This window comes from Eumetopias jubatus, unplaced genomic scaffold (genome assembly GCF_037043125.1).
Source record: "Eumetopias jubatus isolate StellerSeaLion01/CBP00866 unplaced genomic scaffold, mEumJub1_p1.0 scaffold_1, whole genome shotgun sequence".
Taxonomy (NCBI): domain Eukaryota; kingdom Metazoa; phylum Chordata; class Mammalia; order Carnivora; family Otariidae; genus Eumetopias; species Eumetopias jubatus.
The window spans coordinates 119,017,761-119,306,118 of NW_028274807.1; the positions used below are offsets into that span (position 1 = coordinate 119,017,761).

General features: G+C 40.9%; 2 protein-coding genes across 8 annotated transcripts; both read right to left on the reverse strand.

Annotated features, from left to right (window-relative positions):
- Window positions 1-9,009: 9,009 nt before the first annotated feature.
- On the reverse strand, window positions 9,010-130,943 carry RASA2 (RAS p21 protein activator 2). 2 transcript variants are annotated; one of them, XM_028099244.2, is made up of 24 exons: window positions 130,779-130,943; window positions 106,475-106,592; window positions 101,089-101,192; window positions 90,990-91,084; window positions 81,870-81,946; window positions 63,310-63,393; window positions 60,488-60,560; window positions 57,177-57,253; window positions 56,086-56,187; window positions 47,885-48,041; window positions 47,216-47,364; window positions 45,674-45,788; window positions 45,165-45,239; window positions 44,358-44,481; window positions 41,700-41,806; window positions 37,415-37,498; window positions 36,734-36,811; window positions 32,273-32,346; window positions 31,621-31,727; window positions 16,965-17,047; window positions 16,042-16,250; window positions 15,245-15,348; window positions 14,705-14,894; window positions 9,010-12,084 (listed from the first exon to the last, which is right to left on the reverse strand). In XM_028099244.2, exons 1-24 carry the CDS (start codon window positions 130,909-130,911, stop codon window positions 12,054-12,056), a joined length of 2,550 nt encoding a protein of 849 aa, XP_027955045.1. In that variant the 5' UTR covers window positions 130,912-130,943; the 3' UTR covers window positions 9,010-12,053. The 2 variants fall into 2 exon arrangements, with proteins under 2 accessions (XP_027955045.1, XP_027955044.1); XM_028099243.2 differs by having other exon boundaries at window positions 31,618-31,727.
- Window positions 130,944-172,054: 41,111 nt separating this feature from the next.
- On the reverse strand, window positions 172,055-254,878 carry ZBTB38 (zinc finger and BTB domain containing 38). 6 transcript variants are annotated; one of them, XM_028099089.2, is made up of 7 exons: window positions 254,655-254,878; window positions 251,803-251,989; window positions 250,331-250,405; window positions 244,786-244,905; window positions 233,756-233,821; window positions 218,633-218,735; window positions 172,055-179,609 (listed from the first exon to the last, which is right to left on the reverse strand). In XM_028099089.2, exon 7 carries the CDS (start codon window positions 179,607-179,609, stop codon window positions 176,025-176,027), a length of 3,585 nt encoding a protein of 1,194 aa, XP_027954890.1. In that variant the 5' UTR covers window positions 218,633-218,735; window positions 233,756-233,821; window positions 244,786-244,905; window positions 250,331-250,405; window positions 251,803-251,989; window positions 254,655-254,878; the 3' UTR covers window positions 172,055-176,024. The 6 variants fall into 6 exon arrangements, with proteins under 6 accessions (XP_027954890.1, XP_027954893.1, XP_027954895.1 ...); XM_028099092.2 differs by lacking the exon at window positions 244,786-244,905; XM_028099094.2 differs by lacking the exons at window positions 244,786-244,905; window positions 250,331-250,405; window positions 251,803-251,989; window positions 254,655-254,878 and adding an exon at window positions 235,845-235,931.
- Window positions 254,879-288,358: the final 33,480 nt, after the last annotated feature.

Sequence of the window (288,358 nt, forward strand, 5' to 3'; positions counted from 1 at the left end):
CTTCCTTACTGTGGCTACCCTCCACTCTCCCCTCCCCACCCCCACCCCCCTGTCTGGGCCCTTTTGGGCCTCAGGGGAGCACACTCCCGGACTGTCTGGTGTCAAACCGCCCCAGGGGCCTAGCCTTGCCACTTCCCGTTTCTCCATCCAGCTTCCCAATTCTTGGTCCTTGATGCCCACTCTGGGCCGCTCCCATTTGGAGGCCGGTCCGTGAGCCTGGCCGCATCCTGTGACTCTGCTCCCTGCTTCTGGGTGGGAGCTGGGCTTACAGGCGCCAAGGCAATCACTAGCCTGCTTTCAAGTTCTTCTTCTTCTTTTTTTTTTAAGATTTTATTTATTTATTTTAGAGAGAGAGAACGTGCGTGGGAGTAGGGGGAAGGGGCCGGAGGGAAGTGAGAGAGAGGGAGGGGGGGAGGGAGGGAGAAAGAATCTGGAGTAGACTCCGGGAGACTCAGGGCTCGATCTCAGGACCCTGAGATCATGACCTGAGCTGAAACCAAGAGTCGGACGCTTACCCTACTCAGCCCTCCAGGTGCCCCTGCCTTCAAGTTCTTTTAAGCCTTGCCCTGGCTTCTGCCTGCTGGTCTGACAAGTGGGATGATCACTTAGCATCTCTGGGCAGCACATTCTCCCTTGGTGTCAGGTTTGTTATGACGATTATGTAAGAGTGCTCAGAAAATGCGTATCAATGCCCCCCCCATCCCGTCCCCACTTCCAGAACTGTGGTCCACTTTGAGCCTCCTGTCTAGCACCAGAACCTGGCCCTCGGGTTGGCAATCTGGAGCTTGGGCTATATGCTGGGGGGAAAAGTGTGCACTGAGGCAGAGCCAGGTGAGGCTAGAAGGGTGGCCTGGTCTCTGTCCCCCTGGGTCATGAAAGGTCAGATGACACGGGAATTTGAAAAAGTGTAGAAGATGCCCTGAAAAGAGAATTCTTAGAATGTGAAACAATTCAAACAGTGAGGGTCCTTGGACTGGAAGGAAGTGAGGGGGCCAGTCTCCTCCTCTGAGGTGGGACTAATTCTGGGGTACCCCATGCAGGCAATGTTTTCTGTTAAAGGAATTAAAAGGGGCCCTGCAGCCTCTCCCTCAGCCAATCCGGTGCCTCACAATGCACCCATGCCTTATCCATTATGCTCCAAATGGGAGAGAGCAGAAAGCAAGAGTAGGTGGCCCCTTGACAGACTAAGATTTAGGGACCCGGAGAACAGTAACCACCCCTAACACAGGTGCTCTTTACTATTACCCACATGCTTTTGACCCCACACAAGCCCCCGAGGGAAGCAGGGCCTTTGTCTCCAATGTATAGAGGAAGTAGTGTACACAGGTGTCCGCAGGGGACTCCACGTAAGGGGACATGATGGCAGGGAATGGAGCGAGGACACGCGGCTCCAGCTGCCAGGTGCTGAGATACATCCATGCAGCCTGGACTCCCCATGTCCCTCCATCTGAGGAGGAAGACCTGGGTTGCACTGATGGATGTAAAGTCCTTGCTGAGGCTTGGCCAGGAGGAAGGGAGCTGGGGTGGAGGCCCCTGCTGGTGGGAGGAAGGGGGCGCTGGTGGGCAGGGGAAGGCTCAGAAGGGAGGTTGGGCCTACCCTGGCCTGCCTGGTATCTTGAGCCATCCTCAGACTAAGGACTTTCCTGAGACTTTGAAGATAAGCCCCTCAAAAGTGCACTGTGAAGATCCTGCTGGTTATACCTCACAGGACACCTCCCTGGTGGGCGCCTTCCAACTTCCGTCCTTCCGAACCCTCCAGCGCAGGTGCTGGCTGAGGGAAGAGCGCTTCTTCCCGTGGGACTGTCCTCTGCGTATGGAAAAACTAGGGTTACTAAGTAAAACACAGAAATCTGCCTGGAACATACTTAAACGGTAAACTTACTTGTTTCCTTGAAATCTGAAATTACTTGGGTGTCCTATATTTTCTTCTATTTTTTTGGTACACGTCTCTTTATTGGAAAACTCTGGGAGGCACTAGGGACTCCTTAGATCCTGCTCCCTGGGCCTGCAGCTGCATGTGCTGCAGGGCTCTGTGTCCTGAGCCAGTGGCAGCGGATGAAGACACAGAAGCCCATGCCCAGGGTGGATATCAACCCCACTAGGAGCTGAGTCCCCGTCATCAGCATCAGTGAGCTGGGGAGGCTTCCTGGCATCAGAGGCCTGACTCAACTCAGGACAAGGCAACCTGTCTTCTGTCACCTGGTTGGAAGCCTCCTCAGGGGCCCTCCCAGAGGCCGCCAGGGCTCTTCCATGGAACAACCAGCAGGCCAGGCAGGTAACCTCACAACAGTCACACATAGCGCTCAAGGAAGCATCTCCCAGAAATTCCCACCTGTTTGCATCTCCCTGGAAGGAGCAGACCTCCTTGGTAGCATCAGAGGGTACCTGTGGATCCCAGACCAGCAGCTGGTAGGGAACATAGGTGCCATTAGGAGTATCAGTAAAGCTGAAGGCCTGGAAGGAGAGCTTCGATCTCTTGGGGACTTCTTGGGGCAGGGAGTGGGAAGGGTGTCCTTGCCATCCCCCAGGCACCCACAATGCCTGAGGAGACTGTAGTGTAGAGCCTGGTGGGGAATGGTCACACACTTGTCTACCCACAGCTGTAAGGGCTGACGGGAGCTGTCAACCATGGCATGTTCCACATGGAGCTCAGAGCCTGGGAAAACAGTGCTGATGTTGGTGGGGTCTGGAGACTCCAGCACAACCCTGTCCTGGGCTGTAGGAAGGTATGGACCAGGCCAAAGTCTCATGCTGATGTCCAGTCATCCATCCCCAGCTAGGGAGCCAGTCATCAAGGAGTCTGGGGGTGAGATGGGGGCCTCTGGGCACCTGACCATACAGCTGACTTGATGGCAGTGGGCAGCAATGGCGGGCTGCTTGGAGTGTCTAGGTGGGGGTGTTTAGACCAACGTCAGTTAAAGAATTCCACTGTTTTGCCTGAGATCCTGCAGCTGCAGACACCCCCAGAGCAAGAGGAGTCCCGACCCCAGTGCCTCGATCCTGTCTCACTAGTTATATTTTATTTTCTAAATCTGGCAACTCCTCCCCACCCCCTGCCAGTGAGGCATCCACATGGGAAGCCGTGCTGTGGTGGGAATTTCTACAGCCTTTCCTACCCCAATTCAGGATTGTTTTGGAAGTGAAACTGCCTTAAAGGGGTAGAGTATAGGGTCAGAGGGTTGGTGGGAGGTCAGAGGAAGAACCTGAGAGGCAGGCGGGGCCTACATGAGAGTTTTTGATTCAGCACATTAAGAAATTTCCTCTTGGCAAGGGGCCACTGTTTCAGCCAGTGCACCTTCCCCTCCATGTGGTTCTGCCCACCGGGGCCTGGCTCAGGGGTCTGACCTCTCTTCTTCGGCTCTCTGTTCCCCAGGCCCAGCAGCTGTCCGCTGCTCTTCAATGGACTCCTTACAATGACAAGTGAAGGGTTCCAGGGGACAGAAGACTAAAGAACAAGCTCTTCTCCTATCCGCCACCCCCTGGGGCTGGTTGAACTGGAACTGCAGGAAATTGCAAGAAAATTCGATCTGGGTTTGAGCAAATACCCCTTGAACTATAATTGGAAACTTGAATCCCGCCCCACATTTGCAAGGATGGCTGAAAAAACAAAAGTTAACTGAATTTTGGCACTTCTAGTTACTGCTATTTAAGACATGCAGAGTATGTGATTTACTTTCATACTGCATTTTCGTGGTCTGTTTGTAAGTTTTCATACATTTCTCAATATGTAGATAAAATACTTTCAAACAGTGGTTAATTTATGCATTTCCATCTCTCTCTCTTTTTAAAGATTTTATTTATTTGAGAGAGAAAGCACAAGGGTGGGGAGGGGCAGAGGGAGAGGAAGCAGCAGCCTCCCTGCTGAGTGAGGAACCTGACTAGGGGCTTGAACTCAGGATCCTGGGATCATGATCTGAGCTGAAGGCAGATGCTTAACCGACTGAGCCACTCAGGCGCCCCTGTGTCCCTCTCTTAAACTGAGCAAGTCTTTTTTTTAAAGCTATTTATTTATTTGACAGAGAGAGAGCGAGCACAAGGGGGCAGAGCAGGCAGAGGGAGAAGCAGGCTTCCTGCTGAGCAGGGAGACTGATGCGGCACACAAACCCAGGACCCTGGGATCGTGACCTGAGCCAAAGGCAGATGCTTAACTGACTGAGCCACCCAAGCGCCCTGAGCAAGTCTTTTTATTTCCATAAGCATTTAAGTAAAATAAAAAAAGTCAAATTAAAATGTTAAAACGTAAATTACCAAATAGTGTCTTTACTTGTGAAAGTGAATGATTTGCTTCATCTTCTTGCTATAAATGATTTTGAATTTTAGCACTTTTAGTTTTAGGCACTTTTTTTTTTTTAAAGAAGGCTCCACACCCAGTGTGGAGCCCACTGTGGAATTTGAACTCACAACTCTGAGATCAGAGACTGAGCTGAGATTAAGAGTCAGATGCTTACCCAACTGAGCCACCCAGGCACCCCCAGCTCTTTTAAACCACCACCAAAGGGGCGCCTGGGTGGCTCACTTGTTAAGTGTCTGCCTTCGGCTCAGGTCATGATCCCGGGGTCCTGGGATCGAGCCCCACATTGGGCTCCCTGCTCGTTAGGAAGCTTGCTTCTCCCTCTCCCACTCCCCCTGCTTGTGTTCCCTCTCTTGCTGTGTCTCTGTCAAATAAATAAAATCTTAAAAAAAAAAAAAAGATTAAACCACCACCCAAAAGTGCCAATTGAATTCCAAAATGATCATTACACTATTAAGGGCTACAGGTTTTAACTTCCTCCACGGTTCTTATAAATAATGGGTGGGGCAGGGGAGGGGCTTGCTGTAAGACCTAAAGCCAGCCAGAGGGGAGAATGGCCGCATCTGTGCCTCATCTTCTCTGGGGTCACTGGAAGGGCTGATTATCAGCCAAAATGCTATCCTCTGTGACATTAAAATGCAACTGTCAGTCCCTTTGGCTCATTTGAATCCAAATAAAAACTGTGGTCACAAGTCAGTGCCAGCTTTGCCTTTTTAAAGCTGCTTTTTGTCTACAAATTGTTAAAAGATAAACCGCAGCATATGAACAATTTTAAGTTTATCGGAGTGAAAATCAGTTGCAATCAGGCAGCGCCACGCTGGAAGTGGCTAGGAGCTCTCTGCAGCAGGAGTCTGGGGAGAGATACAGAGAAGATGCAGAAACGAAGAAAGGAAATTATTGACTGGCTACAGCTTAAAGCCTAGTGGCTGTCACTGCTGTCCTTAGGTTTTTTTTTTTAAGATTTTATTTATTTGAGAGAGAATGAAATAGAGAGAGAGAAAGAATGAGATAGAGAGAGAGAGAGCATGGGGGGGGAGGTTCAGGGGGAGAAGCAGGCTCCCTGCTGAGCGGGGAGCCCGATGCGGGACTCGATCCCGGGACTCCAGGATCATGACCTGAGCCGAAGGCAGTCGCTTAACCAACTGAGCCACCCAGGCGCCCCTGTCCTTAGGTTTTGATTTTGTAACCTTGAGGCATGTATAGGCTTAGATTTTGGTTTGCTTACATAGGCGGCCATGGTATTAGGGCCACCTCAGTCTAACGGCCTCTTTGTTTAATTATTTCAACACTTGAGCAGAATTGGGTGCTGGGCTCTCTTCCTACACCAGGCTGTTTCACTCGTAAATCAGTGACTTCTTTAACGCCTGGGACCCTATTAATTCCTCCAAGGACGACCGGAAGAGGATTATAATACAGTCTACAGGGTCTGTCAATGCTGCTAAATTGGTCTATAGTCGTGGAGCCCTGGGGGAGGGAGCAAGGCATATTCCGTCAAGAAAGATCCACAGAAGGAATCAAATTATCTACACAAACTGCTGGGGAGGGACTAATGGGAGGGACCCTGGGGGTTGTGTTGTGAGTATGGAACTTGTAGAAGGATCTTCGGGTCACTCTGGTCTGGTCTCTAGCTCGACCACGAACTTGAAGGCATCATCTTAGGACTCCGGGATTTAACAGAGTGCTTAGTGCATAGCAAGGGCCCAACACCTTGCTCTTGAAGACAAAAACTTAAAAATTTTACATGTATAGGGGAACAAAACCTAAAGAGGTTAACTGACCAAGATCATAAAAGTAGTTTCTAGCTGGGTTGTGACTTTCAGTCAAGGCCGTTGCTGCTCCATCATTAGCCATCGTATGTCGTTCATTCGTGGAATGTGCATTAAGTCTCCTCATCTAAGGGCGAGGGGCTGTGGGGTACAATAAGGCCCTCTTCACCCTCAGAATCATTGACAATCTACTGAGGAAGATATGATAACTGGATAAAATGAGATACAATATATCCTAGTACTTACTAAGTGATTTAAGTGAATCTTTTCTAGGAATCCTTTCCATGGACACAGATAAAGCACAAACAAACCTCCTGTTACAGTCTTTCCTATCTCGGTAAATAACCAGTTGCTTAAGCTACTGCATCTTCCTAGACTCCTTTCTTTCTCCCACATTCCTCTCAACAAATCCTGTTGGTTCTATCTTCAGTTCTACCCAGAATCTAAGTTACTCCTCATACACTCTGTACTATCACCCCGAGGCCCAGCCGCCGATCCCTCACAGGATTAGGGTATTAGCTGACTGGCTTGCCTATTTCCTCCTGTGCCTTCCTCGAGACCTCTTTCAATTCAGCAGTCACAGCAATCCACAGAAGGTACGTGGGTCAACGTCATTTCACTGCTCAATACCCTCCACCACCGGGCTCCTACCATTCCCCTCACTCATTTGGCTCTGGCCACACTAATGTCCTTGCTGTCTCTGAGCACACCCCGCATTTTATTTCTTCTGCCTATGCATTATATTTCTTCCTTCACACATCCATAGGACTCCCTTTCCTCACCCCTTCGTTCAAACTCTCCTTCCTGGTGAGGCCTGCCTTGACGACCTCATTTCCCAGTGTACCCCCACACTTTCTGGCCCCACGCGTGGCACTCCCTGTCTCCTGGCCTTGTTATGCCCCGTCATACTTACCACCTGATAGCTTTTACTTTATTCAGGCTTCCTTCTCCCTGTGGGTTCTAAGCTCCAGCAAAACAGTGATTTTGACAGTATCCTCACTCCCGACACAAATTTTGATGTAGAATTTAGGAATGAGACTCAAGCTCAGGATTTGGAATTTAATACATCAGCCCACGTTCCAGTGTTTCCCAAACTTTAAAAATGTGTTCCACATTAACACAAGTATCTCAGGCTCTGTATTGAAAAGGGCCTCCAGGTGAGAATCATGGTCCCACCCACGCATCTGTATCAGTAAGATTTTGTTGAGCTTTTTCTGTCGTTTGAATTACAAAAAGAGGTGTTTGTATTTTCAAGGGTAAAATTGTAACGTTGACTATGCCTTTTCAAACTATATACCGCCCCCCCGCCCCGCAGCCCTCTGTCTCCTCTGGGAGATTCCGATAGGCCTCTCTAGGGGTCACTTACCCCATCCTGCATTGAGAATCCATCTAAAATGATGGGTGCTTCTTGAACAGCCAGTGCGGCTTTCTCAGTTCTCAGTTGAGAAATATGCTAAATTTGGAAAACAATGTTGTTCACTACAGGCAAAAGAATTCTTCCTTGATGAGCAAAAACTTTATATATTTAAGGACTACACGCCACGTCAAAAAGTAGATCGACACAAGGAAAGCACAAAGGTTCTGATGGTATGAAACAAAGAGGATTTGAACTACAAGGCAGAAAACAAAACAAATCTTTTTTTTTAATTTTTTTTTATTTAAACAAAACAAATCTTGACAGGACTTTCAACAGGTTACACCACCTCTGTTGCTAACATAAAATGCAGGCATAAGCTTAAAATATGGTGCAAATGGTATCACCAAGCTAAGAAGTCAAATGGCAAAATTACAAGCCAAAGAATGAACCTTTTGGTCACAGAAGATCAAACCTCAGGTAAGAATGCCTATGAGGAATCAAGACCAATAGTCTCTGAACATGGGTCCGTTGAGTTTGAAGCATGTCATGTCTACTCAAGAAAGGTTATTCTCTGAAGGTCACTGACTTGGGCGTAGTAGTGTCAGCAATCAGAATCCAGCAGTGCGAACTATGCCTTCTTATTCTGGTGTACACATAAAGGGACTTCATTTGGCCTCAGGGTTCTCCTCTTTTGGAATCACGCAGTTTTGAAAGGGAGAAGTATGGCACCCTTTCTCATTAAAGAACTAGCTTGTTTACATCAAAGAATATAACTCGAAGTCTTTGACGTTTCTGACAAGTTCTTTTCTAATACATGAGCTAGCCTGAGTAGGATTCTGGTATTCTGATAAAAGTAGGATCCCTAGATAATCAGAACCCAATTCCTTCCTCTTTATTAACCTTAAGCTCTTCTGGAGTTACAAGGGCTAAGTTTTACGGAGGTTTATTTAGAAATGCTAAGAGGGCTGCTGTGGCCCTAATGGGGAAGTATTCTGGCTTCTCTCCTCGGGGGCACAAGTTACCCACTAACCTGGTCTTTGGTGCTGTTGCTTTATATTCTCTAGACAGGTCAGCAAGATGGCACAACATAGTCAAATTCTAACATCTGGAAGGACTGCACTGAAGGTCAAGCTACAGGGCAGAGTAATGTACAGGAGTCAGTGTAGGACCTGAGTAACCAGAAGCTCTGATGTCAACTCTTTTGAGAAAAGTAGAAATGGAATTCTTCAAAAAGTCTAAGATAGGCTGAAAAAGTCAGCTCTGAACTACTTACCCAGACAGGGACAGGGGTGGAATACAATCCTGCATGCTGGACGTGCCCGGCTATCGGGAATGAAGGGATCCTGCATGGTGCCTCTATACTGGAGGTCCTCAAAACAAGTCTGTTGAACGAATGAGCGAATAAGGACCACAGTCCATCAAAAATCAGCCAAGTTAAGTGCAAGAAAAGAATCCTGAGCACTTTTAAAACAGATGGCTTTGCTCTTCTTTGTTACTGAGAACTTCTCATGTTTGCTATTCCCTTAGTGATAGGCAAGGTACAATAATTTTAAGAAATCTTAAATCAGTAAGAAAGTAAGGTCTCACAGAGAATAGACAGGCTTCTTGTAATTTATTTGAGTTATTTCCAAGCGACAGTTACAAAAGTTTTTAATTTTTATAATACTCTTGATAAGAAAATAAAATTTAAATAAAAATACATTCTCAACAATACAACATGGTTACACAAATTCTTAACTACATTAAGTTTTGATAACTTACATATTCAAATTGGACACTGTAAAAACCAATATTTACTAGCAACATATTAATTTCCAAGTTAATAAAAACGGAAGCAGATAATATCGGTCAAGACAGGTAATTTAACTCTAGAATGAGTCCTGTATTTTTCGCATACTGTAAGGACACCTAAAAGGCTTTTTATAGAATTGTCATTACAGGATGTACCGTTAAAACAAATTAAAGGTGCTTTTACTTAAAAAAAAAAAAAAAAGGAAAAAAATCTGTTTTCTAAAACCTGGCATGAATGAACCTTTCTGATAAATGAATGAAATTAGGCTTCAGAAACAAACAAAAGCCACATCATTCATCGCCTTTTTTTTTTAATAATAAGGAAAATCTAGTTTTGACATTTAACCATTACCCGTGACATTATAAACATATTTCTTTGGCAAATAAAATCATTCAATTTGATAAATTATATTCCTGGGGGTAAAAAACTTAGCTATTGCCATCATCTTAGTAAATGAATATTAAAAAACCAAACTAAAAAAAAAACACAACAAACAATAACAAGAATAGATCACCACAACTACAACTGATGGAAATGGCTAAACTAAGAACCAGAACTGGCATTTATGGCAAGAGTTTTTAAATCATCCTTTTCTCTCCTTCTAAGCATTTTCAGGTTTTCAGGGTGAAGTGAGCTGCCATGTATTTTTTTTCAAGTGTGGAAAAGGCAGAGAAAGCAGATCTGGTAGCAAAAATCAAAGTACTCGTAAGTATAACAGTAGAGGAATGAGGCCCTTGGAAGCAAGTACCTAGGTTATTGTAGGGTCCTACTGACACGGTCTCTTATTTCAGTAGACTTTCAAAGAAGATTAATTTCACATTACTTCTTTTTGGCTGTGCCAAGCTGGTTAATTCCAGTCAAATAGGCTGTTTAAAAGTGTCATGTGAAGAAAATAACTATATGACTAAACTCTTCCGTTCAAATTCAGAGTTATGTATTCACACAGCCTTGGCCCCTTTGACAATGCCATGATCTTTAAAGGCAGTCATGATTGGGGATTTGATATTAGAAATACTTAAAAAATATTTCTTTTGCCTTGAAGAAAAGCAGAGGGCTAAAACAGCCACTAAAGAATGTGGTACTTGGCAATGCTCACATGTCCTTTTCAGGTAGACATCTCAGAGACTCTTAAAAGGAAATTTCAATCTGAATGAAATTCAGCAATGAGAAATTTATTAAATGGTTAAATTCTTTCACATTTATAAATCAGTGTAATTTATGGAATACACAAGCTCATAAAATTTAAAGGAGTCTTTCAAACTTGTCTTTAAAGTGGGCAGGAATAAACCTACCATAATGGAGACTAGGACCGATTCTTAAATAAAACCAATTGATTTTCACAAGTCGTTTAGAGAAATACATTGCTCAGTTATAATCATTTCTGGAACTCTGATTGTGTGCCAATGGTCTTTAAAAAAATTCCCTAGTAACAATATAATTTAAAAACAATTACTCACCAATAACAAAATTGGCAAAGTGTATCCTGATATATAGCTTATGGTCAGGAAAACAAAAAAAGCACTACTAGCTAGACTTACATTAATAAGTCACAGTTTTAAACAGAAATATGTAAATACTCCAAGGTTCAAAGTACCACATTTAGAAAATGTTTTAAATTTTAAAAGACAAAATAAGAGTACCATGGTTTTTAATACTGATGAAGCAATGTGTATCCCTCTTAACTTCAAGGAGGCAACTTGCTTCGACTGCTTATTTACAATAACGGTTTTGAGGATAAAAGTAAATTATTAGGGAAAAACAGGATTCAAACAGTTGCTTGCCCAAACTCCATTTGGCTAGCAGGAAATAAGAAAACAGCAATGAAATATAAACATTTTCAGGAAAGCACTATTTCTAGACTTAAACACTGATCATTCAACTGATCATAAAGATTAGATACCACAGAGTATCTAAAGTATAATCTGGGGCAGCCAGATTATTAAAGTGCGCCAAGTGACTGTTTTCTAGTTAGCTCTCACCCTCACACTAGGAGGAGGGCATCCTCACGGTGGCCCTTATAATAACAGGTGAAGTCAAGTGATTCTTCCACCACCTTCTTTCACCGACTACTGTCTCTTCTTTTTCAGAAGAGATGTCCTTACAAGTCACGTTAACTTGAACTTTCAAATCAAGAAAATGAGTACCTGATATTTAAAACAATGAAAAAAAATTTAGTGGTCTCACTGTATTTCATCTGCCATCACTCATCCCAAATGTAAACAAGATGCGCACAACAGTATATGTTCCCTGATTCCTCCTGAGTTCTGTTTACATCTTTAAATAGGCAAAAGGAGCTACCAACCTTCAAGGATGCTCTGGCAGTTTTCAAAAGTCCCTACTGTAATCTGTAATGACTAACAGACGAAAGGAAAATCTTTTTTTTTCTTTTTTGAAGAGGGAGGGTCTGATGAACTAAATGGAAAGCTCTGAATTGTCATGGACTGGATTTTCTAGTAAAACACAATATTGGCAGTATAGAGCAGGCACTAATGGTAGTGAAAAGTCCACAGAACATGGAGTGTCACAGGAAGAGATGGTTTCTTGTTATGGAGGAGTTCTCCTTTTGTTATAAAGCTTCTTTAGGAAGATTCTATTAAAAAGAAGCTGCAGACACATGGCTTTTGACATAAAAGATACAAAGGGAATCTTGAATTTCAAATTCTCTAGTAATGCATCAATAGCAGGATTCCCAGTTACTTTCAATTATTAAATATTAAATACAATGTGAATATAGGTGACACTGAAGCCAATGTTCATTCTTAAATACCAGGAACAAAATAAACAATGAATTGAAAAACTCCAACAAAAATAGTATTTTCCAGTTCTTCTGAATCAGTTGGTCATACTCTAAGATGTTTTTCCTACAATTGGATTTTCCCTAGAAAATAAAAGAAAACCATTTTTCAAAAGATAGATATATAACATTTTAAAAAGTGACAAATTATCTCACAGTATCCATTAAGTATTTGTAATTTTCCCTTGATAATCTCTCAAGTCTTTTTTTTTTTTTTTTACGATTTTATTTATTTATTTGTCAGAGAGTGAGAACACAAGCAGGGGGAATGGCAGGCAGAGGGAGAAGCAGGTTCCCTGCTGAGCAAGGAGCCCGATGTGGGACTCGATCCCAGGACCCAGGACCGACTGAGCCAGCCAGGCATCTCTCTCATGTCTAGTCTTATTTCATTAACTCAACAAGTATTTACTGATCATTAAATGTTAGGCACTATTTTAGAAGCTGTGGATACAGCAGTGAACAAAATAGACAAAACCTTGCTCTCACGGAGCTTACTTTCTGTTACAGGGAAAGTAAAATGAACAAGGAAACTAGTACAAGATAGACTGATTTTCTTTTAAGATTTATTTATTTATTGGTGGAGGGGAGAGGGAGCATGAGCACCTGTGTGCTTAGAGGGAAGGGCAGAGGAGAGAAGCAGACTCTCACTGAGTGGGGAGACAGGGGTAGGGCTTGATCTCACAACTCAAGTGGAAATCAAGAGCTGGACACTCAACCTACCGAGCCATCCCGGGCACCCCAAGAGACTGATATATATATATATATTTTTTTTTTTTAAAGATTTTATTTATTTATTTGAGAGAGAGAAAGTACAAGTGAGGTGAAGGGCAGAGGGAGAAGCAGGCTCTCTGCTGAGCAGGGAGCCCGACGTGGGGCCCGATCCCAGGACTCCGATATCATGACCTGAGCCGAAGGCAGACACCCAACAGACTGAGCCATTCAGTGAACCAAGACTGATATTTTTTAATGGAGAAAAATAAAGGTGAGAAAAGGTAGGGTGGTCAGGGGTGGGGGATAGGTACTATTTAAGAAGAGTGGTCAAGCACTGGCTAGGACCTCAAATGGAAATTTCTGGGGACTCCAGGAAAACTATATTAGCACTGCTGGAAGAGAACCCATTACACTAATGTCGAGAAGACAGGATTCGGATGGTTACAATAACCTTTTTCTATCTGGGGAGAACACACATCTGTCAAACTGATTTTTATTGTTCATAAACCACAAATATAATTAATAATCACATTTTTTAAAGAGAGAGAGTGGGGAGGGGCAAAGAGTGATGGGGAGAGAGAATCCCAAGCACACTCCTTGCCCAGAGCAGAGCCTGGGGAGGGGGTTCCCCTCAATCTACAATCTTGAGATCATGAGCTGAAACCAAGAGTCAGATGCTCGACTGACTGAGCCACCTAGGTGCCCCAATAATCACATTATTTTTAAAGAACGCTTAAAACAGTGGGGCCAGTATTCAAAGCCCCTCACTAATCAACTGTATGACCTTGAACAAAGCACTTAACATCTGTGAGCCTCAGTTTCTCTAGCTGTAAAATAGGAATATAACCATGTTGGACTGATGTGAGGATGAATGAGACAGTGTACACTGTGGACTAAGAACGATCCCCTCCCTATTCACCTCTGTGCAAACAGAACTCTGATCCTAGTGCTGATACTGTGCAGCCCCATGTTCCAGGGAAAGCTGGGGGTAACTTTAGATAAGGTTCTTTTCTCTTAGTGAGAAGGAAATAATGTCTTTCTGCCTCTGGATACTATTATATAAAAATAGTGAACTGTTGCAGCTCATCCATGACCATGAAGGGACAAACCTTAGGAAGACAGAAATCATCTTGTTGAGGACGGGTAAGTAGCTGGATGGTCCTTGATAACAATATTGAGTTGCTGGACCAACCAACTATGGAAGTTAGGACTTAATTTGTGAGATTAAAAAATTTCCTCTTGTGGGGCGCCTGGATGGCTCAGCTGCCTTCGGCTTGGGTCATGATCTCAGAGCCCTGGGATCGAGCCCCGCATCAGGCTCTGTGCTCAGTGAGTTTGCTTCTCCCTCTCCCTCTGCCCTACCCTGCAGCTCGTGCTCTCTCTCTCAAATAATAAGTAAATAAAATCTTAAAAAAAATAAATTAAAATAAAACTTTTCCTATTGGTTAAGCCACCTCAGTGGGGATTCTAAAAACACGCTACATAATATGATGTAAAATAGGTACAGTGCCTGGTGGTGGACTAAGCTCCTAATAAAGTGTTAGACATTGCTGCTGTTTTCCACTGTAATAGTCACCTACATCTGAGATGGGTTCAAAGAATCAACTATAAAGTACTTGTAGCATTTTCACAGGTGATTTTTTTTTCAGTACTTAGTATGTATAAGGCACTGTGGAAGATATTAAGATGGAAAAGTAAGGGTAAAAACAAAACAAGAACAAAAGCTACTACGTATTTGACTTAACGAAATAATGTGAACATTAAAAGTGGCGATCAAGTACAGCACCAATATAACGAAACAATAGCAGAACTGCAAAGACAAAGACCACTGTGTGAGTGGCCAGGGGAACTTTTTCACAAGAGAAAGGTTCTGAGCTCGGTCTTGAAAGATGAAGGTAAGCAGGAAGTCTGCATATCAGTGTGAGTAAAGAGTAGTAGTTGGAATCTCACACGATGTTTACAAATACGTTTAAAGAATCTTAAGAATACTTACTTGCTCCCATATTTTGCACTACTTGATCTTTTCTTCCTATACTGTTCATGAGGTTCATCTAGCTTCTCTATGATGCTTTTAATTTGCTGAATTGTCTTAAAGGTTGTTACAGAATCCTCAATTACAAAGTTAGAATAATCATCAGGCTCTTTCTGTGGTCCTTGGTAGACTGCTATAGTTCCACAAGCCTCTAAAAGGAGCAGTAAAATCTCTTATCAGAAAACTAATTCCATAAATGTAATTTTTAGTATACATAAGAACTTTCTGAGTGTCTCAAGCTGGGAAGACTTCCCCTGGAAATGCACAGATAACCCACATACTTTCATTTTATTAATTACGAACAGCCCATTTATGCAAAAAAAGTATCTTTGTGAGTATCTGTGAAAAATGCCCCTTTGGGAGTTTAATCAATGTCCACATAAGCAACATTTTGGTAAAGCTACGAGTATTTTCAACTTTAAGATAATGCCAAAGCAATTACTTCAGGAATTGGTAACAAAGGATCATGGTTATATAAAAATATTTTAATTGTATATTTACCTTCCATTTTCTGCAGCTTAAGTAAACTGAGGGTAAAAAGGGAATAAATTCTTTCTGTTTCTCTGTCTTCATCAATATCTATTTGGATGTCTGCAGGGACACCTCTATGATAAAAATGAAATTAAAGACATTGAAAAATTTCATTTTGTTAACATGCCAAAGACTTTTGGTGACTTGAGATTAAAAAGCAGAACCTCAGAACTTTGCAGGAGGAAACTCAGAAATCTAGTCTCATTTGACAATAAAATGGGGCCAAGAGAGTTTTGGTCATTCTAGCACTCTAATCCAAAATCCAATCTAAAGAGAAATCATTTTCATAACACCTATACTTCAGCACAAAAGCAATACATTACTTCTTAAGTCCATAGGGCTACAATGGCTATTCCATACAATTAGAAAGAGAATGCAAAGTTCTTCCTTGCTCAGGCTTATGCATCTACTTCCGACATTGCTCGCCCCCACCTCACTTTTTTTGACTTGTGCCAACCACTATTTATTTGAGAACATTTTCATCACCCCAAGAAGAAACCCTGTATCCATTAGCACTCCCCAAACCTTCCTCCCTCCAGGCCATCACAACCACCAATCTACTTTCTGTCTATAAATTTACGTATTCTGGATATTTTTTATAAAAGTCATCATATAGTATATGGCCTGTTTCTGGCTTCTTTCACTTGGCATTTTTCAAGGTCCACCCATGTTGCAGCATGTATCAATACTTTATTCCATTTTATGGCTGATAATATTTCATTCTATTGATATACCACACTGCTTTTTTTAATCAGAAAGAAACTTACGCAGTACATGGCTTGCAGCCGAGAGCGTTCTCACTGGTCTCCAGACAGCAGAGCCAGTTTCCGTTGAGATATGCAGAGGGGTGATAAAAGCTGAGCCTGTTCTGATTGCATCGGCTCACCCTGCAGAGTACGTCTATCCATTCATTAGCTTCTACACAATTATTTGCCTGGACATAGAGTGGTTTCTCCATATGTATTACTTGGAACATCTTCATAGGCAATTAAGATAAAAAGTTAGTAACAGAGTCTAAAAACCAACACAGTACAAACAGAAAAAGGTATAATAAGAGAAAAATAGTTTGCTTGGCTAGATAACTGCTGCTCAGGTATCTTACAAATTGTTACTTTTCAAGTAAATTAGTTCCAAGGACAATCTGAGTCACATGGTACTAAGTACAACAGAATATAATTTTTAGAAGTCACACATGTCCAAAGAATGGACTATCATATAAATAGGAATGAAGGGAGGGAACTGCAGATGGAGGAAAAAGTATGAGTAAGGGAAAAGCAGTGGGAGAATACAGAGAAACAGGAAATCACCCTGATTGCTTTGAGTATACAGTACATAAGATTGCACAGACTGGCTGGGACTATATTATTAAAGACTTGAATGTCAAGTTGAAAGGTCAGATTAGAGAAGTACTGAGAAAAGTACCTTTAACTTAATAGGCTAGGCAGACTATATAAGGCATCAATAACAATGGACAATTTTATTTTTAAACATTTTATTTAAAAAAAATTTTATTTGAGTATAATGGAGACACAATGTTAGTTTCAGGAAAAATAATGGACAATTTTAAGACAGTTCTAGCCAACAATTAAAATAGTAATGATTAATGGCAAATACAAAACAACCTTGAAAATTTTCAATCAAGTAATATGTGCAATTTAAAAAGCTTTAAGTGATTATTCATGTAACTTACATTTTTCTTATTGAAAGAGCTCTCTTCCAGTTTTTCCACAGCAAGAATGTTTTTCACTGGAATTGTGTAAATTGCATCTTTGCCTAAATAATAAAAGAAGTAGAACAAAATTAAAATGATTTCCATCAGAATTATGAGGTTAATTACATAAGGTTTAAGCTCATCCTCTTCACAGTAGAAATGTAAGTAACCTAAAGATTTCCTAAAGATATACATATAAGCATTCTTTTGTTTTATGGAACAGATGAATTTTGCTTGTTTTCTGTAAGTTACTTTCTCTTTACCTTTTTCAATAGAAAATTTAAAACATTTTTAAAGAAAAATATGGGAATAAATTTGATCTTGATATAGAAAACTAGAATGTTGTTATATTTTGTAACAATTACATGGGAACTGAAAAAATAATATACTTAGCAGTAGAGGCCTGGTCAATCTTGCCCAGACATGTAATTTTCTTTCAGGGAGTTCTCACGTAAGGGGTGAATCAGACTGCTAAGCGGATTTTTCTGTTTTAACAGTCTAATATTTAAGGGATTGACCCTGAAAACAAGATTTAAAATTGAAAAGTTGTTTATTACTATCATATATTGGCTGAACAGATGACTAGAACTACCAAATTTACTCTAAGAGATATAGGGAACAAGAGTAAACATTTTATTTGGTAGAGTGAATCATTTACACCTAATTTAAGAATTTGGAAATTTGAGTTTGCCTTTTAAAGGAACTCCACTGTAATATGGCATGATGATATGACGCATTTTGATTTACAATTTACCTGAGAATAGACTATATCTCACATCATAGAAACTATAAGCAAATATAATTATGGCTTTTCCTGGTCATTTTGTAATGTTCTCAGAAAAATCGAAGCTTTGCTTTAATTCTCCCAGAGTTTAAAGCAGAGTTTAATGACACGTATACTGAAGCGCTGGAAGTTAAGAACTCGATGTTCATACTGGTCCATGGGTTAATGTACAGCTTTCTGGTCAAAGACAATTATTTGGTTAGTAAATGTTTTGGGTCTTGAACAGACAGGTTAACCCAAAATATTTGTTAAGCCCGGCTGCTGGTATAAAATCTAAAATTTGTGTAATTCAAGCAGATCTGATGTATAATTTTTTAGAAAAGATAAAGTTACTTAATTAAACTATCATACATTTAATGTCTAGTATATACCAGACACTCTTCTAACCACCTGGGATACAGCAGTAAACAGAACAAAAAAGGCCCCTAATGAAGTATGCATTTCAGTCTGGAAAGACTGACAAAAGACAAATATTAGGTAGACATAGATGTTATAATGAAAATAACCTAAGGTGATATAATAGAAAGTAGCTGGGAAGTTCCTTTAAATTAGATGGTTAGGGAAAACTTTTCTCAGGAAACAACATTTAAATTCAACAAATACAAATCCTAAGTGCATGAGAAAATAAGACTATCACCAGTATCCTGGAAGCAGACAAGATCAAATTTATGGCAGCGGGGGGAGGAGAGAGTAAACTGAAGGAAGCCACAGCCCGAACCACATGTAGGAAAAGACATCTGCAAAAGTAGTAGTTAGAAGACAGCTTCAAGCCAGAGTCATTGGACACAGACAGCCGGGGAATGGGGACGGACGGACGGACACACGGACACACACACACACACACACACACACACACACACACACACACACACACAATCAGGATGATTAACAGGTCAGCTGCCTCAGCTTGTCCCAAGCGGCAGTCAACAGAGGTTTGTTTCCCAGGCTAAGCAGCAATGGTGCCTACTGGGGTGGCAGAGCGGTGCCCGTCACAGGTAGTCGCTGGCCCTCAGGAGGGAAGGAGAGCACGCACACCAGAAGACGAGCAGCAGGTTTGCCCCTCGGCAGCCTGTCCTGTACCTCCCTCACAACCACTGGCAGTAAGCTACCGAACACTCAAGCAGGTGAACAGAGTGTAAAAACACACAGATGAGCAAATTGCCAAAAAGATCACCAAACGATGAGGGAAATCAGCACCCTGAGACACAGACACAACAAAGAGGGTAAACTTTGAGGAAATGAAGGATACAATGAAGTACCTATGGGTACTGATCTACATGGAGTAGCACCACAGAGATTCCAGAGAATTTAGTAATTTTGCAGGAAGTTTCTATCTTTAGATTTGTTTAACACACACAGCAATCACATACCCTAGAACTGCTGTATTTGTTCATTTCTGGGCAAATTATAACATAGCATATGTAGAGAAAGTATATTGCTTCCAGGCACATATACTATCATGATGTCATCAGAGTTACCTTCACAGTTACTAGTGTTAACTGGAATGAATTGCAAGGTGATTAGATTTTACTGAGGACTCTCCAAAAATACAGTACAAAAGGACAAAGAAACAGAAAGTTAAAAAAGTTAAGAGCCATGACGGATGGATGTATAAATTTCAATACCTAATAAGAATTCCAGAAACAGACCAGAAAGAGTGTTCAGGAGAAAATGACCAATGAAAATGTCCCAGAGATTAAAAAAAAAAAAAAGAGGAATCTCCAGACTGAAAGGATCCAACAAGTGCTGAGCAGCATGGAAGGAAAAAGTCCATAACCTCACACTGGGGAGTAAAATACTAGAACTTGAAGGCTAAAGAAAAATAAGAGTTACTAGGAAAAAAAAAAATAAGAGTTACTAGGGAGAGGAATCAAGACACAATCAGACTGACATCAAGATTCTCACCAGCAACAAAGGAAACTAGCAAACCATCTTCAAAGTTCTCAGGGAAAATGATTTTAAATTGTCTATCATTCAAGAGTAAGGGTGAAATAGACTTTTTTAAAAAACTATGCATGGACTCAGAAAATATACCAGTCATAAAGCCTACTGAAATAATTCTTTGAGGAAGCACTCCTGCAAAATAAGTAATAAATGCAGGAAAAGGCAAATATGTAAGAAATAGTGCTGAGCAAAGAAATCAGCAAAACTGACAAATATGGATAGAAAATCATGAAAGAATAATGTAAGAAGGCAAAAGAAAAAGAAAATCTAGTCTTAACAGTTCCATATGACTTCATTATGGAGATGCTTGGGAAATAAATTGAAAGCAACCTATTATCCTTTTCCTAAGTGAATGGGGACTTTGACTTACTGTAGACATTAAGTTAAACATCTAAGTTTAAATTTGTTAACAATCTTAGAGTACAAATAGGATGCCCAAATTCTCTCACGGGGTGGGGGACGGAGGGGGAGAAAGCATGCAATCAAGGGCTTGATTATTCCAAAAAAAGGCAGGAAAGGAAAAATAAACCTAATGAACAAAAAAGCCTAGTAAATAGAGAATACAAAACAAAGCAGTAATCATAGTAATCACAATAAATGTGAGTGCATTAAATTTCCCCTTAAGGGGCGCCTGGCTGGCTCAGTCATTAAGCGTCTGCCTTCGGCTCAGGTCATGATCCCAGGGTCCTGAGTTTGAGCCCCGCATCAGGCTCTCTGCTCAGCAGAGAGCCTGCTTCTCCCTCCCCCTGCCTGCAGCTCCCCCTGCTTAGGCTGTCTCTGTGTCAAATAAATAAATAAAATCTTAAAAAAAGATGAACGAAACCCAGTTTCAGTTAAAATTTCTATGACCTCTTCAAAAAGTTGAACCTAGAGTTACCATATGACTCATCAATTCCATCCCTAGGCGTATATACCCAAAAGAACCAAAAAACATTATATCCACAAAAGCTTATACAGGAATATTCAGAGCAGAATCATTCACAATAGGAAAAAACTGGAAACAATCTGTCCAACTTTTGAATGGATAAACAAGATCTGGCTTATATCCATACAATGTAATATTATTCAGCCATAAAAGGAATAAAGTACTGACTCAGGCTATATCACGGATGAGCTTGGAAGACATTATGCTAAGAGAAAGAAGCCACTCTTAAAAGGTTATATATTTTTCTGGGTTTTATGCACAAACAATGAATCATGGAACACTACATCAAAAACTAATGATGTAATCTATGGTGATTAACATAACAATAAAAAGATTCTCAAACAGAAAAAAAGTTATATATTTTATATGAGTCCATTTATAGGAAATGCCCAGCACAGGCAAATCCACAGACATAGAAAGTAAATAGATGGTTGTTAGGAGCTAGGAGAATGGAGGAGTGGAGAGTGACTGCTAATGGGCAGAGGGCTTCTTTCTGGGGTGAGAAAATGTCCTGGAACTAGTGATCTTACAACTTTGTGAATATAACAAAAAAAGCTTTCTGGGATTTGAAGTAGGACTGTGTTAAAATCAGGATAAATTTGAGAAGTTTGAGAAATGACTTCTTAAAAAATACTGAATTTTCAAATCCAAAAACATGATGTACGCCTTTTATGCCTTCCTTATTTTATCTTAACACTGTTCTATAGTTTTCAGGGCAGAAGCCTTGTACTTCACTGGTTAATTTATTCTTAATTATTTTGGGGGGGGCACTGTAAATGGTATTTTAAAAATTTCATTTTCTAACCATTTCCTTCCAGTGTATAGAAATACAGTTGATTTGTATATATCAATCATGTATTCCATGGCCTCACTAAATTCATTTATTGGTTCAAGTACTTGTTTTGAAGATTCCTTAGGATATTCTACATATGCCTTCTCCTCCCCCTTTTTTGGCCTTATTACATTACCACCTCCAGGACAATGTTGAGTAGAAATGATCTAAGTAGATAATCCTTGCTTTGCTCCTGATCTTGGATATGATGTTCTCTTTATTTATTGATATGACTGTGTTTAAGCTATCATTTTGCTATTTCTTGTTACATTTTGTTTCCTATTTATTGCATCTGATTTTTGCTCCTCTGTTCTTCCCCTCCTGCCGTATTTATTTATTTACTTTTTGGGTAAAGGAGAGGGGATGGGCTATACTTTTTTCCCTAAAAATGTTTTTGTTCTAGCGATTATAGTATATAGCCCTGATTATGGTCTACTTAAAATTAAAAAATTAAAATTATTGTGTCACTTCACATAAAATATAAGGGCTTTGCAAATAATTTACTCCAGTCCTGTATTTTGCATCTACATTTATTATGAACTGTGCAATTCAATGTTACAAATTTTGCTTATTAAACAGTTGCTTTTTAAGGAAAATGAGAGAAAAGACATTCTTACATTTACCTACATATTTACCATTTCCAGTGTTCTTCATTCCTTCCTGTTGATCTAAGTTTCCATCTGGTGTTATTTCACTTCAGCCTGAAGAATTTCCTTTAGCATTCCTACAGTGAAAACCTGTTTGCAATGGAGTCTCCCAGCTTTCATTTACCTAAAGGATATTTTCATTTTTAAAGTAAATTTTCACTAGAATTCTAGGTTGAGCGTTTTATTTTCCTCAGCATTTTAAAGAGGTCATTCTATTGTCTTTTTGCTTTGGTTGCTTCTTATGAGAAGTTAGCTGTCAAGTGTATTGTTGTTCTCCTGTATGCAATTTGTCTTCTGTTCTTCCGCTTTTGAGATTTTTCTGTATCTCTTTGGTTTAATTTAATTATATATGTCTAAGTGTGATTTTCTTTGTATTTATCACACTTGGAGGTCACTGAGTTTCTTAGATCTGTAAAATAATGTTTTTCACCACATCTGAGGCCATTATTTCTTTAAATATTTTTTCTGCTCTACTCTTTACTCTCCTTCTGACACCAACCAGGCACATGTTAGGCTGTCTGATATTGTTCCAAAAGCCACTGAGGTTCTATTGTTTGTTTGTTTGTTTTCTCTCCTAGTCTTTTTTCTCTGTGTTCCCAGATTGGATAATTTCTACTAATCTATCTTCAAGTTCCCTGAACTTTTCTTTAATATTTCAGTTGAAAATATTGCACTTTTGGATTTCCATTTGATTCCTTTTAATAGTTTCGAGTGTTTCTTTTGCTGAAATCCTTCGTTTCTTTACTCATGACTATCTTTTACAGTAAGTCCTTCAAGTACTTGTAATACTTGTAAAAAAGATGAACAGAAATTTCATCTGTTCATGTCTGTATGTCCTATTTTACTGTTTCTTCTCAAACTTGTTAATGTTTCATTGTATACTGGACCTAAGGAATGACACACTGTAGAGACTGGATTCAGTTACCTTCCCTTGAACAATGACATTAGTTAAATCACTCTGAGACCTGGTTTTATACCTTAATCTTAGGACAGTCTTTACTGCTGAGTCACTGCCTTTTTGCTATTTCAATGAAAACCCCAGGGTGTTCATTAAGCCCTTCTAAAATTCCAAAATGTTTCTCCTGGGGAGAAAAGGAATTGAAATTTCGGATCATCTTTTTAAGTCTTTCCCGATACTACTTTTTAGTAGCTTCTTTGCACTTCCCCCTTGCATACGCAGGTGAAGAGTCAGCCAAGGATTCCCAGGGAGTTCATATACACATTGGAAGGCTCATCCTCTTTTCTCCTCAATTTCCAGCTCCTCTTTAACTGTATCTTCTAGTACCTCAAGCCAATAAAACTGTGGCTTCCTACTTGAATTTCAGCCATCTCACACTGCACAGGTTAGGAGTGCCTTCAGAGAGAAAAGCCATATAATAATATTCCAGCATGTCTCCCATTTTTGAGGGTCAAATCCCTCAGAGTTGTCCTATATAGTCTTCCAAGTTAATTGGATAATTTCTACTAATCTATGTTATCTATGAAAGAATTAGTCTAATACTGACACACTGCATTTTATTGTGTGTTGCTTTATTGCACTTCACAGATACTGTGTTTTTTTATAAATCGAAGGCCTGTGGTAACCCTGCATCAAGCAAGTCTATTGGTACCATTTTTCCAACAGCATTTGCTCTTTTTGTGTCTGTGTCACATTTTGGTAATTCTCACAATATTTCAAACTTTCCATTATTATATTTGTTATGGTGATTAGTGATCTTTGATATTACTACTCTAATTCTTCTGGGGTACCATGAATTATGCCCATATAAGACAGCAAACTTAATTGATAAATGTTGTGTGTGTTCTGAATGTTCTACCAACGAGCCATTCTCCCATGTCTCTCCCTCTCCTTGGTCCTCCCTATTCTCTGAGACACAACAATACTGAAATTAGGCCAATTAATAACCCTACCATCGCCTCTAAGTGTTCAAGTGGAAGGGAGAGTTGTACATCTCACTTTGAATCAAAAGCTAGAAATTATTAAGCTTAGTGAGGAAGGAATGTCAAAAGCCAAGACAGGCCAAAAGCTAGGCCTTCTTGTGCCAAACAGCCAAGGTGTGAATGCAACAGAAAAGCTCTTGAAGGAAATTAAAAGTGTGACTCCAGGGGAACACATGAATGATAAGAAACTGAAACAGCCTTATTGCTGATATGGAGACAGTTTTAGTAGTCAGAACAGATGATCACACCAGCTACAACATTTCCTTAAGCCAAAGCCTAATCTAGAGCAAGGCCCTAACTCTCTTCAATTCTATCAAGGCTAACAGAAGTGAGGAAGCTGCACAAGAAGTTTGAAGCTAGCAGAAAAAGAAGGAAAGAAGCTTGTGCTTCTCCATAGCACAAAAGTACAGAGTGAAGCAGCAAGTGCTGACGTAGAAGCTGCAGCAAGTTATTTAGAAGATCTAGCTAAGATAATTGATAAAGGTGGCTATACTAAACAACAGATATTCCATGTAGATAAAAGTCTTATACTGGAAGAAGATGCCATCTAGGACTTTCACAACTAGAGAGAAGTCAATGCCTGGCTTCAAGGCTTCAAAGCCTTAAAGGACAGGCTCTCTTGTTAGGAACATATGTAGCTGACTTTAAGTTGAAGCCAATGCTCATTTACATTCTAAAAATCCTAAGGCCCTTAAAAATTATGCTAAATCTACTCTGCCTGTGCTCTATAATTGGAACAAAGCCTGGATGACAGCACATCTGTTTACAACATAATGTAGTCTATATTTTAAGCCAACTGTTCAGACTTACTGCTCAGAAAAAGACATTCCTTTCAAAATATTAAGGCTCCTGACAATGTACCCAGTCACCCAAGTGCTCTGATGAGGATATACAACGAGATTAGTGTTGTTTTCGTGCCTGCTAACACAACATCCATTCTGTAGCCCATGGATCAAGGAGTAATTTTGACTTTAAAGTCTTAACAGTTAACATTTCATAAGGCTATAGCTGCCACAGATGCTGGTTCCTCTGAAGGATCTGAGCAACATAACTGAAACCTTCTGGAAAGGATTTACCATTCTAGATGCCATTAAGAACATTTGTAATTTTTAAGAAGTCAAAATATCAACATTAACAGGAGTTTGGAAGAAAGTTGATTCTAGCCCTCCTTGATAACTTTGAGTGGTTTAAGACTTCAGTGGAGGAAGTAACTGCAGATGTGTTGGAAGGAACACGAGAACTAGAGTTAGAAGTGGAGCCTGAAGATGTGACTGACCTACTGTAATTTCAAGGTAAAAGTTTAATGGATAAGGAGTCTTATTACGGATGAGCAAAGAACGTAGTTTTTTTTTTAAAGATTTTATTTATTTATTTGAGACAGAATGAGAGAGAGAGAGCATGAGAGGGGGGAGGGTCAGAGGAAGAAGCAGACTCCCTGCTGAGCAGGGAGCCCGATGCGGGACTCGATCCCAGGACTTTAGGATCATGACCTGAGCTGAAGGCAGTCGCCTAACCAACTGAGCCACCCAGGCGCCCCAAGAAAGTAGTTCTTGAAATGGAATCTACTCTTGTGAAGACTAGTAAAATGACAACAGGACTTAGAGCATTATCTAAACTTAATTAATAAAGCAGTGGAAGAGTTTGAGAGGATGGACTTGGATTTTTTTTTTTTTAAAGATTTTATTTATTTGGGGGCGCCTGGGTGGCTCAGTTGGTTAAGCGACTGCCTTCGGCTCAGGTCATGATCCTGGAGTCCCGGGATTGAGTCCCACATCGGGCTCCCTGCTCAGCAGGGCGTCTGCTTCTCCCTCTGACCCTCCCCCCTCTCATGTGCTCTCTCTCTCTCTCTCATTCTCGCTCTCTCAAATAAATAAATAAATAAAATCTTAAAAAAAAAAGATTTTATTTATTTGACAGAGACACAGCGAGAGAGGGAACACAAGCAGGGGGAGTGGGAGAGGGAGAAGCAGGCCTCCTGCTGAGCAGGGAGCCCGATGCGGGGCTCCATCCCAGGACCCCGGGACTATGACCTGAGCCAAAGGCAGTCGCCTAATGACTGAGCCACCCAGGTGCCCCTGACTCGGATTTTGAAAGAAGTTCTACTGTGGGTAAAATGCTATCAAACAGCATCACATGCTACAGAAAAATCATTTGTGAAAAAAACAACTGATGTGGCAAATTTCATAGTTGTCTCATTTTATGAAATTGCCAGAGCTACCCACCCTTCAGCAATTACCACCCTGAGTAGCCAGCAGCCAAACATCAAGGCAAGACCTCTCCACCAGCAAAAAGATTACAACTTGCTGAAAAACTCAGAAGATGGTATTTTTTTAAGCAAAGTATTTTTAAATTAAGGTACGCATTGTCTTTTTTAGACATAACGCTATTGCACACTTAATAGACCACAGTAGAGCATAAAGGTAACTTTTACATACATTGGGAAGCCAAAAAATTCATTTGACTCACTTTACTGTGAATTAGCTTTATTGCTGTGATCTGGAACCAAACCCACCGTATCTCTGAGGTATGGCTGTACACGCTCCTTCACTATGAAAACCCCGGGTCTGTTTTTAAAAGGTCACTTCAGCAGTGTAGTCGTGTAAGCTCGAATCCCTGGAGTTATCCTTGTCTTGCCTCTTTCTCACTCTTCATATCTGATCCTCTAGCAAAGCACCTGAGTACTATCTTTATAAAGATCCAGAATGTGAGGGGCGCCTGACGGCGCAGTCGTTAAGTGTCTGCCTTTGGCTCAAGTCGTGATGGGTATGAGCCCCGCATCAGGTTCCCTGCTCGGTAGGAAGCCTGCTTCTCCCTCTGCCTGACACTCCCCTGGCTTGTGCTCTCTCTCTGTCAAATAAATAAAAACTTAAAAAAAAAAAAAGATACAGAATGTGATCCACTTTTATTGCCTCCATTGCTACCAACCGGTCCAAGCCATTATCTTTGCTCCCTTGAACTATTACAATGCCTCTTAACTGGTCTCCTCACCCCCTTCAATCTATTCTCCACGTAGTATGAGTGGTTGATCCTATTAAAACATAAGTCAAATGATGTAATTCCTCTCTTTAAAGCTCTCCAATGCCTTTCCATCTTTGACTCAGAGTAGAAGTTTTAGAATGGCCCACAAAGCCCTAAAAATATCTAGCTTCTCCATGACCTTTTTGACCTAAGTTCCTAGGACTACCCTTTTACTCTTTTTTCCCCTCCTTAGCCACAAGAGCTTTCTCTTATCTCTTGAATACTCTAGGCATGCTTCTGTTTCACGGCCTTTGTACTGGCTGCTGTTAACTATGCATCATTATTACCCCAAATATCCACATGACTCACTCCCTTATCATCTTTAGGTCTTTGTTCAAATGACACTTTCTTAGTGAAGCCCTCCCTGGCTAGACTTTTTAATACTGCAACTCTCCTCATAAGCCTATCATTCTCTATTCCCTTTCTCTGCTTTATTTTTGTCCACCTCATTTCCAATATACTACATACTTTTTTTGTTCATCATCTATCACTTAAAATTCCACAAGGGCAAAAATTTTGGTATGTTTTGTTTACTACTGTTTTCTCTAGAGCTTAGGACAGCATCTGGCACATACTAGGCACTCAATAAAATATTTGTTGAGTGAATGTATGACTGCAACATTGGTGTTCTTTAGCTACCAAAGAAAAAAATGCTGCAGAACGCAGTGTGTAAAAGTATGAGCAGGTGAAAATGAATTCAACCTAAATGTACTGAGATTTATGTTTCAAACATCATCAAAGTTTCTTTTATATTGTCCATAGGCTATATGAACTGGAACATTTGATATCACATGGAAGTTGTGTATGCTGTATGTATCTGTGTATATCAGGTCTCCCAAGAGTAGACAATACCTAATCAAGTTTGGAGAACACAGAATGGATTTCAGAGATGAATCTGTTAATAACCTATTATTAGTACTCTTGGTGGAAATTTCGGAAACCTAGAGCAGTGGTTCTTAAAGTAATTCAGATGATAATATATCTGGAAGACATGGTGCTCTTTGAAGAACACCATTTATTAAGAACATTTACGACATGGTTTAATGAAGATAGTAAAAAATGGTCCCTGACATTGAGGATCTCACAGACTAGAAGAAGAGGCAGACAAAAGTAAGGACTACATGGTGTGACAGGAGTTATTCCTAAGGTGATAAAGAAACAGAATAAGGGAATAGCTCAACTGAAGTGGCTAGAGGCTTATAACTGACTTCCATAAACAGCTGATAATTGATCTGAGGCTTAAAAGGACAACAAATTACACAGGTGAAGAAGGAAAGAAAGGAATTTCTAGGTATAGCATATGCAAAAGCATGAAGGTAAAAGAGCACATGTTAAAGAGGCTGGAAGTCAATAACTCATTTGATTTCAGCATACAACTAGAAGAACTTTTATTTATAGAAGATGACTACACTGCAATATAGCAATATAAAACCATAATCACAAGCATACATATTCATAAAAAACTGTCAATATAATCATGACTGATTGCTGAGTGCCCTACAATACTCATTTGCCACACATTAATCTAGTTGTATTGAAGATAAGTTGCATACTATTACTTGTTAGTGATTACCTAAGCAGGCATCAAAACCTTAACAACTTACTTAGGAAAAACCCTTAAAATTGAGAACATTCTATTAATTCCTTTTCCAGGAAAATGGGAAAAGACCATACTATTTGATTCTAAGTAATAAAAATACTTGGTTCAGAATACTAGTGTCCAGTAAGAGGCAGAGTGAAAGACCCAATGATTTAGAGCCATTTATAGAAAATCTGGGAGAGACTCTTTCAGACACCAAAGTCACATAGCAAGTGTAGCAAGAGATTTAACTAGGAGTCTTGGCTATCCAGAAACAGCAAGGAAATAGGAAGTAAGCAAAACATTTGCTTGAACAATCAGAGACTCCAAAGCCCATGCATTTCCTCCACAGAGGAAAGTCCTTAAATCTTCCATCAGCCTTTTAATCTTAAACATAATTTTAACAAACACAGTACCTGTATCCTCATTCAGTGTATTTGTGGTAAAAAATCGAGTTGGGTGATGAAGGTGGGAGTGGGATGTTACATTATGGTTCACTGACAGCACAAGAAATTTAAAGTAACAGCCTGAATATAAAGGGGATAGAGAAAAACTGTATAAAGCAAACACAGGAACATAAAAGCACAGCAGTCCAAGGCATTTAGCTGGGGAGTAAACAGCTGCACACACCCATTAAGCAGCTCTGAAAACACCACTAAATCAAAGCACTACATAATAAGTAATATTTCAATGACAGCCCCAAGTCATCTAAAAATGTTAACTTACGTTCAATGAATTCTTTTTTAGAAGGCAGGGAAGCATGTAATACATTTTGGAAAAATCCATCAAAATAGTTAAAACAAAAGGCATGGATGCTTAAAACTGTAGGTTTTGATACATAATATTGAAACTTCATATAATAGAGCTTATTCCTCCAATGTCATTCCAGTAGGTTAAATTTCTTAAGGCCTGAAAACAATGTAATTTCTAATGTGTCTATTTTATACCTAGAGCAGCCTAATCACTCTATAGAATTTTATCCTCATAAGATCTGTAGATGAACTCTGATCTACAAACTCACTGAAAGTATATGCAAAATTTTGTGTCTAGTTTGTATGTGCATTTTTCTGGAGGAAAAAGGCCAAAGCTATCACCTGATTATCTTAAAGTTCTAAGCCAAAAAAAGACTTTACAATACTAGTTTAGATTAGAAAATACTTTAAATGAGGAAAAAACAGCTAATTTATTCATGGAGAATGACTAACTTAAATTTTATTTCAATGTACTGTTAATGTAAACATAACTAGCATATTATGACAGCTACTTTTTTAAAGTTGCTATATATGTGAGAGCATTTATATAGTATTCAACATAAGCTATAACTTCTAAAACACTGCCATAACAAATTATCTGGGTGCCTAAAAATAAAATGACTTTGGTTTCTTATATCTTACTAATACATTTGGCTATATGTAATCATTTTGGTAGAGCCATAATAAGGAATTATGAAACAATTTTTCTTATCACTCTACTCTTCAAAAATCTCCACTGAAGCATTCTACTTAGTTGAATCTACATTCTCTTGAAAGCACCCAATGGCTGGTGTTTGCTATCATTTCAGAATTTACAGCAGCTCTCCTAACAGATCTTTACCTAACAGAGCTAATGTATTAACTGAGGCTCTCCATGTACACTGTAAAACATAACAAATGATGCTCATGGGATGCTGAATGCTTGTGGTTAACTAGGCTACTAACTGTTAAGACTGCAACCTTCTGTTTCCATTGGTTAGGCTGTTTTGTTTATCAACTCCGCTGGGTTGTTCCCAAACCTATTTATGCGATTTTTCCATGTTATAATAATTTACTTAAATATATGTAAAGTGACAAAATAAGTGCTCCCTATTAAGAGGTTTACTGTTTATTTGAAAATCAGGTGAGTGCTTTGAGAAGCTTCAAAAAAGGAGATCCACACCCATATAAATAAAGTTGATTTATATGGGGGGTGAGACACCTATAAAAGAGTAGGGGTGACTATCATGAAATCTAATAGGATTCTGTACTTGGATTGCTTTTTCAAGTATTTAAGTTCTAGATTCACTTTGGAGAAATCAACCAGAAAACTGATGCATTATGGGTATATTTGCACAAGAAAGACAAAGGGGAAATCCAATCTATAGATCCATATTCAAAGAAAAGATCTTGATTCTCTATCAAAAAATCTGGTAAACAAATATATATATATATTTAAGATATGTATGTACCTTTTTGTCTGTTTTTAAATGATTCTTGCTTTAAGTGAACATCTTTGTATCCTGATCATCCCGAATAAAGGGGATTCTACTAAATGTGATCCATGATTTAGTTATTAAGTTGTTCTTGCTAAGATACCAGAAGGAGCTAATGGCCTTCTGTGGATCATGCCTTACCCCAAAGGAATGAACTTAAAAAATGGAATTTTAAGCACCGTGTCAGTCCACTCAGGGACAAACTGCCTTTCTGAATCGCTCAAACCACACTGTAGAAAGATGGCTTTCTTTATCCAAACAGCCCACTGTGCAATCTCATTAAATCATTAGGTAAATCTTTAAAATTTCCATATTGAAGTTAGCTTGGCCAACAGTCTAGAATGAATCTGATAACTGTAGGAGGAATCACAATCTATGGTATGACTGGAAATTTTTAGCTGATGCTATCCAGCAAACCACTGAAATACTTTCATTTATTAGATACTGATTCTTACCAATTTGGCTCTGAGAGTTAAAAGAAACTTCCAAGTTCTGGATAACGAATTTACCGGGGATTTTTTCGAAAACAGAGCATGTGTGAGGAAAAAAATTGAATTCACATGGTGACACTTGTCCAATATTTATCGCATCCTTAATGTGTGTGCATCACTGTGAGAAACTATACACTGCAGTAATATTACTGAAAAGGTTTGCCAGAGTTATATTAAGTAAGCAAAAAAAGTATCTTCACTGAGAGAACCAGGAAAAGGCCCCAAAATAAAGCATAAACACAACTACCTGGCTGTTTGTGGTAGGTGAGCTCTCTGCTTGTTAAGCAGAACCACCGTTTCTTGAAATTCTTTTTCCCGATCCGAGTTCTTCCCTGAGCTCTTTTATACATCTCACTGCCAAAACAACAGATAGGAAAATTTAGTTACAAATATTAAAATAGTTCATCTAAGACAAAAACTGTTCTTTAACTTTAAATGACATGAAAGGCTGTGTAAGATCATATTAAGTATATGAAAATATCTTTGTCATCTGTAACTTCTGCATTTATTTTGGCCATATTAAGGGAATAAAGTCTTTAAATTAATTTAATATTTATAATTGTGCTATTCAGAACTAAAAGGGCCAAACTTTAACTGAAGTTCCCCTTTAACTTCCAATGATAACACTACTTCAAGACTGAAAAGTGCTATTACTTTTTCAAAGTACTCTAATATCCATAATCTCATTGTATTTACGAAACTACTCTAGGACTACATGAACAAAGAATCACGCCCATGTGGCATAAAGTTTATACGACAGTGTGACTTACCCGACAGATGTTACTTAAGCAGTTCTAACAGAACAAAACCCAGATTTCCTCACTTCCAGACCCATGCTTTTTGTACCACATAACATCTATACTGACACATGACTTTAATCTCTAAATTCATTACATTACCCTTCTTTCAGGTGCACAGGCTCACTCGTACCACTGGATTCTTTAGTTTCAGTAGATGAAATTTCATCCAAGAACTAAATAAGGAAATGGGCAAAAATTACACTTTATGATAACATACGTCAAAAATTCAGTTTATCTTAAATATCACTGATAATATTGTAAAGTTCTTCTTTAAGGAATATACATAATTGTACCTTATAAGGCAAAACACATATTCAATTGTAGAGGAAGTCCTAAGTTACACATTGGATAGGTGTTCTAAAGAGTTTATTCTCAAGTTACTTAAAACCCATAATATGTTTCCCTATAAAAACAGATCAAGCTACAATCCTTAAACTACATTCTGAAATCTATAAAGCTCTGAATAAAAAGAGTTGTTTTTGTTTTTTGATTTACAGTAAACTCATTTGGGGGCACAACTTAATCTGAACTACCAGAGGTTATTTATAGTCTGTATTTATCTTACGTAATGTGAATATTCATACATTGTGTTCTATAATGTATTTGATTATGGGGTGCTACCTTAGGTTCCATGGGGGTATAATACATAGCACAGACCTATTATCTTTTAAAACTCTGAAAAACTGAATTCTGAAATATTTCTGGTCCCAAAGATTTTAGATCTAGGATTGTGAACCTGTATCATATGTCAGGATCACCAAATTATGGTTCAGTGGTCAAATTCAACCTGCAGCCTGTTTTTTGTAAGGCCTCTGAGTTAAGAAGTTTTTGTATTTTTTAAAGGGCTACCAAAACAAAGAAGAATATGGGACAGAGCCCTTATATGGCCAGCAAAGCCTAAAATATTTACTCATTGGCCCTTTACAGAAAAAATCTTGCTGAATTCTATTATGTATAACTGACTGTAGCCCTGAGAGATAGTATTCCACAATTATGAATGAAATGTAATTGGGTTCTCTGGAATAACGTGGAAATCTAATCACCGTTTTATCAACTTCCCAGGGAGAATGGGAATGTGGTGGCTCAAGAAAGTTTGGAGTACCCATCTCTAGCAATGGCAAGCCACTCTTGAGAAGAGCAGTTAGCTTCATCAATATGCTACCTTGACTGGTCAAGAGCTTCCTGGCATGTGGCTGTCTCTTCACAGGAAAGAGAAATTAGTATTTCAAGGAACAATTCTTGTTCTTAGAGAGGAATTCTATTTTGTCCCATAAATGAGCTACCTCTTTGTCTAGTCCTTGCTTTTTCCTTTATACTTTTCTATGTTGTCCCACTTGGGACTAAAAAAAAAAAAAGTACATTCATGACACTGAGGCACAAGCACCTAATCTAAAGTAGAATTCGTGGGGAGTCATATTCTCTCAAGATTGGCTTAAGATTGCCCACTAGAAGCCACACTTATAATTTTTTCCAATGTTTACTTCTAGCACGTAAGAAGGAAATCTTGGTAAATGAAGGAGCAAGAACAGAGCTTCTTTTGCATTATATGTGGTGATACAGAACAGGTATATAACGGAACTAAATAGAATGATGTGGATGGAACTATTATGCTAAGCAAAATAAGTCAATCACAGAAAGAAAATTATCATATGATCTCACTGATATGTGGAATTTGAAGAAACAAGGTAGAGGATCACAGGGGAAGGGAGGGAAAAATGAAACAAGATGAAACCAGAGAGGGAGACAAACCATAAAAGACTCATCTCAGGAAACAAACTGAGAGTAGCTGGAGTGGAGGGGGGTGGGAGGGATGGGGTGGCTGGATGATGGGACACTGGGGAGGGTATGTACCAATGTGAGTGCTGTGAATTGTGTAAAACTGATGAATCACAGACCTGTATGTACCCCTGAAACAAATAATACATTATATGTTAATAAAAAAAAATGGGGCACCTGGGTGGCTCAGTCGGTTAAGCATCGACTCTTGATTCTGGCTCAGGTCATGATCTCAGGGTTATGAGGTAGAGCTCCTGCTTAAGATTCTCTCCTCTTCCTCTGCCCTTCCCCTGACTCTCTCTTGCGTACTCTTTCTCTCTTTCAAATAAATAAAAATCTTAAAAAAATATATACAAGGGAACTAAACAAATGTCCTATCACATCTTCATTTGTTATAGATGGACCATCCACTAATGGAGGGTAAGAGACATACTTGAATATTTTTTAGTATTTGCCTGAAGGCACTGATTTACTTGAAAAATACTATTTATTTATAATTATTACATTTATTATTTGCTATATTTATAAGGAACTATGTATGGGACAAATACAATTATATAAAGTGAGAGAAAACACAATAATTAAGATGAACTACGGGGAGGGTGAATAGAGGTCCCAATTTGCTCAGGGCCATCCCTGTCTACAGCTGTGGTCCCAACATTATCAACAGTACTCATTTTCACTTTTTTTTTTTTTAAAGATTTTATTTATTTATTTGACAGACAGAGACACAGCAAGAGAGGGAACACAAGCAGGGGTAGTGGGAGAGGGAGAAGCAGGCTTCCTGCTGAGCAGGGAGCCCGATGCGGGGCTCGATCCCAGGACCCCGGGATCATGACCTGAGCCAAAGGCAGACGCTTAACCAACTGAGACACCCAAGCGCCCCTCATTTTCACTCTTTAAAGTGTCCAGGTTTGGACAGTAAATTATATGGCCACTCTGTTAATAGAACTATCCATGCTGCCCTTCCTAAAATCTGTGGGAATAGTACACTAGTACAAAATGAGAAACTGGGCCTCAGAGGCTTTTGCAATTTCTAGCAATGCACATATCCAGACTTAGCTAGTAAATAATAAAGAAAACTCTTAGGTTAGGGCAAAATATCCTATCCTAGTTTAGGAGTCTAGATCCACATCTGAAACAGGAGATAGCCCATGAGAATGTGAGTAGGTGACACAGGACAGATCAGGAACAGGCTCAACTCCTGGCACGCTTAAATATTTGCTGCACTGACATTATCAACTCTACACATTCTGATTATATCAGGGGGAAAAAAAATCAGCTGCTACCATAGCCTAGGTCATAAAAAATGGCAAAACAACCCTAAAATAAAAGACAATACATCATAATCTTGCCAACAAAAGTCTGCCTACACTCTCCCACAAATGTTTCAACAGTGTCCTACAAATAAAAGAGCAGCTTTTCCTTTGCCTATTTTTTTTTTTTTTTAAGATTTTATTTATTTGACAGTGAGAGAGGGAACACAAGCAGGGGGACTGGGAGAGGGAGATGCAGGCTGCCCGCCGAGCAGGGAGCCCAATGCGGGGCTCAATCCCAGGACTCTGGAATCATGTCCTGAGCTGAAGGCAGAGGCTTAACAGACTGAGCCACCCAGCTGCCCCTCCTTTGCATATTCTTTTCAAAGTCTTTCTCCTCAAAAGCCTTCAGTGGTTGCCTAAAAAGATTTTGGTTGAACTTGCACTATTCTAGATGAAAAAAATTCCAACTGGCTTTATTTTTTTTAAATCATCATTTTCATTTACTGAATCCCTGTGAGAATTCTAAGCGCACACACACAAAAAAGTACAGACATATACTTCAATAAAATACACTCTTGGCAGTCAACTGTGAATCAATCATGCTACAGAAATTGAATAAAATCTTTAAAATTTGGCCTTACTAATTTTGATTCATTAAATCAGAATCATGATAAATACAGTACTTTCTTCAAGCCAAATTTAGATGTACTTCAAAGTAACTTTACAAATTTTAGGGTTTTACAATAAAGCTACATTTTGTTTAGAATGATTCAGAACTAAAGACTCAAGAAATTAAAGATTCTTTCAAAACATTCTTGATTTCTAAGTACAGCAATTTTTGTACGTTATAGGCCTTATGTTAGGATATTGTATACTGTAGTCTTTTGTACATTTACAATACATTTTAATTTATAGTAACTTTCCTCAGGTTACTACCATAAGCTTGTATCGTTTATAAACTGTTTAATAATTCATGTATTTTTTTACTATGACAAGTACCCACTATATATCAGGCACCATACTAAGACTTTACTGCCCCCTGCCCCAGACCAGAGGTTCTCAATCAGAAACAATTTTGTTCCTCAGGGAACACCTGGCAACGTTAACAGACATTTTTGGTTGTCAAACTAGAAGCATCCTACTGGCATCTAATTGGTAGAGGCCAAGAATGCTGCTAAACATCCTACAATGCACAAGGCAGCCCCTCACAATCAAGAATTATCTGACCCAATTGTCCATAGTGTTGCTGTTAAGAAACCCTAACTCTAGCTATTTGTCATTTGTGTTACTAAGACAGTGGAAATAGCAGCTGTTGTTAAACGTTTAGGTATTTCCACAGTGAAAAATCTCATAGTTTTGTAAGGGAGAAGAAAGGAAGGAAAAGACAGCCTCTTTACATTTGATGTACAGTTTAAACATTATTTTTTTAAACTGGGGTTGACTTCTAGGAATAACATGAAATGCTAACATTTCCCCAATCTATATGATAAGAAATGTTAGCATTTCCAGAGTAAAACAATCATACCTTTTTAACTGCTATAATATATCCTTCTTCTTGAAACATTTTGAAAAATTCACACATGAACGTCTCTTTGAAACTTGACTAGGAAAAAAAAATCACACAGAGTTTATATATGTTAAATAGAGAACTAATAATATAATGAACTGCATTTCTAAGCTGAGGATTAAGGCCTTAAAGGATTCAATCATATATTTCCAGAGACTTATAGGATTTGGAGTGGGATTTCTTTCAACAACTGTTAGATGATTATGGCACAAACAGATTCATAGAAGGTTCTTGCATCTGTTCACTAGACTCTCTCCTCTGCTTAGACATATTAGTTTATTATTTTTTTTACAAATTTAAACGTTTACTAATTCACTTAAAAATAATAATCCCATTACATGTTAATGTAAATTGCATTTTAAAATGAAAAGCAACTATATCTTCCAAAACAAAAGAATTAGAAGATTGACTATATTTTTTTGCAAATGTCTTTAATTAGATATATTAGTTTAAATAAAACTTCATTAACAGGTGACGAAGACACAATGGCTATCTAAAAGATGGCTACTGCATCTGTATATGTGTATTTTTGGTTAGGCTTTGTTTTTAATTTGGAAGGGAATAAGTGAGAGAGAAGGGATCATAAGGTATAACAAGACTTAGAAGTGTGAATACAAAGCAAAAGATATAAAGACTTACCTTGCTTTTGGAGAGACTCCCCCAGCTTCCCAAAGTTTGAATGGTTTTTGAGATGAGGGTTAATGTTCTAATTGTCTGTGGATCCTAAAGAATATAAAAAAGACACAAAACTCCTGTTAAGTTTTTAAGAAACAGAATTTGTGTAAGAGGCAGAATAGAGTGAATAGGCTACATTGCTTTAATGCAGTGATTCAAAAATGTTCATTCAAACCACTGGTGCAGTTAAACTCTAGTTTACAATGGGCACAACTCACTAGACTAAGGAATTAAGAGACTAAAGAAGCCAGATGTCATTTATAATTCCTCCCAAAGTAATTGTATTCAATAATTTGTTACTTCTGAAAGCCATACTTTAATTATGCTATATATGGTGTTTTGTACAGTATGGCAGCTTGAATTACCTAACAAATTGTATTCACTTTTGAAATGTCAATCACATCTACTTTTTCTACCTTGTAACTTAAAATGGCAGTTTCCAGATTTTCTGTACTCAACCCACCTATAAGCCTATTCAATAACTGATACAGCTTGTACAATCAATCGTTTTCATCATGGAAGTGAAGACCTAACTAAACTTCAGAAATGAGAAGTTATCTGTTTCATGTAGGATCTTAGCAGAAGGTAACTATTTGGGTCTGTTATCCAAGGTATTTTTCAGGCCTGCCTATCAAAAAAAACCTAAATATAAATAAAATGGATTAAACAATTCCCCCGATGAGTCCTTGCTCCCTCCTCCCCTTCTTTTTTAAAATTGAGGTATAATTTACATACAGTGAATTGAACAGATTTTAAAGGTACATAACCCAATGAGTTTCCACCAATCCATATTATCTGTATGATCAATTCTCCTATCACCTATAGAATGTATTTTGGAGATTCAAATAAACACAATCTTCCACCAAAACACAGACTTAAGAAAACTTAGATACAGAAATTGCTTTAGTTTAGTTTTTGGTTACATTCTTAGGATCCCCACACTGAAAATAACAGTGAATGTGAAGAAGAAAGAACCAGGATGTAAGGCAATCTGGAAAAAAAGGAGTATCTGGGATATGGTCATTATGATATATTTATGAAATAGTTACACACCTTAATTAAGGTTATTCAGAAATATTTCAGCTAGAACATCCAGGATTCCATCATATGTATAAAAGGTCCCTATAATTCTCTGCCTTTGAAGAACGTAAGATTCTTAACAATGGCTAATAAACTGAATTTGAACTGAATTTCACCAAGACTTCCCTGTTCAAATGTGGTTTTAGAATGACTGTTGTAGGTTATGATTTCCCTGAACTAAAAAAAAAAAAAAGCAAAGCATATTTATACAATTTCTGCACATCAGATCCTTGTTTACATCAACATGACCCTCACTACTATGTGACAATCATATCATTTAGCTACTATTGATTCCCTGGTATACTCTACATACAAGCGGTTCTAAATGATTCCCCTGCTACCATCTGCCATCCTAAGTTTTTATGCATGTCCAGTATCTTAGACATCTGGTACCTAGCACACAGCCTGGCACGGGCATCTAGTAGATGCCTTATAACATTCATTAAATTCAACTGAAATGTTGAATCTCTCACCTCAAAACAACATATCTTATTCTTTTTTCCTTATATTAGGTTGAACCATATGAAATACTATTATTTGACTACTTTTGATCTATAAAACACAAAACAACTTCATACGGTTTCCCATATCTCAAAGGAGGAATTACTCTTTTCCTAAGGTTTACACCCATCATTTTTTCAAGACAATCTGAATCCTCCAGGATTCTGATCTGGTTATTAGCAAGCCCTCTCCTCTCTTCACTTTTCTCCCTTTCTGTTGGTTTCTTCTCCTCTGTTTAAACCACATACAGATTTTCCCATTTTGGAGAAGACTCATCATTTAACCAGCTCCCTCTCTGAGCTACTATTGTTCCCTTACCAAACATTCACCAAGTGTCTACTAGTCCTAGAAACTGCGTACGTACTCGGGATACACAAACTTGAAAAAGATCCAACCCTTGCTCTTAGGTATTGACAGTCCACATTCAGAGACTGTAAACAGATGACTATAAAACAGTATGACAAATGTCAAGACAGAGAGAGCCACAGGATGCTACAGGTGTATGTAAGAGACGAACGTAACCCAGACTAGACAGAGAAGTCTGCCTTGGCTGAGTCTTGAAAGGAGCTATCAGTGAGAGAATGAGGGGTACGATGAGACAAATGGTTCAGTCCTTTTTTCCCCCCAACCATGAAACTTCTCAAAAGAGTAGTCTACCATGTCAATGTTAACATAACCCATATTTAAAAATTAGCATTTAAAAAAAATCATTCATGTGTGTATGTACATGTTTGAATTTGCCTATGTCTTTTATTAGCAACAGGGCAAGCTCAATTTTGATATATTTCCTGGGTAAAAACTACATTTACCTATTTATTTTTTAATCTTCTGAAATCTGATTTTTTTTGTACTCTACTAAAACTGGTTTCTCAAAATTCAAAGAACTTCTAAATGTGAAATCCAACCATTAACTGGTTCCCCTCCCAAACCACTCTAACTTTCAATACTGGTCTTGACAATCCCATCATTCCCAGGTTCCTGGGACTACTTCTTGCTCTTAACTTCCACAGTATGCATTAACTTGGTAAAAATCAGGTACTAGTTTTAGATGATGTATCTTACATATTTGTCCCATTTTCCCAATTGGAATGAAAAGTTCTTAAAAAGAGGGGTAAGTTTACACTTAAAAGCGAACAAAAGTTATATGACACAGTATGAACCAGTCCTTCTAGCATACTGATTGGAAAAGTGACATAAAATACGAAGTCTGTGGCTAGAAGGACTTTATTGCAACATCTGTTATAGAAATATGCAAATCCAAGTCTGAATACAAGGCAGGGTCACAAGCTCAGAGGTAGGAGTTCTGTTTATATCCAGAATGCTGCTACTAAGCTTTTTCAGACCCAGAATTCTGCACAGCTTCAGTAACACAGCCATTAAGAAAGGATAATCCTGTGATCAAAAGGACAACTGGCCCACTCTCTGCTGCAGCTATTCACAGACTATTTGTCCTTTGGCAAGAAAGGGTGTGTTGCTGCAAGAGTAGCATGGTTCTATTCAGTTGTCAAAGTGAAATGAGTGGGCAACGTCATGCAGCTGTGAAGAGGAGTGGCCTTCAAAGCCCAGTTTTAACTCTAAAACTCATGTGTCTTCTCTACCCCATATAAGTTTCGTAAGGGCAGAGTGTCTCCCTCATCACTGCATCTCTAGCACTGGGCACAGTGATGAACACTACAGGTGTTTGAACACCTTACTGCCTAAGAGGCAGGAAAGAAGAGGGGTGAGCTCAAAGATTGGGAAGACTGAAGGAGACAGCATTCCAGTTTAACCAGTTCAAACTGAGTGAGATCAAATCATATTCGATCAGTTGTGTGACCGTGGAGAAATTGCTGAATTGTGATACTCTTATCTGCAAAAGGGGATGATAACAGAATTTACCTCACAGGGAGGACCAAGTAAGTTAAAACACAAAGTACTTGGAACAAGGTCTACTACAAAGTCCTAAGTATATGTTGGCTATTACCATTATATGTTACACCAGTCAGCAATGAAAGCAATTCCATAAGATTATAAAATATCTGGAACATAAAAGGTTAAAGAATCAGCAAATATACTCCATATGAGAAGGAAAGAAAGAGCAAAAATAAGGAGTTTTAAAATGTTAAAAACGTGTATCTATGCAGTATAGATTCAGATATAAATAACTGAATAGGACTTCAGAACATCTTTAAAGTTTTAAATCTCATATATTTATAGTATCAGGTGAATAAAAAGTAAAAAATGTGGAGCTACCAAACAAATTACGTTCCAATCAAAGTTTCTACACCTTTCAGAAATGAGCCTCTTCAAATTTCTGTGAGATTTAAAAATACCTGTGAGATTAAACTAGACCTCTAACTCATGAAAAAACAAAAACAACCCTATGGAAGTTCACACACACACACACACAAAACAGTGGAGGGTGGATATAATGGACCCTCTTCACACCTATCATCAAGCTTCAACAACTATCAACATTTTATTAATTACTCTTGCCCAGTACCTTTTAACAGCAACAAAAATTGGAATGAATTTCAGCTTTCTCTGAAAGACCGAAATGGCCAAGGAAAATGTCCAGTAAATTTAAGTACCAGTTATAAGAAAAAAGTCAAGTGAAACTGGCTTGTTATTTTATCTTTTTTAAATTTCAGTAAAAATGGAATAAAGCTTTGAGAAGAACAACACTTACTGGATGATGAGGTCGCAAATGAAAAGTATGAGGTGATACTACGGCTACAGCAAAGAAACGAAGAAATACAAAGCTGCTCACTGCAGAATACTGAACATGAGGGTCATCTGCAGGAAAAAAATGGTGAAATGTCATGCATAAAAACACTGAATTAAAAAACAAAGATGACAAAATAAAAAGATATTGAAAAAACATGTAAACTTAAGAGGAGATCAATATAATTTGTCTAGTGGGGACTGAGTTGATGAAATGATAGTAATGGTTATGACTAAATTAAAGGAAAAAATCCTATGACTAAAAGAAAGGAATAATATAAAAATTAAAAAAAAAGAAAGGCAAAGCTACCAGGTTTTCAGGAATATTTTAATTTGGAAAAAGACTGCTTTCCTCATCTGCAAGGAAGACTTCTTAAATTCCAACAAAAATAAAAGTAGTATCTAGTACCACCTAGTGGTAATACTGAATCCTTTAAGACTAGGATAGATTATTTTCAGTTTTAGAATATTGTTTCAATTTTCCCCTCAAAAGTCTTGATAATATCAAAGACAATGCAATAAAAACAACTGGTAGGAATCTTTTTTAAAAAAGCAATCAATATTCCATATAAAAATGAAGATGAACTGAAGACAACTTGCGGTTTTTGTCATTCATTCACCTACAGCTTTTGTTTCAAACTGGAATGAATACTTAACCCAACAGTCATGACAGGGAAGCAGGCAGTGAGGGGAAAAAGTTTGGATTTGGTTTGCGTTTAAACTCTTATAAGTCACTCAACAGGTAGTCATGGGCAAGTCATTTAACTTGTAGTTCTTCAATAATACTTGCTGCTGCCCACTCACTGTCTCCTCCCTACTCTCTACTCATCTTCCCAGGGTAACAGAAGAACAAATGAGAAAATATGAAAATATTTTATGACAACAAAACTGTCACTACTGTAGTCTACTGAGGATATGAAAACATATTAATATTTAAGCCAACAAAAAAAGTAAAGGTGACACATTTGCATTTATAAAAAGCCGTAATATGTTCCAGATAATTTCTATAAACAGAATTAAACGTATTTTTTAAAGCCAAGATCACTGGGTAGTACAGAGTACAATGACTAGCAATATGCTTTTGGAATAGGCCAAATCCAGGTTGGAGACCCTCCTTGTCTGCTGGCCATGTCTTGGACCTTGAGTGAGTTATATAACGTTTCTAAACCTCAGTTTCATTATTTACCTAAGGGGAGCAGTACCTCATGCCTTATGTGGTGGCGTGAGCATGAGAGCAGGAGGAGTAGGAGATGATGCAGGCTAGCACCGTGTGTTCATTCACTAAATACTCAATGTGCTTGTCATGATTTAACTATTTAAAAATATAACTTCTGGGGCGCCTGGGTGGTTCAGTCGTTAGGCATCTGCCTTCGGCTCGGGTCATTATCCCGGGGTCCTGGGATCGAGCCCCACATCGGGCTCCCTGCTCAGTGGGGAGCCTACTTCTCCCTCTCCCTCTCCTGCTGCTCTGCCTACTTGTGCTATCTCTCTGTCAAATGAATAAATAAAATCTTAAAAAAAAATAATAAAAAATATATATAATTTCAGTGAGCAGTTCATCTTGCCATATGTTAATGTCTCTGCTCCCTTTACTTGTGCTGTAAAGACTAGATTTAGTATACTTATTTGAAGGTGATTGTTTATGTCTTTAGTAGAATTAGCAAAGGTATCTACGCCTGAATTTATACACATTAGTTAGAAAACTCAGCCCTACGACTTTAGCACTGGGTAAATGTAGTGGAGGCGCAGATTAATGCACACACCGTGTGTGTGTGTGCACATACACACAGACACACACACACACACAAGAACAAGATAAAGTAGCAAAATGTCTTCAGATGGTTACAGATGTCTCACTTAAGAATCTCACACAGCTGGGTAAGATAATTTAAGTAGCTACCTTACCTCCTCCCTCTTCCCATTACAATAGACAGATCTGGAAAGACAGCTATAGCAAGTTTATTTACTTATCAGAGATGCATATAATTAGAATAATTCTAAATATTGACAATCAGAGATAGCAACTCTTATTTTTTATGATACGTTTCTAAACAAAGCCTTGACATAGCTATTCTACCAGATTAAAGCATGCATTGACTGATATATGTACCTCAAAATTCTATGTCTATTGCAACAGAGATGTTTCTAAGGTCTCAAACCCATTTCTGTAAAAATGTCCCACCACCAAAACCTTAGCATTCTCAAACTGTCAAATCTAGTCAGTTGTATTGAACTAAAAATTCTCATTATTTAAATGCAAATAAATAAATAAATGCACGAAGGTACAGATAACAAAGGCGTTTTTGTTTATTACATTTAACAATCTCCTAAGTACTGAGTATAAATGTTTACTTATGTTACAGTTCTAAATGTTTGCCTTTCTTAAAAATAATGATTTTTGATTCGCTCTTTGTAATAAGTTGTCATATTGAAATAATATGTTTTGAGATTGTAAGGAAATTAAACCAGATGTTTCATAAAAAAGCTATAATTATTTTGCAAAGAAGACTGTATCTATAAACCTAAAACATTTCACATAAGCCAAATCCACAGTAAATCTATTAAAAAAACAACAAACACAGAAAAAGAAATGGCATGTTTTTTAGTAAAATAAGGCACTTACTAGGAAATCTTTGAGTAGCCATTTGCCTTAGAGAATAAAAGGTATCACACATTACAGTGGGGCAGCTCATACTTGATTTTACAATTGTACTGAATAACTTGTCTACATAGTAGCGTAGATTCTCCTGTAGAATTTAACAAGGTAAACATCAGGATTTTAACTTTTACACATTTTCCATAGCCTTTACGGAAAACAATGCAGTGAAAATGAGATTAGGCAGTTACTATCTATTATACTAAAGCTCTGCTTCCCTTCTCTAAACTCACTCAGTTAAAGGACAATTTACAACTTGACCTCATTTAACAGATTTGATTGAGATTAGCTAAATATAACTGGTAAATGTATGGAATAAACTTTACAAGAAGCAACAGAATAAAATCATCCAAAGGGAAATCAGGGAAATAACTTGGACATGCAGGCACACGGACACTGTGGCAATTTTATTTAGTGCAATGAAAACCTGTGACTCTAACATAATCATTGTTTTCCCAGAGACAACTAAAATGTTGGTTGACCAAGTCATTGTGCCACTTAGCCTGGTCAGTCTGACCCCAAAGGGTCTAGACTGCAACTAGATACAGCCTTATTCCACTATTGTTACTAGAGCCAAAGAGAGATAATCAGGAACAAAAATAAAGTGAAACTCCACGACAAAGCAACATTCTAAAAACTAGACATAGGAAATACTAATAGTGTGGGCATCAAGTAAAGAATAAGAAGCACTACATCCTTCCACATAGCACTATGGAAGATTATGTTTGGGAGAAGGCCCATTTTAATGCAGTTATAAAGATAACAAGGACTTACCTTATTATTTTCTACATTATCTCCCTCTTTCAATCTAATAGGATCAATTTCACAGGATTTTGAGGATTCACATATCTGAAGAGAGATTAATTTTTCATTTAATTCGCTTTTCTAAATAATTTGGCAGAAGGAAAATAACTATTATTTTTCTGATAATACAATTATAAAAATTAAAACCATAATGTTTATAACCCCCATCCAGAGATAATATATACAATACTGCAAAAGAACTGTCAAAATTCACTTCTAATATATTTGAAACTCTAGCTAAAACCAAAATCTAGTAACAACAACAACAAAAAGAAAGAAATCCAGTAACAAAAAAAAATAATCATGTAGATTATACTCAATGTAGCCTTCAAGTAACAATCCACTGATGGAAAGGTACTTCTGAAGGGCTCAGCCTTATTCTTTCAGTAGTACACGAACGGGTATATGATCCCTGTCACTAGGTCACTTGATGAAAGAGAGGCCACAGAGACTTCAATTATCAGAGGTATAGCCCATACCTCATCTAGAATAGGTTTTAATGTGACTTTCAGGTAGTGCCTTCCCACTATTTTCATCATCTCATCCAGACATCGGGTAGCCAAAGAATTTCCTCTAAAAATTGTGTTTGCATCTCTGAAATACAAACAGAAATAAGGTGAAACCAAGAGCAGTAACACAAATGCTGTGAAATCAATAGCATGAGATATATGACTTTGGCTATATATACAATTTTAGTAATTTTTACCATCCATTTAAAAAGCTTGCTGCCAAGACATGAACAGACATTCCCCAAAGAAGACATAGAGGGCCAACAGACACATGAAAAAGTGCTCAACATCACTTGGTATCAGGGAAATACAAATCAAAACCACAGCGAGATACCACCTCACACCAGTCAGAATGGCTAAAATTAACAAGTCAGGAAACGACAGATGCTGGCATGGATGCGGAGAAAGGGGAACCCTCCTACACTGTTGGTAGGAATGCAAGCTGGTGCAGCCACTCTGGAAAACAGTATGGAGGTTCCTCAAAAAGTTAAAAATACAGCTACCCTATGATGCAGCAATTACACTACTGGGTATTTACTCCAAAGATACAAATGTAGTGAAAAGAAGGGGCACATGCACCCCGATGTTTATAGCAGCAATGTCCACAACAGCCAAACTATGGAAAGAGCCCAGATGTCCATCGACAGGTGAATGGATAAAGATGTGGTATATATATGTACAATGGAATACGACTCAGTCATCAGAAAGAATGAAATCGTGCCATTTGCAATAACGTGGATGGAACTAGAGGGTATTATGCTAAGCAAAATAAGAGAAAGACAATTATCATTATGATCTCACTCATATGTAGAATTTAGTAAACAAAACAGAGGATCATAGCGGAAGAGAGGGGAAAAAACGAGGCAAAATCAGAGAGGGAGACAAACCATAAAAGACTCTTAATCACAGGAAACAAACTTGAGGGTTGCTAGAGGGGAGAGGGTGGGGGGATGGAGCACTGGGTGTTATATAAGACTGATGAATCACTGACCTCTACCTCTGCTGCCATTAGGCTTTTCAAACTTACCAAAACGATTTACCAAAAATAGTAAGAACTTAAAAAAAAAAAAAGCAAACAATATTAATGAACTACAAAAGTGGAATGTGTGTGTATATGAGACAGTGCTATGACAGGACTGGGAAGCCACCTGACTGCTTTTCATAATGTCACACATATGTATACAGGGGTGATACATAATAGGTAAGGAGGAAAAAAACCGGACTTCTGACCTGGCATTTTATCTTGACATGTGAATAATTACAAGAAGCCGCCAAGATTAGTAACAGGAAATTTTGACACTGAATAAAAAAATCCTTCATTAACTGTTAATGTTGCTGTTGGTGGATACCGTTTGCTAACTTAAAGAACTGCCTCTTATTTCTTGCTAAGTGTTCTTTTCAGACTCCCATCCAGTAAGGCTGGTCAATACAAAAGAAGTGAAATTACAAAAAATTTGGCAAACTAAAATCCAATTTCAACACACATAATTAACATTTTAATATAACTCTTACTGTGTATCCTTCAAGTCTAATTCAGCCACTGCAGTGGCAAAAGGAACAAGTTTATCATGGTGCAGCAGCAGTCGTACAAGGGGCAAAACAGCATCATTTTTATCTCGACAAATTTCACCCAAAATGTAAGCAGCTGAGGCAGATATCGGCTAGAATATAGAAAGGCAGAAAACAAGCACAAAATCAAGGAAACACGACTAAATGCCCTATCACTAGCCTATGTAAGTAATTCAAGCATATTTATTGACTATTACCGTTGTACAGAATAATACTTAATTTTCTAGGGTGCCTGGGTGGCTCAGTTGGTTAAGCGACTGCCTTCGGCTCAGGTTGTGGTCCCGGAGTCCTGGGATCGAGTCCCACATCAGGTTCCCGGCTCAGCAGGGAGCCTGCTTCTCCCTCTGACCCTCTCCCCTCTCATGCTGTTTCTCCCTCTCAAATAAATAAATAAAATCTTAAAAAAAAAAATTTAATTTTCTAAAACTTTTCTCAGAGATGAAATTTCAAGCATGTCCTGGAATCAGTACTGTGGCTCAGATAAACTGAATATATATATGTATATATATTGACTATTTTAATAAAACTTGATACTCAAATCTTTTCCACATCATTTATAGGATTATTTTAGCCATTTCACATTAAATCATACCCTTAAGATTTTTAAAGTACCTGAACATCTGGTGATTTTAGCAGCAACGTTTTCAAAGGACCATAGTACTCTGAAGGAAGCACATAGTCTTCTGTATAACATATATTTAATCGAAGAGATCCCAGATCATCAGTTTTAGATGACTTGTTTCCATTGTCTCTTGGTTGTAGCAAGTACCTAAAGTAAAAATACAGTTGCATTCATGAGATGATAATGAGCATCCAAGTCAGTGAGGTAAATAAACAGCTAAGCTGTTAAAAAAAAAAAAAAACCAAACCAAAAAAGTCAACTTAGTATTTAAGGTTAAGATACTTTATAAGTAGCCAACTATCAATCTTCAGAGGCTTAATATTGGTTGTATACTGAATAGAAAGCTATAAACAGATTTTTACCCGGGAAACAAAAAGTACAGGTAATACAAAAATTAAGATCTCAAAGGGGTTGAATTAGTTTGATTAGCTTGTAGATTTAGGAAAAGAGAATAAAAAGTAAAACATTTAAAATCCAATGTATAATCAAAAATAACATCTCACTACCTAACCTAAGACACATTTAGCTGAAATAGATAAGACATACCACAAGAAGGCACAAGTGATCTTGTTTTAAAGTAAATCTTATATTTGTAAAAATCTGAACTTATTTTTTAAAAAGTTAGTGACTGAAGGTTTATAGATTTTTATATTATTAAAGGAGAAACAATGTAACTACACTGAAAATATTTTTATTTGCAGAAATCAGATGTACATGAATTTTTTTTATTTAGGCAAGTAGAAGGCAAAAAATATATATGTACAAAGAGAGGTTTAAAATTTTCCAAGAAAAATGTTTAGAAATCAAGAGGAGTTTGTTGGACAAAAATCAGAAATCTAATAGTTATTTTTAAAGACTTTTTATCATGGAAATTTAATAACACATACAAAAGTAAAGAGAACGGTATATCTATTGAACCCCCATGCACCTATCACCTAGCTTTAGTAATCATCAATGCGAGGCTATTCTTGTTTCAGCCATACCTCTACTCACTCCTCCCATCCCATTCCTGCATTATCTTAAAGCAATTTCCAGACGTCTTATAATTTTATCTGTAACTATTTCAATATATATAACTATATATAACTTTTTAAAAATTATCATTATCCAGTTTGTGTTCAAACTCTCCCAAACTTTATCATGAACACTTTTCTACAGTTTGTTCATATCCAAGGTCCATACATTACTTGTTTCTTTTAACCTATAGATTCCCTATACCCAAGAAATCTGGTAGTTAGAGTAGGATTTTCCACAATTAGGGATTACGCTAAATCTATCTCCATGACGTCACTTAACATGTTCTTTGTCCTCTCTGTACTTTCTGTATATTGGCAGTCAGATCTAGAGGCTTGGCTAGATTCAGGTTTGATATGCTGGCAAGAACATTTCACTGATAGTGTGTAGTTCCACAAAGAGGCACTAATGTCTGTCTCTCTTTTTGTGATATTAGCAGTCACTGATGAACACTGCCTAGAGTCATTAACTTTCAGAGATTATAAAATGATAGCTTTTTTTTTTATTTTTTAAAGATTTTACTTATTTTTTTTTTTGTCATAGCGAGAGAGCACAAGCAGGGGGAGCGGCAGGCAGAGGGAGAAGCAGGCTCTCTGCCAAGCAGGGAGCCCGATGTGGGACTCGATCCCAGGACCCTAGGATCATGACCTGAGCTGAAGGCAGACGCGCAACGGACTGAGCCACGCAGGCGTCTCAAAATGATAGTTTTAGAATTCTATCATTCCTCCTTTACTTACTACCTGGAATACTTTTTATAAATTAGAGTCATGAGTTTTGATACTTACTTTTGATATTTATCACCTATGGCCTCCCCATTATACTAACTTGTTTAAAAACAGAAGGTAGGGAGGGTTTAAAAGAATATTTACTAGTTTTGAGAAAGATAGAATTAAAGACATAAAAGGAAACTAGAGAATCAACCAAGCAAAATTTAAAAGATGAGAGGATGACAATAAAGGGAGAAGAAATTATATAGAAATTATATCACTATCTACGAAAGAGGACACTCTATTTTGAAACACCAGCCTTCAGAATTTCTATTCTGATTTGAGAAATAATGTTTTAAAGATTTGCCTGAGGAAATAACTGCATATAAGCCTATTAGCAAAGGTGACCCTGAAGTACCTCTAAGGGAAAAGTCTAGTTGGCTGATCACCAAACATCCTGAAAAGGACATTACTTTGGTCAAATTCCACAATCTACTATATGTTTTATAGACCTGCAAATTCAGATACCTAGTTTTATCTAAAAGTAAACCTGAACTGCAATGACTGAGCATAGAGACTGGTATATTTAAAGTAGAAAGATAGGGCGCCTGGGTGGCTCAGTTGGTTAAGCGACTGCCTTCGGCTCAGGTCATGATCCTGGAGTCCCGGGATCGAGTCCCGCATCGGGCTCCCTGCTCAGCAGGGAGTCTGCTTCTCCCTCTGACCCTCCCCCCTCTCATGTGCTCTCTCTCTCTCTCTCAAATAAATAAAATCTTTAAAAAAAAATAAAGTAGAAAGATAATTTCTAAATTTATGAAAAGAAATACAACAGTCAAGCAGTAAAAATACCTGCACTTTTTTTTTGTGACCAATACGTTTTATTATGCAAGCAAATGTTCATTCACAAAGGTAGGGCAAAGAGTGGTTATATTAATAATGAATACCCTCAACTCACTACGTCCCCCATGCACTTACCACTCGGCTTCAACAATTATCACTGTTTCCCATGGTGCTTCACCTATATTCCTCACTGCAACTAATACATTTTTTTTTTTACCTGTTAATACTTTTTAATCTGTTTAATACATTTTTTACCTACTGATAAGCTATCTGGAAAGCCATATTATCAGAGGGACTATGGTGAGTACAGAGATACAACACAGAGACTGAGGTAGTCTTAAGAGTTCCCAGCTAAGATTAACAGTTTTGCCAAGGAAATAGTAATGCTTCTGGAGCAGAATCTCCTTCTTTCTTGATTGTATTTAAATGGGCAGTACCTACCCATGTTTGCCTCTTTGGGATCCTTTATTATTCTAATAATCCCTTCCGTTTTAACTAGTGTTTTCCATATATGGGATATAAAAATAAAATAAAAATACTTTTATTATAGTTACAACTTGGTTCTGCCTCCCTAAGATTGCACTTACCCATCTTAAATCTTAAACAATGTCCCCATATTCTAGTCAGATTTACAGATTCTGTTTTGGTTTGTTCTATAGGAATTTTACTCAGAGGGCAACTTTAATTCCCTTATCTCCAAATTACTGGAGGAAGGAGTATACTTTGTCCCTCTGTTACTCTCACAAAACTACAAAATACCAGCAAAATAGATCTATATAATCCTAACATGGCCTGTTCTGTGCAGAGGGATTAGGGCAATGCTATGCCAGTTACTAATTATTATGTATGCACTCCTTTAGAATGCCCAGGAACCCCAGAAGGGCTCACTGCTGCTTCATTTTTTAAGCTTGTTTCCTTGGGTTTCTTCAGAAGGGTAAGAAATCCTTCTGGGCACAGTATCTCATCTGTGTCTACTTGAAAAAACATAAAATTTCAGAATACCCTCAACTCACCACCTCCCCATGCCCCTTCAATTTTTTTTTTTAAAGATTTTATTTATTTGTTAGAAAGAGAGAGAGAGAGCACACGCACAAGCAGGGGGAGCTGCAGGCAGAGAGAGAAGCAGGCTCCCTGCTGAGCAGGGAGCCCAATGCGGGGCTCAGTCCCAGCACCCTGGGATCATGACCTGAGCTGAAGGCAGATGCTTAGCTTAATGACTGAGCCACCCAGGCGCCCCAGTGATTTGTTATTTTATAACATTGTTTAAAAAGGTTCTATTTAAACCCTGAAGAATCCCTTGTGGACTAAGTAATCTTGTATGAATCAGAGGTAAAGAGAAAACCCTCAAGATTTGTTAAATGAGGATACATGGCCATGCCTAAGGTCAAGGGATTAAAAAAAATCAAATACATTTTCTTCAGTTTTTGAGTAAAGCATTTCAGTTTCAAAGAATAAGAAAAAGGAAATAAAGAGGAATTATTAACTGAAAGTAGAATTCAGTTGCTCTACACATATTTTTTTATTCACAATTGGAGAGGCGTAAAAGTAATCCTGATGCTCTCAAGATTCAGCCATTTTGAAAGGTCCTTAACAGAAAAAAAATCTAGCATTTGAAAATTTTTAACAAGGTCTGTATAACTGAAGTTAAGGTAGGCAGGTAAAAACTACAATTATTTGTTCATAATGCTGAAAACAAGCATAATGAAGTTATGTTTAAAAGCTGGAAAGTAACTGTTCAGAGGCAGCTCTACTAACACTTGAATGCTGTTTCTGGTTCTATAAAGATAAGCATTATCAGTGGATTTTTACTTAAAATTGGAGATTAAAGATAGGTGGCAAAATCAGCAAACTAGACAACCAACTCATATCAAGTAAAATATTAATCTAGTTTTAAATATGTATAAAGTGCTTATGTTGAAAAACCCCAACCATTTGTTTCATTTACTATTTGAATCTTACATTCAGCATGAAAATTACAACATGAAAAGATGTTTGTAGCTATTGTTTTTTCTTTTCTTTTTTAAAAAAGATTTTATTTATTTATTTGTCAGAGAGAGGGAGCGCACGCGCGCACAAGCAGGGGGAGTGGCAGGCAGAGGGAGAAGCAGGCTCCCGCCGAGCAGGGAGCCCGATGTGGGACTCAATCCCAGGACCCTGGGATCATGACATGAGCTGAAGGCAGACACTTAACCAACTGAGCCACCCAGGCGCCCCTCTATTGTCTTTTCTTAATGTCCATTTTTACATGTTGGATCATTTGGGGGGAAATTGTGCCAATTTGTACAATCACACAAAGGTTTTGCACACATTAAGACACTGACATTACGGGAACTGGTGAAATGAGATTAAACTAGACTGCCTCTGAGGTTCTCTTTCTAACTTTCCAAACAATGGCATACTGGTATGACAACAAAGGATGCAGAAATTCTGTATGTATTGCTCTGGAGGAATGATGATGACAGCAGCAATCACTGTAATGATGAGAGCATGAGCTATACCCATGGTCACTGAACTTGCAGCTTGTTTCATTTATGAGGATGAATGCATTTCATCTTCTAACAACTCTGGGAAGCAGGTACTCCCTATTTTATAGCCAGAGAAAGGCAAAGCCAAGTGAGCAGCAACTTGTCCAAGGTCACACAGGTAGTTATGGCAGAGGTTAAGATTTGAACGAAGGCAATTTGGTTCCAGAGCCCATACCAAGAACCACTACCAAGGTTCTACAAATATTTACTGAAGTTCTACTACACTGGCAAGTGAGAAAAGCAAGGTGCAGATCAGGATAATATGTGCCCATTTGTGTAAAGAAGGGAAAAGAATATATACATATTTGACTATATTCCATAAAATATTTCCAGAAACTCAAAACAGTGATTGCCTCAGAAGAGGGGAAATGATTAGCTAAGGGACTGGGGCAAGACACAGATTTTTACCTTTTGAACTGTGAACCGTGTGAGTATATTACCGATTCAAAAAATCATATAAAATTCTATTATCTATAAGGTTAAAGTTAAAAGGAGTTACTATCAACACTAACAAGCTCTCCTAACATCTGACAGAAGTTTCAGAATAAAGAACATATGTCATTGCTAAGGAACTGAAAAGCCAAGAAAGGAATGGGAGAATGACTGGATCATGTCGTAATCTGAGAATAAAATTAAATTGGAACCATTAAAATCCGTTATCAGGAAAAGACTATAATAGACAAATACTAATTGGAAATTATGTGAAAAAAGAAAGCAAATTGAAACTTTTCAAACAACAGGATTACATTACTGATAATTATTCTTTTTCCTACTATGAAGATTAGAAAGAATATGCCTGAAATTCTGAAGGTAAAGAAAGCTTTTCCTGCGTTTTCATGCAGTTACCATCAATCCCACAGGGGGATGCTATAGCTCTACAAATGACAAAGGAGCCTAAGTTTAATTTCTGATTTAAAATGGCATTCACATTTTTATACTTCCTTGTATCTATGGAAGTATAAATAAATTAGGAGATGTTTCTATTCCATGTTGTATAAATTTTTTTAAAGATTTATTTGAGAGAGAGCGAGAGATAGCAAGGGGGAGAGAGAGAGAGAGAACAAGTGGGGAGAGGGGGAGAGGGAGAGGGAGAGGGAGAAGCAGGCTTCCTGATGAGCAACGAGCCAGAATTTGGGCCTTGATCCCAAGACTCTGGGATCATGACCTGAGCTGAAGGCAGATGCTTAACCGACTGAGCCACCCAGGCACCCTGCATGTTGTGTAAATTTTAGAACTTACACTTTTGGCTTTAAAATGTTTTAAAATACTGGCAAAAAAATCTATAGGAATAAACTTAATTTCTGTTTGTCAGTGTTCTTACATCCTGCCAAGGTGGACAAAGTTTGTCAGATTTGGAGGACCTGTCTGGAAACAGTCTTACTTAAAATACAAGCCGGGTGGCACATTTCAGGTTCACTTTGAGGGGTCCTGAGAGGCGTAACAACTCACTTTTTAATTTTGTACGAGTGGCATGCCATACAATTTTAAAGACCTAACAAAGTGAGTGCAGAGATTTTCTTTTTCTTTAAGACTTTATTTTTTTTGAGAGAGAGAGAGAAAGCATGAGCAGCGGGGAGAGGTAGAGAGAGGGAGAAGCAGACTCCCCGCTGAGCAGGGAACCTGCCATGGGGCTCGATCCCAGGACCCTGGGATCATGACCTGAGCCAAAGACAGACACTTAACCGACTGAGCCACCCAGGCTCCCCAAGAGATTTTCATTTTAAAATGTATGCTATTTTACAGAAGGTGAAAGAAGACATGAGGTGGGGGGTGTGACAGGTCTCAAAGGTTGTTTGTCAATTTTTCAAAGTGAGCAAGCTTAATCCCCTCCAAAGCTGGATACATTTTTGAAATTATACAAAATGCCACCAAGAAAGACCAATAAATCTTAGATCTGCATTAGCAAGAGGTAAAAATAAAATAAAAATTTTGAGTCTAAAAATCCGTCTATAACAGAGTTCAAAGTGAATTATGTCTGGCAGTCAATATGTAGAGGCAGGCTCTTTTAAAGACAAATGAGATTGGTGCCCACAGTAAGAAACATCTACACACTTAGTTTCAACTCCTCTTCTAGACACTGAAACTGAGTTCTAAATAGCAGGCATTAGAGGCAAATGAGAAAGGCCTGTTTTCTTTATGCCCAGTAGAAACCCAAGTCTAGCATGAGGGCTGCTGGGCAACCTACTGGAAGGCATGGATAGGCATGCTTTTAAGTGCTCTAGACAGAAAAAAATGATAGTTTCACATCAGTTCTGTTAAGGAAAAATAATATCAGTTTAATGTATGAACATTACGTTTTATCAACAATCAGTTTAATGTCACTGTTAAAGACATGAAAAGGTAAAATACTGTAACCATTATTGAGCCACCAGAGCACCTCAAGAAAGTATTTACTCAATCAGCTCAACATCCGGACCCTAGACACACTTACTTACTTACTTATTTATTTATTACGAGTGGGGGTGGGAGGAGAATCTCAAGCAGACTCCCAGCTGAGCACGGAGCCCAGTGTGGGGCTTGATTGCACAACCTTGAGATGATGACCTGAGCTGAAATCATGAGCTGCACGCTCAACCAATTCAGCCACCCAGGCTCCCTGACCCTAGACATTTAGAAAGTAACATCAGAGCCATTCATAGTGCATCTCAGTAGGGTGTGGTAAAGGAAAATGACTGGTTAGATCCCATCAACAGTTGATTCCCTGCCATAAACCCCTCTGTTTTCAAACATCCACCGTTCCCATTATATTAATAAGGCTTCTGTACTGAAGATGCTGATTTGTGACCAAGCATCTTACACCTGGGCAACTCTTATATAATGTTTTAAATGATTTTAATTTTCTCCTTAAAGATTTCATTTTTGAACAGAACAATATTCCTAGACAATTCAGTTCTTATATCTCAGTACTAGAGGTTAAGTCATAAAAACCATCAATGTACTTCTATTTCTGCAAAAATAAATAAACCAAATCAATAAAATTTAATGACTTCTGGCTTATTCTACCTCAAATTTAAAAATCTGCTTATAGTAAGCATTTATCTGCATGTACATTTTATTAAAGGAGATGACCTACTGTGGAGTTCACTAGAATGTTTGTCTTCTTACCAGGCTTGATGAGAGGAATCATTTCTTAACACGTTCACAGGAACCTTAATCTCGCCCAGGAAAATATCTTGGACCAGGTTTCCATTGTTCCACAAGTCGATCCTGAAAATTTAAAACTGGCTTTATTTTTTGCAAACAATGTTTAAGAGAACACACGCCACCAGGTAGCTTCAAATCACTTTGATTGTATTATAGCATTAATTTTACATGCTTAAAAGTAAGAGATGTTAGCACTGTCATATGCCTTATTAACTAAACTAAGAAAACAAAATATTGCAGTAGCTTTTATTTATAAGCACAAAATGTAACTATTTTAAATAGTCTACAAGAAAGCACTTAAGTTTCTTAGTTTCAAAGTCTAGGCTTTATTTTAACCTGTAGCAGTAAGAACTAGAGTTACTTTGTTGAATCTGAGAAAAGAAACCACAAGACTACAGTTTCTTTCTCAATTAGAGCCAGTTAATATGTAAAGATAGGTGATTTGGAAAAATACATTACCTGATCATTCCAAACATGTGACTAACACACCCTTTAGATGAACACACTGTTAACACCACACCTGTACATGCACTTACAGAACTTTCCCCTCCCAAACAGCATAGAGATTTAAGACCTAAATAGCACAAACTTCAAACACATGCACCTGTTGAATTATCTTACAAGACTTCTTACCTCACTGAAATTTCTGTTAGACAGCAGATATGTTAAGAAGAATAAAAAAATTATTTCTAAATTGGCTAAAATATAATTACTTTTCTATATATTCTTTGCACCCATTATGCTATGATTCAGAAATTTAAAGAGCAATTAAATTTGTGAAAATTAAAAATATAGTAAAATAGGTGAAAATTAGGTCATCTTTGGTTTTAAATAAATACACCTTGACTACTTCTGCAAGGAAAACAGATTTTGAAAAGATAATACGAATTTAAATTAGATGTATGTTCCTCTAAGTTTCATCAACTAACTTGCTAAAGAGAAATCTATTAAGCTTGGCTCACCTATTTTCTTTTTAGGATTTTTTTATTTGGGATTTAGGATTTTCTTTTGGCACCAAAAAAAACAATTCTGTAAAACTCCAAGACAAATACCTAATTTCTAGCTTTTCAATGTCCTCCTCTTCTACCTGGAACTGGGACTTCCTTGTGTAACTACTGGATCTGGTTACCTGTGAACAAAAAATTTTAGCTGACAACATATTTTTAAATATTTTTTTCCTACAGGAACTTAAAAAACTATCAAAATGTTCAATTGTGTTTATTATAAACAAAGGGAAAACGCTTAGGTAATAGTTTCCCCCAAAGCTAAAGATTAAAATGGCTATGGAAGTATCAGGGAGGAAAGAATAAGGCAGTATAAAAATACCAACAACAACCTTGCCTCCATGCCCTCCCTTATCAACTCAATCTACAGCAACATTAGGTTCTCTGACTCACATGTAATCTGTTAGTGGCTCAAAGAGTGTTCTATTTTGGTGAAGCTGCACATGCTAAGAACCGTTTGAAGACTTTCCCACATTTCTCAAGCTATCATTTCTATCCTTACACTTCCTTCTCGCATTTTTACCAAAAATATCAAGGCTACTGGCAGGGACTTCCTCAGCTCCCATCCACCTGAACATGTCCTTTCTCACACAGGTCCTTCTACTTGATGAGTTTTCTCATTTCTTCTGAACAAGAGATGAGATGATCCTCCTCTTTTCCAAGACTATTGCACCCATGCATGATATACAGTAAGCATTTGATGTATTTTAATTATGGCTTTCATTACCAGCTTATTCACCTCACTCAAGGCTAAGAAAAATTCTACACTTAAATTATGGTCTTCCTATCTGCTTCCTTTCACAGACAAATATCTCAAAACTGTAATCCATCCTTAGAGCTGCCACTTCCTCACACCCACTCACTATAGTAACTCCTTATAATCTGGTTTCCTCACAGATCACCCTCTCCAAACCCCTCTTAGTCACCAAGTCTGATGGTGAGTCCTTAGTTCTTGTCTTCCTTGACCCCTCTATCAGAACAAGTGAATACAACTATACCTCCTTGCCAGAAACACTCTTTTGAGTTTACCCAGGCACTACCCAGGCGACCTCCTGCTCTCTGCTTCTTCCTGTGGGACCTCTTCTTCCTCAGAACCTATAAATATGGGTTTTCTCCATGGTTTTAACTTTTATTTTGCTCTAAGAGCTGCAAAGGGCTGTACAGTTTACAAAGTGCTTTCACATCCATTATCTTCTTTGTTCATCAGAATGCTGCTCTGAAGCAGGCAGGGCTAGATTTATTATCCTCATCTTGAAAAATGAGGAAGTTAAGAGATGTGCTCAAAGCTAAATATCTAATAAGTGGCAGAACTGAGCTTCCTCACTTTTCTCCTATACTGTATACCTCTATTCCCTTGGCTTTCTTGACTCTCTCTAAGCAAATCTTGAGTCCTTATCTACAGCCATCACCCATCTTAAGTTTCAGTCATGAACTGCCTATTGCAAGGTTTTCATGTCAGACCTCAAGTTCATTATGTCCCAAACTGAACCACTTCTGCTTTCCTTAACTTTTCCCTTATTCCAGATTTGAAACCATGAGGACATTGGACTTCTCCCTTTGTGTCTTGTCTTCTATAATCAATTTGTTATCCTGTCCTTTACAGCTTCTTTCTCATCTGTCACTTTCTTTTTCCATGTTACACTCTTGGATCAGAACCACCCCCCCCCACTTTTTTTTTTTTTTTAACACCTAAACTGTAAGTAAGAGTTTCTTGATCTCTGTTCTTTCTCAGCCACTGGCCCACAGATCACGGTTAATTCTTCTCAAAACACTGCATTACTCTTACCACTTCCAGGCTCAAAAACATTCAACAGCTACTCTGTAAGCACACCAGCCAGGTTATTCAATGTCTTTCATAGTTGGTCCAAGTCTAGCTTTTAAGCTTTGTTCCAATTATTCTCTTATAGAACCTTTCCAGTTAAATCATTATTTGCTATTCTTTGGACATAACTTTCTGTTTTCTGTCTCTTTGTCTCTGCTCAAAATGTTCTTTCTAATACTCCTTTTCCCTCACTTAACTTGGCTGGAGCAGAGCTCATCCGACCTCCCCAGAATCTACTGCATTTTACTGCTGTGTGCACACATGCATACGTGTGCTCTGTGTTTCTTGCTTTATTTAGCTCGCGGACAGAGATTGAATCTTATCTTTATAATCAGCTCAACAAAGGGCTTTTGAATAAATGCTTTAAGGCTTCACAGGTACACTTGGGTATAGCAAGCAGGGCAGGCCTTGCCTTTCAAAGGACCATCTGCTTGCTGCAAGTTGCCCCATGTTTTCTGCAGGCTAGATGTAACAGCCATTGATAAATGTGTAACAACCAAAGTCCTTAGCCAGGAAATGGAAAGGTCTCACACTGGTACCTTTTCTTTTGTTTTTCTTTCTCCCTTGCCTCCACCCCCACAATTCTTCCTACTTCAATTTAGTATTTTCTTTAACCTATGTTTCTTTATTAAAGTACAGTAATCAGGCATGGCTAGATGTGCTCTCACTCGTCTCCACTTGGAATTATCAAGAAAAACACACACAAAAGAGGAAAAAGCACATAATATAACTTTCTCCCAAATCTTTCCTACCTGTTAAATCTCACTTGCAACATGTTCTATGGTTAGAACACAATCTTTAGAAATCAGAGGTCAACTTTTTTTTTCTGTAGTTTTCAAATAATATGAAAAAGGGTTTCTTTAACAAATGCTCCACAGTAAAGAACTTCAAAGCACTGTACTTTGGGGCAACTTCAAGGCAGCTGAAGATCTCTATGAAAATAAGCCTGTGTCTGTAGAGGCAATTAGCTAAAAAGAACTTAATAATAAGGCCTTAATCATATAGTACTTTATGGTCTCAAAGCATTCTCCCATTTGGGCCTCCTAAAAACTCTGTCAGGTTTGGCTAGTGTTTTCTCTTACAAAATTATCCTTTCACAAGATAAAATTAAACCTCACATTTAGTGATTTATTCCATGTCAACTGGGACAAGAACTCCAACCAAGTGACGTCATACTTACTTTACTAGTGATTTTCAAGTACTCTGTAGAAGAGTCCAGTGGCCACTGTGTGTCAGGTGGGGGGCTGGGTAAAGTCGGGGGGTGTGGAGGAGGGTGTGACAATGGGGATGACTAAGAAGGTGGCCCTAGTGTGGCCGTAGTCCTCCCTAACCCCAAATCAGTTATGGCTCTGCCTTTATTTGTTTTATATACTGGGCCTCTACCACATTACATCACGGTTCTACTGCTCTTAGAATACAAATGCTTAGTTGCATTAGTTGATTAAATGATTACTATGGCTATAGTTCAAAAAAAGAAGTAAACCAGCATTCAATATTAAATATTCAGTGTCAACATTTATATAAAATAAAAAGTTACCTCAAAATAAAAGATTTCATTAAACTGCGGATTGCTTGTTTTCTTCTTTACTTTTGTCTTCTTTTGGTCATTCCTGTTCCAATGTGGTAGAGTTTTACCTTGTAGAACTTAATAGTACACAATTATAAAACATGCTATTTCCAACCAGGGAGCCTGACCTCCCTTTAGCTGTTAAGATGACTCAGGGAAAACTATGGTTTTAAATATTACTTGGGGAAAAAACTTGAGGTGTCTCTAAAGACTCAAATCAAAGAAAATACAAGTTTGTATATGTAATATATGACAAGATTGTATTTTCTCTCTATGGCTACACTAGGTTGACTGTCAAACTTATTTTATATATACTAGCTTATTTTATATCTGAATGGTAAAAGGAAGACAGTGAGATTCAGGGTACCTTTATCTATGCTGAAAAATACCTGAGGAATACGAAAAGCATTCTTAACTAATCTTGGGCTTCAGCTACAATATGGCTTTTTAAAAAACTTTTTATTTTGAGGGCGCCTGGGTGGCTCAGTTGGTTAAGCGACTGCCTTAGGCTCAGGTCATGATCCTGGAGTCTCGATATCGAGTCCCGCATCGGGCTCCCTGCTCAGCGGGGAGTCTGCTTCTCCCTCTGACCCTCTTCCCTCTCATGCTCTCTCTCTACCATTCTCTCTAATAAATAAATAAAATCTTAAAAAAAAAAAAACTTTTTAGTTTGAAATAGAGAAGGTTGCAAAGAAATGTACAGGGAAGTCCCATGCAGTCTTTCCCCAGCCTCTCCCAATTTTAACATCTTATGTGACAGTAGGACACTATCAATACTAATAATGACTCTTAATTTAAAACAAATTCATATGCCAGTTTCCATTTGTATGTTATTAAATGATTGCACTAAAGAATTTGTCTTCAACTACAGATTATAAACAAAAACAAAAATAGCTCCACTAGGTTAAACATTTTTAACATACAGAACTAATCCCTGGTAGCATGAATGTTAAAGGATTGAGTATCTGCTTTCAAATTTAAAACCATCTATAGTAATAACAGTGCAATATTGTTTGAGCACACAGTGAGTACTAGGCATGGCACTAGGTATTTTATATACATATATAAATACATTTTTTAAAGTGACTTACTGGTGATTTTCTAACAAATAAAAATACCTATATTGTACACCTAAAACTAATATTTAACACGGTATGCTGACTATCCTGGAATTAAGAAAAATTAATAAAAATAAATAATAAAAAGAATACCTAGAGAGCCTGAAGTTGGGGAGAAGGGGTGTGTGTCTGTGTATGTATGTATGTATGTGTTTGGTATGGAGGGAATATTATGTTCTTTTTTTCCTGATTTTAAACCTTCAAGTTGTAGGCAAATTTCAGACTAGTCAGGCTCTGAAAGAAATCATAATGAAGTTATAAAATACGAAATAGACAAATTGCTGTAGGTTTTTCCATAAATCATCATAAATAATTTAAATCAATGATATGGTGCACTTTACCATGTTCTGGTACTTCAGCAGTCTGTCTACAGCTTGGGATTCTCTCTGTAGAGCATAGATGCCATGAGTAGAAAAGGCATTTTTAGTTCTGAGCTGCTTTCCAGATAAAAATATGGAAACTGCCTTGTGATTCTGGGCTAGCATTTCTTAAAACAGGATTTTACCTACATAAAACCTAAGACATTTGAAGGTAGGAAGGCCAATGATGAATGAAGAAGGTCAAGTTTATGTTGTAAAGTACATTTTAACTACTATAAACCTAATGTTGCTTCCCACAGTCTAAGAGTCCAGCATATTTGAAAGGGCAACCACTTTCTTTCTATAAAAACACGGGTGCCTGGGTGGCTCAGTTGGTTGGGCGACTGCCTTCGGCTCAGGTCATGATCCTGGAGTCCCGGGATCAAGTCCTGCGTCGGGCTCCCAGCTCAGCAGGGAGTCTGCTTCTCCCTCTGACCTTCCCCCCTCTCATGTGCCCTCTCTGTCTCATTCTTTCTCTCAAATAAATAAATAAAATATTTAAAAAAAAAACCCAAAAACAGGACTTGGTTGTTTGCAAGTGTGTAACAGAACTCACTAGAGATCTTTCTTTCAAAGCATTCACTACTTTGTGTCATAAATAGCTATTTAGCATTTATTCTTAGAATCTTAATTTGGTAATTCTTAAGTCACATTTTAAAACTTAAAAATCTAATAATAATTTGCTCTCCTACTCTGAATTCTGAACTCCAGGTTACAAATAGAAGCCAACCACCGATGATTTCAATGTAATGAAGCATCTACTGTCAAAGAAGGAAATCATTTGTTAAGCCCATATACATATTGAGTCTTCAGATCCAGAGACGTTTACATTTCTGGATTAAAATCAGTGTACTTATGGTAAATAAAGGCATGTTTGAAATTGTTTAGAGGTAAAAAAAAAAATCTCATAATAATTCAATAAACATTACCTACCAATGACATGGATGGAGCTAGAGCGTATTATGCTAAGTGAAATAAGTCAGTCAGAGAAAGAGAAATACCATAATATGACTTCACTCATATGTGGAATTTAAGAAACAAAACAAATGAGCATAGGGGAAAAAAAAAAAGAGAGAAAGGCAAATCAAGAAACACTGACTCTTAACTACAGAGGACAAACTGTTGGTTACCAGCAGGTAGGTGGGTGGGGGGGTGGGGGAAATAGGTGATGGGGAGTAAGGAGCGCACTTGTGATGAGCACTGGGTGATGAATGGGAGTGCTGGATCACTGAACAGTACACCTGAAACTAACATTACAGTGTATGTTAACTAACTGGAATTTAAATAAAAACTTAAAAAAAAAAAAAAACATTACCTAGAAGGGCCCACTAGAGAAACTGTTGCATAAGGGTCACAGCTTTGTCCATTTATGAGAGGCAACCCATGGCATGCCATGATGCTAAGAAAGAATAAAAGAAAGTTAACATATATTCAAGTTTAACAACATAAAGCATTATTTTTAAATATAAATTAATATATTCAAAGGGTTAAAACTGTTTTCCACAAGTCTGCAGAAGTATGCCTATATACCACCTACCCCAAATACATCTATCTATACTGTGCACTTATTTATGCTATATTTCTGAAACAGGACTTAAACTAGATTGCCACAATCAGTACTGGGACTACCAAATAATATGTAGCACACATCCCCCCACTAAATATCCAGCAAGGCCCAATCGTGGTTTGACAATATATTAAAACTGCTGTGGCTTCTAAACAGGAAAAGAATGTGGTGTGAACCTTAAAGGAGAAACTACAAACCAAGCTAGATCTATGGCATCACATCCTCTGCTAAAGCATGAATGAGAAACAAGGAAACGACTGTGGTTTCCACTTAAAATCTGATTCATAAATAGAAGGCAAGCCTCACACAATTCTGGAGCCTTTTATTCTGATTCTCAGTAACAGCTCCTATACCATTCTGCAGGAAATGTTTCAGAACTTAAAAACCAAGGTCTTCTAATCCGATCTATAGGTAAAGTCACTGGTATTTACAGAGGACATAGAATCTAACTTAAAGATCTGCTCCCCACATTTCCTCACTCAATATTTAGTTCATGAATTTAGTTTAACATCTAAGGGTCTGCATTTTGTAATGTCTATGAAAAACTCATGAGAGTTGCTGAAAAGTATTCTTTGTTGAAAGATGTGGGCTATTGAGCAACATCCTTATTTCTCTCCACAACCCACAGATCATATATGTGGGTGAAGTGCATATGCTGTGCTGCCAAGTAAAGAAATAAATGATAATATGACTCATTTCTATTAAACTGAGTATCAAAAATCAAATTTTAAAAATTTCTGAAACTAACCAAAGAAAGCACAGGCCAAGATAATAATTCTGGTTATTAATGTTAGGTTCAGGTACAGTCAAATTTTCCAACTATATACCGTTTGAAACTTAACAGTCCTCAGGCTAAATCTCAAAATGATACCTGGTTTTTATATAGCATTTGTAGTTTACCATGTATTTTGACAAAATGTATCTAATTCCCACAACTGCCTTTGAGAAAAAAGCACCTTAAAGAGGAAAACAAGACCCAAAAAGATCATGTGACACAGTAACAAAATAAGGCTAAAGAGGTAATACTACTTGTACAAAGTGGGCCAAGACCCAACTTCTACTTTCTTAACTGTTTCTAAAGTCCAGTGTCTTTCTACATTCCCTACTGCACCTGAATTTATTGTATTACTCTCCTTGTAATACCAGATTTATCTCATGTAAACACTAATTATGAAAAATCTTAATTATAGAAAGTCACTATAATTTTATGAAGTATAAAAAAACCTAAGAAAAATGCAGTTCATTATACAAAGACTTCTATAAGAATACTTCACAACGCAAAAGAATGATGTCCATAAGCCAGAAATATGAATCTATAAAAATCATCAGAAGTGGTCTTAACTTTTAAATGTAAGATAGTTTTAAAATTGTTTTGACAAACTCAGTATTATTAAATACAAATTATTTTATTTACTGCATGTCATGAAATATTTTTCTAATTACTGAGAATACAACTATTCTTCTAATCAGTGAACCAAGCAAATTCATATCATAAACCATGGATAAGCAGAAAACAAATGTTGAAAATGAGCTTAGTATACTAAATCATCTTACATTTTGTTTAAATATGACATTTGATATTAATACATTTTCTAGAAATTGCAAAGGAAAATAAATTTAGTCCAAACTTGTTTAAAATATAGAATGACCTAAATCTCTTCCTTGAGGTTTTGTTGTTGTTTTAAACTAGAAGACAAGTGTTAATGTCTATGTACAGCCAAGATGGAGTAACAGGGAAAAGAATTACCTCCCTGCCTGAAATAACCGGGGGCGGGGGGGGGGGGGGAGACAAAATTGGCAGTGCAGGACACTGATCTCTGAGGGGAGAAGAAATGAAGTGGGCCCCTAACTGTCCCAGCTTACTGCTAGAGGGAGAGCTGTCAGTTGGCAACTAGAGTTCCCAAGGCAGAGTACCAGAGAAAAGAAAAGCTGCACAGAAAGAAACCTCCAGAGAGCTACAAGAATCCCTCTGGGGTCATTAGCTGAGTGTTGATTAGCGTATACGTGTGAGGAAACTGAGGCTAGGGAAAGAATCATTTGAAAAGAGCAGAGGGCCTTCGGCTTGGGTTGTGATCCTGGGGTCCTGGGATCAGGTCCTGCACTGGGCTACCTGCTCAGCAGGGAGTCTGCTTCTCCCTCTCCCTCTGCCCCTCCCCCACCAACTCATGCTCTCTCGATTGCTCTCTCTCTCAAGTAAAAAAATAAAATCTTAAAAAAAAAAGAGCAGAGGGAACAATTCCTGAAGCCCACAAATGGCTAGCATAAGGTCCTACCAGCCATATTATGAAACCTGGTAATTCACAGATGCAGCCTCATAACTGAGAAAACATAAGTCCTAGACTAAAGGCTGTTCTTATTCCATCCATCAAAGTTTAAAAGCAAACCACAAAAGAATGAAACTGTTTCCAAGTTACTTAACTGGGTCCTCAAGTGTACTGATAAAAATATAAAAATATCCAGAAACTTCGTAATGTCTAGTATCAAACAGAAAATAACCAGGAACACAAAGAATAAAAAAAAAATAGGAGCCAACATATCTCAATAAACAATAAAAATCTCAAACAACCTAATCTTATACACAAAGGAGCTAGAAAAAGCAGCACAACAAAACTCCAGTAGGAGGAAGGAAATAATAAAGATCAGAGGAGAAATAAATGAAATAGAAACTTAAAAAACAATAAAACATATCAATGAAACCAGGAGCTGGTCCTTTGAAAAGATCAACAAAATTGATACACCTTAGCTAGACTCCCCAGAGGAAGAGAGAGGGAAACAGAGAGAGAGGACTCAAAAACAAAATCAGAAATTAAAAGAGGAGAAATAACTGACACCACAGATATAAAAGGATTATAAGAAAATATTATGAAAAATTATACACTAACAAATTGGACAACCCAGAAGAGATAGATAAATTCCTAGAAACATGTAACGTTCCAAAACTGAATCAGGAAGAAATAGAAAATTTGAACATGAACAGACCAATTACCAGCAATGAAATTGAATCAGTAATCAAAAAATTCCCAACAAACAGAAGTCCAGGACCAGATGGTGTCACAGGTGAATTCTATCAAACATTTCAAGAAGAATTAGTATCTATTCTTCTCAAACTATTCCAAAAAATACAAGAGACAGGAAGGCTTCCAAATTCATTCTATGAGGCCAGCATTACTTTGATAACCAAAACGAGATAAAGACACTACAAAAAAAAAAGGGAACTATAAGTCAAAATCTCTGATGAAAGTGGATACGAAAATCCTCAACAAAATATTAGCAAATCAAATTCAACAATACATTAAAAAAATCATTCATCATGAACAAGTGGGATTTATTCCCAGAATGCAAGGGTGGTTCAATATTCACAAATCAATCTACATGATATATCACATCAACAAGAGAAAGGATGAAAACCACATGGTCATTTCAAGAGATGCAGAAAAAGCATTTGACAAAGTACAATATCCATTCATGATAAAAACCCCCATTAAAGTAAGTTTAGAGGGAACATACCTCAACATAATAAAGGCCTTATATGAAAAACCCACAGCTAAAATCATCCTTAATGGGGAAAAACTGAGCCTTTCCCCCAAGATCAGAAACAAGACAAGAATGTCCACTCTCACCACTTTTATTCAACATAGTACTGGAAGTCCTAGCCACAGCAATCAGAAAACAAAAAGAAATAAAATGCATCCAAATTGGTAAGGAAGAAGTAAAACTTTCACTGTTTGTAGATGATATGATACTGTATATAGAAAACCCTAAAAACTCCACCAAAAAACCAGAACTCCTAAATGAATTCAGTAAGGCTGTAGGATACAAAATCAATATACAGAAATTCATTGCATTTCTATACACTAATAATGAAATAGCAGAAAGAGAAATTAAGAAAAAAATCCCATTTACACTTATGCCAAAAACAATAAAATACCTAGTAATAAACATAGTCAAAGAGGTAGAAGATCTATATTCTGAAAACTGTAATACATTGATAAAAGAATTTGAAATGAAGGGGGGAAATCGGAGGGGGAGACGAACCATGAGAGACGATGGACTCTGAAAAACAAACTGAGGGTTCTAGAGGGGAGGGGGGTGGGGGGATGGGTTAGCCTGGTGATGGGTATTAAAGAGGGCACGTTCTGCGTGGAGCACTGGGTGTTATGCACAAACAATGAATCATGGAACACTACATCAAAAACAAATGATGTAATGTATGGTGATTAACATAACAATAAAAATTTTTTTAAAAATGCAGAGGTTCTGGTTATAAGAATGGAAAAATACATACTAATACCAATCAAAAGAAAGCTGATTCTATGGACAACAACCCAAAATGCCCATCAGTAAGGGTCTGGTTGAATAACTGATAGTAAATCTATATGGTGGAATTCTATGTAGTTGTGAAAAAGAATAAAAGAGAATTATTTCAAGAGACAAGGGCACAGTATTTGACTCTGCATCCTTAGAACAAATATAGTAAGACCTTTTAAACTTTATTCAGTAACCTCACTGCCAGTGGTAATACTGGCTTTATTTTGAATCTATTCTCTGTATTTTATAAGATAATAATAATTATGTTAATGTTGTCAGGGATTAAAATTTTCAATGTAAGAGGAAAGAGATACAGTATAAAGTCAAAAATCTTATAATATTAAACTTAAATTAGAAACATGAAAGAAGGAAGGAAGGAAAGAAAGAGAGAAACAAAGAAAAGCAGCAAAAGGAAGAAAGAAAGAAAGAGAAAGCAAGCAAGTTAGCATGCCAGCCAGAGAGGCTATATTAATATCAAGCAAAGTAGATTTCACAACAAAATATATTCCCAGGGATAAAGAGGGTCATTTTATAATAGTGAAGAATTCAATTTATTAGGAAGTTATAACAATCCTAAATGTTAAACTCCTAACATTAGAGCTACAAAACAAATGAAGCAAAAACTGACAGAACTACAAGGAGAAATAGACAAATTCACAAATAGAGATAGCAACACCCCCTCTCAATAACTGATAAAGCAATTAAGAATGAAAGTTAAATAAGACTGTCAACCAACCTGACATAATTAACACTTATTAAAAATACTCTATCCAGGGGCGCCTAGGTGGCTCAGTTGGTTAAGAGTCTGCCTTTGGCTCAGGTCATGATCCCCAGGTCCTGGGATCGAGCCCTATATCAGGCTCCCTGCTCAGTGGGGAGTCTGCTTCTCCCTCTCCCTCTCCTTCTGCCCCTGCTTGAGTGCTCGCTCTCTCGCTCACACTCAAATAAATAAATAAAATCTTAAAAAAAAAATCTCTCTCCACCTAAAGCAGAGAACACATTCTTTTCAAATGCACATGGAACATGTACCAAGATTAAATGACACTTTGTGGCCAAAAAACAAGTCTTGGCAAATTCAAAAGTATTCAGACCATACAAAATATGTTGACAACAGAATTAAATTAGAAATCGACAGCAAGAAGATATCAGGAAAATCCTCAAATACTTGGAAACAAAATAACTCATGATATATATCCATATATATATAAATAATCCATAGGTTGAAGAAAAAAAACTGTAAAATATTTTGAATTGAATTAAAATGAAAACCCAGCATATCAAAATGTGAAGGATGCTGTTAAAACAGTACTCAGAAGAAAATAGATAGCACTCAAAACCTACATTAGGAAAGAAGAAAGGTTTTCAGTCACTGTCTTCAGCCTCCATCACAAGAAAATTTAAAAATAAAAACGCAATGAACCGTGGATCACTACACCAAAAACTAATGATGCATTGTATGGTGACTAACACAGCATAATAAAGTAAAACTAAAAAATATAAAAATAAAAACAAATTAAACCTAAAGTAAGCAAAAATAGAATGGGAATCAAAATAGAAAACAAAACATCCAAGAATCAATGAAATCAAAAGCCATTTTTCTTTTTTTTTTCTTTTTTAAGATTTTATTTATTTATTTGACGGAGAGAGAGACAGCAAGAGAGGGAACACAAGCAGGGGGAGTGGGAGAGGGAGAAGCAGGCTTCCTTCCCGCCAAGCAGGGAGCCCGATGTGGGGCTCGATCCCAGGACCCCGGGATCATGACCCAAGCCGAAGGCAGACGCTTAACAACTGAGCCACCCAGGCGCCCCGAAAGCCATTTCTTTAAGAAGGTCATTAAAATTGATAAACTTTAGCTTGACTGATTAGGAAAAACAGAGTACAGACACATATTACCAGCATCAGGAATGAGCGACATGACATCACTACGAAGTCTACAGATATTAAAAGAATAAAAAGGAGTAACTTGAACAATTTCATACCAAACAACTGGACTACTCAGATTAAATGGTCAAATTTCTTAAAAGATACAAATTACCAAAGATGACTGTAAAAAAATCTAAATAGTTACGTATCTATTTAAAAAAACTAAATTCCTGGTTAAAAACCTTCCTGCCAAAAAGCAAACAAAACAAAAACACTTGAGGCCCAGAAGGCTTCGCTGGTGAATTCTTATACTATTCATGTAAAAAATAAATTATATTAATTATATATATTAATTATATATTATACAAAATATATTAATTATATCAATTGTATATAATATATTTTATAATTTATATATATTAATTATATATTATATATAATATATATTAATCTATATATAATATTAATTATATATAAATTATAAATTGGGGGGGAAAAAGAGAATACTTCCCAATTCATTCAATGAGGCCATTATTCCCAATTCCAAAACCAAAGACATTACAAGAAAACTATAGACCAACATCCTACATAAACATGGATACAAAAAACCTTAACAAAATTTTAGCAAATCAAAGCCAACAACATATAACAATGATATAACATATCATTGTTACATAACATCAACATATAACAACATATAACAATGATAATACAACATGACCAAGTGGAGGTTGGTTTAACGTCAAAAATCAGTCAACAAAATTCACCATATTAACAGATGAAAACAGAAAAAGGATAAGATCATTTGAATACCCATCCCTGATAAACATTCTTAGCAAACCAGGAACAGAGGGGAGCTTTCTCAACCTGATAAACAACAGCTATCATCACACTTAATGGTAAAAAAAACTGAATGCTTTCCCCCTAAAATAAGGAATAAGACAAAGATGTTTGCTCTCACATCTTCTGTTCAACATAGTACTGGAGGTTCTAGCCTGTGCGATCAAGCAAGAAACAGAAGTAAGAAGTATCCAGACTAAAAAGGAAGAAGTTAAACTGTCTATTCACAGATGACACAATCATCTACACAAAATCCTATGGAATCTATACACAAGCTAGTAGAACAAATCAGTGAATGTAACGAGGTTGCAGAATACAAACTTTTTTTAAAATTTCTGTATACTAGCAACAAACAACCATATATTCAACTTGTTTTTCTCCCTCTTAACCCTCCCCTCCCCACCAAGTTTTTTCCCTCAGTCTGTTTCTCTAATATAAAAACCACTGCCTGGACTTCAAGTCACCCAGTACCTATTTAATTTTTCTGTTTGTCTTTCCAAATGTTTTGACCTCCCTTTCACTCCTCACCCTACTGAAATCTACTTTTTCTACATTCATCATTCTATGGAAACTCTCCTCATTAAAGTCCCCTGAGTGTTAAATGCTATCCATATTTTTCAGGGCTCTTACTTGATTTCTTAGCTGCATGAAATACTTCTGATCACTCCCTACTGCTTTAAAGACCCCTTCTTTCTTGGTTTCCTTGGCCTTCACTCTAGTAATTTTCCTCATATCACCTGTCTCCCTCATGTTTTCCTCTCATGCTATTATACTTCTACTGCTGGATCTGTTCTCAGTCAGCTGCTCTCTTTGCACTATATAACCTCCCTGTAAGGTTGTTTTTATCACATCTATTCTTATGGCTACAACTACCATCAACTTTACACTTCTATATGAGATCTCACCACAAAGTTTAAGATTTTTATATCCAAATGCCTGATGGAAATCCCTACCTAGATGTTTAAGAACAGCTAAAACTCAGCTCATTACCATCTCTTATTAAAGGAGCTCCTCTTATAGAATTTTCTCTTTATTGTAAACTCCACCACCTACCCAGTAACACAATCTAGAAATCTAGGAGCCACACTCAGATTCATTCCTTCTTCTTCCTCACTTTCTGTATCTACTCAGTTAAGTTTTAGTGATTCTACTCTTTAAATATTTCTTCATTTGCCCTCTTCTCTCATTTCTGTAACAACTGTTCAGGTGCAGAATCCATCATCTCTCACTTGGATCACCCTAACACCCTTCAAATTCACCTCCCAGTTTCTACATTTACTGCTGTCACAAAATCTGTCCATATTACTCTATTGTCTAAAATCTTTCAAGAATTCCATGAGCTCTTGTAAGTTTTTTAAGTTCTTATGGTACAAAAGAGCCTCCAAGATCTGGCTCCAAGCCTATCTCACCAGTATCTGACCAATCTATGAGCTTCATATGCTCAGCAACATCAAACCGCTTTTAATTATTCTCCCTCCCTCTCTCACTATGTTTCTTCTTCCATACTTTTGCCTATATTGTTCTTTCCTTCTGGAAAAAAAAATCTCACTTTTTCTAGGTAAGCTACTTTCTATTTAACCTTTAAGAAGACAAATGTTACCGGGCGCCTGGGTGGCTCAGTTGGTTAAACGACTGCCTTCAGCTCAGGTCATGATCCTGGAGTCCCGGGATCAAGTCCCACATCGGGCTTCCTGCTCAGCAGGGAGTCTGCTTCTCCCTTTGACCCTCTTCCCTCTCGTGCTTTCTATCTCTCATTCTCTCTCAAATAAATAAATAAAATCTTTAAAAAAAAAAAAAGACAAATGTTACCTTCTTTCTTCATTTAGTTGTTCTGAAGAGTTATTTAGTGCCTATTAGTGCCAGGCTCTGGGGGTGATGAGGTGAATAAGACAAATATGTTCCTGCTCTCATGGAGCTTAGAGTCTACTTGAAATAACAGATGACAAGCAATAAAGAAAAAAATAATAATTACAAGTAGTGGCAAGTGCTATGAAGAAAAAAAGAATAGGGTGCCCTATTTTAAAATAAGTGATATTTAAGCTGAAACTTCAAGGATGACAAGGAACAAGCTAGAAGAAGAATGGGCATGCCAGGCATAAAGCACAGCAGGTGTATATCTCTGAACAGGAAGAGTATGTCACATTTGAGGAATTGAGAGAAGGCCAGTGAACATATGAACAAGAGGAAGCATACCACAAGATGAAATCTGAAAGGCAGGCAGCATCAGAACATGGGGGATCTTATGGGCCAAGTTAAAGGGATTGGGTCTTACTCTAAATGCAATAGGAATCATTAAGTATTTCAGCAGGGGAATGACATGACCTAATTGATGTTTTAAAAGACTGCTCTGGGTTGCTATGGAGGAAATGGACTGCAGAGAAGGCGGCCAGCTAAGACTACTGAAATAGTCAAGGTAACAAATGGTTGCTGGTTTGGGGTTAGATGTGATTAAATATTAAAAATTAGAAAATTCAAGAAATATTTCATATAACCAATAAGAAAGGGATCCAATGTATGGGGGCAAAGAGGAGAAAAGATTTTAAATGATTCTCAGGTTTCTGGCTTAGGTAATGAGGCACATGGCGGTTCCAACTGCTAAGGCTATAGGAAGAGCTACGCAGATATGACAGGCAAGGCTTCGGTTTCCAATGTGTTAAATTCGCAATGTGGTGAGACATCAGAGCAGAACTGCCAAAAAGACAGGTGGGTGTGTGAGTGCAGAGCTCAGAAAAAAAAGACCTGAGTTAAATGCACAAGGTATAGACGATTTTTTTTAAGTTATTTTGAAGTGAGTTCTGACTTTCAAAAACTTGCAAAATAATATATACAGTTCCTGTATACCCACCACCCAGTATTAACATTTTGTTTAACCAGAGTAAAATCATAGAAACAGGAAAATAACACAGATACGATGTTAGTTAATGATAATATTAATTAATCTTCTGGACTCTACTCCAATTTTGCCAATGTCCTTTTTCTGGTCCAGGATGCAATACTCTCACACTGCATTTAGCTGTCATGTCTTCTTAGTCTCTTTTGTCCTAAAACACTTCCTTAGTTTTTCTTCTTGGACCCATGATCTTGCCAGTACCAGCCAGTTCTTTTGTAGAATATTCCTTCATTTGAATTTGATGTTTCCTCATGATTAGACTGAAGCTATCCATGTTGGTGTCTTTCTCAATGCATCAAAATAGGAGGCTGGATATCTCATTACCAATGATATTAACTTGGGTCACACAGGTAAGCTGGTATCTATCAGACATCTTATGGGGAGATTCTTTGAGACTACGCAAATATGCTGTTTGTCTTCATACTTAGGCCCACTTATTTAGCATCCATAGATGATTTATCCCTGCGCTAATTATTATTGTAGTATGCCAATGTTGATTTTCTATTTCCATCATTTGTCCTACACTCATTAATTAGAATTCTACTAAAGAAAAAGTAATCCTTTCTCCCCAATGTGTTTATTTGTTTATTTATATATCAGCATTGGCTCATGGACATTTTATTCTATAGCACTGCCTCATGGATTTATTCTCTAATTTTCATTATTTATTTTGATGCTCAAATTGTCCCAGGTTGGTTACCTGGAGCTCTTTCAAGTTGGCTTCAATGTCCTTTCTACATGTCATTATTATTATTATTATTGTTATTAGCACTTTCTTACTTTCTGACTCCACAGATGCTCTAAGCTCATCTTGTATTTTCCCATGTTCAAGTCCTGAATCAGCCAATGCTTAAAAAAAATTCAGGTTCTTTTTATTGGAGTAGCTCTAATATCATAGCCATTTGCTACATGTGGCTATTTAAACTTTAATTAAAATTGGACAAAATTAAAAATTCAATTCTTTAGTTGCACTAGCCATAGTTTAAGTTTTCAATAGCCACATATGACTAGTGGCTACCGTATTGGACAGTTAAGTTATAAAGTATTTTTATCACAAAAAGATCTACTGGACAGTACTGACTGGAGAATGATATTTAAAAACCAAGGTATGGATGCTATATTCACTGCTACTGGGCTGACATTGCTTCTAGGCCTTCTGTGTGAATAGAGCTAGTACACACACACACACACACACACACACACACACACACACTCAAATCAACCCTGTATCTATTAAGACAATTTTACTTTGAGAAGTCTGCTTTCAAAGGAGAACAGAGAAATGAGGATGGTAGCTGGGAGAGTCAGATGGAGATGAGGTCTGGGGAGGCATGCCTTTTAGGATAGGAGATCCTAGAACATGTCTTACATGTTGATGAAAACAATCTAAAAGAGAAGGGTGAAGCTGCTGAAACAGAAAAAGGAATAACTGAAGGAACAAAGTCCTTGAGTAGGGGAAATAGAAAGAATCCAAAGTTCAGATAGAAGAATTCACCCCCAATAAGAGACGGGGCACCTCCTCTACTATAATAATGTAAGGACAAAAAGATGGATGCTAATACAGGTTTGCAGATTTAGATTCAAGAAAATGTGACCAATTTACAGTCTATAGTGATGGAGGATCTCACAGGTGTTACTAGAGAAGCACAGTAAAACTCCAGGGAAGTTTTAAGTACCCATGCAAGGTCTGTGATCATGAATTTAAAATAAAATCGTCTGTGTGATTTTCTCCAGCAATAATCAGGTGCAGACTGAATGCAAAGGAAGAGACTGAGTTCCTTCACACTAGGATTGTTCCAGATAAATAAGATGGATGAAGAAAAGAGCAAGGAAGTTAAGGAACCTGCAAGAAAAAATGATTATAGTGATAGATCATGGAAAACGACCTAGAGGGAACTGAAAAATAAAAGCAGGTAAGAATGTGGTAAAGATTGATGGACAGAAGTCTTACTGAAATTTAAGAAATGCTGCAGTGGGGAGCTTCCAGGTCTGGAAGATAGTAGTAACCTCTAGGAGATGAACATTTCCACACATTACCCCCCAACTGTAAGTTCAGCAAGTGGCACAAAGAAAACAACATATAAAACTACACCTGCAGCATTACTAAAGAACAGAGAATACCATGCGCTTCAAAATACTTCTAAAAGTTGAGGAATCAATAATAAATTCTACAAAACTGCTACTGGAGCTCTGCTACTGCAGGCCAATGAGCATGAACCATGGAGATTTAAGTGAAAAAGAAGAGAAAGAAGGAAAGAATACAGACCACCATATACCCATATGCCTATACTTGTGAACATTTATAGCAGCTTTTTTTTTAAATATTTTTATTTTTATATTTTGACAGAGAGACACAGCGAGAGAGGGAATACAAGCAGGGGGAGTGGGAGAGGGAGAAGCAGGCTTCCTGCTGAGCAAGGAGCCCGATGTGGGGCTCGATCCCAGGACCCTGGGATCATGACCCGAGCCAAAGGCAGACGCTTAACAACTGAGCCACTCAGGCGCCCAGCAGCTTTCTTTATAATAGCCTCAAACTGGAAACAATCCAAATATCCATCAACTGGTGAAGAGATAAATGGAACACTACTCACGAAGAAAAAAAAACTGGTTTCCAGTTCCAAGTCAAGATGGGAGTAGATGCATGCCTCCCTAGTCCTCCCACTAGGTATAGCTAAAAATCTTGGGCATTAAATATATAACAAACATAAGAATACTCTGAAAAGTGAAGAGAAGTAAACCAATTAGAGATCTTGGAACCCAAGGGAAGACATGGGAGTGAATTCCCTGAGATTTTTTTGTACTTTATATATCTCAGACTGATTGCTAGAGAAGCCACCAACCTGGAACAACACCAGTGGGCACGGGCAAAAAATGCCCTAAGAAAAAGCCAGCTCTCTCTAGCCAAAGGACCAGGAACTGGACAGCTTAGCAAGACAGAAACCATTTTTAGACAATAAAAAAACCATTTACTCTAATCAAACACCATGAAAAACACTGTGGCTCCAACCAAACCCCTATCAACAAAAACCAAAGGCTGAGGAGAGAGCCTAGACTTCCACCCTTAACAAGCTGTAACAAGCCCCTTCCCCCAGTAGTGTCAGTAGAGACCACCTGAGGAACCTGGATTTTCATCCCCACCTGTAGCAATGAGGCACTCCTCCCCCTTCGTGCCAGGGTGATGTCAGAGAAGGCTGAACAGGAAAACAAGACCTTTACCACCTACAGGGGTAACTACCAAATCTTCTCAACCATCATGTCAGCAGAGGCCACAATGTAGCAGTAATGAGGCACTCCTCCCCATCCCAGCCAGAGTGGCCGCTTTAGAGGACTAAAGGAAGCCTAAACTACCACTCCCATTCAGCAATAATAAGGAATTCTTCTCACTCTTCCCCCAGGCTTATCAGCAGAGGTGCAGTCAGGAACCTGGATTTCTATCTGTACCTGACAGGAATGCACAGGCACTCCTCTCCATTCACCCACAGAGTGTCAAGGAGTCTGGCTAAAACAGAACACTTAAATAAGATCCAGAGTTTCATAACTTAATACCCAAAATGTCTGAAACCACTCATCATACCAAAACACCAATCTTCAGCTTTAAATGGAAAAAACAAAAACAAAACAATCAGCAGATGACAACACTGAGATAACATGGATGTCGGAATTATCTGGCAAAGATGTAAAAGCAGCCATCATAAAAATGACTCAGTGAGGGGCGCCTGGTGGCTCAGTCGGTTAAGCGTCTGCCTTCGGCTCAGGTCGTGATCCCAGGTCCTGGGATCGAGTCCCGCATCGGGCTCCCTGCTCAGCGGGAGACCTGCTTCTCCCTCTCCCTTTGCCTGCCACTCTGCTCACTTGTGATTCCTCTCTCTCTCTCTCTCTGTCAAATAAATAAATAAAATCTTAAAAAAAAATTCATTGAGCATTTACAAACACATCTGAAATAAATGAAAAAAGTTTCAGCAAAAAAATAGAAAGTCATCAAAGATATAAAAGATATGAAGAACCAAATGGAAATTTTGACACTTAGAACCAAAATAAGAAACTTGATAGATGGGCTCAACAGCAGAATGGAAGGGACAGAGGAAAAAATCAGTGATTCTTTACCCAACATGAACAGAGAAAACAGACTGGGGAAAACAAACAAACAAACAGAGCCTCAGGGACCTGTGGGACTATAACAGAAGATCTAACATTAATGCCATCTAAATCTCAAGAGGAGAGGAGAAAGATGGCAGGGCTGATAAAGTATTAGAAGAAATAATGGCTGAAAATTTCCCAAATTTGGCAAAAGACATAAAATACAGATTCAAGAAGCTGATCAAACAGCAAACAGGATAAACCTAAAGAAATCTATGCCAAGATACCTCAGAGTCAAACTGAAACACATAGAATACCAAAGACAAACTACTGAAAGCAGCCAGGGAGAAAAAGCACATTACCTGCAAAGGAAAACAATTACAGTGAATTAAAAAACCATAAAGGCCACAAGGAAGTGACATATTTTTCATGTGCTGAAAAAGAAAAACTGTCAATGAAGAATTCTATATCCATTGAAAACGTCCTTCAAGAATAAAGAAATCAAGACATTCTCAGATAAAGGAAAACTAAAAGAATGTGTCACTTATAGACCTACCCTAAAAGAATGGTAAAAGGAGATTCTCTAAACATAAAGACAGTGATAAAAGAAGGAATCCTAAAACAGTAGGAAGGGAAAAAAGAATATGGAAAGAGCAAAAATATGGGTAAATACATCTCTGTGCTTTGCCTGAAATACAAAGGCTAGTTGAAGAAGTAGGATGTAAAAAATAAAAAAAAATTAAAAAAAATACAATGAACTTAGTCTTCCCTTCTTTTCTAATTTTCCTAAATTGTGTTAGATGGCTAAAGCAAAAATTGTAACACTGATGTGGTTCTCAATGTACACAGGGAAAATATTTAAGACAATTATATTACAAATGGTGGAGGGTAAAGGGATTTAAACGAAGGTAAGGTTTCTACACTTTATTCTAACCAGTAAAATGGCAATACCAGTAGACTACAATAAGTTATACAGGTACAGTGTAATACCTAAAACACCACCAAAAACCATACCTAGAAAAACTGTACAAAGAGATATACTATAGATAGAAAAACAGTACAGATAAATCAAAATGGAATTCTAAAAATATGTTCAAGAAACCCAGAGGAGGGGCGCCTGGGTGGCTCAGTTGTTAAGTGTCTGCCTTCAGCTCAGGTCATGACCCCAGGGTCCTGGGATCGAGCCCCACGTCGGGCTTCCTGATCGGTGGGAAGCCTGCTTCTCCCTCTCCCATTCCCCCTGCTTGTGTTCCCTCTCTCACTGTGTCTCTCTCTGTCAAATAAATAAAATCTTTAAAAAAGGAAGAAAGGAAAGAAAGGAAAGAAAGAAAGAAAGAGAGAGAGGGAGAGAGAAAGAAAGAAAGAAAGGAAAGAAAGGAAAGAAAGGAAAGAAAAGAAAAAAAAAGAAAAGAAAGAAAGAAAGAGAAAGAAAGACCCAGAGGAAAAAGAAAACAGGAAAAAAAGAAAACAGAACAGAAAACAAACCAAAAAATGGCAGATTTAAGCTTAACACATCAGTAATTACATTAAAAGTAAATTCCACAAATTCACTAAATAAAAGATCGGCAGAGTGGATTTTAAAAAGTGACACCCAACTATATTCTATTTGTAAGAAATTACACACAACTGGATGGATGTGATTGAAAAAAGCCTATCTCAAAAGGTCATATATGGTAAGACTCCATTTACATAACATTCTTGAAATGACAAAATTATAGATCTGGAAACAGATCAGAGGTTGCCAAAGGTTACGGATGGTAGTGGGGGAAGGAGTGGGTGTGACTAAAATAGTATGGTAGAATAAGGGAGATCTTTATGGTGATAGAATAGTTCTGTATCTCGATTGCAGCGGTTGCCACAAATCTACACATACGATAAAAGACGTAACAATGTGCTGGACACTGCACAATGTCAATTTCCTGGTTTTTATATTATAGTTTTATAAGATGTAACCATTGAGGGATACTGAGTGAAAGGTACACAGGACCTCTCTGTACTTTGCAATTTCTTATAAATAAATCTATGATTATCTCAAAAGAAAAAGGTTAAAAAAAAAAAAATCAAACTGCCAGAGTTCAAACCCAGACTCTATTACCTCCTGTATGAATTTGGGCTTATTTAACCAATCTGCACATTGTTTTGTCATACAACAGTATCTATACCAAGTTATGACAAGAAGTAAATTAAGGGGCGCCTGGGTGGCTGTCGTTAAGCATCTGCCTTCAGCTCAGGTCATGATCCCAGGGTCCTGGGATCCAGCCCCGCATCGGGCTCTCTGCTCAACAGGAAGCCTGCTTCTCCCTCTCCCACTCCCCCTGCTTGTGTTCCCTCTCTTGCTGTGTCTCTCTCTGTCAAATAAATAAATATCTTTAAAAAAAAAATAAAAAAGATAACTATTGATATGTGCAGCAATGTGGATGAATCTCAAAAGGATTATGCTAAGTGAAAGAAGCCATTCACAAAAGCCTACATATTACAGGAATCTGTTCATACGACATTTTGAAAAAGGCAAAACTATAGGGACCAAAATCAGGTCATGGTTTCCTGGTGCTGAGTATAGGCAGAGAGACTAAACACATCTCTGAGTAATGCCTTTTGGTAGAGTTTTGACTTCTGAAGTCATGCTAATATTCTACATATTAAAAAAATAAAAGTAAACAACAAGGATGGGGGAAAAAACATTAAACTGACTGTAAACAAACCAAAACAAACCAACTATTTCAAATGTTATAACATAACCAAAGTGAGCAAGGGAGGGAATGGTGGAAGGGACTAATCCGAACACCTTCACTATATGCTCTCAGTCTGGGGGAAAAATGCTACAAACAAATCTTGAGCTGTTTTTAGTAGGTAAATCCAAATTGAGAAACATTCAAAAAAAACAAATGGCCTGTATTCTTCAAAAAATCTCAATAACATGAAAGATAAAGAAAAGCTACAAATTATTACTGGTTAAGGAGATTAAAGCGACATATAAACTAAATGTAATACATGATCTTGGACTGGATCCTTTCTTGCAGAGAAAAAAGTATCTTAAAGGATATTATTGGGACAGTTGACAAAAGTAAAATATAATAACTGCAGATTAAAGTATTGGAATACAAAAACTATACATTATACTTTTATTATAATAATGTTAAGCTTCCTAAATTTGATAACTGTACTAAGAGTTATTTAAAAGAATATTCTTATTCTTAGGAAATACACACTATTAATAAGGATCATGATATATGCCACCTTCTTTAAAAGTTAAAAAAGTAATATTAAATATATAACAAATATAAATAAGTAGAGAGGGGCGCCTGGGTGGCTCAGTCGTTAAGTGTCTGCCTTCGGCTCAGGTCATGATCCCAGGGTCTTGGGATCGAGCCCCGCATCGGGCTCCCTGCTCCGCGGGAAGCCTGCTTCTCCCTCTCCCACTCCCTGCTTGTGTTCCCTTTCTCGCTGTCTCTCTCTCCGTCAAATAAATAAAAAAATCAAGTGTTTAAAAAAAAATAAAAAATAAAAAATAAAAAAATAAATAAGTAGAGAGAGAGGGAGAGGAAAGGAGAGAGGGAGAGAGACAGGGAAAATGCCTCAAAGGAGCTATAAAAAATTATAGTCTGGAGCAGCAATAGTAGAGTAACACTTACCCCACTCTAAGGTAAGTGGGTATGGTAGAAAACAGCCTCTAACTGAGAAGGCAGTAGAGGAAACAGTAACTCAGGGGATATTCAGGTTATCAGTTAAGACAAAGAAAAAACATTAAGAAGTCAGGGATATCCAGCAGTTTGCTGGTAACACAGGAAAAGTCTGGGTGGAAGAGAAAAGGCAGAGGATTGGGCTCGGAAATCTGCATTTCTAGAGCAGTTAGAAGATTAGTCTGAACCACAAAAAATGACTTGAGGGCAAAAGGGGAATTTTAAAGTAGGTAAGAATCGATACTGGTACATCCCAAGGTATTCATTTAGTTTTCGTCCCAGGGTTCCTAATGCTCAGCTCTGTGGTATCAGCATCTCTAGAGGCCCTCCACCAGGAAGCCTTTCCAACTCCACCCTGCCAGGGAGTTAGATATGCTTAGCTGGGGTCCTGTAACAGCCTACTGCCTATCTCTATCATTTAACCCACATTCAATACATAAGGTTGAATGAAGTAATGACCGATCATAACATGAGTAGAGTAGATATGAGAAGACAAACTGGAAATCAACTTAATAAAGGAGTGACACAGCAGAGTTTCATTTCTCAAAAAAAGTTTCTGAAGTATATAAAATAAGGTGTTGTCTTAAGATTCAAAGAATACATGATGGAGGATTATTTCCAGCTGATTTTGGTAAAAGAAATATGCTTACTGTACAACAAGCTGCTGGCACACAGTTCCATTCTCTGTTATCAGTTCATTCAGTTTTAATTCAAGGTGAACTTTACCCTATAATGAGAAAAAAAATGGTCTATTTTACTGACAAAATATTAAAGGTAAGTACTTTTTCCAATGGTACCAGTAATATTTAGCTGTTCACTAACTAAATTTTAGTGATTCCTAGCACATGGCTTTGCCCACATTAAGTACTTGTTAAATGATGAATAACCAACAATGCAGATCTAGAACTCAGATGCTTATATCAGACATGGTACTCCAATCTAAGAATTTAATGCCCAGTTCAAAAAGTATTTATGAATCTCAATTACCATGGATAAAAAAAAAAAAAGATGGCACTTATGTTTTAGGAAATTTTGAAATGAAAGCAGATTATAAAATGTAGAATGTTTTTTCCAGAAAAGATAAACCATCAATAAGAACAGAGGCACTACCATTAAAGGTCAAGAGAAATCATACAATTCTAAAACAATAAAACTAAGTTAAAACTAGTAAGATTCAATTTGTCAACACTTTTCTGAAAATTAAAGATTTATGGAATATCTGCTATATTTTAGTAGGCACTGTAGGACTGGGTAGGAATCAAAAGATGTGTAAGACACAATCACTGCTCATAAGAAGCTCATAGTCTAGTTGGAGAGACAATAAATAAAGATAACAATATATGATCCACAGCACTGATGAAAAAATGGGATACTGAAAATACTTTCTTCGATAACTTTTAATAAATGGATTGTTAAAAAATTCAGTATCATAAATTTAAAGCAAACTATAAACTTCTCATGAAACAGAAGTTTAGGAACAATATAATCTAGAGCTTGATATTTCCACCCTGCCACTGGCGATGAGCAATTCTAAACTGGTTATGAGCAATTCTAAAGTGGTTAAGATCAGTCCTGGATTACCTCCACCCAGCTGACAAAACAAATTCCCACAGTGGAGATTTCAGGGGTGTGATGTCTAGAGGCTGATGACATAAGTAATTTCATCAGAGGTAGGAAAGTTCATTATCAAGTCACTATTCCTCTTTGGAACAACCCTTTTCAGACATTCTTTCACAGGAATCTAACGTGAATCAGCTCCACTATTTTATGGGGGTTTGCTCTATAAGAATGAATCTCAGGGCGCCTGCGTGGCTCAGTTGGTTAAGCGACTGCCTTCAGCTCAGGTCATGATCCTGGAGTCCCGGGATCAAGTCCCACATCGGGCTCCCTGCTCAGCAGGGAGTCTGCTTCTCCCTCTGACCCTCTTCCCTCTCGCGCCCTCTCTCTCTCTCAAATAAATAAAATCTTTAAAAAAAATAAAAAATAAAAGAATGAATCTGAGGTCCACTAACTACAAAGCTCAGGGTTAGATGGATACTGAGTGAGGAGCAATAAACGTTGACTGATAGATCTCAACGCAAAAGTCTGCATGAGAAAGCTATGCTCTAAAGAAACAAAGGCCACAGTAGTAGCAAAATCGGCAGTAAGGTGGAATTGGAACTAAATTAAGCAAATTTTCCGCTAAAAATCCAGGCACAAATATTTGTAAAATCATATAAAATTTATGAAATAGGTCTCTCATTAATCCTGCTTTAATATTCAATACCCCTACCATTTGAGAGTGACCCGGAAAAGGTCTATGATATGTAGTAATTTTTAATATTACTCAATTAGAGTTTTGAATCATCTTTGCTGTCAGGCCAGCATATGTGTGTCACTTGCCTAGTGAGTGGGCCTAGCTGACTGCATCAACATTTGCATCTCAAAGCAGTTTTACTATTTTAACATGTATGCATTTTATGGTAGAAATTGTAGGCTAACAGGGCATTCCCGTATCAAGCAAAGCCTAGAAATAAAAAAAAAGAATCTATTTAATGGGATTCTACCAGGAATCATTATCCCTGAGTCAGAGCCTACCTACTGTGTTCATTACTCCTACTGGCTGTTAAAAAGACCATTCCTTTGGTATTAGTCAACAATAACATAATTGCTATTTAACTTGGTCAAGAAAAGAGTGTAGACAGAACAGACACAAGACATTTATTATTAGGGTGGAACACTAAAATTAAAAAGCATTATGAATTAAATCAAGGAAATTATAATTTCTAAACTGTAAAACACTACCTCATTGTATACTTTAACATGGGAATATATACATGATACCTAGTAAAAGAAACAAGATACAAATCAGGGTGTATAATATAATGTTAATTTGCAAAAATAAAATGTACTATATATATTACTATATAAATTTACTACAAGGTCATCTACTAAAATATTGATAGAAGTTACCTTTGGTTGGTAGGATTTCAGATTTTTTTGCTCATCTAGATTTTAAAATTTCTACCAATGTGTCCTGTTCTTTAGCAAAAAAAAAAAAAGTTTTAAAAATTATTTATAGCTACTTCTTAGTGTTAGAAACCCAAATCTATGAACATTTTAGAAGAAATATTTAGTATTCCTTAATACATTGACACAAAAGTTTAATTTCATTTACATCTGTTATCATTTTATAGATTTGGATTGTAGTGATACAAGTTCGGTGTTTTTTGTTTTTCTGGGGTTTTTTTGTTTCTATTTTTTGGAGAGGACAGTTTTGAGTTCAGCAAAACATTTCCTAGTCTCCTCTGAGGCCAGGTGATACAGGCTAAGGACAGTCATAGGATACAATTCTGGCCAATGAGATCGAAGTAGATGTTGCTGGTGGGGCATCTGGAGAAGTTTGTTGAATGGGACTCCCTAACTTCAGCAGGGGCTTGAGAGGCTGAAGAAGTTAAACAAAGCAGTCTACAGTCTCATGATGCTGGGCATATAAAAACTGGAGTCCAGGGCCCCCCAAGGTAGAGTGCTGCTGGCATACAGGCAGGCTTTCTGTTGGAATCTCTGAAAGACTATGCCAAAAGAGTAAGGGTGAACACAACACTGACCAGCCTTTACAAAGACCAGAAACCTAGCCTAAAATCAGCTGGATCCCTAACTACATTGAGGTGATCGCCTGTAGACAGTAAGTAAAGTAAATCTTCTCTGAAGGAAAAAAAACCTGTATCACCCATAGCTTCAAATTATCTCTAAAATATTTCATATTTTTCAATGTCTAGCATTCCATTAAAAATGATGAGGCACACCAGAAGACAAGACCATACACCAAAAAAATAAAAACCAATAAAAAGTAGGAGATGCAGATGTTGGAGTTAACTGACAGAGGTTAAAATAGCTGCTTACATTTTTTAAGGTAGACAACAAAATGAAAAAACCCAGCAAAAAATGTGATAAAGTATATCAAATGAAAAGTTTAGGATTAGGCAATAAAAAACCAAAATGAAGATGTATTTAACAGTGAATGAGCCACAGCCAAAACAAGAACTGCTGTAATGGGAGATAAATTAGTCAGAGGGAAATATCCACAATGAAGCACAGAGAGGGAGAGGGCATAAAGGGACATATGAAACATAGGAAAATGGTCTATTATTCATGTAATCGGAGTCCCAGAAGAAGAGACAGAAAAAATAGGGAAAGAGGAAAAAAAATGATAAATAATTGCCTGGAATTTTCCAAAACCAAAGACATCAAGGTAGAGATTTAGGAGCCCCCAGGAACACCCACAGGATAAACATAAAGAAAACCGTATGTAAGCAGAGCATAGTAAAACTGCTAAAAGCAGAAAATCAAAAGAAAATCCTAAAAGCAACTAGAGAAAAGAGACAGCCACAAAGAAGCAACTACAAGACTCTGACAAGAAACTATGCTTGACGATAAACATGCAATGTGATTTGGTCCACAACTGCTTTATTATCCAATCTCCTAAGGGAGGTTCAATGACAAAACAGTGTAATTTTCATATATGTCAGGAAATACTGGAAGATCAAATACCTGGCACTGTATTCTATATGTTTTATTTAAAGTTAACCAAATTTTGGGGAGCTATTATTCTATATGCATTTTATAGCAATGATTACGTTAGGTTGATATATGCAATTATATCACATTAATTTGTACTAGACAGCATATTTAGGAACTTATACTACTCTGGGACTGTCTGAAGGTTTAATAATATGCTAGTTTTATTTTAAATACTTTTATAAAAGTTCCCATAGAAGAATCTGTGATTATTTTAATGGTACCATATAGAAGATACCATATGAATTTCTGCATACAGTTTGGGAAACTCAGGTGTATTTTAAGTATTTGGGCAAACCCCAATGCACACACTTTAAAATTTCTTCACTTTTTTTTTTTTTAAGTTTTTAGTTTTTATCACAAAACACTGAATTGTAACAACCATTCCACATACAAGAACTCAGTATACTTCGACTGGTGAAAAGTTTTCTTCATATGAGGGGAAAAAAATCCCAACTTCCTGATTTCCAGATGTTTTCATATGTAGTAATTAACTATAAAACATTTTGGACACAACTGGCTATCAGATGAAAAACAAAATAAAGGTTTTACTTAATCTCTCTTATTTATGGACGGATCTGCTTCTCCTCTTTGAAGAAGTATTTATTACAATCTAGAATAGCTCCTTTCTTTGTTATTTCATGTTTACAAATTTACAAATGAAGTTTCTTCCTGCAACAATGAATTATACTTTTACATTCATTATGTTTTAATCAGGCGTGTTTAAAAAAACAGATGTATATATTAGGTATAATCACTGCATTTGTTACTTTTAACGCTTGTTTAAATAGGTAGGGCAGAGGCCATATTAAAAACAATAACAACAACAACCATAAAACAATCAATAACTTATGACATGATCCAGAAATTCAAGATAAGCTTGTTGGTAAAGACTTATTAACTAAGTGATTACATCAGAAGACGTGATTGACAGCACATCTACATTTACTTCTTGTACAAGTTCTGTAAGACAAACAGCCTTAATTAATGAGAGTACCAACTTCTCCATAAAAGAGAAATGGTTTAATCAGTCTTATGTGGACGTATGCTCTTTATCTCAGCACCTAAGAACTAAAGAAAGGAAAAATATTTCAAGTTTGTTGTGAGTTCCAGCACTATATAGCTAACAGCATGGCTGCAGATCACTGAAGCCAAAAGAGCATGTACAGATAGAGGCACCAACACAGTCCAAATTAACTTCATTTGTGTGGCAAAGGGTAGTAGAAAGAATACCAAGTGAAGTAGGATGATAACCACAACCAGAAACTAAGGAAGAGAATGTTTCAAAAAGGAGTGGTCAACATTATGAAAAGCACTGAAAGATTATATAAGAGGAGGACTGAAAAATGTCCACCAGACTTATTGACACAATGTCATGGGTAACGTTAGTTGAGAGCCCTTTGTGCTCTCCCTCTAGCTCATTGTGGGGTATGAAGGCAGATCAGAGTGAGTTCAAAAGAGAATGTTTCAATCCACAGGGAGTAACTACAAAACAAAAACAAAAACAAAAAACAGAAAAAAAGTGTAGAAAAATGCACTCATGAAATATTAATAATATCTTCAATGTTTGAAAAGAAAACTGAAAATGATTAATGTTATTAACAGCAATAATAAAGCAACTGGGAACCAATCCAAGGTAAGAGGTTTAGTGTTCTTTGCAATTTTCAACTGTTTTTAGTATAAAACGCATCTTACTACTATTGGGATCTTTTCAATTCAAGGCTAAATTACATTTCTGCATGTACTGCCCTACAACTTCAGAACTGAAGGGAATCCCATACACTGAAGTTCTCATTTCAAAGATGAAGAGCCTCAGACAACAACAGGTTAGCAACTGTTTTGGGTACAAATGGCAATTAGTAGTAGAGCTAGGAAATCAAACAACTTCCCCTCTGAAGTAGAAATGCCAATCATTTCCTCTACCTAAACCCCTTAGGGATCATGCCTACCCAAAGCCCCAAAACGGCCTGTTCTATGGTGACTTTATCCCCCCAATCATACCAACTAGTATGCAGTAGACATCTGACCCTAGTTGGGCCAAATTCTCTAAACTGCGGCAGAGAACTAACTCAGATCTCAGAAAGTGAGGGGTTGTGTGGTCATGTAAACTCAAAGGCTGATGTGGGCATTTCTTTAGCTGTCAACAAGAGATTAAAGAGAAGCAGAAGTGAGACACATGTAATCTCATCAACGTACAAAAAGAATACAAGGGAATCTCATCATGGTTTTTTTCCTTTCATTTTGCAAAGTGAACAGTATGAAAATGAGAGAGCAAGACAGAAAATATTAACCATTTACAAAATGAGAGGGAAAGGAAAAAACACTATTTAAGCAGTGAGCACTTAACACTCAATAAGCACAGTGAGCATATGAGTGGGAAGAAATGAATCAGTGGATCTCGGTTCCCAAGTGCCCCTTGCAGTATCTATGGCTGCACTGAGTGGAAGTCCACAGTTTAAAGACACAATATATATTTTTTTATTCACCATGGTCCCAAATGCAAGTCAACTATTTTATGTAGTGATCAAGTAGAAACAAACCACCCACCCAATATTTTAGTATACTTTATGAGAAATTAAAAACTTTTCAAAAAAGATTTTGACTCTGTGAACTGTATCTAGTTTATTATTGTAAGAACCCGACCTCCACTTTAGGGACAACTCCTCAGTAAATGCCTGACAACTTCTAGCTCTCATTGGCCATACTGAAGTTCCTGTAATTATACTCCAAGAAGTTCCCTAGGAACTTTCAAATGCCCCTCCCTTTTTCTTTGAGCTAATTTGAATAGGCTTCTGTTCCTTATACTCACATGTTCCCCGCCTAATAATCTGTTGAAGCCTTTTCGTGACCAAAACTACGAAGAGTGAAAAGCAGTAAAGTACCGTGGTTAGGAATTTTAGAATCAGACTAGAGATCTCTATTGGAACCAGGGCTCCATCACCTAATAGTTCTGATTTTGGAGATGTCATTTAACCTCTCTGAATCCATTTTCTATATCTGTAAAATGTGGGTAACGCTTCCTATACCTCATAATGCTTTTCTGAAGAATAAATGAAAAAATATATATTAAGTACGTAATACTGTGCTTGGTACATACTGTTTAATCACTAATAGCAATTATTAGGTGGAATTCCTACTGAACTCAATCCTTTTCATAGCTTTCTCCTACGGCTCCATCAACTGCTATTATTTCCGTGATATTTTTGTAAAATTTTATAAACTTTATGCAAGTGAACAAATTTATTAACAAAGTAGGATTTGTATGAATCATGGGCTTCTTCTACCTTTTCTAGGCTCACGACGTTAATTTAGTATTCCTAGATTAGTTCTGGGGCCAAACAACATTTCCAGTAGTACTATATTAACCTGAAAGGGGTTCTGTATCCCTCCCACCCACTAAAGCACTTTTCCTCCCAAAATATATTTTAAAGAATTAGATCTTACTAATTAAGTATCATTTAAGCAAAAGATCTATAAAGGTTAATAACTCATGGTCATGAAAATCACTTATAACAAGTAAAAAATGCTGACATTATCTCTTAACAATTGTTATTTCCAGAATTTTTGTTTCAGAGATGAGTTTTACATACACCACTAAATAAAAGCTTGTTATCCAATACTAATCTTTAATACCATCTCCAAGAATTACACAGAGTATTCTAGAAAGATTTCTACTTTTTGAGAGTTGGGGGCCTTAAATCCTTTAGCAAGTTAATATTTATGTTTTTATTGGAACTTCAATAAACTACATCTTAAAATAATCCTCAAATTTCATTTTACACTAAATTCTCAAAGCCATTTTTTATCTTGCTTTTTGTTAAAATAATTAAAAAGGAAAACTGATCCTTTAAAACTTTCCTATCTGTCTTTTGGCAAAGTTATATTATGGAAATGGAAAGGACCACAGAGCGACTGCTGGTAGACAGGTATTTTACATTTGTGTAGCAACTGACAGCTTTCACAACACTGTTAAAGACATTTCACTTAATTCTCGCAATCCTATGAGTCAACATGGCAACTTTTATTCCCATTTTATAGAAATAAAATTCAAGGTCAGTGAAGTAACCACATATGAAAATTAGCACCTAAATTTTCTGACTTCTCGTGTAAAAGCTTTTCCATTTCGTCACACTGCCTCTCACCTGGGTCGTACACGATAGTGGCTAAGTGGGATCTGAACGACAGTTATTGCCAAGTGGAAATGAGGTTGAGTGAATAAAATAAGAAAAATTTCAATTATATTTTGTACTTAAGAAGGGGTTTTATATACAAATACTTAAGTTTTTGGGAATTTAATCAAAGAGAATGCTTCAGAGGTTATGAGGAAACAGAGACACTTTATTTGCAAATATCTGTGGGTGTATATGCAGCACTTTTTTCTTAAACTTCTGTTTGAGTCACAGTGGCAAATTATAACTTCTTTGAGAGAGGAAGAATTCTGCTTGCAGTATGTCCTCGGGTTTCACAATGGTTTCACAATCCTTACCATATTTTATAAATAAACAGAGCTACAAAAAAAGGATTCCCTTTAGATAGAAATAACATTTTCTAAGAGCAACTCAGACTTTTCAAAAACAAATAGAAAGCTAAGCTACTTGGGGCTAAACATACATTTTTACTCACATATAGATCTGTAAGACCTCTTATTTTGGAAAGAGGAAAGAAGAGCTTTAAAAAGAGTAATGACACCCTTTCAAATAAAAAGAAAGGTGAACAACAGGAAGAGGGTGGGTGTGGGAATGAAAAGGCTCTTTCAAGGTGGGCTCAAGCATGGTTTGAATGAATAACATTTTCCCAAGACTAGTTTATTAAGAGAGTAAACAGAGCATCCTGGTCAGAAGATGAAATCACAGACTTCAAGGATTCTCCTCAAAGTCAGAATAAAACATAACCTTTCTCTTAAAAATTTTTCCCATCTTAAAAAAAATTAATAATTTGACACTGTGACTTCAACAAAAGAACTAAAGCAGGAAATAGCCCCCTAATATAACCTCCCTAAACTCAGACACACACCCACAATGTGCATTATTCTTGAATTCATGTGGCAAGGCATTTCTTTCCAGCTATATACTACCCTAAAGCTCTATAATATTTGGTCCCAGAATTTAAAGTAATGTATGATAAGCACTGTCTACAGAAACAAGTACAGTTTGCTTTCCACTCGCTTTCTCTATGCTGACAGTCTCTCACATTATCTAAGCCTTAATATTTACCTGAACCTCCGAATTGGAATCGACAGGCTGTAGTGAAAACCAGGTTTCTTTGCCACTGTGGTTACACAAATCTTCTTTTTTGATGGCTACTTTTCCTATAGGAAAAAAAACAATATAAGGGAAACATTTTGTATCATCATTAGCACTGTAATGTATAATACCTTATAGAAAATATTTTAAATTGATTTGTACCTATTGATACTAAAAAATCCATTTTTATAAAGTATTTTTTTTTCTCATTAAACTTTTGTTTTAATGGGTCTCAAAATTCTGTGACGGATTTTTGGTCAAGGTGTTTTCTTTTTCTTTTTTTTTTTTTTAAGGTGTTTTCTGTATTCTAAAGAATGAAAAGTGCCTCATTTCCCCCTGCCCCTTGGCAGACCCTTTTCGGGGTCATTTTGAATCAGAGGATTAGATAAAAACTCAGCTGTATTTATATGCAACTGCATTTTTCAGTATTTATTCAGATTCATGTTTTCACCCAGAAGACATTCCACCATGTAAAAAGCGATGTACAATGATAATGCAAACTAATCCTCCCAATCAGTTAAAACTATGAATAAACTTGGGGGGCAGGGGGATGGGTTAGCCTGGTGATGGGTATTAAGGAGGGCACGTTCTGCGTGGAGCACTGGGTGTTATGCACAAACAATGAATCATGGAACACTACATCAAGAACTAATGATGTAATGTATGGTGATTAACATAACAATAAAAAATTAAAAAAAAACTATGAAAAAACTCTATGTTCTATCTAGGCAGACCCATCTCCATTTAATAAGAGTTCATAAGTTCCAATTAAAAGAAAAACAGTATCATATCACTAACAATACTGAAAACTGACTTGAAAATTTGGGAGATTAAAACAGCAATTTTAAAATCTGCTTTTATCAAAACATTATAAACACTGCTTATGCTGCTTCAATGAATACACACACACACACACACACACACACACACACACACACACACACACACACAAAATCAGGGCAGTTCCCTAAAGAGTTTCTACCCCTAAGAGAAAGATACAGTACAATGAACAAAGTTGTATGAGAGGAAGAAACAGAAATGTTCTTATTATAATAAAGTATTTGCCATGTTGGTACAAAGCATTTCCTTCCTCAATTCAAGTTTTAAGAAGCAGACAGTTTTGCATATGACTGGCAATTTATTCCAAGAGTCTACACAAAAGCTTTAACAAAAGATATATCCTAAAGTCAAAGCTTGCTTTCTTTTATCAAGTAAGAATTTTTACTTTAAGCGCCCTAATTATACTTCATGCCCTTTCTCTTCTGACCGATCTTGGTCTTTTAGTTCCACATTTGAAAACTTTAAGGAAACAGTAAAAAATTTCTGACAAGATATACCAATTTTTTTGTGTATCAAGTGGAAAGGAAAGACAAGACAAGAAAACAAACCCAGAAAAACCTTTAAAATTTTATTTGGAATTAGGTAGTAGTGATGGTTGCACAAATCTGTGAATATATACAATGTGCGCATTGTATGTTAAAATAGTGAGTTTTATGGCATGTAAACTACACCTCAATAAAAAATTATTAAAAAAATTTAACCATATTAAAATTTTGATAAGCTTATCTTCCTTTTCATGAACTGGAACTGAAATTACAAACATTATCTGCATATGTGTAATTTTAAGGAAAATATTAAAATTCACAGCTACAAATATTTTCTTTAGAGGGGCAACTGTATTAATATACAACCCAAAAGAGAACTACTGAAAATTCATCAGCTATATCCAGTAACACATAAAGCTTAAAACATGTAAAATTTTAAAATTAATAAACGGGTCCTCACAATTAAGCACAAATCCTTCCAACTTTCTTTAAAATATCCTAATGTAAAGGCCAAAATCTTCTTGTGAGTATATGGAATTTATAATTCATTTAAATTTTGTTAAGGAACAGCACCAGGAAAATAATATATTTCAGACTTTTTTTGGTTAAATTTAAGATACAAAATGATGGGAAAACAGAAATTCTTCCAGTACCAAATACACAGACTAAAAGCCAAGTACAGGATTTAGGTACTAACTGTAACACCCAAATATTCTTTATACTGTTGAAGAAGTTTAGGTTAAGAGTCAAATCATACAAATTTGTTGATATATTTTACCTATAGATTTTATCAAATCCCTGGCAAATCAATACAATACCAGGAATGGCTTAGGATATAGAATTATGACGAAGTATTAAATATTGCATGTCACAAAGGATCATGATTATCATCATTCTTTCAAGTGGTTCCATTTACCATTGATTCCACTCCAGGTATAAACATTAAGGCAATGTATAACAGTTTGATACATATATATGCATACATGTACATACAGAAATAGATCTATATATCCCACAGCTGAAGGTCTTACATTTCAAGAACAACTCATTTCCCCCTTTAAGAATCTTGATATCTATGCGTCCTTTGTGTTCTCTCCCCAGAAAAATGCACAGATATCATCTGGCATATAATTTTAAAAGAGTTTACTCACCATCCAGAAACTCACTGGTAGATTCCTGGTTAAGACTCCTATTCTACAATTCCCAGGATTTTTAGATTGATACATAATTTATGAATATGTATACAAATATACATATGTGTATATATGTTGATATTTACAAGTATCACCAAAGCAAGCCCCCAACTTAAAAACAGAGTTTTTTAAAAAGTTTATTTGGAAGTTTACTGGTTTGATCCATTTATTCTTTCAACAAATAGTCACAACGGCACTGTGCTTTAAATGCTGATGTAATTTCCAGACTCCCCTAACCAAAGTATATTTACCAGTAATGCTTCTGAAAACTAGAGGAAGAATCTACCTATTCCATTTATGGCTCACAACTCAGATCACTGGAAATATATCTCCTCTGTCATAGGTGCCTTTCCCAAAAGAGAACCCTTAGTTCATAGGTAAAAATTCCCAGAAGGCAAGTACCTTCTTCCTCCTATTTCCTATCTCATGCATCCATGGTACTCACTATCATGAAAGAGTTGAATGGTTCTTGTCTTCTCAGAGGGAAACCCTTCTCTGATTAGCTGCATAAATTCTGTGACTCTAATGGTCCCAAAGATAGTTTAGTGTTTACTATTTTGAACAAAGTCAACTCATTACCTTAGCGGTCACAAAATCAACCACCTCAAAACAAAACAAAACAAGAAACAAAAAAAAACAAAACACAACAAAGAGCAACAAAACCTCCCAGGAACAAACTACCCAACAATTTAAAGGTACTATTTCATTTCCCTACTGTCCTGACAAACTCACAGACATAAAGAGCTTAGACCAAACATAAATACATACACATACACATACCAGATGCTGTATTAGTTCCTTAAAATAAGATAAGGAGAGGAAACACCACAAGAAATGAAGGAACTGTGGGCACAGAAACCATCTCTGTTGGTCTCTAAGTAAAAAAAGTATTCTCAGCTTTCCAGCACCACTTCTAAGCAGCATTTTCTTGCCATCTATAAAAACTGGGTTATATTTGGGTCCCATTTTTAGACACAACCTATTCTTGGAAATTTCATCCTGATACAGATCACCAGTTAGCAAATCTTGACAGTCCTGTTCCTACATGGACACTAGTAGAAATGGCTGAAAGACCAGATAAAAGCAGTGACAACTGTGACTGCCTATACAGGATGAAAAAGGACCAGAAGGGGCACCTGGGTGGCTCAGTTGGTTGAGCAACTGCCTTCGGCTCAGGTCATGATTCTTCAGTCCCGGGATCGAGTCCCACATCGGGCTCCCTGCCGTCAGCGGGGAGTCTGCTTCTCCCTCTGACCCTCCCCTCTCTCATGCTCCCTCTCTCTATCTCATTCTCTCTCTCAAATAAATAAAATCTTTAAAAAAAAAAAAAAGAAAAAGGACCAGAAGACTAAATAAATTCTGGCAGATAGTCAACAACAGCAGTTCAGTCAACAGCAAAACTTTGATGCTGCCTTAGTACATAGAGTTTAGGTAGATATCTTTTGTTCTCTGTGGTAGCAGTCCAGTGTATCAATGGTCTCCAATAAGTCATACTTCCTTGATCTATACCATTGTGTGGTCCCCTCCACCACAGACTCTGGGTTTGACCACGTCACTTGCTTTTGCCAAATGGGACATCAGCAAATGTGATGCAAGTAGAATCTTTATTAATAAACACCTGTGCAGTAGGGTTTAGCCTCTTAAAACCCCAATATCATGTGGAAAGGAAGACCCAGATAATAGCCAGCACCAGCCATCAGACAGAGGAGTCAGTCCATTCAGTCCAGTCAATTTCCCAGATAACTGCACATCAGCAACCCCAGGTGAGACCTGCAGAAGAACCACCCAGTTGAGCTCAGCCCAAACTGACAATCCTCAGGATCATGGCCAAATATATGGTTAATGTATTAAGCCACCAAGTACTGGAATGGTTTGTTATGTAGTAATAGATAACTGATACAGACCCTATGCAAACGGATATAGAAGTGTAGTCTTAGGCAATTTTTAAACGGTAAGTTTGACTTCAGAGCTAAATGCCAGCAGAAATGACAAATCGAAGAGCTGGAAAATCCTTAAGGAATCTTAAACTCAGCCTTATTTCATAGATAAACCGGCCTAAGAAGGTAAAGTTATATGTTTAAGGTCACATGATAGAGTCATGAATGGAATTCAGGTCTCTGACATCCCAGTGTAATTCTCTTATACTGTAATGAACCGAGGGAAAAGAAAAAAAGTTGCCAAAGTCTACCAAGAACCACAGTTTCGTTGTGTCTCTCTCAAACTAAAATACCTAGAAAATACACATAAGAAGATAAAATATAGGGGCGCCTGGGTGGCTCAGTCATTAAGCGTCTGCCTTCGGCTCAGGTCATGATCCCGGGGTCCTGGGATTGAGCCCCACAACAGGCTCCCTGCTCAGCGGGGAGCCTGCTTCTCCCTCTCCCTCTGCCTGCCTCTCCCCCTGCTTGTGCACTCTCTCTCAAATAAATAAATAAAAATCTTTTAAAAATTGCAGCTAGGTAAGTCTCCTGCCCTGGGGAGAATCCACATTTTTTTCGGCTTGGAAAAAAGAAATCTCTAGGACATAAGAACAGGAAAAAAATATGGGAAGGTAGACTACAGTGCTTGTGTTTCTGCTCTCGCTAACTCTTTGTGTAAAATAAATAAATAAAATCTTTACAAAAAAGAAGATAAAATATGTTTTAATTTTCATATTCTGATTCTCACTGGAAATGGAAATACATTCCTACATAAAGTTTTTCTCTTCTCTATTTCTTTCCTTTTAAGAGAAGACACTATACCTTAGAACAATATATCATACAGTAAAAGACTTTTAAAACCTTAATTTTGCAACTTCCTATCTTTTTATTGCATAGTCCCTAGGTCTCAAGTTTTTAACTGATCCATAACCGAGTTTTTTCACTAACTCCTGGCATATGAAAATGCCTAATATAAAATATTATGCCCAATATTGGTAACAGTTATTACTTCTAGGAAGGGGAGGGAGTCAGTAGTCAAAATTAATTAGGATTATCTGTAATACCGTAATTTAAAATTCTCCTTTTACAAAAAGAAAAAAATTCATATATTACTTACACAATTAAAAATAAAAAACAAACAAGCTCTTAAAACTGTATTTGACCAGTATACATTCTCAGATCTTCTTAAGTTTGAAAGATGGTTCTCTCAACTCTAGTTCAAATTTCATTTCTAGAAAGCGCTATGGCACTGTTTATTCTACAACCTGGCAGCTAAGAGTTACAAAATAATTGACTGAACCCAATTTTCAATAGCTCAATTTTTTTTAAAAAAAGCAACAACCCAATTTTATGAGTTAATGACAAAAGAAAATGTTAAACTACAAAAACATAAGCATTCATAAATGAAAACCATTTTTCAACTTTAAATTAGAGGGTACGTACAAATTGAGTTTACTTTGAGTTTCCCATATGTAAAAGGAAAAAAAAACTGCTACTAAATGTAGAAATTTTCTCTCTTAATAAAAATAAACTTATTTGTGGGGCGCCTGGGTGGCTCAGTTGGTTAAGCGTCTGCCTTCGGCTCAGGTCATGATCCCAGGGTCCTGGGATCGAGTCCTGCATCGGGCTCCCTGCTCAGCAGGGAGTCTGCTTCTCCCTCTCCCTCTGCCTGCCGCTTCCCCTGCTTGTGCTATCTCCCTGTCAAATAAATAAAATATTTTTTTAAAAAATAAGCTTATTTGCAAACAAAAGTTCTCATACCAAATTATGCCTTTCTGATACCACTCCAAAAAAACGGATTTTTACTCAGAGGCACCTGTGTGGCTCAGTCAGTTAAGCATCTGCCTTCAGCTCAGGTCAGCAGGGAGTCTGCTTCTCTCTCTGCCTCTGCCCCTTTCCCCCCAACCTCCCTGCTTGTGCTCTCTCTCTCTCTCAAATAATAAATACAATCTTCAAAGAAAAAGAACTGATTCTTACTTTTTTTGCTTCAAGTATAACTGACTTACTTTAAAAACAAAAAGCAAAGCACAGGGGAACTTTCAGAAATCGTACAATAAACCTCAACAAAAGGCCTTTTCAGTAAGTACACTGTATGATGATTATAAAATTATGTGCAAACAATGAAAATTACGAAACATTTTCTTAAGAAGACATGATAATCAGAGACACACTCTCAAGGGCCGCTCGTAATCACCAAGAGCCTTTATCCAATCCTTATCCTGCTCTACCTCTCCCTAGTTGTGGACATTAAAAGATCTCCTGGCCTTCTGAGATATGAATCTCTCCTCTCTTCCTACCCTCCTGATAAACTTTATCAATCTTCACTGAAGCCTCATTTTCCTGGCATTTTCCTTATCTGCTCCCAGGACAATTTCATTCATTCCAGCAGAGGCATGAAGTACCACTTAATGCTAATGACTCAAATTCACCTCTCCTGCTCTTCTCTCTAAGCCTCAGATCTGTATTTCCAACAGTCAACCAACCACCAGTCCACCAAGATGTTCCCCAGGTAATACAAGTTTAACTTGTTTGAAATCAAAGTCATCCTCTCCTCTTCCCATCCCCCACTCAAAACTGAACGGTCCTGCAGTGTTCTTTATCTCAGTTAATGACAGCCACAGAAACAAGACTCTCTTTAACCCTTTCCTTTCTCACATCCCTTTATCCCCTTGAAGTCCCCAAATCCTACCTGCAGCTCCTCCAGTGAAGTACATTCCCTCATCTGCATTCCCACCCCTATTGTCCTTTGCTTCTCATCTGATAATAGCCTCCCTGACTCTAATTTCTCTAAAACATAAACTATAGATTACATATGTAAAGTGTGTGTATATATACTTTAAAAGAATATATACAGTTATATATAATCACATACATATACATTTTACATATGTTACCTATAGACACTGAGTTTGGACTTCGGAAGTACCACTGTCTGCCACAGAAAGTTGTTAAATCACGAAAGTATTTATGTATACATAGTTACATGTAATTTTTAAAAGGTTTCTCTTTCTTAAAAGGCTCAGCACTACTGTCTTAGGATAAAGTCCAAAATCCTTAGCACAGCCTTCAGAGTCCATCACAAATTGGCCCCAATTTATAGTCCCTGCTTCATTTCTACTGCCCTCTTCCTAAGTAATTTATATATTCCAACAGATACAGCACAAACATGATTTATTTTTTATCCCCTAATTCTGCTAATCCCTATTACCTGGAAATTTCTTCCTTTTCCTAAGTAGTCTGTTAATCCTCTACCAAACAAGATTACCTGTTCTCCCAAGTACTCTGTTCAGACCTCCAGCACAGATCCAATTATAACAAATTAGAATTAGAGTACAAGTGTGCCTCTTCCATAGCCTGGGAATAACACAAGTCTTACTCATCTTAGTATTCCCATCCTTTATATGCCACACAGAAGTGTCTGTAAATGGCTGTTTAATTGAATTGAGGATGGGGCCTCAGGGGTGATTCATAATTGAGGGTTTTCTAGCAAGAGAAGAGTCCGCATATAAATAAAGAAGTCAGAAGAAGAAAGACAACTAGGAAAATACAAAGTCATTAAATTGTATTTTCCTTGGCTTTCAACAAGTTGAATAAGCAATCAAAAGCGTCAAATATGGGTGCCTGGGTGGCTCAGATGGTTAAGCGTCTGCCTTCAGCTCAGGTCATGATCCTGGGGTCCTGGGATCGAGACCCATATCAGGTTCCCTGCTCAGTGGGGAGCCTGCTTCTCCCTCTGCCTCTGCCTCTCTTTCTGTCTCTCATGAATAAATAAAATATTTAAAAAAAAAAGCGTCAAATATGACAGAGAGGCAGATAAGGATTCAGCGCTCCAAAAATGCCTTTTGTGACAAAGAAAAAAATATTTAAATATACAGCTGACAAAAGTTAACATATTTTTAACAAATAAGTATGCATTAAGAATAACGAAATCCATCCAAATGAAAAACAGGCATAAGAACGAAAAACTAGTTCATAGAAGAAAAATGTAAAAGACATAAACATATGAAAAATTCCTCAAATTCACTGATAATCAGAAAAATACAGTTAAAAAGTATTATTTTTCACCTGTCAAACTGGGAAAAAAATTTTTCAATGCTAATATCCAAGAATAACCAGGGTATGGTGAAATGATTATGCTCATGCCACATTTGGGGGCATTTAAATTAGTAAAATATTTCTGGGGGCCAATGTAAAAAACAGAGAGAGAAGAAATTTAAAAAATATTCATACCCTTTAATTCAGTATCTTCACTTCTAGGAATTTATTCTAAGAAAAAGAGACAAGCAACAGTTTATGCAAGAAGGATGTTCACAGCAACACCATTAAGAGCACCAAAAATCTGAAAACGTAATTGTTCACCAACAAAGAATTAGCTCAAATAATAATTTCTTTACAAAGGATATTATTTAACAAATATTTTTGGAAAATACTTTATGACAGGGGAAAAGGATCATTAGATAAAAAAAAGGAAAAAATAGTTAAAAAAATACACTGAATAGTGCAATGTAATAATACAAATGCATAAAGAATGGGAAGAAATACACAAATTATTAACTGTAGTTATTCCTGTTCACAGTCACTACTAGTCACTAAGAACATGTAATAGTTTTATAATTAAAAATATATATATACTGTTTTTAAAGGTTATCTGATTTCCTCTAAAATGATTCTGACAAACTTCAAAAAAGGTTTGTCAGAAAAATGTAGAAGCAAGATTACAAAGATTCAAAAAGAAAGAAGCAGTAAGCAGAAGGATACAAACCACTTGTTAAGGAGTTCAGGAACAAAAGCGGAAACAAATCAGGTGGTAGTTAAGAGGACAAAGTCAAATAAAGCGTAATCATTTAAACTGTGGAAGACTTGAGCATATTTCAAATCAGAAAAGAGAGGAAGAGATGACGAAATTCATGATACTAAAAAGTGAGAGGATAATACATGTAAGTGATAGACCTCTACCTGTTATTAAAATATAGACACTGGAGCAAAGACCACGATGACACATGTGTGTCCATTTAGCTTTGTTCTACTCCATGCCCATAGATCACACCCCAGCCTTAGACAATTATTTAAGAAACAGAGTTAATGGTCACCAACACAGCCAGGAAGAAAAACACATGTCTAGATTAAAGCAAATTATTACTTCTAGTAGAAAAACTTGAAAAATAAATGTTCTTTGGGGGATCAAACACTGTGATCTTTGTATAAAAACATTCTTTGAACCATTCAGCAAATATTTACTAAACATCTACTAAATGTAAGGCACTCTGTGAGTGACAATCTCTACCTTCATAAATATCGTATTCAACTAGAGAGTCTAGATATTAAACAACAAACTGATGAACAAGTATAATGAATACTATGGAAAATGCCCCATCAGGTATTTTGTGAACATATGACACCATGACTGGGGGCGGCGGGGGGGGGGGGGGGGGGAATCAGTCAAGATACTTCCAAAGTGTTACCGAAGCTGAGCATACAAATTAAAAGACTCACAAATGAACTTGAAGACTAAAGAAAAGGATCAGAAATGTTGAGCATGTATTATTCTGTTGTTTTCAACACTTTATACTTAGTGAAAGAATGAATATAAACACTAATGCTGTGATTAAAGATAATTATGAATAGTACGTACCTATACGGAGATCTCTTTGTAAAACATTCTTATCATAAACATAGAAAGACAAATACTGGAAAGTTCTTGGAATCTCAAAGTAAAATTCTTCGCTGAAAAATGGGCTAGAGAGAAAAGAGGAAAGCTCATTAAATTTAAATCTAAAAGTGTCCTCATATAGTATTTTCAATAAAATAAATTAAAGACTAAAACACCATAGGGAAAGTTTCAAAAGCTCCAAAATTATTCTCTATGCTAAATTACAACTAAATCCTGTACAAACCAAGCTGAACTCTGAGAGGACCTCAATTGCCAGGTTAAGCTCTGAACAATTTTTTAGGAGTCCTAAGGACAGAAGACCCAGTTATTGCCTGGGGTCTTGTTCACCTAAAGTGGACACAAATGAGAGTTCGGGACAGTGTCTTGCACATCCATCATCATCTCAGAAATATGTATAGCTATATTAATCACAATAATACATAACACAAATGGGTAATGTTATGTAAAGCATTATTTTAAAGTAATTTAAGAAATTAAAACTTTTTTTAAAAAAAACCAGGTTTTTAAAAAATCCACTTTATTAAGGTATAAATTACATGTAATAAAATCTAATTTAAATGATTGGGGTGCCTGGATGGCTCAGTCAGTTGAACATCCGACTCTTGGTTTCTGCTCAGGTCATGATTTCTGGGTCATGAGATCAGCCCTGCACGGGGCTCACGAGCTGGGTGTGGAGCCTGCTTAAGATTCTCTCTCTCCCTCTCCCTTTGCCTCTCCCATTGCTCACGCACATGTGTGCTCTCTCTCTAAAATAAATAAATAAAATCTTTTAAAAAAAATGAAGTATAGTGGTTAATGATTTGATAAATTTATAAACCTGTGTTGCTTCCATCCCAATCAAGATATAGTAACATTTCTATCTCCCCATAAAGTTCCCTTATACTCCTCTGCAGTATTATATAGATCTGTTGAAGAATTTCATATAAATGGAATTAAATAGTATCTACTCTTGTGCCTAGCTTCTTCACTCAGCTTACCAACTATGAGATTTTTCCATTTTGTTGTGTATATACATAGTTCATTTGTTTTAACTGCTGCATAATATTCCATTCATGAATATTCCACAATCTATTCTCCTAGTAGTCATGTGAGTTGTTTCCAGTTTGGGCTATTAAAAATAAAGCTGCTATAAACATTTTTATACAAGGCTTTTTCTGAACATATGTTTTCAATTCTTTTGGATAGGTAACTAAAAGAGTGGAAATGCTAAGTTAAAAGGTAGGTGAATTTTTAATTTATAAGAAACTGTCCAACTGTTTTCCAACATTTGTGCCCCAAATATGTAGCATTTACACTTTTACCAGCAACGCAGGAGAGCTCCAGTTATTCCATATCATTGTCCACTTTTGCTACTGAAAGTCTTCAAAATTAGCTATTCTACTGAATGTGGTATGATAAATTTTTACATCTGTGTAATCTCTACCCCAATCAAGATACAGAACATTTCTATCTCCCCAGACAGTTCCCTTGTGCAACCACCTTCTCCATACTGTCACAGGAACCAGTAATCTGATTTCGATCATGACACATTATGTTCAAGAATCTATAGTGACAGAAATGATTTTAAACTGCATTTCCTTGATGACTGATGATGTTGAGTATTTTTTCATGTGCTTGCTGGCCATTTGTATATATATTCTTTTGGGAAATAGCTGTTCGGTTTTTCCCCACTTTTTTAAACAGGCTTTCTTCTTACTGGTTTTGTTTTTGTTTTTTACATTCTAGATGCAAGTCCTTTGTCAGAATCTTTTCTCCCAGCTGTGGCTTACCATTTCATTTTCTTGACACTGTCTGTTGAAGAGCAAAAGGCTCTGATTTTGATGAAATCCAGTTTATCAATTTTCCTCTTTTATGACTAGTGATTTCTGCATCCTAAGAAATCTTTGCCTATCCCCAAGCTGCTAAGATTTTTTCCTATGAAACAGCTCATTTTTAGATGTTTAAGAATGTTACTTTGATGTTTAGATTCTATAAAGACATGAATCTCTAAAATGCTAGTAAGTATCTTTTGTTAAGATCACTTCTTTCCTGAGAATGTTTAAAGAACTAAAGGATACTTTGAAAATGTCACCATAAAACGCAAGCTCTTTAGGATGTCACAACTTAAAAAGAAGCTGAAATGCAAAGAAAAATACTCTTACAGAAGTTATTTCAATCTTGTCCAGAAAACAGTTGACTCAGCTTTTTAGTTGTTTATAATGCCTGGTCAACTTTTGTCAATGTATTTTTTACTTCAAATGTAATCAAAATAAACTTTTAAAAGTTGGTCTATCAATGGGGTACCTGGGTGGCTCAGTAGGTTAAGCACCCACAACTCTTGGTTTTGGCTCAGGTCATGATCTAGGGCCATGGGATGGAGCCCACCACAGGGCTCCCGGCTCCACGATCAGCATGGAGTCTGTTTCAGATTCTCTCCCTCCGCTCTCTCCCCATGTGCACTCTCTCAAATAAATAAATAAATAAATAAATATCTTTTAAAAAGTTGGTCTATCAAAATAACTAGAGTCCTCTACTAATCTCAACATAAAAATTGACATAAGAACAACTATTAGGGGGCGCCTGGGTGGCTTAGTCGTTAAGCGTCTGCCTTCAGCTCAGGTCATGATCCCAGGGTCCTGGAATCCAGCCCCGCATTGGGCTCCCTGCTCCGCGGGAAGCCTGCTTCTCCCTCTCCCACTCCCTTTGCCTGTGTTCCCTCTCTCGCTGTGTCTCTGTCAAATAAATAAATAAAATCTTAAAAAAAAAAACAAAAACTATTAGGCGAAGACATGACATGTTTAAGTATTTTCTCCTTTGCGTCATTTTATAAACAATTATAAAATGAAGAATTTCCTTTATATATCACATGTACATATTCAAATATTATTTTTACTTAATTTTTTAAGACTTATTTATTTATTTGGGGGGGGCAGAGGGAGAGGGAGAGATGGTCTTAAGCAGACTCCATGCTGAGTGCAGAGCTGGCCACTGGGCTCCATCTCACCACCCTGAGACCACAACCTGAGCCAAAACCAAGAGTCTGACACCTAACCGACTGCCACCCAGGCATCCCTCAAACATCATTTTTAAAATACATTCTAAAACCAAGTAAGAACACCACAGAATTATTCACTAAGTCATCTGTATCACTATATCACCACAATGTCAACAATCCCCACATCTGGGCACCTACATCTTTATTTAATTTAATTATTAATTAATCAATCCGTCTGAAGAAAACTTTTCAATGGGTTGATAAGGAGCATGATGAGACTTACACAGTTTTAAAAACAACATTCTATTGCTATCACTGACATGTGATCATGCACATGACTCCTAAGGAAATTCCTGGCATGGGGAAGAAAAGCACTGGGCATAGCAGTATGGCTGTTCCTTAGTTTGTTTATAACCACTCACTTTTTAAAAGAATTTGAGGTAAAAACTTATGCGCTATAGATTCCATATGTCACTCTTCCTTACCCGTTATGAAAACTCTATATGCAGACTACCTATAAAAACTATAATATCCAGAACCCATAAAGATCTAAATGGTATCTACTGACTCTTGACTTGATAGCTTATCACAATAAGGGAAGAAAACACTGACATGAAAGCAAGGTCATCAAGGGTTTGTATTACACATTCTTTCACCTTATTCTGCAAGGAAAAGTGCTAGGGGTCACCTAGAATCCAAGAAGCACCTAGTCTAACTATTGAAATAACCTAAGTTAGTCTTAAAATATCTTCCAAGTCGCTAAGTATCTAGAAAATAATTTAAGATGGATAAAAATAATCGGTTTCATCTTCTTTTCCCAACACAAATATCTAGAAAGGCAGGGGTTTGAAAAAGTAAGCTAATTTTTGTCACTAATTTACAAAGCCACATATTAGAAACTACCACAAGTATTCAATTTATGGACAATTACTAGCTTTGTATATCACTGATTTTTGTGCGATATGGAATCAGTGTACATTAAGTAACAAACTGAAACTGAGACAGTTTCAGGTTCCAATCTCCGTTTTGCTCCTAACTTCCTATATTATATGCACAAATTATTCAGCCTTTTGGTGACTCAGTTTCATCATGTATAACATATAAATAACAACAGAATTCTAAAAAAACAGGGACAGGTGATTTATGACTAAAGATGTGAAGTGTATTACTTCAAATTTTGGGGGGCTACTAAAGTACTTTCAGCTTTATACAATTCCTTTCCTATGAAGAACACTATAGACATTCAAAATTAGGAACACTGACAATAAAGACACAAAGGTAAAAGCTCCAGAGGGGGGGGAAAAAAAAAGGTGGGGGGGAAGTGGGGAAGTGTAATGAAAAAAGATTATGAAAAAAAGAGCATCAAAAAATAAATTCCCAAAATGCAATTTACAGGAGTCATGACACTCAGTACTTCACCCACCACACGTTCATTCCGACAACTCCCCACGCCCTTGTTTTGACTCTTATCTCTGACCACGACCGCATCCTGCCAGCACAGCTCTGTGCTAGAATTATGTCCACAAACACTATTACAGGGCAGAGGTGGCACACTCCAATTTTATGAATTAGAATATATTAGGATACTCTGAGTGCTATTACACTTTCAAAAGATGAGAAATTTACCCAAGAATTCATTCCCTTACAATGGCCTACTTAGTTCAGTGACTTGTATAACTTTAAGAAGTAATTTATTCTCAAGAGAAATAAAACAATGATGTACTCTGAGGAAAGTTCAAATGAATAGGCAAAATTTAGCCTAGAGAACAAACTGAGGTATATGACAGTTGTTTTCAAAAACTTGAAAGATGTCATGTCAAATATGGATTGATATGTGTTCTCCAGAAATCCAAGGGTTAGAATTAGCAACAACTAAAAGGAAAATATATTTTGAGGCAATGAAAAGCCACATGAAAGCAAGCACTGTATTTATCTTGCTCTCTTGGATGTCTGAATAAATAGCACCCAGCAAGCTCTTGGCATATAGCAGGTTCTCCTTTTGATAGACATTAATTGACTAAATGTAAGAACTTTCTAAGAGTCAGAATTGTTCTAAGACCAAATAGGCTGCTTAGGAGGCAATGAACTCTTTGGTCACTGGAATGAACATTATTAAGCAAGTGTCAGATGACTGCTTGTCAACAATAATTGTCAGAAGGAACCAAGCATAAGACAGTTGATTACTCCAGCTCAATAAACATTAAGGCTCCTTCAAACACCAAGATTCTGTTATTCTAAAAACAAATCCAGAATGTAAAAGATAAGTTTCAGATAAAGAAAGTCTTTTTGATAATTACAGTCTGGAAAATGTATAAAATTTATTAATCAATATATATCATATGAAAGATAATTTACCATTTTTTTTTTACAAACCTTAAAGACTTTTCAACAACTTGGGTACGATAAACCTCTTCCTGGTCCAAATTTATGGTGCAGAAACAATCTCTCATTTTGTTGGGTCCAAGATATGGCAGTAAATTTTTCGCTTCACCTGTTGGCACAAAAATTGAAATTGGTGTTAAATACCACCGGCTGCTTCATGCTAAACCTTATACAGGATGTATTCAATCCAAAAGAACACGTAAGACATAGCACAAAAAAACCCCTAGTGATTACAGAAAGAAGGTGATCAACTTGGTCCAGTGAGACTGAAGAGAAGAGCTGTGTGTAAAGGGGAGTGTGAGGTCATATTACACCATGGTTTCCCTGCTTCTGGAAAGGGCAATCCCCCCACTTGTGCTCTCCAGCCAAATCACTAGCCACCTCAAGGACTTAACTCCACAATTAATCCCTTTCCTACATCATCATTAATTTTCCTCACTAGGGGATCACTCCCATCAGCACATAAACAAGCTTTTTTTTTTTTTTAATTTATTTGAGAGAGAGAGAATGAGAGATAGAGAGCACGAGAGGGAAAAGGGTCAGAGGGAGAAGCAGCCAGGAGCCCGATGTGGGACTCGATCCGGGGACTCCAGGATCATGACCTGGGCCGAAGGCAGTCGCTTAACCAACTGAGCCACCCAGGAGCCCATGAACAAGCTTTTAATATTTCCCAATTTAAAAAAAAGCACAGAAAGAAAAAAACTCTCCCTTGACTCCACCTCCTCCCTTGTGGTATTCCATTTCTAGACTCCCTTTCATAGCAAATCTTCTCAAAAGCAATCATTTCTAGTCACATTGTCTTTAATTCTCACTTTCCATCCATTCTTCAACCCTCTCCCCAGTCAGCTTCTAACTCTATGAGGACATGGTAATTGTTCTAGTGAGGGATGCCAATGCTTTCCATATTGCCAAATCCAATGGCCATTTCTCTGTCCTCACCATACCTGATCTGGTGGCACTATTTAGTAAAAGTGAACACTAACATCCCTCCTTTAAAATGCCCTTTTCTTGGGCGCCTGGGTGGCTCAGTTGGTTAAGCGACTGCCTTCGGCTCAGGTCATGATCCTGGAGTCCCGGGATCGAGTCCCACATCGGGCTCCCTGCTCAGCAGGGAGTCTGCTTCTCCCTCTGACCCTCTTCCCTCTTGTACTCTCTGTCTCTCATTCTCTCTCTCAAATAAATAAATAAAACTTTAAAAAAAATAAAAAAATAAAATGCCCTTTTCTTGGCTCCCACAATACAATATTCCTGGCTTTCCTCCCATATCTTTGGTCCTCTGCCTACTTCTTCCCCCCCTCACCTCTAAATACTGCAATGCTTCAGGGCTCAGTTCTGGACTGTCTTCTGTTCTTTCCCTGTGCAAACTCCTTCAGTACGGTGTTAATGCTGATGTCTCTTAGGTCTGCATTTCCAGGCCTGATCTCTCCTCCTCAACACTAGATGTGAATATCCAACTGCCTCCTTGGATATCCAGTAGGCATCTCAAATTTATCAAGTCCCAGAAAGACCATCTGATTTCCTCCCCTAAAACAATGCTCTTCCCCTAGTCTACCACCATCTTCCTCCCAAAACCTCCCCCACATCCAGTCCATCAGTAATTCCAGCAAACCTCTAAAATATATCCCAAATCCAACCACTTCTCCTTGCCTTCACTGGTATCCCCCTACGACCTGCTCTACACCAGTGTGACCATCTAGACATATTTTTTTTAAAGATTTTATTTATTTATTTGACAGAGAGAGACACAGCGAGAGAGGGAACACAAGCAGGGGCAGTGGGAGAGGGAGAAGCAGGCTTCCTGCTGAGCAGGGAGCCCGATGTGGGGCTCGATCCCAGGACCCTGGGATCATGACCTGAGCCGAAGGCAGTTGCTTCACCGACTAAGCCACCCGGGGGGCCCCATCTAGACATATTCTCCAGGGCAGTGACTCCCCTGCTCCAAAACCATTCCCTTTCACACTTAGAATACAATCCCATTTCTAAATTCCCATTTTCATGGTCTACATTGCTCCACTGTCCTCTCCTCTCCGACCTCTTTTCCTCCCACTCTCCTCAGTGTTCACCCTCTTTCCATTCATCAACCATGCCAAGTTCATTCAAGCTTAAGGCCTCTATCTGGAATGCTCTAACCCTACAACTTCACATGGCTGGCTCTGCTTATCATTCAGGTCTCAGCTTAAATGCCGCTTCCTCAGAGAAACCTTCCCTGACTATTCTGTCTCAAGTAGATAATCCTGCTACCATAATCTATTTCTGTTTTCTTGATAGCATTTATAACTATCCGAAACTAGTAATTTTTATGTATTTATTTTCTGCCTCTCTCATTCTTGAGGTCTGAGAACTTTAATCACCAAAATCTAAAATCGTGACTGTCATACAGTAGACACTTGAGAAATATTCCTTGAATGAATATTAAAGAAGCTAGTAAGTCCAGTTTTGAAGTTCTTGTGAAATGCTCGTGAGCCAAAAGCACACAGAAGTGTGCTGAAATCAGACACCGCTGTACTCAATTAGGAAAGCAAGGCAGTTGGCATATGGGAAATAGCACTGCCCTAAGAATCATGAAACTAATGTTCCTGTTTTACCTCTATTACTAAGTAGCTAAATGGCTTCAGACAAATCACTAAAGCACAGCTTTCCTGAGGACAATTTGGGCTAGATAAACTTGAGTTTCTGTCTGCTTATCAAGTTTAAAACTAAAGGCCATTTAAAAACCAATGTATTTTAACAAAGCCTATCAGAAACCTAAGAAGCACCTATGAAAAATTCAATAAACCATTTTTTTAGTGCAATGAGAAAGTCAGTGGAAAGGCACAAGATACTCATTAAGTTTGTCATTGGGAGATTAAAAAAAATATCAAGTTACCACTTAAACAGAATAAACATACTATGTTCAACTCACGTCAGAATCAGGAATCTTTCAAATGACTCAAAAATTGACTAATATGGGTTGACCTTTACAAATAAATCAGGTTCCAAACAGGAAAAACTTATATCTGAATTTGTATCCATCCATTCTCCTCTTCCTAAAGACTAGATGTCCCTTCTCTTATCCAAATCTCATCCATCTTCCTGAGTTCTATCTACCCAATTCCCTTGCTCTCATCCCACAACACTGTCCACCAATTCTGTTTTCATTACTCTCAACCTTCTTCTCCTTGAAGTCTTTTCTTCTTCTCTGATGTCTCCTCCCTAAAAAAAAAAAATCCATGTTTTTTTTTTAAACCCAAAATCCAACTAGGTCACCATAAAGGGCCTAGAATGTAAACAAATTAAGAATTAAATCATAATAAACATGCTCTATATCTAATGAGGGAATGTGGAACACTAAATCACTGCCCTTGAACAGGTTCCCATTTCATTCACATAAGTGCAGTGTGAGAAAACCACACTGTATAAATGTATACCTATTCTACCACCCACCTTTTTAAGGGGGATATAACAGGGATTATTTTGTGTGCAGAATCCAATGAACTTGCCATTATCAGATATTTACTTAGAATAAGTAAAAACATAAGGTCTATGTAATATACAAAACACACTCAACATTTCCTATAAAAGCAGTTATCATAATCTGTACTCACTGAATATGTCACTAAGCTATGTTTAAATAAACTACACTGAAGGTGAATTCATCTAATCAATGCCCAGTTCACTAATCATACAAATATGCTGATTAAGTCAGCTACCAACATTTTAAACTATAGTAATTAACTGGCACTTTATAAAAAACATAAATCAGAATAATTAACTGACACTCTATACAAAAATAATTGAAAGTGAAATGATGAACGGTTAGAGAACTAATAAAAAATGTTGCATCCATTATATCTCTAAGCAGAAAGAGATTATCTTAATAGTACACACTTTACATCAAGCTACACAGAGACAAAAGTGAGGAACTTTGAAAGGCTGTACGTGCCTCGTGTGTGGTATTTGTATAGGGCCTCCCCTATGCTCTAATCAAAGGAAGAAAGGAAGGAAATACAACTACTGCTCCTTGAAAACTTATTCTATAAACTCTGCTCCTTTCCTTCCTACTCACAATTCGGCCTCGATTCTAGTTCTTTACTAGAACCTTCAAGAACATTAATAATATTTTTTTTAGTATTTTATTTATTTGAGAAAGCATGCGTACATGCACGCAGGGGGAGGGGCAAAGGGAGAGAGAATCTCAAGCAGACTCTGCGCTGAGCGTGGAGCCTGAGGTGGGGCTGGATCCCACTACCCCAAGGTCATGACCTGGGGCAAAACCAAGAGTTGGATGCTTAACTGAGCCACCCAGGTGGCCCTAGAATGCTAACAATATTAAGTACCACCAAATCAAAGACTGCTGTCAGTTCCCACCTTATTTGACCATGCTTCAGTATTTGATAACACCAACCTTTCCTCAGTTTAGATAACCCATTCTAACAGTTTTGTTATTCCATCTTTCCGACTTTTCGTCCACTATCAACACTTTAAATGTAAAGAAACTTTTGGCATCCACAAACCACTATATTCATCACATAGGTAGAGCACAAATTTTAGATATTTTTTAAATATGTCATTATAAACAATAAAACATACTGAAAACAAATGCTTAAAAGTTTCTCAACATTGTTAGTATTATTTGTAATCTTTCTCAATTTATCTATATAGACCATTTGATAATGGCTAGCCTTAAGGAGAATCAGCATCTGTATCTGTGGTAGATATGGTTGATGAGAGGTCATCATCCATTTCAGCATTTCTTGGTATATGACCTCCTGTACTGCAGACACTAGAAAGCTAAAAACTACATTCCCAGGTCTTTCTTGCAGTTAGGGCTGCAGATATGATTTAAATTCCACCAATCAGATGCACTCGCTAGAAATTTGGAGAGCAGAAGGGAGGTTGTACTGAGGCTGCTGCAACTATTAAACACCGTCACACTTTGTGCAGCAGTGTTTTCTGAAGTCCTTCTGTCCAGTCATAGGTTTCATGGATATCAAGAAGGGCATAAGGCATCCATTCTGTCATACAGGTTGTGGTGTGGCAGGTGTGGCTTGGCTCTAGAGCCAGCAGCAGTGACAACAGCTTACTGATGAAGATGGCTGCTTGCTAATGGCTAGTTCCTAACAGTGGCAGGCTCCTGATCACAACAGAGGTGGCAAGGTTCTCAGACAAGCAGCTAAAACTGACAGCTTCCCAATTTCTGCAGGTACCTTTCTGATCCTAAAAGAGGAAGCAACTCCCTCGGTAGCTCAGCTGCAATGTGGCTTTAGAATTTCATTCATGAAAGTTCACACTAGAGTCTGTTTCTTGTCAGAATTACTAATAATTCTATAAACCACTTAAAAAAAAATTTTAAAAAGTAGGCTCCACAACCAGTGTGCAGCCCAACATGGAGCTTGAACTCACAAACCTGAGATCAAGACCTGAGCTGAGATCAAGATTCAGATGCTTAACCAACTGATCCACCCAGGTGCCCCTAAAAATCTTTCACTAAATCTCTTTCTGCTTAAACTAGCTAGAGTTGATTCTAGCTAGTTTAGGGGGTACAAGGTGTAAAGGTAACCTAATCCTGACTGGTTTGTTTTCTTACCCTTTATTTCTAACAAATTAGAAAATCCCATTTCACATTACTGGTCATCAGAGTTTGGTAAATCTTTCAGTTACATGTGGCTATCTGGATCAAACATGGACTCAGAAGTTATAAAGCAATACCTCACTGAAAACTACCTTTATTGTTCCATTACATAATGAGTTGAATAGCACAGCACACTCAAAAAGCAAATGCTTCGACTTGGGAAATGGAGACAAATGGATCTTAATTCTCTCTATTGTTGTATCTGCCTCTGAAAACATTTCATCATTTCCTACTGCAGTATTTGGATGTGTTTTTTAAAATATGCTCAATAATACAGTAGCACGTTCATGAATTTGGGAGTGCCAAGTTCTCAATATTGACACCATGTAACCCATTTTGGGTACCTCCAGCTCATCCTTAAATTTACACATCGGATCTTGACCCAAAAGTAGTAAGATTCAAGATGGTCAATATACTGCTAAGATATGATACTTGAGCAAGGCAACTGAAAACATGCAAATGGGTTTACTTGCATCTGAATGAAAAAAGGAAATATTTCTAGCTTATCCCTCATTTTAAGAGTTCTGTGCATGCCAGGGTACTCCAATATGCAAAGGCAGATATTTGTCCTACAAAGGTAGCTGTATTGGCCAACAGCAAATAGTACAGATCTGATTATATTTGTAACTGTCACTATTTCCTTTAACAATCAATGAAGATCAGGAGGTATATTACTGACAAAACAATTGTTTCTCTATGAAGAAAGGAGGCTGGCCTTCAAGCACAATATCTTTTATACTGTAATAACACTGTTTCTTGTTGAAATTATAACGATAAACTAATCCTCCACCGGGCATTTCTTCTCCCTCACAGATATACTGCAAATATGCCAAGAACTGAACTTTAAAACTACACATTAGTGGTTTTGTCCAACCATAAAACGAAATAGCCTCTTGCCCATTCACGTGAAAGTAACTGCTTCTCTGCATCATATGTACCTTGCAACATCACATATATGTTAAATAAAATGCTGAGTTTAGCTTTGATCCCCATCCTTCACATTGTTGCCACTTACCTTTTTAACATGTAAACACATGTATCCCCCTTTCTCAAAAGTCTTCAATGATTCCGTACTACATACCTTGCAGTATAAAAATCTAAAGACCCTTCATGGTCTGGTACTGTCTACTACATATTTGGCCTCATCTGCTTATTTTCTTTACCCCCACAAGTTATGCTCCAACAGTACTATACTTTCAGTTCCTTGAACACTGTGTTCTTTCATGCCTCTGTACATCTGCAATGCTATTTTCATTGTATGGAATACTCTTACCTGTTTTTTTCTCCAAAAAGCTCTGCCTAAAGGCATCTTTGTTTGTAGATTCTTCCCTCAACTCCTAGGTAGTCATGTCACTCTTTCCTGTTTCCTACTGCATCTTACATGTACTTTGACTACAAGGATCATATTGTACTGCACTTGTTGCATTTCATTCAACAAATAAAATTAAGTGCCTACAACATGCCAGGCACTTTTTTTAAATGCAGGGGATATAACAATGAATAAAAGTAGGTCTCTGCCCACATGGAACCCTTGTACAATCTAGACAGGGGAGACAAACATCATAAACTCTTCAGTAAGTATGTAATATTTATTGCCTTGGAAGAAAACAAAGTAGGGTAAGAGAGTTAAGGGGTTCAAGACCCAAAGGGTAAAGAGAAGGAGGAGGGCAATGTTATTTTATATAGGAATCAAGGAAGGCCTTTCTATTAAGATATCTGAGCAGATACCTGAAAGATGTCAATGAGGGAATGAGCGATGCAGATAGGTATCTGGGGAAAGAAAGGAACAGGCAAAAAGAATAAAACATGCAAAGGCACTAGAAAGGACAGTTTGGCACACTGAGGGGATAGCAAGGAGGCCAGTAGGGCTGTGAAACAATAAGCAAAGTGGGAAGAGGTAGGAAACAGTGAGAGATGAGGTAGGGGTGAGGAAGGAAGCAGGTTAAATAGGAAAATCTTGAGTTTTTCTGCTACTGAGAGATTTTAAGCAGAAGAATGTCATGATCTAACTTTCATTTTAGAAGAATCACTGCAGAAAGGAAAGGATGGAAGCAGGAAAGTAGATAGAAGACTACTGTCGTGATCTTTTTTTTTTTTATTATTATGTTAGTTAAGTCACAATTCATCACATCATTAGTTTTTGATGTACTGTTCCATGATTCATTGTTTGCATATAACACCCACTGCTCCATTCAATACGTGCCCTCCTTAATACCCATCACCAGGCTAACCCATCCCCTCCACCCCCCTCCCCTCTAAAACCCTCAGTTTATTTCTCAGAGTCCATAGTCTCTCAACTGTAGTGATCTTGATTAGAGAGAACTTAGACCAGGGGAGCAATCCTGGCATGGAGAGAAGTGGTCAACTGGGCATATTTTAGCCAACAGGATTTTTGATATTCTGGATGTGGGTACAATAGAAAAAGGGGTTAAGGAAGACTTCTTAGAGTTTCAGCCTAAGCAGCTGGATGAACAGAGATGCCATTTCCAGAAGGAGGAGCCTCTTGCTGGGAGAGGGAGATCAAGAGTTTGTATGAGGCATCTTAAGTCTGAGATGCCAATTACACACCCAAGTGCAGATGTCAAGAGGATAAAGAAGTCCTGGCTGGAGTAAAAATTTGAGAATCATCAGCAAGTACATAATATTTATAAAACCACAAGACTATATAAAATCAAAAGGAGAGTAAATATGGATAAGAAAGAAAAGAGATTTAAAGACAGTCTTAAAGCTCTCCAACCCTTCTGAGTTAGTAGAGATGAGAAGGAGCCAGCAAAGGAGACTGCTATACATTTCTCCAATGAATTACAAACTTCTTAACGGAAGGCACCAGTTCTTAGCACCATGCTTAGCTTATAATAGATAATGAAATATCTACTGAGTTAAGTATGAGTGTGTATGTGTGTAGAATTTTAGCATGGACAAGAAGGAAGTTCTAATATCACATCACAAATTATAAAATTGCATGTATCTTTTTTCCAGTTGATATAAGCTGATCTATGTCAACTGCACCAAAGGGTAAAAAAAAGTCTCCTACATACAGTTATCAAAAGGACTAAATGTAAGAATCTTTACAGTGTTAACACAGAGATATCATAGTGAAAACAAACCAATCCCGAAATTCACACATTCAAATATTTACTGAGTACCTTCACTAAGATGCTAGAGATAGAACAGTGAGAAAAATAGACAAAACTGTGTTCTCACTGAGTGAACACAAATGGACAGAGAATAAATAAGTAAAGATGATGTATCAGTAGGTGTTAGGTGTTAGGCAGGAATATATTATCACATATAATAAATGGCGGCGGGGGAAGTGCGGCCCAGAAGGTTCCACTGAGAAGGTAACTTCTGCACAAATACCTGAAGGAAAAGGGAGACAAGTAAATATTTTAGTGAAAACAGTGCTTTCAGTCATTGGCAAAAAGTAAACAATTTAAACCAAGAAGATAAACACCAGTGGGAATCAAAACCGATTAAGATAACTTAGATTAACAAAAATAAAAAGATGGCCAACTCTGTGTGTACAAGATCAATGGTTCTATGCAAAGGTCACTAGATAGCATGCAGATCCTACCATACAAATTTTACATAGGACTAGAATTCCAAATAACAGGCTAGGGGGCAGAGGTTCTGGTGTATATGCTTCTAGATATGTGTATGAATTTGCACATATGTGCTTATGTGTATGTTGGGGGGGTGTGTGTGCATGCATTTGTATTTGTAGGTTTGTGTGTGTGATTGTGTGTGTCCCAGAGGAGGACAATACTTGGGTAAGTAAGAAAAGAAGACAAATATTTATCAAGTAGTCAAGACAGTGCTAAATATTTTCTCAAATATCTTAATTAATGTGTACAATGACCTTGAGAAGCATTACTGTCTCCTTTTATAAATTAAAACAACAAAAACAAAAACAATTGAGTTACATGGCTAGTATGGTGATTTGACAGAAATCAAATTCCAAAGCCTAGTCTTTCCTTTTCACTTTTAATGTCTTTCTGAATACAGCAGTGCTGAGAGGAATAGACAGCTATTCCTTTCTGAAATTATCCTAAGGTACCCTGAAGCTCAAGCATATTTCAAAGGACACAAAGTTAAGAACACAGATCCCAGTGGGATTAACTCCTAAGAAAAATTGCAAACCAGGGTCCTGAAGGAGATGATCCTAAAATAAAGATTATTTGGGGTGAGAGGAAAGTTGAATCATGATGACAGTTACCACTTACTGAATAAATTAATATATACATTATATATGGCAGATGTTTTTTAAGGGCCTTCATATACATTACTTCATGATCTTCTTAATAACTTCCTCCAAGTGATTTTTTTTTCAAAATATAGAAATTGGGGGCAGAGGGATAACATTCCAGGAGTAAGGCACAGTGCAAACTAGTTCTGAAGGTGGGAATAAGAGGAGCACCTCCAAGGACGTGGTGAATAGTACAAACTGGCTAAAGCATAAAGGGAGATGAAAGGGGAATAAGAAGAGATAAGACTGTAAAGAAAGGGTGGAATCAAGAGAATCTGAAATGCCAAGCTAAAAAGTTTTAACTTTCTTCAGTAGGCAACGAGGGTCACTAAAAATTTCTGTGTGGTTGGATCTATGCTTCAGGAAAAGTACTCTGACAGTTACAGGGCCTAAGCTAAGGTAATGAGAGAGCAATGGGAGGAAAAGAAAACTGGAAGAAATAGTACAGAGACAGAATTTGGCCTGAGTGACTCAGGATACGATGTTCTAATAATGGGAACAGCAAGCTGAACAGAGGATTAAAACTTTAGATGGGGAAATGAAAAAATATATGCGATCCTTATCATTTATATTCACAACAAAAACACAGTGAAGAAGAATGAATCAAATATACACTTAAAAATATATATAGCCTCACTGTTGACAAGTTTAGTACAAAATTAAAAAGTGTTATGCTATTTAATTATGCATAAGCATAACACAATCCTATATGTTAACATATCGTAAGGTCTTTCAAATTTTCTTATAAAGTTCAATTTTTATTTCTCCAATAAAAGGTGCACATAAATTGTTCATCAACAAAACTATGAAAATATACTTTACTGCTTATGTTACAGCCCATACTTAACAGCACCATGTGCCAGGCAGTACACTAAGTCATCTAATCTTTTCACAACCCCTTTGAAAGATGAGAAAGACCATAATTCCCAACTTATAGAAGAGGAAACTGAGGCTCAGAGAGGTTAGGTGATTACCAGAAAAGTTGCAGAAAACTATGCTTTCAACATGCTACGTTACAATTTAGCATTCATTTGATTTCTATATATCTAATACTTTGTACAGGGTAAAGAAATCTTACATGAGAAGAACTGCCATAATCACACCTGACCTTCCCAGGAATCTCCTATTCACCCTCTTCAAAGTATGTTAGATTGCCCTAGGTGTATGGTAACGAAAGTAGGGGAGGTGCCTAAAAACTGCTGAGAAGAAAAAGGTTATGAAGCGGCTATTTCCCTCCTTAGCTGCCACCTTGAAAGCACCACTGGAAAGTTACACATTTGTGATATTATTCAGGCACAGGATGAGAAATGACACCAATAGGCAATGGTGACTGCTGGAATATCTCCTACTCAGTAGGGTAGGGCTTTTCAATGCATAAATTAACATGATCAGATAACTAGATTGTCAGCAATTTTCCTCACTCCCAGTAAATGATAAATTATCTTTAAAATATATAACCTGAGATTCTATAATCTCATTCAACTGATAAATCGTAAAAAATCAACACACTGCATAATCCCTAAGAGAAATCTGGTTCTGCTTAACAACAGGCACTATAATATTAACATGGAACCTGGAAGGTTAAAGAAATCAGGAATAATAGTTTCAGTAGTACTGAACTCCAATTCATCGTAAAAATAAAAGACTGTGTAATCATCAACATGCCTAAAAGCAAGGTAATACCACTAAGCAAGCACTTCAGTGGGCAAAGGGCTCCAGGAATCCAGCAGAGTTTAGAGGGTTAGCCTAGATGAAGTGAGCAAAGAACTTGTTTTGTGGGGCTATAAAACATCAACAATATGTAAGTACAATTCTTTTTTTTTTTAAGATTTATTTTATTTATTTTAGAGAGAGAGAGAGAGAGGTGGGGTAGGAGGGCAGAGGGAGAGAAGCCCAAGCAGACTCCCTGTTGAGCACAGAGCCCAATGCAGGGGGCTGTATCCCATGACCCTGAGATCATGACCTGAGCTGAAATCAAGAATTGGACGCTCAACTGACTGAGCCACCCAGGCACCCCTGTAAGTACAATTCTTGAGAAAGCATAAAATCAGGGTTAAAGCATAAACTCCAGGGCAGCTCCTCAAAAATGTCCTAGTAGGTAAGGTGCAACTCCTCAGTGGAATAGTCTACAGAATATAATTAGGAGCCTCTTGCTTTACACAAGTCATATGCATGATAATTATCATAAATCACACAGTTATCTATATTGCTATCATATTAATCACCTCTCACTGAAGTTTAGTCCAGAACAAGAAGTTAGGAAACTACTGTACATAAAAAGGCGAGTTTCGCAAGGTATTGCCAGGAAGTGTCCATGGGTTATACAGATACGTCATCAAGTTGTGGGCAAGATCTTCCTGTGGTTTGTGTTGCCCACTTCAGGTTTCACTTTTGAATGTGTGCTGATTCCTAAGCTCCCTACAGCCCCTTTCTCAAGTAGCAAACCAAACTTTGAAGCACATATGGTAGGAATCTCTCCTAGGATAGGCCAAAGGTTCCTACAGCTACATGAAGCTTAGCAAGTCTCCTAAACCGACCAACAGAACCCAGTATGGCAAGCAAATGAAAAGCCAGATGTTGGCAAAACTGAGGGCTACATGGATAGGACACATAGGGGACATGGTAGCTATTTCTGATAATGGCATCCTGGGGGCCCAAATGCAAAATGGGACTCATTATGATCTAGCACTTTTCAAAAAACACAAAAAGTAGCACCCAGATATAAATAAATTGTACCTCCAAACGTGCATGTACAAGTATATGCACGTTATGTGTTCTAGGAGAACCATTTACAAACACAGACAAAAGCACATGAGCAGAGTCAAGCAGACAGAAGAGTAACATTTTTTGTAAATCCCCTAAACAGTCTTAAAGATAAATTTTTACAGCATCCCAACATTCTAATGTTACTGAATACCCATTACATTCGACCATAACCAATTTAGGGATAATTATCAACTTCTTGAAAACAGAAATATACTCATCAGTTCTTTCAAATATACCATCTGAAAGGCAAATTGGTAGACAGAGAGACAGCGACTTCGGTAACTTACAGACCTTCTGAAAACCTGGCTCTGCCTTTTTAAACCTTGAGAAAAAACGTTTTTGTTGGCATACAATCTTTTTCAGGAATTTGGATTAAATGAAATAATTTGCAAAATATACTAACATAGTACCTGGAAAAGAATAAATATATTCAAAAAAATTAGTTCACGTTCCCCTATCAAGAAAATTTTATATAAAATTGTTCAAATTCAAAACTAAGAGGTTCTGCACCACTCATACAAATGTCAAGATTTTAAAGGATCAAAATTATTCTTTTTACTTCATTCTTCTGAAACAAAACATTGAATTTTTTAAAAAGTCAACTTTTTTAACACAAACAATTGGTAAAAACAGGCAAAGTATATGGGATTTCACTATATTGCTCCTACAAATTTTTGTTGAAATTCTATAAAAATAAAAGGTAACCAAAAAACTTCACAGAAAAGGTGACTTTACTTTCAGGGGCATTTAAAATGTTACCAAGCCTAACATTTGGCTACCCTTACTTCTGCAGATACGATAGTCTTCAACAGTAGAGCAAGACAGCTTGGACTAAAATTGTATCAAATACTTTTATATAAAGTCATATTTCATAACACAGCTAATACATACATACTCTATAGAAAATTAAACCATTATAAACAAGGCTAATTCACTTTGTCCACCACTCAGGCTCCTTTCAAATCTCTTTGTGTGTCTTCCCACATACATGTAGAAAAGATAAAACACACACCATTCTAATAACTTGCTCCTTTAACTCAACAATATGTCTCTAAGTTCTTTCCTTTCATACTCTGGACACACCTCATCCTTGTTAGCTGCTATGGAATATTTATATTAACATATTATTTAGCCATTTTTCCTAATGGAAAAGTTGTCTCTGTTTCTTTCACCAATAAGGCAACATTAAACACCTTTATATATGCCTCTTTTGCAAATGTCGAAGTGTTTCTGTAGGGTAGAAATGCACAGGGAATATACATTTAGATTTTTAACAGATCTTGCCAAAATGCTCTCCAACACTGCTTTACCCATTTAACAACGAGAGAGAAAAGTTACCTATTTTCCTAAATCCCCACCAAATACTGAAATTAACAAGCTTTTTTTTCACAAACGGATAGCTTTTAAAAATTTTCATTCCTCTGATTAATTTTTATTAAATCTTACCAGGATTTTCTTATGTTTACTGGCCTTTTTTATCTCTTTCTGTGAAATGTCTATTCATATCTTATTTTTCTAATGCCCTTTCCTTTTTAAAATCTGTATGGGGCGCCTGGGTGGCTCAGTTGGTTAAGCGACTGCCTTCGGCTCAGGTCATGATCCTGGAGTCCCGGGATCGAGTCCCACATCGGGCTCCCTGCTCAGCAAGGAGTCTGCTTCTCCCTCTGACCCTCTTCCCTCTCGTGCTATCTCTCATTCTCTCTCAAATAAATAAAATCTTTAAAAAAAAAATTAAAAAAAATAAAATCTGTATGAAGTTTTTATATATTCTGGACACCAACAAGTACAGAGATAGTACGGCACATAGGTTAGAAGCAACAGGATGGACTCTAGAGCCAGTCGGCCCAGTGTGAATGACAGCTCCACCGCTCACTAGCTGTCTGATCTTGGTCAAGTTACTTAGTTTAGCTATCCTGTGCCTCAATTTCCCCACCTGTAAAATGTGGATAATAAATGTTATAGAGTTACCATGAGGATTAAATTATTTAATGTGCTGGGGCACCTGGGTGGCTCAGTCGGTTAAGCATCTGCCTTCAGCTCAGGTCATGATCCCAGGGTCCTGGAATTGAGCCCCACGTCAGGCTCCCTGCTCAGCAGAGAGTCTGCTTCTCCCTCTCCCTCTCTCTCCGGCTTGTGCTCGCCTCGCTCTCTTACTCTTACTCTCTCTTTCAAAAAAATAAATAAAATTTAATATGCCTCAAGGGCTTTAAAACAATACCTGACAAAGAATAAGTGTTATACAAGTGTTTTCTTTTTGTCAATAGGATTTACTGTAAATATCCTTACAATCTACTATTTGTCTCTTAACTCCTGTTTATAAATCCTCGCTTATCTTTCCTCAAAAAGTTCTTTTTCTATCTCTCTTCTAACATCAGAAATTATATAAGCAGACGAAACCAACAAACTGTCCTCACTGGATCTCACAATCAACTTCTCAAGAATAAATGCAGGCATCAGCCAAAGCATCTAAATTTTAAACATCTTTCCACTAAAAAAATAGCTAGCTTCCTTACTGCATAAAGCATTCCCACAAATCAGTAAGACTGATAATCTAACAGGAAAAAAGGACAAACAGGTTCACCAAAAAAATGGAAATAAAAATGGCTCTTAAAAATATGAAGAGATCCTCAACTCATTTAGAAGTGCAAATTAAAACTACAAATCAGATGTTCCTTTCCATCAGACCAGTAAAGATCAAGAAGTTTTAAAATACACACTATGTGGCAAATAAACAAGCATTCAATCATTGCTAGTGGGAGCAAAAATTGCTATAGTTTCTGTGGAAAGCAATTTGGCATTCACTGTCTTTCCAAAATAAAAATACACATACCAATTCATCAATTTAACATGTAGGAATTTATCCTACAGATAGACACATGTGCTCATATCAAAAATGACATAACAACAAGGTTATTTATTGCAGTACTGTTTGTAATAGCAAAAACTGGAAACAACCTATATGTCCATCAATAGGGGACTGGTTAAATAAACTGTGGTATATCCAGATGATGCAATATTAAGCAACGGTTAAAAAAAAAAGAGGCAGCTCCCCATACATATGGAACCACAAATCTTCATGCTACTATTGCTAAGTGTTAAAAAAACAAGATGCAAACAATGTATATATTTTGCTAGTTTGTATGTTGGTGAGAAAGCAAGATTAATACTCATACATTTATGTGTTTGTTTTTTTAAAGTTAGGTTATTTTTTTTAAGATTTTATTTATTTATTTGAGAGACAGAGAATGAGAGATAGCATGAGAGGGAAGAGGGTCAGAGAGAGAAGCAGACTCCCTGCTGAGCAGGGAGCCTGATGTGGGACTCCATCCCGGGACTCCAGGATCATGACCTGAGCCGAAGGCAGTCGCTTAACCAACTGAGCCACCCAGGCCCCGTTTGTTTTTTTTAAAGATTTTATTTATTTGAGAGAGAGAATGAGAGGGAAAGAGCACATGAGAAGGGAAGGGTCAGAGGGAGAAGCAGACTCCCTGCTGAGCAGGGAGCCCAATGCGATCCTGGGACTCCAGGATCATGACCTGAGCCGAAGGCAGTTGCTTAACCAACTGAGCCACCCAGGCACCCAATACATTTATGTTTGTAAATGCTTTAATAATCTCTGTAAAGCATACACAAGAAAACTGGTAACGCTTGCTTGTGGAGAGGGAATGGCTAGAGGCAACAGAAATAAGAAAACTTACTTTTAAATGTATACTCTTTTGTACCTTTTCAGTTTTGTACCAGGTATTTGTATTATCTAATCAAATAAATAAACAAATCTCAAAAAAATCAAATAAATTAAATAAACTAATTAAAACCTCCCTGTGATCACACCACACTTTCTACAATGGTTACACACAGGGGCTACTAGGTGGCTCAGCTGGTTAAGCGTCTCTTGATTTCAGCTCAGGTCATCATCTCAGGGTTGCTAAGACTGAGCCCCCTGTGGAGCCTGCTTAAGATTCTCTCTCTCCCTCTCTCTCTACCCCCACCCTTCCCCCCACAATGCTCATGCACACTCTGTTTCTCTCATGAATGAATGAATGAATAAGTAAATAAATATATAAAAAATAAATGGTCACATATAGCAGGTTGCTAACACTTGGGTAGTTTGTGGCTAGTCTGTTCAACTGGCAAAAGCAGAGGTTCTCCATCCTAGGGGTCCATTATCACTCCCTATGGGACGTTTCAAACCCAGAGATGTCCAAGTACTACCCCAGAAATTCTGAGTCAGTAGGTCTGGAGCACAGCCTGGGCAGCAGAATTTTTTAAGTTCACAGGTGACACTGATGGGTAGTCAGGACTGAAAACAGCTGAGTTATAGCATGACACAAATAGGTAAACAACCAGGCTCAATCTCCATCTAGGTCACAAGCAGTTTCATCACTAATCCTAACCACTTCACAAGGTTCTTAAAAAGGGACACCTGAGTGGCTGGGTCGGTTAAGCGTCTGCCTTCAGCTCAGGTCACGATCTCAGGGTCCTGGGACTGAGGCCCACATGGGGTTCCTTGCTTAGCGGGGAGTCTGCTTCTCCCTCTCCCTCTCTGTCATTCCCCCTGCTTGTGCTCTCTGTCAAATAAATAAATAAAATCTTAAAGAAAAAAAGGAACAGATGAGAGTGTATTGATGGCAGAGTGAAAATGTATTACTACTTCTGGATATATTACTACACAGGCAATACAATCCTCATGTATTAAATGCAGTACATTTGCAACATTCATACTAATGACAAATTCATTCTACCTAGCATTTCGGAAAGAACTTTGATAGTAATGAACTAGTGCCCAACAGGCACAGGCATTAACTGTGTAACACTTGAATATCTGAGTGTCAAGTTCTTCATTTGTAAAACGAGGGGACACAATATGTTCCCTACCTTCCAGCTCTAAACCTCAGTAATTCTCTAAGAATACAGATATCTTGGGGTGCCTGGGTGGCTCAGCCGTTAAGGGTCTGCCTTCAGCTCAGGTCATGATCCCAGGGTCCTGGGATGGAGCCCTGCATCGGGCTCCCTGCTCAGCGGGAAGCTGGCTTCTCCCTCTCCCACTCCGCCTGCTTGTGTTCCCTGTCTCGCTGTGTCTCTGTCAAATACATAAATTAAATCTTAAAAAAAAAAAAATACAGATATCTAAAAGCAACCGTTGTTTAATAAAGACTTTAGGATAAACTAGTAAGAGCTTTTTCATCCCATTCACAGCCTACACTCAATTCACAGTCCAAGGGGCTAATGCCCTAGCAGACACTCAGATATTACGTACTGCTGAATAAATTAATTAACAGTCACAGAAAAATTTTTTTAAAGATTTAAACAACCTTAATAAATCTTGGAAAAATATTTCAAGCAGTGCATCTTATACAAAATAGGCATAGGAAAAACATTTAAGCATTAAAATAAAAGCATCTAATATAATGTCTTAAAGCAAATGGTTCAATTTAAAAAGCAACTAAGACTTAATGCTAGAAGGGATGTTAAAGACCACATCCAAACCTCTCATTTTACAAGTGAAAAAATAGGGAGTTCGCAAAGTTAAAGAATTTGCCCAAAGTCGGGCGCCTGGGTGGCTCAGATGGTTAAGCGTCTGCCTTCGGCTCAGGTCATGATCCCAGGATCCTGGGATCGAGTCCCGCATCGGGCTCCCTGCTCTTTGGGAGCCTGCTTCTCTCTCTCTCTCTCTCCCCCTCTGTCTCTCATGAATAAATAAATAAAATCTTAAAAAAAAAAAAAGAATTTGCCCAAAGTCATTCTGTCATTAATGATATTCCTAGCACCAAGTCCACAATAACAAATTTGTCAATTATTGTTCACTGATGTTTACATGTACATTGGTATAATGTTATAAAGCATATTATTTTAGCTACTGATTTTTGATGACTGAAATAACATACAAAACCAAAGACAAACCATAAAAATTTTTTTTTAATTTTTTATTGTAAAAATTTCTTAATATACATGAAGTGTCTTAATTTACACTGAGGACTATACAACAAAACTGTTAGCAGCTCTTAAAAGAGAACAGAACTTTATTAGTAACTAAAACATGGAATCTGATATTGTCAAATAATTTCATAAAGCATATTAAAAAGGAAATAGGACTGGCATCTAAGATTAAAGGATAAAATAACAGTTTTATTTCAGCTACATTAGTTCCAGTCTCTTAGTAGCTATTCAAAGAATTCTAAGTTAAAAAAAAAACAAAAAAACAACTCTATGAACTCATTGAGGTTTACCTCCTGTCTTCCTCAGAGCAAATGATTAGCAGACTGCTCTGTGAACTTCTACAAAGAACCCTTTTCTCTCATTTCTATCCATCTGAAAGATGAATTCTTCCTCCATCCTAAATAACTCATCATCTCATTTCAAATTTTTGACAATAATGAATTCTTAGGATGAACAAACCTTTTAGCAATCTTCCCTCTATTAATTTATTAAATAACTCATCTAATTCAAATATCTAATAATAATAAATTCTTAGCATGAATAAACTCTTTTTAATCTCTCCCTCTCAATTCTATTGCATGATCAATAAAATGTCTTGATTTATACCTCACTACCAAAAAATTCAAACCTTCCATGACAAATAAAAACATTTACTGTATCAAGTATGATTATGAGATTTTTCTTTTCCAGGCTCAGAACCAATTAGTAACAATATTCATGGAGTACAGTCAGGTAACAATATTCAAATCTCCTAATAATAAGCACTCACAGCATTTAAAAATTTTAATCCTTTTCCTAATGAGGCAACTTTGGCATCAGTTCAAACATAAGCTCAATTGGCACTGTGATTTTGAAAGGGATGAACTTCCTGTCACAGACCCATGTAGTTTTTCTTTCAACAATACTATCATCTTCTAGTTTATCTGTAAAATTTACAAAACAGTTTCACATCTAGTATTTCAAATCCTCCTCAGGATAACATAGTGAGAAGCAGGGCATTTTCTAAAGGGCTATTATGTCCCAGGCATTATGCTGACAATGGGATAGCTAAAAGGAAAAAAAAAATGAATTCTACCCTGGAAGAGCTTGCAGTCTAATGGGGAAAATAAACAATTTTTATAAAATGTGCTAGAATAAAGACAGGGAATTACAACTCCCCAGAAGTACAAGGGCCTAACATCTTCTCTCCAGGGATGGGGGTGGTGGTGCCCCGCCCCAAAGAAGGCTTTGGTCAGATCACATGCAGCTTTGAAAGTGATCTGAAAAGTCAGACTTTTGAAGGATGTGTAGGAGTTCCCTGATATACGTATGGGGTGGAGGAAAGGAGAAAGACACTTCCAGGCAGAGGGAACAACATGTACAAAATGGCTAGTGATGAAGCATTATTCCCATTTTAAAGATGAGTAAGATCAGCTCAAAAGGTAAGTGAGCTGCGTAAAATCATGTGAATAATAACTAATAATGTATGTAACAGAACACAGTCCTTCTGATTTCAATCAGCTTTGTACACCAGAAAATGCCGGTTAAGTGTTGACAAGAACATCAGATAAAGATTAATTTTTATCTCCTATTTATACCTTCCCAAAAGATGGTCCATGTCTGACCAAGCTCCTGGGGGAGCAGGGGAGAAATGACTGGAGAAGGGGATTTATTTAATTCTCAAGTCAATCCTGTGAGATAAGTATTTTTATTATACCCATTATACACACAAGAATACAGAGGCACAGGGACGCCTGGGTAGCTCAGTCACTAGTTAAGCATCTGACTCTTGGTTTCTGCACATGGGCACTCTCTCTCTAAAATAAATAAATAAAATTAAAAAGAATAGAGGTACAAAAAATTAAGAGAAGATTCAAATCCAGGTGACTAACCTGACCAAGCCTCCAAACTCAAGCACTTAACCAGACCCCACAGATTCTACTTTGCCAAAGAGCCCTACATCATTCGGTCTAGAGATACCAAGGAGACCAAGTGAGTTCTGGGACACATCATGATCCCACAGATCTCACACTGTACTGCACATCTCGATATTCACAAAAATCCTCAGATTTGGCTCCCTTACCAATCTGAGGAGACCAAGCCTCAGATTCTGGTCTCCCCTGAGCAGGTACACCCAGGAACAAGCTGGCATGAGCTCTTTCAGCAACATTCTTACGTTCTGATTACAAGCAGATTAGATGAGAGCAAACTTAACAAAAAGCGGTAACCAAAAAGACATAAAATAACAGCATGAAGCTTGGAAAGTACAAACAAGAAAGCTCCAACCCCTCTCTTTAGCTTGCGGCGGGGGGGGGGGGGGGGGGGGGGGGGGGGCAATGCAAAAGTGCTCCAGGTACTAAGCATACCTGCCACTCACTGCAAGGCAGTTCACACCAAAGGATGGAGTCTGTAGTACCTTAATTTCCTTTATCAAGGGTTCATATGACAACTCTAGGACTTCAATAACCATGCCTGCCTCTTGAATATTAGGGAAGCTGACCATTTGTGGCCATGGTTTCCTAGGGCACTAAAACGACTTCAGGGAATTGAGATCAGCATAGAAGACAAAATATTATCAGCAACACTGGATTTGCTAATGTTAGTTGATTGAAACTGACCACAAAATGGGTTTCCAATCTGTCAATCTGGTTATTTCACCTTGTGAAGGATATGAGAAAATTAACAAATACTGGAATGAAACCCCTAAAGAAGGTTGTAGACTATTAACTCTAGAACTTTAAAGATATGTAAATCTAATCTGTCCTCACTTTTTGCTGGTAGCATTTGGAGTTGAAGGGTCCTACCCAGGTCTAGGAAAAAAGACGTTCCTTTGAGGCTCACTTTGAGTCCTATGGAGCTCTAACTCTCCAGGTTAGAGGCTCTGAAACAGCAGTCTGAAATCTGCCAGCACATATCCAGTCTAGTGGGTACTATCAGGCTATCCTCTGAGGTCTCCCAGTATGATGAAAAGGAAAGCTGACATGGTTATCCACACCCTCAAGCTGCTTAGTATCTTCATTGTCAGAATCACCACCATCCCATTTCTGTGACTTTAGCACCTGCTAATGACTCCTCCAGCCCTCCAGCCCCCACCCTGTAAAACCCACACGTCAGTTTCAGGGAAACAGAAAACAGCAGGTCTTCACAGGGTTCTGAAGGTCAACCAACTCTGGATTATACCAGCCAAAAGAAGGGCAAAGAAATGGAGAGGGAGATGCAAAGAAGCTTCATATATAAGTATCCTAATACACTTTTTCTAAAAAGCAGGTAAGTGATCTGAGCTATAAGCCGAGCAATTCCAAAAGCAAGAAATAGACTGAAATAACAAATACGATACCCCGACTATGGTTAAAGTGGTAATATCATTCCCAGCAACTGGATGATCAATCTCCAAATCTGGGTAGTGGGGTTGTTCTAAGGCACAAAAACAAAGTTGTGTTTTTGTATTTGTAGGTATGAGTTTCACTCACAGTGATATCTCCTATTGTGATATCTTTGTTATGGCGCAGGTGAAGGTGCAGGGCAGCTAAGTCCTTCTGGGAAGAGCCTAACCCTAACTCTCAATTCCAAGATTTATGTAGGGTAGTTCCATGGTATAACCTGCAGCTCTATAAATCAGTGAGACTCCAATGAACAGTGCCTAGCATCAAGTGACACTAAAATGTAAAAGTGGTAAAATTTGGAAAATTAGACCAAGGGGGGGAACTCTGGCCCATTTATAGCTTTCCCAAATGTTAAATTAGATATATGTAAATATTAAATATAAGACTTAATCTGAAATTTGAAGATTTTATACCCTAGGAAGTAATTTTATTTTATTTTTTTAAGATTTTATTTATTTATTTGACACAGAGAGAGATACCGAGGGCAGGAACACAAGCAGGGGGAGTGGGAGAGGGAGAAGCAGGCTTCCTGCTGAGCAGGGAGCCCAATGTGGGGCTCGATCCAAGGACACTGGGATCATGACCCAAGCCGAAGGCAGACACTCAACCACACTCAACCGACTGAGCCACCCAGGCGCCCCAGAAAGTAATTTTAATATTGGGAACTTAGATATAGACAAGATCTATTTCTTTGATATCATTTTCCAGGTTTTGAGAACTGTACTCATGATCTTAAGTTGCCTAGGACTACTTCTGGGAACAAAAAGATGAGAAAATTTAACATGTCTGCCTCTGAGATTTAATAAAATCTCAGTACTTGAAGAGGGGAGCAACTTGAAAAGAGGAAAGGGGAAGAATCCTAGCTCAATTAATAATATCACTATTCAGGAAGAGGAAAATTTTACATCCTGTGCCACCAAAGAGCATTGTTAGCCATTTTATTGCAATTAGATTTTCTTTTTTTTTTTAAAGATTTTATTTATTTATTTGAGAGAGAATGAGAGATAGAGAGCACAAGAGGGAAGAGGGTCAGAGGGAGAAGCAGACTCTCTGCTGAGCAGGGAGCCCGATGCGGGACTCGATCCCGGGATTCCAGGATCATGACCTGAGCCGAAGGCAGTCGCTTAACCAACTGAGCCACCCAGGCGCCCATGCAATTAGATTTTCTTCTTACAAAGTAAAAAGTACTCCTCTTACTAAGGGTTATTTACCTGAAAGATGAAGCACATTTCCATTCTGAGAATAATGAATAAAGAAAATGAGGATGATTTCTTACAAAAGCAAAAATAAGTTTTATTGATATATCTTACAAGTAGCAAAAAAAAAAAAAAAAAGGCGTTTCCTCCGAATAAACTACTGTGAAAAAATTGTAACTCTGACGCCCAGAGTCACTTTTTAAAAACAAATGTCCAAATGACTGAATTCAAATGGTCTACTGTAAAGCTCAGAGCTTCTGAGCAAAAATTTTGTATTAAGTCAACTAATATGGATCGCTCACAAAAGTAACAATTAAATGCATGAGAAGGAAAGGAATTAAGTGGGTTAAGGGCGGGCTGGATGACTGTGTTTTGAGACCTGCTCACAGGAAGCCACTACATCCTGTCTTAAGTCCCTGTCAGTCACACAAGTCTCTCGATCCAAGTCTTCGGCGCAGCGAGGTGGGGCAAGTACAGGTGTCCGGCCCCGAGCCCCTCCCGGCGCGCTCACTGGCGAAAACCCCGAGCGGCGGTCACCAGAGTCCCAGGGCGGCCTGTTTCCTCCAGCTCAGGGCGCCTTTTTCAACCTCGAACAGGCTCGTGAGCCCAGGAAGCAGGCAGCCCCCTCCCCTCGGGCCAGCCCCACTTCCCCGCCCTCCCCCTCCTCCTCCTCCTCCTCCGGCCGCGCCTCCCGTAATTACCGCTCCGCTCCCACCTCGGGGCCGCTCCCCGGCGCCCGCACCGCCCGGAGGCCTGCGTCCCAGGGCGGCCGGAAACTCCTCACGCCCCCGGCTCACGCCCCCGGCTGGGGCGTCCCCACGTCCAGGCCGCGCCCCAAAGCCGAGCCCCTCAGGCCGGCGCTGCTCCGCGCGCCCCCTCCACGCAAATTCCCGGCTCTCCACTCCATCCGGACAAGGGCAGCCCCAGCCCACGCCGTCCCGTCGAGGCGACGCCTCCCCCAACACACCCCCCTTCCAGCCTCACCCGTGCCGGCCCTCCCCGTGCGCCTCGCCCCGGCCCCGGCACGGGCCCCGGACCCCGTCTGCCCAGGTCCCCTCTCCGCCCCGCGATCCCAGCACGGCTCGGCGCCACCACCCCCGCGCGCCCGCCGCCCCCTCAGCCCCGCGGCGGCCCCCGTCGGCCGCCGGGTGGGTCCCCCAGCCCGGCCCCCGCTTACAGATCTTGCCCCGCAGGCTCTGCAGCACTCGGACCTCTCGACTGTCCTCGTCCCCGGCCCCGGGCTCAGCCGTCGCAGTCGCCACCGGCGCCTCGGAAGAAGCCGCCGCAGCAGCAGGCGCCGCCGCCGCCATGGTGCCGCCCGGCCCGTGCCGCAGCCCCGCCGCCTGCGTAGCCGGCGAGGCGGAGCCCAGCGGCGGCCTAGGCTGGGGCGAGCGGCGCGCCTGGCCCCGCCCCCGGGCCGCAGCCTGGCTCGCCCGCCCCGCCCCTGTCCTGCCCCCGCCCCACCCGGGTCCCTGCAGTTGCCGTCCGCCCCCCCAGCCCCACCCCCACCCCCACGCTCAGCCGCCCCGAACCCGGGCCGCCCAGGCGCGAACCGAAGTCCTGGCTTTCCTGCTCTTTGCCCCATAAAAGCCCAGGCGCTAGCCAAGTGCGGCTCCAAGTCGTGGCTCTGAGCAGCCCTGAAACCTCACGAGGGAAAACCTCAGCCTTCTCGAGATCCCCAAATCCTTCTGGGAATTAGGCTCCCCACCACAAGCCGACTTTCACAGCTTCTAACGCTCAAGGGAACTCCCTGTGGAAAGAAAACAGAATGGAATTTGACAGTTGAGAGGACCTCACAACTACCTTATTGAAAAAGAGCCAAGAGGTGTATTAGAGATTCCCCAAATAACATCTGCATGCTCCCTACCCTCAAGCCACACCACCACACACACAAAATTTCACTTTAAGTAAGAACACTGCTCTGCAAAAGCTGGTTCAAAAAAAGGATCATAGCCCCCAATTACAACATGAGAGCAGCACGGGAGAGCCTCCCACGGAAAAATTCTGAAGCTCTTACCATCCCTTGTGTATTTTGGAAACAGAAAGAGCAAAGAAGGATGGGTCCCATCCCCTCCCGCCCCCTCAGTGGGCTTGCTAAAAAGTTGATTGACACTAGGACATTCGTAAATCTTTGACTAGTTGTTAGCTTTATTTCAAGGGACCTCTTTACAGTGAGTAAACTGCATGAATAATACCCTGGTATGAGATGAGGAAGATGATTTCCTGGTCTTGAGGTTGTTAACTGCACTGCCCTAAGAGGAAAGAAACTGTGACTTAATAGGGCAGGGTAGTTGTTTTCCAGGGCAACAATAGGAATTATTCAGTCTGTCAACAAATACTTTTTGAGGGTCAGACTTAATGATAGCCTCAGAGAGCCCCAGCCCTCCTCCAGCCGCTCAGTCTGGCAGAGACACAGAGGCACTAGAGAAAAGGACAGAGGCATAGAGAAAAGCCCTTAGATGAGGAAACTGGAGAGTCAGGGAAGGCCTTCCTGGGAAATGCACTGAGGAGTGAACTGAAGGTCAGCGGGGAGAGGCACAAATGTGCCAGGAGGAGAAGTCACTTGTGCAAAGACCGGACAGCCAGGAAGAACGGCCTTAGTCTGTGTCTGTCGCTGAGGAGTGACACTGCCGTTTCCATGTGTGCTGTGGGGGACCGCTGCGTGACTTGCACACTTGTTGGAGAAAGTGAACCTACCTCCTCTTATTTGGATGTTTTGCTGTCATGTCAACAAGAAGTCCCAAACTGAACTCCCTATCTTCCTTTGCAAATCTGAGTTCACAGCCATGGTCTGTTACCTGGGCTAGAGACTCAGACTCTTTTTATAATCCCTTGCCCCTATACTGTTTTCAACTGCCACACACTTCTGATTCTGCCAAAATCGCTTTTCTTTCTTTTCTTTCCATTCCCTGTCATTGTACTTGTTAAATTCATCCTTACTTGAGTAGTGTCAACATGTTATGGGGTTTTTTTTTGTTGTTCATTTTTTGTTGTTTTTTTTAAAGATTTTATTTATTTATTTGACAGAGAGACAGCGAGAGAGGGAACACAAGTAGGGGGAGTGGGAGAGGGAGAAGCAGGCTTCCTGCTGAGCAGGGAGCCTGATGCTGCAGCGGGGCTCTAACCCAAAACCCTGGGATCATGCCCTGAGCCAAAGGCAGATGCTTAACGACTGAGCCGCCCAGGCGCCTCTGTTTTTTGTTTTTAAAAAGGCATGAGCTTATGAGGCAGAAGGACTTACGTTGGAGCTTAGTTCGACCACTTTTACAAGAGTGGCATTGAGCAAATTCCTCAACCTTTTTCTTGTTTTTTAAAGATTTTATTTATTTATTTGACACAGAGAGACACAGCGAGAGAGGGAACACAAGCAGGGGGAGCGGGAGAGGGAGAAGCAGGCTTCCCGCAGAGCAGGGAGCCCGACGTGGGGCTCCATCCCAGGACCCTGGGATCATGACCCGAGCCGAAGGCAGACGCTTAACGACTGAGCCACCCAGGCGCCCCATTCCTCAACCTTTCTGAACCCGTTTCTTAACAATAAAATGGGAATGCTATATTTCTTCTTCCTTCTTCAAAGTTCTATCAGGATGAAATAATTACTGAAAGTATGTGTGTGAAGCATCTAGTAGAATCCGGGGCACGTAGTAGGATTAGCACAGTAAATGTTATCTCATGCTCTTGACTGGAACGCTTATAATAGATCTCTCATCTCTCTCATTCCTCCTACACATACCACTTAAATTAATCTTCCTAAAGCAAAAATTGGAGTTTGCCACTTGGTCTACTCAAAAAAACATCAATGGCTTCATTCATTCCCTTCACCCAGCAAACAAGCGACACTACAGGTCACAAAGAGTGCTATAAACAACCAGAAAATAAAGTTCAGATTTCTCAGGCAAGTGCTCAGGGTTGAGACTGGGCCCAGGCTACCTAACTCCCTGTAGCTCCAGCCACACTGAGCCACTTTTCCCACCAGCCCTCTAGGAGTGACTTTCCCCCTGCCCTTCCAAATGTTGCCTCATCCATGTGTCTCTTTCTCTCACAGACGAAGGTTCTTATTTGTACCTTTTCGTGGCAGTGATCATTTTCTGCATAGCATTATGTATCTGTATCCTAGTTTATCTCTTCTAGATTCGTTTCTAACACCCTCAATAAATAACTGTTGAATGAATGGATTGAATCATATTAGTCCACTTACTTTATCCACGCTGCAGACTTGAAGCTCTCCTCTTATGAAAATTCTATTTTCTATTACTCATTATCATACCTGTCCAAATGGTTAAAATAGGAATGGGAAACTTTAGTAGGAGCCTGTAATTTGAAATTAAAAGCTGGTGTTTAAAGGTTTGTTCCTTTCTCTAAAATATCAATATCCAAGGGACCCTAGGTGGCTCAGTTGGTTAGGCGTCGGCCTTCAGCTCAGGTCATGATCCCAGGGTTCTGGGATGGAGTCCCTCATGGGGCTCCCTTCCTCAGCAGGGAGTCTGCTTCTCCCTCTGCCTGTCACTCACCCTGCTTGTGCTCTCTCTCTCTCTCTGTCAAATAAATAAAATCTTAATAAAATAAAATAAAATAAAATAAAATAAAATATCAATATCCAAAAACTAAAATAAAATATCAATAGCCATACCAGGGGCGCCTGGGTGGCTCAGTTGGTTAAGCAACTGCCTTCGGCTCAGGTCATGATCCTGGAGTCCCGGAATCGAGTCCCACATCGGGCTCCCTGCTCAGCGGGGAGTATGCTTCTCCCTCTGACCCTCTTCCCTCTTGTGCTCTCTGTCTCTCACTCTCTCTCTCTCAAATAAATAAATAAAATCTTTAAAAAAAAATAGCCATACCAGATTCTCCTCATTTCCCTTCTTTTTCACTAGCTTAACCCCAAGTTCATAACTCCGTTACTAAATTGTTAATAAAGGTATGAAGGCAATTTTACATGAAGTGACACTCCACTTTTTTTTTCCCCTGACTTCCTGTTGCAGGTTTCAGAATTATCATACTTTTTCACTAAGACCCAGAAACTCCATTTTTCCTCCATGGGAAATCATTCCTAATTATTCTAATTCTGAATAAATATTTAAGGATGTTAATATTCCTTTACTGATACTGGCCTGCTCTGCAGAGATCTTTAGCAGAATTAGTGTTTCCTTAATGTAAAATATTCGGGAAATAAAGTTTCATGAAGACCAATGAAATTTACTCACAGTACAATTACAAGAAGTCTGTCCCATCTCCCTCCCTTTATTGCCTTTACACTGTGTTTTAAATTCATCTAGAGTTCCTCTCATTTCTTCATGATGTTTTGCAACTGGAACAATATTGCATCATATACAAACTTGCACTTCACTTCCTTCCCCAAATTATTAATGAATGTGTTTAACATCACTCCTATCTCTACCCCCTCCATTCTGATGAGCAACCATTCACTACTATGTCTTTTCCTATTTCTTCACCAGCTTTTAACCCATTGTCATTCTCACCCATAAGCTGGCTTGCTTCATGGTGGCTGAGGTAGGGAAACTGCATTGCCTCTTAAGAAGACTATGTCCTGCAGCGAAAAACTAATTTCGGAACTTAGTTACACAGCATCGTTTTGAATCAGCACCCTCCAACCTATAACATGGCAATGTGAGGGGTATCTCCTGATCCTGAGTTATTAATTGCCTTCTTTCTGGTGAGTCAGGGAAGAGAAATATGCTTTCTTTTAACTATTTAAATGTAGATCATTTTCATAGGTCTGCACACTCATGAGACATAACTGTTTCCAGTGGATGGGTAGGAAGGCAAGTTCTTTTGGTCATTGATGACTTGATTTCCTCATTCCCGTCATTAGAGTACTGCTTGTGTATTAAACTTTCTGCACACAGCTGCATTGTACAGGCAGCCTCTAAATCCAGTTTGCACTCTTCTTTTTTGGATAAAGTTGGAGTAGAGGAAGGTGAAGCGAGAAGTTAGATATTCAGGGTATTTTGCAAAATATTCAAAGTGTACCTTTAACATTTTACCTTAAGACCAAACAGGACTATAACAAGGATGTGGCCAAAAACACGGACAAATCTTTATCCTAAAGCCTCCAGCTCTTGCATTAAAAATATTTTCACATTTGCTCAGCTCCTGGAGGAGGACACTAATGGCCTGAATTTTGGAACATGGGACTGTCTATGCCTTTAGGCCAGTCTGACTTCAGACTCTCACCCTCTCTCCTCTTGAACTTGATGGCATATCTATTTCACGTCCCTTGTACTTGTCTTGTCAATTTATACTCATGAATCGATGGATCTGAGAAGAATATTGGAAAAGTCAGGCAATCGTGTACTTGTTTCATGGGCTACTCTGCACTTGAGAAATGTCTATATTTGTCTGGGCAGATTTGTTTTTCACTGTGGATCCTGGAGACATGCTCCACCCAGTTGGTGAGAACCAAGACAGAAGACCTGAGGTCATGACACAGCTGCTTTTCATGCCCTGAAGACATAGCTGTGGTCTCCCAAGGCCAAGAACTCTCTCTCTCTCCCGTGGCCGGCACATGGTGGTCAGCGAAGGAGGCTGGTGCTAATACCCACCTGGCTGTACTCATGGCAAGTTGGATACTGCTGTCACCTTTCAGCCTCCTCCCCAGGGCCCTGGGAGCACAGTGGAGTGGTGGTTGGGTAGATGATGCTTTTGTGTTCTTCTAAACTCTGAGGAAGAAGAAAGGAAATTGGATGGAACTAGCAAGGAGCTGGCTACAGGGCTGGTCCAAAGCCCATTCTTGAAGCAAAGCTCAGGGTGAGGAAACATCAATAAAAAGAGAGATGCAACAAGACATGCCCAAGGGGAACTTCTCTGAAAAGTATCTCCCCCGTGCCCCCGTCCCCGGCTGACAAAACACAGGAACTAAGAGTGCCATGTGCCAGGCTCTTCATGTGGCTTGATATTGTTGTTTATGGGTGTTTTTGTTGTTGTTTTTCCTATTTTATCGATAATGTCTCTAAGCTCAGAAAGGTTGAAAGACCTCTGCAGGTGAGTCAGCTGGTAAATAGGATATCGGGGATTCTAACTGATGCAATCTGATAGCACAGTAACAACCTTTTCCAGAAGACTTTTCTACCCTCTTCATGTGATAGGCCAGAGTGGGGAGATGGTAAAACTAGCCCACAGAACGGGTGTCCCAGACTCTTGCAGATCCTGCAAGGGGGTCTGATCTCTCATATTAGGGTGTGAGGAGGCACCTACAGTACTGTCCTGTCATACCAGGGAAGTAAGAAGGGAGAGGCTAACCCTGCCTGAGAAAGAAATGGGCCTCAAAGGGGACTGGCTGGGGAAGGCCTTCAGCTCTTGGAAGGGAGTGGTTCAGAGACCCTCTCTGACTTCCTGAAGGGAGGATAGTCTAGGAGCATGAGGCACAAGGGATGATAAGTTGATGAGGTTGGAACCCCGAGAGTGGAACAGAAGGGCATCATAACTGCAGACAGCAAGGGAAGGATGCTCCCTCCAGGAAGCCCTAGTCCAGGGAACTCTCATCCCCAGGGCTCATGAAGCCTCAGAAGCTGAATGATGGGCTGTTCCTGGGGAAAGCAGAGTGATGGCCTGCCTAGTGTATGCCTCCCAGGGGGGTGGGGGGGGTGGGCAGATGAGGCCTCCAAAGGCACCAGGGAGGGAGAATGAAGGTTAGATGGCCTGAAGGTGAAAGAGGTAAATTGGCCAAGCGCCCTCGCTCTCTAGGAATGGAGGAGGAATGCTAACCCCATTCAATAAAAAAATATACTGAATCCCAATAACCACAAGTACCTATATCTAATTCGTCAAGCCCAAAAATGTATTCTTTTCATTTTAAAGATTTTATTTATTTGTTAGAGAGAGAGAAAGAGCACAAGCAGAGGGAACGGCAGGCAGGGAGAGGGAGAAGCAGGCTTCCCGCTGAGCAAGGAGCCTGACGTCGGACTTGATCCCAGGACCCTGGGATCATGACCTGAGCCGAAGGCAGACACTTAACTGACTGAGCCACTCAGGTGTCCCTAAAAATGTATTCTTTTAAAAAACTTTTTCTCTAAATATAATTTTAGGCTATATATACCCTTTTCCCAAGTCTCCAAATGTTAACATTTAAAAATATTTGCTCTTTTGCTTTGCCATCCCCTCCTCATAGAGAATATATGGCCCCTCTACCCCTAAATACTTCAGTGCGTATTTCCCCAAAACAAGAGTTCTTTACAAGAACTAGCACAGTTATCAAACTTAGGAAGTTAGCACTGATACAATATGTTAGCTCACCTATATCCTTTATTCGAATTTCACCAATCGTCCCAGTAATGGTCTTTATTGCATTCAGTGGCTGTGTGCATTTATTTTCCTTTAATCTGGGACCTTTCTTCAGTTTTTCCTTGTCTTTCACAAGCTTGATATTTTTGAGCAGTGCAGGCCAGTTATACTGCAGAATGTCCTTCAATTTGTATCTTGCATTTTGGGCAGGAATAACTACATAAGCAAAGCTCGGCTTCTTCTTAGTACATCCTATTCCATTACTGGAGATGTTAACTCTGATCCCTTGGTTAGCACGGACAAATCTGTCAGATTTGTCCCCTGTAAAGTCACTGTGTTCCCATATAATTAATGAGCAGGGAGCCCAATGCGGGACTCGATCCCAGGACCCTGGGATCATGACCTGAGCCAAAGGCAGACACTTAACCAACTGAGCCACCCAGGTGCCCCCTATACTTGAGATTTTTGTAAAAGTGAACTTATTTTCCCCCCACATCTGTTCCTCCTTCCATATTTCACCTGGATGAATTGTACCGTCACCTGTCCCAACTGTCCAAGCCAGAAACTGGCGAGTCATTACTCTTTCCTCTTCTTCCTTGTCTTTCATGTTCAATAACTGAATCCTGTAGATTCTGCCCATTTAATGTCTTTCAAATTGATCTTCTTCCCCATCTCCACTGCCACATTCAGCTTCTCATCCTCTTTCCCTTGAGTTACTGAGACACACCTAAGTAGGCTGTCTACTTCCTGTCTATTCCTCTCCCCAGCAATCCCAACTTTGCCACCAGAGTTGTCTTTCAAGAATGCAAATCAGCATTTTCTTACCTAAAAAGCTTTAATGAAGAAGTTGCAGAGTAGAAGTTTTCTGGCATTGATGGGGACCACATGAGACATGTGCTATGATTCTGTGGGCAGCTTGACCTGCCATAACAAAATACCACGGGCTGGGCGGCTTAAACAACAGACACGGATTTTCTCACAGTTCTAGAGGCTACAAGTCCGAGATCAAGGTTCTGGTCGATTCAGTTTCTGGTAAGAGCTCTTTTCCTGGCTTTCAGATGGTTCTTCTCCCTATGTCCTCACATGGCCTTTCTTTGATGTGTTCACGTGGAGAGAGAGATGAACTCTCTGGTATTTCTTCTTATAAGGACACTATAATGATTGGGGCCCCGTTCTTATGATCTCATTTAACCTTAATTATTTCTTTTAAGGCCCTGTCTCCACACATAGCCACAATGGGGTGTGAGGGCTTCAACAAAAGAATTGGGGGTGGGAGGCACATTCAGTCCATGACAAGCTCCCATATCTCCCTTTCCCATCCCCATGGCACATGCTGCCAATCAACCACAGTGCTCTTTCCTACTGAATTTGAACAAGCCTCAGAACAATGTGTCTTTTTTTGTGTGTGTGTGTGTGTCCAGCTTTCTCAAGGTCAAAGTCTTTCTGGAAACTGGGATGCATGCATGTGACACAGTATCCCCCAGGGATTTACAGCCACAAGAGACTTAAATTCAGAGGAGAGAAATAGGAAAAAGGAAAAGACATTGCTGGTGAAGATGGCAAGGCACAGCAGAAAGATCTCAGGAAGTAGAGGTAAAGGTCCGGGCCACCATATCCTGTGTAAACGACGGTGCCTGTGTGTGTTGACCAGATGTGCAACTTGGGTGTTGTTCTTGGATGAAAAATGTTCCAACTTGACTCTTTGACCCTCCAAGGGATTCTAACTTACTCAGTACCTTTAATGCATTTCTTTCCTGCTTGAACTAGCTAAGATGCATTCTGTCATTTCAACAATAGATGCAATAGATACTTTCCTTCACTTTATGTGCTGATGTGCTGAGCTCTTTGTGGTTCCCTAAATGTGCCAGGTAGTTCAGTGCAGATCTGCAGTACTCCAACTTCTCCCTTTGTCTAAGGTTCCCTCCCCTCCCTATACCCCATCAAACCAGTTAGGAGGTTTTGGGCTGCAAGTAACAAAAACTGTCAGAAAATGACTTAAACCATTACAGTTTATTTTGTTTAAAAAAAGAAGTTCTTATGGGTTTTAAAAAATCAAACATAGAATTACTCTATGATCCAACAATTCTGCTTCTATATATGTACCCCAAAAGAATTGAAAGGAGGGTCTTGAAGAGATTTGTACACCCATGGTCATAGTAGCATTATTCACAATAGGCAAAATGTGGAAGAAATCCAAGTGTCTATTACAGATGAATGGATAAGCAAAATGTGGTATATACATATAATGGAATATTATTCAGCCTTAAAAAGGAAGGTAATTCTTTTTTTTAAAAGATTTTATTTATTTATTTATTTATTTATTTATTTATTTGAAATACAGAGTGCATGAGTAGAGGGAGGGGCAGGGGGACAGGGAGAGAGAGAGAATCTCAAGCTGTCTCCCTGCTGAGCACAGAGCCCAATGCAGGGCTCAATCTCATGACCCTGAGATCATGACCTGAGTCAAAATCAAGAGTCGGACACTTAACTGAGCTGTCCAGGCGCCCCCCCCCCAAAAGGCAATTCTGACACATGGTACACCATGGCTGAACCTTGAGGTTATTACACTATGTGAAATAAGCCAATCACAAAATGATTCTACTTTTATGAGGTGCCTAGAGAGTCTAAGATTCTCAGAGACTGGACAATATTTTATTTGTCTTTGACTCTGTAGAGCACATAAAACACAGAAGAACACAGAAGGCACTTACTGAATGTTTGATGAATGATGAATGAATGAATGAATGAGCAAATGAATGAGATGGCCTATTCAGAGAAGTTGCTAATAAATGAGCTCAGAATTCTGAATCTAAAAGCCACAAGGGAAACCAGAGTAGACCACATAACCATACTGGGCTGAGCCTGGGCTTTGCAGAAAACTGAGGTGCAGAGAAAAGGCACCATCTCCAAAGTCAGATGAGGAAGGAGAAAGGGAAGGAGGCAGGGCCTGGGGTTTGCAATCCTCTCCCTGGGCTGGGGCTGTGTATGTCACAAACAGCTCATTTTTGGCAGAAATAGCCGGGAGAGCAGAAGTTCATGGGCCAGGAACTATTGTCCAGTAGTGGGCTAAACTAAAACATCTTTATTTTTTTGTCGGTTATTGTAGAAGCAACAAAACTTTGATTTCAAAGTTACAAGTTGTTTTCGTTTTTGCTATTACGATCTAATCTCCAGGCAGCCATATCAGCTTGTGGCTACACATAAAGTCCTATTAACGTCATTAACTCAAAGTTCTTGATCTTGCCTCCACCTTCCACTTGCCCAAGTAATTCCATTTCTCCCCAATTATTTATTTCCAAGAGTGCCCAAGGGGTCGGTTAGACTCACCATCGGTAGAGTGGAGGTTGCTGGGTTTGTTAGGTTTTTCCTTTCCTGTTCTAGCTTCCCTTTGTCACTGTGTCTACCCAGGAAGTAGCTTGAGGGCCTTTCGCCACTTTATGGTGCCTGCTGTGCAATGTTAAGGCCCAAGCCAAGAACATTGTCCTTCAGAGCTCACAAAATGCTTCTGGTGTCAGCAAAGCAGGTGGGAATGTCCATCTCCCCAGCTAGGCCCCAAAGTAGCACCGCTTGGGCTCAGAATCTTTCATAAAATCAATTCTTCTGGTTCTTAACACTTTCCATTGGGCCTCCAACTAGTCTAAGATGCCAGGTTGGAAACAGGAAGAGAGTTTTATATTATGGTTAACTCAACGGGTACTCCCCAACTCCTTCTTCTTTGCTGCCTCCACTATGCCTTTCTGGCCACCCTGGCAGCTAGGGTTGGTTTCATGATCCAAGGAGACATGAAAGGGTGTCCTCTTTGTGTTCCAGAAGACTTTTGCTTTTCTTGGTAGAAGGATAAATGAGCCTATTGCCACACCTTCTCCCTGTGGCTCTCTGCCTTCTTTTTCATTGAAAATGGATACAATGCCCGGAAATACAACAGCTGTCTTGTGACTATGACAAAAAGACCAAGAGAACTCTTATCCCTGAAATCTTTGAGCCTCTGCATCAGCTTTGAACTGCATTCCTCCAGGCTTCTTGTGAAAGGAAAAAAAAAAAAAAAAAAGATGCCTATTTGTTGAAGGTACCATTTGTCAGTTAGTGAAGCCAAAAGCATGATCTTAGCTGTTACAAGTCTGACTTTTGCACATTATGTGCTGATAATATGAAACCATGAAACTCTTATAGTCCAACTTACTCATTCATAAATCACCTGATGGACACTGCTCATCACTTGTTAGCCCTGCATGCCATTTGCTGCTACTGGAGGAAGGGGTCGGGTCTCCACCAAAGTGGTGGGGGTATCTAAAGGCAGTTACTGGGAGCCTGGGTGGCTCAGTTGGTTAAGCGACTGCCTTCGGCTCAGGTCATGATCCTGGAGTCCCGGGATCGAGTCCCGCATCGGGCTCCCTGCTCAGCGGGGAGTCTGCTCCTCCCTCTGACTCCCCCCTCTCGTGCTCTATCTATCTCATTCTCTCTCTCAAATAAATAAATAAAATCTTTAAAAAAAAATAAAGGCAGTTACTTTAGGTGGCATTTTTGCTAGGACCAGGCCTGGTGGCAATCTCCCTTTGGCACTGTGTCCTATCTCTGAGTTCTTTTTCTTTTTTTTACAGACTTTATTTATTTATTTAACAGAAAGAGGAGAGAGAGAGAGCACAAGCAGGTGGAGTGGCAGGCAGAGGGAGAGGGAGAAGCAGGCCCCCGCGGAGCAGGGAGCCCAATGCGGGGCTCGACCCTGGGACCCTGGGATCATGACCTGAGCCTAAGGCAGACACTTAACCAACTGAGCCACCCAGGCACCCCTAATTTTATATATTTTATATTGAGAATAAAAATATGTATTAAGACTTTTCATGAATTTTCTAGAAACCTCCAAATATTCAACTTGATTTTTCAATAGGGTCTGGAATTCTTCAATAGGAATTCTCTTAAGTTAAAGGTTTTTAGGAACCCAAAATCTATGATTTGGCTATTATTACTGTATGTATTTAGTACTGTTGAAGAATTAATATCATAAACTTGAAAAAAAGTGTTCAAAATGAAAAAAAGAATTCGTGTTTGGGAAGAGAGGATGTAGGTAAACAACTGCCCCTTCCTCCATTTTTCCATGTCAGGTTTTCTCACCTATGGAACCACTGACATTTTGGCTGGGATCATTCTTTGCTGTTGGGGACTGTCCTATGCATCGTCAGATGTTTGGCATCATGTCTGGCCAACAGCATCCCCCAGTTGTGATCATCAAAAATGTCTCCAGACTTTGCTGAATGGTCTCTGAGAGGCATCATCGGCCCCAGTTGAGAACCCCTGCTCTACATGAATACACCGCCTGTAAAATGGCAGGCTCATGTATTTGTAAACCTGTCAAAACTGCCAGCCCTGGGGTGCCTGGGTGGCTCAGTCGTTAAGCGTCTGCCTTCAGCTCAGGTCATGATCCCGGGGTCCTGGGATTGAGCCCCGCATTGGGCTCCCTGCTCTGCGGGAAGTCTGCTTCTCCCTCTCCCATTCCCCCTGCTTGGGTTCCTGCTCTCGCTCTCTCTCTCTCTCTCTCTCTGTCAAATAAATGAATAAAATCTTTAAAAACAAAACAAAAAAACTGCCAGCCATGTGGATCAGACCCTGAGGGGGTAGGGTTCAAAAAAGCAAAGTCCTGAGAGGAGTTCTACCTTTAATCTCAAGGAATATGAAGGAGATCCAAGGATGCAGTCCGGAGAAGCTCTTACCAAAATCCCTTTCCTCTTCTCTAATATCCAACCATTCCATTCCTCACCCTTTTTCTCCCGAATAGTGAACTCTCCCATCCCCCCATCCTCTCCCTCCATCTCCCTGTCCTACACGATGTCTCTGAACACATCCACGCTCCCTGCTCTCCATGGCCTCTTGCAAGAGGAGTTTGCTTTTTATTCTTTCTCCTTGCGATATACCCGTGTGGCTTATACCACTTCTATTCCCCCTTTCATCCCCCTGATTCTGCAGTGAAAGTCCCAAAGATCTGGTCTGGACCCTCCAAGCTCTTCTCCACAGTTGGGTGTGGGTGGATGGGAGGAACTGAGCAGCTAAGCAGCACCAAATTTAGCAACGGGAGGAGGCCGGGAAAAGCTGGCAACACTCATATGTGTGAAGGGTTGCAGATTTTTTTCACCCTCCTCACAAATGTGCAAAGAAGATGCAGCATTTTCATTTCTCTAAAATAGTTCTTGTCTTCCTTGTGAGCCTCCAACCACTGAAGAGAGAGAAAAATATTCTGGCACACAATTTAAATAGACATTTTAGGTAAATGGCTCTTCTCTTGAGGTAAAAACATGCTTAGTCTCTTAGGTACCTGCATCTTCCTTTTCTGTCTTTTCAAGATGGTGTCTGGATTTTAGGTGGAGCTGTGGCTAAAAGACCCTGCAGGGACAGAGAAAAGATAGGATCCTCAGGTCCATGAAGAATCTTCTACATCTTTGCTGATTTCTGCTGTGGGTGGGTGGTCTGGACACTCCCTGGGTTGTATCCAAACCATTCCTGGAAGTTCTTTGAGCACCGTTGAGGTTGGAACTACAGTCCCTAAGGTCTGGTCTCTCCTGCCTTGGAAAGCCTGCTTGTGCTCCCTGATGACTCAGCCTCTGCTCTGGCTGCTGCTACAGACCCCACATCCTCCATCTGGCTCCTGCCTAGGGTGTCCACCCCCAGTCTTACTGCTGATTCACCTTTTCCTTGGCCTCTCTGTGGAGGCCCATTGGCTCTCAACTCAGTGACTTTCCAGGCCTCTTCGCTGGAGCAGATGGGAACTCGTTGGTCCAATTTATTCCATACTGGTCCCGGAGACAGCCCAGGAAATTATATTCTACTCCTCTCCCAGCCGGATCATGCTATGCTATTGAGTTAAATCTTGAGGCAGCCACTCCCGGGGTGGTGCCAGCCAACCTGCGAGTCCAGGCCCTCCCAGAGTTCCAAAGATGAAGCCTTCAGAAACCCTCCACCTTTCCTCCACCTACTTCACAAACCTTGCTTTGGATGGAATCAAAGAGAAAGGAGATTAGGCTCACCTCTGAGGCCTCCGCTACCTCTGTCTCCCTTTTTTTCCTAGATAGTCCACTAGAACTGATAGGGTGGGCGTTCCTCTTTCTCTTCCCGTTTACTCCAGGACTTCCCTATGTAAAACTCTACGATCAAGTTGGCTTTTGATACGTTAACAAGAGAGAGAAAAGAATCTAGAACATCTTTTCTCTTTTACAAAGTCTAGCTTTTAAGACCATGAAAATTTCAAAAATCTTATTTGGAAGCTGACACTTAACTTTCCCTTTCTTTTCCTTTCCATTCCTCCTGGAACAATCCTAAGCCTCCCTGAGGCAACTGGAAACCTTGGGAAGTATGGGGGCTGAGGAGGTCTGCATAAGGAAATATAAGAGAAAGCAGCATATTTGAGTACTTCAAAAACTCTATTATCACCATTATATACATTGATAGTTCTTCCTACCACATGTCATGTTCTAATGCGGTCGTTCCACTGAGGCCTGCAAGGCTGAGACCACAGCCCTGTGGGTAGACCACGTCTGTCCAGTGAATGGCCGGAAGAAGACGTAGGTCCTCAGACAGGAAACCAGAATTCTGAGGGCAAATCTTAACAGAGAGGAGAAAGGGCTCTTTGCTATCCTCAGTGTCTCTTGGCCTGAACTTACAGAGCCCTCAGGCCTGGGACAGTCCTCCCATTTTCTCTCAAATGGAGTCAGGCCAGGCCTTGCAAAGGGAGACTTCTTTGTAGGGTCGTGTTTCTCTGACTCTACAAGTCAAAAGATCCATGTAATAAAATGTTTTTAATGTGAGGACCAATGTAGGGTTATCGACTTTTTATTTTGCCAAGCAAAATGTTAGAAACAAGCCACTATTTATATCATTGATTTTGTTTTAAAGGACTTTTAACACCTAAAAAGTTGGTGATTTTTTTTTAAAGATTTTATGTATTTATTCATGAAAGACAGAGAGAGAGAGAGAGAGAGAGAGAGAGAGGCAGAGGGAGAAGCAGGCTCCCAAGGAGCAGGGAGCCCGACGCGGGACTCGATCCCAGGACCCTGGGATCATGACCTGAGCCGAAGGCAGACGCTTAACCATCTGAGCCACCCAGGCGCCCAGTGATTTTTTTTTTTAAAGATTTTATTTATTTATTTGAGAGAGAGAGAGAATGAGAGATAGAAAGCATGAGAGGGAAGAGGGTCAGAGGGAGAAGCTGACTCCCCGCTGAGCAGGGAGCCCGATGTGGGACTCGATCCCGGGACTCCAGGATCATGACCTGAGCCGAAGGCAGTCACTTAACCAACTGAGCCACCCAGGCGCCCGGTGATTTTGTTTTAAGGAAGGCATCATTTATTGACAAGAGAGGAAGCCACTTCACTGGCCAGGAATGGCATGAGGGAAAGGCATGGAACAGAGGCAGGAAAGAGAGATAGGCAAGGTCTATTCCAGTGGTGGTGGTTATACTTCTTTGCCCACTGGATTTGCGTCCGGGGCCAGTGGGGAGCGGGACTGAAAGGAATTTAGAGCATGTCATGGAGATCCTTGAGTAACAGGGTGAGAAACTAGAATGTCAGCTTTGAGAGAGTTAGGGTTTCTGGCTGCTTCATGAGAAGGGAACTACCACGAAGAAAAACCATATTTACGGGCGCCTGGGTGGCTCAGTTGGTTAAGCGCCTGCCTTCGGCTCAGGTCATGATCCTGGAGTCCCGGGATCGAGTCCCGCATCGGGCTCCCCGCTCAGCGGCGAGTCTGCTTCTCCCTCTGACCCAACCCCCTCTCATGCCCTCTCTCTCTCTCTCTCTCATTCTCTCTCCCAAATAAATAAATAAAATCTTTAAAAAAAAAAAAGAAAAACCATATTTGGGAAATTGAAGTTATAGGTTATGTGCAGCTTCTGATGAAATTACTGCATTTTGAGGGAGAGGGGCTAGAGGAAGTAAAGGGATTTTGGAGAGAAAGGATGGAGGCCATCCATACTTTGGCTTCAGTGTAACATTTCATGGGAGCTGAATGGGGCACTTTTTCTCTGTCTGTTGGTTATTGTGTCTGTTGGTTACCATGGCAGGGGTGATTTTTAAGAGGGTCACAGATACTCCCAATAACTTAATAGATATGCACAGGGTAGGTTTTAACATTTTAGACAATTCCTGTCTTATTCTGTACAGAGCTTTGTTCCTATTGATGCCCTCTTTCTGTCTTGATTCACCTTGTCCTAATGTCTGTACCTTTATATGGTTTGTACTTTTCCTTTGGCTCACTTACCATAGTAAGTAATTATTTCATTAATGTCAGCATTTCAGTAATGTTTGTTTCCTCCTCTAGGCCGTAAGGTCCAAAAGCAAAGGGTCCTTCACTATTATATCTCCAGTACCAAGCCTGGGGCCCGATCTATGATAGGTACTCAGTAAATATTTACTGACGGAGTAAATGAGTGAATGAGTAAATGAATTTACCTCTAGGAAGAAAGATTAGAATCATCCTCATCAAGTACACTTTGCTAAGTGTCTCTTTGTGTGGGATCCTGGGTTATGTTTTATGACAGAGCGAGGTTCTCGAAGGCCACAAACACAGCCGAATACTGGATCCCGTGATCACTGCTCCAGGAAGTGGTCTTGGTGGTTGGGGCAGCCTTTCTCCCCAGCTCGCGTTCCTGAGGCACAGTGCTAGTGCAGTGCCACCTGTTGGGTAAAACAGAACATCCAGCTTTTTACCCAATGACATAGCTCGTTACAAGTAAACATATGGTAGTCCTATCTAACTTTTGCTGATCCAGGATCTTTTCCGGCATTTTACAATGTTTTGCATTTTTAAATTTGGCTGCATTTCCAAGGCCAAACTTACTGTTTTCTTACCTTTTCTCTCTTAAATAGTAGCTGCGTTTAATGCCATTGTCTACATTTCAGATAAAGGAATCTTCTGTAATAAACCGTAGTCAAATATCTATTGCACAACTGTAGTCAGGGAATGGAACAATTAATAAAATTACCTTGTGTGCTACATATGAGTCACTCACAGACACAAATATTTGTGATAGAAAGTACATTCGACAGTGATGGTGTGGCAACACTTTCAGTGATAGAAGATTATTGGACAGAAACTTCAATAACATGCAGTTCCTCAGTCATTATTGTAAACATCTGTTATTATGCTGGAAAAGCATGAACATAATGGTTAACAGAATCTTGGCCAAAGATGTTACTAATTATGCTTCATAGGGACACATATTTTTAAACACTATGTGTCAAATGCATATGCACACCTTGGCCTATTTGTCCATTTTAGGAGAAAGGCTTATTGACTCAAGTGACGTTGAGTACCCCTGGTCTCTTCTCAGTGGGTTTATTATGCCAGTGTAAAAGTGGAATTGTTGGCTTGTTAGCTCTACTTGCAGACAGATTCCCAAACTCTTTTTTAAAGTTCTGTGTTTTGGTATTTGATATTTTGTCTTTTCTTTCCTTTTCTGTCTCCTGGTTCCATGTCAGAAATGGAACCTCTATATGATCCTTTTATTTGGAGAGATGGGAAGGGAAGGATGTTTTCTTCTTGTATCTGTATATGATGTACTGATATGTCTACTTTGTGTGTGTGTGTGTGTAGCCTTGTTTGTAGTATTTTCATCACATAGAAATTGTCAATATTTATGGATCCATCCTCAATCTTATCTTTTGTGATAATTGTTGTCATCATTTTGGGGCTGAAAATATCTTTTCTGTTTAAAGATCAGATACAGATGCACTTAGTTTTTATTTTGTCTAATTTTATTTTTTCCATTGTACTCTTTAATTCATTTGAAATTTACTTTAGCATATTGTTGGAACCAAACTTCACATTTCCCCCAGATAGGCAATAATCTCAACACCATTTTTTTAAGAGACCATTTACCGTTCAATGGTTTGTGTTCCTTCTTTTGTTGTAACCTACATAATCTTATATGTAATTACCAATTTTATGACTTTCATTTGTTCCCTGTTTTATTTAAAATTTGAGAGAGAGAGAGCATGCGCACAAATGGTGGGGAGGGGCAGAGAGTAAGGGAGAGAGAATCTTAAGCAGGCTCCACATTCAGGGCAGAGCCCAATGCAGGGCTTGATTTCACCACCCTGAGATCATGATCTGAGTGGAAATCAAGAGTGGGATGCTCAACCCACTGAGCCATCCGGGCACCCCACATTTCTGTTCCCTTAAGCAGCCTGTCAATTACTGTGCCAATACCACATATATTTGACCACAGTAACTATTTAATAACTTTTAATATCTAAGTCTTCCTCATTACTATTCTCTTTGAAACTATTCTTACCTATTCCTGTTTGTTTTTTCTTCCAGATGAACTGTTAGAATCATCTAGCCATTTCTCAAAATACAATGAATAGAATTTTGATTTACCTCCTTACATCTTTTTTTTTAAGATTTTGTTTATTTATTTGACAAAGAGAGACACAGTGAGCAAGGGAACACAAGCAGGGGGAGTGGGAGAGGGAGAAGCAGGCTTCCCGCCGTGCAGGGAGCCCGATGCGGGGCTCGATCCCAGGACCCTGGGACCATGACCTGAGCCGAAGGCAGCCGCTTAACGACTGAGCCACCCAGGAGCCCCTACCTCCTTACATCTTATTCAACAAGTATTTATTAAGAATTGATATAGAGGAGCTAATCAATGTTGACCAGATAATAATGGCAGTGACATTTATAAGTTTCTATTTCCTTATATTGCAAAGCTTTTAAATGTTCTAAAGGGTATCTCCTATAATATTGTTCATCAAGAAGTTTCAAAATACTTGAAAACAAGACAATTAAGGCAGGTACTAGAGAAGGGGAAAAAAAATCTCTTCACTGTAAACCAGGATTGTTTACCAACAGGTTGGTTGATTATAAATAGGATTCAGGATCTCTTTAATTCAAATCAGAAAATTAAAAGTTACGTAAGAGATTAAGGTAGAAATTGGGGAAAGGAACACATGGGCTTAGACAGTCACATACTCTAAAAGGAGACTAAGTATTAATGGGTGCTGAGTTAGCATCTCAGTGGAGGGCATCCTGGGTCCTGGGTTCATCTTCTCATTTGAGATTGCAGCTCTGCAACTGGTTTGGATAAACTACCTTTGCAGGAAGATAGAGAAAAAAGTTGGGCATGATAAAGTAAATCATTCCCACCAACAGTTCATACTATTAGACACTAGAGTTAAATATAAGTGGTTGTATGGGGCGCCCGGGTGGCTCAGTTTGGTTAAGTGTCTGCCTTCAGCTCAGGTCATGATCTCGGGATCCTGGGATCAAGTCCTGCATCGGGCTCCCTGCTCGGCAAGGAGTCTGCTTCTCCCTCTCCCTCCGTGCTCGCCCTCTCTCTCAAATAAATAAATAAAATCTTAAAGAAAATATAAGTTGTATAATCATTATAATCTGTTATTTATTCTATTGGATAAATTAAGAGATTTTCATTAGAAACTAAGATAATAAAGTTTGTAAACAGAATTTGAATGTTAAGTAAATTTAATTTACTACATCAGTAAGTTTTATTTAATGTATTATCACTTTTTGGTGGATTTAGCAAGATTTTTTTCTAGCAAATATTTTTTATTTTTAACTATTTCTGATTAGTTAACATACAGTGTTATATTAGTTTCAGGTGAACAATATAGTGATTCAACACTTCCATACCTCATCCGCTGATCACAAGTGCACTGCCTGATCTCTATCACCTCTTTCACCCATCCCCCACCCACCTCTCTCTGGTAACTATCAGTTTGTTCTCCATAATTAAGAGTCTGTTTCTTGATTTTTCTTTTTTCTCCCTTTGCTCATTTGTTTTGTTTCTTAAATTCCACATGTGAATGAAGTCATATGGTATTCGTCTTTCTCTGACTTATTTCGCTTAGCATAATACTCTCTAGCTCCACCCACGTCATTGCAAATGGCAAGATTTCATTTTTTTTTAAGATTTTATTTATTTATTTGAGAGAGAGAGAATGAAAGATAGAGAGCACATGAGAGGTGGAGGGTCAGAGGGAGAAGCAGACTCCCTGCTGAGCAGGGAGCCCGATGTGGGACTCGATCCGGGGACTCCAGGATCATGACCGGAGCCGAAGGCAGTCGCTTAACCAACTGAGCCACCCAGGTGCCCAAGATTTCATTCTTTTTATCGCTGAATAATATTCCACTGTATACACCTACAACATCATCTTTATCCAGTCATTAATTGATGGGCACTTGGAATGCTTCCATATCTTGGCTATTGTCAATCATGCTGCTATAAACAGGGGTGCTTATATCCCTTTGAATTAGTGTTTTTGTATTTTTTGGGTGAATACCCAATAGTGCAATTGCATAAGGTAGTTCTATTTTTAACTTTTTGAGGAACCTCCATTCTGTTGTCCAGAGTGGCTGTACCAGTTTGCATTCCCACCAACAGTTCATGAGTGTTCCTTTTTCTCCACAACCTCGCCAACACCCGTTCTTTCTTGTGTTGTTGATGTTAGCCATTCTGACAGGTGTGAGGTGATATCTCATTGTAGTTTTGATTTGCATTTCCCTGGTGGTAAGTGACGATGAACATCTCTTCATGTATCTGTTAGCCATCTGTATGTCTTCTTTGGAGAAGTATCTGTTTGTGTCTTCTGCCCATTTTTTAGTTGGATTATTTGTTTGGGGGTTATTGAGTTGTATAAGTTCTCTATATTTTTGGATACTAACCCTTTGTCTGATATGTCATTTGCAAACATCTTTTCCCATTCTGTAGGTTGCCTTTTAGTTCTGATGATTGTTTGGATTTAGCAAGATTTTGGTTGTTGAATTTTTAAAAAAGATTTATTTATTTGAGAGAGAGAGAAGGAGTGTGCAGAGGGGAGGAGAAGAGGGAGAGGGAGAGGGAGAGAGAATCTTAAGCAGACGACGAGCTAGGCACAGAGCCTGATGTGGGGCTCCATCTCACAATCATGAGATCAAGACCTGAGCCAAAATCAAGAGTCAGATTCTTAACCAACTGAGCCACCCAGGTGCCCCTTGTTTGTTGAATTTATAACAGTTTTATGGGATAACTGAAATGTCTGAGAGGATCTGACATGAAATTTGTAAATGTTTTAAATGTTTCTGGGTATTTAGTTAGGTCAATTTATATAAATAGTTACTCGACAGAGGAATATAATCTTTTAAATTTATGTTAATGAACATTAGTTCAAAGATGGGAGAGAATTATTTTTATACTTTTAAACATATATATGAATAGAAAAACTGTGTTTATAGGTGACTTTAAGCTTACATTTTTCTAACTTAAACTTAAATGAACTGAATATTGACTCAGACACCCGTTAACATGTGTATTTCTTTCCATGCTCCAAAATCTACTTTGGACGTTAATATTCAATTGGTAGTGAGATACCCAACTCATCTAGGTTTTCTGGGGACTACGTTGGTTTCAAAACTGGGAAACTTGGCAAACTGGGGCAGTAAGTCACCGTTATTGGCAGACAATCCTCTGACCTTTGCAAAAGTCCTGTGGCAACCTGGTGTGAAATCCGCGTGTAGGGTTATCAGTCCCATTGACAGAGGCAGCAGCTGGGCTCAGAGAAGTTAACATGGCTTGGCCAAGGCCATAGTGTGGTTTCTAATTTATTCACCTTTCTCATGTCCTTTTTCTACTTAATGTGATTGGTTGATTTATTTCTGAGGTCTTTCCTCCCTCTGAAGTAGAGAACTTGGTTTCTTCTTTCTAGAATAAATGAGTTTTATTTTCACCTGAAGGAGCCACAGTCTAGGATTAACTTCAGCAGTAATCCCTACAAATTCCTTTGTAGAGACATTCAGGGAGGTTGCCTTAGCCTTTGCAAGATGGGTAGAAATAAACGTTACAAAGATTTTCAGGGTATGGGTTACTGTGCATTTTAAAAATAATTTTGCTGATTATTTAAAATATCTTACTATTTCTAATGAACTTCTTTCTAACAGTTTTATTGAGATATAATTTGTACACCATACAATTCACTCACTTAATGTGTGTCATTCAATGCTTTTTAGTATCAGAATTCTACAACCACCATCACAATCAATTTTGTAACATTTCCCTTACCCCAAAAGGAAACCCCATACCTGTTAGGAGTCACTCTCCATTTCCCCCCAAGCAGCCCTAACCAATCACTAATCTACTTTCTATCATTAAAGATTTGCCTACTCTGGACACTTTATATAAATGGCATCATGCACTATGTAATCTTCTGTGTCTGGCTTCTTTCACCTGGCATAATGTTTTCAAGGTTCATCCATGTCGTAGCATGCATGATTACTTCATTCGTATGGCTGAATAATATTCTGCAGTGTGGTTACACCACATTTTATTTATCCTTTCATCAGGGACGGGCATTTGGGTTGTTTATTTTTTGGCCATTATGAATTATGCAGCCATGAACACTGGCGTACAAGTCTGTGTGCAGGCATATACTTTCAATTCTCTCGAGTATATACCTAGGAGTGGAATTGCTGGGTCCTATAGTAATTCTATGTTTAATATTTTTTTAAAAGACTTTTTATGTTTTATTTGACAGAGAGAGAGCACAAGCAGGGGGAGTGGCAGGCAGAGGGAGAGGGAGAAGCAGGCTCCCTGCAGGGAGCCTGATGTGGGGCTTGATCCCAGGACCCTGGGATCATGACCCGAGCCGAAGGCAGACGCTTAACCGTCTGAGCCGCCCAGGCATCCCTCTATGTTTAATATTTTGAGGAACTGCAGGATTTTTTCCAAAAAAGTTGCACCATTTTACATTCCCACCAGCAGTGCATATTTCTGCACTGCTGAAATTGACTCCAATTTCTCTACACGCTCCCTAACCTTGTTATTATCTGTTTTTTTGATTATAGCGATTCTAGTGGATGTGAAGTGGTATCTCATTGTGGTTTTGATGTGCATTTCCCTGATGATTACTGGTGTTGAGCATCTTTTCATGGACTTGTCAGCCATTTGTATCTTTTCTTTGAAAAAATGTCCGCATAGATCATTTGCCCATTTAAAAATTGGCTTATATGTCTTTTTATTATTGAGTTGTAATTGCACTTTAGATATGTCCTATATCAGATGTATGATTTTTAAATATTTTGCACCATTCTGAGGGTTCTCTTTTCATCTTCTCAGTAATGTCCTTTGAAGCACAAAAGTTTTTAATTTTGATGATGTCCAATCTATTTATTTTTTGTTGTTGCTTTTGCTTTTGGTGTCAGAGTTAAGATACATTCCACTTAAAGTTATCATGGTATGAAAATATTATTCATTATGTGATAAAATGAATATGTTATTTGCATATATATATTTATATATTATATATTTTATACTATAAAATATTTTCTGATTTTATAGTTCATAAGACAATATATTTTATATAATACATATATTTTGTATATGTACACAATAATTGAAATACCTTGTTTATATGTATACTTAGTGACCAGAAATCCAGAAACAAGGCATGACCTTAGTAGACTCAAACGCCACTGAAGAAGAGAAACATTTTTTTTCACTTAACTAGATTACTATTTATTTACTTATTTTTTAAAGATTTTATTTATTTATTTGAGAGAGAAAGAATGAGAGAGTGGGGAGGGTCTGAGGGAGAAGCAGATTCCCTGCTGAGCAGGGAGCCCAATGCGGGACTCGATCCAGGGACTCCAGGATCATGACCTGAGCTGAAGGCAGTCGCTTAACCAACTGAGCCACCCAGGCGCCCCTAGATTACTATTTATTATAAAAGGGTATAGTTAAGGAACAGCCAAATGGAAGAGATACTTAGGGCAAGGTTCAGAAAAAAGGGCATGAAGCTTGCATGCCCTCGTTGGGCACGCACCACTCTCCCTGCACGGCTATGTTTGCCAACCTGGAAGCTCTCCAAGTTCTGTGCTTTTGGGTGTTTGTTTGTTTGTTAAAGAGGCAATTTCTATCTGGGCCAACTGCTTTAAAAGTCGGAGGAGGAGGGATGGGATTCAAGGGATGGATTTTATCCATGTGAATGGCAACACTGTTGTAACAAGAACATTCAATTTGGGAAACTTTTTGTGAGCATGTGTGATATGAAAATAATTTTCACCTGGAAGAGGGTTAAGCCCAGAAAGCACCATGAAGAAGTTTTCTGAAATTAAGGAGGGGGGGAAATTCATAGCTTCGCTCACAATTACCATAAAACAGATTTGGTGAATTCTTTAAAATCAAAATCAGTAGAAATTTGTTTTTCTTAGGACTGGACACTAGATGTCTCAGTTACATTAAGTCTGCAATGAGAAAAGAGGAATTTATAAAAAAGATTGGCACAGAAATGTGAGCTTTGTAATCTTGTATATGATGGAGCTTCATATTGGGGACATTGGAATTTAATTTCAATTCAACTTTCTTTGAAACCAGGCTACAGATAGCTATTACCTTTGAGATTCTTAACTAAGAACTCATTAAAATATCGGTAATGTCCTGTAATTTCCTGGATGAGGAAATTAAAAGAAAGATATTTAGAGCTTTGTTAAGAGACTGAGACGAAAGTGGAACGAGAAATCAGGGAAGAACCAGAAATTACCAGCTCCCTACATTGTCCTTTAGAAAGCAGTTATTTCCACTGAGCAATTTACAAGAAGATTTTTGTTAATAGGAAAAAAGAAAGTGTTCTAGATGAGACGGATACATTTAACAGAAGTATAATATGGAGAGAGAAGCACTGGATTAGGAGCCCAAAGAAATGATTTTTTAATAGTGAAATCACTGGCTTTTAGGTTCCAAGATGCTATTCAAATTCATCGGGGCCTTGTTTTCCTCTAGCCTCTAGGGGGAGTTCAACACTCTTTTCCTGGAGGAAGAACTCAAGAACCAATGGAATTCTCAGGGCCAATATACAATTGTTTTTCGTAATGACGAGTGAAATAAACGCATATCCATTAAACTATAAAAATGTGGGGTGCCTGGATGGCTCAGTAGGTTAAGCGGCTGCCTTTGGCTCAGGTCATGATCCCAGGGTCCCGGGATCGAGCCCTGCATCGGGCTCCTTGCTCTGTCGGGAGTTTGCTTCTTCCTCTCCCTCTGCCTCCCTGCCGCTCCCCCTGCTTGTGCTCTCTCTCTTTCTCTCTGTGTCAAATAAATAAATGAAATCTTAAAAAAACCCACTATGAATATGCTTGTGTTTGTGTCCCTGAAATGATCTTGTGTGCCTCTAGAACACATATCATGTTTTCGGGGGAAGTATTGCAGGCACATGTGGACAGGAGGAGAAAGGATGAGGGAGACAGCAGAACACCAAAGAAGGTAGAAAAGAGGCCAAGAGAGCCCATGACAGTGACAATGATCCAGCACACACGGGTGGGTCCCAGGCCCAGGTCCCAGACCCAAACGGGTCCCACGTTTGGGAGGGAAAAGAGTGGCACTGTGTGGACTCAGGGTGATCCCCGGGGGTGAATTAATCACAACAGGCACAACTCACTCTCTGGACCTCTGGCCCTGCCACTTCCCTCCTACTCATGCACACACACCAATCCTGATCTCTCTCTCTCTCTCTCTCACACACACACACACACACACACACACACACACACAGTACATCCCAGGGTAGCCTTGGTCCTGCCCGCATAACTGCAGAGAAAGGGTGGGAATAAAAGGCTAATTGTTAGTACATGAGCCTCTTAGGTGACATTTTTGGTACTTCCTGGGAAATCACCCCTTGCCCTCAACCTCTGGCCCTCCCAGGGTCATTGCCCACCCCCACATGCCTCCTTCACAGGGCCATTTATCCAGGCTCATGTGGGTGTGCTCTTGAGGTGGAGCTAGCAAGGGAAGCTGAAGGGTACTCAGTTCTGGTCCCAGACTGCTGAGTTTTACTAAGAGAAAACAAGTGATGTCTGTTCTGCCAGGCCACACAATGAGCTGCTTTCTCTGAGAGTCATGACCTTTACCCAGGAAGAGGCCGACACACTTATCAAGTCTCTACATTTGCTGGAGAGAATCTGTGGTAAACAGAGCAAAAGGCCTTCATTGTCACCAACGGCCTCTAGAAGCCACCAGGGCTTTCTATGCAGAGCCCTTGGTTGCCTGGTCAATGGCTATCATCCAATTTTACTGTGGAAGTGGATTATTTAAAGTTAAAAAATAATTTATTTAGTTGAATTTGGATTGGCCTGGATGATTGCCAATGATGGCCAAAGGGGCCATGCTATAGAGAACGTGCCGGTTGCTCACTCATAATTCATGTCTTCTTCTCCTTCCATGCTCAAAGAGCCCTGATTTTGGACAGTTAATTGGTGACCATGACCCAATCCCAGAGGATAACTGTTACTGCAACCATGCCTTTCCTGCTTGCCAGGGATTGGTCTGACTACCTGTGGATTTGTGCTGCTGAAAGGTGGGGAGAAAGTGCTACCATGCTGCCCTTTCTTCTTGCTCTTGGACTTGTGTGAGGGCTGCTGCTCTGGCCATCTTCTGTGAGCGTGGGTATTATAAGCAGTTGACAGGCGTGAATAAAGGCACAAGTCCTTGTTGATACAACTCAGCTTTGGAATTGCCTACTTTGGGACACCTTGTTAAGTTGCCTTAACAAGATGGATTGCTGTCCAAAGCATCTTAACTGATACACATGCTTTTTCCCCAGCCGATCTAACATTATCAGGCATAAAACAAACCCTTCGGCAAACAATTTATAAATGCTCTGGTTTCCTTACAGCTTAAAGCAAGATGGTGGACTCCAGAGGATTTCCAAGCAGTTTGATCGCGCGGTTACACTACAGTGAAACTGGAGATTGATCTGAACAATATGCATCAGGCTGGATGGCCAGGGAATCCTCTTTCCTGTCAAGACAACAGCCTGATTACCTGAGAATCAGCTTTCTTCTTTGTTTAGTTCTTTTTGTCTCCCTGAAGGATTTGGAATTGAGATCCATTCACTCCTCCAACCATCCAGTAAATAAATATCTACTAACCCTTCGTCATGTGCTCACTTACCGGTGTGGTGGGGATGGCTTCCCTGATTCGCATTAGCCAGGCCCTGTGCTCACTTTGATGACTGTGGCCGTGCTGTGGGCTCTTTGATCAACAGCCTCCTGTTCCCAAAGCTGGGCGCTTCTGGAGGTAGTGTCAGAGGCGGTCCTGGGGAAACGGCCTAACAAAGATTTATCTGGGGCCAACCATGCAGAGCCATGGCATCAGGTGTGTGGAAAAAGACACACTGCAACAGGGATAGAGGCGCTATTCCATGACAACATCCAGAACGGGGTCATTGGCTTGGAAGAAATCTCTGAGAACTGCTGCCTCACTAAGTCACCTAACAGATGAGGACACAGACGCAAAGAGAACAGATCACTTGTTTTCCATATGCTAAATCCATCAGGCTGTACACTTAAGATTTGTGCACTGTACTGTGGGTATGTTTAACTTCAGTTAAAAAAAAAATCCAAAAAGGAACAAAAGCAGAAATGACTCTAGAGAAGTCTTTTTAAAGTTTATCTATTTAAGTAATCTCTGCACCGAAAGTGGGGCTCCAACTCATGACCCAGAGCAGCAACCTCTTCGGACTGAGCCAGTCAGCACCCACACCCGCCCCGCCCCTAGATATTTTTACCAGCACTTAAAGAAGGGAATAAAGGCAGAACTTTGAATAAAGGGAAAAACAGTGATACTTTACACATTTAAATTAGTAATTATGGGAGGAACGATTCAATTAATTTCTCATCTCTCTCCTACTAGAAGCTCTTCTAAATCTAGAGTTGAAGTTTTAACTTCAGTGTCAATGAGATCCTCTGAACGTGTGTTGCTTTCTGTAGGTGACACATGATAGGAATGCGGGTATCTCTGTGTTCATCTTACAGTTCAGATTCATGCCTTGAAGTTGCTGGCTCCCACTCTGGGGTTAGGAACGGTCACAAAGATTCAGAATGGTCCGGATGTTTGTAAAGGACTAGCTTCAGAGGACTTTCTAAAACATTTGTTATTTAATTCAATTAATTAACATAATGTATTACTGGTTTCAGAGCTACAGGCCTGTGATTCATCAGTCTTATATAACACCCGGTGCTCATTACATCACATGCCCTCCTTAATGTCCATCACCCAGTTACCCCATCCCTTCACCCCTCTCCCCTCCAGCAACCCTCCGTTTGTTTCTTTTTATTTTAAAGATTTTATTTATTTATTTGCGAGAGAGAGAATGAGAGATAGAGAGCACGAGAGGGAAGAGGGTCAGAGGGAGAAGCTGACTCCCTGCTGAGCAGGGAGCCCCATGTGGGACTCGATCCCAGGACTCCAGGATCATGACCTGAGCCGGAGGCAGTCGCTTAACCAACTGAGCCACCCAGGCACCCCCTCAGTTTGTTTCTTAGGATTAAGAGTCTCTTATGGTTTGCCTCCCTCTCTGGTTTCGTCTTGTTTTGTTTTTTCCTGTCTTCCCCTACGATCCTCTGTTTTGTTTCTTAAATTCCCCCTATCAGTGAGATCATAATTGTCTTTCTCCGATTGACTTATTTTGCTTAGCATAATACCCTCTAGTTCCATCTATGTCACTGCAAATGGCAAGATTTCTTTCTCTCTCTCTCCCTCTTTTTTTTGGGGGGGGATTGCTTCATAATATTTTGGGGGGACTTTTTGAGCTGGAGCAGCTTGCCTTGGCCAATTGGGTTTATCTCAACCTCAATACGAAGGTCAAACTCAATACAAAGAATCCTAGAAGTATCAGATGTCAGCAGTGGCTCAGAGAACACTTACCTCATCTCTCCCATCCCAGGAGGCACAGGAGTGCAGTTCCAATGAGCACAGGGGGAATTTGTTGGCTCCGGGAAAACCCAGGAGTAAAATTAACTTCAGGTATGGCTGGATTCGGGGCTCAAACAATGCCACTTTCCCTCCACCTACCTCAAGGTTCTTCCACTCTATCAGTTATGAACTCAGGAGCTCCAAGATGGCTCCACAAAGCTCAAGTCTTCCCTCCTGCTGACAAGAAGAAGGCAGTATAGGGATGCTTATGTGGCTCAGTCAGTTGAGTGTCTGCCTTTGGCCTGGGCCCTCCTGCTTGGCGGGGAGTCCGCTTCTCTCTTCTTCTCCCTCTGCCCCTCCTCACCCATCATTCTCTCTATCTCTCTCAAATGAATAAATAAAATCTTAAAAAAATAAATGAGAAGAAGAAGAGGGCAGTACTTCCGCACGATGTTTTCAGCCCCAAGTCGAGCGGGCAGACTATACCTCTCTTAGAGCATGCCCAGGAATCTTAAAGTCTCATTGGCTCTGAATGGGTCCCACGCACATTGCTGAGCCAATTCACGGTGACTGCGGAAATGCAACTGATTGGCTTAGGCCTAGGTCACATGCTTCTTCCTCAGAGCTCTTCCCAGACCCGCGGGCCGCTTCCTTACCTTCTCAGGGGGTTTCCTGCTCCCACCGTGCCCCTGCACGTCCTTCCGGTTTTCCAGGACCGTCACATATCTGCTGCCCAGTGCTTTGAGGTGCAGTCCCCTGGCCGCCTGGGTGGAGAACAGGCTACGCATCCCAGTGGCCTGAGAAGTTGGTATTCTCACTTGGCCTCTGAGTTTGGCAGCATCTTAGTATATGAGGTGGGCTCTGTCATATGGCAATTCGATGGTTTTTAGGTGCCCTACTACTCTCTCCCCCATCCCACAGATGCAGTTTCTTCCCCTCTACCCTTAGTGGACAGATGCGCCCTCGTAGCATCTCTTGCCACTGCAGAACGCTGGCAAGTCGGTCCGAGGTATGCAGCTGTGGTCCACGGCAAGCTCTGGGCCCATAGGCGGCTCCTAAATGCCTCTCATTCTTTGCGGGCAGTACACAGGCACCTTCTTACCCGCCCCCCCCCCCGCCCCCTTCTCACTGGCTTGCCCTAGTCCATGCCAGACCATAGCACCCGTCCCTACATTATAGGCGACTTTCCACGTGTGGTGCGGTCACCTCCCAGTAATCCAGGCAAGAAGCAGATATAACTAGTTTATGGAATGGGCTACACCTGGTCAGGTACAATCCAGGGTTGAAGCAGTACCTGATGTTCTGTGTCTCAGATTATTGCCTGTCTTATCCCGAGACTTCCCTTAATGTCAAACTAAAGACTCGCAGGTTGGGGATGTGAAAGGGTAGGTACTACTGAGAAAAACTGTTGCTAGCGTGCACACACTTTATTACTGCAACACTGACGGTTATTTTCTTCAATAGGCTAAGCCGGGAGCAAGGTAATGGACGGGAGCAAGAAGCGGGGTGGGCACAACCTTATTGGGACAGCCTTCCTGCCTTGGCGGCTGCTAAATCCCAAACTGGAGCGTCAGTGACCTCTGCTGGCAAGATTTTCCCTCCGGTCTGCACAAAGGTGGGAGTCCCCTCCATGGTGGGGGTGCGAGTCTGGTTCAGTGTTCTTGAGAGAGAAGCGGGGAGATTCATGCTTATCGAGCAGAGGGAAGACTGAGTTTTCATGCTGAAACTTCTACTAGGGGGTTGGAGATAGCAGGCGGATATGTAGGCATAGATCTCACCCTAGCCTCCATCCGCTCGCTCTCAAACGCTGACAGCTTGTTTACATTACTCGCCTTCCACATATAAACAGGTTTTCTTTTTTTAACACATATTTTTTTTCAAAAAGAATGCATTCAAAAACAAGTTTTGCATAAACAAGTTTATAATGTTTCTGAAGAACATGTTTGCAAATTGGCAGGGTGAGGGGAAAACACTGTCAAAACAAGTTCACTTTTTAATGTGCAGTGTGTCTATGTGGCGGGGGGGGGGGGTGAGACTTCCTTTACAAATACCTACCCAAATCACACCCTTTGCACTGCCACATGCCATGTCACCCACAAATCCATGTGAAATGTTGGCATGGGACAAGGCCTAAGCCCTCCTCGAAGCCAGGCAGACCTTTTTACAACTGCCCAGGTACGTCTGTCATGGTAGATTTGGGACAGCAAGGTTGGAAGCCATCATGACAGGTCTCGAGGCTCCTGCTGGTGCAGTTACTGACGAAGCAGCTCTAGTCCCTGCAGGACCACATGGTGGGCACTTGAGGACCTCTCCCAGCCTGCCCTGCCTCCTCTGAATGCCGTCTTTGCCCCCAGGGTGAGGCTTCTGCAGACACTTCCTAACAGGGCTCGGTCCCTTTAATCAGAGCTAATTAGATCCAGACCAAACTGACCAAGGGAACCAATGTCTTCAATGGGGGGGGGGAGGGGGAGAGGGAAGGCAGGAATCAGATATCCTTTTCCAGAAATTGGCAATTAGCACCCAGGGATGGCAGGCAGTCGGCATCTGAGGGCCACTGCCCATGAGGTCCTGTCGGACGGGCCAGCATCACGCACGGCAGCCAGGGAGAGGCAGAGAAGGCTGGGAGCACAGAGAGAACGAATAAAGGAGCAAGAAGGAGCATGAAGGGGACGGAGAGATGAATTGAGGGGCTTCCTGGTTCCAACTGTCATCCACCCATTTTAGGTTCTTGTTTCCTTCCCACATCCCATTTTTGTCTAAATGACAAAAGACCCTGAAGACAGAAGTACTTCTGCTTAGTTTGCATTTAATACAGAGCACAGTGATTCTCAAAGACTTTTGCTTGAGAAAGCTCAGAATTTGAATTATGTTGGTCGAGACTACCAGGAACCTCAGAACGGAGTGGGGCTTCTGTCCATTGGATTTTCTGGATGAGAAATAAGCAGAAAACTCTTTCCATGTTTGTTTGTATCTTTGTTATAAAAATTAGCCTAAAATGCATAAATAAAGAAAAGATTGGAAACGAATGTCTATGGGAGCAGGCCACTGGTTAGAGACTCACACAATGGAGAGCTATGTAGGCATTAAAAGAACAAGACAGATAGATCCATATGTCCCCCCCAGAAGCCTCTCCCTGATATATTGTTAAACTAAATAAGGTACTGAATGCTATGTGTAGTGTGCTCTCATTTGTGCAAAAAAAGAAGGAAATGCAAATATGTAAGTTCATATCCTATATAAATAGCTGATACATAAAATATACATACATGCTTGGATATGCATAGGATGTCTGCGGAGGACTACCCAAGATGGGGAACAGTGCATGCCCCCAGGGAGAAACCTGGGGGCAGAGTGAGAGAGAAACTTATTTTTCTCTGTGTATCCTTTCATTCTACTTGAAAAACAAAAAAAGTTCTTTTACCATGTATATGTACTAGCTCTTTAAATACATACATAATGCATAAGCACATACATACAGTGCATTAGCCTGCTTTCCCCTTTTGTTAAGTACCGAGCAGTCATTTCTGTTAACCAGGAGAGTTCCCAGAAATTGGAGTAGAAAGGTCCTCAGAGATGTCCACACTACTGGGCTCACCTCTTCTGGTGTGTTTGCATTCATCTGTAAAAGTCGATGAAGGATCAAATAAAAGCGGTGAGGAGTGAAGGCTCGGTGTCCATAGAGCAGCACAAGGGAGGGGGTCAGCGAAACGGGCAGGGGTATAATCCAAGTGGCAGCCAGTCACTATCCAAGCTGGAGGATCTGCCAGGAAACTGGGTCCTCATTTCCTATGTAGATTCTCATCATTCTGCGCAGTGAAGTCCTTGGGCTTGCGCCTTTCTGGCTCTCTTAAACGGTGAAAACAATACCTTCTTTCCAGGTTCTTGTTCAGAAGAAAGCATTTGGCATGGTGTCTGGCGCAGTTAATTTTAGCTGAACGTCATGTGTTTTGTGGTCATTTTGATTGACTTTTCTTCAGCATGTCCTGGGAGGAGCTGTATAGCCTACATTAGTAGAGATTATGAGTGTCAACGATGATGTTGGATGTTCTGGGTTTGAATTCAGACTCTGCTGTTTGGAGGAGGTTATTACTAGATGTGTCTCTCTTCTCTTTGAAGATTTTACGAGGAGTGGGGACTTTATTCCATTCAGCACAGACATCTTTGCCATCAACTGGAGAGAACCAGTCTGAGATGGAAACCAATGGAGAAGAAAGTAGAGCAAAGAGAAAAGGAAGAGATAGAAGGAGCGAGCAAGGAAAGAGACAGTATCATTTTTCTTGAGCCCTTACATCCAGCTTTGCTTAAGGCCAACTGTTCTCTCCAGGGCAGTCCAGAAGGTCCTGGCTCCATTTCCCTGTTCTTGTGCTGAGATGTAGAAATACAGTAGACTAGCACCAGGTCCCGTGTTTCCCACCCGCCAGCCACCCCCAACCTGATCCATCGGGTCTGAAGGTGGGGCTAAAGAAAGAGGGAGTGAGAGATTTCTAAAAGAAATTCAAGTGCTTTCACCATCAAAATAGAAAAGGACTCAGCAGGAAAACCCAGAGCTGTCCATCACAGTTAGCAGGACAGATGGGGGGGTGGGTGGGGAAGCCTGGGACAGACCGTCACTTATTCTCAGAGTGGACTCTATGAACGCTTCCGAGGGTGGAAGCTGGAAGCTCCCCAGGAGGTTCTTAAGAGAAATGAGAGTAGAGGGAGTTTCTGTGAAATAATTAAAGCCTTTTAGTAGGACTCTGGAGATTGGGCCCCATGGTTGTCCCCTCCAATCTCTCAGCCCAGACTCGCACAGCCTGGCCAGCTTCCTGTGTGGCCTAGATGTTTCCTCACTTCTCAGGCAGAGGCGGTAGAAAGCTGACAATCCCATTAGCTGTGTTTCAAACTAAAACTGGCCACTTAGTTCTACTTCTGTTGTGGCTGCTGATGCCCCTTCCCGTCCTGGAGAACCTCTTCCCCATCAGGGTGACCAGTCATCCCGGTTTCCCCAAGACTGACCTGGTTTAAGCACTGAAAGTCCCACATCTTGGGAAAACCCTCCTTCCCAGAGGCACAGTGATGGTTTGTCACCCTGGAATGGAGAATCACTACTCTCAGAAGGTGACTCCTGTTTGGGACCACGGTGCTGATGCTGGAAGTGTAGCTAAATAAGGGGAGGAGCTTGCTGTCCGAGAGCAGATGTGGGATTGAAAAAGGATGTTGCCAGAGAGCTGTGGGGGGGCTGAGGCAAAGGCAAGCCGACGTCTGAGGGTCTGCCTCACAAAACACCTCTGGGAAGAAGCTTTAGAAGAGGCTTTGGAACTACGCATTGAGACACGCTCATGACTGTAGATAGGGGTGGAGTTGTGGCGGGGGAAGGGATGGACATTTCAATACTGCCAGGAACTGGAACTCAGACATAGTGTGATGAAAAGCCAGACACTCTGGGGAGTGGTGCCAAACTTTTACAGGGTTGAAGGCAAGTGTTTAGATGGAGGCCTATGCAGTTGACCCTTGAACAATGCAGGGATCGGGGTGCTGATTGCCCTGCACAGTCAAAAATCTGTGTACAACTTTTGACTCCCCAGAAACTTAGCCACTAAGAGCCTACAGTTGACCAGAAGCCTGACTGACAACAGAAACAGTCAATTAACACATATGTTGTGTACATATTATATACTGTATTCTTATAATAAAGTAAATTAGAAAAATGTTAAGAAAACCATAAGAAAGAAAATATGTTCACAGTACTGTACTGTATTTATTTTTAAAAATCTGCATATAAGTGGATCCACACTGTTCAAACTCGTGCTGTTCAAGGGTCAACACTAGTAGATCATATGTCTAAACATTTCAAAGTTAGAAATCAGGTGAATAGCTCTTAAATTGAATATGCTCTCTTCTCTTTCTTTGGTAAACACACCTTCATAACCATCTGGGAAGCCAGGTTTGGATTTAGAATTCCCACCAGACTGGAGGGAGAAGCACAAGAAGAGCTGGGCCCAGGTCCTCCCCCCATGCCTTCTTACTCTCCACCCTGCTCCCTCCCCTATGCTGGGGCCCTCAGGCACGCACACACGGATCACAGACTCCATCCCCGTCGCCTGCAAACACCTGCCCCTTGCCCATCCCTGGGGCCGAGGGGAGTGACACTGGCAGGGAAGAGGCCTGAGCAGACCCTGCAAGTGGGCAGAGAATTCTCTGGGTGGTCCTGAGTATTCAGAGTGGCACAGACTCTGGGTGGGCACCTTACTGTTGGCCCTGCAGACTCTGACCCCTGGGGCCGGAGGGCGGGAACCTCTGCAGGAGGGCCAGGGTGGGGCCTTCTTGCTTAGGTGTGGGGATGCTACTGGATGGTGAGGAGTTCCCGGTGGCTGGAATGTTGCCACAGTCAACATGAGCAATAGCGGAGGAGGCGGGTTCCCATCATGATGACGAAAATAGCGGCCCTGAATTTTTCTTTAGGAAGAGAAACATCAGAAATGATGGGGTCTGACCTGGGAAATGGCCTGCTGCTCTTTCCACTAACCACATTTACCCACATAGTGAGCATGTTCCAGTCAATGGGTGGGACTTGGCCTTTTAGCCCAGTAAAACCAAGAAGGTAGAAATTAACAGCGCCTAAACTAACAGTGTCTCTGGTCGTCAGATTTTGGGAGAGAAATGGGCCACTCGGAGGTGAGTCAGCTTCTCTGTGGCAATACCCCATTGCTTCCCTGAAGTGAGTAAACTTTTTGAAATTAGAGATGTCATTTCCTTTAGATGTCCTTCCTAATGGAAGATGTTCTTCCATTAGCGGGGCCGTGACATGTCAAAGTAAGCGATGACCCGGACTTCCAGGGCTATGACATGATACAAGGGCACAGAAAGAGCCTGAAGATCCTGTCTGAGGCCAGTCTACACCTCAGATTCTAACTCCCTGGTCCCAGTCATAGGCTGCCCCCCATATTTGACCATTTGGAGCAGCTGACTAGAAGTTTCAGATTTTGATTACTTATAAGAAAAAAACCAATACAACCCTTGCCCTGCCCTCCCTGCCCCCCCCGCCCCCCCCCACTTACATTTCTATTCTTTCCTGATTGGGTAAAGGCAAGCAAAAGTATAAAGTCTTCCATTTGTCTCAGGCCACACAAGACCCTATTTTCACCCCCAACATAAAAAAAGCCTTGTTTAGATGGTCCTTGAAATTTGACTCAATATTTACCCTCCTCATTTATTTTCATTTAAAATATTTTTATTTATTTATTTATTTTTAAATATTTTGTTTATTTATTTGAGAGAGAGAGGGAAACAGCATGAGAGGGGAGAGGGTCAGAGGGAGAAGCAGGCTCCCCGCTGAGCCAGGAGCCCAATGCAGGACTCGATCCCAGGACTCCAGGATCATGACCTGAGCCAAAGGTAGTCACTTAACCGACTGAGCCACCCAGGCATCCTTCCATTTAAAATATTTTTTAGAATTTCTTCCTCTCTCCCAGCTCCTTCACAGCTCGCTCCAGGAACGCTCTGGTTCTACCACGAATAATGCTGTGCTCCTAACCACCATGGCTTTGCAGTGAGAGGGTGTGCTGTGCAACTGGGCTTCAGTCCCTTCTGCTTCTCTCAGCAGACTCTGGAACTCAGCTGCCTGGGACGAACTCTGCTTCTCCACATCCCAGCTGTCTGACCTTGGGTAAGTCGTCTAGCTCCTCTGTGCCTAGGATTTCTCATTGGGGATTATCTCTTGTAGCATAGCTTATCCCTAAAGATGGCCACCATCTATCCCTTTCCTCCCCGGATGTGCCTGCTGCCCACAGCCCCCCACTGAAAAGTGTAGTCCGTTCCTCCACCCCTGACCTGACTCTAAGCTGGGCTGGGGCTGCCTGGATGCCCCGTGTGGTCAAGGCTTTAGATGACACCACCTGGCTACCAACTGCCTACACCGGCATGAGAGGCACACTCAGCTGATCCCAGTCAGACCCCAAAACCATGTGAGATAATAATACTGGTACATGGCTGTTCTGAGCCGCTGAGTTTTGTGGCACTGTACAGCACAAGATAACCACATTAAATGTTGATGGGGATGGTCATATCAGTGTATATCTCACGGCATTGATATGAGGATTAAATGAGGTAATATTCATTAGATGCTTAGAACAGTGCCTGGTAATACAGGCACCCCTTGGAGATACCATGGGTTTGGTTCCAGACCACCACAATAGAATGAATAACACAATAGAAGAAGGCAAATGAGTTCTTTGGTTTTTCAGTACATGCAAAAGTATGTTTACACTAGACTGGAGTCTACTAAGTGTGCAATAGCATTATGTCTAAAAAACCAGTGTACGTACCTTCCTTAAAAAAATACTCCATTGCCAAAAACATGCTAACCCTCATCTGAGCTTTTAGGGAGTTATAATCACTGATCACAGATTACTGTAACAAATATAATAATGAGGAAGTTTAAAATATTGCAAGACTTACCAAAACGTGCCACAGAGATACCAATAGATTTGCTCAATGCAGGGTTGCCACAAACCTTCAGTTTGTAAAAAAAAAAAAAAGAAAAAGAAAAAAATGCAGTATCTGCAAAGCGCAATAAAGTGAAGCACAATACCGTGAGGGCTACCTACGCTACCACCTGCCACGTAAGAACACACTGACCAAAACAATGGCCCGGGGCATTCTGAGGGTATTCGAGTCTCAAGCTAATAAACACTTATTTTGAGGGAAGCCCAACAGTTGTCCTTGACCCAGTCCCCCATCTTCCAGAACATCCCTTAGTCAATGTGCAGTCGGTGGGTGGTGGTAAAAAACGTGTCCTGAAAACTGACCGGTGTTGGTCCAGTCTCTGAGTCCCTTGGCTTCTCCATGCTCTGTGTCCACAGCTTTTAGATGAAGAAGACGGTAATCACGGCCGCCACAACGCGACGGTGGTGACAGACAAATAGGAAAGTAGTTGTGGAAGAGCTTTGAAGACCTCCTCCATTTGTGTGTGTCTGTCAGACACTGAAGTCCATATTTCCTTGAATCAAACCCAGGCTTTATAGTTCTTGGCTACAACCAAGTCTCTTGCCGATACCCTCCACCCCCTGCCTCCTCGTCCTTCGTTCCACCCCATATGGTGGGGTCGTGGTCTCCAAACCTCAGGTGCACTTACTACCTTTCTCTTTCTTCTCTCCTTTTGTAGCTAAGCAGCTGCTTCTCCTCCTCCTCCTCTTCCTTCTTCTTCGTTTTAAATTTATTTGAGAGACAGAGAGAGCTCAGCAGGGGGAGGGGCAGACCAGGAGGGAGAGGGAGAAGCAGGCCCCCCACTGAGCGGGGAGCCAGATGCAGGATTCAGTCCCAGGACCCTGAGCCCAAGGCAGATACTCGACTGACTGAGCCACCCAGGCACCCCCTTCACAGCTAAGTTTCTTGAAACCAGAACCCTTGCTCACTGTCTCCCCCTCCACTCCTGCATCTGATGCCCAGCTTCCACCAGCAGCACCACACTGAAACTACTCCAAGATCCCCCAGGTGAGCCACCAGAGCAGGCTCATACCAGCTCTTGTGAGCTGACTTATGTCTCTCTTCCCAACTCCACGTTCAGTGACATCATGCTGGTAGCTTAAAAATCATCCATGGCGGGAGTCTTTACACGACAGACATTGGCAAGCACTAGGAACCCGGCTTTCCCTCTCTCCAAGGTGATGGTCATTAACCGTTTACCAGCACATCACTGCCAGTGACCTTCTAGTTGCTGGGTGTAAAAGGGCACTTTCGAGATTTTCTTTAGTCGGCTTTATCTTCACTGGACACCATTGATCATTCTCTCCTTTCTGAGAGGTTCTCCATCTCTGGCCCCCTAGCTGCCACGCCCCCAATTTTCCTCCTATTTCTCCATCTCTTCTCCATGCCAGCCCCTTAGAGGCTTTTATTTAATTCATCTTTCCAATATCTGTGTTCTCTGGGATTCTGTCTTTTTTTGCTATACAAGCTTGATAGGAGACATCTTACATTCCCATAGTTTCAACAAATCTGAAACCAAAAGGTTATCCTTGGCCCCTCCCTAGCCTTCACTTCCCCATATCTATCCAACATCAAGTGCTGCTGATTTTATCTCCTAAATAGCTCTCATTCTCTCCCCCTTCTCTCATCTTCACGGCCAATACATACTCCACGCCACTGCCCTCTCCAGTCTGGACCACTGCAGTAGCTTCCTACCTGCTCTATTTCCGGCCAAATTGAAATACTTCGTCTGGTCCCAGCAATTCAGCAGCTCTCTGCTGCTCTTAGGAGAAGATCCCCATCCTTAGCAGGACTTGGGGACCCTGCAGCGTCTGGCCTCCGGCCTCCAGTCTCATCTCAGACCCATCCCTCTTGCACTCTGGCCACCACTGGCTTCCAGTACACTGTGGTCCCTCTAGAAGCAGACTTTTGCACATGCTGTTCTCTCTACCTGGAAATTCGCTCCTCTTTCAATTCTTATTCCTCGTTCCGATCTCACCCAAAAGGCACTTCCTCAAGGAACTTCCTGACTAGCACCTCTTCTTTGTAGCACTTATGCGGATTTAAGTGTTTTGCGTGCCCCACTAGATCATAAGCTCCAGGGACAATCTGTTTTGCCTGCTCTTGTATTCCCAGCATCTAGCTCAAATAGGTTTTGAAGGAATGAAACATGCCTTTCAGCTTCATACCTGAAGTCAGTCCCCTCTTGCAAACTGCTGGTGACTCCATCCTTCCATTGCTCAGGCCCAAGACGTGGAGTCCTCTTGGATGCCTCTGTTTTTCCCACCTCCTGGGACCTAAACCACCTGCAAATCCCATCAGATCTACCTTCAAAGTACATCCAATATGTCAGCCAGACAGCATGTCCCTCCTGATGGAAGAACATAACCAACTTAGGAAGCTGTCTTGCTAATTCCCAGGCCGTGAGAAACTCTTCAGGACAAACAACATAATGTCTTCAGAAATATATTGCAAGGGGGCAAACAAAGAGAGTCTCTTCACTGACCTGCAGTCTCCGCACGCACTGCAGTGTGAGTCATCCTTTAAACACATTAGATCATGTCCTGTCTGTTGAAGCCCTCCCATGGCCTCTCATGTTGCTTCTGGGACCTAGCTCTGAACTTCCCTCCTAGCACTCAGCTGCTCCTCTGCTCCCCCATCATCTGTCAGGGTCAGAAGTACAAATTCTCTGGCAAGGCCCATGAGGCCCTGGTGATGTGGCCTCTATGTGCATCTCCTGGCTCACCACCCAAACCCCAGGTTTGCATAGCAGTCTGCCCTCACCCATGCTCCTTTGTTTTAGCCCCTCCTACCCGGGCCTGCCCGCACTAGGAAGCTCCCAGGCTCCCTCAGCCCCAGCTCCGAGCCATCTCTCTCATAACCCAACACAGTCCAATCTGCTTTCGAGCTCCCAGGAGCTCAGGGTTTTATTTTGTCATCATGCCTTGCCTCATCAGTCTCCTTCCCCGGATCCAGCTCCTTGAAGGCTCAGGCTACCTCTTCTATCTCTATAGCCCTGGGCACAACACCTGAGACTCAAAATTAAACATATTTTGAATGAACGAATGAAAATTCTACATAAATTAGCACTGTTACATCTTTTAAGCCTCTGTATACCAAAGTTTCCTGTAACAGGAATAATATCCTTACCCCTATAATTACACAGAAGTCATAGCTTTTAAAATTGTTGGGGAAAAAAGTGCTCTCGACTTCTCAGCAAAACATTCTTTTAAAAAAAAAAAAAGATTTTATTTATTTGAGAGAGAGAGTGTGTGAGCATGAGCAAGGGGCGAGGCAGAGGCAGAGGGGGAAGGAGACTCCCCACTGAGCAGGGAGCCCCTGATGACGTGGGGCTCCATCCCAGGACCCTGAGATCATGACCCGTGCTGAAGTCAGACGCTTAACCGACTCAGTTACCCAGGCTCCCCTCAGCAAAAGATTCTAAATAAACAGAATTGAGGTCTTAGATGTCAAGAATGAAATAGTAATTTAAAAAAATCTTTAAAAGTGTAATCATAGGGCTGCCTGGGTGGCTCAGTGCGTTAAGCGTCTGCCTTCGGCTCAGGTCATGATCCCAGGGTCCTGGGATCGAGCCCCGCATCGGGCTCCCTGCTCCGTGGGAAGCCTGCTTCTCCCTCTCCCACTCCCCCTGCTTGTGTTCCTGCTCTCGCTGTGTCTCTCTCTGTCAAATAAATAAAATCTTTAAAAAAAAAAGTGTAATCATAGTTCTGTTATAACCAGTTCTTCCATTAGTTGTCTAAATTTGGAGAGTTTCATTTTAAAAAGTTGCACACCAAGCCAACTTGCCTGTCCACTGAGCACCTTACTTGAAGAGTCAGCATCAAGGGGTGAATATTGGGAAGGGAGAGTGGGGACAAGGGGGGGTTCCTCTCTCCAGAAGGGAGATCAATAGCCCACCAGGATTTGGGGAAGAGGAAGGTGAAGAGTTCTCACATACGGAGGAAATTGCCTCTGCAAAGAGCACACCTGATGGAGACAGAGGGCGTGGAACCAAATCAGTTGATGGGAGCCGATGAGAAAAGAGGAAGGTGAGCAACAGGACTAAGAAGACCCAAAGTAATTCATACAATATGTACAAATAGGACTGCCTTGCATGATTTGTTTTGATGCTTTTAATCCAGTTACTTTCTCAACTGTTACAAATTCTTTCAATATTGAATCTGTTGTTTTGCTCGATCAATGACGTTAGTTTCAACAGCCAGCAGTTATCAAAGTTTTGGTCTGGATCTGGTTTGGATTACCCTTCCAGTACAAAATTGGTGCTACCGGCCACCCACGAGGAGGACTGGAAGTCTGAGTTATTTTCCCTGTGTTGCTGATGGATTGTGCGGCGTGAGCCACTGGCACACCCTTCCACGTGACCTACTCAGTGTGACCCCCTGCATGCATCTGAAGATAACGAGTCAAGGTTAGGGGTATGGTCTGTGATGATGGAACACAGTGTTTTCTTTGGGTGAGAAATTACTAGCTTAGAACAGCATTAAATGATAATTTTACTCCATATTCTTGGGAAAAAGTGCACAGGTTTTTAAAAAAATGGTTTTATAGGGCAATACCCCAACATCGAGGAGAAAGCCAAGTGCCCCAAGTGTTGAGGCGTGAGGACAAAAAGCAGGGGTGTGCCAGGGAGAGCTGAGGCCAGTACAGCCTCCCGAAAGCCGGCACTGGGGCACCGCCGTCCTAGCGCCGCCTGCCCTCCTCACGCCTCCTTTCCTACTCTCCGCTCGGTTTCCAGGAAGCAGTTTCCTCTAAGGTGCTGAGAAGAAACGAAGACATGGGCTCTGAAGTCACGAAGTCCTGGGTTGGAATCCTGACTCTGTCTGGCTGTGGGATCTTCTCAAAGTCACCATAAAATGTGGAAAGTGAGGGCGACTTCCCAGGCTTGTCGGGAAAGACCCGAATGAAACGGCCCATGGGAAGAACGGTGCCAAGCACCTGGGACCAACTGGAATCTGTCTCCTGGGGCAGAGACACTTCCAGGGCTCTCGGATTCCCCATGCCAAGGTCAGGCCTGTCCAAAGCACCGAACGATAAGAAGACTTCCAGCTCTGTTATTCTGCCTTTTTTTTTTAAATGTATATTCCGTTTGGGTCCTAAGCATGTAAGTAGGTATCATGGAATGCAAACAAGGAAGGAAACAGAAATATACTAAGTGAATGATACGTGAAACAAGGCTGTGACTCACAAAGAGGAAACTGCTGCTTGGCTGCACAAAAGAATTAACATTAAAACATTTAAGAGACTTAACATAGGAATAAGCTATTTTAATCAAGCAAAACCAAATTTGTATTCATTATTTCTAAAAATAAAATTAGACTTTTCCAACCCTTAACATCTGCATTTAATAATATCTTCTAACCAAAATACAGATGCTAAAATGGCAAATTACAATATATCTTGTACAGCATACAGTATGCTCACTGTTTACACCTACTTTAATTCTAGTTGGTCGTTATGTACTCAATGCATACTTAAACATCACTCATGATAAAGTTTTCACAATTAACAAAAAAAATGTGACAAGGCTGTCTTAAAACGGCTCTGCTATAAATTGTATAGAATATACAGAATTACAAAGTCAAGTATTTTTTTTATCAAAATATACACCCCTCCCTGAAACTAACACAAGCTATCAACATTTTAAACGAATAATACAATTATAGAAAATATTTGCAAAATTATTTTTTCATGTATAAATATTCTGCCATATTTACTTTGGTCTAGAATTATCAGCACACAAGTCCACTTAAAAAATTTCCACATGTAAGGGCTGGGAGACATCACTACATGGAATAATTTTATGTTTAGAGTTACCCCAAATCAAAATGACTGAAATACACAGTAATTCTCTTTGATTAATAATCCTAATTGAGATAAAACAAATTAGTAGGTCACAGAATTGCCTATTCATTATTTTAATTATCAATTCAGAAATGATTTTCATAAGCCCTTTGTGACTATCTCTTTGAACAAAACCCAAATGAATAATGCAGGTATACATATATACAATGTATTAAAATAAGGTTGAATTTGCTTGCATTTTCCCATTTTCCTCTATTACATAATACTGTATGTAAGTGAAAGTAGATGAACAAAAGATAAATGCCGATGCAGTACTGGGGTTACTTAACAGCAAAATACTACTATATAAAAAGGTCAGCTCTGATCATGTCCTTTTCTGGGTGTTTAAACGTTTTCTTGCCCACCCAAATCCACATTAAGTCTTCTTCGTGGAGATATCACAATACTTGGAGAGAGGAACTGGAGTCCTTTGAACTACTTCTTCATAGTGGTGACTTTGCAACCTTGGATAACCTTGGGCTTCCATCTATCAAATCCCATGAACATGAATGGCTGTAGGTCACCCTTAAACCAGGTTCCGGATTCTGCTCACACTGCTGATCAAAGGGTAGGAATGTTTTCTCTCTCCCTCCTATCCTGGCAGTTTAAATGTAAGAATGAGGAGTTCCAGCTTCCCAGAACCTAGTCCACATGATGGACTATCCTACAGGGCAACTGGACTTCGAGGGCAATGCTGATGGTGTGGGTCAGCATAAAAGAACATGAAAAAACTTAAGTGGGTTTTTAGCAAGGGAGCTAGATGTCTGCAAACATGAAGACAAGGCATCTGGCTTTGGGGATAGGTTTCTGAGTCATGTAAGTAAGTGATGGAATCTTATCACTCCACATTCTATCTCCCCACCCCACCCCCAAAAAGCAAAGCTCCTGTTTGAGGCAAGGAAGGTCATCGCCTCCTCTTGCCCACTCAAGTCATTAATGGGTGAGGTGGGAGGTGTGTTTCTGATGTCCTTTTGTTTCATACTAGTGTACATTTGTGGGCTGTATAATCTCCAAGAAGGCTGACGATTATAGGGATTAGGCTTTCTGTCACTTTCAAGTGCCTGGGAATTCACCACCATACGCATGCTTTGCACTAAATCTCCTGGACAACCCCCTTCAGTGGAATGGGAGGTGTCAGGTTTTATGTAAACCCTTGAGACTGATGAAGTCTGTCTGAAATAGACCCCCATATCCATGGCCTTGCGATGGATGGAAGACTGCAGGGAGTTTCAGAAGAATTTGACCCTTCTTTATTTTCTGAGGTGAGGCCACTGCAAAGTAATATACAGCACAGGTAATCAGAAAAGTTCTGGGAGGGCTCTCCCCCACAGATAAGGCATGACCTATGTTTTCTGTGACTGGAGCAGACCAGTTCTAGTAATAGCTCAGCCATAACTTCAAGGGAACAGCATTCCATTTAAAAGCATACAATATGCTCTTAAATCAGATTCGAGATGCTTTCTACCAATTTTTCCATCAGTCCTCATTATTTGCAGATCTATTGCTCGCCATTATAATTCTCTACAGGGGACATGGACAGTTAAAAGTCATAGTGATTTATATATGTATTTTACAAGGTTTGTGTTGCAGAAAAGTAGTTCTAGATAATGAATGTCCTACTTAGGTTACTCAATTTCACACATATTTTCAGCTATAATATTAAATATTTCATATATATCCACTAATTTAAACAATTTTTAATAGCACAGAAGCCAGATGGGAAAAATGACTGTCATAGCTCATTTACCTTCTAACATATTTATGAAGATGATGTTTTCATGATATCTGACCCTCGTTTTCTCCAGTGGACTAAAGACAGCTCAGCAGCCAGTTCCTATCAGCACTTACTAGAAAGTTTTAAATTAGGCTAACATTAGACTCTTCCCCCCCCACCCCCACTGGCAAAAATACCACAGCTAAGAACTTCATAAACTTCCACAAGATACTTGGGATACTGGAGGATTCGGCTATTTCGTTTTTGTGCACTTTGCATGAAGTTAATGCTAAAACCCAAAGTAGGTATTAGGATCCTTTTTTCTGGAATTTTCACAAATGAGATTTTCTTTTTTTTACATTTCACTCCTTCATGACTGTTGCGTGAACAAAACTTAAAAAAAAAAAAAAAAAACAGAAGAAAACAGCTAACTAAAAAACAAAAACAAAAAAAAACCCCAAACAACAAACCCACCAACTTATATTTTTGAAGACTTTTCTAAGTATCGCCACTCAAAGGACATTTTCAACAATGGTTTGTACGTTATCCTTTTGGTCACTGTCTTCTGAGTCATTGACATGTGGGTTCTCCAGGGGGTTTGAGTTCTCCTGGCACATGTCACCTTCTACTTTCTCCCGCTGACTTGGACTTTTGAATAAGTGTTTCTTCTGGTGCATTCCAAGGGCAGCAGCTGTTTTGCAAATTTTGGGGCACTGGAAGCAGGCATAGCCCTTCCCGTCATGCTCCCAAATGTGCCTCTGCTCGTGATTCCTTTTTGTGGAAAGGTACAAAAAGCTCTGAAAGCAGAACTGACAGTGGTAACGCTTTTCACCCGTGTGGATCCTTTCGTGGATCTTGAGGGTCTCGTTCAGCGTGAATGCCTTGTTGCAGTACTGACAGATGAACTCCTTCACGCCCAGGTGGATGCGTTCGTGTTTCTGCAAGTTTCCCTGCACCGAAAAGCACCGCCCACAGGTCTTGCACTGGTATGGCTTCTCTCCGGTGTGACACCTCATGTGCATCTTGAGGGTCGACGGGCTCTGGAACTGCTTGGCACAGAACTCACAGGCGTATGGCCTCGCAGTGAGATGCCGGTGGGGCCTCCCTTGATTCCCCGCGCCCGAGGCTTTGTCTCCATCACAGAGTTCACACTGCAGCTTGGGCATCTCCTTATTTTCTTCTTCCTCAAAGGCCTTCTCCTGGGGAGCCTTCCCCACGGCACAGTCCAGTTCTGCCGGGTATCTGCACTTACTGCTTGGGCTCCTGTTTTCATGCTCTTTCTTCCAGTTGGCCTTCCTCATTTTTCTCAGCTGTCTGGATTTCTTTTTGGGTTTGTAGTTGTAGTAAGGACGCCAGGGCTTGTCAGTGGAATCCTGGTCACTGGCGTCGTCAAACATCTCGTTCATTTCCACACACTCGGACTGGCAGAGCCCGAGGGGGCTGGCTCTGTTGGTTTCCGGGTCACTCTCCTGTGGCAAAGCCTCCTCCTCCATCTGGTACTTGGGTCTTCTTCCTCTTTTATAGAACAGCTTAGATCCTAGGATGTGCCTTTTCACGATGGCTTCGTTTCCAATTTTCACTGTTATCTGGCACAGGGGCGCGACGTTGCTGTTTGTAGAGGTTCCAGGCAGAGCGGGCTTTGCAATGTAGGTTTCGATTTTACTGGTTTCTTTAACATTTGTGGTTTTGCTCAGCGACCCTCCGGGATCAGCCACGTACTTGGACTCGTCTGCTACCTCTGCCTTGTTACACAGCACAGTTTTCTTTTTCTCCTTGATGCTTTTGGGCCTGCTGACCACTCTGCTCACTTTATCGGGCTCAAGTTTGCTGTCGTCTTTCAGGGCCTGACTGACAGCCGGGTCTGAAGGGGCTCGGTGGTTGCTGCTGGCCACGGCGGCAACGGCGGTGCTGTGCATTATCACTGATGAGAACTGGCTACTGTGCACAATGACCGAGGGTGCTGAGCCACTGTAGCTGATCACGGAGGCTGCGTGCTCACTGCCGTTATTCAGAGATGAAACGGGTACATCCCCTACCGGCAGGTCAGAGCTGCCGGCGTTCTCCGTGGAAGAAACGGACACCTCGGCGGAATAAAAGTGATTGTCGAGGTCCACTTTCAACGTTTCCTCTCCCCATTTGGTCCCCTCTGCATTCTGTACGTTGGCAGAAGTGGGTACCTCCTGACGTGCAGACGTTTCCAAGGGGATGGCGGGACTGTTGGTCAAGGTGTTTACGCGGTCCTGGAAATTCAATGTTGGTAACTCAGAGCTGTGTGGATTCTGAATAACATAGGGGCCAGCTGCAGACTCATTCATCTGACTGTTCTCTCGGGCATTTTCATAGGAAGAATTTCGGTAGCTTTTATAAGGAGCCCTCTTGCATTTCATAGGCAGTAGCCTGTAAAGTTTATATGGATAGACGCTAGGCTTCAGGCCTCCATTGGCTGTTTTTTTACTGATGGAAAGTCTATGATCTATGGCATGGAAAGACTTCTGATGGTTCTTGAGAATATAGTAGGTCATGAAAGTTTCAAGGCAGAAAATGCACTGATAGCGCCTTTCTCCTGTGTGCCAAATTTCATGTCTTGTCCTGTACTCAGCCAATGCAAATACTTTGTTGCAGTAATGGCAAGGATAGGTTCTTCTCCACGAGTGAACATTTGCATGCCTTCGGAGGCTGGACAAAGTCACATAACTCCGTTTGCATACAACACAACTGTAGAGCATCTGCCCGTTCACAAATTTAACCATGTGGTCCGTTTCTGGCAAGGAGCTTCCGGTACTGGAAAAGTCACCGATCCTGTTTTCAGACAACAGAGGTTCTGGACCCGTGAATGAACTTCCATTCTGTCCAATGGTAGGATAGTTTTCTAAAAAGCGCTGGTTTCCTCCAGGAACAGGCATGTGGCTAGACCGCATACAAATCTGCTCGTGCCGATCCAGCCTGTTCAGAGTGCTGAACTGCTTGTTGCAGTACTTGCACACCAACGGCTCCTGGGTTGGCTTGTGAAGCTGCATGTGGGCACTGAGCAGTGCGCTACTGTCAAAGGATTTGGAACAACAGCTACAATTGTAAACGAGAGGCGGGACCTCTGCCGCCGGTGGCCCAGGAACGTCTGAGGATTTATTTGCATCTTCCTTGGAAAAACGGACATCTCCTTCGTTGTTGGGAGATTTCGAACGAGGCAGGACTGCAGCCGGCTGTGGGCTTCTTTCTTGATGAACCTCTAAGCTGGTTACCGGAGGGGGTGGTATACTGTCTGTAGCTGAGTCAGAATCCGGGGGTATGGACACTGTCTTTGGCTTTCGGCATGTTTTCGGTTTTGCTGCAAGAGCGTCACAATTTTCTTTACCTGTCTTACCAGGGGAGCTGCTGTCATGTTCACGGGCAGGCTGATTTCTGTAGGCCTCGGCCACGGAAGAAACAGCATACGAGTGCTCCGCTAGGGTGCGGACGGGCTCCGCCTCGTGACACACGTCGGCCCTCTCCAGGCAGAGGCTAGCGGTTCTCATGGAGTCGGAGACCTTTTTGAAACTTGCCCTCAAGTCCAGTGGAGAAAACATGTTATTACTATTTTCTGTCTCAATGATGGAAAATGCATTGGTGATCCTTGGCCCATTGGTGATGGCAGGTTCTTCGTGCCTTTTTTCATTTTTTTCTTCTTTAACCACTCCCTTTTCGGTAATGCAGAATACATAGGGACCGGGGGAATTTGAAAAGTTGCGATCAGTAAGATCTTCCAAGAAGGATATTCCCAGCTTTTTTCCTGCAGCTGCAAGATCGGTGACTGTTTCCTGTCTCTTGACGACAACTGTGGAGCTGTAGATATAATTAAGGATTTCTGTAAACACTTCAGCTTTGAGATCATCCAGTTCCAGGACATGGCTGGAAATACAGATCGTATGGCTCCAAAAGATATTTTTGAAATAAAGGCTTGAAGCAGCTAGGACATTGCTGTGCGCTTTAAATTTGGTGTCTTCCACAATAATAGTGACATCACACAAAATGCCCCGAATGCGCTGCTCATTTAAGATGGAGAGCACTGTGTCACTGTGCAAGTCGTCCTTGAGGTCCCTGGAAAGGGACATGACTGTCATCTGAAACAAGAGGAGACAGATGATCAGAGACCCTCCCACAAGTAGTTTCTTTCTTTTTAAGTAAGCTCTATGCCCAGTGTGGGGCTCAAACTCACGACCCCTCAAGAGCAGCACGCCTTACCGACTGAGCCAGCCAGGCACCCCAACAAGAAGTTTCTTTATTTCTAGACAATTTTCAACACTTTTGAAACACTTTTTTTTTTGGTATGAAAATACAGGTTTTTATCTCATTCTGCTGTTACTTGTAAGACTTGGAGTCAACATTAGAAGCTAAATCTTGATCTCGCCCCAGTCTGTTTCTCATACCATCGCTAATAGTTGTTATAGTTGGAAATCCTCCCAGAACTCTTTCTCCAAAGCTGTAGCTATATATACACGTCTAAATTTGGGAGGAGGAGGGTTTCTCCCCACAAATGTTTAGGGTCTTTTCGTCACTCAAGACTGCTGCACTGAATTCCTAGAGCTGAGTAGTGCTATGGTCCTGCTACAACCTCCTATTTTCACAGATAATCCTGATGATCTGATCCAAACATCATTTATGAAGCAGGAAGATGATTTTCTTTTTTTTTTTTTTTTTAAAGCTTTCCGTAAGTAAGCAGTACCCATATATAAAGGTATTGCCTGCTCAGAGAAGAAGAACTGGAGAAGCTGCTCCTAATTTGTGGCTCTGAAAGGTCTCTGGATGGAAAGCCTCAGTCTGCATGACCAAGTCTGACCACCAGGGGTGCCCTGCCTCTCTGCGCTACTGGTCCTTATTTCCTTTCAGGATTGCCAAGGTAGATTAAGGGTTTTCAAAAACAACTCTGTGAGGTATTGAAGGCACACAAAAAACAACACACGAAACCAGGAAAGTACGCCTCTGAGTCTAGTGCTATCTCACTGTGGTTTTGATTTGCAGACATCTCTACAAGATCTTGATTTCAATTCCTTCGAATATATACCCAGAAGTGGGGCTGCTGGATCATACAGTAGTTCTATTTTTAATTTCTTGAGGAATCTCCATACTGTTTTCCATAGTGGGAATTTACATTCCCACCAACAGTGCACAAGGTCTCCCTTTTCTCCAACCCTTCATCAACACTTGTTATCTCTTATCTTTTTGATTTTAGCCATTCTAACAGGTGTGAGGTGATATCTCACTGTGGTTTTGATTTGCATTTCCCTGATGATGAGTGATGTTGAGCATCTTTTCCTATGTCTGTCGACCGTCTGTAGGCCTTCTTTGGAAAAATGTCTATTCAGGTCCTCTGCCCATTTGTTAATTGGGTTATTTGTGGTTTTTGGGTGCTGAGTTGTATAAATTCTTATATATTTTGGATATTAGCCCCTTATTAGATATATCCTTTGCAAATATCTTCTCCCATTTGGTAGGTTACCTTTTTGTTTTGTTGATGGTTTCCTTTGCTGTGTGAAAGCCTTTTATTTTGGTGAGTCCCAACAGTTGATTTTTGCTTTTGTTTCCCTTGCCTGAGACATATCTAGAAAAATGTTTCTATGGCTGATGGCAAAGAAATTACTGCTTGTGCTCTCTTCTAGGATTTTTATGGTGTCAGGTCTCACATTTAGGTCTTTAATCCATTTTGAGTTTATTTTTGTGTGTGGTGTAAAAAAGTGGTCCAGCTTCATTCTTTCACATGTAGCCAACCAGTTTTCCCAGCATCAGTAATTCCACTACTGGGTATTTACCCAAAGAAAATGAAAACACTAATTTGGAAAGATATACACACCCCTATGTTTATGGCAGCATTATTTACAATAGCCAAGATATGGCAGCAGTCCACGTGTCCACTGACAGATGAATGGATAAAGTAGATGTGATACACATACACACTGAAACATACACACTGAGTATTACTCAGCCATAAAAAAGAATGTTGCCATTGCAACAACATGGATGGACCGAAAGGGTATGATGCTAGGTGAAATAAGTCAGAGAAAACAAATGCCATATGATTTTTACTCACATGTGGAATTTAGGAAATAAAACAAGTGAACAAAGGAAAAAAAAAAGAGACAAAAAAAACAGACTCTTAAGTACAGAGAGCAAACTGATGGTTACCAGAGGGAGGTGGGTGGGAGGAGGGGTGAACTAGATAAAGGGGATCAAGCATACATTTATTGTGATGAGCACTGAGCAATGTACAGAACTGCTGAATCAGGGCACCTGGGTGCCTCAGTTGTTAAGTGTCTGCCTTCGGCTCAAGTCATGATCCCGGAGTCCTGGGATCGAGCCCTGTATCGGGCTCCCTGCTCGGCGGGAAGCCTGCTTCTTCCTCTCCCACTCCCCCTGCTTGTGTTCCCTCTCTCACTGTGTCTCTCTCTCTCAAATCAATAGATAAAATCTTAAAAAAAAACCTGTTGAATCATTATATACCTGAAACTAATATAACACTGTATGTTAATTATATTTCAATAAAAAAATATTGAGTCCAGTCACAGGTTCCTAAATTAGCACAATTTAAAGGCACAGTGGCTCTTGTTCTGGTTCAAGGATCTTATCTCTGTTCTTCCCAGAGCATAATTCTTGTTATTCTTTCTATATATTTTATACCATAAGCCTGGGATGGCCAGAGCCTACCAATTAATATTTTAATGAGGGATAGAATATTATATAAGAAATACATGGTCCGTAGGGATCTAAGACACAAAAATTAAAACTTAACCTTACTGCATGCACTGTGTGCGATGTATTTTGTCCTGTTCCGTTGTCTCTCATTTAAAAAATGTTAACGGCAACTCACTAAACTAATTTCACTGTACACTAACAGATCAGTCCTGCAGTTAAAACCAAAAACCTCCCTCTGGTCTAAAGGCCATACTGACTAGCTATTCATCCAGCCTCTCTCTCTTTACCAAGTGATGTCCAGAAAGCAGCAGAGCTTGAAGATACTTCTTTAGCTCCCAGTGGCAAGGTCTTCCTCGCCCTGGAGACCCACCTTTAACCCATGGCATTCATTCAGTTGTGGAGAGACCAGATGGCCACTTACGAATTTCTTTTTACCCTTTTCTAAAGCTATTATAAGTTGTGCCCATTATGTTATTTAGTGTCCTTTATACTTTAGGATCCATTTGATTAATTCTTTGATCTCTTCTAGCCATAGGAAAAACTACATTACTACTAACAAATTCTTCTATTCCCAAGACAAGGAAGCTTAGAACTAACTCTCATCATCGCCTGTTGTAGCCATAGTTAGCCCGGGTTTCTGGTGTGACTATGGTCTCATTTTCTTTTTTTAACCTTAGTTCTTCTACTCTTGTTTACCCTTCCTTTAATTGTAATTGTTCTTGAATCTTTCCTAGAAGTGTGAGGGATTAAGTCTATGAATAAAAATGGAATTAAATGTACTAGAATCTGCGGCTTCCTCTATGCCCCTGAAGGAGAGGGGGCCACCCTGAGCAGACAGCGGGACTCCATCCTTCACTGGTTATAGATCAATGACATATTTGGCTGATGCTTCTCTTGCCTTCCTTGGGATCTCTGCCCTGGGCCCTTGTAGAATCTACTTTCTCTCCTGACTCATTTATTCTCACCCTATTTGGCTTTTCTGAAGCCCATACATTATTCCAATTCTTTACCCAGCCTGACTGGGTAGTCTCAGATCTGGCAAAACATGTACTATGGTTTTATTTTTTTATTTTCTATTTTTTATTTTTTTAAAGATTTATTTATTTATTTATTTGACAGAGAGGCAGAGAGGACAGGTAGGCAGAGGGGCAGGCAGAGGGAAAGGGAGAAGCAGGCTTTCTGCTGAGCAGGGAGCCCGATGTGGGGCTCGATTCACCTGAGCCGAAGGCAGTCACTCAACCGACTGAGCCACCCAGGCACCCCCATGTACTATGGTTTTAAACGGTGGTTTCCATCTTGGCTTAGTTCCATGCTGACACCTATTTTGTCCTTCCACCTCAAAACTACTGCTTTTTCCAAAACACCCCAGTTCACAGCACTCTGAAACTCCCACAAGGCCCCACCTCCACATAGGGCATGGGGTATTTCACATCAAGCTAATACTCCGAGGTGTTTGATGATAAGCCCCACCCACTTCTGTAGGATTGCATGATTCTTCACTTAGATTGCTCAGCTAGGATGGTAAGTAAAAGGCTGTTAAAATCTAAGAATATCTTAATCATAGTTAGAATAACATATAATAGGAAGTATCATTATATATGTCATTAACACATCCTCCTAACTTTGGAATATCCAAGTATGACACTGTTCAAAAGGGGGACTATCTACCATCGTGTGGCAGGAATCCTTTTAAAATCATAGTGACTGTGCAGCACTTCGATTTGCCTTCTTGGCACATACATAAAAACTTCATTCTTGTGTCAATTTTACCCAGCACATACGTTAATACCTAACAATGGTCAGACACAGGGCTCAGGGCTGGAGATACTGAAGCATGTGAGGCAAGTCTCTGTCCTCAAGGAGCTCAGAGTCTAAAAGAGAACTGTCAACTAATAATTGGAATGCATGATGGTAGGCCTTATACTAAAGGTATGTACAAAGTGTTAAAGGATGAAATGCCAACTTATTATTTATAGGGGCCCTGGAAAGCTTGACATCAATCAACTGGGGGGGGCATCTGGGTGGCTCAGTCGTTAAGTGTCTGCCTTCAGCTCAGGTCATGATCCCAGGGTCCTGGGGCTGAGCCCCGCATCGGGCTCCCTGCTCAGCTGGAAGCCTGCTTCTCCCTCTCCCACTCCCCCTGCTTGTGTTCCCTCTCTTGCTCTCTCTCTCTCTGTCAAATAAATACACTTGATCTTAGCCAAAAGGCTGAGAAGCGATGTCAAATAAATAAATAAAATCTTAAAAAAAAAAAAAAGTAAAACTGGGGTGTGGGAAAGGCATTCTAAGCAGAAGAAACACCGTGGGCAAAACAAACACAGAATGTTTTTTTTTAAGCAGGCTCCACACCCAGTGTGGAGCCCAACACAGGGCTTAAACTCATGACCCTGAGATCAAGACCCGAGCTGAGATCAGGAGTCAGACACTTAAGCAACTGAGCCACCCAGGCACCCCAAGTAGTTTTTATCAACCAGCTAGAACCAGGCCTGGGGCGGCTGACAATAAAACCCCATTGCCATAAAAGAAATAAAAATTCTGCCTTCAAAGTTTTGTGGTGTAGCAAGGGAAGTAAGATATGTTTATGAAATGCTGCATAACAAAGACATGTGCGGGATCATGTAGGCAGGGAGGCAGGCAGGCAGGCAGGCTGGCAGGCAGGCTGGTCAGAACACAGTGGGAGTTCTGGGGAGCAGCTTGGGAGTGGGAGTGAGGGAAGGCACAGGGAGTAGCTCAGCAAAGCTCCTTAGGAGGAAGTGCCGTTTACTGGATCTTAAGAGCAGAATTTAGCTCTGCAGATATAAACAAAGGGAGGAAAGAGAATTTCACTCAGAAAGAGGCACAGAATTTCATGCCCTCAAGAAGTTTATAATCCAAGAGTCAATGTAAGAGTGTAAAACAACGAGCCCCAATCTGCACATGCAGGCTAGAAAAGCAGTGAAAGTTGCTGCAGGTGCACCTTAACGTCTCTCAGACCCCAGCACCCACCTTTCGAGCTTACCAGTGCCTGCCACGTGGACTGCCTCCCGGCTGTAGTCACCTGATCACTTCAGAAGCTGCTATAACTATAAGCCACATCCTACATGTCCAAAGGGCAACAGAGAAATGAGTCTGAAGTCTGTAGACCAGAGGACCACAGGGAAATCTGGTTCCCGCAGGTTTTGTCTGACCAACCTGGTCTTTGGAACCATGTTTCTGAAAAACGGGGCTGATGTCGAAAAGAGTAAGATTTAACATAAAAATCAATATATCTTTTCTTGAACAATAAGAAGAGTGGGCAACAATGGTTGTTGCCTGCCTGGCAAGAAGGACTGGGCACCTAGCAGCTGTGCCCCCTCATCACGGTCACCTAGAGTCACACGCTGCTGGCCCAGGCACTTACCACCAAGTGGCTTCTCTCTGTCACATGACCAGCCTGGCCCCTTCAGCTGGCTTCCTTTGTTGCAGCTGATAAGAACATTACGTAAAATAACATTAGACCCACAGATCTTATCAGACATACTTAACTTTAAAGATAGCTCCAAAATTAAAATTAAGACTTATAAATGAGCTTTTGTGTGTTGGCAGTCATCCTCAGCAAAAATAGTAGTCTTGACTTAAAAAAGTTAAAGTGACCTCCGCTACTCTATTTCTTTATAGAGTAACTTAATACTGAAGCTTTAGGAGTTCCTGCCAATGGGAAGCCCACGGAAGACCTCAGAAAAATAAATATAAGATGGGAAGATGAGATTTAATTTATGTGTAACTTTCTAAAATGTTTTCTAAAAAGCAAGTTTCATGCAATAAATTCACTATTCTCAGTAATATTACCAAGATGGAATAGATAAACATGAAAAAGGCTAATAAAAATGTCACAGATGCAAAAATTTTGGTGGGCCTACATTTCTTTTAAAATAATTTGTAATTAGGTAACGGTGGTCATCTGACTTATGTTACTATTTTCCTGAGTTTGTATTTAAGCTATAAATAGCCTTTAACATATACCTTCTAAATACATAAATACACATATGCATGTATTATATGTATGTACAAACAAATGTGTGGCTTTATTATAAATATATGAGCATATGCTATAAAAATGTTTACATAGTCATACATTTATTTATAAATATATATACATATATATGTAAAAATATAGGGTGAACACATAATTCAGCATCTAAAACAGGACACTTGAGAGAGAAAATGGATGCAACTAATAACTATGCCAGAGAAACAGGTATATATTGGTTCAGTACCTGGGGAAATACGATGAATGGTCATCCTCTATTTATTTATATATATACACATATACATAAATATATATACACACATATATAAATCTTTTTTTTTAATATTTATTTATTTGACAGAGAGACAGTGAGAGAGGGAACACAAGCAGAGGGAGCGGGAGAGGGAGAAGCAGGCTTCCCGCTGAGCAGGGAGCCCAACATGGGGCTCGATCCCAGGACATGAGCAGAAGGCAGACACTTAATGACTGAGCCACCCCAGGCGCCCCTATATATATAAATCTGTATATATACATATACATATACAAAATATAAACCTCTATATAAATATAAAATTCCGTACTATCGTTATAAGTACATATGTGTATATTTACGTAAAATATACTTAAGAGTATATAAAATGCTTTTAAGAATTTTATAACTATATGATAAACATACTTTATAATTACACTTTATATAAATGCCATTGGGAAATTCTAGTTAATTCATATACTTAGGATCTTCTGCTGCTTCTGTCTCCTGCCATACCCCGACCTTCCCTAATAAATACACATGTATTTAATGCAAAGGTGGGCACTTAAACAAAATACTTTTGATGATTAAATTACCTTTTCTTCAGCTTTTAGAATAAACTAGCTTTAAAAAAAATAAAATAGGGGTGCTTGGGTGGCCCAGTCGGTTAAGCGTCCAACTCTTGGTTCTGGCTCAGGTCCTGATCTCAGGTTTGTGAGATGAGCCCTGAGTCGGGCTCTGCGCTCAGTGAGGAGTCTGTCTGGGTTTCTCTCCCTCTTCCTCTGTCCCTCCTCCCTGCACTCTCTCTCTAACATAAATAAATCTTTAAAAAATAAGTCTATGCTCATGGTAAAATATTCAAACAGTACGGAAGTGTATTAAGGTACAAAGCAGAAACCCCCTTCTCCATCCTAGCCCCCTCCCCCACACCAATGCGCTAACACGCAAAGCTCGCATACTCCCTAGCCACGGATACCTTTTTCCTAACTTCGGAAGATTTATAAATTACATCTGTATAAAATCTCTAGGAGAAAAATTATTTCCTCTTGAGTTTCTCCTCTCCTAGCTTCTATCTCCTCTGCTTGGCAGTTCCTTAAACTTACTCATCTCAGGTGACTGCCCATCTGGGCAGTGTCCGTCCTCTAGAATTTCTAGATTTTGGCTATCTTTATTATAACATGTGTTATAATACTATGCAGTGTTATACATTTGTTCATGTTTATATCCTTCCCTGCTTGCTCCTTGAGGGCGGGGTCAATCTAACTCATCTTTGTTCTCCTGACACTTATAGGGTACAGCACACTGTTGACGATGCTAACAGTGAGCGAGAGGAACCGCCTCTTTAGCCCCTGAGCAGCAAATGGCTTCAATACACATTGTGCTTAGGAAAGTTCCTGATTTAAAGCTTTAAAAATGAGAACTAGATGAACCCAAACTCTACTTTACAGAGAGCAAAATTAACTCTCTTCTTTTATTAGAAAAATAAAAATTAATTCCTGTCCATTTTTTCCCTAGTTTCCTTCTAATCAGGCAGTTCTCAAAGTGTTTCATGGACCTTGAGTCTCCCAAGACCCTTTCGTCCGGCTCAGGAGGGCAAAACTATTTGCATAATAACACAAAGATGTCATTTGCCTTTCTTCCCCCAGCATGTTAACATGTGCATGAACAGTACAAAAGCAATGATGGGTAAAAGAGCTAACGCTGTAGCAAACATCAAGCCAGTAATATCCAGACGAAAAAGTGAAAATTATTAATTTTGTTAAATCTTTTGACTATTGAATATACACCTTTTTACTATTCTGTGTGATAAAATGGGAGGCACACACAAAACACTTGAAGTGCATACTGAAAAAACAATGACTGCCTTAAGGAAAAGCACTTGGGTGGTTCTTTGTGCTGTGAGTTGAATTAGCCAACTTTTTTTTCATGGAACACCGTTTTTACATGAAAAAACAACTGATAAACTCTGGTCATTCAGATGTGGATATCTGGGCAAACACTGACTTTAAAATGAACTAAGTGTGCCTGTCATTTCTTTTTTTTTTTTTTTTAAAGATTTATTTGAGAGAGAGAGAGAGAGAGAGTGAATGGAAGGAGAGGGAGAGGGAGAGAGAGAATCTCAAGCAGACTCCCTGCTAGGCGCGATCCCATGACCCTGAGATCATGACCTGAGCTGAAATCAAGAGTCTGGATGCTTAACCGACTGTGCCACCCAGGTGTCCCTCAAGGAAGTAGCCATTTTATCACCAGTAATAAAATTTGTCTGTCAGGAAAATTACAATATTGGAAAACTTGGTATTTAACATAAACTTTGGTATCCACCACCATGAGCTCTATGCTTCTCAATACATAATGATTTTTCTAATGAGGTTAGTGGTAATGTTAATGAAGGTGATTTTTGGATAGCATGCAATGAGTCTGGAAGACCAGCACAGTTCAGTGAACTAATATTTTCCAAATAACCAATGCATATTATTACCAAAAAACCATGCACGGGCTAAAAGGTGAAAGAGACATCAGTAGATTTAAATGTGACAAAGTATGGAAAGTTCATTGCTTATGGTTTCAAGTTCCATATTGTGACTAATCTTTAAAAAACCACCTACCTGTCAAGTTTTGGTGTAGTATCAAAGAATATCCACAATTAACTGAAAAAGCTATTAGAAAACTTCTCCCCTTTCCAACCATCTATTTGTATGAGGCTAGGTTTTCTTTACATACTTCAACTCTAACAACATAATTGCCACTGAATTCAGAAGCCGAAATGAAAATCCAGCTGTCTTTCTATCAAGTTAAACGTTATATATTTGCCACTCTTCCCATTATATTTTTTGCCTTAGAAAACAGTTATTTTTAAAAATATGTTATTTTATCATGCAACTGGGTTTATTGTAGTCATTTTTCATGGGTTAATTGTTTTTTAAGTTCTCCTTTTAAATTCTGAATATGGCAAACATTGATAGATCTTTAACTCTGATAAGCAAAAGCTCTTTGGGTCCTCAATGATTTATAAGAGTGTAAGGGGGTCCTGGGAACAACAAGTTTGAGAAATGCTGTTCTAACCTATAAGAAAATGTTCAAAATGATTGTTAAAGATATTATTTAAAAATTATTTTACTCAAAATAAATCAGATATAGGCTTAAAAGAACTAGGGACACAGTGGATGAAAATGTGGTAAAATACAAAGCAGAAATCCCCACCAGGAGGAGAGGCCAAGGGATGGAGAAACAGACACACCCGCAGTCACACAGATACATGTTCCATAGCTGTTTTTAACTGCCTAGGTTTGAAGTGGTTACTCACCATCCCTGGAGTCTGAGCACGGCTGAAAAGCCAGGGGGACCAGCAGTCCCTCCACACTCTCCGTACTCTGGTGAAAACTGTTCCTTGATTTGCAGGACCTCCGCCTCTCTTCTGTTTGAACAATCTAGCCCTGCTTGCATTCCTGCCTTCCAAATCTCAAAGGTTAGCTTGGTCACAGTATTCTGTGTGCCCATATGATTCTATCCGTTCGTCTATCAAATTAGCTCCCTCCCCATTAGATCCTGGAGACTGCTTTTAGGCACTGGTCTACTCGTTCTCCAACTAAACTTGAAAAAAGGGAAACAATTCTTACCAATGATCTGAGCAATTAACTCCCTGTATTTCCAGCTTAATTAAATCTTCCCTCCCAATCAGTCAAGACAACTTTACTGAAATACACAGAAGTCAAAAAACTTAAAGTGAGAGTTTCCATATAAACTTTAACTCTCACAGTGAAAAAAAAAAAAAAAACCTTGGAAAACCTCTTTAAGTTATTAATCAACAACATACCTATCATGTAGAACTTTATAGCGCTTGCTAATAAAACTTGGTGTGCTTTTATTAGTAAATCTTTAAGAGCCGATGGAGAGCAAAGTAACGCTACCTTGAGCAAGGCCACTCTTGTGGGCCAGACTGAGGCCCATTTTTCTAAATCTTCTGATCAGAGGCAGAGGCCAAGTGCCCTCTTGCAGCACAGCACATTGGCTACTCAATTCCTAACGTACATAACAACAAAACTGAATCAACAGAGCAACTTTCGCTTCTCTCTACTGCACGTCTTCTTCTATAAAAAGAAACTTAGAAATAAAACCCAACTAAAAAAAGAACACACTATATTAGGATACTGACCTGGAATCCTGCAAAAGTCAAACGCACAGTCCATTTTGGGGCAGTGTGGGGCCCATATTGAGTGGAAGCTGCGAGTCCCCGCAGAAAGTGTGCCAACAAAGGACCCTGCTTCAGGGATCCCACACCCCCAGCCCGCACACATCTTTGCAGCACACTTTCTCGTAGTCACGTTGGACTACATCAGACCTCCTCATATGACAAGGTGTCAGAAATACACGCATCGGATCTCAAAAACAGATTACAAAACAGAAGCCCTTTAGAGAATATGGCTGTGTCTAGGAAAAAGAAAATCCTCTTGATTCTCTTCTAAATGCAGTCCGAAAGGGTAGAGAAGAGCTGCATTTTCTAATGCAATTAAACTATCAGATTCAAGAAGGCGTTGTAAGGCAAGGGAAGTTTGCTTTTTCAACTGGAATTCAAGCTGTTCAAAAAGGCCGACATCAGAAAGCTACTAGGGTGTATTCGACAGAGGGAGGTTGGCTTGAACAACCTTACCTGAATGTATTACTTTGAAAAGGTAAACATTTGGTCTCTAGACTTGTAGTTGCGTGCATATTGATTGTAAGAACAAGTATTATCAGATTCATGAGTGATGCAATGGGCTCGGTTAAATATTTCAGGCTGCTTGTTTGGAAAGATGAAAGGGGGAAAAGGTCCTTGGCTTCTCTTTTTCCTTTTCAAACACAACAGTATTTCAGGGTAGCCCATGTCCCTTGGGTTCATCTCAGGATTGAGCTTGCCCACATACCTGCTTAAGAAACGTGGCCAACAGGCTTCAAGTGTTTCTCTCTAAAGCCCTCCAGTGCTGTGTTCGTTTCTCATCTCAGCCAAGCTCCACTGACACTCGGAGTCCCTGATGTGGAAGGCATTTTTAATCTGAATGCTGGGGGGACCGAGTTACCAAAATGATCAGGGACAGGGTTCCTGTCCTCAGAAACGTCTCAGTTTGGGGTGAGCTTATCATCAAGAGCTGCTTTCAAAAACCAAATACCATTTTCTTGTGAACCTAAAGGGCCGACTGATTTAATGGCCCTGTTCCTCTCAGTGGACTGCTTCCTCCTGGGAAGGGCAGAGGGAAGAGCTGTCAGATATTCTGGCTACTGAACAAGAATGACCCTCCAGCTAGTCATAAGGATGGGTCATCCTGAAACAGACCGAACACCAACTGCTGCTTGGGCATTATACTATCTAAACCCACCTCCCCATGGTACCTTCCCTCTCTAGCCCCTGCTCCCTCTGCACCCCAGCTTTCTGGGGACTACCGCACGACAAGCAATCACAGTTTACACTGGTTCTTTCTGGATGAGCCAGAAACTGGGCAGGGAGGAGTGAGTGCCGCAACACACACAGTGCAAAGCTCAGCGCTTGGCACACAGTGGGGTTCAGTGAGTGCGGGCTGGAACCAGCTGGAGGACTGACCGTGTCCTGCTCAGCTGGTGGCTTTGGAGAGAACTGCATATGTAGTCCGTGCTTCATGCGGTACATGGGAAGATCTTTTAAAAAACACAAATGAGATCAAGCCAAGCCCTGCTTAAAACCCTTCAGTGGTTTTCCCCTGAAGTCAGCACAAAATCCAGACCTTTCACTGTGGCCTGTGAGGCCCAGGGTGGTCCACGGGTCCTGCCCACTCTCTCTGGACTTTCCTGCTGCCTTCCATCCCACTCTCTGTGCTCACCACAATAGGCCTCCTTTTGCTTACTCTACCTGCCAAGTCTCTTCTGGCCCTGGGCTCTTTAAACACACTGATCCCAGAACTGCCCGTGGCTGGCTCACTCTCATGCTTCGGGCCCGCTCAGACATCATCCTGCAGGGACCACCCTGTCTTTGATCCTGCTTTCACTCATCCTCACCATGCCTGGTTTTCCTTCGTACACCTATCGCAACCTGCCATTATCACGTGTGTTGGCCTACCTACCTGTTCACTGTCCACTCTGCCCAACAGGAGGTAAGCTCCAGGAGGGAAAGGACCTCGTCCACCCTGTTCACTGCTACGTCTACAGGACGCAGCACACGGTGGGCACTAGGGAAATATCTGCTGAATGACTAGTGAAGTGGCTATGCACAAAAAACACAAACGAGGCTCACCCTGATTAAAAGAGCAACCTGCCCCTCTCCCCTGCGTTCCCTGTGCCCTGTACCCTGCTCTGCTTTTTTCTTTTCCACGGTACCCACAGCATTCCAATATACTACACAATTTATTCCTTTATTGCTTATGGTCCATCTGCCTGCTAGAACTGAAGTCTCACAAGGGCAGTCATCTTTGATACTCTTCCCTGACATATCTAAAGCACCCAGAACAGTGCCTGACACATAGTAGGTCCTCAATATTCATTTACTAAATACACAATCCATCCTGTAAATAGATACATGTTTCTAAAGCAATATTAGATATGGGTAGGCACCATACATATTGCCATTACACTTTGCATCTATCTGTTTGCATTTCCCCAATCAATTTAGAATAAAACTGCTTTTATCTGACACATTTCCGGATTTCCAGTTGTGAAGCACTTCACGTATTAACTCTTTTAATCCCCTTCACCATCCTGTGTGGCAGGCACATAAAATGGGGATATTACTATATACTCACAGGGTTAAGGGAATGAACAGAGTCTGTGCTGGGTATACAGAAGCTGATATTATTGGGTCCACAGTATTGAGTGGAAACTGCGCCCAGACAAGTAAGTGCTTGCTTGCAGGAGAGCTGTAATTGCTGAAGGCGGTGCAGGGCTCAGTCCCCCACACTCCGCTGCCTCACAGGCATGTACACACACAGCAAGAGTGAAGACAGCAGGTGACCTGATCTAGCCACACAAAACTGCTCTGCACGGAGTGCAAACAGCAGGAACAGACCCAGGCTGAGATACAAGAGCTAGAGCCACTGGGAGCAGCCAGCCTGGGTCACACGCCAAGAAGGAACCGAGAGATGCTGCCTGGCATGAAGCAGAATGTGTTAGAATGGTCCCCAGGAAGGGCCACTGAGGATGGGAGTTAAGGCAAGCAGACCCCTTGCCCCGGGCAGCTGTCCCCAGGGCAACCCGAGCATTGCTAGAGACTGAGCTCGGGCACTCTCTAGGTGCCACTTGAACACATACCACAGTAAGCCACAGTGTCTGCCCCCCGGCCCAGAACTGGCTAAACACCCGACACCAGGCCTTTACAGCCACGTTGCCAACTTAAAATTTCAGTATTAAAAAAAAGTTGATTTTTAAAAGTCTATTACCAATTCGATTCAGTCCAAGCACTCAGAAGACAAAGACCAAGGATTTGCACTGCGAGGATTTGTTAATCTCAAGTGTATGTATCAGGAAAATGAGTTTTCATTCCCCTCCCCTCCCCACCAGTATTTAGATTTACCCTCTCATCGCTGGACTGGGGATGATGCAGTCTTCAGGGGTCAGGAAGCTCATGCTGAAGCCCTGTCCGTCAGGGTACAGCATGACAGCAATGAGTACGAAGCCTCGGGGGAGCACTACGGAAAGAGAGTCTCCAGGGGAGGGCCAACTTTGGTTGTGAGCTTTCTCCATGACAGATGGCAGAGTCTCCCCACAAACACAGAATGGAGACATGGCCAGTGATGCTCATTAAAACCCTAAATCCAAATTCCAGTATCTTCACCAAGGCTTATAAAGTCCTCTGTGACTTAACCCCATTTCCTGCCACTCTAACCTGCATCAGCCTTCTTTCTGTTCCTTGAGTATGCCTGGGATCTTCCTATCTCTGGCCCTCTGTACATGTTGCTCCTGCATCCTAGAATGCCCTCTAGCCCAGGAGGCAGCCACCTCCAACCAACAATTCTTCCTCCCTCAATTAGGTTCATCTGTCATATATTCTCAGCATATTTTTCTTTCATAGTACTCAATACAATTGTAATTAAGTATGGACAAATGGGAGCCTTTACCACAAGAATATAAATTCTATAAGGGCTAAGACTATTTACCAGTATCCCTAGCTCCCAGCACTCTACTTGGCACATAACAGGTGCTAATAAACCTTTATTAAATGAATGCAAAAACAAAAAGCACCCAAACATGAAGCCTTCTAAAGCCCACAATACCAGGCACTGTTACCAAGCTTTCTGGATCCAGCATTAGGTCAATGCAAACTGTCCTATTTGTCACCTATGGTAAAAGAGGGGAATGCCTTTGCTGAACATAAAGAAGTCAAGAAGCTGTTCTGCCATGGTATAAGGAAACACACGCGCGCGCGCACACGCACACACACACACACACACACAACCAAATCAACACTGCTAGCTTAAAGCTGAGCTAACTAGGACAAGTGAGGGCCATCTACTGCGCACAAAGTTGTCACTGCTCAAACAAGTTAAAACATTGAAACACAGCTTCAAAACACAGAAAAATGGCTTACTATTACTGCTTTGGCTCAAAGGAAAGAAAAGAGCAATACTTTAAGCTCTACTGATATGCTTTGCTCTGTTTAAGACAACAGGCCCAGGGGCACCTGGGTGACTCAGTCGGTTAAGCGCTGCCTTTGGCTCAGGTCATGATCCCAGGGTTCTGGGATTGAGCCCCGCATCAGGCTCCCTGCTAAGCAGGGAGCCTGCTTCTCCCTCTCCCACTCCCTCTACTTGTGTTCCCTCTCTCGCTGTCTCGCTCTGTCAAATAAATAAATAAAATCTTAAAAAAAAAAAAAAAAAGACAACAGGCCCCAAATGGAGTCACTTATGCTAAGCCCCATGTCATCAAACTGAAACTTAATTTAGTTTGGCTCTTCCAGAAATGGAATCTTAAACCAGTCAATCAGGAATCAACTGATCAGGGCGCCTGGGTGGCTCAGATGGTTAAGCATCTGCCTTCGGCTCAGGTCATGATCCCAGGGTCCTGGGATCGAGTCCCACATCAGGCTCCCTGCTCTTTGGGAGCCTGCTTCTCCCTCTGCCTCTCTCTCTGTCTCTCATGAATAAATAAATAAAAAGTTTAAAAAAAAAAAAAAGGAATCAACTGATCAGCATTAAGTAAGTAATCTGCCTGATGATGCCCTGCTGTCCCATATAAGGAAAGTAACCTTGCAATAACCAATCTGCCTTTTGCCCAGTATAACTTCCTTATTCTGCTCCAGTCTGCCTATAAAATCTCTTGCCTTGCATAGCTCTTTGGTGCTCCTTTTTATCTGCTACATTGGATGCTGCCCAATTCACAAATCACTGAATAAAGTCAATAAAATCTTTAAAATGTACTCAGATGAATTTTGTTCTTAAATAGTTTAAACTCCAGGGATTTGGCCTTTGTCCCTTGAGTGCTTGGACTAAATTGGAAACAAACTTTTAAAATAACTTTTTTAAAAAATACTAAAACTTCAAAGTAATAAACACGTGGGTGTAGTAGAAAAAAAACTGTGCGCATGCACTGGCCCATGACTTCTAACTATGCTATGAAGAAACAAATCACTTTTGTCTCCTGCTTGTGTCAGAGCCTGGCGCCCCTTGGGCAGCCTTCCTGAGGGCTACTTTAGCGTGACACCGACATCCTACCACAAATGCATCAATGTCCCCAACAAGACTTGCTCATCAGACAGGAGGAAACTCACGTCATATGCCAGCCACATCCATGTGCCCAGTACTGTTCTACACACTCTGTATACACCATCCCGATTAAGCTCACAGCAACCTGATTTTGCAAATGAGAAAACCGAGACATGGAGAGGCTATGTAATTTGACTGGGGTCATTTAACTAGTGGGCAGCACAGCTGGGATTCAGACCCAGGCAGTATGACTCAAACACCAGACTCTCCATTTCAGGTTCAGGAGCGCCAAGAACTCAGCTTTTCCACCTCTTTCTTGGTATCAAAGGCTCATATGCTCCCGACCCCAGCCTACTTACCAGTGTGGGAGTGCTTGGCAAATTGTTGGCTGGACCTGAGCAGAGCTGCCATTAGCAGGGGGACAGGTTATGCCCTGTGATGTGCTGTGGCCACAGGAAGGAGAGACTGAGAGCCAGTTCATGCTCTGCTTGGCCAGGCTGGTGCACTGGTGAGGGCTGCATCCTCCTGCCGGATGGAGGGGGCCATTTCTTTAAAATGCACAATGATGCCATATGGGCCACCAGGTGGCCCTGTGGTGAGTACTTTAGGGAAATCCAGAATTCTCCATAACATTCTACTTTTGTTTTCCCAAGAAAAATGTAAACTTCAAAATAATATATGGTACTCAGAAATATTATTATTTTAAAGATTTTATTTTTAAGTAATGTCTACTACATCCAACATGGGGCTCAAACTTACAACCCCAAGATCAAGAGTTGCATAATCTACTGAATGAGCCAGCTAGTTGCTCCAATATTACGAGTTTTTGATCCATTTCTATTTCAAGGTAATACTTATCAAATGCCTACCACTCACCAGTTACTGAGTGCAACACAGGGGCTACCATAAGACGTGGGGACTGAAAGGGCAAGCGAGTGGAGAGATTAAATAAAGCTCCTGAAACAGGAGAACTGAGAGACCCCCCAAAGCACTGTATTAGTCCATTCATGAAACAGAGCTCCACTAAAGGATCATTCAGGATAAGGCAGGCCATGTCCAGTCTGGGATAGTGGCTGAGAGCCTGAACTTTGGTGTCAGGTGGACCTGGCTTTGTCACGTTCTGGCTGTGACCTTGGGCATGTTTAAGCTCTTTGCACCTCAGCCTCTTCATCTGCAAAATGGAGCTAAAAATAGAATCTACCAGGCTTAACATGAGGATTAAATGATAATACCTATAAGGTGCTTGGCATAGTATCTGGCACAAAGCTTACTAAAATTATGATTAATATTACTATCACCAATTAATAATTAGTTGTAAATGTCGGTAGGAACAAATACTGCCTTGGCCCCAGGCCCCAAATATAGTAAATGTGAAATTCCTCAATGGCAGGGACAAATGCTCTAGTTCACTGTGTGCCCAGAGGTCCCCACACCCCTCCCAGTGCTTACCACCCCAGAGGGGCTCAGCAGTTATCATTTTTCCCTAATGCAGATGGCAGTTACATCTGAGCCTTAGTTCCTATGTGGGCATTTAGTTCCAAGTATTGCCTAAATTCTTTTTTTTTTTAGTTGCATTGTTTGTTAGTAGTCTTCTTAGCAGGTGGAAAAAAAGGAAAAAATTCAAATAAAAATCATTGAACTTGGGGCGCCTGGGTGGCTCAGTCGGTTGAGTGTCTGCCTTCGGCTCAGGTCATGGTCCTGGGGTCCTGGGATCAAGTCCCGCATCGGGCTCCCTGCTCAGCGGGGAGTCTGCTTCTCCTTCTCCCCACCCCCACCCCCATGCTTGTGCTCTCTCAAATAAATAAAATCTTTAAAAAAAATCATTCAACTTAGGTGTTTGTTAGCAATTCTGGTAAAAGGCTTGGTAGGAAGGAGACCAAAATAATGTTTAAGACATACACTAAATCCTCTATACATTTCCAAGATGTGTACTTGTCCTCTTAGGTCAGATCACTCAAATAATGCTATATAAGGCAAAGCTAAGGTACTGTCAGTTTATGGGGTTACATGTTTTAGATAGCAAATTATTCTACCTTCATAAAAAAGCCTCTCCTAGGGTGCCTGGGTGGCTCAGTCGGTTAAGGGTTCGACTCTTGATTTCGGCTCACGTCATGATCTCAGGGTCGTGAGACAGAGCCTCGCATCAGCTGGGCATGGAGCCTGCCTAAGATTCTCTCTCTCCTTCTCCCTCTGTCCCACTCCCCCTTCTCTAAAATAAATAAATAAGTAAACAGTAAACAAACAAAAAAAAGCCTCCGCTGTGCTCTGCTTCTTCACCTTTCCTGTAGACAGACTCCAGGCAGACCACGTTTGCTCCTTTCCCTGCATATCACGGGACATCTTGGGACCTCCTCCTTCTTACTTTAAACTAGGAATCTAGTACCATGTCGGTTTGGTTATGATTTATTTTAGAGAACACTTTTTTTTTATTTTAGAATTTTTTTAGTTTATGTCTTAGTTTAATGGATTCATTAGATTGTGGTTTGTTCAGAAAAAAAAAGTAAAAATTTGGGTTAATTTGGGGTTTAAGATGTTTATGTACTTTTTTGGGATTCCAGTTCAAGCTTCCACTGAAGTTCTTGAGGAAAATTTTTGACAACTGTCTGATGTAGTCAATAGTTCCAAGCCCTCCTTCTCCCATACCACTGGGTTGTCCTTTCTCTGTACAGTTTTATCTTTAGACCCAGAGAGTAAAGCAGGGCCTCTGCTTACACACTCCTCGGTTTAAATTCCAGTTCTGCCACTTATTAGCTGTATGAACTTGGATGAGTTAACACCTCCAGACCTGTTTGTTTTTTTTTAAAGATTTATCTAGCTGAGAGAGAGAATCCTCAAGCAGACCCCCCCAAACTGAGCACGGAGCCCGACACAGAGCTCGATGGACCCCAAGATCATGACCCGAGCCAAAATCAAGAGTTAGACGCTTAATTGACTGTGCCACCCAGGCGCCCCCAAACCTTTTTTTAATCTACAAAATGGATATAATAGTGCAATTTAGTGCTTAATAGGATCAGATGAGACAAATAGATAAAATGTAGTATCTCATTCTACTGCTCTTTTCACCCTAATTTTCCATGAAAATTCCAGAAAACAATACCTACAACTCTTTTCTTTAGCCCATCTCATTTTGATAATAGCAACCAAGTTACTGCTTGTTGGTTGAGAAGTTGTTGGAATCAGGGGCCATTTTGTACGTAGGGGTTTCTCTGAAGCTGAATGGAAAGACGGGTGGCCTGGAGAGTCTCAGGCTTCACGGGCCTCCAGGGAGCCTGAGCAAGACTAGTTCTGACAGGCTGGGCAGCTGGGAGTCAGGCTGACCCCAAAAGAAAAGAAGTTAACTAAAAAATACTCATGGAAGGTAAGTGCAAAAACAAATATTTAGCAAAATAAGGGACTGTGGGTAACATAGTAAGAACTCCTATATTAAGGTCTTGGGAGAATATGTTGACCTAAGGACAGTAATGCAATTGAAAGAACACTTGCTTTAAAAGAATACGTACATGCATCAATGACGTTGATATTATGATACATAAAGCCAAATACAAAGTTAGTGACTGTTGTTTTGGGGGTGAGGGGAAGTTCTACAAGCCCATTAAAGATATCACCCTGCCCCGCACACACAACCCTACTGCGAAGAATAAGCAGAGAAGAGGTCAGTGGCTTCTCTGGGTTCACACGTTGCTCCTTCCACTCTGGGTAAAGGCGCTGAGCAAGACTGCCCTCAGACTGTCATCTGAGCCCCAGATTAGATTATTACTCAGTTTCTTCACACACAGAAATGGCAAAAACGTCCAAGTAGCCAGCCTCATCAGTGTTCGTAAACAGAGTTAGGGAAGACAAAGCATTTTACAACCTGAGTGCTCTGTTCTCTTCACAGCTTCATTCTGGTCCATCCTCACCTCACTGGGAAGGGGGCCTTGAAGCACAATAAAGAAGTCATGCCCTGAGTGGCAATCAGTAGCAGCAGGGAGGAGAGAATGCAGGCAGGGGGTGTTCTGCACCAGAAGAGCTGGGGCTGGATGCAGGATACAGGGGAAGGGAGGCCATGGAGGAAGGAGCTTGGGGCTCCCTCCCAAGGAGGCCTCTGCACAGATGCCCTTCCTAGTGAACACAGCTCCTGGGAAGGTCTGGCTACTGTGTCACTGAGTCTGCCCATGCTGCTCTTCCAGGTGTCATGGGCTTAACAACAGGGTTACGGTCATAAAAGCAAATTCCCTAAGGCAGTTCCCAGCTCGGAGATTAGGCAGCCCCTGTTAAAAAGAGCTTTGCCTGAGCCGCAGCTTTTTCAGGGTTGTTTCGAGGTTCTTTTATACATTTGATGACCACAGCCCATCCCCAGTCCAGAAAGCTGTGTCCACAAGATGGTGCTGAATTCACACCCAGAAATGCTCTTGTGTCCTGGGGGGTTGATACTCCAGTCCCCCAAGTCTTTCTCAAAATGGGCAGATGAGTAGGCCTTGTTCCAAAATAAACAGACCTCGAGTGTTTTAGGTAACAAAAAGCAAAGAGAGTCTGCTTCTTAGTGGACGCTGCACTCTAACTCATTCTTAATTCTCCACAAATGGCTTGCAGAGAGTCCTCAGATCGGGGGTGGGGAGGGCTCCACCCAGTGCAGGCATTTCCTCCTCAGAGGAGCAGGCCTCACCGGCAGCAAAGAAGGGGCCCTCAACTGTGACGTCTGCCTCACAACAGCCCTTTGAAGGTTTACTCCACACAGCCCCCTCCCTGGGCTAAACATCTCAAGCTGCTTCTGCTATTTCGCTGCAAAAAGGGTTTTATAGACAAAAGGAGCTTTAGGTTTGGTCCAAGGCTCTCGTTTTGGATGTGAGAAAACTGAGGCACAGAGAAGTCCAGTGACTTGCCTAAGAGCTCGTGATTTGACCAAAACTGGTTTCTAGACTTCTGGTTCCACATGCTTCACTATACCATGCTCAAAAGGCAGAGGCTGGGACCTGCTTACTAACAGCATGACCACAGAAAGGACTTGACCTCCCTGAGCCTTGGTCTCCTCATCTATAAAATGGAGCGAGTACTACACACCTCACAGGGTGTGGGAGGATTAAATGAGAGTAACTGAGCACTCGGCAAGTGCATATAGTAAGCAAATAATAAGTGCTCGATAAATGATTTTATTTTGGATATACAGGTGTTTCTGTTTTTGGCACAGAGTTCTCCTTTCTTCCCTTTTCTTCTTCCTCCTTGGCTTCCAAACTTCCAAGCCTGAACTTTTTTAACTGAAGCTCAAAAATTCACTCATTTATTCTGACTAAATTTAATAACGTTCCTTTTGTTCATCATCCCCAGCGTGTTGGGATATTTTTAGAATGTCAATTCTGTCTTATAATAGATCTACCGATTTTTTTTACATGTCACACACATCTGCGCTCCGGAAACTTACAGGTTGAGTTCAAGATGGCGACGTCTGTGACAAAAAGTCCGGACTGTTTTCTGTACCCACCTCCAGAGAGTGGCAGAATGTGGTTATTCTTCTCATACACACACCCCCACCCAAACAGATCATATTTCAAGATCAGGACTTGGAAAGTATTTTTCATTCTATCCGAATAAAAAAGATAAAGCCTTGGTTTCATTTTTGAGGAGGAAGGAGGCTGAATCTATACGTTGAGGAAGTGATCCTGTGAAGAACAGCTCTGGCTGTGTTAATGCAGTAATATGTTCAGAATCATGACACTGAGACCTCAGGGTAAGTGAGCTCTTGCACTGAGATCCAGAAAACTTCTGAGCTGCAGAAAAGAAAACTTTTACTTGAAAGAACAAGATGTCAAGCTCCGTGGAGTTGAACTGTGGTCCCCGGGCTGGCCTTTGGTTACAGGTGAACCAATGCAAAACCCTGACCAGTTACATTCTCTCGGCTCTCTTGTTTCAGTAAGCACAACAAGACTCTAATTTTCTAACCACTTCTCTCCATTCCCACAACCTCCCTAACTAGCTCGTGCCATTTGTTCTTTTGAGGCTGAGCATCCTCGTACTCTGCTCCACTGGGAAATCAGACAACCTGCAAGTGTTTCAGGTCAGGGCCCATGTTCACTGACCCAGCAGAACACTACCCTTCCGCGTCCTGACACTTCCCAAAGGCCAACCTCCTGAACCCAAACACAGAACACGGACAAGGACACTCAGCCTTACTCCTGCTTAGTCCAGACCATTTACAAATCACTTTCAAACATACCATTTCAGTTTCTTTCTCACAACACCCCTGTCAGCTGTAAGATACTAGTTCCATTTCAAAGATGAAGACACTGAGGCTCAGAAAAATTACGCCAAAATCCTAACACTCCATAACGTGTAATCATGTAATTGGCAAGGTTGGGTTTTCAACCCTGGTCTTGTGACTCCGGGTCACAAACTCCTTCTAGCATACTTAAAAGGAAGACTGTATTTATGTGACCCCAAACGTTAGCAAATATAAACCACCATCTCATCTTCTGAGTGACATGTTTAGTGACTGTGTTTGTTTTATGCCAAATTCAGTGCCAAATGTGAATGTGCCACTCAAAAGACTACTTATCAAGAGCGATTTTGACCAACAGAACCAGTTTTTCCTGACCAGCCTACACACCATTAACACTGCTGGCCAGGCGATCACCCATGCTTTCCCCTGTGTTCTCTGCCATCTTGTATTACCTGATTACAAAGTATTTTGTTTGATTCATTCTGTAAAATGGGAATGATGTCTGAGATGATTACTGGGTTAGTTAAATGAAGCAATGACTATGGAGACAACTAGTGGCCCTACATACAACCACCATGACTATTATAACTTCATTACATTCATTACAACCAAGGAGAGTTCTGTTTTCTTAATAAGTGTCTAATGAGAGTGTAAGGTAGCATGGGCCCAATAATTCAGAGAAGCAGAAACACTATTTCATCCCCTTGGCCTTGTTTAATCCTTTATTTCTTCCCTCACCGAGCAATCTCCTGGAGCCCACAGTCTAATGGAAGAGACAGACATGCAGACAAACAGCTCCTCTGTGACGATCAAAGTGCTCTAGCAAGTGTGCCCAGGACTCTGGAGGATGCAGCCTTAAACTGAGTCTGGGAAAGGAGAGTCAGGGAGAGAGAGGTGGAACCAAGTCTTGAAAGACAGGGAGCATTTCTTTGGAATCCAAGAGAGAAAACCCTTTATTCCAGGCAGAGGTCTAAGCAAAGGCAAGGCGGTGTGAGACTGAATGACACCTGGAGGAATGGCAAAGAGGGGGGGATGGGTGCTGCACAGGCTGTGGGGAGGGCCTGATGGAGAGAGAGATTGGCAGGGATCTAGTTGTCAAGAGTTTTGAGTGTTACCAAGACTTTGGATTTTATCCTCTAGTCCAGAAGTTCTCAACCTTAAACTGCATACTGGAATCATCTATGGTAATTGGATAAAGAACCAACATTAGGCTCCAACCGGAGATTCTGATTCGTTTGGTGTTGGGTAAATACTGGGTATGGCGATTAAAAAAAAAGAAAAAAGATTTCCAGATGATTCTGAGCAGCCTGGACACGGGTGAGTCATTTAAAAGATTTTAAGCGGGAATCATTTGGCAAGTTTGCAGACAGATCATTCTGGGAACCATTTGGTGAGAAGGACATCTGGAGGGAGTCTAGAAAGAAGGCAAGGAGAAGGTAGGGAATGAACACGGGAGAAAGATTTGAAAGCTATTTGGATGGAAGAATCAACTCAATGGAAATCAGAGGAGAGAGAGCAAGAGAGGGAAGAATGAAGGCTGACACCCCAGGTCCATTACCTTGATGTGCCACTGGCAGGTAGGGAACCGGATCAAAGAGCTGGTTTATGAGGAGGATAATGAAGTCTGTGCTCCCTCAGGAGCCTGTGGGAAATGCAGGTGGTGCCCTCAATCAACAGGCATCCGAAATAGAAAGGAAACTGGGCTGAAGATTCAGATGTGCACTGCACTGACACAATGGAGGTGGTCAAGAACACGAGCAGGGAAATGGTCCAAGGAAGGTAGAGTGGACAAACAGAAGGAGCTGGGGGAATACCACTACCGAGGGGTAACAGATGTATCAGAATCACCTGGTGGCCCTTATTAAAAACTTTAGTTTTGGGGCACCTGGGTGGCTCAGATGGTTAAGCATCTGCCTTAAGCTCAGGTCATGATCCCAGGGTCCTGGGATCGAGCCCTGAATTGGGCTCTCTGGTCCACGGGGAGCCTGCTTCTCCCTCTCCCGCTTCCCCCCCGCTTGTGCTCTCTCACTCTATCAAATAAATAAATAAAATCTTAAAATAAAACAACAACAGAAAACAACTTTGATTTCTGGATGCCACCCCACACCGACAGAATCAGAATGGTCAGGGGTCAAGCCCCAGAAATCGATTTTTAACAAGTTCCCAGGCATTTCTGAATCAAGACTAGGACTAGACACTGTTATCAGCTTCCTAATAATGCTGTAACAAGTTAGCACAAACATGGTGACTTAACAACAACAGAAATTGATTCTCTCACATTTCTGGAGGCTGGAAGTTGCAATCAAGGTGTCACTGAAGACTCTGGAGGACAATCTTTCCTTGCCTTTTCCAGCTTCTGGTGGTTCCAGGCAGTCTTTGGTTTGTGGTTTTGTCACTCTAATCTCTGCCTACGTCTTCACATGGCCTTCTCTTCCTTATGTGCTGCTCCTCTGTGTGTTTCTTATAAGGCCACTTGTCTTTGGATTCAGGGCCCACCCCACAAGCCAGGATGAGCTCATCTCAAGATCCTTAGCTAACTCACAACTGCAAAGATTCCAAAGAAGGTCATATTCACAGCCATTGGGATATGAACGTATCTTTTGGGGGCCACCATTCAACCTACCACAGACACCATGGCAACAACTCCTCTGGATAAATGGGAGAGGGAACTGAGATCCAGAGTTCACAGCTAAGTTCCCTGGCAGTAGCAGGAAGAAGAGGAAGAGAGAGAGCTGTCGTGGGGCTAAGATGTATAGCTGCACCTCCAAGTCTTATGCTGTTCAAGGGACCCCAGGCCACTCAGCGTGCAGGGCACAAGGCCATCTGAAAGCACCATGCAGACTGGAAAAAATCACCCCAATCATAAATTAACAAAATGCTACACCACATTGCACCCTCAAAACACAGGTGAAAGCTTTGAAAGACTGAAAAGGCTTTCCGTTAATTCACTTTTTAAACTAAATTAATTTGATAGGAAGTTAGGATTTCGTCTCTAAGATACTGTGGCCATTTTGTTCTCACCACCCTAATAGCTTCCAGTCCAGACATGTCACCGAAGCAGCACTGGTTATTGGGATTGGTTATTTCTATCTCTTAGAATGTTTCCTTAGGAGCAGGCAAAACTCTCAGTCACCACCATTAAAGAAGGTTCAGTTATGCCTCCCTTCTCACACCTACCAGAGGCCCCCAGTCCTTGATGAGAGCCCATCACTCCCCATTGTCACAATGCTATGCGTTCCAGCACGGCAGTCCTACGTTATAAAGATGTGGGTTGCCTCCTTGACACACGAAGGTTTTCTGGCCTCTTACCACAGGAACTTGCCTTCTTGGCAACATGGTTTGCATGGCCATAAGGGCCGTGGGGGGTGGGGAGGGTGGAAAGGAACCAGGTGCTATGTTCAGGTTAAAGTCACAGCCAGGGAACACGAGCCTTCAGAATCAGATTCCCTAGTGTGGTCAAAACCACCCCATCATATATTCCGACGGTATAATGTAAAAGGCACATCTCCCAGCCCCTAGCCGCTAAGATTGTCCCAAAGTATCTCCTAGCTAGCAAACCCATAAGGACTGGTCTTTCTGCAAGTCTCTCCCTGTGCTTCACATCGCCATCTACAGCAGTGTCCCCCACGCATTAATGTGCACGAGTCAGCTGGGCATCTCGTGCAGTGCACTTTCTGACGCAGTGGGACACTTACATGTGGTCCATCTTCGTTTACATCAGAGCGGAGACAGCTGAGGTACACAGCTGAGTTGAAAGTTTAAGAAAACCAAGTCCCCTGGGTGCCTGGGTGGCTCAGCTGGTTAAGCGACTGCCTTCGGCTCAGGTCACGATCCTGGAGTCCCAGGATCGAGTCCCACATCGGGCTCCCTGCTCAGCGGGGGGTCTGCCTCTCCCTCTGACCCTCTTCCCTCTCATGCTCTCTGTCTCTCATTCTCTCTCTCTCTCAAATAAATAAAATCTTTAAACAAAACAAAACAAAACAAAACAAGTCCCCTTACTGGCTGGTGAAACGATAACTGTTATGATGGTGAGGATGATGATGCCAATGCCAGTAAGAACTTTCTACATGTGAGGCCCTGTGCTAAAGTGCTTTATAGACATTATGACTCAGCTCCAATAGAGCTAAGGAAAACAGGAGTGGTGAAAAGAGACTGAGAAAAAAGGCAAGGCATTATAACTTCCAGGATGTGCAAAAGGTCAATCAAGTGTCAACAGAGACAGAGGCCAATTCTCACACTGTCCCCGTCTGGAAATAGTTAGGAAGTGGCTAACTGCTTGGTATTTCAGAAAGCATCTGGGCCGAGCCAGTCAACACCAGAGACTAGGTATATGGCAAAACGCCTGTTGTCCTTCACTGTCACCCCATGGCCCAGTGCCAACCAGGTTAGCCTCTGCAGTCTTGGCTCCGTTCCACTGCCTTGGGAATAACATGCCTGAACAGGGAGTGGCTTCCTTTGGTGGGTTCTTCCTGTTCTATCCTGAGATGGGCACGTGGCGCACTGAGCAGCTTAATCAAGGCTGCTGTGTCTGATGCCTCCCCAGATGTCCTCCAGATGTCCTTGGACATACATGCTGTGTTTTGCTGCTGATTCTACTGACAAATCGCTTGGCCTGTATGACACGGACACAGTTTATCTCCAAAGTGGCTCCCTTATTTGCTGTGACATGGAGAAGGTTCAATGGCCATGACTTTTCCTTGGGATGGGTCTTGGAGAACTTCAAGCCCAGTGCTCTGCAGGAAAAGACTGGGCAGGCTGCCACCAAGGAAATGCAGACTGGTGGGCTGAGTCAGATGGTGTGGCTCTCTAACTGGCATGAGGGTAGCCCAGAGGCTGGATTCAGCCTGCAGAGAGGTTTCTTCTGGCCTTACAGTATTTCAAAAAAAATGTCATGCCACCATTTCGTCACCATTTTGCCATTCCATCTTCTTATACCCAGCCCACATTGAATGTTCATATTCTCTTCCTGCCCCTGTATGTATCGTTAGACCCTAATCTATAATAACATAAGTATAAACCACTTCTAAGTTTTATTCTACCTACAAGGTTCCAGTCTCTGTACAGGGATTCACTGTCCTCCTAAAATTTATGTGGTATCAGTATTCAAGCTTCTGAAACTACTGAAGTATTCCATCTTAAGGAAAGACAGGTGGTGAGAAGCCATGACACGGAATATATTTGGGTCACAGAATATTTCTTCAGGATTCCTCCAGTTTGTTCATGCCCATGTGGAAAATTTCTTAATATATGAATCCTAGGGGGCACAGTGGCAGAGAACAAACTCTTCACTTTGCTCCAAAAGTCACTTTAACCCTAAGGTCAGCTTGAGCTCCACAAATTCAGATTTACACTCTTGGAGGCACCGGCTTTCCTTTTCAAAAGAGGCTCTATACTCATCGTTAGCAGATGATGTAGTGCGGGCAGCAATAATTGTTGAGAATGCATAGGCCTTTACCTGTAGCTCCTTATTGGGTCGGAGTATTCTGGACCATACCACGCTTCACCACCGCGTCACACAAATAACGATTCGAAAAACTAGACCACAGAAATGCAGCCAGGACAACCTAGCAGTCCGGGCTTCAGACAAAGGGATTGACACAATAAAGCATATCCGCCAAGAACACAAGTGTCTCCAGGGAATCTCTGCGAACTACTCAGTAGAAAAATGGTGGTCAACCCGAGGAAGCAGATTCTGCTCTAGAGACCCTGGCGTGGGGGTGGGGATGCAGAGCTGATCCTTTTGGCCTCCGACGCTGGTCCGGGGCCTCCAGGAGAAAAGCTGCTGATGCTCTTGCCCTGTTCTGCCCCCACTTCCTCCCCACTGTCAGTAAACAGCCCACGGTTCACAGTGCTTCCCCCCCACCCGGTAAGATGCCAATGCACAGACAGCACGTTCACGGACCTGAGCTCTCATGTATTCAAGTCCACGGACGCACTTTTCTGGCACACACGTTTCCTCCTCCCATGTTTCCCATCATTTCTCTTCCCCCTCCCATTTTTCCAGTTTGAAGCCACCGCTGGCAACACTGCGCTCTCTGGAGCGAGGCCAGGCATGGCAGCACAGCTCCCCGAGGCGGCATGGGATTGTGAAACAGTCACCTCCTCCCGGGGTCCAGGAGACACAGGTGACTGGCAGAGCTGTCAGGCAAGCCCATCGGTAGGCCAGATGCACAGCGAGAGGCGCAGGAGCTTCTGCGCTGTGGAAATGCTGCAAAAACTCTGGCTGGTCACACAAATGGACACGCTACGGTTTGGACAAAAGAAATCGCCTGGGGAAAACTGATGCGTGGAAAGGGCAGGAGGAGGGAAGACTATGAAAGGAACTGAGTCCCGGGGGAGCTTCTGCCAATTTCACTCCAAAAGACACTGCGTTGAAGCTGAAGGAAGGTTTCTGGCAGGAGTCAGGTATCCGAATAGTTCCCCTGCTCACCTGGTGGACCCAAAGTATCTTGGGGGGTGGGGGTGGGGGCCAGGGAACAATCACAGCAATAGATAATCTGTCTCCACCAAAACAGTGAAATCCCCCAAACAAACACAGAGCCACTGCAGATAGAAACCCACAATAGGCTGTTTAAAAACTTACGCTTTTAAATATACTGATCTAAAAAAAAATCTGAAGAACAGGCTGTTCTGCAGAACAACAGCTCGAGTCTCTTGCTTGTGCTTTCATTTTAGAAAACAAATGCTGAGACTCCACAGGGGGAGGAGCTTCTCACAGGGATTCAAACTCATAGAAAATGGCCACCGGGTTTAGAAGCCTGAACACAACAAACAGGACACTCCAGGGACCTTCTGCGAATACACAGCACTTACCTTTCACGACAGTAACTGTCTAGGGGCAGATACAACCTTTTATTCTGACCAGTAACACGAATCAAGGCCTCCAGAGGATTTGTTTGCTGAACGCCACAATGACTAATCACCCGACTTTTTTTTATCCTCCCTAAGCAAGGGATCCTCATGGGGCGAAGAAATAGGTCATTTTTAATGTAAGGTAGCGTCGAGGATCAGAGGGAAGACTCCCATCTAAACTTCATTAAAAAAGGCCTCAAAAAGTATTTCCTAAAATAGAGGCGCACAAATCACCTTATCAGAAACTCGTAACAATAAATAGAAAAGAAAGTCTTAAAATAGATGATTCAGGAGTGGCAAAAAGCTCTTGGGTGATTTCCTGAAAATGACAAAACCAAAACCAGATATGAAGAATGTTAAATATACAACAAAACAGGGTACGAGACTCACTCTGCAGTGCACATTCGTTTAGGAAAACATGTGTTTCCCAGGTAATCGACAGTGCTTCTGTGCACAAAGTCAACTTAAGAGTGTGCAGTGGCTAAAGAAACTTCAGATTTGCTAGACCTTGACAGGACAAATTTTAAAGGTCGGGTTCTCTTTTTAACCCTGTTGAGCACAGCACTCAGTGTAGGCCAGTTCTCTAACGTCTCAGTAAAATCCTCCTCGGGGCTTCATGTCTCTGCCTCTCATGGCTTTTTCCATCTATCCTCGTGTCTTCTGCTTCCGCAAGGGGGTCCTCCCGTGAAAGCAAAGGTGGAACTCCCGCTAGTCCAAGGGGAGGGCGGAACACACCACACAAGGTATGGTTCCGCCGCAGGCACCAGGAGGCAGGCATGACTTTGGCTCCTGGGAGACCGTCAGCGGCTTCCACCCACTAGCACAGAGACAGCGCCGCGCCCTTGAGGAGCCTTGTTCTCTGAGCTCGCGTCAGGGCTTTCAAGACCAGAATAAGCCGGTATAAGCAGGGACAGACCAGAATGCTGAGTAGATGAGTTTTGTTTTTTTGTTTTTTTAAAGATTTTATTTATTTATTTGTTTATTTAGAGCACGAGCAGGGGGAGGGGCAGAGGGAGAGAGAGCATCCCAAGCACATTCCCCACCCAGGGCTCGATCCCTCGACCCCGAGACCATGACCTGAGCCGAAATCAAGAGTCGAATGCCCCAACCGACTGAGCCACCGAGGCACTCCGCTGAGCAGATTTTTTTAAAAAGGAAATCCTCTCTTTGGTCTAGAAGCGAATCAACCTAACAGAGCTAATCAGAAATCTCTGTGCCTACATGAACATGCATACAAGTTTGGGGAGACTGCGATTCCAAATGTGGTGGGTCTCTCTTGCCTGGCAAGATAATAAATTCAGCTTTGTTTTTACTGAATTGGTGGTCTTATTATCTAATTATAATCAACTCTACAAATAATCAGAAGTTGTTCTAACACACGAACAGGAAAAATAACACAAACAAAATGGGGCCTAGAAACAATATCCAACTCACAAAGCAGGAAGGAAGTGACAGCTCCTATCTATCTCACCTTGCACAAAGCCTGCCTTCATGGATTGCTGAAATAACCCCAGGATGTTCCTCCAGGATTTAAATAGCCACTAGATTTCTCATGAAAATGCAGCATGGGATGAACAAATGGCATAAAAGTGGCCGGCAGAATAGATGCAGACCAGTGCAAGTTGGGTCTCCCTCTTCATAGTCTTCAGAAAATATTTGATTCCCCTCAAAACTAAATAATTTTATAGCTCAGCAATTTGCATTGAAATAAGAGAGAAAAAAGTGCTTTAAAAAATAGGAAACCACCTTCTGCCTCTCCCAGTTTAAAAAGACATTTACTTGACTGCTTAATTTTTTTTATATATTTTTTAAATTTTTATTTATTTATTTGACAGAGACAGAGAGCACGCAAGCAGGGGGAGTGGCAGAGGGTGAAGGAGAAGCAGGCTCCCTGCTGGGCAGAGAGCCTGATGTGGGGCTCGATCCCAGAACCCTGGGGTCACGACCTGAGCCTAAGGTAGACGCTTAACAGTCTGAGCCACCCAGGTGCCCCTCTTGACTACTTTAATTGACAAGGATCCAAGTGGTGAACAGGACGGAAGTTTTGCATCATGGTGCCCAACTGGCATTATGGTCCCCTCTCTCCAACAGAACAGCTTCAGCCCCTCTTTAAGCTCTGCCTGCTGACTGCCATCTTTTGTTCTCCTGATCACCTGCCTTAAGACAGGGTCCCACCTGCTTCTGCAGACAATGTACTAGACTGGGCACTGGACACCGGGTTCTCTTCCCAGTTTGCTACTACCTGTGTGATCTTGAGTAAATCCTTCTGATGTCTCCTTATCCAGAACGTGAGGAGGTTGGGCTAGTTTATTCCTAAGGTTCTTTCTAGCCACAAAATTTGAAAACCTTGATTCCCTCCCTCCCATTTTATCATTTCTTGATTGATTCCCAGCCAGTCTCCGTCTTTTGGTAAGAATCCTAATTTTCTCCAAAACAAACAATCTCCCACCCCTAAATTCACACGCTTTCCTCAAAAGCATACAAGGTAAAAACAGAACCCAAAGCCTGGCTGGTACTAGTCTATCTATGAGAAGAGTCGGAGGGAACTCTGAAATCAGGACCCCTGGCAGACCTCAAACGTAGAGTTAACTCTCACCCCACCTTTCCACCTGCTGGTCCCAGCACCTCTGCTTCTCTGCTGGAGAGGGAACCAAATTACTGCATCTCAGAGCTAGAAGAAACCTTGGTCATCATTGAGCCAAACCTTCAGATGAGGAAACCAAGCCAGCAAAGTTACACGACTCTCCTTCCCAAGGTCGCACAGTGGGTCAGACCAGAATGCTGTGCTTTGTGCTTCTGTGCACAAAGTCAACTTAGAGTGTGCAGTGGCTCACACCACCACGGGTCTGGTCTGGTCTCTCACACCATGATGTTTTGTATCTCCCCCAACCTCCCTCTGCAGGGCTCTGGGCTCTTTCCCTCTCCCCCACCGTAGCCTTCCTGAGGGCCTTAGAGGGTCATCAACAAACACCTGCTGAGCACCTCTAGGCAATCCCCCAAGGAACTGTTCCAAACTTTCAACTGGCACAGTGATTCTGGGAACACTGAGCCCTGCATAGGGACAGTAAGAGCTATAACAAGACACAAATCAATGGGTCTCATCAGTGTAGAAATCCACTGGTGTCTTCACTTTAAAAGGAAAGCCTGAAGTAGCACATGGACAATAGATAAGGACAGTTGGGGGAGATGAGGAGGCCCCACAAGTTGGGGGTCCTGAGCTGGTACCTGGCACATAGCTGCTATTTGTTGAACAATTTCAAGTTAGCTCTACCTGCTTCTTGTCAAAAATTCTGAGGTTACAGTAATATCAGGGACAAGGGTTTCTGAGTCCCTAAGCTAAAATCAGGAACAGTGATCTATTTCATATTCTCTCTCTGTGGTTGGGGAAACAACATGGGGTATGGAGAGAAGAGGCTGGACTCTGGAGTCAGACCCCAGGGTGTGAAAATCTCATCAGCTGCATTACTGAGCCTCTTCGCCTCAATTTCCACCACACCAGGTTATTCTGACATTCTCCTCAGATGGCTGAAATAATGCACATAAGGTATAGAACTCACTTCATGAAAATTGCTCCATCTTCTCCCCTTGGGCTCTATGGGAACAGACAGAAATTCGTATTTCTAGGAAGGCTCCAGGCTACTGGCGTCCTCCAAAAGCAGCAAACCATCAACAGAATGCCAACAACATTATAAAAGGACTCGGTCTAATTTTAAAAAATATATTCCCATTATCTGATTTTTAAATTATGTGCAGGGAGTATAAAGCACAATTCAATAAGAACAAGTCAAATATGTTTTATATTTTCCTTACATAGCTTAAATATCAAGAATATACGTATGTCTCAATCCTTTCTTGTGAATAAGCAAGGAAGAGAGCTAGCACTAGGAGGAAAAATAGGATCAATTATTTTCTCATCTATAAAATGAGGTTGGGACAGATGAGCAATGTGAACTGGCCTAAAAATTCTACGACTCCAAGATGCAGACAGGCAGAGAAATGTAATCACGTAGCAGAGATGTTTACCAACCAGAGGACGCTGAGTCATATAGAAAAATGTGTCAAAATATACTTTAATGGCATCACTGGGCAATGCTGCCGCCATTAAATATATTATTTGTCACAACAATTAGAGTTACATTGCTTTTGCAAACTCTGGGCACAGGGACAGGGTGTCACCATTTATCCTACAGGAGGAGAAGCTGCTTTGGGGGCTGCACGTCACCCGGTACTGCTGTGGATGTGCTGCAGCTGGAGACGGTGAGGGGTGAGAATCCTGGCATGCCTTGACTATCTGGGGCTGGGCTGTTTTTATCTTATTACAGATACAATCCACAAACATTAATGATACTAATATAAAACACTGGGGCATAGACCTATCTCTGATAGAAACTGGATTTGCAGGGACACCTGGGTGGCTCAGTCGGTTAAGCGTCTGCCTTCAGCTCAGGTCGTGATCCCAAGGTTCTGGGATCGAGTCCCACATCCGGCTCCTTGCTCAGCGGGGAGCCTGCTTCTCCCTCTGCCTACAGCTCCCCCACTTGTGTGTGCTCTCTCGCTCTCTCTCTCACAAATAATTAAATAAAATCTTTAAAAAAAAAAAAAAGAAAGAAACTGGATTTGCAATCAGCATATCAAGGCTCAGGTCTTCCCTATCTTCTGCTTCCCAGAAACTGACACTTGTTAATCCTCATCTTGCACTGGCTGTTTAAAATGAAGATTCCCAGGCCCTCCCCCAAATCCACACCCTCAGAATCTCTGGATTGCGGGCCTGGCAACCCACATTTTAATAAATTCCCCAGGTGGATTCTTATCCATATTAGTTGCCAGTCAGTTGAATTATCACGGGATAGATTAGCTACAGCGGGAGGAATGCTCTTTCCATGATAAAATCAACACATTAAAATGAGTCATAAAGATAAGGCTTTGTGTATAGAGGCATCTTACACAGAAATTTACATACCTATACAAGGTTGTAAGGGGAAGGAAATCAACATTTATTAACTTCCTACTATGGTACAGATCCTGACCAAATTACATGTTTCTCAATCTTCAAAATAATCTTATTTGAGTTATAGATGGAAAAAGTTAGACTTACACAGAGAGTAAAGTTTCTGAAGTCACAAGCCTGGAAAATGGCCCAGTGAGGTTGTGAAACTAGATTTATCTGACCCCAGTCTTCTCATTCCATTGTATTAAGCTCATATGCCCATGAAAACACACACACACATACACACACACTCTTTCTCTTTCTCTCTCACACATACATACATCATACATTAGCCATTTAGTAAAAGGCAAAGGAATTAAATTACTTTTAGCAAACCTCTTGCATCAACAGAAATGTAGTTCTTAAAGAACTTATCCTATCAACAGATATTCTCTGGTCTGTCTGCTCACAACAGAATAAAGTGTACAAATGACTACTATCAAAACCACATTTAAGGGCGCCTGGGTGGCTCAGTTGGTTAAGCGACTGCCTTCGGCTCAGGTCATGGTCCTGGAGTCCCGGGATCGGGTCCCACATCGGGCTCCCTGCTCGGCAGGGAGTCTGCTTCTCCCTCTGACCCTCTTCCCTCTCGTGCTCTCTATCTCTCATTCTCTCTCTCTCAAATAAATAAATAAAATCTTAAAAAAAAAAAAACACATTTAAAAGCTGTATTTTTAGTAATCAGAAGTGTTTTGGGGGGCGCCTGGGTGGCTCAGTTGTTAAGCGTCTGCCTTTGGCTCAGGTCATGATCCCAGGGTCCTGGGATGGAGCCCCGCATCGGGCTCCCTGAGCAGTGGGAAGCCTGCTTCTCCCTCTCCCACTCCCCCTGCTTGTGTTCGCTGTCAAATAAATAAAATCTTAAAAAAAAAAAAGTGTTTTGGGGGGCTAGCTAGGATCAAATTTAACAGTGATTCTTGATTTGTGCAAACTACAAATTCTTGGAAATGAACCCATTTAATATTCATTCAGCAAGTCACATTACCTCAAAAACAGAAGTGCCAACAAACATGATCTAGCCCTTGTTGATCCAATGGTGTCCTGAGTTCAGCACCCCCCGCCCTCCGCCATCATCTGACACTTCCGGCTCCCTCCACTGGGAAATCCCTTCTGCTGGCTGGCTGCTGGAGTCCTGCTCTCTTGCAGTTCTTCCTTTCTCCCTTGCCAGACTTCTCTCTGGGTCCTCCCTAGGTCCTTCCTTCTTTTCTCATAAGGATCCATCCTCAACCTTTGCCTCCCTATATTCTCTCTCTAGAAAATCTTTTCTCCCACCTCCTGACTTTTCTTATATCTAATGACTCCCAAGCTAGCTCTAGCTTTCCTCTGTGGCACAAAGCCCCCTGGGGGCTGTCACCACCTCCAACTCAGCACCTCTGAAATGCAGCTCCTTATCCACCTTTGAAGTTTCCCTCACCGGCAGCACTCTGGGCGAAACCTCAGTGGCAGCTTTAGTTACTCCTTCTTCACTGAGATGTCAGATGGTGTTCTTTCCTTTGCATCTGTTCCTTTCCCATTTCACATCTTCCCCTCCCACACTCCCCCCTTTCCCTGATGGACTGTGGGAGCCTTCTAACTGGTCTCTGCCCTGCCTTTCCTCCCTATCGCTCTCCCCATGAGCTACTCACAAGAGCTTGCCCCTGATGCATAGCTGTGACACTCCCCTGTTCAAATATATTCAATAGACTCCTATTGGTTTAATACATTCATATTTCCCAGCTGGACATACAAGACCATTATTGTTTGCCACTGAATGTTCTCAGTTTTATTTCCCACTTGATGCCTGTATAGGCCAGTTCTAACTCAGTTGGACTCACTACCTTTCCCTGAATATGGTCCATGCTCTCTTGTTCTCCTGCTATTCTTCCTATCTCAAATGCCTTCTCCTCATCTCTCTTTTTTAAAAGAGTTATTTATCTTTTTAAAAGATATTTTATTTAGGGGCGCCTGGGTGGCTCAGTTGGTTAAGCAACTGCCTTTGGCTCAGGTCATGATCCTGGAGTCCCTGGATCGAGTCCCGCATCGGGCTCCCTGCTCAGCAGGGAGTCTGCTTCTCCCTCTGACCCTAACCCCTCTCATGTGCTCTCTCTCATTCTCTCTCTCTCAAATAAATAAATAAAATTTTTAAAAAATAAAAATTAAAAAAAAATAAAAGACATTTTATTTATTTGAGACAGAGCACGAGTGTGTGCATGAGCAGGGATGGGGGGCTGGAGAGGAGGGGCAGAGGAAGAGGGAGAAGCAGACTCCCCGTTCACCAGGGAGCGAGACGCAGGGCTCGATCCCAGGACCCTGAGATCATGACCTGAGCAGAAGGCAGATGCTTAATCAACTGAGCCACCCAGGTGCCCCTATTTATTTACTTTAAAGGGGGGGGCAGAGGGAGAGGGAGAGAGAGAATCTCAAGCACACTCCCTGCTGAGCACAGAGCCCTATATGGGGCTTGATATCATGACCTGAGCCAAAATCAAGAGTTGGATGCTTAACTGATTGAGCCATCCAAGTGCCCCTTCTCCCCATCTCTTTTATGGAAACTCTACATCCTTCAAGGACTTGCTTAAATGCCTTTTCTCAAAAAAGAGTCCCTTGACTCCTAGAGGTAAAGGAGACCTCTTCCTTTTCGAATTACCAAACTATCTTTTTAGGCATTTACCACAGTGTTCTGCATATGCTATTTCCTCATCTACATAACAGGGTCTGAGAGGGAAGGACCCAGATCTTTTTGCTGCTGAATCCTCTGTTTCCTCTAGCACAGTGATGTACTCATGTAGGCACTCAATAAATATTTGCTGTATAACATTTATAGAACTCCTAGAAGTTTACAAAGCACATTCACATTCAACATCTCATTTGTTCTATTTGGAGTTAAGTTTATTACAAGCAGCATTCAAGACTTACAAACTGATTTCTGTTGCTTAATGCAATTATTGGAGCTCTCTAACTTTGTACTCTGTAAACTAGAGTATCTCTTAAATTGCTTTACCTTTGAACACTTCTAGTCCTGAGTAGCCTACAAAGCTAGAAGAGGAGAGCATTTCAAGTTAAAGAAAGCCCCCTTGCCAAACTGCTTTCCTCTATGTCTACTGGTTAAGTGTACAAACAAAAGACCTCTATAAGCAGGTGACAGTAATGGCAAAATCAAAATTTAAAAGAGAAGAAATTCCTTTCCTTTTTGGGGGGAAGGAGGGCGAAGGGAGAGAGAGAATCAAGCAGACTCCACACCCAGTATGGAGCCCAATGGGGGTTGGGTCACAACCCTGAGATCAGGACCTAAGCGAAAATTAAGAGTTGGATGCTTAACCGACTGAGCCACCCAGGTGCCCCAAGAAGAAATTCCTTTCTTAGGATTTCAAGATTTTTAAAGATGTATCCTTTATGGGTCAATCTCAAACTTCCTTGGAGCTGATATTCTAGTATGTTAACAACAGCAAATCTCTAACAGTTGGACAAATAATTCCTTGCTAAGAGATTGAACATGATTAATACCATGATTGTAAAAATACAGTATGCTTGGTCTTGAATACCCAAGTGCCTTGTAGGAGTTTAATATACATTTGTTGAGTGAACAAATCAATGAATTAATTCGGAGAAGACCTTACTATTGTTTATAAGTTGAAAGTATCAGTTTTAGTAATCAGATGGAAGTATAGGTTAAATTTGAAAAAAATGAAAAACTGCATCAAAAGGCAAGAACTGTGAAATGTCAGCTACTCAGGTCTCTTCCTGTTAACAGATCCCACGCTGACTGCTGGAGAGGCAGGTGAAGGAGGGGTGAACATCAGGCACTGCCCAACTGACTGCCTCTTCAGAGTTTAGGCTGCAGACTCCTCAAGGGCCAGCACTTTGCCTTGAACTTTGTGGTCCTAGCATTGTGCTTTGCATACAGAATGTGCACCACACATGTAGTATGAGATATAAAGCCCTCCATGACCTGTCTGCATTTTCACACTTTATTCCTTCACATCTGTTCTTCTTTACACCTTGTAGGGGTATTGTGAGGAGTTAAAAAACAAAACAAAACAAAACAGCATTTTGTTGGGCTGTCAGTTCTTGTCTACATAAACTGCAAGCATCCCGGGGGTGGGCTCTTCACATGTGTACTCTCAGGGCCTAGCATGGTGCTCTCCCTCCGGTAGCCTCTGAGCTACATGACTGAGCAATGGAGATCCGAGTGTCATCCTGCCTGAGCCCCAGCCCACTGGGTTACCCTGAAGAGCCATTTAAACTCTCTGGGCCTCAATGATGTCTGTGGCCCCTTCCAGTCTGGACAAGCTAGAGATCTATAAAGAGATTTACAGAAGCTCCCACGACGGTCACTGGCAGAACTGGAATGAGAGGCCAGTTGTCCTGAAGCCCTGTTTCACTTAGTCCCCCCTTCATCACAGGGGCCTCCTGTCTCCTTAATAACAGTTCACTTAAATGTCATTGTCACTCTGTAATCCCCCAATCTGGTAGATCGCTGGCACAAATCATATGCCCCTTGGGAATCCTGCAGTCCCTCAGGAAAACCCTTTTTTATTTCATACATATGAAGGAGAAACACAAATTCAGTTACCTCAGTTAGAACACACCAGCACTAACAGTTAGTTTCTTGTGCTTTGGAAGGAATCACTCGGAAATTCTTGGTTCTGAGTCCTCCATCTCCTCCACATCAAGACCTAAAAAAGAAAGAAAGAAGGGAAGAAAAAACACAGTGTCCCATGACTGGCTGCCAGGATTTGATGTTTCAGCAACAATAGTAATTACAATTACCATGTGTCTTGAACACCTACTCTAAGTCAAGCACTGAGCAAAATACTGACATATGTGACCTCATATAGTCTTCATAATACCCCTCCGATGTAGGAGACATTCCCTACTTTATAGCTACAGAAAAAGAGGCTCTGAAAGGTCATGGAATCTATTCAAGGTCACACAGGTAGTTTATGTAAGATCTGAGACTTAAATCCAGGTTCAGTTGACTCCAAAGCTTGGGTTATTAACCTGTAAACAAGTGTTTTAAAAACTTTGTGGCAGTGACCTACCATTTAAAAAAGAAATTACACTATATAAACCCCAAAGTCTCAAAACAACACTTACTCTTAATGCAATGCACTCTGATATTTTCTGTTCTCTTTTCTATATTGAATTATGTATTTTATATCCTTTTTAAAAAATTCCTGTAGTAACCCACTAAACTGATTCCACAATCTTCTAATGGGTCCCTACTCTTGTTGGAAAAACACTACACTTACATACAGTACCTCACCAGAAGTTTCTCTGAAACCACGGACTAAATTCTCCTCTGCTTTTTAGACATGCGAACCAAACGGGAGTAGCTGAGCTTCGTAATTGGGAGAAAAGTCTTTAACCTTTAAAATATGTATAAGGCACCATAACATATATCATCTATAATGGATCCTTAAAAGGAATATTCAATTAGGGCCACAGTCCAGAATGGAATTAGTCACTTACCTACAGCAGAGCAAGACTTAATAAGTGGAATCCCGGACACACTAAAATCTCGGGTGATTTATTATACACCCTGCAAAGCAGCAGCTTACAGCGGGCGGTTGTGTTGTACCAACAGAACAGACCTAACTCCTTGCAAAAGTAAGAGGCTGAGATTGCAAACCCCTGCGGGCAGGGCCCTGCCGTTGCACGTCCCATTCAATTCCAGGGGCTTGGTGTTGAACCAAGAAAATTATCAGGTTCCCACTGGGTCGGGACTGGAGTCCCAGTCGCAGGCCGGAGCCAGGGGAGCTGTGACTGTCAGCGCAGTTCCTGAGCCTGCTGGACCTGAGCCCTAAGGTCCCCAGCCCTTGGGTGCGCATTTCTCCCCCCGCCCCCGGACCTCTTGCACAGTCAAGCAGTTGGGCCACGAGATGCGGCGCCACCTGCCCGGGTCTGCAGTTGGCCCCCTTCTCCCCGCTGAGGCGCAGGCCCCCGGCTCCGGGCACCTGCGGCCGCTGGGTCCCTGCAGCAGCTCGGCTTTCCAGCGTTCGCGGAGCTCACAGCCCTGCGCCAGCCTTTGCCAGCCAGGTTTCGGGGCTCCTTTCTGAGAAGAGGAGGGGTCAGGCTGGTCGCGCCCGGGGCCCCGCGCCCGCAGGCCGCACCTCGCCCACCCAGCCCCGCACACAGACCCTGCGAATGGCACTTACAGGGCTCGACTGCTCCAGCGCCAGCGCGTTCCCCCAGGGGTCCATGGCTCTTCCGGACCCGCGAGTCCGGCCGCTGCGCCACACAGCACCGCCCAGAAAATGGACGCCGGCGGCTCGGCTCTGCCGGCCCGGCCCGCCCCCGGCGCGGGGTAGCGGACGCAGCGGGTCTGGGAAGGGGTTGGCCCGACCCTCAGCCCGTGGGCCCGGGCGGCCGGGGAACCGCCGCGCGGAGTAAGAGGCCTCGGGAGGGCGGCGGCGGGACCGGGGGCGGGGGACGCACGACGGCCGCGCGAGGCCCAGACCGTACCTGGTGCGACGGCGGGGTGGGGGCTGGGGGTAGGAACCGACGACGGCCCCGCGGGGGCCCCAGACTCCACCAGAGCGGCAGTGGCCTGCGCCTCATTCCCGAGGGAGAACACGGCTAGGAACCTGGCCCAAGGACAACATGTTTGGGGGGCCAGCGGCCACTGTCACCATCAGAACAAGGCCTGGGGCGGCAGAAGGGCCCTTGAGTTCCAGATCCAGATCTCAAGAGGGCATCCAAGCCCTGCACATTTCAGAGAGGCAGGATTCAGAGAAAGTCAAATGCAGTTTTAATGTAATCAAATTCTCAGGAATAGTGTGTCACCTGCGCTTTCCCATGGCTGTCGGGGTGGGGGGGGGGCTAGATCGATTTTCCCAACGTGGTATAAAAAAGCATTTCACGCAAAAGACCCAGTCCTCTTCCTCAAATAAAGGGCGCTGACTGCCCGCTAGGATCTTTCTTCCAAGATTCTGGGACTGCTCATTGAAAAAGTATTCACTTACTCCACAAGCTTGCCTTGTGGAGCTATCAGCCTCCTGCGCTAACGTGCAGGTTTTGTTTGCTTGCTTGTTGTTTTGTTTTGTTTTGTTCAACAAAACCACCCATGTTCCCTGCATTTTGGTAGTAGGAGTCTGATGTAAAATTTGCTTGAGCAAAGATTTACTCCCAGGTTACAACTTAGAAGGATAAAAAGCCTGTTATCCTGCTTTTAGTTTGGAATACAATGTTTCCAATTCTGCATCTCCGCTCCGGACCATACTTTAAGAACCCTATCATCTTGAAGACTAAAGTAGATTATAATATTAAATACACAGCTAGCAAAACATTTTAAATAATCAAGGAAAAATATATTGACTTAAAGTCAAATTAAAGAATTATGTAATTTAAAAATAAAGGCAGGGTTTTAAAGGCTGGCAGTTTGGGCAACATGCACACACATGTACACTAGCAGTTCCCAACCTTCTCTAAGCCAAGCACCCTCTAGTCTTTCTCAGTAGCCCACGTGTTTAGAAAGATCTATTCCACTAAACTGTGTTTATTAACTAATGATTCATCTTCCCACTTAAAAAACAACCCTACAATGTTTTTGTGTAAATAACTGCCAATCAGAGCTTCTACAAAACCTGAGCCAATTCATTGTCAGTCGTAGATTCCAACCTAAAGAAACTTGTGGTCTGATTGCAAGTTTATGTGTTTTCGTTGAGGCTTTTGGAAACTGTGAAAACCATTTGGAGACCTCCAAGAAAACTGAGGTACACAAATTAGGAACCACGGGTTGGAATGTGCCAGTATGAGGCATGACTCTCTGTGCTTCCCTAAGATTGGAAGGCGGGAAGTAGTCAAGCGAGGGAGTTTGGCATTTGGATTCTGCCTGGCTGGGTTTAAAAGCCAGCTTTGTCACTTACAGAGTCGCTGTGTAATTTTAGGCAAGTTACTTAACCTCCCTGAGCCTCAGCTTCCTCATCTATAAAATGAGGCTTATTTTAATGTTACACTTACCTTGTAGGGCTTCTTAATAACTTAATGGGATAATACATGCAAAGTATCTACAAAAGTGCCTGGCCCATAGTAAGCATTCTATAAGTGTAAACTGTTGTGGCTGCTAGTGGAAGGCAATTATTCAGAGCTCTAAGGTCCTACCATCCAAGCAGTAAGAATCATAGCTATGAATGTAAGGCAACCTTTATACCCTAGAAATTTTCCATGCGTGAGCTGCCAGGGTCACATGGTGAGTGACATAAAGGGATTTAAACACAGGTCTGTCTCCACAGTCCACTTTCTGTGCTGCTAACATGTTCCAGGTGGTACCTTGATCAGACGCTGTCAACAGCTTGTTAAGGGTGAAATCGGCTCTGGCTTCCCTAAGAGGCTTAGCAAGTGAATGGCTCCTTACATCCACTTGGGAATTCACAAACAGTGGCATTTCTTTCTCATTAGAGCCAAATGTTTCTCCAGAAGTGAGTAGATTTCCCCAAATTGTTATTAATAACTAAAATATCATGGCAACAGTTTTAAACACCACAGCCGAAAACTTACATAATCAGCCTGTCCTTCAAAATTTTCCACCCTTCCTCATAACCAGTCTCAGATTCTCTCTTAATCATGCTTCTGAGTATGGGAAACTATCTGGAAATCTCCAGGAACATCCCAACGTGTCATAATTTTATGCTTCTATGTAAAGATTTATCCTTTCCAAAACAACTAAATGGGATTTGTTTTTCTATATTTTTATACCTTTCCGTTCAATACATTTGCAAATCAGAAAAAAAAATGCTACAACTTTTGAGATCCTTTCTTCTGAAATATCTTCCAGTTCTTCCGCATCTCCAGGGTGGCTTCTGGTCCTTTCCTAGTGGACTTTCCCAGGAAGTTTTCCTCGTTTTCTACCCTCATTTCCTTTAACCCCCACTTGATTTCTGTTAGGCTACAGCTACATGCTTGCACTTTCTGATTTAGGGCTGTTGGTCAATGTAACATTTGCAGTCAGCCTCCCCCCCCCCCCCCCCCCCCCGTTTTTTAAGGTTTCAATATTATCATAATGTATAAAAAGACTAAAGTCTGTCTCTTTTTAAAACCCACTTCCTTCCTTAGTTTCCCACCAGGGGTTAGGAATCCAGAACTCGTTAGTTCGGTCTCCCATGTTTGCAACACTCTCGTTAATTTGTTGCTTTACTTCTCTCTATCCCTCATCCTGGGGACTCACCAAATTTGTATCCCTTGGCCTCCCTTTATGTGGCTGCTTATCTCTTTCCCTTCTAGCATTTAAGAAAGTCTGTCTGAACTGTAGTCGTCCCTACTCTCCACCACATTCCTGAAAAGTCCTCTTGTGATGGTGCATGGAGAGGTCTACCAAAGACCCTGAAGAGGCAGTGTTTACAACAGGGGCCCTAAGGCTCCTGGGAGCCAGGCAGGAAGTAGTGTGAACTGGGGTCTGCAGGATAATGCATGTCCCACCTAAGTGGGGAACAGGCGTGGTCGCTACCCAGCCCCAGAGCAACCCGGGCCGGGTCGGGGTGGGTTGGGGGGGGCAGATCTGTAGAATTTTCAAATGAAGCCCAAATCGGCATTTTTTTATGTAAAGTCTATGAAATGTTGACTACTTACACAAACAAATGAAACTAACAAAAGCGTCTGAATCTGATCAAGTCTCTAGCTGTAACTACCGATTTACAGGAAATTTCTGCGACAGAAGAACATGTAAAACAGCACCAAGGAGTATAATCAGACTTCAGATTGTAGGAAACTCTACAGGTCAAACAGTTTCTTCAACAAATTTTATAGCAACAGCAAGGATGAAAGAAAGAGGGAAGGAAGCCAATAAATTAAATGACATTTAAGGAAATATCAATTGTACTGTAAGGAACTTATTCGGAATCATGCCTTGAACAAGTAATTTGGTGTTTACTTAAATGACATAATTGGACAGATCGGGCCAAATTAGGAGAAATGCTGACTATGATATTTGATGTTATTAAAGAATTATTATTTGTTGGTAATGAAAATGATACTGCGGTTATTTTTCTTAGAAAATCACATTTCTTAAAGATTTTATTTATTTGACAGAGAGAGACACAGCGAGAGAGGAAACACAGGGGGAGTGGGAGAGGGAGAAGCAGGCTTCCCGCTGAGCAGGGAGCCCCATGCAGGGCTCGATTCCAGGACCCCGGGGTCATGACCTGAGCCGAAGGCAGACGCTTAATGACTGAGCCACCCAGGTGCCCCAAAATCACATTTTTTAAATGTATTTTTTTAGTAACTCACATTTTAAAAAAGTTTTCTTTAGAAATATTTCAAACTTATAGAAGAATTTCAAGAATAGCACCAAAAAACGCCTACATACATTTTACTCATATCTACCTACCTACCTACTTATTTTTTCCTGAACTATTTGCAAGTTGCAGACATCATTCTCTTTTACCCCTAAATACTTCAGCATTTTTTTGCTAAGTAAAAGGGCTTTCTCTTCATATCCTTGTCTTTTAGAGAATCACACTAAAATACTTAGAGAGAAAATGATATGATATCTGGGATTTACTTCAAAATAATACAGGAGAGGATTTACATAAAACAAGGTTGGCCGGCCATTGAGAATTAGAGAAGTTGGGTGATGGCTACATGGGGGTTCATTAAACTAGCCTTTCCATATTTTGTACAGGTTCAAGATTTTCATAATAAAAGTTTTAAAAGATTATGTAATGAGAGGCTTTAAAATGATATGCTATTAAGTGAATAAGAGGAAGATACAAAATTGTCTACAAAATATCTCAAGGGGCACCTGGGTGGCTCAGTCGTTAAGCAGCTGCCTTCAGCTCAGCTCATGATCCCAGGGTCCTGGGATCCAGCCCCACATTGGGCTCCATGCTCAGTGGGGAACCTGCTTCTCCTTCTCTCTGTGCCCCTCCCCCCTGCTTGTGTTCACTCTTTCTCTCTCTCTCTCTGTCAAGTAAATAAATATAATCTTTAAAAAAGTATATATTATCTCAAGTATTTAAAAAATCACCATGATAGATAAAAGATTGAAAGAATACATGCCCAAATAGTAACATTCCACATTATTCCACAGTAGCTATATTTTACTTTTATAATTAGAGTTCTAAGTATAATGAGAAGAATTAGAATAATTAGAAGCACTTAGAAAATTAGAAAAAAAAACATTGCAATGGAGTCAATTAAAATTATCGTTAACAAATAAAACACATATGTGGTCTGGACTGACCAATGGGCCCCGGTTTACTGATTTCGGCTTAGAAAATGGGTCCACAGACTATGGCCTATGGGTCAAATTTGGCCCACCACCTATTTTTGTATAGCCTGCAAGCTGAGAGTGGTTCTTACAATTTTAAACGATCAGGGAAAAAAAACTGAAAGGAGAGTAATATTTCATGATGTGAAAATTACATGAAACTCAACTTTCAGTGTCCACAGATAAGTTTGTACTAGGACACAGCCACCATCATTCATTTCTGTATCTATGGTAGTTCAGGGCATACATTATTATTGTTATACTGAATATTACATATTAAATTTTAAATTTTGCCAATAAAAAGCTTATGGAAATTTGTTTTCTCAGTTATTATATAAATATCTATATAGTATCCCCAATTGTGCCTTAATCCACAAAACCTAAAATATTTACTATCTGACTCTCTACAGAAAAAGTATGCGAAGTCCTGATGGAGGACCGGGCGTCCCCTGTGACCTAAAAGCAGCTTATTGTAGAAACTGCACTGGACTAGGATGGCCTCTTAATGCTCCTAGTGACCTGGAGAAGTCATAACTTCTTTGGGCCACAGTTCCCTTAATGACAAAATAAAGTGTGTCTAAGGTCCACACGGCAAATGAAGTCTGTGATTCACATTTCTGTGAGAGCTCAACAAGCAGTACAGGGTGATGACAACACCAAGGGCTGGCGTGGTCCTCCTGAAGATCAAGGAATTCTTTTTTTTTTTTTAAAGATTTTATTTATTTATTTGTGTGTGTGAGAGAGAACACAAGCAGGGGGAGCAGCAGAGAGAGACAGAGGGAGAAGCAGGCTTCCTGTGGAGCAGGGAGCCCGATGCAGGACTCGATCCCAGGACCCTGGGATCATGACCTGAGTCGAAGGCAGACACTGAACTGACTGACTGCCCCAGGTGCCCAATCAAGGAATTCAATGAGAATAACCTTTGGCACTCTGAGCAGAGTCTGGATAGGCTGGTGAAGAGCAAGGAACAGGCCTCAGGAGCTCCAAAGGCAGAGCAGCATGCCTGCTGTGGACAACATGACTTTGGGAGAGAATTCCTTAAATCTGCAGCTTAAATCAGGTATTTTTGGGTCTATTTCTAGTCTTGGCTGTGTAGAAGACCACAGCACATGTAAAAAGTATGCTCATTTAATTGAACGTTTAATGCAGATCTAGCAGAGTGATGGGTGGGGGGGGGGTGAGGGGCTCTCTGGCATCCTCAGATATAGAATAGGAGCCTTGGGATGGGGACTTCATAAGATTCTGGGCTAAATTACCCTCAAGGATGTCAATCTGTAGGCTCTTTGTAACAGCCAACATGGGACAATTAAAGCAGCAAGACCAACATCACCACCGAAGCCAGACGGAATATCATGGCGCCAGTCCCTATGCAGCAGGCCTGCGGTCTGCATTTTAGGGGCTTTCCCAAGACTTCTTTTCCTAGTTGCACCCCCTCCCCACCCTTTCTCCCTTGTACCCTGCACCCCCTTCCCTTCAGGGTATGCACAGCAGCATCTCCTTTTGTTCACCAGCGGCCTCCTGACTGCTCCCTTTGTTTCCTCTTATTTTCTGAGGGCCCCCCCGCCGCCGCCCCCCACCTCCACAGCCCTCTCCATCTGCAGTCACCTCCGTATCCCCATTTCGCCTCCTAGATGACCACCCCCTTCTCTTCCACATCATTTCCTCAATAGCCTGCAGTTTCTAGAAAATCCTTCAGTGATGTAGCCCCTCTCTTTCCCTACTAAAGGTTCCCCTCTTCCCTTCCACAGCTCAAGAAGTGAGGGAGGGGGGAGAATTACAAGGGCACTGCTCTCCTGGGATTTAACCACATTCTCAGCTGGTGGCTTTTGTTTTCTCGGCTCACTGGCTTGTAAGGCCCTCAGGGCAGGCACTCTGCGTCATGCTCAGCGCTGGGGAAGATGGGCAGGACTGTTGGGCCTTAATTAGAGCAAGGCCTCAGACAGGGTAGAAGATTTTAGCAGGCAAAATGAAAAAGGAATTTCAAAATGTCCATTTGGCAGCAATGACCACAGGGGAAGGAAGAGGTTTATTGTATTATATAAAGAAAATCACGAAAGCTCTCACAGCTTTTTGCGAACACAGAAATAATATTTACACTGGCTTTTTTAAAAACAAAACAGAACCGGAAAACAAACTCCCTCTGCAGGCCAAATGTAGTGAGTGTAGACCCAAGTGCTAGTCTTGAACCCCGAGCAGGGAGAGCTGCAGAAGCAAGGAAAGAATTAAGGGAAAAGATGCAAAATGAGTTAGCAGATCAAAAGAACAATTTTCTTGTCAACGAGACTTTGAGGCCACAGCAGAGCCACACTGGGATCACCTAACAGAGACGTGAGCTTTGGCAACTGGTCTTTGATATACCTGCTACCCACCAAACCTTCTGCAGGACAGCCAGCAGGGAGACCCCCACTGTCAGCCAGGGAAGGTAAAAAGGCAGAAGCATCTTGCCTGCATCACAAATTCAAATTTTTATATTCAAGGGCTTCTCAACTTAACATCTGCTCATGAATGCAAAAGGGTGTCAGCTGTTAGTGAAGTCACCTGGCAAATGCAGGCAGACCAGCTTGGAGGAGGACAGCCAGACATACGGTGGCTTATTAGGAGCCAAGACATCTTGGGAAGGTGATGAGGATGAGACATGGAGTCCCAGGAAGAACCACCCTTGCCATCAAGTGAAATACCCCCAAACTGAAGGCCGGCCTCCAAGGGAACAGCATAAAAGGCCCCTAAGAGAACAGCATGCCATTCATCTCTGTCTGGAACAGAGAGGACACACAATTGTGCCTGTCCATACAATGTCTAGCCTCGTGTAGGAACCCGGATGGAAGTTTCATAGGGTGTTTCATGTCATATTCCATTTCGCCTGGGTTGGAGTGCTATCTGCTATCTACTCAACAAGCGATGGTCAAAGAAGTGAACTGAATTATTGACGCCCACTCCTCCACTGGTGGGCAAGACTGCTACAAAGGGCGAGAACATGCTTCATGCAGGGGAATGGTTCATAAGTTAGTCAAAACCAAAGTGTGAGGAGTCAGCCAGGCCACCTCTAACTTGTGATAAGCAAAACCCACGAAATTATTAATTTTATTTATTTATTTATTTATTTATTTATTTATTTATGACAGAGCACAAGACGGGGGAGAGGGAGGAGCAGACTCCCCACTGAGCAGGGAGCCCAATGTGGGGCTCAATCCCAGGACCCTGAGATCATGACCTGAGCCGAAGGCAGATGCTTAACCGACTGAGCCACCCAGGTGCCCCTAAATTACGAATTGGTTTTAGAAGATGCTTCTGACACATTCTGAAGCCTTCACAGGGTCTTATCGTTTCTTCCTTTTTTTTAAAAAAAAAATTTATTTATTTATTTGAGAGAGAGAGAGAGAGTGAGTGAGTGAACGGGGAAAGGCGCAAAGGTAGAGGGACAGAGAGTCTTAAGCAGACTACGCACTGAGGGGCCCGACACAGGGGCCAGTCTCAGGACCTTGAGATCACGACCTGAGTGGAATCTAAGTTGGACACTTAACCGACTACACCACCCAGGCGCCCCAAGGGTCTTATAGTCTCTAACTTACATAGCAAACCTATCCCTTTGTTCTCAGAGCTTTATCAGCAGACTAACCTAAAAGGCATAAAAGAGATCTGGTTCTCAAAAAGAATTTCTTTGGTATTATTTGCTCAAATAGAGAAATACCACTCCAAGTAGTAAGGTCTTTAGAAAGCCACTGTCAGGCAAAGAGATCTGTAAAACTGAAGAGTTTTAGGTGTTAGAGGACACAGACAATTCATTGGCAAGATGGGACAGACCCTTCCACCATTTGCTTTTGAAAAAAAATAAAGGAAATGGTCATCTCAGTGTGTTGTCATGAATTTACTTTATGGAGTTCTTACGAAAAAGAACTCTCTGAGAATCCTTTCTCCTGTGGATTTCTGGGGTTAGCGCTAAATCTATGCCAGCATTTCATCAGCACCACTGCACCTTCTTAGGTGATTTCAGGGTGGGACTGGGTCAAAGGCAGTAACATCATTGGCACTGCGTCCTGGGAATTTGACCAAAACCAGCCATGGGCCTGGCCCACCCTTCTCACTGCAGGGGAAGCTGACCTAGGAAAGGCTTAACCTGCCAAGTCATCAGACCTGGCTCTGTTATAGCGGCAGTTACACAAAGAGAGGTGTTTGCAGTCTGAGCACGCGCACTCCTCTGCCTTGTGATGATCCCCTCAGACCTCCACCTGGCTGGGTCCATCTTACCATGCAGGTCTCCGCTTTTAAATGCCACCTCCTCAGGAAGGCCAACCATTCTACAGTGGCCTTCCTCCTCCCAACATATCGTTCTCGCCTTTTAAATTTTTATTTTAATTTTCTTCTTTGCACTTGTCTCCCTTAATTTATTTTTGAGTTCCCCCAACCCCACCACTCCACTCCACTAGAGGCAGGTCTCTAAGAAGCAGGCCCTGATCTCTCTTGCTCATTACTCTATTTTCCAGCCTTTGGAATATGCCTGGCATATAGTAGGTGCTCAATAAATGTGTCAAATATTTAATTACCAACAAAGCTGTTAAGAACAGCATTTCCCCTGGAAGGGAGCTGTTAGAATGAACCACATGGTTCCAGGAACTCAAAGGCTTAGCAGGGTTTGGTATTAAAGATAAAGGAGCTAGATCTTTTATTTTATTTTATTTTATTTTATTATGTTATGTTAATCACCATACATTACATCATTAGTTTTTGATGTAGTGTTCCATGATTCATTGTTTGCGTATAACACCCAGTGAGGAGCTAGATCTTTTTATTGATCCTTCTTCCCCTACCAGCCAGCTCTAAAACAGGGTCTGGCTGCCAGTCTCTCTATGGGGGATCCACGGAAATGAATGAAGTAGATCAATGTAACTCTAGTGGCAAGAGATGCTATATTGGTATTCTTACTGAGTTAAGGCTCAGAAAAACATTTCCTATTCTCCAAAGAAAAAGAGTTGAGAATTGTAGACTATAAATCATTCAGGTAGAAAACCACAGATTTGCTCATTTTGTTTTGGTGAGAACAAAGCAGTTGTTTGCACATTCTTTCTGTCGCACCTGCTCTGGCCTGCCCAGTATAAGCACCTTAGCCAAAAAGTGTAAATGGGTTAAGCACAGCCTTTTAAACAATGAGAAGGGGTAGGTGCCATCTTTGCGATCATCAGGAAGTGTTTTTGGCTAGACTAGGAAATCCAATAATAATTGTAAATGGGTACGTTTAGAAAAGCCTTGTGCCTTGTAAATATTTCTGTGAAATATGAAGGCAAAGCATTAAGGCGAAACACAACAAAGTAATAAATAATAATTATTCTTCCATTCACTGGTCTATTTATTAGAATGACAATGGTACAATATACTTCCCAACGGTCTAATTTGGCTTTCAACCTCCTTGAATTGTGTTTAAAATTCTTTTAGGCAAGACCAAGAGCACCATAAATGAATAATGCCACAAAAAAAAGAAAAATCACTAGGTATGAAAATCTACGAGATGACGCAACCATGCTTGAGTTAACAATAAAAGGATCAACATTTTATAAAGAAGAAATACACTGTTGAATCCATCGGGCATTCATTTTTGTGGTAAAACAATCGCATTGCATCCATCTAATCTTGTGATTAAGATTCAAATGGGTTCAAAATGATTGATTTGTACTGGCCTATCAAAATAGAAGACATTGTAGTTGTAATCTTTCTGAATAGCAATAGTGTCTTAATCACAAATGCCTGGCTCATTATTTGCTCAAGAGTGAATGACAATTAGCTTGATCCTCCTGCAACTGTTAATGCTACTGGTACTGAAATAAACAGGCAAGACTGAATCAGGTTTCCGACATTCCCCTTCAGTTTACAATCTTCTGATTGATGTTACATTCTAAATGTACTTAGTCATTTTTAGTCACAAACAAGAAGAAAAATGGCCCCCCGAATAGCCTCCCCCCAAAAAAGAAAAGGTGTTGCAGGAGGGATATTTCATGGCAAGCCCAAAGAACGAAATCACTATGGAATGAATCATGTTCTAATATCATTGAGCCAGAGAAAGACTCCAAGCAAAATATTCAAGTTGGCCTCAAAACAACACAACAACAACAGCAGCAGAAAACCTTTAGCCCAGAAGAGGTTTGACTTTACACACGGTGCTTTGGAATATTAGACCAACTGCTAGAATAAAGCAGCTATTTACACAGATGGTTCTGAGTCTCGATGTTCTTCACATCGGAGTAAACCTCATAGAGGTTTCAAGTTTGCCAGTATCTTCCTCCGAACACATCTACAAAGACATTCCCACAAAGGCTCCATGTGCACTTCTCATTGGGGGGGTGGGCTTGGGTTTGGGTCCTTCTCTACCGAGAGCTCTGAGGTTACCAATGGAGGGATCAGGGAAAACAAGAGCACAAGCGTTTTCTGATTCTCAGAATTTCTGAGATGCCTTTTGTTTCAGGGGCGCTGTTGAATCAGTGATAATGAAACTACACCTCTGTACACAAACCTTGACCAGCATTCTGGGGCATGTTACAAAGAAAACCTTAATTTTGAAAGTACTGAGCACAAAGGAGGAAGAAAAAAGCTCTCCCTGTGCAAGCTTTCTCTATAAGTGTAGAAATATGGCTTAATTTTTAAGGTTTGAAGACCGCATTTAAAAACGTCTAAAACCAGTCCAGACTCTATATGAGAGGAAAAAGAACTGTGCAATTTTCATTAACCATTTGTTTCTTTTTTTAAGACAATCTTTTGCATATCTGTTATTGCATTTTTAAACAAGATTTGGTTACCAAGGAAACAGGTTCTGGCCCAATGTTAATTTGAAACTAAAATATATTTCGGAAGTTAAGCTCAAAAGAAAGAGCCCATGAAATTATTCTGAAAAGTGCCAGAATTTGGTACTTACAGAACCACAGCTGTATGATCTGCAATGAACCATTCTAGGGACTCTTTTTCATTTAGTGAAGCTCTTTTTCTTCTAACAGGGCCATCTACATTTAATACTCCCCCCTTCAAAAATTGTAACTCCTCATCTCTCCGGATAATAGATACACAAATAGCATGTTTATTCTTGTATATTATCTAAAATTGATTTTGGAAGCATGTAAGTTTTTATTTCCATCTTTCATATAACACGTTTAAAGACCGCTTCTTAAAATTTAAATATTTTAAATGTTTCTTATTAAGCTTGTTTGCGCTCTTTGAAATTATCTCAAGAAACCCATTTATTTTTAGTTTCAAGCTAAAATGGAGCTGAATCAACAGACTTTTCAAAAAATTCTTTTGTTGTCTAATGGCGCCACACCTATCATATATATGATTTTTTAAAAAGGAATCATCTCACTATTATAGCAGAATCATTTTGTGAGTTTATATAAGCTATATATTTATATAGTATCTGAATAGGAAAGCCTATCCAATTTAATGCCCTCCCTCCAAAAAATTACAGCTGTCTTATTTAATGTTTGTTCCAAAAGTCATATTTTAATCCATCTAAAATTCTTGCTGCATGGCTCAAAAATATCTATAAAACATGCAAATTTCAACCTACCTGTATGTATCACTTAATGCAGTGCTAGCATGACAAGACACTCAGCCATTTTTATGTAAAGCGATGGAGACCAACTGATTTCTCCGTCTTCTTGCTCACAAGTTTTAGATGCAATTGTCACACACACACAAAATCATACGCAGAACAGCTTGAATGTACTGTGATCACGAGAACTGAATTTATCAACAGGAAAACAGGATTGAAAAAAAGAAGTTTCTCATCCAAGGTTTCTCTGAAGCTGCAACCAAGGAGGTGGTGTGTTGAATTTTTTTTCCCTTCCTCCTCTGAGAGTTCAAAGCCCGGAGCTGACCACTGCAAAGGCCACTGTCACATTTGCTGAAAATCAAACCACTGATACCAGCACTGAAAATACAAATTTGAGAACCAAGTTGTTTGCACAGCATGGAGTGCATAAGAGTTAAAAATAGATTCCACCTTGCCTCCTACCTGCATAATAAATATGTAAGTTTCAAGTGTTTAATTTGATATTCACATTAATTAACAATACAACATACATTATTTAAAAGACAGCAAATGCAAGAAGAAAGGAGAGACACCATCTGGTAGCAGAGTTTTGTTGTTGTTGTTGTTTTTAGGTTTTTTTTTTTTTGGCTTTGTTAAAAAAAAAAAAAAGGTAAAATCCTATTTTGAACGTGATGAAAAGCAAACATCCAGAGGCAAATGAATCGGAACTGAAAGGTGATGTTGAAATATCTAAGGCTGTAATGAGGCAAAAACAAGTCTTCGCTACCAGATGATATGGCATACCGAGCATTTACATACTCACATCTGAAATACTAGGCAACGTGTAATGAATTCTATACACAGCATGCACACACAGCAAAAGCACGGCTAATCCTGCCTGCCATCTTAGGCTCGCAGAAGCAAGATACGCACTGCATGCAGCACACGAGCACTGGGGAAGGAGGAGGCAAGGGACAGCTCACCTTAAATGCAGTATCTGATTAATGTTGTAAGTGACATTGCATATCAGCCTCAGAGTCTTGGTTCAACTGGGTAGGAGGGAACAAAGAAAAATGTCATCAACTGGTGATGCAAGATGAGCCCAATCACTAAACACTGTTTAGCAAACTCCAAATTCTGCAACCAGACAGTAGAAGGCATTTCATACACTTAAGCAGAGCTGCTGCACAATGAATGTGTCCTTTTGCTTCTGAGAATCAAACAATCCTTTTGCTAATGAAGAAAATAAGCTGGAATGAATACTGTCATATCTTCTTGAAGAAAGCTTTCAATACAGTATGTATCTGGTTTGGGATGCGTTTTGTAGACTATTAATTTCATAGAATTGCTAACAACAACAAAAAAACAAAAAACGAACTGTTATGCTATTGTAAAGTAAAAAATAATATTACATAGGGGATAGCTTTTCTAGATTATTTTTCAGCATCAGATCCTAAATGATGCCGGCAGGCTTGTAGAAGAATGCATGATCGGGCTGTCTCTATCCTGTGCTATCACCTCTAACCACAAGCCATGTAAATGTATCCTGCTAAATGTATCTGCAGTACAGAATGGCAGATGCCTTCTCAGTCGCAATTGTATTAAAATGTGAATGAATTTGCTTAAACTTAGAAGCAAATAAAATCAGTACAGAAAAATAAATTGATGCTGAATTCCTTTGGATGTATAGCTGACCATCTTGAACGATAAAAGCTATTCTTAGGATACTGACCTAAATAATGTTAAGACTTGCAGCAGCATACTTACCGCGCTTGCTCAGAACATAGAACAGGCAAAATGATTTTTCTCCTCCCTCCCTCTCCAAAAGCTATGTTGTAAAGTAACAAGGCATTAACAGGAATATCAAAAGGCTGTATGTATATACATATTACACACTGTAAGAGAAGAAATGGTGTTGTGCTGAAATGCAATGTTTCTTTGTTGTACTTGGAGGCTTATCTCAGCTATGCTTGCACGATGACATTGACATCATGGAGGTCAGGGCTGACACTGGGGTGCCATCCGTTTTATGAGTGAAATGTTTTCCGAAAATTAAATCTCATCTACTCAAACACCAAATTTCATGTCTTCTTCAATACCACCTCCCTACCCCCGCTGCTTAAGATTGATGAGATCTAGTTTGGCTCTGTGTAATAAATTGGAATTGCCTTCTGTAGAGAGTCCAATACATAATTGTAGGAATTAATTTTTTTAAACAAAAAACCTTCAAGAATTCTTATGCATCCCCTTTCAATCCTTCCTATCAATACACACACACGCGCACACATACACACACACACACAATTGAAGCTCAAATTGCAATGAAATGTTTAACATGTGGAACAAAAAATGTGGAAAGAGCTGCTTATTCAGGATTTTGAAGAAATGCCTAATAAGCAAATACTGTTTTGCTATGAAACCAGTGTCACCATGTCCCCGAAGAGAGGAAAACAGCATAGCTTGCTAGAAAAATTTCCTCCAGAAACTGCCGGCAGGTAAAAAACAGAAAAGCATTTCATTTACCATGCTGTATAAAACAAGAAGTCTTTTATTTTTAAGGAAATAGAGCAGATTCTTTTCCACTTTCTTCAGCTACAAAAAAACCATACCCACCCCCACCCTTAGATCCTGGATGTAAGCCAACATTTTTATAAAATGCTATGAGCCTGATTTTGAATATATATTTACATTTTTCTTATCTCTCCAAAGTCTTTAATTGCCTTGTATCCCTGAATATACAAATGTTAATTAATTTTAACACGTGCAAAAATGAATTAATATTTTCTGGGGTTGCTAATTTCCCAGCGCCTCCATCTTCTATAAAGACTGGCTAAAAATAGTCAGGTTAGCAAAAATATTCAATTTCCCCAGAATTTTTTTAAAGGAGAAAATGTATTCGAACATCATAACTTAGGTACTAGGTTTCATAACCAGATCTTTTGTTTCTAGCTTTCATTCTCTCTCCTTCCCCAAAACCCAAGTGATTTTCAGCTCAACGTGTGGAAAGCACCAGCCCACCACTATCCCATATACTTAGTCTCTGGGTTGGGTTGTCCAGATGGTCAGTCATACCTGAACCACACCAAATCCTCTTCTCTTTGGAGCACATCTCTCCCCCACAACTACTTCAGAAATAAACGTGGCTCTAACGGAAACAGTAGCTCCTGGTCTAACACCAATGGTGGAACCATCTTCCCCACCCCCACAACATTGCTCTATGAGCTCTGGTTAGCACTCACAGCGACAGAAAATTAGAATGGAGTGTCCTTAGGCTAATTCCTCCTTTTTATCAGGGGGTCAAAAATTACAGAGACTATCAGGTTGAGTTACAAGGTACCAATTTAATACACGGTCATCTATAGAGAAGGGTCCTTAGGGTGGGGTCAGAGGAGGTTGAAGTGAACACCTAGGCATTTGAGGCTATTAGTGTCTGTTCAGATAATCCCCACTAACAACATCTGACAATCATGTGAAGATCCTCACAAATTATTATCATGTAGGCTAAATATACACGATGTGGAATCAACACTGACCACATAGAACTGAGTCGCTGCCTCCTCTGCCTGGGATAATAAATGACAGTGACAAGGACAGTAATCCATATCAGACACTCATGAGATGAGTGAATAGTGTTATGTCCTCACAGGGACAGGGTGGTGAATGTGGTCAGGTCTCCTATTGATATTCTTAAACCTGATGCCAAGGTAAGCGGTTTCCAAACCTCCCAGTGGGTTCTCTGTCCACCCTCTGTCAAAATGAGCCTAAAAGCCATGTATTGGTTTATTTTGTGATGTTCTAAAAATGCTCAATGAGCAAATCTGGCCCGTTTACCAAACCTGCTTGTGTTAAATTTGAACGGCAGTTGAAAGCATTCAGATAGATGAGCTTGTTTAGGCAGACATTCTCGACTAGTAAATCCTGTTTTGCACTTAAAAAAAAACAAAAACAAAAAACCATGCTCATGCCTGAATTACTTAGGCTTTGTCATGATTACAAGTGGCAAGGGTATGCATTCACTTATAATTTTTAAAAAATTACATGCTACTCATCAACCTCCTCAGGGCAGATACACAAACATTAATTTAAAAGACAAATCCCTTTTTCATGATAAAAATTGTAACCTGTTTCTGCCACTTTGAGGAGTCAAGTATAAGGAACCCTAAATAATCTGACAGGAGCAGGCTAGAGAAGGACAGAGGCAGCAATGAGGGGTGTGTCTTTCACTTTGATTAACACTCTTCCTTGCTCACAGTCTTGTTGCTCTGCAGTCTGAGCTCATTTTATTTTCAGTCCTGTGGGTTAAAGTTAAATTGCACGGCTTATGCAAGGTACATAATTCAAGTATGAACAAAGCTTGACTGTGTATGTTTAAAAAAAAGAGTAAAGTCAGGGCACTGAGTCCCAGAGGAATCCTTGGTTTATAAACATTTGGACTGGTTTGCACATTTCTTTACTCCATTCACTGCATTAAAAATTACAGCTGGTTTCCATTTACACCTAATATGGACATTCAACAGTTGTGGGTAAATTTGTTATCAGGTTAGGCCATTTTAATCTAAATTTTTACAAATGAAATGTTTGGCAAATATAACATTTTTGTTTAAATTCTTAGAATTGAGATGTTTGGAAAATTTTACATGGTTATTACATCTGTCTATAATGAATGTATTTAGCCCTGGAAACAACGTGGTGACTTAATTTATCAATGACTAAAAATGGCTTTGGATGATATTTTAACTTAAATTTTTGGAAAGTCCAATGCTATTTTGAACATCTACATCTTGCCTAGAGAGCTAGGCAGGAACTTCTGCTTTCTACCTCGATCAGAGCTAAGGCTATAATAGTTACCATTTATTGAGACCCTACTCAATATTTTGGCTATGTTATATTATTTAATTCTAACCCAATAATCCTTCAAGGCAAGCATTAGTTATCATCAACTTTGGGTGAGGAACTAATTGGTATTTCTCATCACATAGTATACAGCAGAGTTAGGATTCAAACCTAAGTCTGACCAATGCCAAAGTCTAGATCTTTCCACCGATCCTCAGAGGATAAAACCTCCTCCATCCACATTCTGCCCTGATGTAGGAATCTTCTTCTTGGGCAGAAGCCCTGGTAGAGGGGATCCCCACTCCCCGAGTTAGCTAGGACTAACTCGGTTCACATGAACCAGCCTTAACCTCCCAGGCCCTGGGCATTGTGGGTACCTAGGATGCCACCAACTGGAGATAGGCTGGACCAGCAGGTGGAAAAGATAAAAGAGGAGGAATCCATTAGACCACGTTGAAAAGTTAAGAGTAGAAAGCAGATTAATAACTTGGATCAGAGATTTGTTGTAATTTGGAAATGTTTTATGAGGCAAAAGAAGTGGAAAAGCTTACATTTCCATCTGAGCAAAATGGAAAAGCTTACATTCCACCAGGTATCTTTCCTGTTACAGGTGAGGAAGCTGAGGCTGAGAGGGATCTGGTCATTTGCCCAAGATCACACATTTAATAAGTGAGTTTGCCCATTTGCTGTATTAAAATGTATATCTTGTTCCCTTTATACCTAACATACTCAGAATTTGTGAGTAAATTTTATCAGGTTGTTAGACTATTCTAATCTAAACTATCAATTAAAGAAAAATCAGTGTAACAATCAAGACTGACCTGGTTTCCATTCACATATAACATTTTTGTCCTGAACAGATAAACTAAGTTGGTATTATGAGTTCCTTCCCCAACATATATTAAAAACCGATTTTTAAAAGCCTAACTTCTGAGTAAGAGATTTTTCTTCACCCGTGGTTAATGTTTCAAATGTACCATTTTAGTGATTAACTCTCTCTGTTAGCATCTTAAATTTTGCCCCTAAGATCCCTTCCAGCTCTGAACAGTTTGTGATTCTAAAAAATCCAACCTAGCTTGCTTTTTAGGTCAGTTAGGCCAAGAGCTGGACTCCAAGTCTCCTGCCTCCTGGTTATGTGGCCAGCTGACTATCTTGCTCATTGGCAGTAATTTTATATGCCAACCAGATGGCTCTCAAACGGGGCTTTCTAATCAGCTTCACTCTGCCTGGGAATACGAGAGGAGGATTATGTTCCTTGGTGTTCAGGAGGCAGTAGAGTGAATGGTTGATGGATGGACAGGACTGAGGAATCTGAACTCCGGGAAGCCTCTAATTCTTAGACACAAGCTGTCTCACTCCTATCCATTAGCAACTGTGTAAGAATGGGAAAGGACTATATATTTGATGGCAAGGATGAGCAGCAAACCTTGGGGACCACACTGAGGTTACCCTCCAGGAAAGAGCTGGAGGGAGAAGGGAAATGTGCACCATGTGGTTTTCAACAGAGAAAAGATGGTAAGTGACTTAGGGCTGCCAGGGAGACTCTGGTGGACCACGTCTGCTCCACTGTAACCCAACTCAGACTCTCCTGTGGGAATATCCTCAACAGGTCTCACCACCATTTCGATATCACTACTTCGACTTTAGCAACAGAATCGTTCCTGCTTTTATTTATCAGTGCATTTGTAATATGGCACTAATAAAGCCCTCGTGAGCACATGGAGATCAAGAGCATTCCTGCATCCCTAGTCACACATTCATTTGTGGCCACGACTGCTTGCCGCTTCCCGAGTGGAGGGCAAGTAGAACAACAAGGTTTTACTAGATCCTGCATTTGCAAAACACATATTCAGCAAGATGACGGAGTTTCTTCTTTCTAGAGAGATTGGCAAGCAGGGTGAAGGGGTGGGGTGGGGATGTAAATCAAAGTGGAGGAGAAAGAACTGACAGATTGGTAGAAGCTACCCTACGTGAGAGAACATAATCCTCTCCTGATAGTCTTTCATCCTGGGCAACAAATACTCCAAGACGCAACCTGGGAACAAAGTCATTGGCTTTCTCTTCTCTCAGATAAATGACACAGCTCAGAGAGGCCATAACAGTGCACATCATCTCACCAGAGCAGCTTAACAAACCTCAGTGAATCTTCACTTCCTTTGGACTGAAGATAAAAGCAGAATAAGTTTTTGTTGTATTCAATTATTTACCTTTATTCATGTCTCTGGCTTGCTTCCTGCAAGATCTGTGTATCTCCCCCGGCACCTAAAGCATCGTCTGGTGCCATGGAGAGGGCTCATGTGGGTCTGCTCTTCGCTGACCAACACCAAACTGGGAGTCCATTCTCTGTTCTCCCCACTACCAGTGGAATCTTTAGCTTTGTCTCATGAAGCCACTTCCTAAAATAGAAGAACTTGCTCCATGAACTAAGGAGTGGACCTGGGGACTGAAAATACCTATGGAAGTCTTTCAAGTACTTAATCATTTGTTTACCAAGGGCGGCCACAAGTTCTCTGGCAAGTGGATCACAGGCTTTATTTAAATCTGTCCCTCCTACAACAGGGAAAGGGAAGACAGAAATATGAGTGGTCTGACAGCAACACCACTGCCTCCAGAACGGGCCTCAACATTTGCCTGGCCCTTGGTGTCAGCGTATGTTTCAAAGAACTATAGGATGGGGAGGCACTTTGCAGGATGCCATCTCAACCCTTTCTTGAAGGTGAAGAAAATCAGGTTCAAAGACAGTATTATATCTGAAGACCTCGAGCAACCAGGATAAAAGCCCTATTAATTTCTAGTATTCTGCTCTTTGTAATGCAATAGACTGGCTCAATTAATAAGAAAAATTCCAAGCTTTCATGTAAGTAGGTACTTAATAAATGGTTATAGAATAAGTGAATTAATGAATAGATTCCAGTAATAGGGCTCATAACTTGCTTCTAAATTCCTCTCAGAAGAAAATGTTATAGTATCCTTGTTTAAATTTTTTAAGCTCAAGTAAGTATAATTTTAAGCAAAATAGTAAATATTGGCCAAAATATCACCCGAGACCAAGTGTCACTTGAGAAGTATCAGAGAAGGAGGCTTGATTGCTATTTAAGTCAATCAGATTAAGTTTAGCCAGCTGAAGTCGCCTTTATCCTATTTGGTTTGCAAAAAGAAATCTCATGAGTTAGCATGAACAGCTAAAAATAAGTTGCAGGTTTCATTTTCCGTTGTTCAGTATGGTTTTGAAACCAAAAGGTGCAAAGCTAGGAGATTCATCAACGCCTACTGAAGATCAACATTTTAAACTGTCACCTTTCTAGCACACTGACCTGATCTATAGTCCCCCCCCCCCCCCCCCGGGCCGCCAGGCCCAAGAACGGTGCACCTATGTCCTTTCTCACTGCGGGCCCTTGAGATGAGTCCCTGCAATAACACATGGCAGGAAATTGGGGGCTGAGGCCAGTCCTGAGGGACAGTGGCTTATGTGTGAGTGTCTTGTCATATCCGGACAGGATGCCACGTAATCGGCCCCGTATGCTCAGCTTCCATCTTCGGTGATGCTGGGAACCCCTCTGTAAAGCAAGGGAGTAAATAATGCTAGGAATTTCATGAAGACGGGGCCTTCAAGGTAGTGAGGACAGCGAGGACCCCTTGACGTAGCACATGGCCTTGTGCAATTCCATACTGCAAACCCAGGCGGCTCACCATAAGTTTAATTTCAAAACTGTCCTTTCCAATGCCCAAACTGGCAAAAAGGTGTTCGACAGAGGCATAAATGCTTCAGAGGGAAGGCAGCAGTCTCCCGCTGTAGTATTCAGCTATGGTACAAGGCTCGGGAGAGCAGTGCGGCTGTAAGCAAGCCCTCAGCTGAATGAGATTGAAAGGGGGCAAGGAAGGGTTAATCTCCTTCCATTAGAGGAGGGGCCATTTGGCGAAGGTGAAGAGAATAATCTGTATGAAGAGCAGAGAAGACAAAGAGCCATTCCAGAAAAGGAATCACTGTGCAGGGGCGAGAAGGATGATGTGTCCTAGATTTTCACTGTGAGACCATTTCTTAGATCTCTGAGTCTTTACCTCGCTTTGAAGTTACAAGTCTCAGGGAGGGGAAAGGGGGCATATTCACACTCAGTGCTGGAATACTTGAGCTTTGATTCCATCTGAAATGGGCTGTCTCTGAAAAGCAGAGGTCGAGGTCGTAGAAGCCTATCATAAATTAGAAAGTGGCCAAATAAACAATAGGAGTTCCTCATAAAAGAGAGGCCAGCCGCTGAATCCCCCTTTCTTGAGGTAGGGAACACCCCCTCTTTTTTTTAAACTTAAAGTTTTTAGAAGTTGCTTTTAATGACATTTTTGGAAATAGTTTAGGAGTCACAAAAAGTTGCAAAAATAGGACAGTAACTATATAACTTCATCCAGCTTCCCCCATAAGAGTATCTTACACTAGTGCAGCACCTTGTCTAAAGCAAGAAACTGACATTGGTGCAATATTATTAACTCAGGTGTGGCCCTTATTTGGGTTTCACCAGTTTTTACCTGCTGTGTGTGTGTGTGTGTGTGTGTGTGTGTGTGTGTGTGTGTGTGCGCACGCGCGCAGTTCTATGAAATCTTATCACATGTATAGACTGGAGTACCCATCATCACAACCAAGATAGAGAACTATTCCATCACCACAAAGAAATCCAGTGTTAACCCTCTTAGAGTCACACTTTCCTCCAGCACTAACCTCTGGCACTGATCTATTCTCAATCACTATAATTTTGTCTCTTTGAGAATATTATAAATGGAATCATACAGTATGTAACCCTTTGGTGGCTTTCTTTCACCCAGCATAATACCTTTAGATCCATTCAAGGTATACGTAAACAGTGTGTGGCTTTCTATTGCTGAATAGAATTTCATGGTATGGATGTAACACGGTTTTGTTATCCATTCTCCCCTTGAGGGATGTCTCGCTGGTTTCCTGGTTTAAGCTATTAGAAATAAAACTGCTATGAATATTGATATACAGCCTTTTGTGTGAGCATAAGTTTTCATTTCTCTTGTGTAAACACCCAGGAGTGGGTGTTTATGTAAATGTATGTTTAACTTCATAAGAAACTGTCAAACTCTTTTCCAGAGTGGCTGCACCATTTATGTTCCCACCAGCAGTGCATAATTAATCCAATTTTTCCATATCCTTGCCAACATATGGGAACATCAGTATTTGTCATTTTAGCCATTCTGATAGATGTGTAGGGATTCCTTTTGCTGGTCCAGTCAAGATGGGAGTCAAGTGGTGGGGGGCATCTTCAGAGCTTGGGTGGGGTGGCTTCAGATATCTCTCACTGTTCCAGCTTTCCTAATACTTGTCTACACAGCAGTTTGAGCTGTCTGGCATTTCAATCGTAGAAAATGGGGCTCTTCATACTGGGTGAGTCTTTAGGTTAGTCCAGTTGCTCCTGACTGCAACAGTGGGACATCACTATCTGGGGACACTGGGCTTCTTTGAGGCAGTACCTCTTGGCCCAACAGGCAGACTTGGTACCAGTGTCACTCTCCCAGGAGGTGATATGAAAGCCACGATATGACTGCCATGGAGCAGAGACAGAATTTGCCTGGGCCAGGGTTGTCCAGCAGCTTTGGCCAGAGACTGTGAATGCTTTTTATTCCTAAAGTTAGCTCCTCATTAGCAAGGTGTGTGGGGAGTACACAGGGAGTCAGCATAGAGGGGGAAGAATGGGGTCACCAGTGGCACTTGTCAGATCACAGGCCCCACTGACCACTTTCTGCCCTTGGACTCCCTACTCTGTTTATCATCTAGGATTCACCAGCAGCATGTGGACACCTTGTCTTGGTGTCACAGAACTCCAACATTTACCTCCTGGGGATTAGATCTGGAAGCACTGCTGTCACCACCACATGGACCTTCTTGGCCTAGGGATCCAGGTCTTGTCAGTAATTAGAACTCTATCTAAGTATCAGGAGGTGCCTCAGCCAAGGAAATTGTAAAGGATCCCAGGGAGATGGGTTTTGCATAGAGCCAACATCATAGCGATGACTTGAACTCCCCCAGCCATGTCTGGGAAGCCACCCTCCATCTGTTGTACCCCTGATTGAAGGGATGTTGTGGACCTTCCCAGAATCCATACTCATCCTGACCCTGGCTCTATGAGTTTGGACCAGAAGGCCAAAAGTCAGGAGAGCGGTGATCTTATGTGGGGACAGCCAAGAGATAATGAAGACTCTGCACAGAAGCAGTGAAGCTTCAGGATCATAGGCAAATTTCCTGGCACCTAAGCATGTATAATGGGTGCAACAGAGGTGCTCCTTCGGGTTCTGACTCTTGCCCTTCACCTGGTGCAGTCACAGGAGAAAGATGTGGGCTTGGGCAGGGAGGAACCTAAATGGTGATTTATAGAACCTGAACATGAACTAGGGATCATCAGGAGCTGAGAAGTTTGTGAAGGTTGAACTTGAAAGCAAATGATATGAGAGAGGCCCTCTAGAAGCTGGGGTGGTAGAATGAGGAAGGGCAGCCATATGCCATCCGGTGACCAATAGGTATAGCCTGATTGGCTTGAGCAGAGTAATGCAAACAAGATGGAAGGTTATACTTCCTCTTAGAAGGTGATAAAAGAAAATTATATTTGGTTGTTGTTTGTTTACTATGTTCTCTGTTGTAACAGAATTTTCCCAATTTCCCAATTTCAGGGGCCTCTTATCTGATCCATTGCCCCTCCTCTGGCCAGGTGCTCCTACTTGCTTGCTGTCAGAAGGCAGCCCAGTGCACAGCACCTCTCAGATTTAAAGAGGCAGGTGCAGCTAGGGGCAGGTACCTCCCCAGACTATGAAGTTATGTAGAATCCATCCTAGAGGCTGAATCATTCAGCTCCCCTCTAGCTCTGATTTTGTCTTTTTTTCAGCTCATGCCTAAATCTGATCACAATATGAGTCTCTGCTCTCTTGCCTTCTGACTCAGGACCTCACCTCCTACTCTGCTCTTGTGCATGGACCTGCCTGGCTGCCTCATGTCGTCCTCAGTCCAGCTTCAGTGTTACCACTCAGGGCTTAGGGCACACAGTGATCTGGCTTCATGAGGCAACCAAGGTGGACACATGGGCCCCTCCTGGGGTCTGGGCTGCCCACACATGTCCTGAGATATGGCCCTGCTTATGAGAAGGCAGATAAAAGTTTCCTGGCTGAGGCAGAGTCTCACCTGAGGAGTCTGTCTTCTCGTTGGTGCCTTGTCTCTGCTACCGAAAGGATGGGTGGATCTGGGTCCTCTGTCTACTGAAGTTCTAGTTTTACTTCTGCCACTAAATCTCTGGGTAACCACCTGGAAGTAAATGAACCATTCTGGGTCTCAGTTATCTCATATTTACAGTAAGTTTTCCTGATTCCTTAGCTGACAATCTTTCAACTATACCATACCATGATTAAGGAAAAATCTAAAATTCAGAGGCCAAAAAAGAGCCTTTAAGTTAAATTCTGGTTTAGATATACTATCTCAGGTTTCCCTGTTTGCTGAAACGAATGTTTATTGAATTGAATGCAGCATATCAACAGTTCTCAGGCTTTCATGTGCATAAGGATTAGGAGGGTAGATTAAAAAGCATGTTCTTAGGCTCCCTCCTCAGAGCTTCTGATGCCACTGGGGCCTAGGAGCATGCGTTTTAACATGAGAAACTGAAGGGGATTTAGGTTTTGAAATAGACACACTGGTGTCTTTCTGGAGGCTAATTTACCAATGTGCATTAGGAACTTTAAAAACAGGTCATTTGAACTACTGATTCAATTCTAGGAATCTTCCATAAGATGTCCACAAAGATTTATCTATAAGAATGTTTACAGATTGATAACAGTAGAGCACTGCAATCAAAATGCCCATCAAAAAAAAAAAAAAGAATGGATAAATTAAGACATATCAGTGCAATGGAAGCACAACACAATCTAATTTTCAGGGGTGCCTGGGTGGCTCAGTGGGTTAAGCGTCTGCCTTCGGCTCAGGTCATGATCCCAGGGTCCTGGGATCGAGACCCGCATCAGGCTCCCTGCTCAGCAGTAAGCCTGCTTCTCCCTCTCCCACTCCCCCTGCTTGTGTTCCCTCTCTCACTGTGTCTCTCTCTCTCAAACAGATAAATAAAATCTTTAAAAAAACAAAAACAAAATCAAATTTTCTTTTTTTTTTAAAGATTTTATTTATTTATTTGAGAGAGAGAGAATGAGAGATAGAGAGCACGAGAGGGAAGAGGGTCAGAGGGAGAAGCAGACACCCCGCTGAGCAGGGAGCCCGATGTGGGACTCAATCCTGGGACTCCAGGATCATGACCTGAGCCAAGCAGTCACTTAACCAACTGAGACACCCAGGCGCCCAACAAAATCAAATTTTCATAGGCCATTTAGTGACTTGGAAAAATGTTTACAACATCATTGTAAGTGGGATGAGAAAAAGCATATAAAATACCATGTCAAATAATTTGTGTGTGTGTGTATATATATATATATATATATATATGAAAAATTGGAAAGAAATGCATCAAAATGTTAATACAGAATTGTTGCTTGGTTGTTGGATTATTGAAGACTGTTGTTTTCTCCTTGATATTTTTCTGTATTTTCCAGATTTTGTACAGTAGCTAGTTATGACTCTTTACATTTGAAAAACAATGATAAATATTTTAAAAGAAACAAAAAGGAATTTGCCTCATGTAGAGTGAAAATGGAGGGAAGAGAGGTGTCTTAGGAGGCCAGACCAGCCGTGACCTGGCTGCTCTAGTATGATTCAGACTCACTCTGGTGTCTGGGACGAATTTCAAGCTATATTCTCTTTTGTGAAATACCTTGGTATAGTTGATGCCAAGGAATTTGGGTCAGTGAGAAAAGTCCTTTCACTAGATACTACTTTCCCACTACATTCAAAGATAACAGACTACAGGATCTGGGACATGGAGTGGAGCTCACAGTTTAAATGACGCCTTCTTTACTGCTCTTGGGTCATTGACTCTGTGTATAATCCCCCGCCCCATAACACCAAGCAGACAGCTGCGCTCAGTATTAGAGTCTTTTGGACAGGCGATGGACTCCACTCTCATTTGGGAGACACTGCCTGAACACAGTGCTTCTGTGGAGTGGTTTCAAAGCCTCCTTTGGCCAATGCACTGGGAGCCCCCTAGAATGCCAGGAAACACCATTTTTGCTTTTGTTTTTTTTTGTTGTTGTTGTTTTGTTTTGGCAGAGAGATGGCTCAAATTCATCCTCTCTCACAGATTTCGGTGACACCCCCCTCCCCCAGGTCAAACCTCTCTCAGAATAAGATTAGAAGCCTCTCAGTTAGGCCTCTGGCCTACAGTCAAACCTTTCCAAATGACCTTGAAAATTTTACACCACATGCTGTGGCTAGTTAGGGAGTGGCACTAAGGATCTCAGATGAAAGTCAATTTAGAGAGACAAAAAATAATTGGGGCACCCGGGGTGGCTCAGTAGGTTAAGCGGCTGCCTTCAGCTCAGGTCATGATCCCAGGGTCTTGGGATCGAGCCCCAAGTTAGGTTCCCTGGAGTCAGGCTCCCTGCTTGGCAGGGCACCTGCTTCTCCCTGCTGTGCTCTCCCCCACTTGTGCTTTCCCCCACTTGTGTTCTCTCTCTCTCTCTCAAATAAATAAAATCTTTTAAAAAAGAGAGAGACAAAAAATCTAAAATGATGAGACTTACAATATCAACACCACTATCAAAAGCTAAAACAACAATGCTGACCCCAATTATAATTATTTTCATCAACACCTTGACTTGCCAAACATTGTCCTAAGTTGCCCAAACCATTTCACATTTATTACTTTATTTATCCTGACAGAATCTTAGTTTTACATCCTTTAAAAAAATACCATTTTGGAGGCAGAAGGAAGCTTTCAAGTTCTGATGAAAAGCAGAGGCTTCTTGAGTTAAAACAAAACTATGAAGTCTTCAAGTGTGGTGTTTTCCAACTTCGTTCTTGACAAGAAATCGGGGGATTTCAGCATGAGAAATTACAAAGCCCTATTACCATGAATTCTTTGCTTTGGTGAATATGACGTGGCCTTATTGCAAAACCCTCTAAAGGGAGTAAAAGAACATTCATAAATGCTGACCCAGAGTAAGAAGGGGGCTTGTACTTCTGTGCTGTGAAAACAATAAAACCCCTGGGATTAAAAATAACCAATGGGTCTAGGCATGGCCTATGTCAGCCTACTGTCCTCAGTTCACATCTGCCCATCACAGATCAACAGGTCCAGGCTAAGCTCTTTAAGTGACCTAAGCTCCAAAAAAACTATGGTGCCCCACATTTTAACTATACCCCTCACATGGAATTAAAATTTTTTTAAATAATAAAATATAAGACTAAAGTTAAGGAAGCTCAAGAAAAGTCAAACTGTTCCCATGATGTCTACTTTGACACTTGATTGAAAATGTTGAAGATCAAAATATTTACAAAGTGTATACTTGTTACTCCTGCCTTATTGGTGCGCCTGGGAGGTCACCCAGCATGCTGTACCAAGGCTGTGGAGGAATCTTGCTGACAGTATTGAAATTCTGATTTGGCGATTCCACAACGTAGCTAGACATCAGAAATCAGGAGGTTGACCCCAGCCTACTGTCTCCACACACATATTCATATGTTAATTCCTACATATTTAGTGCTTCAAGGAGTCATTATCACATGGCAGTTTAAATTAACAAACTGTGACTACCAAGTCTCCCAAGTGAATGGACCCCGACACCTTTCCTCCTCGACGGTGGCCTTTGGCTTTGCCCTTCCTGGCAGACGCCGTTAGACTGGGACTTTGGGCAACACATCGTCCCCACTTGGCTCTAGCTTTTGAAAACTAGCACTTGTTGTCAACTTACTCCTTTGGCTGCACCCTCCTAAGCAGGCTCTGCACTCGCCCTGTTCAACTTGGTCCTCCCTTTAGCTTCCTCTATGAACTCTCGGTTCTCTAGACACTTCCAGGACCAACCAAGGCACAGCCAATGAACTGTTAGAGATTAAAGCATTTCTGCAATCAATCAACTTATTCTATTCCACTGCTCCTTAGACCACTCCTGGGCAGAGGCAAGGCAGCAGTAATAGGAGCCTAGGCCAGGCACCAGGCTCCACGAGAGCCCAAGAGGCTGTGTCAAATTGGCCAGTAGCTGGTCTTCCCACACAATGGACAATGTGTGTTCTCCAGGGTGTGGGTGCCAGAAATGTCAAATCCAGGGGCAAAATTCAATTAGAAACCAGAGCGTCTAGCCAGATATCGACAACAAGACTAGAGAACTAGCTCAGGCAAAGACTGTAGTCCATTTTTAGTATACGTGCTGCTGAAGCAAGCACATGTAGTCCATTTTTGTTGGAGGTCTTTATGATGCTTTAGGGGCATCATAAGGCACCCACCATATGGTTTCTGATATTTACCAGCAGGGGAATTCTGCACTAAGACCAACAATGGCGAAAAGGCTATATAAAATATAAAATTAGTTCAGAGTTCTCCAAACGGGTTATGGCCTTACCACTCATTATTTCAGTATATGTTTTGAAACTTTTCCTGAAAAGAAAAACCTAGAATTATGTATCAAATCCTTAGGGTTGCACTAATCTCTCCAGCCTGAGCCTTTTTAATCTACTTTTAAATGTTTCTCTAATAACTTGGTTTGAAGATCCCATCTTAGTCAGGGATTCCACCCCCGCCCCAACACACACAAGATTAAAAAGTGGGCAAGATCTGGAGTAGATCAGGCAGGGTAGCTTCCAAAAGCTCCCAGGAGCAGACAGAACCATGAACTAAAGAAACCATGAGCTTTCCAATAGGCTCAGGGCTCAAGGTTGGCAGGGGGGTACAGAATTCTGTTGGACAATTCCCACTAGCTCAACTAGATCTAACACCAGGAAACAAAGCCAAAATGGTCCTAGACCAAGAGGACCCTAGAAGGGAAAATAACGGGAAGAATGTCCTTCCTCGTGTACTGGCCACTGGCAGCATGGTAGTGCTCATATAAAGGCTCAGGGTTAGAAAGAACAGAAGCATCTTGAAAAATCTCACCCTCTGCTCCTTGCCGATATGGCCAGATGTTACTTAAGAGAGTCGGTCAGGGAATACTAAATACCCCAGGGAATACTAACTTTTTGCTTCTCCCGCGGATTCATTCCGCCCTCTTATCCTTGAGCATCTCTAAGTTCTTTATTATGCTGTGCCAGAGAGGACTACCTCATACCCAGAAACTCTCCAGAGCCATCACTGGGAAGTGGCTGCCTCCCCAGACACTACATTTCCCAGACCCCTTTGCAGTTAGACATGGTCATGTGACTGAGTTTTAGTCAAGCAACTGTGAATAGAAGTGTTGTACATCCCTTCCAGGCATGGCCTGTGAAAATCTTCCATGTGCACTTTTTCACACTCTTTTTCTCTTCCACTGGGGAGTGGAGACAGTCGAGGTGACCTTGAAAACCACATGCTGCAGGTGGAGACTCTCTCAATCTGTAGCTCTGAATGAATGTGTGAGAGTTGTCCCACTACACCCTGTTACATGAGCAAGAAATAAACTTCTATTGTATTTGAGCCATTATACATTTTTCAGTCCATTACAGCAATTAGTTTATCCTAACTCTTACATACCCTTTTGGATACAGCTGTTTTTCTTGTGTGCGGAAGTTCCCATGCCTTCTCCCCTCCTTAAATTTTACTATAAACCAAGAGAATAGAATTAGTAAACTCAAATTTAAGCAGCCACTAGGGGCAAATGACACTCACCAAATTAGTGGTCACAGCATTCAGATCTTAAATCCAGAAGAGCAGAAATTTAGCAGAGTCTCATTTCAAGACAACCTGGTATATTAAAATAAAACAAAAAATTAATGTAAGATGTACAAAGCAAATACATTAGAATTACAAAACAAATATATGGTTACTTTCTAAAGGGTGTTGTCAGATTACGACGGAATTTGCCACGGTTTTCCAGCAAATGACAAACTTCCCTATTGCCTTTAAAATAAGATTTATTTTTTTAATACATCCCCCTCCAATCATTATAAAATAGAATTTATATATATATATATTTTTAAAGATTTTATTTATTTATTTGACAGAGAGACACAGCTAGAGAGGGAACACAAGCAGTGGGAGTGGGAGAGGGAGAAGCAGGCTTCCCGTGGAGCAGGGAGCCCGATGCGGGGCTCGATCCCAGGACCCTGGGATCATGACCTGAGCCGAAGGCAGACGCTTAACGACTGAGCCACCCAGGCGCCCCTAAAATAGAATTTATAAAGAACAATTCTACTCTGCTAAGTAAGCTATACAAAGACTAGGTGCTGACTCAGGGGATGACATTGGAGTCTAGGAACACTGGCTATGAGTTCTCTGCCGATGGGCTCTACAGTTCTTTTGTACACATTTAAACTTTTCTCTCAGGAACTTAACTTTCTTGGTTAGGAACTTTCAGAGCTTGTAAAATTATAGGCTATGCAAAGACTTAAATTTTTTAGGTGATGTTTAAACAGACATCAGAGATACATTATATCTGTCTTTGTGTTTAATATCATTCCAAATGCAATGACACGGGCAGGAATTAAAATAAGCTCTCTATAAACACGGTGATGAAACAATGGAGGTGCGCACACCAGAACAATCAGAGGCAACCAGAAACACGCTCTGTAAAGGGCGGCAGGTTGTGAATGTTTTCTTACCAGAGCTGCCATCTTTTACCAGGTTAAGTGCAAAAATACTATTTGACGGCATAGGGCACGTATTTGCCTAGAACAGGGTTTCTTTTTGTGTCTGATTACTCGGTTTAAGATCCAGGAAGCAAACAGTTCAGAACTCTGAACAAACATTCTGGCAGTCCAAACAGAGCACTAGGGCGGGAGGAGGAAGAGGAGACAAAACAAGAGGGTTGACCGGGGAAGGCATGACTTGGGCCATTTTCCCCAGGGTTTCAGCCTATACATATGTGTGCATACACACACACACACACACACACACACACACACACACACATAGATTTTTTTTTTTTTTTTTTTGAGAGGAAATGCACTCTTTTCTGGTCCTGTAAGAAGAGAGAGATCAGATAAAATCCCTTTGGTGCTGTCTTTGGAAGGTCTCCCGAATGCATCCCCACTCCCGCCCGCTGGGCTGGGGCCTGCCAAGCCACAGGTGTCAGGAAACAAAATGGCGCCCCACAGTGTAGGGCGCTGAGTGAGGGGGGGCAGGGGTGGGCCTTCACTTACTCGGAGACGCTGGCTCCTCTGAAACCCAGACGCTGCCAACTCCCTGGGTTCAGGAGTTATAACCGCTTTCTTGCTCTGGGTTCTTCACTTCTTCTTGAGATCAGCTCCACATATTTTTCTGATGATGTCATCCATTCTGACTTCCTACATTTTCAAAGTTGATTTACAAGCAAAACCTTCCATGAGGCTTAAAAAAAAATGAAGAAGAAAAGAAAGGTGTGCTGGGAGGAGATGGAGAGGACAGGAGAGAGGCAGTTGCCTCCTTATTTTGAGATTTGCTGCAGCTGCGAGTGCCACTCCCCAGCCAGTTTCCTGGCTGCAGGGGGAGGCCAGTGGCCGGGCGTGGGTGACGTCAGGGCCAGGCCTGAGTCATCGCCAGCGGCCTGGCTGCCCTGCCACTCGGAAGGGGACAAAAGGAACCTTTGATGTCCAGAGGCCCTCCTCTCAGCACACTCGCCTGTACGGAGCAGCAAGCCAGGAGAACATTCCTGCTGTCTCCCCACCCCCAGCCGTCCTTCCTACTTCCGGAACAGTCCCAGGCAGATTCAGCTAGGCCTCCCCAAGGGACGTCACCCTCTTGCATGGCAGAGGCCTGGCCACTCTCTGTCAAAGGGAGAAGCAGAAGAGGGTGTTTCTCTGGGGATTTCTCACCTCTCCCTCTGGCATCCCCCTTTTTCCTTGTGGTGCTGCCTTAACCAGGGAGTAGAGGTGGTATTATAAGTCCTGTGGAAAGGCGGAAGGTGCTCTCGTCACATTCCCAGGACAGTGCCTAGCGGTCAGTGCCTTTGTGCGATGGCCCTGGGCCTCAGCTCCTTGCTCTCTGGGTGCCCGTGTGAGCCTGCACCACCTGGATTTAAGAGGGCACTATTCTTTAAGAGGGGTATTTATATCCGCATGCTGGCATGGGACTCAGTAAATGCGTGATGAATGAGTGTATTTCGATATGTTTAGATGATAATTCTAAAATAAAATAGTAGAAAACATATACTGAATACTTGCAGTGAATGTTTGAGCCTCTGTGCTAAGTGCTTTCTAAAGATTATTTCACATTTATCGTTATTATCATGACAAAGCTATGAGGTTAGGTACTATTATTATTCCCAATTCTATAGATGAGAAAATGGTTGCTCAGAGAGATGAAGACACTTCTCTAAAGTCTCAGCTCTGGTTAATGGCAGAGCCTGGATCGTTTGATCTCAAATCCTGTGTTATGAACCACCATGGTGAGTGGCTGAGGTGAATGTGTGAATAATGACCAAGGGCAGCCTGGTTCAGGTGAGCAGAGATATGGGTAATGATGGGGCTTGAAACCAATTGTGCAAGGAAGGAATGGAGCAATTAGGAGTGATCTGCCTAGAGTAGGGGGCCTCATGTCCTCCTGATGGGTCAACACAAGGTATGAGTCTTGGTGGGACACCCAGAGTGGTCAGGAGTGCATGTTCATTGTCAGGTCCAAGTGGGGATGAGAAGCTGGGATGGGAAGACAAAGCCAGGGGGGTCTGGTGGTGTGTGGTGGATGCAGGGTGTGAAAGAACAGTGGACAGAGTACCTAAGAGGGGCAAGGCCCAGACTTGTCTTTGTTGCCCCCTGGACTCATGGGCATACATTGGTGGGGGGGGGTGGTCAGTGCAGATAAAGGCCCAAGTCTGGGACAGGCAAGAAGACTACAGAGAAGAAGACTAGATAGCTCTCAAAGACTCCAAGAGCTAACTCCAAGAAGGAGTTAGAACAATGGTGTGTTTCAAGTACGAGGAGGACCTGGAGGTGACAGGAACAGTGCCTGGACCTGCCTGCAGCAGTCACTGCCCTGAGCACTGTCCTATCAGGCATCAGCAGCCTTTCCGGGACAGAGTGAGAGTCTTGTCAGTGGCTCATGCGTTCAAGCCAAGATGAGGAGGGCCGGCAAGAGGAGATCATCTGCTTCTGGGGGTATCTAGGCCCGGGATAGAGATGACCTTGGAGGTATCTTCTTCTGGGGTATATGATTTCGTGGTTTGTACTTTTCCATGATTCTCCTAGAATAAATGTCTCATTCTGGGAGGAAGACAAACGCCAGGAATTTCCAGTCCCTTTGTGAAAGTAGGGAGGGAGTCGTTGCTGGCCTCCTCAATAATGCCACTCCACAGCTTTCCTTCCACTGTGGTCATGAGACCCCTCTTCTGGGCTCAGGAGATCAATGCCTCTGATAGCTGGGGACATGGTGTAGTTACCTTGTTCCTGGGAGCTCTGCCAGTTGCCACTCTGAGGAATTACTTGTGCGGTGTGGGTCTGACTCCCCAGGCAGGTGGAATTAGCAAAGGTGAATTTCAGAAGAGAGAGAGTCACATGCTTTTAATTAAGGGAGGAGCAACAACTGATCAGGGTCACTGTCAACGTCCACACACAGCCTGACCTTGAGCTGAGGAAAGTGCTCTAAGTTCCAGGCATTTTTGGCAGAAGCCTTGTTTATTCTTTCCTTGTCTCTCTGCAGAAAATGCCTCTGGGCACCTCCCCACTCTGCTTCCCCAAAGGCTTGGTGGCCTTGCTTGCTTCACGTACACAGGTAGTTATTTCTCTAATAAGATGAAGACAGGCTGATTATTTTTTCAGTCTACATTGTGGGACCAGGATAATGGGAAGAGTAAAGGAAAGAAGGAGAAATGATGAGTAAGCTTAAGAGAGATGCAGAGCCTTGTACTGTGTGTTCTGAGGTTGCTTCTAATAGGATAAAATCAGAATTGGGCGAAACAATCTACGGGGGGACACAGAAAAGTAAATACAGTGACACCCCCTAAACTCTACCCCATCTGGAGAATCCTTTGTTACAACAAATGCAGATATATACTCGTCATTAAAAAATAAATTAATTAAACCTTTATGGCTTCGAGGAATTCCTTGGAAGACTGGTCTATACTTGCTGCCTCCAATTTCTCTCGTCTCATTCACTTTTTAGAAACACAATTTATTAACCGGGCACCTGGGTGGCTCAGTCGGTTAAGCGTCTGCCTTCGGCTCAGGTCGTGATCCCAGGGTCCTGGGATTGAGTCCTACTTCGGGCTCCCTGCTCAGCGGGAAACCTGCTTCTCCCTCTCCCTCTGCTCCTCTTCCTGCTTGTGCTCTCTCCCTCTCTCTCTGTCAAATGAATAAATAAAATCTATAAAAAAAGAGAAAGAAACACAATTTATTAAGATATAATTTATATACCATAAGGTTAACACACTTCAAGTGTACAAGTCAATGGATTTTAGTGTATTTACAGAATTGTGTGACCTGTAATCCAATTTTATTTTATTTTATTTTATTTTTAAAGATTTTTTATTTATTTTTTGACAGAGAGAGACACAGCGAGAGAGGGAACACAAGCAGGGGGAGTGGGAGAGGGAGCAGGAGGCTTCCCGCGGAGCAGGGAGCCCGATGTGGGGCTCGATCCCAGGACGCTGGGACCATGACCTGAGCCAAAGGCAAACGCTTAACAACTGAGCCACCCAGGTGCCCCTGTAATCCAATTTTAGAAGCTTTCTAATACCCCAAAAAGAAACTATGTGCCCATTAGTAGTCATTCCTCACTTGTGCACCGGCCCTCCCCCCAGTGCTAGGCAAACATTAATCTTCTGGCCATTTCATATAAATGGGATCACATGATACATGGCCTTTGTGTCTGGCTTCTTTCACTTAGCACGATACTTTCAAAGTTTATCCATGTTGTAGAATCAATCCGTACTTCATTCTTTTTAAGTTTATTTATTTTATTATTTTTAATTTTTTTTAGTAAGCTCTATGTCCAGCATGAGGCTTGAGCCCACAATCCTGAGATCAAGAGTCACATGCTCTACCAACTGAGCCAGCCAGGTGCCCCTGTACTTCATTCCTTTTCATGCCCAAATAATATTCCACTGTGTGGTTGTACCACGTTTTGTCTATCCACACATCAGTTGAACATTTGAGCTGTCCCCATTTTTGACTGTTATGAGTTATGTTGCCATGAACATTCAAGTACATGTTTTTGTGTGGACATATGTTTTCGTGTCTCTTGGGTAGCTACCAAGGAGTGGAACTGCTGGGTTGGGTCGTAAGGTGACTCTATGTTTAGCATTTTAGTGTATGTGCTGCCAAAGCACTCTGTGTCTACCATTTTGAGGAGCTGTCAGATTGTTTTCTGAAGTGCACCATTTTACATTCCCACCAGCGACGTGTGAGAGTTCTGATTTCTCCACATCCTTCCAACACTCTTCTTGTCTATCCTTTTGACTATAGCCATCCAAGTGGGTGCGATGTGGTAGCTCGTTTTGCTTTTGATTTTCATCTCCCTAGTGACTAATGATGTTGAGCATCTTTTCATGAGTTACTGGTCATTTGTGTATCTTCTTTGGAGAACTCTTTGTTCAAATCCTTTATCCATATTTAAATTGGATTATTTGTCTTTTTATTATTGAGTATACATCTGCATACAAATCCCTTATCAGATATATGTTTTACAAATATTATTGCCTTGTCTGTGGGTTGTCATTTCATTTTCTTTATGATATTCTTTGAAGGAGAAAGGTTTTTAATGTTGATGAAGTCCAGTTTATCAATCTTCTCTTACCTCACTGTGCTTTTGGTAGCATATCTGAGAAACTATTGTCTAACCCAAGGACATAAAGATTTATACCTGAGTTTTCTTCTAATAGATTTATAGTTCCAGTTCTTACATTTAGGTCTATGATCCACTTTAATTTTTATGGTGTAAGGTAGGGATCCACGGTCACTCTTTTCATGTGGATATCCAGGACCATTTGTTGAAAAGACTATTCTCACAAGAACTCTGAATATCTAAAACTATTCTAAAATAAAAAGCTTATTTTTAAAAATAATCCATTATTTCCCGCATTGAATTGTCTTGGCCCCTTTGTCAAAAATCAACTGACTATAAATATTTGTTTATTTCTGGACTTTTAGTTCTCTTCCATGGATCTAGATGTCTGTTCTTATGCCAGCACCACACTGTTGTGATTACTACAGCTTTAACCTCATGCTTTTTCAAGATTGTTTTGGCCATTCTGGATGATTTGCATTCTTTTTTTTTTTTAAGATTTTATTTATTTGAGGGGTGCCTGGTTGGCTCTGTTGGTTGGGCATCTGCCTTCGGCTCAGGTCATGATCTCAGGGTCCTGGGATTGAGCCCTGCATTGGGCTCCCTGCTCAGCGGCAGTCTGCTTCTCCCCCTCCTTCTGCCCCTTCCCCCATCTCCCTCTGCCCCTTCTCCACTGCCCCCTTCCCCCCACTCATGCTCTCTCTCTCTCTCCCTCAAAGATTTTATTTATTTGAGGGAGAGAGAGAGAGAGCACGAGCCAGGGGGCAGAGGGAGAGAGAGAAGCGGGTTCCCCACCGAGCAGGGAGTCCGACTTGGGGTTTGATCCCAGGACCCTGGGATCATGACCTGAGCCACCTAGGCACCCCTGGATCCCTTGCATTTCTATTTGATTTCTAGGGTTATCTTCTCAATTATGCAAAAAATTCCAGCTTGGATTTTGACAGAGATTGTATTCTACCTCTAGACCAGTTTGGGGAGTATCCCCATTTTAACAATATTAAATCTTCTGATCCGTGAACCTTTCCATATATTCCATATATATGGAAGCCTTTCCATATATTTACATCTTTAATTTCTTTCAACAATGTTTTATCACTTTTGGTATATAAGTCTTACATTCCTTTTGTTAAATCTTATCCTAAATATTTTATTCTTAATTGATATTACTTATATTGGAAATAATCTTTACTCATGGACTTGTTAAGAGCTTGTACTTTGTAGGCTGAAAGACCTAAGTCTCAGTCCTGGCTCCGCTATTTATTAGCTGTATGGCTTAAAGGTTACTTAGCCTGTATCAGCCTCCTTTTTTTTTTTTTTTAATTTGAAAAAAGTTAATAATACCACTGGCTGGGTTTGTGATGCAGATTAAATAAGATAATGCTTATGCAACCCTATTGAGACTATGACTTGTATGGGCCTGTCTCAGGGTGATGTTACAATCTAAGAAACCCAGTCCAGTCACCAAAAAGTAATTTCAAATTAACTCATATTCAATACTTGCATTTCTCAAGCACCATACAGAGCTCCTGGCAATCCTTTTTTTATTTTATTTTACTTATTTATTTATTTATTTTTGATGCAGTGTTCCATGATTCATTGTTTGCATATAACACCCAGTGCTCCATTCAATACGTGCCCTCTTTAATACCCATCACCAGGCTAACCCATCCCCCCACCCCCCTCCCCTCTAGAACCCTCAGTTTGTTTCTCAGAGTCCATAGTCTCTCATGGTTCATCTCCCCCTCCGATTTCCCCCCCTTCATTTTCCCCTTCCTACTTTCTTTTTTTTTTTTTTTTTAACATATAATGTATTATTTGTTTCAGAGGTACAGGTCTGTGATTCATCAGTCTTGCCCAATTCAGAGCGCTCACCATAGCACATACCCTCCCCAATGTCTATCACCCAGCCACCCCACCCCTCCCACCCTCCACCACTCCAGCAACCCTCAGTTTCTTTCCTGAGATTAAGAATTCCTCATATCAGTGAGATCATATGATACATGTCTTTCTCTGATTGACTTATTTCGCTTAGCATAATACCCTCTAGTTCCATCCATGTCATTGCAAATGGCAAGATTTCTTTTTTTATGGTTGCGTAATATTCCATTGTGTATGTGTGTGTGTGTGTGTGTGTGTGTGTGTGTATACACACACACACACACATATATATATATATATACCACATCTTCTTTATCCATTCATCTGTTGATGGACATCTTGGCTCTTTCCATAGTTTGGCTATTGTGGACATTGCTGCTATAAACATTGGGGTGCACATACCCCTTCGGATCCCTACATTTGTATCTTTGGGGTAAATACCCAGTAGTGCAATTGCTGGATCGTATGGTAGCTCTATTTTCAACTGTTTGAGGAACCTCCATACTGTTTTCCAGAGTGGTTGCACCAGCTTGCATTCCCGCCAACAGTGTAGGAGGGTTCCCCTTTCTCCGCATCCCCGCCAACATCTGTCGTTTCCTGACTTGTTAATTTTAGCCATTCTGACTGGTGTGAGGTGGTATCTCATTGAGGTTTTGATTTGGATTTCCCTCATGCCGAGCGATGTTGAGCACTTTTTCATGTGTCTGTTGGCCTTTTGGATGTCTTCTTTGGAAAACTGTCTGTTCATGTCTTCCTGGCAATCCTTCTTAACATCCTTTTTCCTGACCTATCCAAACCCCTTATCCCCCATAGATTTCTCCTCCCCTTCTTTCTCCCAAGCTCCCTAGAAAGCTTTTTCTCCCATCTTAACCAATCTGATTCTTCTACTTCTGTCCCATTCTTCTGATAGGTGAGGGGAAGAAACCGGACAGGCAAAGCCAGAATTCTTTTTAGTGTACAGGAAGAAAAGAAAACCAGGGAGTTCTCAAACTTCATTTATACCACCACTCACATAAAATGCTTAGTACAATGTCTGATATATAATAAGGGCTCAATAAACACTAGGGTTTTATTTTTAATTGTTTTTAAGGATTTTATTTATTTATTTGAGAGAGAGAGTGACCGAGCGAGAGAGAACACGAGTTGGGGGGAAGAGCAGAGGGAGAGGGAGAAGCAGACTCCTCACTGAACAGGGAGCCTGACACGGGGCTCAATCCTAGGACCCCAGGATCAGGACCTGAGCCAAAGGCAGACGCTTAACCAACTGAGCCACCCAGGCACCCCTGGGTTGTTTTGTTGTTGTTGTTATGGTGGTGGCTACATTATGCCCATGTATACTTTATGTTAATGGAGTGAGGTTTAGATCATGACCTCTGAGAATCCAGCTGCGAGGCTACTGCTCAGTGGTCCATCCTCACTCATTGAGATGAATTTGGGATTACTGCTTTTCTTTCTTCTTCCTGAATCATTCCTCAAAGAATCAGCCCCGAGAAAACTGTAAAAAATTTATCGTTGAGGCTCCCTGCATAATGTTTGGAGGTCATATCTCCTGTTTCCTCAGCCCAGTTCAGGACTCTATCCTCCCATACAAACCTCTAGAACAGTGTTTTTAAAACTACAGGTCAGTACCCACTATTATTGGGTCAGAAGTAGCATTAGTTTCAAGAGACAAAATAAAACAGAACAGAAAAATTCAAGCACAAGACTTTTGTTTCAGTTTTATGTGTGTGAGCTGGGTCTCTCGGTGAAACATACTGTGGTTCAGAGTTAAAAAAAAAAAGTTTAAAAAATAGGTTGGAGTAGATCTTTCACTTTCATTAAGGTGTTTAAGCAACTCATAAGAGCATAAAGTAACACCCCTCCAAGTGGTCTCCCCATTTTGATGGGGATCAAAACCTTAAGATGAAGTTCCACCTATAATGAAGGATTTGGGGGCATTGAGGCCTTTTTCTGTAATTGATAACACTTGGTGGAGGATTATTTCTGTTACCTCCATGGAGCTACCTCTGCGCCATTCCCCTGTGCACTGCCCCCCATACTACCTCTTAGTCATCACCTCCTCTCGCTCTTCTAATCCCTGCAAATCCACACCCTGGACTTGTACAGGGTTTTCTCTTTTTCAAAACTCTTTCGCACATGCCATCTCCTTTGATTCTCACAGCTATCCCATGAAGTTGACAGGTCTGATCCAAACCCTTGCTTGACCATTTAAATCCACGTGTGACCTTAACCTCTCAGCTTATCTCCTCAGCTGCTATATGTAACCAGAAAGGTTAAGAGACTTGGCCGACATCACACAGCCTGGAAGTGGCAGGACCAGGAAGAGAAGTAAATCTTTCCCCTCCTAGCTTGGGTGTCCCATGGGCTCTCCTCGTGGAGATACATAACTTCTTTTTAGTAATATTATTCACCTGACTGCCTTATGAAGAATGTTTGAAAAGCAAAGAACACTCTGCTCTCTTCCACCACATCTAAAAACACTGATTTTTATGGCACAAAGCACAAGATAAACAGCTCTACGTGCCTCGTGGATAAGGGCTATCACTCCCAACATCAAAGACTATTAAGGCCAGGCCCTCTGAATCAGAGACAACAAAGTCCACAAGGAGAGGAAAACAAAGTTCCCCAAGTGCTCTGTTTTGTCCGTAGTGTCAGAAAGTGTCCCCTCTAGTGGCTCTGGAGGAAAACAGCTTCTGGAAAACATTAGCAGATTCAAAGTTGATGAAATCAGACAATGTTAGAGCTTCAACGGAGCTTAGGGAACATTTGGTTCAAGGTGTGTCCCATCGCTAATGAGAAATTGAGAGCTAGGGCAGTGGTTCTCAACCAGGGGTGATTCTGCCCCCAGGCAACCTTTGACAACTGTGGACATTTCTGGCTATCGTTTGACTGGGAGTGGGGGCTGCTACTGTCATCAGTAGTAAAAACCATGGATGCAGCTAAACATCCTACAATACACAGGACAACCCCTCACAACTGAGGACAAGGCCTCAGATGGGCAGACCAGCTGGAGGGCTGTTACTGTTATGCCCTTATGAATTATTTATGTTTTTTAAAGATTTTATTTATTTATTCATGAGAGACAGAGGGAGAGAGAGAGAGAGAGAGAGAGAAGCAGAGGGAGAAGCAGGCTCCCAAGGAGCTGGGAGCCTGATGCGGGACTCGATCCCAGGACCCTGGGATCATGACCTGAGCCGAAGGCAGACGCTTAACCATCTGAGCCACCCAGGCACCCCGCTCTTATGAATTATTTAAACACCTTAATTATCCGGCCCCAAATGTCAATAGCGCTAAGGTGGATTGGAGAAATGGTGTGTGATCTACCCAAGAACTTGCAGCTTTCCTCCTCCCCACCAGCTTTATTGAGATGTAACTGACATACAACCAAGGACTGGCAGCTTATTCACAGCTTTTGATGGCTCGGGCTATGTGATCTCTTTCTTTTCATTTCTTTTGGAATGCTTTTATTAGAATTGTGGAAAAGTCAAAAGTAATACATACTCATAATTAAAAGCAATATAATAAAAGACTTAAAAGACTTTCCATCACTCCTTCCCATAATCAATGTTAACAGCCTTGGTAGTTTATTAGGTGGGACTATATTAAAATCCAAATTTGGATCATTTTTGACTTATCATCTCCTATGGTTAGTTATACTTAAGATGTTCATCCACTTCTCCACGCGCACACTAAGACAAGCAACAATCAACAGAGGTTTCTTTTGACTTTGCTTATTATACAAAAATTGGACTAACACATATTACTTTATAACTTGCTTTTTTATTTAATAAATTGTGAATATCTCTTCAGATCCAATAAAGAATCTCCTATATGTTTATAAAAGATTGGAACGATCAGTACTGTGGGCTCCAAGGAGCTAATACGGCCTTTGAAGGACATTAAATGACACTCAGTCATGTAGTATGTGTCTTTAATATCTATCTGACACTTGGTATTTCACTCTTTTGTAGAGAGCTGGGCTCAAGATTACAATCTTTGGTAGGCCATGCTATCCAACTAGGAATGAATAACATCCTTTTGTTGTCCTTGTATTTATTCTTACAGATACTGTCTAGGCATAGCAAGTAATACCGGTTTTCTGTTGACTGTGGTGCTACGAAACTTCATTTTATAACAAATATACATGTACTAATTGATTTTATGTGTCAACTTGACTAGATCATGGGGTACCTGGATATTTGGCTAAACATTATTTCTGGGTGTATCTGCGAGAATGTTTCTGGATGAGACTAGCATTTGAGTCTGTAGACTGAGTAAAGCAGATGGCCCTCCCCAGTGTGGGTGAGCCTCATACAATCTGTTGAGGGCTTAGATAGAACAAAATGGTGGAAGCAGGGGGCATTTGGCCTCACTCTGCCTGACTGATGAGCTGGGTCACTAAGCATTCTCCTGCCCTGAGACTAAGACTCACACCATGGTCTCTCCTGGTTCTCAGGACTACACCCCAGGCTCTCCTGGGTCTACAGCTTGCAGATGACAGAGCAGTTGACTGCACAGCCTCCACAGTCATGTAAGCCAATTTCTCATAATAAATGTTCTATCTGTATATATCCTATTAATTTATATATATATGTATCCTATTAATGTATATATAATGTAAATATGTACCCTAGTAATTCTGTTTTCTTGTAGAACCCTGGAGCCAACTCAAATAAAAATGTTTAATGGTATAAGATTGGTAGAAGTTTGGGTAAGAGTGATCTAACTCCTTCTTGGTATGGCCAGTCATATGTTGTTCAATCATTCCCTTTCATTCCCTTCTGATGGACAAAGGTTTTCCCAGATGTGTGTTTGTTTTGTCATTAGAGCATGTTCTAATAAATACCTTTATTCTTATCCTTTCATACTTTTATTCCTATGAAATAAATTGTCCAAGGTGAAATTATCATTTCAATTTTTATTTTAAATTTTTAAAAATATTTTCAAATTTTCAAAAAAACTGAAGAAAGTCATATTCCAGCCATTGATATCTGAGACTAAACATTCTCCCACATCTTTGTCATCATTGGATATTTTCATTTTTTTAAATTTTTTACATTTTACTAATCTGATGGGTAAAAATTATTTCACTTTTGCCTTTTTTTTGAAGAGCAGTATATTATATGTCATATCATTTATTTTTTGCTCAGTTTTTATTTAAATTCCAGTAAGTTAACATACAGTGTAATATTGGTTTCAGGTATACAATTTAGTGATTCAACACATATACAACACCCAGTGCTCATCACATCACTTTTGCTCTAATTTGCATTTCCCTGACTTTAAGAATAGTGGTTGAGCATAAATGAATGAATTGTATTGTGTGTGAATTATATCCCAATAAAACTGTTATTAAGAATTTAATTATAACTAGTAACGTATTTTAAATAATCAGCAAAATGATTTTAAAAATGCACAGTAAACCCATGCCCTGAACATCTTCATAACCTTTATTTCTACCCATCTTGCAAAGGCTAAGGCAACCTCCCTGAATGTCTCTACAAAGGAATTTGTAGGGATTACTGCTGAAGTTAATCCTAGACTGTGGCTCCTTCAGGTGAAAATAAAACTCATTTATTCTAGAAAGAAGAAACCAAATTCTCTGCTTCAGAGGGAGGAAAGACCTCAGAAATAAATCAACCAATCACATTAAGTAGAAAAAGGACATGAGAAAGGTGAATAAATTAGAAACCACACTATGGCCTTGGCCAAGCCATGTTAACTTCTCTGAGCCCAGCTGCTGCCTCTGTTAATGGGAATGATAACACTGCACACAGATTTCACAGCAGGTTACCATAGGGCTGTTGCAAAGGTCAGAGGATTGTCTGCCAATAACGGTGACTTACTGCCCCAGTTTGCCAAGTTTCCCAGTTTTGAAATCAACGTAGTCCCCAGAAAACCTAGATGAGTTGGGTATCTCACTACCAATTGAATATTAACGTCCAAAGTAGATTTTGGAGCACGGAAAGAAATACACATGTTAACGGGTGTCTGAATCAATATTCAGTTCATTTAAGTTTAAGTTAGAAAAATGTAAGCTTAAAGTCACCTATAAACACAATTTTTCTATTCATAAATATATGTGTTCAAATGTATAAAAATAAGAATTATTTTCTCTCATCCTTGAACTAATGTTCCATTAACTTATAAATTTAAAAGATTATATTCCTCTAACAAATAACTATCTATATAAATAGAACTAAGTAAATACCCTTAAACCTTTAAAACAACATTTACAGGGCGCCTGGGTGGCTCAGATGGTTGGGCGTCTGCCTTCGGCTCAGGTCATGATCCCAGCATCCTGGGATCGAGTCCCACATCGGGCTCCCTGCTCCTTGGGAGCCTGCTTCTCCCTCTGCCTCTCTCTCTCTCTCTCTCTCTCTCTGTGTCTCTCATGAATAAATAAATAAAATCTTAAAAAAAATTTACAAAATTTAATGTCAAATCCTCTCAGGCATCTCAGTTACCTCATAAAACAGTTATAAATTTAACAAACAAAATCTTGCTAAATCCAAAAAATCAACAAAATAAAAGGCAAAGGGCAAATATCCAAAATAGATAAAGTGTTTATACAACTCAACACCCCAAAAACAAATAATTCAATTTAAAAATGGGTAGAAGACCTGAACAGACATTTCTCTAAGGAAGACATACAGATGGCCAACAGACACATGAAAAGATATTCATCATCGCTTAACCATCAAGGAAATGCAAATCAAAACTCCAATGAGATATCACCTCACACCTTTCAGAATGGCTAACATCAACAACACAAAAAACAAGTGTTGACAAGGATATGGAGGAAAAGGAACCTCGAGCACTGTTGGTGGGAATGCAAACTGGTGCATTCAGTATGGAGTTTCCTCCAAAAGTTAAAGATAGAACTACCCTATGAACCAGCAATTGCACTACTGGGTATTTACTGAAAGTATACAAAAACACTAATTCAATGGGATATATGTTTATACCAGCATTATTTACAATAGCCAAGATATGGAAGCATTCCAAGGGTCCATCAATTGATGACTGGATAAAGATGATGTGGTAGATATATACAAAGGAATATTATTCAGCATAAAAAAGAATGAAATCTTGCCATTTGCAACAACATGGATGGAGCTAGAGAGTATAATGCCAAGCGAAATAAGTCGGCCAGAGAAAGACAAACACCATATGATTTCACTCAAATGTGGAATTTAAGAAACAAAATAAATAAGCAAAGGGGAAAAGAGAGGGAGAGAGAGAGACAAACCAAAAACCACTCTTATAGAAAACAAACTGATGGTTACCAGAAGATAGGGAGGTAGGGGGATGGGTTAAGTAGGTGATAGGGATTAGGGAGTACACTTGTCGTGATGTGCACAGGGTGATGTATGGAATTGTTGAATCACTATATTGTACACCTGAAACTAATATTACTTTACCTGGAATTAAAATAAAAACTTTAATGTTTTTTTAAAAAATAACAATACACACACACACAAAGATACTATGTCCCTATTATTTAGGCCATTTATGGTTCAGTGTTTTCTTACTTGCAGCCAAAATTTTGCTTATTGAGCACTCATATGACCCCATAACAGCTACTTACAATTATGGTCTCCTAATAGCTCTCCCAGCCTCCTTCCACTATCCTGTATCCAGAACATTCTTCCTAAAGAGCCACTTTGATTAGAGAATTCTGTCACTCAAGCCATTAATGGTAACATTGCACCAAACTAAAGGAGCTAGTCACAAAAAGACCACATATTACATGATCCATTTATATGAAATGTCCAGAACAGGGAAATCTATAAGGACAAGAAAATAGATTAGTGGCTTTAGGCTTGGGACAAAGATGGGTGAGGGGGTGACAGACAAAGGTTTCTTTTTGAAGAGCCCAGATGTCCATTGACAGATGAATAGGTAAAGAAGATGTGGTATATATATACATGGAATATTACCGAGCCATCAAAAAGAAAGGAAGAAAGAAAGAAAGAAAGAAAGAAAGAAAGAAAGAAAGAAAGAAAGAAAGAAAGAAAGAAAGAAAGAAAGAAAGAAAGAAAGAAAGAAAGAAAGAAAGAAGGAATTCTTACCATTTACAACGACATGGATGGAACTAGAGCGGATAATACTAAGCGAAATAAGTCAGTCAGAGAAAGACAAATACCATATGATTTCACTCATATGTGGAATTTAAGAAACAAAACAGATGAACATAGAGGAAGGGAAGGAAAAAATAAAATAAGACAAAAGCAGAGGGGGAGACAAACCATAAGAGACTCTTAACTATAGGAAGCAAACAGGATTGCTACAGGGGTGGTGGGGCGGTATGGGGTAACTGGGTGATGGGCATTAAGGAGGGCATGTGATGTAATGAGCCCTGGGTGTTATATGCAACTGATGAATCACTAAACTCTACCTCTGAAACTAATAATACACTCTATGTTAATTAACTGAATTTAAATAAAATTTAAAAAAAGGTTTCTTTTTGAGGTGATGATCATGTTCTAAAATTGACTGTAGTGATGTTGCACCTATCTGTGAAATTACTAAAAACCACTGAATAGTGCACTTTAAATAGGTGAATTGTGTGGTATACGAATTATACCTCAATAAAGCTGCTAAAAGAATACAGCCTTCAAGGGCGCCTGGGTGGTTCAGTTGGTTAAACTCCCACCTCTTGGTTTTGGCTCAGATCATGATCTCATGGGTTCCCAGCCCAGTAGGGAGTCTGCTTGAAAGATTCTCTCCCTGTGCCCCTCCCCCAGGCATTTGTGCACAAGTCCCCCTGCCCCTTCCCAAATAAATAAATAAATCTTTAAAAAAATACAGCCTTCAGTGGTGATTCCATTACCTAGAAAATAAAGCACAGAGTACCTGGGTGGCTCAGTCAGTTAAAAATCTGACTTTGGCCCAGGTCATGAACTCAGGGTCCTGGGATCAAGCCCTACATGGGCTCCCTGCTTGGTGGGGATTCTGCTTGTCTCTCTCCCTCTGCCCTCTGCCCCCTCCCCCTGTCATGCTCTCTCTCTCAAATAAATAAATAAAATCTAAAAAAGAAGAAGAAAAGAAAGCACACTTATTACCCTGGCATTCAAGCCTTTCTATCCTCCAGCCTCAAACTACCATCTAATTTAATCCCTGGCTACTTCTCTATATAGGAGCCAATCAGACAGCTCATGAGTGGTTCCAGAAACACAACCTGTGCTTCCCTGTTTCTCTACCCTTGCTCCTGTGTTCCCTTGGCCTAGAATGACTTCTACCATCTTGGTCTCTCAAAATTTAACCTGCCTTCAAGGCCCAATTCAAATGTTCTCCCCAGTCTTCCCAAGCAGAAACATCCCTTGCTCCTCTGAATTCATAGAATTCAATATATCTCCTGTGGTATTTGCCTTGTCCTCTTTTACAGACTTGTGTTCACACCACCTCATTGGCTATATTAGCTGCAGTTTCCAAATCAAAAGTTGGATGGTAACTACATGTCAGTAAGCAAGAATTTTGCAAATATGGATCACTTTAGAAATTACAGATTATATGGTTGCCATAACAGTTTTCCCACTAGAATGGATGGTCTTTTCCTCCTTCACAGAGTTTTTATCACTGTCTCTCAGATGGATGAGAGAACTTAGCCTCCCTCTCCCTCCTGGATGCACAGAAAATGCAGTTAGGTGGTTTTAATGAATGGTCTTATCCCTGCATTATATGCAAAATAAGTAAAAGCTAGACTGATGATATATAAACAGTTTTAAAGGCTATAAAAGTACCAGAAGAAAATACAAGAGAATATTTTTATAATCTTGTGATAGAGCAGACTTTCCTCAATAAATCACAAAATCCAAAACACCATCGAGAAAATCAATAATGAAATTCCCTAAATAAAAACCCAAGCCTTTTGTATGGCAAATGATACCATAAACAAAGTTAAAATACAAATAACAGACTTTGAGAAAATATTTTTAAGAGATGTAATAATTAACGGATGAATATCAGCACTAATTGAACAATTTATTAGAAAAAGGCCAAAGCATATGAACAGGTAACATGTAGAGAAAAGGTTGAAATGACAGCACATGAAAGATGTCCAACATCACTAGCATCAGGGAAATGGAGAATAATACACAACGAGGGTCATTTGCCTCTCAGATGGGCAAACATGGAAAAGATTGAGACAATTCATAATTGTCAATTGAAAAGATCAAACATGAATAGCAGTGTTACACACATACCATAATGTACGTGATTTTGAAAGAGCAATTTGGTAGGCTCTAATTATTTTCTGCAACAAACAGGTACTACATTCATAATTCTCAAGTGAACTTGTAAAAATCCATTCTTGATGAGTAATGAGGGAAATCTCAAATTCTTGCTTTCCCAGTTTCCCCATTCTAGGAGGCTTATACAGAACACACTTAAGATAATTTTTGGGTTGACTTCAATACTAAATAAGGAAGCCTGGCAGTGCTGATCATCTTTAAAAACCCTACTCTAACTCTTTAAGTGAGAATTTATTTTTAAAATTCTCCATATTTGCCTGGACTGATATTAGCCATGTTACCTGGCTGCTTCTTAACATGGTGCATGACCGACTGGCTGACTCTGGGTGGAGTGGTGGGGGTCTACTTTGTCCTGATTTCCCCTCCCTGGCTTCCCTTGATCAACACTCAGTTGTATACATGCTTTTTGCTTTCTTGCTGTTTGGTTAAGCTTTAATAAAAGGTTGGGTCTTGGTATAAAGTTTTATTAGTCTTTATAGTCATCCAAATACCCAGACTTCTCCAGAGCCTGGCATATTCCCTCATCTCACTGTCCTTCCTAAACAGGGCCGTAAGAGTCCTATGATGCCTTTGTATGATTTAGGAAAATGTGTCCCCTCATGTGCAGCTCCATGCCAGGCTGCATGGCTCTATGAGGGGAGTGCACACAGGTGTCCTTCGGGCCCGCCAGTCTCCTGGGCCACTGTACTAGCCATCCTGCTCCTCACACCAGTCCTCGTCCAACTGCTGCACAGGAAATCTATACAAACTGACATTTCCTCATTTCAAATGGTCAGAGGACATAGAGGCACCTGCTACAGTTAATGCTGCAGACACATGGCTCAGGTTTCTTTCCCTGGCTTCTCCTCCTAAGCTGCCCTTTGGGATTTCATCAGGTGTCCAAATCTCCTTTGTTAATGCGTTTAGCCACCCCACCCCCCCGCCACCACACACCCTATAGTCTCCGTGTTCACCCAGGAAACAGAGTGACGGAGAAGTTAATTGCTGTCTTATCCTTTTTACTGCTGTGCCCTTATCAGCAAAAAAGAATGATAAGGTGATTTTCTTCTTGGCCTTGAGTTTTAAGTTCTGAGCTTCCCTTCCTCAGAGGAAAAGAAACAGCCCTTTGTGTTTCACAGTCTAAAATGGAGATGTTTCTAGACCCCAAGATAAAGCCTTTTCACTCAGATCTTTGTTTGGAAGCCAGACTTAAGAATTATTCAGGATCAAAGGAGGGAAGTGTGGCCCAGCTCCACTCAGGGTGGCTCTCCAGGAAGGGGAAGTGTGCGCACGCATGTGTGGGTGTGCCTGTGCAGGGGTGATGAGTACAGGTTTCCAGGGTGGCAGGGGTCTGTGTCCCACCACCCCTGCAGGAACTCAGATGGGAGGCTACTTGAAAGCCTATGGAGGTTGGACACTACCCACTCCTGCTTTGAGAGCCTGGGTGGGGGCCTCCATGGATAACTTGTAGCCATTGGAGAAAGACACAGCACCAAGAAGCCCTTCCATGGTCTTCCAGGCATCCTCCCAGACTAGCACACGGGGTAGCAGAAGGAACAGTGGAAACCAAGGCATCCACCATGGTCTACAATCAGGATACCCCCACTTCCCTGGGCCTATGAAAGCCTGGGGGACAGAAACAGAGACCCAGTAATTATGATATTGGACCCTTCCCCAACTGTAGAGAGCGAGGAACTTGAAGCCAAGTTTAATTTGATTTTAGAAAAATACAGAAACGTGGCATTCCTTGCAGCTGAGTATTATGCAGCAATTCTTACTATTGCCAACATTTTCTTCTATACTGTAATCTATGGAATTCCCCCTTGGTAAGAGAAGGGCTCCTGCATTTTGAGCAGAGTTTCCTTAACTCTTTCCTTTCACCATAATCTTTACCTATTAGAACTTCTCTCTTGTCTAAACAAAATGTATAGTTTAACTCATAACATGCATTTATCAATTTAGTGGAAACATGAGTTCTAAGGATCTTCGCAAGTGCTATACTCCTCACTTAAAAAAAGATAGAAACAGGATCTTCAAGGAGAATCATGAAAATGAGGCCTGGAATTGGGGCCCACCAGCCTCGACCTGGATCTTGATTACTCTAAAATTCTGGTGCCTAAGAGGAATCCATGGAACAACTGGGTGAACAGCAAGGAGACAAATGGATTTAGTTCCTCTGACTCAGAGTTTTAAAGTAACACCTGCTGTGCAAAAAGGCAATGTGTGTTTGGCACTCTGGAAATACAGAGAAGTAAAAGATATGGGTCCTTCCAAGAGGATGGCACCAGCTCACTGGAGAGCTAAGACTGTGGGCCATGAAACAAACGATGAGCTGGGTAGATAGGACATGCGGAGCCCAGAGAGACAGAAGGACTGATGAGTCAGGGAAGTCTCCCTGGAGGAGGGACACTGGGAGGAAACCTTGCCCATCCAATTCCCTGATTTTAGCTGTCTGGAAGAGGAAGGTGGAAGGGAAGGAGAAGAAGGTTCCAGAGCCTTGACAAAGGGACAGAGATAGGAATGGTCAATGCCTGGTTGAGAGGTCAGTGAAGTATGCTGGGGGTATTGGAGAATACATGGAGCTATAGCTGGGAAGTGGGACCAGCTTGTGGATGGTTTTCAGTGCTGGGGAGAAGAGTTCAGACATGAGGCAGCTGGGTTTCCAGCCCAGAAATTACACGATGAGAAGAGGGCTTACAGAGGATGAGCAGGCAGCTCCCATGGGAGATACCAAGAATTAGAGACTCTTTGGGTCAGTAATGATTTCTTTGTAATAATGCTTATAGTATTAAAAAAAAAGTTGACTTTGAGCTGTAAGCGTTGTGTGTTGTGCATAATGCTTCCGAAGGGTTTACATCTTGATACGACTTAATCTGCGCTATTAGTAAGGGAGGGAAGGGATTATTGACTTATGAAATCAACAATCAGGAGGGTCTGGGTTGAAGAAATTTGGGATCTAGCATAAGACTAGGTGCTCAAGTGTTGACTTCCTAAGATGGTTATGAGAAATTGCAGAAGTTGGCTGAGGACCCTGTTCTGCAAGAGCACACTTGCAGGAGGAATGACTGGAGTATCCCCAGAGACAAATGCTGGAGTGCAGGATAGCTGGCAGGAAACTGTCCCAGATGATGGTGAGTCACATGACACCTGGGAGCCACCTCACTGTACTCACTGCCTGATTTTGTCATATTCATTCATTCCTTCACTTATTCACTCAAATTCTTTCATTCATTCAAGTATTTATATCTGCTACGGCACTATGGATGGTGCAGACTTCAACAATGCATGACATGATCTCTATAATCCATTGGGAGAGAAAAACATGCACATGAATGATGGCAGTTCAGAGCTGTTGTTCTCTCCCTCCCCCCACCTTTTTTCCTCTCCAACATCCTCTCCCTCTGGAAAACTAAAATATCTGTTGTATTAGTAGCTGATTGGCTCTCAATTTTCCTCCATGAGTTTCAATATTAACTTTTGCTTTTTGTTTAATAGCAAGAGTGAAGACATTCATCAAGAAGTTTCTAGAATTCTTTATTTTTATTTATTTATTTATTTATTTATTTGACAGAGAGAGAGAGAGACCGCGAGTGATGGAACACAAGCAGGGGGAGTGGGAAAGGGAGAAGCAGGCTTCCCGCCAAGCAGGGAGCCCGATGTGGGGCTCGATCCCAGGACCCCGGGACCATGACCTGAGCTGAAGGCAGGTGCTTAACCAACTGAGCCACCCAGGTGCCCCTAGAATTCTTTAATTTCCCCTTCTTGCTAAGGGGTGTGAATTGGAGGAAGTCTCTTTGGTTTGTCTGAGCTGAGGTAATGGATACAAATGGAACAGGCTGGAGAAATGGAGTCACCCTTAGGGGAAAGGAACCAGGCTTCCTGAAAGGAGGGAGGATTAGAGTTGGGTTGAGGGGTGAGAGATTGCTTTAGAGAGAATGAGAAGGGGAGGAAGCCTGGAGGAACAGAGATCGTGAAGCCAGAGACTGGTAGGGACAGAAAAGAGAAAGGGTCTGTCTGAGCCCCCGTGTGCGCAGAAGGATATGGGAGAAAGGGACTGTTGCCCATCTGGAGGAAGTTTTGCTGTGTGTTATACAGTGAAACGCCTTGACCATGGCCTGCACTAGGCTACTTTTCAAGGCTCTTGGGTGGGGTGGAGATATTAGTAGTGCAAACTGGAGGTAAGACTGAAGGCAGCTTACTCTTATTTGGGGGTGTTCCTGCTACCTTCAATTTTGCAGTCAGGTTTCCTCAGACTTCTCTGTCTGTGCCTATTTGATAGCTGAGCTCATTGACCTGTGAGCCTATAATGGCCATACATAGGACTTTTATGGCTGCTGCATGGCCTCACAGTCTTCTCTAATCTCCCTCACGCACGTATACTATCGGTTCCACCATTTTTTTGGCTGCTTCTTTGGCCCCGTCTAGCTAGCCCTCCCTTGATGGAATGCTTCTTCCATTGTTGCCTTCTTCCACATCTCTCTCTCTCTCTTTTTTTTTAAATAGGTACCAGTCATTTTTTTTTAAAGATTTTATTTATTTATTTATTTGAGAGAGAGAATGAGATAGAGAGAGAGAGAGCACGAGAGGGAAGAGGGTCAGAGGGAGAAGCAGACTCCCTGCCGAGCAGGGAGCCCAATGGGGGACTCGATCCCGGGACTCCAGGATCATGACCTGAGCCGAAGGCAGCCGCTTAACCAACTGAGCCACCCAGGCACCCTCCACATCTCTCTTTAAACTTGAAAGTCGTACATTGACCATCCCTCATCTATATATCTTCACTTTAAATATATTCTGAATTGCAGGATTCTATGAAATTTTTATTCTGAGAGTTCAAATTATCACCTGGTTCATTCATAGCCTATACACACCTTAAGGACAGAAATACATATATATATATTTGTATCCCCCCAAAAGAGGCACGGTGCTGGGATTATAGTTCCTCAAGATAAACACACAGCTCTCTCCCTCATTTCATTCAGGTCTTGCATAGAATAGCAACACTCCTGCTCACTCCCTAGCTCCCTTTCCTGCTTTATTTTTCTTTATCACCTGATGTATTATATATTTATCTATTAAATTGCTGAATATCTTTCTGCTCTCCTAGAATGTAAGCTCTGTGAAAGCAGGGACCTTGCCTACATTTCCAGGCCTGAAACTGTGCCTTACATAAATACTCGTTTGGTAAATGGATTCCAGATAGATATCAGGTACTCAGGCAATGTGGAGCTGAATTACAGAATCAGAAGTGCATATCTAAATATAAGCTCACAAAACAAGGGCTTAACTTTGTTTGGATTGAAATTTTGAGTGACCTGAGGTTCAAAAAGTATCTTTATTTTCTCTTCCATGGGAATTAAAAAAAAACCCTCAAAAAACATAAGCTTAATTCATATAAGTAATAAATCATTAGATGGAGAAGATTACACTTAATACTTTCAATTTATAATATTGAATCTAAGAGAAGCAAAAAGGAAAAAATTGATAATGTCCATTTTGATATACTAAGGAGAAGTAATATAATTTTTTTGTAAGGCAATTTTTGTTATGTGATGCTGGACTTGGGCTACATATTTAAATTGGCATTTGAAAGGAATGTATGTCATATGCCTTTTTAAAAATATCGTGAATTGTATATTAGAAGAATTCATGAAACATGTAAGCAAAGACTTTCCACTTATGAAGTATAAAGCAAGCAAGTGGTTAATTGACTCCCAAGTCAAATAATGGCAAGGCTACCTCTCCAGGAGCCCTCAGTATCCTCTCTCTGAGTCCTAAGCACAGCCTTCCCCACTTGGAGGGAACACAACCCTGACTTGTACGATCATCTTTCACCTGCTTTTAAAAATAATTTTGCAACCCATGTTTATAATTTTTAAAGCTTTGTCAAAATAATCATGCACATTTTTAAGAAAAAATGATGGTTTCCTGTCTTCCCCAGTACCACTCTGCAGAAGCAACCATTTTTCATCTTTCATGACATTTCTTCTGGTAGGTATCTTCATATCTTTGAACAATATGTTCATATTGTGATTGCGCGACGTATTCATCTTTTAAAAAAGATTTATGTGTGTGTGTGTGTGTGTGTGTGTGTGTATATATATATAGAGAGAGAGAGAGAGAGAGCATGTGAGTGAGGGGAGGGGCAGAGGAAAGGAATCTTAAGCAGACTTCCCGCTGAGCGGGGAGTCCAACACCGGGCTTGACCTCAGGACCCTGGGATCATGACCTGAGTTGAAGTCAAGAGTCAGATGCTCAACCAACTGAGCCACCCAGGCACCCCATGATGTATCCATTTTAAGAGGGTGGGAGAAGAGGAGAGAAATGAGTTTACCAACAGAACAAAAATTTGAATTAGGGTGCCTGGGTGGCTCAGTTGGTTGGGCGACTGCCTTCAGCTCAGGTCATGATCCTGGAGTCCCGGGATCGAGTCCCGCAACGGGCTTCCTGCTCGGCGAGGAGTCTGCTTCTCCCCCTAACCCTCCCCCATCTCATGTACTCTCTCGCTCTCTCAAATAAATAAATAAACAAATCTTTAAAAAATTTTTTGAATTATATCTGACTTGTCATTAGCAACACTGGAGGCTAAAAAGCATTGGAGTAATTTTTCAACATTCCAAGAAAAAAATGATGTTTAATGTAAAAATCTACTGCTAGTCAAGGTATCAATTAAATGTGAAAATTAAGACAAGGACGAAGAAAATTTATTACCCACACATCCTTTTTAAAAAAGTTACCTGAGGATGTACCTCAGTAAACTAAAGGAGTAAGTCCATAAAAGAAGGAAATGTGGGGGTCCAGACAGCAATCTAAGCCAGTGAAGAGACTGAGGGATTCCTGTGCAAGAGCTGTGGAGGTCTCAGGGATCTCAGGGACAAAGAAGGGGACATGATAGAATCCCTGATTAGATAAGGAGATTAGACAGACTTGAGGATAAAATAATGGCAAAGATTCTCAGAAAGGCAAATACAAACTTGAGGGGGAAAAAACCAAAAAGCTATACAAGAAAAGAAATGCAATCAGAGTGATTAACAGCCCTACAGCAAACAATATTTTCATGGACACAATAATGTAAACCCTGTTGCTCATTTTCAACATCTTAGCCTAAGACTATTGAGAGAGCATGAAAGACTTAGTTTGGTCACAGGACAGTTTAAAAATGTCATAGAGAACCTTTTCTGTGTCCTCAATGTATAAATTTAATGATTATATGTCTAGGAGACTCATGTCCTTCACCTCTGGGAAATGTGTTATAGTTCCCATTACCTATTTTTTCTTTTGGTAACTTAAATTAATCAGATGTGAGTTATCTAGATTAGCCCTCTGTGATTATTTCTTTTTCTCTTATGATTTCTATCTCTTTGTCCTTTCTCTGGGATATATCTTTGAATTTATACTGCAATGCTTCTATTGAATTTTGTATTTTTTAAAAAGATTTTAAAAATGTATTTATTTGAGAGAGAGAGAGAGGGAGAGAGCACAAGCATGAGGGGGAGAGGGGAGGGGTAGTGGGACAGGAGCAGCAGACTCCCCGCTGAGCAGGGAGCTCGACAACCACTACGACGCAGGCCAATCCCAGGACCCCGGGATCGTGACCTGAGCTGAAGGCAGATGCTTAACTGACTGAGCCACCCAGGCGCCCCTTACAAATGTATTTTTAATTTCCAGAGGCTATTCATACTTCTCTGATCATTCCTCTTTCACTGCATCTTGTTCTTTTATGATGCAGTATCTTCTCAAATACCTCTGAGAATACTAATTGGGGGTTTCTTTCTTCCCTTCTGTTTCCTATTTTTACTCTTCCCTCTGGTCATTTTTTTTTTTTTTTAAGATTTTATTTATCTACTTGACAGAGAGCGCACACAAGCAGGGGGAGCAGCAGAGGGAGAGGGAGAAGCAGGCTCCCCACCGAGCAGGGAGCCCGATGCGGAACTCGGTCCCAGGACCCTGGGACCATGACCTGAGCCAAGGCTGCCACTCAACTGACTGAACATCCAGGCGCTCCTCTGGTCATTCTTGGGTTTATCTGTATCTATCTTTCATGTTGTGACCTTTCTTCAAATATCTGGTCATCCTCAATTGTCTTTACTTCAGAATGAGACAATAAGATGTTTCTCAGTACTTTTTGTTTTTTTCACCTAGATGAGGCCTATTAATTGAGTCTTCACTTGTGGTGATCTAGCTTTGCCAGCTACTTGCTGTGTGATCTTAGGCAAGTTATCTCACCACTCTGTGCTTCAGTTTCTTCCTAGAGTTGTTGTGAGCATTAAATAGATTAATATATGATGAAGTCATTATAGTGTTATATAACTATTTGCTACTTGTATAACTTTTACTATGATTACTTGGCAGAAACCCAGCCATTTGGCTAGGGAACTCCTAAATACCAACATGTCAGGGAACTTATCTGTGGGGCCATTATATTTTGTAGAGAAGAGAATATCGTTGTTGTTTTTTATTAGGAGTGGGGCCAATGCAGTGGGGGAGAAACTATCTATCTAGGGGGGTGAGAGGCCAACTGCTCCTTCATATTATTTTATCCATCACCACAATTTCAGCCCATTACTCACTCATTTGAGTTGCTTAGTGCCCCAAGTTCTTCTCTGCAAAAGATTTCCTTCTTGGTTCTATCCTTCTCCAACCTCCCACCCATGCAGTATGAGTTTAGCTTCCTCTGTTCTCTTTCTTTTTTTTCTTATTTATTTATTTGAGATAGCAAGAGAGAGAGAGAGCACACGCACACGAGCGGGGGAGAGGGGCAGAGGGAGAGGGTGAAGCATGCTCTCCTTTGAGCAGGGAGCCCATGTTGGACTCTATCCCAGGACCCTGGGATCATGACCCGAGCCGAAGGCAGACACTTAACTGACTGAGCCACCAGTCGCCCCACTCTGTTCTCTTTCTTCTGCCACCACTCTTCCATCCACTGTTTACACTCCAGAAAAATCTTTGAAATCTGTTATCTGCTGAGAGTTCCTCTGCCATTACTGGGTATTTATCACTTTTTAAATACCTTTATTTTCATTTTGGTGGGATCTTGGTGACCATAAAATCAAGCGTGCCTAATCTGCCATCTTTAAATCAGACATTCATAAATTCTCTTGACAGATACAGTGCCAGGTTCCATGTTTAAATCCTGGCTGTTTTATGCACTTTTCTTGCACTTGTAGGGTCATTTAAGCGTGGGTGAGATGAGGAAGGAAGGGAAGAAAGGAAGTGGTAGCGTAGCCAAAGTGACTTGATTTAGTTGAGGTCCCTTAGAAGATAGTCTTCTAATGCATTCCTCTCCTGGAATGATCCAGTTGATCTGAATTTGCAGTCAGCAGGAGAGAGGGTTTTAGGCAAAGTTTCAGGAAAGATACATGAGTAATAATAAAAATAAATCACTTAAAGAGTGAGATATAAATTGCTTCTAAGTTCCAAAGTTATGAGCATTTCTTTTACTGTAACTACTACCAGATCATTCCTTCATGATGCTATTGCTGGAAATCAGTATGTATATTAGCTCAAAAAGATTTTGGGCTATTTCTGCAAAATGTAGCAGTAATTCTATTATGAATAACATAATAATGGCATATGATTCACTATTTTCATTACATTTATTGTAAGTAGATATTGAATAAACTTAGGCCACCACTTTGAAGCTCAAGTTGGCGGAATTCACAATCATTTGTGAAATCTAAGCATCTTAAAATTTTCCTTTTAAGCAATAATAACTTCAATAGGTTATGAACTACCCTTCAAACAAATAATTAAAGAAATAATAGATTGGTAACCACAACCCTAATTAAGGAATTTACTAATAGCTAATCCATGTTAAAGGAAAATATGTTTTAACCATGACATATGTTATTAGTTAGGGTCTAACCAGAACAACAGAAACCACTATACAGATTTATAACAGAGGAAGCTTAATGCAGTGAATTCGTTATACAAGTTGATGGATGACCCTGAGAAGTTTAAGTTAGTGACGGTGGGAAGTCACTCACAACCCTGAGCTGGAGGAATAATCAGAGGGATGGTATTACCAGAGCCCAGGGGTTGGTATCACCAACAGCAGCTGGAACCACAGCAGGCCCTTCTGGCAAGGGCTGGAGCCTTGCTGCAGCTACTGTCAGAGATACCATCCAAGGGCAGGAGGCTTAGGGAAAAACACCTTGGTCTTTCCCTTCCTTCTGCCCCAGTGCTTCTCATTGGCTGAGCCCAGCTGGAACCCAAGTGACCAGGCAGTCTGGGAAACCTGTCTACAATGGGGTCAGTCCCCTGAGGCGTGGAGCAGAGCAGATGAAAGTGAGGCATTGGTCCAAAAGCAAACGGATGCATGACCTATACAACATATATGTAGTATTATAGACCATATAGACATTCCTTAGTTTAAATATATGCCAAGTACTGGTGTACACTATATGTATGTATAACTCTGTAGTTACATCTGTGCTCAGATTAAATTGGAACCATAGTCTTGGCCAGTTGAGCTAGGAATATCTTAATGGGATTAAAATCAGGTTCCAATGAGCCATAAACAATTACAGACATAGCTATCAATTAAATGAGGCTTCTTGGGGCACCTGGCTCACTCAGTTAGTAGAGCATGTGATTCTTGATCTTGGGGTTGTGAGTTCGAGCCCCATCTTGGGTGGAGAGATTACTTAAAAAAAAAAGAAAGAGTAAATGATGCTTTTTATTTTTTAAATTAGGAAACATATCAACCACCCACCTTTGGACATGCAAACCATTTCCCTCCTTTCATTTTACATCTAATACTAACGCTAGGAGCATATAGTCTGAGATGCACTGCAGTTCCCACGATGGCACGAATGATGTGCGACCTGCCCATGCAGAACTCACAGGCTGTGTGGGTTTTTTTTTTAAACCAAGGACACACCTATGTTTAAGATTCTTTGGTAAATTTCACGAGACTATCAAAGAATAATATTCTGAAACGTAGGCTTCACAAATAGTGAAGAGCAGTTCTTTGATTCTTCCTTCATAAAAGCTGGACATGGAAGGGCTGCGCTGGCTGTTTTCCCACACTAATTTCCTCCTGGCAGATGGCAGAATAAAACATTCACAGGAGACAGTGCCTTCTTTCAGAGACTCAAATCCACAGGGTACTTGGAGAAGGCGACTTGGGTCTTGGTCTCCTTCGGATGTGAGCATTAAGCTATAAAGAAAACTCGGAGGCTTTGAGAGATGCCTTGGGCCTGTACCGATGCCTGGCTCCGTGGACTGGGCTGGGCTGAGCCCGGCTGGGCACTGACTCACTTGCCATTTGCCCTGAGTGTCAGTGTCTCTCCCTAACCCTCCTCTGTTCCCTCCGCCAGAATGTAAGCCAAGAGGAAATGAAAACATTAAGAAGCTACAGACTGTGCTGACTTTTCCATTCTTACCTTTTGTGGCCATGGAAGAATGGCTTGGACAAACAAAAGGGAACTGCACAATGAGTTCTAAATAATTATAATAAAAATGGGTAGAAGGGAGAAGCGGAGAAAAGCAGAATAAAGGGGGAAGAGCCAATGCAGGCCCTTCCCCAGTCAATGGAAGCATTTATTCAATGCTGATCCCCTCACCCCCACCGTAGCCTCAAGATTATTTACAAAGAAAGTCTCCTGGTAACTGGTTATCAGCCCTGGCTAATTACTGCGGGCATTAAAAGAGTTGGATCCCCAGGCCAGCTAAATCAGATTCTCTGGGGTGAGACCCAGGTGCAAAGATTTTTAAGATCTCTGTGATTCCAATGTGCAGCCGGGATGGAGAACCTCAGAGGTGTGCCCCACCTCAGGCATAACATGGCCGAAGGTGAACAGTGGGAGTTTTGGAGGTGACTGGAGAGGAATCACAGTCACCATTTAGAGCAGTTGGCTCCCAGTTGGGGGCTGTTCCAGGGAATTTCTTCTCACTGAGCAGCTCAGTAATCCAGAAACTGCCGCTCCCAGCCCCTCCTGAGGACTGACATTGCCTTCTACTCACATGCTCTGAGCAGAAGTTCCCAGGGGGGGTGATCTTGTCTCCTGGGTGGCCTTTGGGAACTCCATGGGGGTGTTTTCAGATGCCACAATGATGAATAGGTTAGGGCCTGGGCGGAAAAGGAGCTGTTAGAATGGGTGAGGGAGGCATGGGGAAGGAAACTAACATTGGAAGCCTCCCGTGTGGTAGGCACTCTGATGGGCCCTTGTGAGAGATGCGAGCCTCCTTCCCCCACTGCCTTCCTACTTGGAGAACACATGCACGTGCACACACTCACCCACGCACTATAGCCTTATGCAGCTTTTCTGAGTTTAGGGAGAAGAAATGTGCCAATGCAAGGAAGCTAAGAGATGGAACCCAGGGATGACATGGGAGAATACTCTCCTTGCCTAATAAGGCCTGGATAATGAGCTCACACAAAATAGGGTCAAAGTTGAGTTAACAGAAGCATTATGAATCTCGAATGCGGACAGATGGGGTTGGGAAAAGAAAAACCTATCCTCACAGAGCAAGGTCTGCTTGCCTTTAGGTACTTTAGGACAGAAAGTACGGCAGCCTGAGTAGAACCCCACCATTTAACGCTCATATCCCTGTGTCCTGCGTGGGGCAGAGTTCACCTTTCCCAGCACAACGAGCCCAATACCAGCTGTCCAGGCCCATGAGTTCATCCGCAAGCGCTGTGGCCATTCCACACCTGTGTCCCGAGGACTGACCCTGGTCAACCCTGACCATCCCTTCCAAAGCCTTTTTTTTTCTTAAATGTTGTATCATCCCAGGAACACTGCATCTTTTTTCCCCACAGAAACCACCAGAGCTTCTTTCCAGGCCAGACCTCTATTCAGAATGGGTGCCTCATCTTTTCAACCCACCCGAACACGGTCTTACCCAGCTTCCTTCTTTTGCCCACCCCCCAACCTCACCTCCTACAATCTGGATATTGTGCCCACTTCTCACAGCTATTTTTCCAGGGGTCACCAGGGCTCTCCTAACTGCCTATTCTGGCGGCCTCTTTTCAGGTTTTTGTTTGTTTGGTGAATAAATTTTAGATTTTCTGAAGTGTTCAAGCAGACAGAGAAGTAGGATTATATAATGAATACATACACTCATTTCTTTGATTTAACCATCATCAACATTTTGCCATAACTGTTCCCTTTTGTTGAATTATTATATAATAAATTACAGATATTCTGACATTTCACCCTAAAATAATTCAGTATGCATTTCTAAAACATAAGAACATTTTCCCACATGCCCATAGGATCCTATCACACCTAATAAAGAATAGTTCTGTAATACACATTTTCCACATTCCAATTTCCTCACCTGTTCTAGAAATGTCTTAACAGCTAGTGCGTTCAGACCAAGTTGCAATCATGAATGTCCACTGTGTATGCCAGTTGTGTCTTGGTTTTCACCAGTGACCTACCTCACTGTAGCATTTGCTTCCACTAAGCGGTTCCTTCTTGGAGGTCCTCCTTGGGGTTTAATAACGTCAACTCCCTCTTCATTGCCTACTCTTGACCATCTGTTTTTATCACAGACCCTTCCTTTGCCACTTTTCTTTTCAGTATTGGTGCTTCACAGAACTCTGTCCTTGGCTGTCCAGTCTCACCTTAAACTTACTTCCCAGGCAATTCTTCTGAACCATATTCCACTGTATGGCTACACCACATTTTGTTTATTCATTTACCAATTTATGGACATTTGCGTTGTTTCTATTTTTTGGCTATTATGAATAATGCTGCTGTGAATAGCATTTGTATATGATCATTTGTATTTGTACACAAGTTTTTGTGTGGACAAATGTTTTAATTTCTCTTGGGAATATACCTGGGTGTGAGATTGCTGGGTCATATGGTAATCTTATATTTAACAGTTTGAGAAGCTGCCAAATGTTTTCCCAAGTGCCTTTACTGTTTTACAATTCCACTAGCAACATATAAGGGTTCTTATTTCTCTACATCCTTGTCAACACTTGTTATTGTCTGTCTTTTTTTAAAGATTTTATTTATTTATTGGAGAGCTAGTGAGAGAGAGAGAGAGAGCACGAGTGGTGGGGTGGGGTAAAGGGAGAGGGAGAAGCAGACTCCCCACTGAGCAGGGAGCCCGAAGTGGGGCTCCATCCTATGGCTCAATCCCAGGACCCTGAGATCATGAGCTGAAGGCAAGATGCTCAACCCACTGAGCAACCCAGGCGCCCCTATTGTCTGTCTTTTTGATTATAGTCATCCTAGAAGGTGTGAAGTGATAGCTCATTGTGGCTTCGATTTGCATTTCCCTAATGATTAGCGATTTGAGCATCTTTTAATGGGCTTATCAGCCACTTGTACATTTTTTTTTTTGAGAAATGTCTATTGAGATTTTTTGCCAATTTTTAAATTGGGTTATTTGTCTTTTTATTATTGAGTTGTAGGAGTTTTTATATATTCTAGAAACAAGTCCCCTAGCAGAGATATGATTTGCAAACATTCTACGGGTTGTCCTAGAATGCTTTTTATAAAAATCTCATAGGATTGGAGTATGCATGTATGTATGTATGCGTGTGTGTGTTTCTTGAGGTTTAGGACAGTGCTTAGTCTCCAGCACAGTACATATTCAGTAAATACTTATTGAATTCAGTTGAATTCTTCATAGATTGTTCTGGCAAAGTCTTTGACCATCTGTTTTACTCTCCACTCAACTTCAAATTTCTTTCTTAGAGTGTAAGAAAATGCAAATAAAAATGAAGAATATGCACAATTTGGACTGAACGTATGCATTTTTTAAAAAATCTGAAATGTAAGTGGTTTTTAAACAACAGATTTTAACAAATCACTTAATCTCCCTGTTTCCTCAGCTGCAAATTGGATGATTACATGATCATCGTGATGCTTGCTTCTACTCTAACATTGAATATGTTTAATAATAATAAGCCAAGACCATTCCTGGTGGCATGCTGGGCTCAGAGCAAGTCACTTGGAATAATCACCATGTCTATCTTGCTCTCTGCTTTATTACAAGCACAGAGCACTGTGATCTACACATAGCAGGTAATAAATTGAGTGAATAATCCCCAGTAAGCCCATACCTCTCCAAATACATTGGTGACTCTAGCCTGGACTCTTTTCCTGATGGATCCCTTTGCTGATTCAATACTTCAATCTGCAGAGCTAACAGGTATCACAATTGTAAGGTGTCAGAAATAGAACTTGTGATTCTCCACACCTCCTTAACTTGCTCTCTGACTCTCCACCCAACATCAGGCTTTTTTTTTTATTATTTTAAAGATTTTTATTTATTTGACAGAGAGAGAGAGAGACAGTGAGAGCAGGAACACAAGCAGGGGGAGTGGGAGAGGGAGAAGCAGGCTCCGGAGCCCGATGCGGGGCTCGGACCCCAGGACCCTGGGATTGTGACCTGAGCCGAAGGCAGACGCTTAACGATTGAGCCACCCAGGTGCCCCTTTTTTGTCTTTTAAGTAGGCTACACGCCCAGCATGAAGCGCGGGGCTTGAACTCAAGACCCCAAGATCAAGACCTGAGTTGAGATTAAGAGTTGGATGCTTAACAGACTGACCCACCCAGGCGCCCCACTGGGCTTTCTAATTTCAGTAAATGGCAACAAAGAAATGCTCAGGCAAAACTATTAGTAGTCATTCTTAACTGCTCATCTTCTTCCTTAAAAGTTATTCAAGGGGGGTGCCTGGGTGGCTCAGTTGTTAAAACGACTGCCTTCGGCTCAGGTCATGATCCTGGAGTTCCTGGATCAAGTCCCGCATCCGGCTCCCTGCTCAGCAGGGAGTCTGCTTCTCCCCTCTGACCCTCCCTCCTCTCGTGCTCTCTCTCTAATAAATAAATAAAATCTTAAAAAAAAAAAAGTTATTCAAGGGGCACCTGGGTGGCTCAGATGGTTAAGCATCTGCCTTTGGCTCAGGTCATGATCCCAGGGTCCTGAGATCTGGGATTGAGCCCTGCATTGAGCCCCAAATCAGGTTCCCTGCTCAGTGGGGAGCCTGCTTTTTCTTCTCCCTCTGCTGTTCCCCCTGTTTGTGCTCTCTCGCTCTGTCAAATAAATAAATAAATAAAATCTTTTTTAAAAAAAATGTTATTCAATTTGTTAAAAAGCCTTATCAGTTCTACCTTCAAAACATATTCCAAATCCAATAGCTTCTTACCCTCTCCACAGCTTACCACTCTGACCCGAACCACTATCTTCTCTCCCCTGGATTCCTACAGCAGCCTCCTAATTGATTTCCCTGAATCTACTCTACCCACCCTACACTGTTTTCTTCATACAAGGGGGCCAGGATGATTCTCTAAAAACTGAAGCCAGATCATACCACTCTCCTGTTCAAAACACTCCAAAGAATCTCCAACCATACTCAGAATCAATCTGAAGTCCCACCGATGGCCTAGAAAGCTCAGGTGATCAGGGCTTGGCTTCCTCTCTGATCTTACCTTCTCTTTCTCTCTCTGTCTTGCTAACTCCAGTCTGACCTTATGTTCCTTGAACATGGCTAGCATGCTCTACCTCAGGGCCTTTGCACATACTGCTCTTTGCCTGCAGCACTGGTTCACCTGAGGTTTCAGCATGGCTTACTCTATTGCTTCATTCAGGTCTCTGCTTGAATGTCACCACCTCAGAGAGGCCTTACCCAATCGTCTTTCTAAAGAAGCCCCCCTTTGAACGTACTGTCCCTTTATTCTGCTTTATGTTCATTCATGGTGTTTAACATTTCCTAAATTACAGTCTCTATTTGTTTACTTCTTCTTTCCCCCACTAGAATGCAAGCTTTATGAGGGTAGACAGCTCACCTTTATTTATTGCTTTGTTTAATGCTGCATCCCTAGTGCTGGGTACCATTTCCAGCGCATTATAAACATTCAGTAGATACTGTGGAATGAATAAATAAGCTGATGATATCATAATTTGTCATCTGAGAGTAAGCCCTGGGTTTGTGCTTTGGCTATGCCACTTACTAACCAAAGAGCCTTGGGCCAATCATCGAATCTCTTTAGGTCTCGGTTTCCTCATTTATAAAAATGAGCTATTAATACTCACTATGAAGGAGGCTTAGAGATAAGGGATGAAAGTGCCTGATATCAGGTGCTCCCTTCATAGACCTGTAATTACCCATAAAAACAAACACCCTTCTTGATGCATGATTTGGTTGAGGAACAAAGGAGATCATCAAACCTGCTCTCCTAGAACCTGAGCTTATCGATGGAAAATGGCACACTAGAGGCTGAGGAAAGAAAATGAATCCATTTCAGTGCAGAAGACTCAGAGAGCTGGGTTTATACACCAGCCAGAATAGCTGGGCTTAGGGATACGGCTTCCAAACTCAAGTCAAGGCACTGTTTTGTCCTCTGGACAGCGGCACGGTTGGAGGCGATGATTCAAAATGACCTCAGCTTTTGTCTAATCTGGTCCTGTGACCAGACCGCAGGCAACGCCTCATCCAGGGTAGCAATTTCCCTTGTGGCTCTCTGCTAAGAGGCCCTTCCACATGGTAAAATGCCCTGTAGCCACTGCAAAGGACGACGCGCTGCTCCCTGTTCTGACATGCAAAGGTCTTTAACACGTATTGCTGAGTGCAAATCTCCAGTTGCAGATGAAATATCCTGCACCAGCATGCGCCCAGCAACACTCCACTATACATGTATACAAGTTTCTACAGAAGCACGTAAACATATAGAAAGGGGTCTGGAAGGATGGAAACCCTATCAGTTGTGCTCATTTCTTCCGAGAGGTGCGGCGCTGACTGAAACTGGAGGTGGGCCTCAAAGGAGACCAGTTTTACCTAGAATCTATTTTTACAAAGAGAATGTATTACTTCTGTTATTGAAAATTATTTTTTAAAGCTGCCCAAGCAAGATGATGCTAAAACACCCATTTAAGTAAAATGAAGCAGTTTACTTTGCCCTAACTAGCAGTTCTTCAAGGGGGCAAGTCACCCCCAGAGGGTGCTTGGCAGCATTTTTTTTTGGGTTGTCAAAAGACTTCAGCGCTATTGGCATTTAGTTCCCCAGGAACGAGAGATTTAACTGCCTGCGTGTGTGAGAGAGTTCCAGGACACAACGTAGTATCCCAACCCAGATACCAACAGGGGTCCTAGTGAGAAACACTACCCAAAAGCTAGGGTTCACTGTACTTATGAATTCATCTGTGACCCCCCCATTAAGAATTTTCTGTCTTTGGGGGCACCTGGGTGGCTCAGTCAATTAAGCGGCTGCCTTCGGCTCAGGTGATGATTCCAGGGTCCTGGGTTCGAGCCCTTCATCGGGCTCCCTGCGTAGTGGGGACCCCGCTTCTCCCTCTCCCTCTCCCTCTGCTCATGCTCACTCCTTCTCTCTCTCTCAAATAAATAAATAAAATCTTCAAAAAAAATAATTTTGTCTTTGATTTGAGCTACTGAAATGCCCAGCCCATGTTCCATCTGGATATATAAGACAGTACATTTTATAATCAATGGTCAAGAGAAGTAAGTTGAAAAGCATGCCAGTTTCTGGGTCTGGGAAGCACAAGTGGCTTGGGTTTTATGCCTCTCATCTAGAATATTTCTGAGAATAATGGTTGTCCAGGCACCAGCCACCTTGTACTTTGTACTAAGGCTTTAAGACAAATGTCCCATTGGCCAGCAGTCAGGCAAGGGCTGAGAGCCCTTAAGGGCAAGTTGGGAAGGCCCCATGATTCCCACACAGGACAGTCTGCCTTTGGGAAGCAGCTTCCAGCCTACAGAACAGTAATGGACAGTGATGATAGGCAAAACAGAAAGTGTTATCGTTTGCCCCATCGATTCCACACTCTTGAACACTATCGTGGTGCGTGCATTCAACAAATATTTATGGAGCGATCGTTATGTGTCAAGCACTGTGCTTGGTGCTGGGGTGTACAGAGAATGAGACCGGTACATTTACATTCTAGTGGGGGAGGACATAATAAAGAAACAGATCCACATCCATCAGATCATTTTAAATAGTAATAACTGTTGGGATGGAACATGAGTAATGTGGTCGATGGTGACTAGGAGTGGGGTCAACATACGACGGAGCTCAGCAGAGGCCTGTCTCAGGAGGCGGGCTGGGCCTGGGGGAGGAGGATGGTGATGGTCCTGGGGGCCACCGTGGAAGGCTTACGCCTGTGCAGCTGTTCCTGTCTCTTCCAGCCCAGCCAGGGCAACGTGCCCTTGGGGACAGCAGACGCGGTCCATGTCCGTGGGTTGTCAGTGTTCCTGAGCAGGTAAAATTACCACGAGTAACATTCATGCTGCTTCTGATTTTGCTTTCCAGCTGTCTTCACCCAAGATTTCATCCGCATCTGAGGAAGTTGATTTCATGTGTTTCAGAGGTGTAGGAGGTTACTGGAGGATAACTGGCATGTGCTTTCAAAGGTATTGTTACTTAAAAACACTTGTGTGGCACTCACTTTGTGTCAGGCACTGCTCTAAACACTTGGCAAATGTTAAGTCATTTTGTCCTTACAAGAAACCTGCACACCAGTACTAAGGAGTATTACTATCCTCTGTTCATTCACGACGACGCGGGACTATTCCTCTAATCACAGCCCTTCCCCATGATGTGCAGTGTCTCACCCACTAGAAACATCAGCATCGGGTGGGGATGAGCCAGCAGCAGCCATGGGGTCAGAAATGCAGATTCTTGACCTGCCCACCAGCTACTGAATCAGAATCTGTTCTCTCCAGGTGATTCTTATGGAGCACCAAGTTCAAAACCACTGATCCAGTCCAGTTTTTCATTTTTAGGGAGATGATCTGAAGGATGAGACTTCCTGATTTGCTGATCCTTCAAAATCAGGTAAGTGTTTTGTTTTTATGAACAGTTTTCCCTCCTTAGTTAAGGTTCATTTCTCAGGTAGGGGAACGAAGCATAACAGGGTTAGAATCAACAAGTAAACAACATGAAAGCAGGACACAGTATGTGCAAAGGGC

Bases quoted from the DNA above. Each gene is read 5' to 3' on its own strand.
- RASA2 (XM_028099243.2), bottom strand. From the start codon at position 130,911: ATGGCGGCGGCGGCGCCTGCTGCTGCGGCGGCTTCTTCCGAGGCGCCG. The intron at 101,193-106,474 runs GTTTGTAAAAAA...TTTTCTCTCTAG, and splicing joins GTTGTTGAAAAGTCTTTAAG to CCCATTTTTCAGCGAAGAAT. The intron at 32,347-36,733 runs GTATGATTGTTT...TTCCTTATTTAG, and splicing joins ATATTATAGCAGTTAAAAAG to TTCTTGGATGAAATTTCATC.
- ZBTB38 (XM_028099092.2), bottom strand. From the start codon at position 179,609: ATGACAGTCATGTCCCTTTCCAGGGACCTCAAGGACGACTTGCACAGT.